Source organism: Pomacea canaliculata, linkage group LG8, assembly GCF_003073045.1.
Source record: "Pomacea canaliculata isolate SZHN2017 linkage group LG8, ASM307304v1, whole genome shotgun sequence".
In the NCBI taxonomy this organism is placed as follows: Eukaryota; Metazoa; Mollusca; class Gastropoda; order Architaenioglossa; family Ampullariidae; genus Pomacea; species Pomacea canaliculata.
In genome coordinates this window covers 5,410,992-5,699,349 of record NC_037597.1, presented here as the reverse complement: position 1 = coordinate 5,699,349, position 288,358 = coordinate 5,410,992, and the positions used below count along the sequence as shown (strand labels likewise).

The following is a 288,358-nucleotide window of genomic DNA, read 5'->3' as shown; positions in this document are numbered from 1 at the left end:
AAGCTTCCCTTTCGGGTCAGGCTGTCGAACATGCGCTTGTTGTGTTGTAAACAATGTTCTTCAGCGTGTAAGAAACAGTTAACTATCAGTGGCAGGTCCTGTTGTAGCATGGTAAGTAGGCTCTTACACATTATTCCGGTAGCCAGACAAAGTCGGTATCACGTACTGGATTATTCGTTCTCGAGAAGAGTACGTTCCCATGCGATCCTCTCTCTGATCTGGCGTGTAACAGTTGAAACGGAAGCATTGTAGATGCCCAAAAATAGACAAGCAGACAGGCAGCTGATACATTTTTTTTTCAAACAGATTCATAAGAAGTTAATACAGACTCGTTTCAAACTCCGCTTAGCGAGAGATCATGGAGCAGCAAGGCTTGAAAGAACAGATCAAAGCACGTTTCTATGAAGCTCTCTGTATCCAAGCTGTGAGGAATCACAGAAGAGATTTGGTTCGATAACATCAAGCCAACCACTTCTGGAGGCATATAGCGAGTCGGTGTAGTCAGTGCCTGCCGAGCCGTTGAACATCGCAGCGCGTTGTTTTCGCGCCGTGGACTGAGCCAGTTGCATGTGTGTCATTTTATTCGACAAAAGAAGTACGCGAGAAACTGGATTAAAATAGGCACAAGAAAAGGAAGAGTAGTCAAACTAGCTCTCTTTTCTCACCTGTCAAAGATTGTTGAGGCTCAGTTGACGAGAAGAATTTTCGTCATTTTAAATTCTTTTAAGCTATTGAGGCCGTTGATACGAGTAGTTATTAACGTCAAATATTATCAACAAAGTTTAAACACGATCTTAGTAAGCAAAACTGGCCACTTGGAAATGTTCGTTAAACAAATCTCGCACAGGCGAAAACGCGCGATTTTCTTTTTCATTTTTGTTGTTGTTGTTGTTGTTGTTGTTGTTGTTGTTGTTGTTGTTGTTGTTTTTGTTTTTCGTGAGTGAACCTTGTTGTGGTTTATTTTTTTAATTTTGGAGCGCTTGTGTAGATATATACAAAGCGTTCATTAAAATTTAAGCAGATGTCGCATTCTGGGAAGTGGCCACGGTTAGCACTCGTCACCAATACAATGACGGTTGGCTGACCTGGGTTCAGATCTCGTCTTGGGCACATTGTTATTTCTGTGCATGTGGCATCTGTTTGCAGGGCTAGCTGCCTTGCAGTGATATAGCCTTAGTTGCTGACTCGGTGTAGAACACCAGTTCATCCCTACCTCCTCCTTATCCTCGGTCGGTTTGACTGACGGTGTTGGGAGACGTGGACTCGTGGGACAACATGGTCATTGTCATTGAGATTCTTTTCCTACCACAGTCTACTTCAGCGGTTCTCAACCTTTTACTTGTGACGCCCCCCTGACGAACAAAGGTACGTCCACGCGCCCCCCTTAGCCAGCAATGTAAGCTAATTTCACTAATACCGGTATAAGAAACTAAGAAAATGACCACCTTCGCGCCCCCCTTGTAAGCACTTCGCGCCCCCCCCACCAGGGGGGCGCGCCCCACAGGTTTAGAACCGCTGGTCTACTTATACTGCTGTTGTCTTGAGAATTGTAAAATCTTCAACCAAGCCCAGGAATATCAGCATAAGCAAGCATGATTGAGTGAAAGCAAAAAAAAAACAAAACAAAAACAAAAACAAAAAAAACAAAAAAAAAAACTAAACTCCTTATTAGTTTTTAAAGAGCTTCATTTTCAATATTAAAATAAATGAATTTCTATTCTTAGTATATTTTAATTAACACATTTTTTTCTATTTTGTGTTCAAACAAGATGGATTTGTCTCTATTGATTTATAAGCCATACATTGAAAAGCCTCTTGGTAAGACATCGTTACGAACATTGTTGTTAAAGCAGTGATGAGATTACAGAAGCAGATCCCTTACAGGCTTTTAGGGAGTTCTCGATAATTTTGTGTTTCTCTTCAATTTGTTGTGTTTTGTGCCCACTGTGTAGGCCAGTGCGTCTTTCTTATTGTGCAGGACTGTTTGGCTTTTATTATTGCTGAAAAGAAATATATCCCAGGAATATTTCGAAAAATCGTTCGATGATGTATCTTTGATACTTTTGAATGCAATTTTTAAATTATGCACAGAACTCTTATCTGTATATTAATACAAACTGAAAGTATTTTGTGCGATAATACGTCCAGTTTTTAATAATTGTTTTAGCTGCTCATAATTTGTAATGCAAATGATCGTTCCTGGAGTCTCTGGTAGTTCTTTATTTAAAAAAAAAAAACACATAATGTACATACACACATATATATATAAGGAATATTAAAGGCTCAGTGCCAGTCAATCTCATACACAATTTTTATTATTTTTCGTTTCTATTCATATAGACATGTGTACTTCTGAATACGTGTGAACATCACCAATATTCATTAAAATCTTTCAAAAAGGATTTTAACTCATTTTTTACAGCAGCTGCGGGCCAAAAGCATGCGCGCGCACTTTTCGAATGGTAGTGTTTCCATAGTTATACTTATTCACCTCAACTCAAGACAATAACAATGGATACACCATTTTACAGATCATTGTTTTAAACATTTACCTGATGTGATTTTATAAAGTATAGTTTTTGTTATCTTGTACTTATTTCAAACGAAAGATGGTAGCTGTATGGAAAGGAGAGATCATGTTTATGAAGTAGGTCACAAAGTTTATATAAGTTTACAATAAAATTATTTACACAATTATATATATATATAATGCAAAACAAACAAATATGTTATTAGAATTTACATTAGCCTTTAATTGTTATTTGTGATTTTCAGTTGTTGTGAGCACAAATCCAGTTGATAAACCGTCAACCGACTCAAACATGGAGCTTAATTAACTGCTTTCTTTCAAACGGGTGCCGGTCATTTCACGGGCGGTCCGGTGTCGCAACGGTTAGTACGTGACACTGATAGAGCGAAGGCTGGCTGCCCTGGGTTCAGCTCTCGTCTCGGGCACGATCTTCATCATCTACATGTGAAATCTGTTTCCAGTGCAGGCTGCCTTGCTGTGATGTAACCTTAGTTGCTGGCTCGGTATAAAGAACCACCGCCGGTAATTTCTCCACACAACAAAAGTCAGTTCGTCCCAGGTAAAATCTATTTCGTCCCAAAACCGAAAAGTCAAATCGTCCCAGGGCCAAAAGACGAATTGACCACCGATGAAACAAGTAGCTATTAACATCAAATATCATAAAAGAAGTGCCACACGTTATTCCAAGAAGATAGATATGCAAGCTCAGCTGGCTATTGTAACAAAACCATGTGAATAAGTTTAGCCACTATTTTACAAAACAAAAATGGCCGCTTGGCAATACACATGCAGAGAAAGTATCGTACAAAACGTGATTATCCTTTTTAAACAATCTTTCAAGTTAAAGATTTTGTCATCATTTTATTGCAAACTTATATTTTGTCCTTTTTACCCTATCTTTCTGGCTCGACTATGAAGATCAGATTGGTTAATAAGCATCACACCTACACCTCAAGTATCTCATATCTCATGAATGAGAGAACCACTCCCGTGCGTAACTGTCCAACTTGAAATGTGTTGAAGGACACGTCAGTGTTGTGACAGTTAGGTCACTTCAGGCTAACACCTGTCAAAAGGATCTTGAATCTTGGAGACTGGTTGTATATGAAAGTATATCTGTTCACCTGTCGCATGTTTGCCTTCATCAAAAATGACTGCAAGACATTTAGCAGGATTAGAAAAGGGAGGCAATCAGCGGACAAACTTTTCACTCAGCATTTACTTCCCCTTAACCAATTTTGCACAGTGTGTGTTTTTTTTTAAAAAATAATTATGGAAATAGATTTTTTTTCCAAAAAATGTCTTTTATAATTTCCTGTTTTTTAAGATTTTTACATGTAGACATTTTCGTACTATACACAACGCAGTGAAAGAATATTACAATTAGTTAATATATTTAATGTTAAGAATAAAAAAAAATTAAAGGACGTTCGAGTGTCTTGCGCAGTTATTATTTTCCTAGTCTTTACAATACCTACAGCAATTAGTAAAGCACATTTCCCTGTGTAGATGAGAGTTTCAGACCAAAAATTTGTAATAGGTCGAACACGAAATACGAGCGTCAGCAAACAGATGACACAATGACAAAAACATCAACTATAAGTGCATCAATAAAAAACTGTAGAGTGAGTATTCTCATTTAAGATGTCTGGAAACATTGAGAAAATCGTGGTCTTACAAACAAATTTAAAATAGCCATAGAATAACAAAACGGGAAGCATGATAATTTAGTCGCATCCCTTTTCATGTCACGCAATGACTATCCGTTTCTCTAAGATGTCTGATAATCCGTTGCCCTGAAATTTGGATTCAAACGTTAGTCACAACCTTTGCCAAGATCCACGTAGGAAAGTTGAACGTCGTTTATGACCTCCAGGTAGGTGGCACCTTTCAGGGTTATATTGTTTGATAGGAGATCGAAATGATGGGGCGTGTGATTTTTGTACATAATCTGTAAAAATATGATGGCAAGTTAACTCTTCTGTGCTGATAAGATAAGAAGTAAACCTGTTCTGTGTAATTAATAAATGTTTTAATATGGCGTAACCTATAAAACAAAGCTTGATTTTTATAAACACTGTACACATTTAATTTTAATTCAGTACATAATATTAATTGAGTATCAAATCAACGATATTTAAACCATCAAGTTATCTAATTGTAGTTCAATCTATTTAAATTAAGATATGTTCACAAGTTTCATTTTCACCTGTGATTAGTTGTCCCTTTCAGTAATTAATATTGTGCAGACAGTATTATCATCCAGTCGGAGTGTCTATTGTGGGATGAGTGAGTGGGGTTACCTTCCTCTTATGTAATCTAAAGTGCAAGAAACTGGGAGCAGGACACAAACCATATTTCAGAATCTCCGTGGAATTAATTTATGGACTTGAGAGGCTAGCAGCAAGAAAATATTCTCAAGCGAGTAGGTATCGACACAACTAACGCTTTTCACATGTAAAATTCAATGTATACTATAGAAATTTATTTGGGAAACCAGCATTGTATTCAAACTTATATGTTGAAACTAAAAGAAGTAATCTTTAGGAGCATGTGGGAAGTAATCTACATTGTGACACTAAATGCCAGTTATTTTATTAATTACCAGGGATTCAGATGGTTTGTCATAAATGTTCCAAAAGCTTTGCAGTCTTTTCCAAAGAATATCGAAGTATCGACTAATAATAAACTAGTGAAAAATGGACACTTAAAACTAATTTTTTTTTCTCTTTTTTGGCAGTGGCAAGTAATAACTGAAGTGATTTCTGATTCTTTTCTTCATGAAGTATAGCTTTCTTTTTACAAAACCAGAGCAAAAGCTTTAATGACGTTAAAGAGGATTGCTTTATACACTCAGACTGAAAGTACATCTATAAAAAATGCAAAAGTAGCTAAAAAAAAAAACCCGCTGAACATGTTCTAAATGTACAGCAAAACAACTTGCTTGTAAATATTCAACCGTCATTCGAGAGCATGGAAATGCAATCCATTTCTTGCATGCACCTAGCTAGCCTATAAGGCTTTTGGAATTTTTGAATTTTCTCTTTGATGCATACAAATAAGCTCCTACCAACCTCCCTCTCTTCTCACCGTCTACGCCCTTCTTCCAAACACATTTCTCACATTTAATTACCTTCCTTCACGCACATTTCATTCATTAATTACTTCCCTCGAAAAAATAATTATTTACCGCCATTGTACTGTTGACGAGAATCCTGAGAGTAATGTCAAAGTATTCGCTGCAGTTTAGTGGAAGATCTCCTATTTTATTTGCTCCGGACCAGTTACTTGGGCTGCAAGTGGCTGTGAAGGCAGAGACTGCATTTCTACGGCCACTGAACTCCGTAGAGAAATCAAGATCAAGGTAGATTCTCCCATAACCGTGGTTGTCACATGAGCCATTTTGACTGTCATGGAAGTTGAAGTTCATCCTGTAAAATCACAACAAAAGACAATGAGGAAGAGGTAATATTAGTGCAGGCTGAGTAGATGTTTGTGCACTTCTTAGTAAAGTTTTTAAAGAAAAGTTCTTTGGCCTGGGAGCTTAATACTTCCAACCTCTTGAGTTATTATGTGATCTTCATTCTGTTTATAATCAAATAGAAGAGGTTCTATGTCCCATTTCGAGGGTTAACCTACTATGTTAAATGTAAAACCACAGAGCTTGACAGCTTCTTTTCTTTTTTCTGTCTGTTTTAATTCTTGATTTTACCTCATTAGCCTTTGTGATGAAATTAGCTTCACTACACGACACACAATGGCTCTTGACTACAATAACTATATGTGCTTCAGTTTCTATATGGATTTTACCTGTGAGGCCCGAGGTATTTGCCCTTGATGCAGGCCTCCCATCCTTCTTCGACGATATCTGGCAATGGCTCGTTAAATGGAACAGCCTTTTAAAAACACGAATTAATGTGATATTTGAAACACCAGGTCAAGATCTGCCTTAGACACACCAACAGACAGGTACACGCACGCACACGTGCATTATCTCTCTGAAATACACTATTATCGTCTAAAACATACACTCACACACTCTCTCCCCCACACATACATTCTCTCTCTGAACCGTCTAAAATATACATAAACATACACACTTTCTCTCACACACACTGGAATACGGCAACACCCTATTTACTGGCCTCCTCAGTTGCCTGCTGAACAAACTACAAAGGATTCAGTGCTGCTTGTATTTCCCTCTGTAAGCTTAAAGTCACCCTTTGTACATCATCCGCGAGCAGCAATGGCGGACACTACTTCATGTGACTTTATTCCAGGACACCTTTGCCACCGCTTTCTCACTACGACTTCTGGGTAAAATAGCATCTGCGGGGTCTGGCTACCGCTTTAAAATTTTGGAAACAAGGCGCAGACATCTGTTGACGAATGTCTTAATTTTGATGGTGAAATTGTTTGTCGCACGCCATGTCTCAGATCCATAAAGAAGGACTGACTTTACGTTTCCGTGGAAGATGCGGATCTTAGTGTGTAGAGACAATACCTTGGAGTGCCAGATATGCTTGTACAAGAATACAAGCCTGGCTTTATTTATTCGGCTTCTTACATCTTCATTTGCACATCCATTTTCTCTGACTATGCTGCCAAGGTAGATGAAACGGTCAGACTCTGTAATATATTCCCCATGCAGTTGGAGCGGGGTTTCTGGCTTGTTGTTGGCCCGCATTACCTCCGTCTTCTTAATCTTGATGTTGATGGTCAGGTCAGTCATGATAGCTTCTTCTGAAAACGAAAAAAGATCTAGACTGGAACCCACAGGAGCGGCGCAAGGTTTGGAGTCCCAGACAGACATGGAGATCAGTCCACAGCGAGGAGGAGCAGCTGGCATGACATGGTCCTAACTAGAAAGGGACCTCCAGAACCGGATCAGATGGCGGGATGTAGTTGCGACCATATGCTGCACTGGGGGTAAAAAGGAATAATAATAAGATCATTTTCTTGTCCTTTTTCTTCATCCTTTATAGGCGTCCAGATGGCCCAATGGTTAGTGCCTATCACAGTGATACAGTGAGGATTGGTTGTCCTGACCAGATCTCGTCTCGGACACTTTTCTTTCCATCGTACTAATCCTACACCTTTTACAAATAAGATCCCCCACACAACGCCAGGTACCCGTTGGTAGTGTTCTAACAATATGCTTTACTTGTAGCAGTCCATACACAAATACAAACTTTACCGGTGAGTAGTAGGTGGCGTTTTTACACGTTCCTTGCAGCTCACTGCACTTGCTGTTGACTTGACACGTGACCGTCTTGTCAGCGTGGCGTGGAACCCATACCAGAGACGAGTTGCACGTGAAGTTTGTCCTTTCACCCTGAACTAGTGTCACATCGCTGTAGACGCCGTCATCTCGAGAGGGCGCTTGGCATTCTGGTATCAAATACATTCACAAATCAATAGTTGCTGGATTATGCCAATCTCTGAATTCTGCAAATGGCGTCATTAAATTCTGAGTTCAGTTAGAAAACACTCGACAAAGTCTCTTACACTTGCTTGAAGACAGTATTCATGATTTATGATAAAGACATTTTAAAACAGAACCATTCAGTGCATAGTTCAGCTGAACCTAGAACTTACATTTACAACAGGTATCACAAAATCTTTGAGACAGCCAGAATCCTTCAGCATTTATTTTTATTCGGCATCTCTAAATGCCACGTGCACTTAACAAGGGATACAAATAAGACAATTGAGCAAAATGACCAGGAAGATGCGCGCAGCACTTTTATCATCCTCATCATAATCTTTATCATCATCTTCATCAACATCGTCATTGAATTTTAAAGCTCATTTCTCTGCTTGGATTTGAGTCAGTGGGTTGCACGCTACAAAGGAACTGCCTTCTGTACAAGAAGCATAAGCGGCAGAAAGAGGATGACACGATGACAAATGTGAACTAAGTGCATGGATGAAGATTAAGAACTGGTAAGTACGCTTAACTGCGCAAGCATTTTTTTTAAAGTTGGAGATTAAGGTCGGATTAGAACTCTTCCAACGTAGTTCAAAGAGAAATGGAAGAAAATTTAAAAGGAACCTGAGAAGAACAAGGAGCCCAACGTTCTGTGTGGCATGAGCTGCATTCATGTGAGATTCATGTTACAATGGTGTGTCAATGATAACACTAAGATTCCGGACGGAAAAGAGATGACCTTGTGCCAGACAAAAATAAAAATAAAATAAAAATAGTCATAAAAAGGCGGACATTTGAAGAGGCTATTGGAAAGAACTTTTTTCGTCATTAATTTTCAGTTTGTTAATGCAGGACATCCAGACTTTTAAGGAGTCTGTGCTGTGTGGTGTGTGGTGGTGCAGACCTGCTGGAGGTGAAGACCGAGGCAAAAAGTAACAGAAGCAACAGTGTATCATCAGCCTACCTGTGATGTTGAAAACCTAAGTTGCAGATGGTTGAACCAACATGTACAAGGTGAATAAAAAAGACCCCAAAACAGAGCCTTAAGGTACCCCGTACTTCAAAAAGTCTAGTGAAATTGTGGTGCTCACAGCTTCCACGGACTAGATGTGATCAGTCAGTTCAGGAACCAGTTCAAAGCCTAGCAAAGAGACCGAAAATAAGGTGAAGGTTCTATTGTAAGCATCGAGTGTATCAAACGCAGCCGACAGACTCAGCTCTGATTTCTTAAACTTTCCATTTGTCTTATCACACTTTCTAGTCCTCAACCACCACCCCCCCGCCCCCGTCAAAAAAAAAAATACTCATGGAGTTTATAGTTACCTGCAGCAAAAGGCAGACACTTGTAGAATGGAAATGCAAAGGTGGGCACGCACACCTGAGTATCATCGCAGGGGCGGTTTCGACATCCATTGCTTTGGAGCTGTTCACGAAAATACACTACATGTATTTTCCTTAAAACATTTCAATAAAAAAAAACAATAGTTTTAGACGATTTGGACTAAGTTAATACAAATAGCTTAACCTTAATATAAGATTTTATTTACGAAATCTGAATGATCAATCAATCAACTTAGTCAATTATTTAATTTAATAAATCAAATTAAATTAGTCCTCTTTAGTTATCGAGCCACCAACACAAAAATATAATGACAAAAGGTTTGGCATCAGAATGTACGATGAAAGTGGGACACCTGAAACCATATTATAATTAGGTTTGTCCATTGAATTTCGTAACGGTTCAGTTGGACTCATCCTCATAAAAGAAAGTGATCAATTATTTAGAATTTGGAAATACACATTAAACAGCGATCAGACTATGGATTGAAATTTGTGTTTCTTTACTTCGTAAGGGTACTGTCAACCTGTTAACTTGAAAAGACCGCTGCGAACAATAATTAATTTTAAAAGAGATAAGGCCAGTACATACTGTGTTGTCCCAGTCAGCGCTCCTTTCAAACCAGTCATCAGCCACTCCACTTGTAGTGTCTGATGTGATATTGTAAGCATGTAGAACACAGTTACCACCAGTGGCCAGGGTCCTGTTGTAGATGTAAGAGTAGGTCTTACACAGTTTCCGGTACCAACAAAGTCTTTCACACTGATACCTGTTCAAAAGAAAGTACGTCCCCATCACGTCCTCTCTCTGACTTTGCAGTTGAGATGACATGGACATTTCAGCGACATAATAGACAAGTACCAAAGCAAAGAGTTTCTGATACATCGTCTCTTTAGAACAGTTTAGTAAGACAGCGGTGAAAATCACTGTGTTGATGAGTGTAGCAGATCATCTCTTCTGTGCGACACAAAACTTATCATCAACGTCCTCAATACTGACTAAACTCTTCTTGCAGCCTCATCATAAGGATCATTAGAACGGGGCGGGACAAGGCAGCAGCCTGTCGTTTACTTTTGGTGATGCCAGCGCTGCAGCCACAGCGCGTGCTTGCGCCGGGAACAAAAGAGTTCGTGTTGGAGCAGGAAATATTCTGTTCCTTTGCCCCTTACCTTGTCCAACCATCTACCCAGGTACCCAGTTACAGCTGAATCAATGAGGGGGGGGGAGCATTACAGTCACCGGTGAATTCAACCACTTACCCTACCAAAAGGACCACGACTCTTAGGCTATTCACGCATAACCCAGGGTAGATTTGACTACAGCAGCAGGTATAGTGACATCCGTTGCTTGTTGTATATCAACAAAACTACATTTTGTTAGTCACATGTATGTTAGCCGCCATTGTTATCAAATAAACGTGTAAGTTGTGGCGCATAAATACCTGTGTAGGTGCGAAGATCTGGGTAGGGTCAACTATTTATGCGTCTAATAATAAAGAAGTGTGATTTATGTTGCCTATAATCAAGCTAACGAAGGAACATGCTTCTAGAGCTTAAGCCAAGAAAGAGACAAAGGAGAAACAACTATGCAGACAAATAATAAAAGACAAACATAAAACACACAAAGAGGAATCAGGAAACAAGCAATAAGTGTTGAGAGTGCTAAAAATCTCCAGAAGAAAACAAAAAGGTGGACTAGTCAACAGACTATAATCACAACTATTGACAGCAATGTTTAATGGTGTGAGAAGTAATGCTCGAAGAACAGATGCACTTTTAATGCACGTTTGAAAAATATTCGATGTCGGATATGGAAGGCAAGAGTTTCTCTGTTTTGCAGCACAGTTACTAAGGCTCCGTTAACGATACATGGTTGTAATGATGACAGGAATAGAGAGAGTACGGTTATCAGACGAAGAGCGGAGTTGTCTAGATGGGATGTAAAGGAATAAAAATTCCCAGTAGTCAGAGCAAAAAAAAAAAAAAATGAAAAACAGCACGGACAGTTTGTACTGAATAATTCAAAGGCAGATGGATTGTAAACGAAGCAGAGGAGGGACATGGTCCTGTATCCTGGTTCTAGGCACCAGACGTACGGCGGAGTTTTGCACTTTATGTAGTTTATGATTTATGTATACGGGGTTATGTATGTATGCGAGCAAGCAGTTACAGTAATCAAGCCGAGATAAAACAAACACAGACAAAAGTGTTGGTAGCAGCTGTAGAGACAATGTAACGGATGGCGCTGATCTTACTGAGCTGATAATATGCAGACTGACAGACAGCTGGATATCATACTAGACTGACAGACAGCTGGATGTCATACTAGACTGACAGACAGCTGGATATCATACTAGACTGACAGACAGCTGGATATCATACTAGACTGACAGAAAGCTGTAACTTGTTTGTCATAACACATAGAGACAGCTGTAACTTGTCTATCATAATAGGCAGACTGACAGACAGCTGGATATCATAATACACAGACAGCTGTAACTTGTCTATCGTAATACACTAACAGACAGCTGTAACGTGTCTATCATAATACACCGACAGACAGCTGTAATTTGTCTGTGAAGGGTCATGTCAGCAGTGACAATGAATCCCACATTTCTGACACACGACGTGAATGTGATGTTGGTGTCGCCCACCCTAACGTTCTCGGGTAAAGTGAAGAACAATTTCTTCTTTTCGACCAGAAGAGGTCATCCACTTTATCGTAGTTAAAATTTTGTTCTGAGTCATTCAATCATTGACCTCAGTATAACAATGAAAATATTTCTTTTATGGTAATACAAATTTAAACCAATAAATGAAAGGGACAAAAAAATCTTCATTATCTATCTATAATTCTTAAAATTTTTGGGAACCAATCAGAGTTTCCAATATCCCCAACCTATCAATTGAATCATCATCATCATCATCGTCGTCGTTGTCGTAGTTGTCCTGACTATAGTTATGAGGCTCAAAATCCTCAGACAACAACGACAGCTCCATTGCGCCTTATCTTCGAGTGTATTGAATGGAAGAGTTAATAATTTAAACTGATGACACTGCTGTCGATAAGCAGCTCAGAAACTTGAGCACGTGGAGCATTGATCAAAGACTGTTTCAATAGGTCCTGTTGGAGTGAACTGTGGTGTATGGTTTAAGTATAACACTATCGACATTTTTTAGTCCGACCAGGAGCCTGCGGCAAGGACTACCTGTGATATTAATATTGATAGGTAATTGTTTATCGCAACAACTCTTGCTTATGTATATGCTTTCTTGCCCATGTAAATATATGCACACGTGTGTGTGTGTGTGGGAGAGAGTGTAGGAGTGTGTGTTTTTTCTGTTTTACTGGTTTTTATTGTTTGAAAGCGGTGTCTAGTTCAATATTTCATTTTTTATCTTTTTTTTTTTTTTTTTTTTGCAATGGATATTATCCTCTTACATTGTTATGATAAAGAATGCATTTTCATGAAGTGGCAAAATCCGATGAGTTCTGTATTTGTCTGTCCTTGGGGAAATAAGACCAGTTCATAGATACTCCTGAGATAGTGTTTCTTCCTGTTTATTGTTGTTTACTAGTTGCTGTCACCATAACTACCCATAGGTTAGTGTTACCCCTAGTTTACAGCTACCTACAAGCTGGTGTCCCCATTGCTTCGAGCTGAAAACACCGGCGGATAATATCTTCCTCTTCCCCAGTCTTCTTGCTGACTATTGACAGCCTACAGTACAACATGTTTACAACATCACCATGTGTACACACACAAGCCATCAGGCCGTCTTCACCCATCATTTAAGACGACCTGCATTTCCGTTGAGTCATCGACAACCTGCGAGATGTCGACATCCCTGATGTTAGTACTCCTTTATTTTCACAGCCCCACACCAATGCCGGATGTGTTTGAAAAGCAGTCGCATAGCAGTATTCGTTGTCTGCTGTTGTCACAACATCCAATGCAGTTATTGATGTAGTTTTTTCTCTACTCCACACATTTATTTTAGAAACAAAACCAAAACCAAGGTGAAGCTAGAGAGATCCGGATCGTTCACTTGTCAGATACGATGGTCCTTCACCTAAAGCTCTCAATGTTTGCATTTCAGTCGATGGGGAGCGTGTTCGATTGTGATGAAAGGCCTGTCCAACTGCTGCTGTTCAAAACTTTCAGTGGGGTAACTGGATCGCACGGATCGTAGTTACGCGACCCTGTGTGCTCGTGCGCGTGCGCGCGTGTGTGTGCTTGTGTACACGTGCTGCTTATTTAAAGGTTAACTGTTTATAACACCTGGTTTTGTGAGACTAAGATAGCAGCAATAAAATCAGTCCACTTATATTTTCCTGTCAATCAATAACGCATTGTCCGTTAATCCTTTCATCAAATACTGTTTGCAAGTGTATTTTCTGTCTCACAATAAAGAATTTATTCATAACAGGACAATTCTGAGAGGTGCGAAGAGTTTCTTCCCTTAATTATTCATTTATTTAACAGCTGCGCGATGTGATTTTTGACACTATCCTGGTTGAGGAGAAGTTCGCTTCCGAGAACGTTTCCCGTAGACAATTTGTTAAAAAGATAGATACAGTAATAAACGGACATTTGCCGCACACACACACTAATATGTCTCCAGATTTATTTACTTATTATATTAATCAAAGACCAAACCATGCCTGTTTAGTTTAGCTACAGTTGCTATTAGTGAAACTAAGTATATATAAGTATATAGAGAGTGTAGAATCATGTGACCAGAAAACTTTCAAAGTATTATCTCCACTTTCCATCTCAAGTAATCCACTTAGACAATATTTCAAAATCTTTAATAGACTTCACCCTGCAATCTACGGAGAGTAATGTTTGAAACATACACAGACATCATGAGTTTTTAGCAGATAATCGATGACATTATTTAAACAATCACATCTGCTACAACCGACTGAATGATTCTTGTATTAGTGGACCTTGAAAACATTTATCTAAAACACCAAATGGAAAAGTGTTGATAAAGTAGCGATGTTTAAACAAACATAAAATGGCCAGAAAACTTAAAGAGCAGCTAGACCTTCATAAAATTTACATAATATAGACATAAAAGTTGTGTTTTCACTTGAAGGCAAGAGTCCAGTTGGAGGAAAGGTGTTCTTATGCATAAAATAGTGTAATTTATTGTCCTACTAAGGTAAGAGATACAGCTAGCTTGAAATTATAAAAGGTTTTGATTGCTTATGTAGATAAACTGAAAAATATTTATTAATTACTGAAATGCTGCTTACTCAGCAGTGTTCTCAATCCCAGCCTTCACGTTGTTTGAATAATACACTTGAAGAAATGTTGCAGTCTGATATAACGGGTTAACTTGACATTTTGAGACATAAAGTGAGTGAGAGAACATCTGCTGAGAATGTCTTTGTGGACATAGATATTGCAAACTTAAGTGCGCAATAATGTTTTTAAAACTAATAAATAATTCTTTCAGTCCCAAAGTCTATTGTAATTTAATTGTATTTACGTGTCTATAAAATATAATTAAGGATTACCTCAATACTTAATTAAACTGTAAATAACGGTGTTTATTCAGCATTTAGTTTAATAAAAGACATGAACAGAAAAAAAAACTGTTCTCGCTTCTTGTAAAATTCTTAATGAAGGCTCAGCTAGCAAAATGTACTTGTCATTCGTAATGTCTTGCAGTCATTTTCGGAGGTACACGATAGAAAAACAGTGACTAAGCATAATTCTAGAAACTTACTTTGAAGAGAAATCGTTTTACAAAAAGAACACACAAGAAGAAAGTATTTTAGTACACCTTGTATCAATCTCTAACAGCTACTGATACGGAAAATTTGAAGGAACTTTTCACAAATCTATGTGTCAGCTTCCCATTGGCTGCTGTCTATGTAGAGCTAGTCACATCCTCTGCCGAGGTTGACGTAGGAAAGACTGACATCATTTACAATCTCCAAGTACATGGCGTTTGTCAAGGGGATGTCTTTTGACACCAGGTCGACTTGTTGGGTTGTGAGATTTTTGTAGATAATCTGCAAACACCAAACAGACAAATGACAAATAAAGTCACCGACAAAATTGCCAAGCACTGAACTACTTGTGTTCAACATAGTCTCTTGCTCTTTCCTGACGATTTCATTGTCCTCAAAAGCTCGTTATCCTGTTAAATGCATGTACTAGTGGTTTGCATTGTTTTCGTGTTTTATTTATTTGACTAAAGTGTACAAGTAGAGTGAAGCCGTCTTTAATATTTTAATAACTCGGAACTCTGTATTTTAAAACAAATGGTGATGCATCAACTGCTAAGCTATGAATAGCTAAAAGAAACAAATGCAAAGTTTGCAATATGCGAAAAACTTCCCAGACGCTAACCTCAAACAGTGTCATTTTTATTGGGCTTAGTAAATTAGGTTCCCAGTCACTTAATCCCCAGACACTTCATCCCTAAACTAAATCCTTAACTATAAAAATTATGAAGTCAGCGAAAAATTTAATTGAAATTCAAATAATTTAAATTCAAAGCATGCTATTAACTTCAACGTCATTTGAACATCTACAACATTAGTTAAAGTTCATGTAAGCTAGTAAATTTAATGTTCTTCAACAATATGATATGACAATTGTTCTTGAGTGTTCGCGAGGTAATTGCTGTTAATCAATATGAAAGGTAAGCTAATGATCGGAGGTACAGAAGACGACCCATAGACTCATATCTCTCTACAATGTTGCTAATTCAGCGTATTTCATCTTTGCACGTTTCTCTGTCCCGGCGCATGATTGTAGAACAGACGCCTTGTGTAGCTGACAATCCTTACGTAGACCATCAAGGAATGTCCACATTGTTGGGTGATGACAGGAGAAGAGAGATTGAAGGGCGTGATGCCAACCCTCCACAGAGTTGTTTGTTCGTGTTATAGAGGCACTAAACAATGCTTTATAGAAGAATCAGTGATTAGAAATGACTTATTGCTCTGTACAGGAGTAAATGTGTGGGGATGACGTATTCTAATTCAATGCTTTGACAGAAGTATTACATAATGCTTTATAAAGGATTAAGTGCCTGGGGATTAAGTGTCGGGGATGAAGTGTCGGGGATTAAGTGTCGGGGATGAAGTGTCTGGGGATTAAATGTCTAGGGGATTAAGCGTCGGGGATGAAGTGTCGGGGATGAAGTGTCTGGGGATTAAGTGACCGGACACCAGTAAATTAATCATCTCTGGCGATGGTGTAAATGTGCTGGTGTTACATGTAAACATTACTTAAGTTTTAGTTTATTTCTTGAAAAACACTTTCTTTTTCAGAACACCAAGAGCACATCCTACTGGCCATCAAGTGAAGTGACAAAACAAGCGTGGTAAAGAACCCGTCCAGATCTTTATGTTCATATTTTGGGATCATGAGGTACTGTTCTACTGTTTGTTTATTGCCTATTCAAAGACAGAATATTTATCCTACCAGTTTTTATTATCTAGGATGAGATTGCGTTTGTCAGTTTATTAGTGTTTAAAATACGGTGCTAGTGTGGCCATCATTTTTAAAAGCTTTTGGGATTGTACATTGTCTTCACATTTTCATTACGGAAAGGGGTTACAGTCACATGACCAGATTGAGGCAGAGAACTTGTTCTTCAGATAAAATCTGTTAATGCACAATTCCAGACAGTAAAGCATTACATATCATTATTCGTAGTATACTTTAATTAAGAAATAGCTGTTTTCTGATGAGCATTTAGCTGCAACAAGAGACGCAGAAAATAGTCACTATACGTGAAATGTTGATACACGGGATTAGGAAAACAGCAGAGATCGAAAAGGACAGAAAAGGAAGATTGATTAGTAAGCACTAGTACGCACACGTTTGAAGGTTATGGAGCACACCAAACAAGATCAGTTCAGATTTACATCATCTTTACTTCCCGTGAATGCCTAAGTGTATTTTGTGGGGAATTTGTGAGTCCAGTGATACATAACCACAGCAATCACAGGACTTCGTTGTGACAGCTCAGTTTCGATTTTGGAATTCATTTACACTTGATATTATTATGGTTATTCTTTAATTCCTCATTCGTTTACTAAAGAAAGAAAAACTCATTTTTGCACCACTTGTCATATAAACACTATGCTTAAGTTTGTTATTTAGGTTCGTGATGGCCAATTCTGAAGGGAAGATGATGACTACTATTCGAGTTGAGGATCCATAGACACAGTATCAACAATGCTAAACACACCATATTGTAAGTGGAAAACACGTCCAGTTTATGTCCAGCGTCTAGTACACGATCCATCAGAGTATCAACACCACAATGACTAGCAATTTGATTCTCTGCAAGGAATAAAATCAACTAAAAGGACAAGAGACATTCCCCCCTCCCCGCCGCAATCAACAACTACATCACTAGCATTTAGATTTTACACAATGACTAATAAGGGTAATGCAGTCAATTTTATACTGTGCACTTCAAATTTCAATTCTTCCACCTTGTCATGATAATAAGTCTCACCACCTAGGTACGAAAAACCCTCAGATGCTTATAGTCTCTGTCCAGTCATCGGACTGTCAAGATAGTTCAGCTGTCACGAATGTCATTCACACCTGTACAAGGCTAGTGCTCAAAGTTGGCTCGCTCTAGCCATCTAAGGCCGTCTACCCTGCATAACACTTATATTACACCTTGATAACAAAACTCCTTTAATTACGGAGTCTCTGGCTGGGGACATGTGACAAGTCCAGATTAGACCTTAATTGTGGGCGATTCTCACGTACCACTAAAGATACCTCACGATGCCCACCCAGTTGAAGTATTTCTAATACCAGACCAGCACATGGTTCACCAGGACTAAGCTAGGGAAAAATATAAGCCTTCTTCTGTCAGAAACTGATGTGATTTAGTATAGATCATGGTATTGTAAACCAAAGAAAGTTTTTAAGTAGAGATACCCATGTGACTGATGAGGCTTGAAATTCATAAAGACTTTATCGTTTATTGGATTGTTTATTCTGTCAACAAGAGAGTGAATCATTGAGACCACATTTTTTTGCAGTTAAAATTTTGTGTGTGTGTGTGTGTGTAAGGGCGAATTCCCAGCTGGGTTGACCATGTAGGTATGTAACTGTTCTACAATTTGATGTATGTTAAGTTTACTTAACTGTGTGTTTTGTAAACATACCATTAGGGACAGACTTATTTGCACACGTTTGTCAGTGTTCTCTACGATGTGTGGCACATTTTGGTGGATGTGATTATTGTTCTCCATTGAATTTTTAGATAAAAAACCTCTCTTTCTTTTGTAAGCCGTGAGGATCTCAAGTGTTGAGTGACAAGGTTGCTCTGCAATATAGCTTGAAAGGATAGAAAAGAGTGGTGTACTTTCAAGGAACTAAAGCCCCAAACCTTGATCAACAGTAAGTTTGTATGTATATGTATGTATATATATATATTGCATATATTGTAAAACAGATTTATTGTGCAAATCAGTACCAAACAATATCTTTTACTTTGTCATCATTACTGCTGGAGCATACAAAGATGTAAAAAAAGAACAATTTATATTTTTCATGCCATTCATATAAGAGTCACTAATCTAAATGTACTTTGACATCCCATCTCTAGACACCACCTTGTCATCATTTGAGCCCTCATATTCCGTTTCCCAATGTAGGAAACAGCCCGAAAAAAGAACATCGCATAAAAGATAGCAAATGAATCTGACTTCAAGGAATGGTTGCCTTTTGCTCCAGAACGAGAGCGGAAAAAAACCCAGAAAAGACAACAAATGACTAAATTCCACTAGAATTGCATAGGTTATAAGTGTCGAGCACATTGACTAAGTAAATATGTATGACACTTTATTTCAATCGTAGTGTCCTTGTTAAAGGATTTGCCGTTTGTTCATATTTTAGCTCTTCGGTTTTTTTGTTGTTGTTTTAATAAATAAAACATTAATAAATAAGAAAAACAAAACCAATTTTATGGGGTTTTTTCGTTAACAAGGCTTTTGTCTCTTGGATTGAGACTATAGAGCTTATAAATGTTTTAAATTATTCTAAACAAACAGTTTCATTTAAAAACATTTGTTTTTGTTTTCAAACAGTAGCTATTCAATGTCATGGTAAAGTTAAAGGAAAATGTTTTAAAAACATTTTCAAAACACTTAGAATTTTTAAGCAGTAATTTATTTGAAATCTCGCCACAATGAACACCACAACATTTAATTAACATTTACTAACATTTATAAATTATTTCACTTAAGCATCAAATGAAGGTTTCTCAATAATATTTCCGTGCTATCAGGGCTATTTATGAGTACTTTTGTGATTTTTGGAACTTTTTGTTAACTTTTGTCTATTTCAGTATATACAATAACTTTTTCACATCGTTTTGAATAACAAATAAAAATAAAATGATGATGATGATAATAATCTTCTGATCTGAGTGAGATATGTTATTGTACCAACATCTGTCATTCCGTCTTTGGAGGCAAATGTAACCAAGAAGTATTATCCTCAAACATGCAATTTCTATGTAATCAATAAAGGGAGTAAATGGTGAGTCATCCAGATGGGGTATTATATGAAGCAAAGCATTTCAGTATATCTTATTACACTCAGATGCCCTGATTCTTTTGGGTTGATTTTTAACATTAATTCTTTCGCTTTTCATTTTTTAGTCTAGTTTAATCTTTCGTTTTATTTATGTACTGTGGCAAGAAACAACGAAAACATTGTATACAATACTATACGACGTTTCAAGGAAATCTGACATCTGAATAATTCTATTCTCCTCTCTTTGCTCACTCCCTTCCTCTTTGCCTCTGGCTCTCTCTTCCTCTCTCGCTTTATCTTTTTCTCTCTCTCACGAATTGTTCACGAAGTTGTCCACATTTGTTCTACATAGTTGTTTTCCATTTGTAGCCAGCGGTAATCTCATGAGATGGATTCACAACAACAAGAGTAAACATACTCCACAACAACGTACTCCAACTAATGAAACATCGCGCTTGCCCAACATACAATCGATCTAAACACATACGCGTGCGTGCACACACACACATAGAGAGAAATGGTGAATACTTACCTGCATTGTGTTGTTGAACAAGATCTTCAGAGTAATTTCAAAGTAGTCGTTGAGGTGTAGAGGAAGATTTGGTATTTCACCACGACTGGACCAGGAACAGTTATTCAGAGCGGTGTACAAAACGACTGTTTGCTGAATTTTAAAGTCGTAACGGAAATCAAGACAAAGGTAAATGTTGCCACCACCAGCGGGACTGGAATCACACGAAGCATCCTGTCTGTCGTGAAAGTTGAAGGTCATTCTGTAAAGACAAAACGCAGTGTAATTAATAAACAACAAGTACAGGATTTGGAAGGAAGCTAAAAAAGCATAGGGTTGTAGTAATTCAACATGCTTCCACTGAGGAAGATTTAAAAGAAAAGATACAATAATGTTTGCGACCAGCTGAGTTCTGACAAGTTTTACATGTATGCATTAATTCCTTTTTATAAGTTCTTAAATTTATGTCGCCATCACTAACTGTATTAAAACTATGTTGATATCTTTTGAGCATTTTGCAAACTTAGTTCTGTAAAACCTCTGCTTACAAAAAAGTATTTGTATGATCATTGCATACATTTCTTTCACTTTATACTTGTTCTGAGAAGAACGGCTTAATTAATTTATTTTGGCTACTCCTCGAGGATCATAAGGCCGCATCAATAAAGATCGCTACACTTTTCTATTGATCCTGACATTATACAGAAGGAATGAAAATTAGTGGTGATTGATGGATCTATCATTAGCATTGAAACAATAAGCTCAAATTTTGTAATAATTTTTTTAAAAATTAGCTTAGCTTAGTTTTAACTACAGACATGGCTAAATTGTGCGTCTGCCGCAAGAGCTTCGAGAAAATGCTAATTAGGCGATAGTCAGCTCAGTCAATCAATGTACTTCTCTGACATCACAGAAAATGAGTTCATCTACCTCTTTGTAAAACCCAGAAAAGAACTACGATGTTCATAGGTTCGCATCTTGCAAACAGAATAGACTATTCACTCAGATCAGAGTAGTTATTTTATAATTATTATTAGAAATGAAGAAACCCCGTCGGTTAAAAATATTGCACACTGGTTAATACAAGTTTAATAAGCACAATACAAGTTTTGAGAAACTTGTAAACCATCTACTGCTTAAGTAGGTGGAACAGTTGTGAACTTATACTACTGGAAGAGGTTTATTCGTCATCATATTTACAAGATGAAATAAAAAGTAAATGCCGAGAGAGGAGAGATCTGTAACATCTCATACTCAATCGACCTCAAAAAAATGTTAGGTGACTATCTCTACTTTTTAAATCTTTTTTAAAACTTTAACACTGAAATATCAAGATTGTACCTCTCACAGTTCGACAGATAAATGCACAAACTTCACGGTGGTGTCTATTTCCGGTAGAAGGTACGAGATATTTTTCTGGATGCTACCTGTCAACCGCCAGCTCAGCATCTTCTGTCTTCACGTGATATTCGTGTAACGCTTGCTCCAGTTGTTGACAGTTCTTCGTGATCATCATTACAAAATAGGCGAGATATTTTCATGAAAATAAAATAAAAAAGACAAACATTTACCTTTCCAGTGTTGCTTTTGTTTTGGTAACATTACCCTTAAAGCAGGCTTCCCATCCGTTTGATACAACGTCCGGAAATGGCTTGTTAAACGGAACGCTCTGCAGTTTACGAATAAAAAATTATTTCTAAATTATAAATATTATACATTACGTATAATAAACCGCATTAACCGAACATACATAATGTATATTATGCTAACATAATTAATACAACAGATTCACTTAGTCAAATGTTATCAAATGTTACTCTGTGACATGTATACTGTCCAGTGCCGTAGTGTCGTTTGTCATCACGTCAATCATAGGTACCTACAAAGAAAAATCATAGAATAAACAATAAGAATGAAGATTGTCATAAATCATCAGAGAAATACAAATGGGGGATGGTGATGTTTACACCGAGCCAGCAACTAAGACTATAACCTGTAAACAGATATTTAATGCAGAGAAAGACGAGGTGGACTAGTCAACTGGCTAGAATCCCAACTGCATGTGTTGACAGCAATGATTATTGTTGTATGCAGTAATTCTTTTTTCAAGTTAAAATAAGCTTTTATATGTGGAACAAATTACGGACAAGCAGCTCCAGCGAGAATGCGATGTTATACGTGTAACAATTGTTAAATATTTTAATGCTTGAAGTAGTGATGAGCGCCTGTGTCCGCTCGAATAAAGACAGCACTAAGGAACTGGTCAGCTGGAGAAAGTACGAAGCACCGCACAGGATCGAACCAACTTTTGTGTGAACTCCGACTACGGACAGAGGCTTGTCTGACCACACGGCTGTTGGCTTATCCAAGAAAGGTCTCGCTGATTGACCAATTGTTTGTAAAAACAATATAAAGCAAAACAAAACAAGAAGAGATGATAGGAAAGAATATGTCAACGTGTACAATAATTTTCTCCTCACCGGTGAGTAGTAGGTGGTGTTTTTACACGTCCCTTTCAGCTCACTGTACTTGCCGTTGACTTGACACGTGACCGTTTTGTCGGCGTGACGTGGAGCCCATACTAGAGACGAGTTGCACGTGAAGTTTGTCCTTTGACCCTGGAGTAGTGTCACATTGCTGTAGACACCATCATCTCGAGAGGGCGCTTTGCATTCTGCTCCATGGCAATTACAAAAATCAAGAAACATTTGGAACTTATTCATGTTGTGCTAACCTCTTGTTTCTTGACCTTCAGTTGTCAATTATTATATGCACTTTAACATTTCACATTTTTTATTATGAATAGTCAACAATTCTCAAGTTTTCACACGCACATCACCAAATAGATGTTAAGGACGTTAAGCCGAATACTTTGGTCTTGATATTAAGTCCGACTTACAGCCTTACATGCAGCCCAGCCCTAGGATCATTTTGTACAAAATAAGTCTTTAGTGTATTTGCCGTTTTTCCAGAGACATTGTAAAAAAGACCCACTCGCTCCGTTTCGGGTTTGTTGTGATGCGCATGATCATCGCCGACCTCAAGTGCACACGATTCTATACTCATAAACAGGTAAATGACGAAAACTGACCCCCAAGATACGGTAATAATTCCAAATCCTATGCCACTATTATTTCTTCATAAACGTTTGTAAGTATAATGGTTCACTAATTTTTTTCCCAGAATTTACATTTCTTTCCACAGCTTATGATGAATATGTCAGCTGACTGTAAACAGCAAAATTGCTACAAAAGTTCTGCAGTTAATTGCATTGCCCCGGTGATCAGAAAAAAATTATTACCAGTCATATTACACATTGGCTGAACCACAGAAGAACGGTGCACATTAGCTTTCGATAATCATTCATCCTCTTGCAGTCATCAGACGAGAGAAGTATAACAGAAACAAGTTCCAAAAGCCCGGTCAAATCATTACTTCTTGAAATAAATTTCCCTTCGTTGTTATTTTGTGATTAAAAGTTATCTAAATCATGTTTCAAAACCTTATTAGGGAAAAATAAGCTTGCTATTTCATTAGATATTATCCGCTATAGAGAACACACTTTTCGATCGTAAAAAACCTCTTGCTGAAGAAATTTATTGTTGCGGATTTTAAGATTGAAAATATTACAAATAAAAATATCATTATTTGCACGAAACAAGACATTCACAAACTTTTGAATATGTAATGCATTTTAACATGCATGTATTAACAGGTACAAAAAAATACTTTGTTAAAAGGTTAGATACAAATATTAAAGTTTCTTTCCTTTCTTTTACATGCTAAGTCTGTTATCAAATCCTAAAAGTTCAACTGACAAGAAACAATTTTATACCTTTCTCGTTTAATATTGAAAATGTTTTTAATATTCTTGATGCGAAAAATGTATGACAGCTACGTTCTAGAAAACTTACCCAAGACAGTGTGCACCTTTGAAAATATGCTTCAGTTTTAAAAAGATGAAACGACAATATTTTGAATGCTATTTGGAAAATAAAATGTTTTATATTTTTTTGCGCCTCATTATTCTTCGAAGTAGGGATTCGGGTTTGTCAAGAATGGTGTCAAAGGTGATAATGCGATATTAATATTAATAACTATTATTGACTCACACTGTCGTTGACATCTGTTCGTATTTCCTTTATGTTTCAAATTCATTACAGAAAGTGCATTCACTGTCATTTAATGAGCTGGACATATCTGAATATATAATAACACTGACCTCATATTATCGTTTTACAAAACTTGATTAGTGCGCTGAAACTCTTATCAAATACAATCAACATAAAAACTTATCAACGATCTTGTATCTCATGTTGAATATTGTACAATTATTCTTTCCATTCCTGTTGTGCATAATTTTGTACATATTTTGCATATTGGTTCGTGGTTATTCTTGTCTTTTGGGTGATTTTAACACAATTTCCCCAACCATTTCCTAGTTACCTGCAGGAAAAGGCAGACACGCGTAGAAGGGCGACGCAAAGGTAGGCACACACACCTGGGTATCATCACAAGTGCGATTGCGACAACCGTTGTCTTGGAGCTGTTTATAAAAATTATCTGTAAATTGTATATTCTTTTCAAGAGTCCTTGAAGACAATAAAGGGAAAAAAACATTGTGCTTCGAACAGAATTAGACAACATGCAAAGTACTCCAACGTAAGCTTGAGTGCACCTCAAGTAATGAGCAAATGGTAGGGATGTTAATGGTCAACTTACATAACATTTGTTTTTAAAAGAGCACTGAGTGACTAGCTTTCAATGATTACCCTACACAGAAATACAAACTTCACGAATATTCCTGGGTAATTTTAGTTTGTTAAGGCTGCAACAAGTAAAAGAGCCTGCAAAAATGCTTCCATGAACATTCATAATCTATGCTCATTATTTTGCATTTGAAAACGAAAAATGGCTATTCTTTTGAAAAATTGAAAATAGTATCCTGCGCGGAGCTCTAAACATTTCAGTTTTTCATCCGTGTGGATAAACTAGTTGTGAAAGAGGTAAGTACTATAACATACAGCGAGAAAGAACTAACAAGAAAATAAGAAAAGGCTAGTACATACTCCTTTATCCCAGAAAGATTCCCTTTCGACCCAGTCTGTAGAAACCCCGCTTGTTGTGTTTGATGTGATATTGTAAGCATGTAGAACACAGTTACCATCAGTGGCCAGGGTCCTGTTGTAGATGTAAGAGTAGGTCTTACACAGTTTCCGGTACCAACAAAGTCGTTCACACTGATATCTGTTCAAAAGAAAATACGTCCCCATCACGTCCTCTCTCTGACTTTGCAGTTGAGATGACATGGACATTTCAGCCACATAATAGACAAGTACCAAAGCAAAGAGTTTCTGATACATGATGGTCTCTTCAGCACAGTTTAGTAATGCCAAGACAGCGGTGAAAATCACTGTTTAGTTTGTACAAAAATAAGGCAAAGTGTATTGATGTCTGTAGCAGATAATCTCTCCTGTGCGAAACAAAACTTATCGTCGACGTCTTCAATACTGACTAAACTCTGCTTGGAGCCTCATCATAAAGATGGGAAGAACTGGGCGGGACAAAGCAGCAGCCAATCGTTGGGGCGGGACAAAGCAGCAGCCAATCGTTGCTTACTTCTGGTGAAGCCAGTGCTGCATCCAGTCACCTGACAAAAGTAACACAGCGCGTGCTTGCGTCGGGTGCAAAAAAAAGTCGTGTTGGAGCAGGCAAATATTTTGTCCCTTGCTCCCTTACCTTGTCTAACCCTCTAGTCTACCCAGATACCCACTCATAGTTGAGTTCAATGGGGGAGCAATATGGTTACCAGTCAATTCCACCATTTACCGATTTGAATGCCAAAAGGACCACGAGTCTTATGCTATTCATCTACAATCCAGAGAAGATTTAAACACAGTTGTAGGTCAATTGTATAATGACATCCGTTGCTTGTTGTATATTAACAAAACTACATTTACAGATTGGTCATATTCAGGTTATCCGCCATTGTTATCAGATAAAAAATGTACATTGTCTCACAGAACAACTTATGTCAGCGAACCTGACAAATGACAAATGACCAACTTCATTACTCTGTGCTCGTTACCATACCAAAATCAAAAATAGGGCAAGTGCTATTTACAAAATAAGGCAGAAAGGGTATATAGCAAACAGCAGGAAAGATTTTAAATACGAAATGCTACATATAAGGCATTCATAAAACATCACACGCCCGCACAGACTGTGAGAGCTTAAAAATTACAAATAAGACAAGATTACAAATAATCATCTTTCTTCAAAATATTATAAGACATCAATTTACAATACCAGTAACTCCCTTAATTTTCTGTGTATCAATTACTCCCACATAGATACATTGCTATAATAGTAATTGTCACGGACCAGCCTGTGCTTTCCGTGTTGTTCAGATTATTTTTAACCCTTTTGCGACTTACAGACTGCAAGTGTAAGTTGAATGTATGGTTGAATGGATGAGAACATTAGATGGGAAAGTGTTAACTGTGTTAACTATGACAGAAAGTTTATGGTGAACCTGGTTCAGCAGTAGGTTTGGCGGAAACGACGGAGGAAATTTACTCAGGCCCGGAAGACCGAGAAAGGACGACTTGTCTGAGTCACGAGTGTACATCTCCCGAGTGAGATTTGTGTGTAGTAGAGGATAGTGTCCATCGACGTTGGATACGGCGCGGTACTGACCGTTGTTGGATTAACCTCGCCTAGACGAGATATGACATCTTTTTATGCACTACCTAAGGAATTGTATTAATGATATCTTTTGTGAAATGGTAATGGAACTTATGAGGCTTCGAAGTTGTAAAGATATGGGAGAAAGATGTGTGAATTGAAGAATATAGTTTACAAAATGGAGTATAGTGTAACCTCTACTTACAGGTTTTAAGTGTATGGACTGAAAGAGCTGGAGCTCTACTGGATAAGGAAGAATCGCCTCTCAGAACCATTCCGGGATCAACGTGTTTTGGCTCAGCACCCAGCAGCACGTGGGCTAGGAGCTCCGTGACGTCACCGTGGAATACCTCTCCTGTGACCCCGGGAACCGCCTGACCCACACGGCCAGTGTGTACGGCCAGTGTGTACGGCCAATGTGTGTGTGTGTATTTGTGTTAGGGGATTCTTGATGGCGGGACATGTGGAGAGTGAACAACCCTAGGAGGGAAGAGAAACTGTGAGCAAAGTACTGATAGTGCGATTATAAACTAGATAATAGAATTGGAACTTTTGTTGACGAACAGAACTGCATTATCTTGAGGCGAGTTATTATTTATGCATATGTGTTTTGTAATATTTAATCCTGAGCCACTCAACAACTTGATAACATGATTTGGGCAACCTCAGGCAACCGTTTTGCTGTGTTTTGAAAGAACGCGTATGTGTCAGATGCGAATGTGTTGTAGAGCCACCCGAGCCGTGACATTGTTGTTGTTGTTGTTGTTGTTGTTGTTGTTGTTGTTGTTGTTGTTGTTGTTGCTGCTGCTGCTGCTGCTGCTGCTGCTGCTGCTGCTGCTGCTGTTGTTCATGTTCTTGTTTTTCTTCTTCGTGTTGTTCTTCATCTTATTGTTGTTCTTCTTCTTGTTGTTCTTCTTGTTGTTCCCCATTCATGGCTACCCCTAATCTAATGTCTTCCCAGATTATAGCTAACTCCGAACTAGTGTTACCCTCCGGTTCATGGCTATGGCCTAAGACGAGCTAAAAAAACCACCGGCGGATAATATCGCCACCTTCCCCAGTGCTTCTTGCTGACTATTGACAGCCTACAGTACAACATGTTTACAACATCACCATGTGTACACACAAGCCATCAGGCCGTCTTCGTCCATCATTTAAAACGACCTGCATTTCCGTTGAGTCATCGACAACCTGCGAGATGTCGACATCCCTGATGTTAGTACTCCTTTATTTTCACTGCCACATAACAATGCTGGATGTTTGAAAAGCAGTCGCATAGCAGTATTCGTTGTCTGCTGTTGTCACAACATCGAATGCAGTTATTGATGTAGTTTTCTCTCTACTCCGCGCATTTATTTTAGAAACAAAACCAAAAACAAGGTGAAGCTAGAGAGATTCGGATCGTTTACTTGTCAGATACGATGGTCCTTCACCTAAAGATCTCAATATTTTTGCCTTTCAGTCGATGGGGAACGTTTTCGATTGTGATGAAAGTGCCTCTCCAACTGCTAGGTTTATGATTCTATAGTACTTGAGCTCGTTTTAAAGATAGCTACAACAAAATCATTCCAATACTAGTTTCCTGACAATCAATAACGCACCGTCTGTTAATCCTTCCATCAAATACTGTTCGTATGTGTATTTTCTGTCTCACAATATAATCTTTTGTCGGCCTGTGGTATTTTCTCTGAGTGATGGGTACTTTAAACTTGTTTAGACTGCGCGGATACTCGTACCTGCATAGTCAAATCATACGATCAAAGTACGAAGATTTTACTCCTCTTTGCACCCTCTTACCCTGTCTTGAAATAATTGAAATGTTTTGGTTCAATTATCTGCCTTAAACCCGGTCTAGCAATAATTGTATACGTTACTCAATGTTTTGGAGATACGATCTCTAAGAATGGTCGTAATCACACAGTGACTAACCCTAATTTGTAAATATCAAACAAAACACTATAAATTCCAAATATAAGAGGTATTCAACGGGCAGAGTTTTCTCAGTAGGTATTCTGGGGTCACACGTGAATGACCGTGTCGACTGGACAAATCGCAGTAAGGTGTCCACCTTAGGGGCTCGACCAAAGTCGGAAGCTGACAATCTAGCTTCCCACTGCACCAAGCCCTGGATCCTAGTCCATCTGAAGAAGATCCCAAAGCCGCAGGTAATTTCTTTGAACTCCACTGGGTTCCAGGTATACATTAAAACCTCGGATTCTTTTGTAGATGCGGCTACGTCCACTATATAAGTGTAAACATTTAGGTTCCCTTGGAATTGATGGTCCGTAGGCATGGTGCTCTCCTCTCAGCTCTGACTCCCCACCTTACTTAATTCCTACAATTCTAATTACTATCACTTCTAATTGCATATAAAAACTTTCTTAAACAAAATCCCATTATTCAGTCTCACATTCTAATTAAACTCAACACTCCTCTTTCACCTGCAGTTACCATATTACATTTGTGGTGAAAAAAAAGAATATCGTGTTCAATACCTTGTCTCGGCAAGGAACCACATACATTCCCATCACACAGCAAGTTCTCTGGAACTCACTCCTTAGACGTCTCATTTTGGGAATGCCAAAACTTAAATCACCCAAACTAGCGGGGACTCAGGTGAACACGATGCTCACTCACTCTTTACATAACCCTATTCCTCTCCTTTCATGTAACCAAGGGTGACAACACTTGCTCACCCTAACATATCGGCAATAACCCTTGTCCGTGATATAGACGTACGATATCTAAACTTACGCTTGGAGAAAGTATGCAGACAGTACGATTGTGAAGAAAAGTTAAGCTAGTCTCGTTGTAAAATTCTGGCAGTATTATCGTGGTCCATCGGGCTGCACGAGTTACCAGACTTGCTGCCCCTCATTAGCGTGAGAAGAGGAAGTCTTGGATTGTCCCTTGGCTTCGCGATGTCCTTCTGGCGAAGAGTCACTTTAGATCTTCTTCTTGTTTCCTATTCGCCCCCAGTGGAGCATAGGGCCGCAACAACCCGCCGCCATCGGACCCGGTCCTGGGCATCCCTTTCTAGTTGGGACCATGTCATGCCAGCTGTCTCCGCCTCTCGGTGGACTGATCGTCTCCACGTCTGTCTGGGTCTCCCAACCTTGCGCCTCCCCTGTGGGTTCCAGCCCAGAGCTTGTCGCGTTATATTGTCGGCTGGCTTTCGTAGAGTGTGGCCAATCCAGCCCCACTTTCGCTTTTTGATGTCTAGGCTGGCAGGGTTTTGGTTGGCTCTCTCCCACAGGGCGGTATTGGAGATCTTCTCAGGCCATCGGATGTTAAGGATGTGCGGCGCAGACATCTGTTGATGAATGTCTGTATCTTGTTGGTGATGGCATTTGTCACCCGCCATGTCTCAGACCCATACAGAAGGACTGACTTTACATTGGTATTATAGATGCGGATTTTGGTGTGTAGAGACAAAGCCTTGGAGTTCCAGATAGGTCGTAGGGTGTGGAATGCAAGCCTGGCTTTGCTTATTCGGCTTCTGACATCTTCATCTGTACCTCCGTCCTTGCTGCCGACTATGCTGCCAAGGTAGGTGAAACGGTCAGACTCTGTAATACATTCCCCATGTAGTTGGAGTGGGGCTTCTTGCTTTATGTTGACCCGCATTACCTCCGTCTTCTTGATGTTGATGGTCAGGCCAGTCATTGCTGCTTTTTCTGCGAGCCGAGTGAGCTTTGCCTGTGCGTGTTGTTGCTTGTGGGACAACAGGCTGATGTCATCCGCAAAGTCAAGATCCTCAAGCTGCCTGGCAAAGGTCCACTGAACGCCCGTGTTGCTGTTAGAGGTTGTTCTTCTCATGATCCAGTCTATGACGATCAGGAAGATTGTTGGTGAGAGCAGACAACCTTGCCTCACTCCAGTCCTCACTGCGAAGGGGTCAGTCAGCTTTCCCTGGTTTATCACCCGGCATGTCGAGTTCTCATACAACTGCTGGATGATGGCAATGAACTTTGGTGGAAATCCGTAGTGCTGCATCAGTTTCCAGATGGTTTCTCTGTCTACGGAGTCAAAGGCCTTCTCAAAATCTACAAAGGTTATGTAAAGTGGTGACTGCCATTCGATGGACTGTTTGATAATAATTCGCAGAGTAGCGTTTTGGTCGGTACATGATTTTCCCTGCCGAAAGCCTGCCTGTTCTTGCCTAAGTCTCCTATCGAGGGCGGTTTTCAGTCGCTCCAGGATGATTTTGGTCAACACCTTGCTTGGAATGGACAACAGTGTAATCCCTCGCCAATTGCTGCACTGTTTCATGTCACCTTTTTTGGGTAACTTCACTAGGTAGCCAAGCTTCCAGTCTGCTGGAACTTGCTCCTGCTCCCAAATTTTCTTCAGCAGGGGATGTAGCATCTCTGCTGCGGCTGTTGGGTCCGCCTTGAGTGCTTCTTATATACACACATATATATCTTCTATATATAAAATGAATATTAAAGGCTCAGTGCCAGTGTAATCTGATAAAGAGTTTTTATTATTTTTCGTATCTATTGATACAGTCATGTGTACTTGTGTATACGTGTGATCGACATCACCAATATTCATTACAATCTTTCAAAAAGGATTTTAACTCTTTCTTTACAGCGGCTCAGGCCAAAAGCACGCGTGCGCACTTTTCGAATGGCGGTGTTTCAATAGTTATACTTATTCACCTCAAATAAAAACAATAATAAGGGGGGTGAGCGATGATCATGGTCGAGGTAGGACGCGTCTGTACCTCGGTGTAAAAGAATGCATTTATTTACCTAAACAAAATTTCTTATGGCCTGTGTTGGTGGATCAGCACATCTGGGATACAGTCTGTAGATTGTGTCTAAGAAATCCCATGGATAATTATTGTTTCAGTGAAATTATTGTAAAAAAAAAAAGTAGAAGCTGGGTGAAGACAGTGAAAATTGCGGCGAATTGTGATCACCTCAGTAGAGCGCTGCAGAGCAGTGTGGGGTTACCCTGTGGGGTTTTTACTCCTGTGTTTAAAATTATTTGTTTGTCCGAAAGACTAATGGGTCAAAAAAGATAAACGATGTAATAAAAAGAAAACAGGTAACCAGCCCTAACGAAAGTATTGTGAAACACGTCTGCTCAGAAAACTGAGAATTCGAAGGAAGAGAGAGAAGACAACGAGAGAGGGCAAACAGTGTCAGTCAAACATGTCGATCTCAGTCGAGTGACCGACAAACCCTCCTGACCAAGTTTTCCCCGCTGCCAAACATTACAAACAGTGAAATAGCAGACCGACTGGGGAAGTTACAAAAAGTTACAGAAGTTTTGTGTAAGCAAGTGGAGGACGACATCGCTCACTGAAAGAACAATATAGACAACAAATTGAGTTCCTGTCGAGTACTATCTTCGATCTAAGGAAAGAGAATGATGATTTAAAAAAATAATAGAGATCTTCAAATGCAAATGTTAGAAATGAAAGAAGAAATCACTGGGCTAACCTCACTGACAAAAGAGCAGCAAGAAAGAATAAACATCTAGAACAATACTCGCGGAAGAGACTCTGTGAGGATACATGGCCTCCGGATAATGGAAGGGAGGAAACAAGTTGGGATTGTGAGCAAAAATTCCTTAAAGTTGTCAAACATTACTCTTGGTCTGCCAGACATACACTCACAAGATCTCAGCACTGCATAGAGTGGGGAGACTCCAGCAGGGCAAACCGAGACAGGTGATAGTAAAATTTGTCTCCAGGAAAGACAAGGAACAAGTCATCAAAGCGGCTGCAGACTGAAGGGATCAGGAATCGTAATATCAGAGGACCTAAAACATTTAAACATCCAAAGACTTAATCGTCTCAAACAACAAGAAGAGTGGTAGATGCATGGTCGGCAGCAGGAGGTAGGCTGTTTGCAAACTTCGAGATTCCAGTGGGTAGAAATAAAAGTGGAGACACGAGTCCCATAGACAGGAAGCTAACTGAGTTACACAACGAACAAAGAAGTCAACACCAAAGGAGGAGCGAGGGCAACCCGCAACGCTTTCCTCAGGATACCTTCAGAGACAGCATGTTCACCGGCCGCAAATTCATCAGCAGCCGACCCATAAAGAAAAAGCTCAGCGGGACTGTGTCAACACTCCCTCTCAGCTCTCAAGATCCAGCCATTCTACCCCAACTACACCTAATCAGCCGCGGAAGCCGGTTCGCCCCAACCAGATCAACAAACCGTGAATGAAGTGACTGAGGTGTGCAGTGGGATGAGCAAGTGTTATTAAAGGATATTACTTGTGCAAAAAACAATTCTATTTCTCAACACCAGCTTACTGGTAAGTGCATCAACATTATGTGCACCCTTATTTGAGATACGCCTTCAGATTTCCTCTGATTTCCTTTCCTTGCTTCCAATGATATATGGTTAAAATGTGGCTATTCCTTGTGAAATATTCTACTGGGGAAGGTATGCACACACCCAGACACATATAACGATTAATTGTTAAAATTTGTCAAACCAATGTTGTAGACATGATTTGTAAAAACGTACGTTCAAAGTTATCAGAACCTGAAGCTGTTTGTATTAGATTCTTCCAATATTTAGAAATTTCCACCACCAGTGCCAGCAAACATGATCACCGCCTATGGCAATTAACGGTGACTATGATAAGATATGCCAACCCAATAATAAGGAACTGTCTGTTTTATTTGTGCTTGTTTGTTTATTTTTGTTCATATTTTTTGCTATGTTTTTTGTGCTTTTTGTCTGAGTTCTTGTCAAGCTGGTTTTTTGTCGTGCCTGGCTTGCCCACATATGTTTTATGGGTATGCTTTTTTATTATAAGTTTACTCACTAATATTCATATTTCATCCTTGTTGCATTACATGGTGTCACTTTTGGTAAATATATTTAGCCACTGCTGTATCTGTATTATTTTACACCTTCTAATCATAATATGAATTTAGAGCAGGCTGCAGAAACAGTTAGTAGAGGCAGAACAAAAAGTACAAAAAGGGAGCTATATTGGTTTAAGTACCTATTAGTTTTAGCTGCTGCTAACTGTACCTTTCTATTCACTCCAATATGAGTACAGACTTACAACTCACTTTTGCATCAATGAATTGTCAGGGACTGGGGACATGCGAAAAAGGGAGATGTGTTTCATTATTTACGGAATAAGTCTTATTCAATCTACCTGTTACAGGACACACATTTCGAACATAAACAGGAAAAAATGATTTGCCGCAGAATGGGGTCACTCCTGCATATTCGCATCATTTACTTCTTCCTCCAGGGGGGTAGCAATTCTATTTAATAATAACTTTGAATTTTCATTAAAAAAAAGTCTATAAAGATAATGGAGGAAATATGTGATGGCAGTGATAAAAACATTAGAGAAAGAGTTTTTAATTGGTAGTTTTATGGGCCAAATAAAGACGACCCAAAATTCTACTCTCAGTTAGAAATATGTTAAACAGATAGGAGTAGAAATATTGTTATTGGAGGAGATTGGAACATTGTTTTTGAACTTTCAACTGACTGTCATAATTACAAACATAAAAATATATTAAAGGGCAAGAACAGTTGATAAGATGATGACAAACATGGATCTAGTAGACATATGGCGTGAAACTAAACCAGAAGCACTAAGATATACTTGGCGTAGGAAAGACCATTCCAACAGAGTAGATTAGATTTTTTCCTTATGTCAGATTCGCTCTCAAATTTGGTCATGGATGCAAATATTACTCCGGGCTACCGTACAGACATTCACTGATTACTTTGTCATTAGTAGAGAACAAGAGGAAAGGAGATTTAATCTATGGAAGCTAAACTCTTCACATCTGAAGGACAAAGACTATCTAACCCAAATAAACACTGTCATTAAAGAAGTGACAGAAGAGTACTCAGTGTTCCCATATGACAGGGAGAACTTTAGCAAATATTCACCCAATGGAAATACAGTTTGTAGTGTCTGATCAAACATTTCTAGATACTATGCAATGAAAATTAGAATGAAAACATGACCTACTCTAGCAAGAAAAAGAAAAGAAATAATGATAAAGAAAAAATATTAGAAAAAGAAATTACACGGTTAGAATTTAAAGATAAGTAAAAGAAGAAGAAGTCCTTGAACTTGAAAAGAATAAAAGTGAACTCATTAGTTTAAGAAAAAAGAATGAGGGTGTACTGATTCGCTCCAGGGCAAGTGGATAGCAGATGGAGAGAAAGTAAGTAATTATTTCTGTTCACTGGAAAAACGTAATTATGTAAGTAAGCAAATTCGGAAATTACAGAAGCAAAATGGGGAAAGTATTAGAAAAACTGAAGAAATAAGAGCAGAAGTGCGAGAATTCTTTCCAACCTGTACTCAGAGAGAGCTGTTCAGGACTTTAGCTTTACTAATATCCAAGAAGATATACCAAAACTTACACAACTTGAACTCAATTTGTTGGATGGAAATATCACTTTAGAAGAAGCGAGCCAGGCAGTTAAAAATATGGTAATGGGAAAAGCCCAGGGAGTGATGGATTCACTGTGGAATTTTTTAAGGTCTTTTGGAAACAACTTGGACCTTTCATTGTTAGATCTCTAAATGAAGGTTTTAGTAAGGGTGAATTATCCTCTACACAAAAAGAAGGTGTACATCATATGCATTCCAAAGTAGATAAACCTAGAGACCAAATTAAAAACTGGAGACCAATTACTTTACTAAATGTGGTATATAAGATTGGCTCAACATGCATTGCAAACAGAATGAAAAAAGTTTTATCATCCCTAATTCATGAAGACCAATCTGGTTTTGTCCGTGGGAGATACTTAGGGGATAATGTTAGGCTGATATACGATTTGATTGAACATTTGGATAAAAATAAAGAACCTGGTTTGTTGGTATGTCTTGATTTTGAAAAAGCGTTCGATAGTATCAGCTGGAGCTTCATGCTGAAAAGTTTTGAATTTTTTGGTTTTAGTTCACAGTTTTGTAAGTGGATAGCACTTTCTACACAATATCAAGTCTAGTGTGTCAGTTAATGCACATTGTCTGAATGGTTCTATGTTAGAAGAGGATGCGTCAGGGGGACCCAATTTCGCCTTATATATTCATCTTATGTGTAGAAATTCTAGCTATATGATTAGAAAAAATACATACATAAAAGGTATAAAAATCCAAAATAGCGAAACTAAAATTGTACAATATGCAGATGACACAGAATTGACTTTAGAGGTGATAGACAGTCTTTTGAAGAATCAATGAAATACATTAAAATTGTTCGAAAAATATCTGGTTTAGTTCTGAACACTGAAAAATCAAGTGCAATATGGCTGGGAAGCAAAGCAATTCAGCAGCTAAGTATTTACCCATTTACAGATGCAGTGGAACCCAGGAGAGTTCAAAATTCTTGGTATTTGGTTTACTAATAATCTAAAAGCATGTATAAAGTTAAATTATGATAGTAAGCTAGCCGAAATTAGACATTGTTACAAGATTTGGCTGAAAAGACAGTTAACTCCATTAGGAAGAGTAGCAATACTCAAGTCCTTAATCTGTCAAGTTAACACACTTGTGGTTATTGCTGCCAAATCCCCCAGATCATATTGTTAACAACATTCAAAATCTATATTTCAGTTTGTGTGGGGTGGAAAAAAGGATAAAAATTAGCAGAAAAGTGTCTATTAAGAAAGTATATAATGGGGGATTGACATACCTGATGTTAGAACTTTTATGAATGCTTAAAACTAACATGGTTGCGGAACATAAAGAAAACAGTCATAGCTGGAAAAGGATTATTATGTCCTCACATAAAATGTTAAATTACCTAGACAACTTGGCCAGCAGTTGGCTCTTTTGTAACTGTAAATAGTTTCTGGGACGGATGTTTTAAAAGCGTATGAGATATTTGGAGAAAGTGTTGTGTGTAAACATATTGAAGAGATTATATCAGAGCCTATTTTTTGTAACAATAAAATTAAGATTGGGAATAAACATTTCTGTATAGAAGTTGGGTAGACAAAGGATATATTTAATTAAACACTTGCTGGATGAAAGAGGAAATTTTCTATCATGTCAAGATGTTAAAAGGATATATGATGTAACATTAATTTTGTCTTCTAAATGGTTGCATAGATGCCATAAAGGAATATATGCATCAAGACAGAGAGAATGCAACTGATCCATCACCGCTTGCCTTGATACAAATAAAACTCTTAGTGTAATTCAATCTGTACAGAAAAGGTGCAAGACTGTACTATGAACATGGTAACTAATACACTGTGCCTAACTGTGCTCAAAAATGGGATACAAGACTAACTAAATAGAAATGTAGATTGGCACATTATCTCAGGAAAGTAGCCAAGATTAAGATATTAAATTAAAAATGGCTCCAAATCAGAGTCTTGCATAGAATATTGGGGACAAAAATAGTTATTTAATATGGGTCTAGAAATGATGATTTTTGTAACTATTGTAGATGTGAAAAAAGAAACATCAACATATTTTTTGGAAATGTAAAGTGTTCAAGATTTTCTGGCAAAACTTTCAAATTATGTGTCAAACAAATGTGGGATTATGACAAGGGATGAGTATTATGTGAACACCTGGTTTTATTTGGATGCCCAGTAAACTAAGACAGATGATGTACTGGATTTAATCTTACTACTTGCGTAAATTATACATATACTCTTGCAGATTCAAAAAAACACCTCAGTTTGCAACCATTCATTCAGATACTGCAATATAGATATAAAATTGAAATTTTTAATGCACGCCTGGAAATGAAAGAAGGAAAAAAGTGTACAACTTTGGCTACCTATATGCAACTTGTTGACCAAAACTTAAGCAGTGGGACTAGACTTTCATACATGTGATATACACTATTATATGTCTTTTAATATTGTTATATATGGTATAGTGCAATGGATGAATGGCTTAAACCTAGAATATGCCATATGATTAATAGGTAAATGAAGAATAAATGCTCATTAATATCGTTCATAAATATAAATAAATAGTAATGTGCGATAATAATAAGAAAAAATAATGTTATATATGTTAAAAAGAAGCTAGTTTAATTGTTAGATACTAGATAGTATATTGAAATTACTTTAATCAGAGTCCTGCACAAAAATGTTGGGGGCAAAAATTGTCTGGCACTATTTAATGTTTGTGATATTGTTATGTATGCTCGTTATAATTCAAGGAATTGATTTGGATGATTTTGTCATGTAATGTAATGTGTTAATGGAAAATAAAATGTTTTTTATTAAAAAAAAAAAAAAAAAAAAAACAATAATAAGGATACACCATTTTACAGATCATTGTTTCAAACATTTACCTGATGTGATTTTTATAAAGTATAGTTTTTGTTATCTTGTACTTATTTCTAACGAAAGATGGTAGCTGTATGGAAAAAAAGGCTCATGTCTAGTAAGTAGTTCACAAACTATATATAAGTTTACATTAAGATTATTTACACAATTATATATGTAATGCAAAACAAACAAATCTTTTATTATAATGTACATTAGCCTTTAATTGTTACTTGGGATTTTCAGTTGTTTGGAGTACAAGTCCAGTTGATAAACCGTCAACCGACTCAAACATGGAGCTTGATTAACTGCTGTCTTTCAAACGGATGCAACGGTTAGTGCGTGACACTGATACAGTGAAGATCGGCTGTCCTGGGTTCAACTCTCGTCTCGGGCACGATCTTCATTATCTACATGTGAAATCTGTTTCCTGGTCTGTCTGCCTTGCTGTGATGTAACTTTAGCTGCTGGCTCGGCATAAAGCTTCACAACCGGTGATTTCTCCACACAACAGAAGTCAGTTCTTCCCAAGTCCGAAAAGTCAAATCGTCCCAGGCCCAAGAGACAAATTGACCACAAATGAAACAAGTAGCTATTAGCATCAAATATCATAAAGAAATGTCAACGTTATTCGAACAGAATAGATATGCAATGGTCAGCTCAGGCTGTATCTGTAACAACCTGTGAATAAGTTTGGACACCTTTTACTAAACATCAATGGCCGCTTGGCAATACAGCTCCAGAGAAAGTATCGTACTAAACGTGATTATCATTTTTTAAGCAATCTTTAAAGTTAAAGATTTTGTCATCATTTTATTGCGAACTAATATTTTGTACTTTTTAACCCTATCTTTCTGGCTCGACTATGAAGATCAGATTGGTTGATAAACATCACACCTCAAGTATCTCATATCTCATGAATGAGAGAACCACTCCCATGTTAACGTCCGACTTGAAATGTGTTGAAGGGCACGTCAGTGTTGTGACAGTTAGGTCACTTCAGGCTAACACCTGTCAAAAGGATCTTGAATCTTGGAGACTGGTTGTGATTGAAAGTATATTTGTTCACCTGTCGCATCCTTATCTTCATTTTAAAAAACTCTCTGCAAGACATCCAGCAGGATTCGAAAAGGGAGGCAAGCAGCAGACAAACTTTTTACTCAGCATTTACTTCCCCTTAACCAGTTTTGCAGAATATGTTTTTTTCTTAAATAATTAAAGAACTAGATTTTTTTCCAATGTCTTTATAATTTCCTGATTTTTACATGTAGTCATTTTCGTACTATACACAAGGCAGTGAAATAATATTACAATTAGTTTAGAGATTTAAGAATAAAAGAAATTAAAGGACGTTCGAGTGTCTTGTGCAGTTATTTCCTAATCTTTACAATGACTACAACATTTAGTAAAGCACATTTCTCTGTGTAGATACGAGTTTCAGACCACAAATTTACAGTCGGTTGAACAAAAACACGAGAGTCAGCAAACAGATGATACAATGACAAAAACATGAGCTATCAGTGCATCAATAAAAAATCTGCAGAGTGAGTATTCTCACTTAAGATGTTGAGAAACATTGAAAAAATCATGGTCTTACAAACAAATTTAAAATAGCTCTAGAATAACAAAATGTGAAGTGTGATAATTTAAATTGCATCTCTTTTTTGTCAGGCAAATGACTGTCCTTTTCTCTAAGATGTTTGATAATCCGTTGTCCTGAAATCTGGATTCAAACGTTAGTCACAACCTCTGCCAAGATCCACGTAGAAAAGTTGAACGTCGCGTATGATCTCCAGGTAGGTGGCACCTTTCAGGTTTATCTTGTTTGACAGGAGATTGAGTTGTTGGGTCGTGCGATTGTTGTACATAATCTGTAAAAGTATGATGACAAGTTAACTCTTCTGTGCTGATAAGATAAGAAGTAAACATGTTCTGTGTAATTAATAAATGTTTTAATTTCGCGTTACCTGTAAAACAAAGCTTGATTTTTATAAGCACTTTACACATTTAATTTTAATTTAGTACATAATATTAATTAAGTATCCAATTAACGATATTTAAACCATTAAGTTATCTAATTGAAGTTCAATCTATTTAAATTAAGATATGTTTACAAGTTTCATTTTCACCTGTGATTAGTTGTCCCTTTTAGTAATTAATAATATGCAAACAGTATTATCATCCAGTCGGTGTGACTATTGCGGGATGAGTGGGTAGGGTTAATAGTTACCTTCATCTAAATTCATGGACTAGAGAGATTAGCAACAAGAAAATATTCTCAAGCGAGTAGGTATCGACACAACTAACATTTTTCACATGTAAAATTCAACGTATTCCATTGAACTTTATTTGGTAAACCAGGATTGTACACTAACTTATATGTTGAAACACAAAGAAGTAATCTTTCGGAGCTACTTGGAAGTAATGTACATTGTGGCACCAAATGCCAGTTATGTCAGTAATCATCAGGGATTCAGATGGTTTGTCTGGAATGTTCCAAAAGCTTTGCAATACTTTCCAAAGAATTTTGAAGCATCATTTTTAATGAACTAGTGAAAAACAGAAATGTATAACTAATTTTTTTTATTTATTTATTTTTTTTTTTGGCAGTGGTTGATAAAAACTGACGTGATTTCTGATTCTTTTCTTTACAAAGTATAGGGGTTTTTTTTATCAAACCATAACAAAAGCTTTAATTTGATAAACATACAAAATAACTCTTACTGATTTTTAACTAACGTTTAAAGAGGATTGCTTTATACACTTAGACTGAAAGAACATCTGTTAAGAATGTTAAATAGGTATAAAAAATAAAACAAACAAACGCTGAACGTGTTTTAAATGTTCAACAAAACAGCTTACTTGTAAATATTCATCAGTCATTCGAGTTCATGAAAAAGCGATCATTTCTTGCATGCACCTAGCTAGCCTATAAGGCTTTTGGCTTTTTTGAATTTTCCCTCCGATGCATACAAATAATCTTTTACCAACCTTCCTCTTTTTTCACCGTCTGTAACCTCCCTTTAAACACATTTCTCACATTTAATTACCTCCCTTCAAACACATTTCATACATTTAATTACTTCCCTTGAAACACAATTATTTACCTCCATTATACTGTTGATGAGAACCCTGAGAGTGATTTCAAAGTAGTCATTGGGCTTTAGTGGAAGATCTCCTATTTCCTTTTTTGGTGACCAGTCACATTTACCTAGGCTGTAAGTGGCTGTGTACGCAGTGACTGAATTATTACGTTCACTGTAATCCGTACAGAAATCAAGATTAAGGTAGATGCTCCCAGGGCCGCGGTTATCGTCACATGAGGCATTTTGACTGTCATGGAAGTTGAAGTTCATCCTGTAAAATCACAACAAAGTACAAGGAGGAAGAAGTAATATTAGTGCAGGCTGAGTAGTTGTGCTTGTGCACCACTTGGTAAGGTTTTTAAAGAAAAGGTCTTTGGCCTGGAAGCCTTTTACTTCCAGCCCTGAATTACTATGTGATCTTTATTCTGTTTACGATCAAATTGAAGGGGTTCTATGTCCCATTTCGAGTATTAACCTCCTAACATGTTAAACGTGAAACCTTAGACTTTGACGGCTTCTTTTCGGTTTTTTTTCTGTCTGCTTTTAATTCGTGATTTTACCTCTTAAGTCCTTGTGATGAAATTAGCTTCACTACATGATACACAATGGCTCTTGACTACAATAAGTAAATGTGCTTCAGTTTCTATATGGCTTTTACCTTTCAGTTCCGTTGTATTTGCCCTTGATGCAGGCCTCCCATCCTTCTTCGACGACATCTGGCAATGGCTTGTTAAATGGAACAACCTTTTAAAAACACGAATTACATGTGATATTTGAAACACTAGGTCAAGATCTCTGTCTGAGACACACAAACACTCGTACACACACGCACACGTGCATTATCTCTCTGAAATGCACTCTTACCGTGTAAAACATAAACTCACACTCTCTCTTTCCCCAATACACACATTCTCTCTCTGAACAGTCTAAAACATACATAAATATACACGCACACACTCTATCACACACTCACACACTGGACTATAGCAACACCCTATTTACTGACCTCTTTAGTTGCCTGCTGGACAAACTATAAAGAACTCAGTGCTGCTTGTATTTCCCTCTGTACGCGTGAAGTCGCCTTTCGTATGCCCTCAGCGAGCTACACTGGTGGACACTACTTCATGTGAATTTATTCCAGGACAGCTTTGCCACCGCTTTCTCACTACGACTCTTGGGGTAAAATAGCATCTGCGGGGTATGGATACCGCTTTAAAATTTTGGAAACAAGACGCATGTCCTTCAGATTCCCACGTTGCCGCAGGGTCTTTTAAAATATCGTCCCAGGGCTGACCTTACGACCCACCTCAATCATGAACACGTCCACTTGCTGGTGATTTTCCCTCACTGACCGCCTACGCCAGGAGTGGGCAAATTTATTTTCACAGGCCGCACTCAAAATTCAAAACTATGCGGCGGGCCGGTAACAAAAATTCATGTTCAGTGACTACATATGGGGTGAAATTGGTGGGAAACTCAAACACACAAAGCCAGCAACGTGTTTGTGTCAAAACACCGGTGAATGTTGGTTGGACTATGTTGAAACAAAACGAATAGTCATGGTGCGCGACATCTTGCAGCCACCGACGCTCTCTCATGACTACATCAGGCGCATTGTTATTGGTGTACTTTGTCTGTGTTTGACTGTTCCCTGCTGCCTATTCCTTATGACAAGTCGTATTCATAAAATGAACATAGGTGAAGAAAAAGAAAGAAAACTAGTGCTCTTCACATGTTGGCAGACGGGCCGGTTCAAAAACATCCGCGGGCCGTTCTTTGCCCACTCCTAGCCTACGATGTTTTCAACCCTGGTCTTAAGACCCACATATTTTCTAAATTCTTCAAGTATCCAGTGAGCACCTTTTCTTGTGACCTATCCAGCCCCACTTCCGCTTCTTGATGTCTTGGCTGGCAGGATTTTGGTTGGTCCCCTTCCACAGGTCTGTATTCGAGATCTTCTCGGACCATCTGATTTTGAGGATGTGGCGCAGACATCTGTTGACGAATGTCTGAATCTTGTTGGTGATGGTGTTTGTCACATGTCATGTCTCAAATTCTTATAGAAGGACTGACTTTACGTTTCCGTTGAAGATGCATTTCAGTGTGTAGAGATAAAGCCTTGAAGTTTCAGACTGGTCGCAGGAATGCAAGCCGGGCTTTATTTGTTCTGATTCTTATATCTTCCTCTGCACCTCCCTCTTTGCTGGCTATGCTGCCAAGGTAGGTGAAACGATCAGACTCTGTAATACATCCCCCATGCTGTTGGAGCGGGTCTTCTTGCTTGTTGTTGACCCGCATTACCTCCGTCTTCTTGTTGTTGATAGTCAGGCCAGTCATGATAGCTTCTTCTGAGAGCGAAACAAGCTCTGGAACATACAAGGGCGGCGCAGGTTTGGGAGACCTAGACAGACATGGAGAAGATCGGTCCACAGCGAGGCGGAGGAGGCTAACATGGTATGGTCCCAACTAGAAAGGGACGCACAGAACCGGATCCAATTGGGTTAAAAAGGAATAATAAGAAGAAGAACATTTTCTTGTCTTTTCTCCTCCCCCTTTATAGGTGTCCAGGTGGCCCAGGGGTTAGTGCCTATCACAATGATACAGTGAGGATTGGTTGTCCTGACCAGATCTCATCTCGGACTGCTTCCCGTCGTACTAATCCTACACCTTTCACAAGTAAGGTACCCCACACAACGCCAGGTAACCGTTAGTAGTGTTCTAAAAATATTCTTTACTTCTAGTAGTTCATACACAAATACAAACATTACCGGTGAGTAGTAGGTGGTGTTTTTACACGTCCCTTGCAGCTCGGTGTACTTGCTGTTGACTTGACACGTGACCGTCTTGTCGGCGTGACGTGAAGCCCAGACCAGAGACGGATTGCACGTGAAGTTTGTTCTTTGACCCTGGACTAGTGTCACATCGCTGTAGACGCCGTCATCTCGAGAGGGCGCTTGGCATTCTGGTATCAAATATATTCACAAATCAATAGCTGCTGGACTATGCCAATCACTGAATTCTGCAAATGGCGTCATTAAATTCTGAGTTCAGTTAGAAAACACTCGACAAAGTCTCATACACTTGCTTGCAGACAGTATTCAAGATTTACGAAAAATACATTTTAAAACAGAACCACTCAGTGCATGGTTCAGCTGAACCTAGAACTTACATTTACAACAGGTATCACAAAATCTTTGAGATTGCCAGAATCCTTCAGCATTTATTTTTAGTCTTCGGCGGCTCTAAATATCACGTGCACTTAACAAGGGATAAAAATAAGACAATTGAGCAAAATGACCAGGAAGAACTTGTATCATCATCATCATCATCATCATTGAATTTTAAAGCTCATTTCTCTGCGTGGATATGAGCCAATGGGTTGTACACTACAAAGGAACTGACTTCTGTACAAGACGCATAAGCGCCAGAAAGAGAATGGCACGATGTGAACTAAGTGCATGGATGAAGATTAAGAACTGACAAGTACTCTTAACTGCGCAAGAAATTTATGAAAGTTGAAGGTCGGATTAGAACTCTTCTAACGTAGTTCAAAGAGAAATGGAAGAAAATTGTAAAGGAACTTGAGAAGAAAAAGGAACCCAACGTTCTGTGTGGCACGAGCTGCATTTATGTGAGATTCATGTTCAAATGATGTGTCAATGATAACACTGAGATTCCGGATAGAAAAGAGATGACCTCGCACCAGAAAAATTAAAAATAAAAATAGTAATGCAAACAGGGGACATTTGCAGATGCTAGTGGAAAGAACTTATTTTTGTCATCATTAATGTTCAGTTTGTTAATGCAGGACATCTAGACTTTTAAGGAGTCTGTGGTGTGTGGTGTTGCAGACCTGCTGCAGCTGAGGAGCGAGGCCAAAAGTAACAGAAGCAAAAGTGCATCATCAGAATACATGTGATGCTGAAGGCCTAAGTTGCAGATGGTTGAACCAACATGTACACGTTGAATAAAAGAGACCCCAAAACAGAGCCTTAAGGTACCCCGTACTTCAAAGTCTTATAAACATGTGGTGCTCACAGCTACCACAGACTAGAAACGATCAGTCAGTTCAGAAACCAGTTCAAAGCCTAGCAAAGAGACCGAAAACAAGGTGAAGGATCTAGTGTCAACATCGTGTGTATCAAACGCAGCCGACAGACCCAGCTCTGATTTCTTAAACTTTTCATTTGTCTTATCACACTTTCTAGTCCCCCCCCCAAAAAAAAAAAAAAAACCAACAAAGAATCATCGAGTTTATAGTTACCTGCAGCAAAAGGCAGACACTTGTAGAATGGAAATGCAAAGGTGGGCACGCACACCTGAGTATCATCGCAGGAGCGGTTTCGACATCCATTGCTTTGGAGCTGTTCACGAAGATACATTATTTTCTTTAAAATATTTCAGTAAAATAACCCATAGTTTTAGACGATTTGGACTAAGTTAATACAAATAGCTTAACCTTAATATAAGATTTTATTTACGAAATCTGAATGGTCAATCAACTTAATCAATTATTTAATTTGATAAATCAAATGAATCCTCTTCAGTTATCGAGCCATCAACACAAAAACATAGTGACAAAAGGTTTGGCATCACAATGTACGATGAAAGTGGGACACCTGAAACCATTGAATTTCGTAGTGGTACAGTTGGACTCATCTTCAGAAAGGAAAGCGATCAATTATTTAGAATTTGGAAAGACACATTAAACAGCGATCAGACTATGGATTGAAATTTGTGCTTCTTTACTTCGTAAGGGTACTGTCAACCTGTTAACTCGAAAAGAACGCTTCGAACAATAATTAATTTTAAAAGAGATAAGACCAGTACATACTGTTTTGTCCCAGTCAGCGCTCCTTTCAAACCATTCATTAGCCATTCCACTTGTAGTGTCTGATGTGATATTGTAAGCATGTAGAACACAGTTACCATCAGTGGCCAGGGTCCTGTTGTAGATGTAAGAATAGGTCTTGCACAGTTTCCGGTACCAACAAAGTCGTTCACACTGATACCTGTTCATGAGAAAGTACGTCCCCATCACGTCCTCTCTCTGACTTTGCAGCTGAGATGACATGGACATCTCAGCCACATAACAGACAAGTACCAAAGCAAAGAGTTTCTGATACATGGTCTCTTCAGTACAGTTTAGTAATGCCAAGACATCGGTGAAAATCACTGTTTAGTTTGTAGAAAAATAAGGCAAAGTGTGTTGATGTCTGTAGCAGATAATCTCTCCTGTGCGATACAAAACTTATCGTCGACGTCCTCAATATTGACTAAAATCTGCTTGGAGCCTCATCATAAAGATGGATAGAACGGGCCGGGACAAAGCAGCAGCCAGTCGTTGTTTACTTTTGGTGGAGCCAGCGCTGCATCCAGTCACCTGACAAAAGAGAGACAGCGCGTGCTTGCGCCGGGGACAAAAGCGTTCGTGTTGGAGCAGGAAATATTCTCTCCCTTGCTCCCTTACCTTGTCCAACCCTCTACCCAGTTACAGCTGAATCAATTGGGGGAGCATTACAGTCACCGGTTAATTTGACCACTTACCTGCCAAAAGGACAACGACTCTTAGGCTATTCACCCACAACCCAGAGTACATTTGACTACAGCCGCAGATATAATGACATCCGTTGCTTGTTGTATATCCACAAAACTACATTTTTATAGTCACATGTGTGTTAGCCGCCATTGTTATCAAAGAAAACGTGTAAGTTGTGGCGCATAAATACCTGTGTAGGTGCGAAGGTCTGGGTGGGGTCAACTATATACTCGCTTAATAATAAAGAAGTGTGATTTAAGTTGCTTATAATCAAGCTAAGGAAGGAACATGCTTCGAGAGCTTAAGCCAAGGATGAGACATGAACAGAATACGAAGGACGGAAGGATAAACAACTATGCAGACAAATATTAAAAGACAAACATAAAACAAAGAGCAATCAGGAAACAAGCAATAAGTGTTGAGAGTGCTCTAAATCTCCAGAAGAAAACAAGCAGGTGGACTAGTCAACAGACTATAATCACAACTATTGACAGCAATGTTTACTGGTGTGAGAAGCAATGATCGTAGAATAGAGGCGCCTTTAGTGCACGTTTGAAAAATATTCGATAGCGGGTAGGTGTCGGATATGGAAGGTAAGAGTTCCACTGGTTTGCAGCACAGTAACTAAAACTCCGTTAACTATACGTTGTTATTATGAAGAAAGGAATAGAGAGAGTACGGTTATCAGACGAAGAGCGGAGTTGTCTAGATTCGATATAAAGGAAAAAGAAATCCGAGAAGTAGTCAGAGCAAAAAAAAAATGAAACACAGCACGGACAGTTTGTACTGAATAATTCAAAGGGAGATTGATTGCAAACGAAGGAGAGGAGTGACATGGTCCCGTATCCTGGTTCTAGGCACCAGACGTACAGCGGAGTTTTGCACTTTATGTAGTTTATGATTTATGTATACGGGGTAGCCTGCGAGCAAGCAGTTACAGTAATCAAGCCGAGATAAAACAAACACACAGACAAGAGTGTTGGTAGCACCTGTAGAGACAATGTAACGGATGGCGCTGATCTTACGGAGGTGATAATACGCAGACTGGCAGACAGTTGTAACTTCTTCTGTTTCTTCTTTTCGAGCAGAAGAGGTCGTCCACTTTTTAAAATTTTGTTCTCGGTCATTCAATCTTTGACTTCAGTATTACAATCAGAAGATTGCTTTTATGGTAATAAAAATTGAAACCAATAAATGAAAGGGAAAAAGTTCTTTATTATCTATCTATAATTCTTAAATTTTTTTGCGAACCAATAGGAGTTTCCAATATCCCCAACCTATCAATTGAATCATCATCATCATCGTCGTTGTCGTCGTCGTCCTGACTATATTTATGAGGCTCAAAATCCTCATACAACTACGACAGCCCCATTGCTCCGTTTCCTCGAGTGTATTGAATGGAAGGGTTAATAATTTAAACTGATGACACTGCTGTCGATAAGCAACTCAGAAACTTGAGCACGTGGAGGATTGATCAGAAACTGTTTCAATAGGTCCTGTTGGACTGAACTGTGGTGTATGGTTTATGTATAACACTATCGACATTCTTTAGTCCGACCAAGGACTACCTGTGATATTAATATTGATCTGTAATTGTTTATGACAACAACACTTGTGTGTGTTTTTTTCTGTTTTGTTGGTCTCTTGTTTTGTTTTTATTGTTTGAAAGCGGTGTCTAGTGCAATATTTCTTCTTCTTCTTTTTTTTTTTTTTTGGCCATATATATTATCCTCTTACATTGTTATGATAAAGAATGCATTTTCATGAAGTGGCAACATCCGTTGAGTTCTGTAATTGTCTGTCCTTGGGGAAATAAGACCGGTTCATAGATACCCCTGAGATAGTGTTACCTCGTGTTTACTGCTGTTTACTAGTTGGTGTCACCATAACTACCTATAAGTTAATGTTTCCCCTAGTTTACAGCTACCTACAAGCTGGTGTCACCATTGCTTCGAGCTGAAAACACCAGCGGATAATATCTTCACCTTCCCCACTCTTCTTATTGACTATTGACAGCTTACCGTTCAACATGTTTACAACAGCAACCTGTGTACACACACAAGCCATCAGGCCGTCTTCGTCCATCATTTAAGACGACCTGCATTTCCGCTGAGTCATCGACAACCTGCGTGATGTCGACATCCCTGATGTTAGTACTCCTTTGTTTTAACAGCAATGCTGGATGTTTGAAAAGCAGTCGCATAGCAGTAGTCGTTGTCTGCTGTTGTCACAACATCGAATGCAGTTATTGATGTAGTTTTCTCTCTACTCCACACATTTATTTTAGAAACAAAACCAAAAGCAAGGTGAAGCTAGAGAGATCCGGGTCGTGTACTTGTCAGATACGATGGTCCTTCACCTAAAGCTCTCAATGTTTGCATTTCAGTCGATGGGGAACGTGTTCGATTGTGATGAAAAGGCCTGTCCAAGTGCTGTTGTTCAAAACTTTCAATGGGGTAACTGCATCGCACAGATCGTAGTTACGCGACCCTGTGTGTGAGTGCGTGTGTGTGTGTGTGCTTGTGTATGCGTGTTGCTTATTTAAAGGTTAACTGGATATAATACCTGGTTTTGTGAGACTAAGATAGCAGCAATAAAATCATTCCAATTATATTTTCCTGTCAATCAATAACGCATTGTCCGTTAATCCTTCCATCAAATACTGTTCGCAAGTGTATTTTCTGTCTCACGATAAAATCTTCTATCTGTGGTATTTTTTCTGAGTGATGGGTACTTCATAGTTTTTAGACTTACGATATCTAAACTTAAAGAAAGTATGCAGACAGTATGATTGCAAAGAAAAGTTAAACTAGCCTCTTTCTAGAATACTGGCAGTATGATCGTGGTCCACCGTGCTTCGTATACACCAGCCTCGCTTTAGTAGTTAGCTGGAAAAAAAAATCGTCTGCTAGCAGTCCAGTAATACAAGTTCATGGCTTCACTCACTTTGGCAGCGACCTTGAGCTATATTGAATAAACTGAAGTGACGATCACCCTTTTGCAGTTTTATATCATAACATTTCTTCATATTCTCAAGGTAACTTAATATCTTCCAGTATTTTCCTGATGTCACTGACCTTATTCTCTGGAGTCGTTACCGTTACATCTACAGTGATCTCCCTTTACTGCCGAAACGAGTTCTCGCGTTGTTCTTCTATCTACATCTTTCTAACTATTTTGTGACCTTTGTTACTAGTGATCTTCTTCAGCGTAATTCATACCGAAACATTTAATTTTGTTGTCGCAACAACTTAAAAATCCTTTAACGTCATCGGTTGCAGGGCATAATGCAACGGTGATAAATAACAGTTTATTGTTCATCTTCCCTCTTGTTTTAGTGACAGCTATAATGGCTTCATTGATTGACTTCATCTTGCTGCCTCAGCGTTTCAAATCAAGCATCAACAAAGCACAAACGAGGTCCTTTCCTGGCGCTGACATAGGCAGCGACCACAAGCTCGTCCTCACTAGCCTCAAGTTGAAACTGAAGTTGAGACGTGACAACAATAAGAGCCCTCGCATCCGATTCAACCTTGAGAAGCTCAAAGATCCGGACACAGAGAGGATCTTCCAGGCCCAGGTGGGGGGGGGGGCAAATTTGCAGCCCTGGCTACTATAGACTGCGACATAGACGCCCTTGCTGGAAGTATCAAAGAGGTGCTACTCTCTACTGCAGACGAAGTGCTGGGGAAGCAGAGGAAGCGCAAACAACCCTGGGTAACAGACGACATCCTTGATCTTTGCGACGTAAGGAGAGCCCTGAAGAAAGGGAGAGGTCGAGACCCGACGTCAGCAGACAAGTACAGACTTGTCAACCAGAAGATCAGAACAAGGATGAAGGAGGCAAAAGAAGATTGGATCGAAGACCAGTGTTGCAGCGTGGAAATAGGCTTGGCAAGCGGAGACAGCAAGAAGGCATATTGAAACACTGAAGGCCCTCACCAAGACTCAGCAGCGACCAGCCACAGTCATCGAAGACAGCGCCGGACAGCTCCTTACGGAAAACGCTGCTGTACTAAGTCGTTGGACTGAATATTGCCAAGACTTGTACAACTACAAGATCGAGCCAGACACCAGCATTCTCCAGCATCACCAGACTGGGACAAGAGAGGCTGAAGACCTGCCAGTCCTCACTGATGAGGTGAGAGAAGCTATGCACAGTCTGAAGGGAGAAAGTCACCTGGTGTGGACAACGTACCTGCTGAGCTGCTGAAGCATGGAGGAGACGCAACAACCAAGGCCTTCACCACACTGTGTCAAAGATATGGGAAGAAAAGAAATGGCCAAAAGAATGGGCTCAGTCTATCATCATCCCACTCCCTAAGAAAAGGAACCTGAGGCAGTGCCAGAACTACAGAACCATCAGTCTGATAAGTCACCCAAGCAAAGTAATGCTCAGAATCATCCTCAACCGCTTAAAACCCATTGCAGAGGAACTGCTGGCAGAAGAACAGGCTGGCTTCAGGGCTGGAAGAAGCACGGTAGAACAGATCTTTAACTGCCGTGTTATGATAGAAAAACACCTGGAGCATCAACGTCAACTATACCATAACTTCATCGATTTCAAAAAAGCTTTTGATCGTGTCTGGCACGATGGACTCTGGCAGGTCATGAGATCATTCAACATAGAGGAGGGACTGATCCAGATGGTAGCAGCACTCTACAAGAACGCCTCCAGCGCGGTACTACTCACAACCAGCTAGGCGAGTTCTTCGCGATGACGATCGGGGTCCGTCAAGGGTGCCTACTCTCTCCCATCCTTTTTAACATCTTCCTTGAAAAAATCATGCAAGACACCCTCCACAACCACCTTACCTCAATCTCCATTGGTGGCAGACCCCTGTGCAACCTCCGCTTTGCAGATGACATTGACCTCATGGCAGGCAGTAACAACGAACTTCAGGATTTGACGGACAGACTCTCCAGGCGACCGGGGCCTATGGCATGGAAATAAGCTCAGAAAAAAGCAAAGTAATGATTATTTCCACCACCCGACAGCAGCAGCAACATCGTCATGAACGGCCAGAAACTGGAGGAGGTCAACAGCTTCAAGTATTTGGGTGCCACCTGACTAGAGATGGTTGCTGTACAGCAGAGATCCGTATCAGGATTGGTATGGCAACATCCGCAATGTCCAGGCTGGATAGGATCTGGCGAAGCAACTCAATCAGCTTCAGTACCAAGCACAGGCTGTACAAGTCCCTCGTAATGTCATCCTACTCTACGGCTGCGAGACTTGGACGCTGCTTGCCGCAACGGAAAAGAAGCTCCAGGCCTTTGAGAACAAGTGCCTGAGAAAGCTGCTCCGCATCTCGTACCGCGAAACACAAGACCAACGCATACGTACGGAGCACCGTAACTCCCTCGTGGGCCCGCATGAGCCCTTCTGGCAACAGTGAAGCGGCGCAAGCTCGCCTGGTTCGGTCACGTCACCCGCCACAACACCCTGTCCAAGACGATCCTACAAGGAACCCTCGAAGGGAGCCGTCGTCGTGGTCGTCCGAGGAAAAGCTGGGTTACCAACATTAAAGAATGGACCGAACGCGCGATGCCAGACCTGCTCTCATCTGCTCAAGACAGGACCGGGTGGAAAATTCTGTCTGTTGCTGCTGCCGGACGGTCCCCCCTACGCCCGGACCGGGCATGGGACTGACCTGACCTGACCTGATAATGGCTAAAATGCTTGCTGATGTTTAGCACGGTGTATGAATGTTTTCATGAAATATATTAACTAAGCCTCTGGTTTTAAGAATAAGAGAAATTGTTAGAACGCAGTTTAGGTGCATATGTGAATGTATGTCGTTAGCGTAAAAAGCGCGAAAAATGAAATGAACATGGTCACGGGGAGCTCACTCTAACGAATTAAAAAAAAAAAGGCAGACGACATCGGCTGACATGACAACTGAAGGAAGCGGACGTGCGTGTATAGAGAAAAGGTAAAAAGTCAGCAATTAAGCAGTAATTCCTTTCCTAGCCAAAATATCGTTCGTAAACCTATTCGATATTTATTTTACTCTACGCCAATTGTTTATTTTTCGCTTTGTTAACGATTTAAGGAAATCTGTGAATCGATGGTTACGTTAACAATAGTTCGTGAAATCTAGACAGTTGAGTGAAGCATGAATGAGAAAAAAAAATACTAAAAGTTATAGGAACAGAAAGTGAACAGGATATTATATCCTATATAGTATAAAGATAATTAGAATGCGCGGGAGTGAGCGAGTATCTGTACGCCTGTGGTTGCGAGTACATGTACATGCAGGGCCGTGCTTAGGGGCAGGCGGACGAGGCATCTGCCTAGGGCCCCGCGCTTCAAGGGGCCCCGCGCTTTTGATTGATATGTGACTTTAGATCCCAACTAAAACCGTGTGATCGTGGCGTGAGGGCCCTGCACATGCCCTTTGCCTCGGGCCCCGCGGGGGCTAAGAACTGGCCTGTGTACATGCGATTGTGTATATTCACTCACCCGCACGAATGTTCATTTTCCTCTAGCACAACAGTACAAGTGAAAATATGGAAATAGGAAGAGAACAAATCTTTAATAGACATTATCATTCAGTCTACGGAGAGTAATGTTTGAAACATACACAGAAATCATGAGTTTTAGCAGATAATCGATGAAAATTATTTGAACGATAGCATCTGCTACATCCGACTGAATGATTCTTGTATTAGTGGACCTTGAAAGCATTTATCTACTTAATATAGATATGTTTCCAATTGAAGGCAAGAATCCGGCTTGAGGGAGGGTGTTCTTATGCATAAAATAGTGCAGTTTATTGTCCCACTAAGTTAAGAGATACAGCTAACTTGAAAGTTTAAAGGGTTTTGATTGCTTGTGTAGATAGACAGAAAAATATTTATTAATTACTGAAATGCTGCTTAATCAGCAGTGTTTTCAATCTCAGCCTTCATCTTGTTTGAATAACACACTTGAAGAAATTTTGCACCCTAATGCTAATTAACTTGACATTTTGGGACAGATAGTGAGTGAGAGAACATCTGCTGAAAATTTTTGTGTGAACATTGATATTGCAAATTTAAGTGCACAATAATGTTTATAAAACTAATATAATATATAATCATTTCAGTCGGATAGGTTATTGTAATATAACTGCATTCGTTTACAATACTTAAGATGTAAATAACGGTGTTTATTCAACATTTATTTTAATCAAAGACATGAAAAGAAAGAAAAAACTTTATCTCGCTTCTTGTAAAATTTCTAGTGAAATCATCCAGCAAAATGTACTTGTCATTCGTAATGTCTTGCTGTCATTTTCGTACACGACAGAAAAACAGTGACTAAACATAATTCTAGAAACCTATTTTGAAGAGAAATCGTATTACAAAAGAAACACACAGGAAAAAAGTATATTTAGTACACCTTGTATCAATCTCTAACAGCTATCGATACAGAAAATTTGAAGGCACCTTTCACAGTTCTTTCCGCGTGCCAGATTCCATTGGTTGCTTTGTTTGTAGCGCTAGTCACATCCTCTGCTGAGGTCCACGTAGGAAAGACTGACATCACGGTTAATCTCCAAGTACGTGGCGTTTGTCAAGGTGATGTTGTTTGACACCAGGTCGACTTGTTGGGTTGGGTGATCTTTGTAGATAATCTGCGAAACACCAAACACAGACAAATAACAAATAATGTCACCAACAAAATTGCTAGCAGTGACCTACTTGTGTTCAACATAGTCTCTTACTCCTTCCTGACGATTTCATTTCCTGTTAAATCATGTGCTAGTGGTTTGTATTGTTTTAGTGGTTTAAAAAAAAATTGACTAAAGTTTACAAGCAGAGTTAGGCCTTCTTTCATTTTCTAAAATGACTCGGTCTTTTCAAAGAAATCCTGATGGACCAAACTACTAAGCTATGAAGTGCTAAAAGAAACAAATCAAACCTTTGCAATATACGGAAACCGCCCCAGGCATTAACCATAATTAGTGTCATGTTTATTGGGCTTAGTAAATTAATCATCCCCGGTGATGGTGTATTTGTATTTGTGTTACATGTAAATATTACTTAAGTTTTAGTTTCTTTCTAGAAAAGTACTTTCTTTTTCAGCCATGTTCTAAGCGAAACGTCCAGACATCTAGCTGACCACGAGTCCTCTTCTGTTGCCGACCTTCTAAGACCGCACGGCGTGTAGAGAGAGAGGAGGGCAATGATGACAGGGAGGATGAAATAGATCGCCTAACCTGTGTCAGCCTTGGGGCGATACTGGACCGTTGGTTGAACAAAAGACCAGGAAATTGCGCCACCGTTTTAACTACCTGGAATCAGTAGGCTGTGTACCGCGGCCCACTAACGTCACGACTGACACATAACCTAGGGATGCCAGAGTGCGAGAGAATACGCCCCTCCATTAAGACCTAGAGCGGGACAGTAGCGCCACGCGTTATTGCCACAAACGGGGACAGTGGTGAATAGAAAACCAGACAATCGGGCACTAGTTACGGACCGTCTTACTATTAAGAAGGTGGAAACCCATAGGCTGGGGACTTTTGTCGAACCCTAGCGGTGATGCGTGATTGGTCGTAGTGGTAAACATGAGGGTGTTGTGAGAGTGACTGATCAATCGGGCGCATGTGTGGCCCAAGCCAGCTTTTTAATATTGTGTTGGAACCCACAATCGACGATTTCGATACTTGACTTTTGGAGGGTGCGCATCAGAACAAAACTTACTAAATCAAGTCTTCGGAACCACGTGTTGTCAGCTACTACCATTCAGACAAGAGAAGTGGAGTAGGGACCGGCCAAAAAGGCGTAAAGCCAACTCATAAACCCGAGTGAAAAAGAAAAGGTACCTCTGTACCTGCAAACCCACGATCAACTCTTGGAAGCGCAGAGGACACGTTACTCTGCTCACAAGAGCCGGCGCTGATTCCCACCCGGAGAAACTTCAGACCTGCTGGTGACAGAAACGGGGTGCACGCTGGTGCAAGGGGACGGTACCTGTGAGCGCTCGTCCTAACTCCCTGCCTCGTACATCTCTCGTCGCGGTGACGGACAACGAATAAACAAGGTCATCAGCCATCATTTCTTCTGCGTTCATCGGGAGGCCCTTCTATACAATAAGAACAATTGTGCAAGATCGCAAGGGACAATTGTGTGATCTCATCAGAGACTATGCATCCCACACAGCAAGGGCACTTGGGTCAAGCTACGTTGCGTGTGTATGCGTATTGTATGGACTGGGTGAGTGTGTGGTGGAACGAGTATGATAGTTAAGAATAGATTAATTGACTCACTAGGTATCTGGATTAGTATTAAGGAGTAGGTTAACGAGACCTACATAACTAGCCAAGATATGGAATTAGTTCATTTGCATATTCTTTTTATTTCTTCATTGTTTTGTTAACCTCTTGGCATTTGTTTTTTGGTACTTAATAAGTATTTGTTGCTTTCACTAAAATTGCGTTGTGTTGTTTGTTTGGGTGTGCGCTGGGGGAATCGAGTCGATAATTAACGGTAATTAGCGTTAATTAGAAATGTGCAAGTGCATCGTCTACATGGTTGTGTCGGTGTGGATGTCGGACAAGTCGAGAGTGTAGCAAAGACCTTACTACGAGGCTCTGCCTATCACACGTGCCTAGACCCCATAGGGTAGCTTCAAGCACATTACTAAATAAGAAAAAAAAGTTTTCTGTCTATTTTGTTTTTTTATTAGCAAGGCTTTTGTCTGTTGAATTGAGACTGTTAAGCTTATATATGTTTTAAATCATTCTAAAAAATAACAGTTTCATTAAAAAAAACATTGATTTTTTGTTTACAAGCAGTAGCTAGTAGTCATGAAAAAGTTACAGGAAAATGTTTTAAAAACATTTTAGAAACACCTGGGAATCGTTAAGTTACTTATTTGAAATCTCGCCACAATGAACCCCGCGACATTTAATTGACATTTACTAACATTTATAAATTATTTCGCTTCAGCATCAAATAAAGGTTTCTCAATAATGTTTCCGTGCTATCAGGGCTATTTATTAGCACTTTTGTGATTTTTGGAACTTTTGTACACTATTGTCTATTTCAGTATATTGATACAATAACTTTTTCATGTCGTTTTGCATGACAAATAAAATAAATAAATAATAATCTTCTGATCTCCCAACATCAGTCATTCCTTCTTTGGGAGCACAAACGTAACCGAGAAGTATTATCCTCAAACATGCCATTTCTATATAATCAATAAAGGGAGTAAATGATGAGTCATCCAGATGGAGTATTATCTGAATGAAAGCATTTCAGTATATCTTACTACCCTCGGCTGCCCTGATTATTTTGGGTTGATTTGTTACATTAATTCTTTAGGTTTTGGTTTTATTGCTAAGTTTTAATGTTTTGTTTTATTTGAGTGAGTTTTATGTATGCGCTGTGGCAATAAACAACGAAAACATTGTGTACAATACTACACGTTTCAAGGAAAGCCGACATCTGAATCATTCTATTCTCCTCACCTTGCTCACTCTCTTCCTCTCCGCCACTGGCTCTCTCTTTCTCTCTCGCTTTATCTCTTTTTGTCTCTCACGAATTGTTCACGAAGCTATCCACATTTGATCTACATAGTCGTTTTTCATTTGTATCCAGCAGGAATGTCATGAGACGGATACCAACAAGACAACAAGAGTAAACATACTCCACAGCAACGTACACCAACTAATGAATACATCGCGCTTGACCAACACACAATCGATCTAAACGCACATACACACACACACGCATGCACGCAGGTGAGCGCGCGCACACACACACACTCACACACTCGAACATACATATACATGTATAGAGAGAGATGGTGACTATTTACCAGCATTGTGCTGTTGAACAAGATCTTCACAGTAATTTCAAAGTATTCGTTGAGTTGTAGAGTTAGATTTCCTATTTCAACACCAGAGGACCAGTGACAATCATTCAGAGCTGTGAAAAGAACGACTTTATGCTTCAGTGTAGAGTCGTAACGGAAATCAATACAAAGGTAAATCTTTCCACCACCAGCAGGACTGGAATCACACGAAGCATCCTGCCTGTCGTGAAAGTTGAAGGTCATTCTGTAAAGACAAGACGCAGTGTAATTAAGCGACAAGTACAGGATTTGGAAGGAAACTAAACAAGCATTTGGGTTGTAGTAGTTCAACATTCTTCCACTGAGGAAGATTTAAAAGAAAAGATACAATAATCTTTGTGACCAGCTGAGTTCTGACATAAGTTTTACATGTATGCATTAACTCCTTTTTCTGAGTTCTTAAATTTACTGTCGCCATCACTAACTGTATTAAAACTATGTTTGTATCTTTTCAGAATTTTGAAAACTTTATTCTGTTAAACCTCTATTTACAAAAAAGTATCTGCATGATCATTTCGTACATTTCTTTCACTTTATACTTGTTCTGAGAAGAACGGCATAATTAATTTATTTTTGCTACTCCTCGAGTACCATAAGGCTGCAACAATGATGAACGCTACACTTTTTCGTTGATCCTGACATTATACAGAAGGAATGAAAATTAGTGGTGATTTATGGCTCTATAATTAGCATTGAAGCACGTTAAAATTTTGTAATACTTTTTAAAAGTTAGCTTAGCTTAGTTTTAACTACAGATATTGCTAAATTGTGCGTCTGCTGCAAGAACTTCTAGTAAATGCTAATTAGGCGATAGTTCAGTCAACCAGTGTACTTTTCTGACGTCACAGAGAATGAGATCTTTTACCTCTTTGTAAAACCCAGAAAAGAACTTCGATGTTCACAGGCTCGCATCTTGCAAACAGAATAGACTTTACTCAGATCGAAGCAGTTATTTTATAATTATTATTAGAAATGAAGAAACCCCCTCGTTTAAAAATATTGCTCACTGGTACTAGTTTAACAAGCACAATGCACGTTTTTGAGAAACTTGTAAAACCATTTCCTGCTAAAGTAGGTGGAACAGCTGTGAACGTATCCTACTGGAAGAGGGTTATTTGTCCTAATACTTACAAGATGAAAAAAAAATAATAAACGCGAGAATAAACAGTTCGCTTGTCTGTTATCAAGGGCATTCGCAGAATGTAATAAAGTTAGTGTAGGTATGCCTGCAATCTTTTTATACAAACATTACTTTTACGTTTTATTTCTGGGTGCTGGCCACATTCAAGCCATAGGCAAGTCGGTCGATGCCCCTTGTGACGTGGCGAATTTGAGCCAATCGTCTTAGCTGACGCATAGATGGTCGGGAGGAGAGCAACAAGAAGTAGAGATTATCACCACCCTCACAAAACATCTAACCCCGAGAGAGGAGAGATCTGGAGTATCTCATACCTCTAACGACCTAAAAAAAATGCTAGGTGACTACCTCTACTTATTTTCTTTAAACTTTAACACTGAAATATCAAGAGTGTGCCTCTTATGGTTCGAGTGCTAAATGCACAAACTTTAAGATACTACATATTTCCAGTTTAAGCAGTTTTGAGATATTTTTCTGGATGCTTCCTATTAACCTCTAGCTCAGCATCTTCTGTCTTCACATGATATTCTTGTAACGCTTGCTCGATTTGTTGACAGTTTTTCGTTATCTTCATTACGCGAGATATTTTGTGAAAATGAAATAAAAAGACAAACATCTACCTTTCCTTTTTTGTTCCTGGGATAAAATTACCCTTGAAGCAGGCTTCCCAGTCCTTTGATACAGCGTCCGGGAATGGCTTGTTAAACGGAACGCTCTGCAGTTTATGAATTATAAATTATTTCTATTTAAATTATTTAAATCATCATCATCATAATCATCAATCAATCATCAATCAATCTTCAATCAATCTTCAATCATCAATCATCAATCAATCATCATCAATCATCATCTATGAAGGAGCATGCACCCAGCTCTCAAGATAGGTAGTATACATAGAAAACGAATCACGGAAGGAGAAACAACTATGCAGAAAAGGAATAAAAGACAATCATGGAATAAACAATAAGAATGAAGATTGTCATAAATCATCAGAAAAATACGAATGGGGAAGGGGGATGTTTGCACCGAGCCAGCAGCTAAGACTATAACCTGTAAACAGATATTTAATGCAGAGAAAGAAGAGGTGGACGAGTCAACTGGTTAGAATCCCAACTGCATGTATTGACAGCTATGATGATTGTTGTATGCATTTTTAAAGTTAAAATAAGCCTTTATATGTGGAACACGGACAGGCAGCTCCAGCGAGTTGCGATCTTACACGTGTAACAATTGCTGTAAATATTTTAAGGCTTTTAGTAGCGATGAGCGCCTGTGTCCGCTCAAATAAAGACAGCACTAAGGAACTGGTCAGCTGGAGAAAGTACGAAGCACCGCACAGGATCGAACCGGCATTTGTGTGAACTCCGACTACAGACAGAGGCTTGTCTGACCACACGGCTATTGGCTTATCCAAGAAAGGTCTAGCTGATTGATCGATTCTTTGTAAGAACAATATAAAGCAAAACAAAAAAGAAAAGATGATAGGAAAGAATATGTCAACGCATACAATAATTTTCTCCTCACCGGTGAGTAGTAGATGGCGTTTTTACACGTCCCTTGCAGCTCGCTGTACTTGCCGGTGACTTGACACGTGACCGTCTTGTCGGCGTGACGTGGAGCCCATACTAGAGACGAGTTGCACGTGAAGTTTGTCCTTTGACCCTGGAGTAGCGTCACATGGCTGTAGACACCTTCCACTCGAGGAGGCGCTTTGCATTCTGCTCCATGGTAATTACAAAAAATCAAGAAACCTTTGGAACTTACTCATGCTATTTCAAACTCTTGTTTCTTCACCGTCAGTTGAGAATTATTATATTCACTTTAGCATTTCACATTTTAATTACGAACAGTCAACAATGCAGATGAGACTTAGTGACGAGACTCATTTTCTCAAAGTTTCACAAGCACGTCAGCCAACAGCTGTTTAGTAAGTTAAGCTGAATACTTTGGTCTTGATTGTCTCACCCGTCAAGAATGAATATCGATATCCACTTAGAATGGAAATGGTTGCTTTAAATGAATAAAAAAAAACATTAATCAGGTGAAGCAGAAGTCGTAAGTTTTTATTATTGAGTACAGTAAACAATACAACAGCCATTTAGCATACATTTTTTGGGGTTACAATTTTTCAATTCATTTTAGTTTAAGAGCATATTTCTCTAACGTTTAAAAGAGAAAAAAAATAGACCATTTAGGAGAAATGGGAAGTAAGTCCAAACCTCATGCCACTATGATTTCTTCATGAACGTTCGTAGGTGTAATGGGTCACTAATTTATTTTAAACAATTTAAATTTCTTTCCACAGCTTATGATGAGTATATCAGCTGACTGTAAACAGCAAAATTATTACAAAAGTTTGGCAGTTGTTTTCATTGCCCCGGTGATAAGAAAAATATTATTACCAGTCACATTACACATTGGCTGAACCACAGAAGAACGCTGCTCATTAGCTTTCGATAATAATTCTTCCTCGCGCAGTCATCAGACGAGAGAAGTACAACAGAAACAAATTCCAAAAGCTCCAACAAATCATTAGTTCTTGAAATAAATTTCCCTTTGTTGTCATTTTGTGATTAAAAATGATTTAAATCACGTTTGAAAACCTTATCAGGGACAAATAAATTTGTTATTTCAAGATAGATGTCATCCGCTCTAGAGAACACACCTTTCGATCGTAAAAAGCCTCTTGATGAAGAAATCTATTGTGGCAGATATTTTAGACTGAAAATATTACTATGGAAAATATCATTATTTATATAGACATTTACGTTTACAAACTTTTCATTATATAATGTATTTCAACATGCATGGATTAACAGGTACTTTGTTAAAACGTTAGACACAAATATTAAACTTTCTTTCATTTCTTTTACATGCAAAGTCCTAAAAATTAAACTGACAAAGAAAAGTCTTAATTTATACTACCAAGCATCCACCCTTTCTTATTTAATATTCAAAGTTTTTAATGTTTATGATGTGAGAAACGTCTGACCGCTAAGTTCTAAAAAACATAACCAAGACAGCGTGTACCTTTGAAAGTTTGCTTCAGTTTTATAAAAGATGAAACGACATTATTTTGAATATTATTTAGAAAATATGTTTCCTGATTTTTTGTACACCTCGTTATTCTTCGTAGTAGGGATTCAGGTTTGTCAAGAATGGTGTCAAAGGTGAAGATACGATATCAATATTAATATTAATGTCTGCGTACCAGCATCTCTCTCTCTGATATAAGCTTGCTGATTGTTATAGACATCTGTTCGTATTTCCTTTATGTTTCAAATTCATTACAGAAAGTGCGTTGGCTGTCTTTTAATTAGCTAAGCAGATCTGAATAGATAACAACACTGACCTCATAAAATCGTTTTCAAAACTTGATCGGAGAGATGAAACTCTTATCACGTGCGATCAACATAAAAACACATCAAACATCTTGTATTTCATGGTGAATATTGTATAATTATTCTTTCCATTCCTTTTGTGCAATAATTTCGTACATATTTGGCAGATTGGTTAATTCGGGTTTGTGCTTGTCTTTCACGTGATTTCAACACAATTTCCCCAACAATTCCTAGTTACCTGCAGGAAAAGGCAGACACGCGTAGAATGGCGACGCAAAGGTGGGCACACACACCTGGGTATCATCACAGGTGCGGTTGCGACAACCGTTGTCTTGGAGCTGTTTATAAAAATTTTCTGTAAATTGTATATTCTTCTCAAGAGTCCTTGAAGAAATGAAGTGAAAAAAATATTTTGCTTCGAACAGAATTAGACAGCATGCAAAGTACTCCAACGTAAGCTGGAGTGCACCTCAAGAAAGCAGCAAATGTTAAAGGTCAACTTAGGGAACATTTGTTTTTAAACTAGCACTGAGTGACTGATCACCGTTCTTTCTAGATATACAAGCTTACAAATGATTACCCCGCATAGAAACACAAACTTCAGGAATATTCCTGGGTAATGTTAGTTTGTTAAGGCTGCAACAAGTAAAAGAGCCTGCAAAAATGCTTCCATTAACATTCATGATCTATGCTCTTCGTTTTGCATTTGAAAACGAAAAAATGGCTATTTTTTGAAAAATTGAAAATAGTATCTTGTGCCGAGATCTAAACATTTCACAGTTTTTCATCTGTGTTCACGTTTAACTAGCTGTTAAAGAGGTAATTACAATAGCACATAGAGAGAAAGCACTAACAAAAAAATAAGAAAAGGCTGGTACATACTCCTTTGTCCCAGAAAGCTTCCCTTTCGACCCAGTCTGTTGAAATCCCGCTTGTTGCGTTTGAAGTGATGTTTTCAGCGTGTAGAACACAGTTTCCATCGGGGGCTATGGTCCTGTTGTAGATGTAAGTGTAGGTCTTACACAGTTTCCGGTACCAACAAAGTCGTTCACACTGATACCTGTTCATGAACCAGTACTTTTCCATGACGTCCTCTCGTTCATCTGGCAACTGGAGTGTCAAAGACATTTCAGAGACATAATAGACAAGTACCAAAGCAAAGATTTTTTGATACATCGTCTCTTCAAAACAGTTTAGTAATTCCAAGTCATCGGTGGAAATCACTGTTTAGTTTGTAGAAAAATAAAGTGTATTGATGTGTGTAGCAGATAATCTCTTCTGTGCGAAACAAAACTTATCGTCGACGTCCTCAATACTGACTAAAATCTGCTTGGAGCCTCATCATAAAGATGGGTAGAACGGGGCGGGACAAAGCAACAGCCAATCGCTGTTGACTTTTGGCGATTCCAGCGCTACATCCAGTCACCTGACAAAAGGGACACAGCGCGTGCTTGCACCGGGGACAAAAGAGTTCGTGTGAATGTTGGAGCAGGAAAATATTCTCTCCCTTACTTTGTCCATCCCTCTACCCAGGTACCCATTTACAGCTGAGTCCAATGGGGGAGTAGTAGGGTCAATTCCACCATTTACCAATTTGAATTCCAAAAAGACCACGACTCTTAGGCTATTCGTCCTCAGTCCAGAGTAGATTTGATCACAGCTGTCGGTCGATTTATAAGGACAAGCCTTGCTTGTTGTATATTAACAAAACTACATTTACAGATTAGTCATATTTAGATTATCCGTCATTGTTATCAAATAAAAAAATGCACGTTGTCTCACAGAACAACTGGTATGGCAGAGCAGTACAGTTCCATGCCACAAAACGAACCTGACAAATGACAGATTACCAACTTTATTACTCTCTACTTCCCAACGGGCAGTTGTAACTGGGGAAGGTGTGCTCGCTACCAAACCAAAATCAAAACTAGGACAAGTACTAGTTACAAAATAAGGCAAAAAAGGTAAATAGCAAACAGCAGGTGAGATTTTAAAAACGAAATGTTGCATCTAAGACACTCATAAAACACCACACGCCCGCACAGACTTTCAACTTACAAATTACACACAAGACATGATTACAAATAATCATCCTTTTTCAAAATATTATAAGAAATCAATTTACAATACAGTGGAACCTCGGTTAACGAACTTAATCCGTTCTGGAAAACTGTTCGTTATCCGAAATGTTCGTTATCCGAAACAATTTTTTCCATAAGAAATAAAGGAAATAGATTTAATTGGTTCCCAGCCCCTGTTGACTCGCTAATATTTGAAAGTTACAGGCTCTATAGGTATTTGTTTTAATGAGAACAGTTATAATGCAATATAAATGGAGTTAAATAAACATAAAATCATTAACGAAAGCATCTAAACATCAGAAAACTTGCGTTTTGACGGCGTGGTTGGAAGCAGGTGTGGGGAGGAAGGAGTGGAATTACTGATTCCCCCTCCATGAGCACACGTGACATTATAAAATCGGGGGTGACTTCCCTTTTCTTTAGCTTTGAGGTTAAAGGAAAAAACTTGTCCAGTGTCTGTTCCTTCTGTCTTTTTTGTAAAACTCTTCCGTAATACGACATCACATATCCGACAGACGCATGCCACCTTCATACTTTGAAATCATTTCCTTTTACAATTCATTTGTTGGTCGCTTCCTTGTCATTACCTCACTGCTATTGCTCTTGATCTTCTTTGGAGCCATGATTGAGGATTATCTTACTAAAATAAATCACAAAAATCACTAAATAAGAAGGATGCGCACAGGTAAGGAACGACCGATCGTAACTGTGTCTCGAGCGCGAATGATGACATGCTGGTCGGTCACGTGTGGTTCACGTGGCTGTTCGTTATCCGAAATTTTGTTCGCTATCCGAGACAAACTTTTAACGAAATTTTTGTTCGTTAACCGAAATATTCGCTATCCGAGGCGTTCGCTAACCGAGGTTCCACTGTACCAGTAACTCCCTTAATTTTCTGTGTATCGTTTACTCCCAAATAGACATATTGCTGTTGTTGCTTTTGCATTATTATTATTATTATATTTTTATCATATCATCATCATCATCATCATCATCATCATCATCATCATCATCATCATCACCACCACCACTGCCCCACAACAATGCTAGATGTTTGAAAAGCAGTCACATAGCAGTATTCGTTGCCTGCTGTTGTCACAACATCCAATCTAGTTATTGATGTAGTTTTCTGTCTAACCCTTACATTTATCTGGGTCGTTTTTTAGAAACAAAACCAAAATCAAGGTGAGGGTAGACAGATCCGGATCATTTACTAGTCAGATACGATGGTTCTTCACCTAAATCTTTCGATGTTGAATTTCAGTCGATGGGGAACGTGTTAGATTGTGATAAAAGGGTCTCTGAAACTGCTGGGTTTGTGATACTATAGTAGTTGAATTTTTTTTAAAGATACCCGCAACAAAATCATTCCAATATTAGTTTCCAATCAGGTAGTAATGCACCGTCTGTTAGTCCTTCCATGAAACACTGTTGGCACGTGTATTTTCTGTCTCACAATATAATATTCTGTCTGCCTGTGATATTTTCTCTGAGCGATGGGTATATAAAGTTTTTTTTTAGACTGTCACGGCACGGATGGTTCAATCCACATACTCGTACCAACATAGCCAAACAATGCAATTAAAGTACGAAGACTTTACACTTCTTATACCCTCTTATCCTGTCTTGCAATAAAAGTCCAGTTCTAGCTGTTTTGTTTTAATTTTCTGCATTAAACCCGTTCTATCAATCATTGTATTCATTACTCACTGTTTTGGAGACACGATCCCTAAGAATCGTCGTAATCACACAGTGACTAACCCTAATTTGTGAATATCACACAAAATACTAAAATTCCAAATGTCAGAGGTATTCTACTGGAAGAATTCTCTCAGTAGGTATTCTGTGGTATCACGTGCAATACCGTGTCGACTAGACGAATCGCCGTAAGGTGGCGCTAGAGGGTCGGCTAAAGTCGGTATGTGACAATCTAGCTTCCCGTTGCACCAAGTGGCGAAGTATCCTGGATCCTAGTCCATCCCAAAAGCCCAACTGAAGAGCTCCACTGGGTTCCAGGTATACATTAAAATCTCGGATTCTTCTGTAGATGCGGCTACGTCCACTATACCACTGTAGAGGTGTAAACACTTGGGTTCCCTTGGAAGTGATGGTCCGTAGACAGGGTGCTCTCCTCTCAGCTCTTACTCCCCACCTTACTTAATTCCTACAATTCTCACGACTTAATGTGTCTTCTATTCAAAGGCACATAAACACTTTTTTAAACAAAATTCTATTATTCAGTCTCACATTCTAATTAAACTCAACACTCCTCTTTCACCTGCAGTTACCATATTACATGTTCAATACCTTGTCTCGGCAAGGAACTACATACATTCCCATCACACAGCAAGTTCTCTGGAACTCACTCCTTAAACGTCTCAGTTTGGGAATACCAAAACTTAAATCACCCAAACTAGCTGGGACTCAGGTGAACAAGTTGCTCACTCCCTCTTTACATCACTCCTATTCTTCTCCATTCATGCAACCAAGGGAGACAACATTTGCTCACCCTAACATATGGGCAATAACCCTTGTCCGTGATGTAGACGTAGGATATCTAAACTTACGCTTGGAGAAAGTATGCAGACAGTACGATTGTGAAGAAAAGTTAAACTGGCCACGTTGTAAAAATTTCTGGCAATATTATCGTGGTCTATCGGGCTGCACGAGTTACCAGACTTGCTGCCCCTCATTAGCGTGAGAAGAAGAAGTCTTGGATTGTCCTTTGGTTTCGCGATGTCCTTCTGGTGAAGGGTCACTTTAAACACAAAGGTTAATATGTGTGTGTGTGTATACATATATATTTATATGAGTACATATCAGACATGACATTATATACAATGTAATTCATCGAGTCACTTGAGACGTCGTCAGTGTACATGAGAACTTAATTAAGAAACATTTCGTAGATCAAAATGCTTGTTGTTATTATGAAAGTAGGATTGTTTGTATACTTATTGATTTGTATTTCTTACTTCAGCTAGATCGACTTTTAATAAAATCTTCATTTTAATTGTTTTACTCACAAGAATTAAATCAATATCAAATTAACATATTTCTAATACGGAAGACGCGCTAACCGGTTGATTGGTCATGTGAACTGGACTGCCGAATTGCTATTTGTGTGTAATGCCAGTTTCTCCATACCTCTCAAGTGTGAATAAATAACAGCAATGTCTAATGTCTAATGTTGAAGAAGGTGTGGGGCTCGATATATCCTTCCTCCTCTCTCTAAAAGACTCCTTGAGGAAATCTGCCAATTGCCAGGTCATTTGTCCTTTACTTGTCCTGTTCTCTGAAGTATTTGACAGCAAGGTATAACTTCTGTTAATTTCGACAGAAATTACAGGCTTGAAATTTATATATATTGTTAGGGACGCGTTCAAATCTCATCGTCACACATCACTCGAAATCACTGACTGCACTATGTACACACGTCCCCACACGTGTTCTCTCGCACAGATATCACAGAGATTTGACGTGGGCAACGAAATTTATATAATTCAACATTAAACATTAAACACATACATTAATGCTAATCATATACGGCATAACAACGGCATAAATGTCTTTCAAGCGGCGTCACTCAATTGAATTAGTCGACTGATTTTTTAATAGTTCCCAAAATTCCTACTTACAGTTTGGATTCTGTCCCGGGAGATTCACACTTACACATACATCCACACTTCCCAGAGTAATCGTCTGAGAATAAACTCTCTGGAATAATCCACACTTTTCAGGACTTGCAATCGTAGGTGCAGTCTCGGCAGACACCTGGCTAGCGTCCTCGAATAATTCTTCTGGAACAACTCACACGTTCCAGAGCAAAACCTTCCGCTCACACCGTCCGCCGCCTGTCTCTTTTCTCTGTCGTCTGCCCTCTTCCTTTTTCTTTTCTCCCTACGTAAAATCTAAAATTACGTCAAATTATAACGTCGGACTATGACGCCAGACCTCGACGCAGTAACCTCGCTCTCACACGGGCAAGGGCGATAATCCCTGCCTACCTATTCCTAATATATATTTTGAATTTGATATAATTCCTCTGAGGCTCTATTAACCCTACTTAGTTGAAAGCATCTAAGAATATTTGTTCAGTTTATATTATTTTGTAAAACTGTTTCTAAAGGTTTTAAGTGCTTTTTATAGATGTTTTCTTGAGTCTGTGTTGACATTTGGATTTTTATGTTGGTATGGAGGATTGAGAGCTAGTAATAAGAATGTGTTAGATAGAGTTGTGTGTGTGAGTGGGAAGGTGATTGGGGAGAAGCAGGAGTGTCTGAGTGAGTTGTATGAGAGGCGAGTAGTACGGAAAGCGAGAGCGATTGTGAAAGATAGTACACATGTTTTAGCACAGTATTATAACCTTCTTCCGTCCAAGAGACGTTTTATTGTTCCCAGAGCTTCCACTGCCCGTTCTCGGAGTAGTTTTATACACAAGTCTGTTGTCTTACTGAATAAGTGTTGGAAGGATTTGTGAGTGTGAGGGTGTGGGTGTGTGGTTTTGGGAATATAGTTTTAGTGTTGTTTCTTATTTAGTTGGGTATTTACATGGACTGTAGGTGTTTGTGTGAGATGATAGTTTGAGTGGAATTAAGTTGTTATTAAGTTTTTATTATAAGTTTTATTATAAGCCAGTTGTTTTACCACGTCTTGTAATTTCTCCTAGTGAGATAATAAAGTTAAATTGAATTGAATTGAATTGAATTGAAAGACGTACTTTTGTGGATTAGTTTGACATTTTCATGAGGCGAGCTTTGTTAGTAAATCTGATTAATAATGCACTAGGCGATCATGAGATAATAATTAATTCTGTTTAGAGAACGCTACTTTGACTTATAGAGGCAACTACATTTTTAGTGATCATACTTTTTCTTACGCCGGCCTGTTTGCAAGGAAAGAATACTCTTTCTCGGTTTTCATTGATTTACTTTTTGCCATTTTTCAAGTTAACCAACTAACCATGAAAGATAGAACTGAAATAAACTTCATGCTCTTTGCTTGTCTATCGTTCTTTGTAACTACTTTTTGAAATACAGCTAGGAAAATTTAGCACGAATTTTGATTCTTCAGTCCTAAGGATATATATATACACACACTTCTATCTAGTAATACAGTGAAAAAATAAATAAACAATTAAGACTGCACCATCACCTCTTTGATTTTCAGACGACATGAGTTCAGACGACGTGTGAGAGTTGTGTCCCTTGGCCTAACAGGCTGACGGGATCGTGATTTTGTTTATGTTTTGTGGTCGTGCTTCGATTTGGATAAAAGTGTTGGACTTTCATGTTTACACGGGCTTCTGCTGCGTTTTCTTCTTTTTCTGGTTTGCAATAGGACGGTATGTAACCTATATATAATGTACACAATGCATGTAATGTTAGTTTGAAGTGCGAACTGTTTGAATCTATCGGCTGGAGTCCATTCCGCCATGTTTTACCTGCTTCCGCAGCGATCTTGAGCTACAGTGAGTAAACTGAAGTGACGATCACCATTTTGCAGTTTCATATGATAACATTTCTTCATATTCTCAAGATTATTTAATATCTTCCCAGTATTCTCCTGATGTCACTGACCTTATAGTCTGGAGTCGTTACCGTTAAATTTACATGCAGTGATCGCCCTTTTCTTCTGAAACGCAGGAGTCCTCGCATTGTTCTTCCTTCTACATCTTTGTTGCTATTTTGTGATTTTGTTCAACATCTTAGTTATTATTTTGTGATCGTGTTCTGCGCAATCACTCCACCTTTGGCGGAGATATTTTGTTTTATAAATTCCCACTTATTATTATTATTACTATTATAAATGAGCCGATATATTTCATATCAAATTTTAATAGGCACGAAACATTTGGTGGGATCTTAGTGTATCACAATGTATAGGTACGCCAGTTAAAATATACATTTACAAGGAACTAACAGACTCTGTGCAATCATTTCGTACTCTGTGGCATTTTTTTTTTTTTTTTTTTTAGAGAACAAACGATTGTGTATTGTAACTAATCAAGAAAATGGAATTATGTGGTAATGACTGTTCTCATCTCGCTCGATGTCACTGAACTGACAAGAACTCCTCAAAAGAAGATTAATATCTTTGCAGACGATCTGGACGCTAATCACAGCTCCTGCCGAGATCCACGTAGAAAAGTGTGACGTCACGGATGATCTCCAGGTAGGTGGCGCCAGTCAAGTTTACATTGTTGGACGCGAGGTCAAATTGTAGGGTCGTCAGATTTTTAAAGATAATCTGCAAAGTGAAAAGGAAGTTTATTATGCCTCGAGTAAATTTTGTGTTAGCTGTACAAAGCATTGCAAAAGGGATGCTTTAAAGTTTTGGTAATAAATATATCATCTTTGTTGTCGTCGTCGTTAACACCGTCATCAATATCCCTTTTACCATTATCATCATTGGTGATTTGTTATTCGCAGTACAGACTAAATTAACAACATTTATGTTTATGACTCTGCTAATTATCTGAGATCGCTATTTAATAGACATCTGTACTCCTTAATCTCGTCCTCCAATTTATTCATCACCAACATTTCTACCTTCATGGACTTTTCTCTTCAAAAATTATCTTTGCTGCTACTAATGATCTTGCGATAAAATCCAAACCACTTCTCTTCAAACTCTTAAAATGTTTCAACTACACAAAAAGAATGTGTGAATATCAAATTTAATTTCAGAACGATATGTAAAATAACGGAGAAAGATTTTGTTACATGAACTCCTGAAGCCAGAGGTATATTAACTATGTTCTACTTCCTCTCAAAGACTACACACCTGTTTTCCTATATCTACCTACGCGCGCACACACACACATACATATTTCCTCAGCCCCTCCTGATTTACCTCCATCATGTTGTTGGTCAGGATCCGTAGAGTGATTTCAAAGTAGTCGCCACGATTTAGTGGAAGATCTCCAACGGTGTTTTGAGGAATAAACCACTGACAGTTATTCGAAGTTCTAAACCACATGACCTTATGCTGTATTCCACTGAATTCATTACGGAAATCTAGTGAAAGGTAAATGTTTCCACCATCAGCACCAAACAAATCACAGGAACCAGTCTGATCATCTTGAAAGTTGAAGGCCATTCTGTAACAACAACAAACGATACGTTTGCGGGCGCAGGTTACATTAATCTTAACAGGACAAGTGACTGTGACAAAGTTTTCACATGACGATCTGATATCAAAAGTGTAATGTTTTCACTATTCCATAGAAGGGCAGGTCTTGTTTTTCTAAATTATACAAGACATTTTTCGTGAATATAAGTTAAAATAACTCGACATTTACCTGGTCAACAAAGGTCCAGTGGTGGTAAAATGTCCCTTGATGCAGGCCTCCCATCCTTCTGCGACGACATCCGGCAATGGCTTGTTGAATGGCACGCTCTGCGTATTACAGACAAATGACACATGACACTACCAGTGTGTATATATATATATGTAGAGAGAGAAAGCGATTCACACACACACAGGCACGATGGGCGTGAAGTTAGTTGGGAGCCTAATGAAGGCAATAACAACTATACAAAAAGATCCAGATTACAACACGAAAGAACAGCTATTAGGAATTATTTATTAGAAAAATACATAGTAAAAGTCTTTTATATAAACTTTACCGGTGAGTAGTAGGTGGCGTTTTTACACGTCCCTTTCAGCTCACTGTACTTGCCGTTGACTTGACACGTGACCGTCTGGTCGGCGTGACGTGGAACCCATATTAGAGACGAGTTGCACGTGAAGTTTGTCCTTTGACCCTGGAGTAGTGTCACATCGCTGTAGACACCGTCATCTCGAGAGGGCGCTTGACATTCTATAACAGAATTATATCCGAAAATCAGGTTCGTATAGACACTTTACACTCTACACTGTATCATATAGATATATCGATAATATCATGCTGTGATTTCAGACTATATGGTAAGAATATTACCAGCACTTTTAAGAGCAGAACCATTTCACTCACGCATGTACGGAAGGTACAATGTACCTAAAAACTCGTGCCAACAACTGTGTAGACAACTCATTGACCACCACTGACCCCAGGATGGTGGCACTACCGAACGCTGCTTTACCTTTTACCATCTGTGCGAATTCTTTTTTCAAAATAAAAAAGTCTAACAAATCTCAGTCAGGAACCACCGGCATTTTAAAAACGTGCGTGATTTTTTTTCTATTATAATCCACGATTTTAAAGAAGAAATAAAAATTTCCATGTTTAAAGAGAGATCATTAGATAAAAGGCACTGTAAAGTGGATGTCCAGTTGCATAGACTAGTGGAACTTTTCCCATAATTTCTGTAGACCAATCTGATTTAGAGTTTTATTTACTGAGAAGAAACATTACATTTTGTTAGTTACCTGCAACAAAAGGCAAGCACGTGTAGAAGGGAGAGTCAAAGGTGGGTACACACACCTGGGTATCACTACAAGAGCGGTTCCGACACCCGTTGTATTGAAGCTGTACATAAAAATATTTTTTACTCGTTTCTGTGTTGATACACCTAGATAAGTAAATAGTTGTACAGTATTACATAATTCGACAAACAGAGACTGTCCCAAGAAGACTGTGTCCCGGAAAGTCTGGTTAAGAGAGAAGTTAAAATGTGGCTTTTAAAAGTGGGAAAACATAAATATTATTTTCCAAACTATGAGGGTCTAACCCTTGCCTTTCTTTCTAGAAACACCAGCCCACAGAGAAGTGTTGTTGTTGCTGCTGCTGCTTTTTCGTAGTAATGCTTTAGCGTGCAAACTAAGAAATTCACTAAGAACGTAGGTAGGGGTTGTTGGTTTTTTTGTTGTTTTTTTTTTAAAGTAAGAAGCAATAGAAAATGTAAATGTTAACATATTATTACATACTGTGCGATCCCAAAACCCTTCCCTTTCAATCCAGGCTGTGGACACCCCACTTGTTGAGTTTGTAGAGATGTTGTCAGCGTGTAGAACACAGTTACCATCAGTGTCCTGTTGTAGATGTAAGAGTAGGTCTTACACAGTTTCCGGTACCAACAAAGTCGTTCACACTGATACCTGTTCATGAGAAAGTACGTCCCCATCACGTCCTCTCTTTCACCTGGTCTCTCGGGTGACGTAGACACTTCAGCAACGTGAAGAATGAAAATAAAAGTAAAGAGTATGTAACACATCATTTCACTGGAGTTTGTCTTCAGACAACAATGACAGCTTGCACTTGAGATCGCAGGAAGATGAGAAGCAAGTAACAGTTATCGACGAATCTTTCGCATCATCTGTCGTATACAAAGCCCAACTCGAAAGCCGAGTCAGTCATCTCCAAACATCAGCCAATCGCTTTTCACTGTCCACCATGATCGCAGGCGCCTGTCCAATCGTTAAAAGCCACGCACTGCGCATGCTCGCGCCGAGAATTAAAGGTGGTTCTTGCAAACTGTTATCAGGTGCAGATTCAATGTGGATAGAAACATCATAAGCGAGAGAGTTGCTATTGTAGTCTGAACATGGAACTTTCATTAACGTTTAGTGTCCGCGAGTGTTTGGTGTTCTTTGGCAACGTAAGTTCAAAGGTGTATGGTCAAAGGGTTCATGTGCATTGTATTTTTTTATCAAAAATACATTTTTTTTTGTTTCTGCATGGACGGACACACACACACACACACGTGAACGTGGGCGCACACGCACACGGACAACGCTTATCAACAAACGTATCTTGCAAGATACAAAATTGTGTCGATCAACAAAAAGGGTTAAAAACAGGAAAAGCTGACAAACTACCAATTTTAGTAAGACATGAAATGTTCTGTTGTTAATATTCGCATTGTTCTTCTGTTTCTGTCATGTAAATAAACTTTAATTATTTATTCTTTGCGAGACAGAGAAAGAAGTAAGGGGACAACCTACCTTCAAGTGTTTGACGAAAGCAGCAGTTGAATAGAGTGAAGACTGTAGAGTGCGTGTCTACCCACGGTTTGATGTTTCACGGATTTGCTATCGACATTCGGAACAATGTTAGACAAACAGCTCTCAAACATGTGTCGAAAGACATTAAGATTAGAAGCGTTAAGGTCTGTAGTCTTAGCCAATTCCTTTTTTCTCACAACCGTCTGCCTTTCACACAGAGAAAATCTGTTTGACCATAATACTCAGCGTGAACTTTCAAAGACACGGACATGTTTCGCTTAGAGTGTTTCTTTCCCTTTCAAGGGAATTATTAAAACGTTGGACTGATGTCACCTTGTCTAGTTATTTTGTCACCAGAGAGGTTGCTTCCAATACATGATTAGTTTCCCTGACTACCTCATAAAATATTTGAAAGCAAGAGAAAGTGTGTTAAAACAGTTTCTTTTTTATTTACTCTTCTCAGGAAAGCAAATAGTTTTTAGCTATGTTGGTGTGATTAATAATAAAGATGACTGAATGCCAATTTGTCTGTTTGTGCAAATGGAGGGAGTGAGCAAAAGCTAATGTCCTTCTGTCCAACCAGCTGTTCGTTTTGAAATATCTTTTGAGTGCAGTCATACTCAGTCTCAACAACAGTCCTCAGAACGATACCTGAATTTTTTTTATTATTATTCAATCGGCTACACGAAAACCTGGGCTCCCGAATCACTAAACGTAAGAGTGATGCCCCCTTGTCTGACAGGCTGGACACTCTTCATCTCTTTGCCCTTTGACCTGCGTCACGCTTTGAGCCTCTGGATTTTTTGTTTGTTCGTTGTTGGTATTTTGTAATTATTTTATTGTTTGTGCGCCTGCGCCATCTTGGGCTTTATAAGCAGCTAGATCTCGTTGATTTTCCTCCTGGCAATTATTTAGAATTATTTAGGTAACTAAGACACACGTAATACTATGTTGGGGACACACAGACCCAAAATCAAAGTAAAGGCAAGATGGCGCCGATGTGGTAGTCGAGACAAAAAATAGTTTACTTAGTGGATCCATTGACAGCAACGTGTCCCAGGCACAGAAAAACTAATCCGAAACACATCAAGTAGCCCAGCATAGGCACATATTATTCATGGACAGAAACCTTAGCACCAGGCAAAGACCAAGTACAGATGGAAAGCAGTCAGCCTCTAGTAACATAGACAGAAAGGACATCACTCCTACGGACACGCATCTTCTGCAGCCATGGAGAAGCGGTGCATGGCCTCCATTTAGGTGTCACTAGAACAACACCTGTGAACCGGAAGGACATTACATCCAGTTCATAGCTACTAATCCAGAGAACAAGCTTTGTGAAAGGCAAAGCAAGGAAAACGCTAAGTTGGTCGTCTGTGAATGTTACCAATCATTGATACTTAACATTTTGGGTTGCACAGCTCAATACTTTTCTTGTCAGCTGGGTCCCCATACCTCCCGCAATGGAGTCCCTTTTTTTCACCAAAAGGTGTGAAAACAGAGTGCCTCACGGGAATCGCCTGGAAGGTATGGTTTAGAAGAGATTGTAAACAGACGATTATTTTATAACTTGAAATGTAACTATTGACAGCCTCCAGCGATTTGAGACAGCATCTGCTTCCCAAGTGCAAACTAATGGGATTTTATTTGCAACATTTGAACAGCCTTCATTAACAATAACTCATCAAGTAACAATGTTGATGGTGGACACTAATTTGCAGTCCCATGCAAATGCTGGAAATTTTCTTTTCGATCCCAGTAAACAATCCTCACTCTCTGGTAAATTTATTTAGGATTATTAACTGCACGACACTAGTCTTAGAGTACAAAACTTAGAACTTTGTGTTGGCAATCATCATGGCAGGATGATCATATCCTGCAGCTAGTGGATGTTAAGAAACATAGCAGGAAGAGAGCCAGAAGTTGTCAGACCACAGCTGGCTTGTATAGGAGCTTGTTGTCTGGAGCCAGTTGATTTGGGATTTTGGTGAAAGGGTCTGTGTAAATAAGCCCTGCCTCTATCACCTCGATAATTTGTGTAAAGGACCTGAACCACGCCGATGCTTACTAACAAAAATCAAATCATCAAAATATAATCTTTATCATATTTAATCTCTAATTAAAACTTTTGTAGAGAGGAAGGTTGGAAGGTATATATTATCTTTATATTATTAAGTATTCAACTGTCAGAAAATTTGAAAATTTCTTTAAGTTTTATCACATATTGCGCTGAATATTTATTCCTCGCGATTCTGAAACACATCAACAGGAGACTTTGCTGAACCTGTCGCCATTATTAACAGGCTTTTGAATGGTTTCTGGTGCAGTCAGTTTCTAAAGTATAAACCTGTCGATCGATCAACATTGTGCTCAATCGATCCCTTGCCAAGTTAACGAGTGCCGGGCTGCTCGTGAAATTTGATGCATTTTAAACATACGGACTTTGAAAAATGGATTCAGATGCACTTTAAAAAAAATCATTATCGTATATCTGATTTCCGACAATTCGTTTAAAAAATTAGTTCTTCCTAAAATACAATCTTAATGTAATCAATAAATCTTTTAAAAACTGCAACTCAGCTGCATTGACTGTTTGTGCTTCCAAAACAAACAATTTTCGTTTCTTTCAAATATGCTTCCTAAAGTGAGAAGGTAATCGTGCTGTTTTGTCGTGCTTGGCGCCGAGAGTTACCGAACCTGCTGCGTGATGGCGGAGGCGTGGGTTGGCAGAGGAGGCTCGCTTACTGTCGCCATGTTCTTGAGGCGGAGCGACTGGTGGTGACAAGCTGGAGAGCGACTGTCCATCTCTAGGTTTCCTGTCCTGTTCTCTAGGTTTCCTGTCCTGTTCTCTGTCGCCCTGTGCCGCGAGATTTTTTTGCCAAAAAGGTTGTTCCACGAGTGATACGTACAAACTTGGTGAGACAAGGGCAACTTATCAGCAATTACTCAACGCTTACCTCCCTTTGACCACACTGCAATCGATGTCATTACCAAAAAAAAAAATACTGCAATTTATTTCTTTTACTGATTACTTAGAAAAATATTCAACTTTTTACTGTTAGTGTGATCGACAGCTTACATTTCTTATTTTGGTAAGAGGTAAAAATCTTGTTGGCGAAGGTAAAATCTCAAACTTTATGGTCTATCCACAGACTTACACAGATCACGCATTCATAGAAGTCTGTAGTCTGTTCTGTTTTCGGTTTATTGTCTCTAAGCCGGGATGTAACGTGGCGGCCGACGACTTTTAATAAGTAAACAAAGTATACCGTCGACTTTAAATGTCGACTCTGTCCATCGTCCACTGTGTGTGGGTTCTCTCCGACAATTGATAGCTAATTACTTCTTTCATAAATCCTCAGCGTTGGTCTCTGTTTCTGAACACCTGTGGTATCATCAAAGTTAAAGACTACGACCATCTCAGTCTTTTCCTTGAACCTCATCTCTTGTATCAGATGCTTGCTTAGATGTTTGAGCCACTCGTCTTTTCTGAGCGAGTTTAGTGTGAGGTAGGACGACCTTCACTGATTCCTGCATTTAAAAAAAAACATTTGCAAACTTTTCATTTCGACAAACCCTCATTGCATTGTCGATGCTTAGTATGTCGAAAATGTTCGTGTGTGCGAAAATGATGTTGCTTCTTATTGTCGATCTTTTGTCGCGATGGTGTCGGTTCGATGATGTCAGTCTTACTTTATCTGAAACGGGAATTTTTAAGAAATGGCCACAGATTTCCGACAATGATCCAGAAGTTTTCTTCCATTCATTTTCGTCGGGTAACATCCCAAACAATGTCATTGGAGCTACTACTCCGGACCTTAAACAGATGCTACATGAGGAACTTACAAATTCAAACATAAGGAATGAAGTTGTTACATGTACGACCCATACAGGCAAGCGCCGTAACCACCAGATGTCGCTGCTGACTGTAACATTCCCTTTTCCTTCCAGCGTTCCACCGGTTAGAGACCCGGGGTTTCAATATTGACTCGAGTCTTAGCACGAGGTTCCAAAACAAATTTCACCCTTCTAGTGCGCGTGATTGCATTTCGAAACAAGCGCCTTACCCTTTCTCCTGGCCACCCCCGCCTCCTCCGCCACCTCTCACGCGCTTTCAAGGGGTCGGCCACAGACTCTAACCTCCATTTTAGGCTGCGAACCGTCTCGTGCATCTTCGTCCAGTTTGTTGCTTTTTTAGAGGATGGGGGCTGTAGCCTGCCTCTCTCAATGGTGAATCATGGTTCAGCTGCTTCTGTGACATTCCTACGATATTTCGTCTTTATTGTCATTCCATAACACGGAGAAAACAGTGTCAACACCAGTCTCGACAGTGAAAAGTAAAGTTTCGCATGAAAGTTACGAAGGCGAAAATAATTTAGTTTTTTTTAAAGAGGTAAAGAGAAACATCCTTAAGATGAGTCATCGCTTATTTCTGGACCACGATGTCCCTCTTTCGTGAACGCCTGTAAAGAGATCGTCCATCGTCGCCTGGTCGGCTAGACAAGGACGAGAAGAAACAATCCTTGTGTTATCACCTTCGTTATCGCTGTCGTCGCCATGGACAGAATTGGCGCCACGCTCAAGCAGCGCTACAGCAAGCCGTGCTGCATCAAAGTCGGCATCGGCGTCGGCGTGGCTGTGCTTTTGTTGGTGGTGGTTGTCGTTGCAGCGACCGTGGCGTCCAGCAACAGGAGTAGTAGTGGTGCTGATGATGGCAATGGTGGTGGTGGAGGTGGAAGCTCGAATGAAGCTCAGTTTGAAAGCACGGCGGCGGTGTCGCAATTAGTCACACAGGTTAGCCATTATCTATTTATTTTTATTTATTAAATTTGTGTAATACCTTCTTTCCTTCCTAAAATTCATTCATCGCAAGGTATTATTTTGTAAATACCTCGTTCGGGGTTTTTTTTTTTTTTTTTGGCCGAGTTCGCAGATTGCAGTTAGTTTAGCAAGATGTCTGTGTAAGAGATTGCACTGCATTTAATCTTGTTTTGTTTTTTGCTTTCAAATAGGTTAAAGCATTGTTGATATCCCATGTGTGTGTGTGTTCGTGTTTGTGCTCTTTTAGAGTGCTTGGTGGGTGGGTTTTGCACTCCGGAAATACTATGACTGTTGCTGTATGTGCTTGTAAGTAGCAATCTGTCTTACCTTCAGGGACCAAAGCAGACGAAGCTGGAAAACACCTTTCTTGTGAAGCTAGACTCCGACGGCTTTCACCAGCTTCTCGCCGTGGATGACAGCACTCAGACCTATGTCGCGGAGATTGACAAGAATGAATATTTCAACCTTTACATTATCGTCGACTTTAAAAAGGTAAGTGACTCAGTGAGCAGAGAAATTTGACTGCGGTCACGCATCAGGCATCGCTTGTTTCAGGATTTTTTGTAGATACGTTTGATTGACTGTTGGTTTCTGAAACTTTCAGCCAACGAATCTGGTTTGATATACCAGACCCAACAGTTTTTTCTCTCGAATCGACAGTTTTAAATTTGTATTTGCTGTTCTTGCAACAGATCACAATAATGTTCTTTTATTTTGTTTTCTTTTAAAACGTTTCACATTTAATCATCTCCAAATTTTTCCTATTATAATTTTATAATTGTAAGCAAATGCTATACAAATATGCATACTGAGTATTAATTAAAGGTTTCCAATTAACCAGGAAGCTGGAATGTGTACTGCAACAAATATTGCACTGAAAAATTGTCCCGAAAGGTCACGTGGGTTGACACACCTGTAAAGTATCGTTAGGTGTGACCCAAAACGCGAGCTGCCTGACCTTTGGTTGAGAGGCTAAGTTCAAAGCTCCCCAGGGGCTTCCTTACCCCTTTCCCCCTCCCACTCTCCTTCTCCCTTCTCCAAAATAAGTCTTCGTCAAACATGGCAGTGTGGTGTCACCATGATTCCCTCAAATACCGGAAGTAAAGAATACAAACGGTAACTAGACGCAGAAAATGCGAGTCGCCTTTTGCCAGGTGTCTTCGAATGTCCATGTCAAATAAACTTCTATTAATTGTTTAGGTCTTTGTTTTAAGTCTTAGAAAATATGTGATAGAGATAAGTGTTGGTCTCGGCAGACAGATATACACGTCCGTGCGCGAGTGACATGCAGAATGAGTGTAGTATGAGGAAACATCCAGTGACAGTTTGCAACTGTGCGACAAGAAAGCAGTTTGGATGAGGCTGGGAAAGTGTTCTCTTTGCAACCACTGAAGTGAAGATGTAAACATCGGATCCCATGCTTTCTAGTTTCTAAAATCAATGTGTGGGGTTACATAGGGTCAGGTACGGTAAATACCAAGACGGAAAGTTCACGATGTTCACACCGAGCTGGGGATGGACAACAGCTGGACAGAGGAGGGAACTGAGCAAGTGCGAGGTCTGCTGTCGCATTGTTTGAACAGGATACGGGAATTGTGGGGCAGAAAAGCCGCAAGACTTTGATGGTGCTTAAATTATACATCAAAGTATACTCTGGCCGGTGTACATGGTTACATGAAAGGAAGGTGGATGGCCCTATTACCAGCACCTTTACGATGAGTCATCGCCTCCGACAAGCTTGTCATTAATGAACCCCTGGCTGTCCAGGAGTCTCAACGCCACATTTTTGCACCTTTTGAGAACAAGCGGGAGAGATGGGGTTTGGCTGGTGTCCCGGGTCACGGCGCTGACCCACATATTCACATGATGATGAAAAGGCATCGGTCTTGTTATGGAACATGTTACACAGGCTGGACCAGTGATGAGGCCGACAAGGACAGGGCCCGCAACCCGCGCAGTCCTGTCAGACAATCTAGGGTGGTTGCCCTTCAACTATGGGAGCACGACCTGTCTGCGACCCGTGGAGCTGGTGCCATTGAATAGGTTTCCTTAATGGTTCTTCGGGCAACAATGGAATGTTGTGTGACTTGGGCTTAACCCAGTCTGGCTAACAAACATACCTCTGACTTCTTCTCGTCTTTTCCTGAATACAAGAAGACCAGAAGTTTTTTCGCACACCACTGGGGTCATTTATAAGAAGTATGTCGATATAAGCAGAAACACATACTAATGAATGACAAAATACAATTTAACAGTTTTTTAAAAAATTAAATGAACATGTAGTAAAAGTAAAAGCAATAGTTTTATTAAGGTCCACTCGTTTCTGTGTCATTTGCAATCAAACTTAAAAAAAAAAATTAACTAAAACGGGTTCCCCTATCCTGCGGCACGCATTTTCCTAAATCACAAGATGTGTGAAATCATCTTCAAATTATACTGAAATATCATTTTTTTACGTAAAATAAATAATATTACTGACTTTGGTACTAACTATACTTTGCTGTATTGTATAACTTAATGTTATTATGACCTTCCGCTTTGAAACAATTTTTTTAATTCAAGAGATGAATTTTTAGACAAAAGTCTTCATCTTCTGTATTGATGTACAGAGGTTTTCCTCATTATGAGAGTTTTTGTCGAGTGGCTTCAGTGGATTTTGTGTTGTTTTCTTGTTTTTTTATTTATTAGCTTGCTTATTTGTTTGTTTTCCTTAGCGACAGCACGTGTATGTGGGTGTTGAGAAGTCAGAGAACAATGTCCGGACGGCGATAGTGGAGACGAGGGTTCTGTTCTGCCACAACAGCCCTTTCGACGTCAACTTCAACGGCCTGTTCACGTCGGCATCACGTCTTCGGGTCCGTAACTCTGTCAGTCACTGTTTGTTTGTTTTTCTTTCATTTTGCCTACACGTTTGAAGGGAGGAGGTCAATTAGAAGAGGTCACTTTTATTTGAATCTATTTCGAAATGTGAATTCAAACTTTTTCTTTGATAACTGTTTTGTTTACTGCATGTTGTAGATAAAATATTCTGAAATAGTAATATTATACTGGTTAACAATTGTTGATATATTCTTCTTTCACTCTTCCTTCCTTCTCTCTCTCTCTCACGCACACACACAGATAAGTTGTAGATATATGATAGCAAGTGAGCCAGCAGGTTCTGCATCTCACTTGATATGACAGGCAGGGGGCAAGACCTACACGGAGCAGGTCAGTGGTCGGCCAGTGACCCTAGATGTATCAGATGCAGGTTCCTACAGCATGTCCACCATATTGACCACCGTTTTCATTGGTTCGTGCAAAGCTTTGAAGGAAGACCAGTTCCTTAAGTGGACCGCACCGTGTAAGTATACCTGCTTTAATCTTTAATGTCTGTTGTCCATATGTGGTGTCCATATGTGTGTGTGTGTCCATGTGTGTATGTCCATAGTGTGTGTGTGTGTGTGTCCCAGGTATCCGATGCTGACTTTGATTCTGCAACTGTCAGTCGTACCCTCTGTGTTTCAGTTTCGAACTGCAGCGGAGACACAACCGAGACATTCGATACTCCCACCTGCTCCAGTGTTGCCTGTCCGTGAGTACACCTTTGTACAGTGTGTACTTAACCCCAGTTTATTTCTCCTCCTGTCCTATTTGCGTCAGGTGTTCACTGGAAAAAAAATCTTCTGCATTACTTTTCTTCCAAGACTGGCTTAGTAATTTAGCTACAAAGTACATAAAGACTCAAGAATGATTATTAATTTCTGTAACCGTGTTGTCTAGACATTTGTACATGCACTGGCATTTGTATCAGGTGTTGTATAGGTAATTTTAATTTGTAGTTGGTAATCTGATCTTTGTGATTTTGTAATTAATATTTTATCATTTGTAGACAATTTATCATGAATTTTTTTATTAATAAAAGTTATTTAAATTAAAATGTCTTGTAATTCCCCCCCCCCCTCACACACACAAACACTTTCCATGTTCAAGCTAAGTGAAAATCGTGCTCATTTATTTGTCCAGACTGTTATTAGTGCTAGAGGCTACTTGTACAAAGGGACAATCAATTTTACAAGGTTAAAGATACTTGTTCAAAGAGTTCTCACTGTCCGTCTTTCACACCTCCCATTAATTTTCCAAGGATCGCTTTTTTTTTTTTAATTTTGCCCTATATGTGCCGCAGGTCCCTCCCGGAGCTGGAGTCGGCTCAGTCACTCAACCAGGCGTGCAAGAACTTTCGCAAGTGCAATTACTACATGGGCAGGTGCGACAACTACTGGGCTGCGTCCACCTACGACCAGCGGCCGTACTGCGTGTGTCGCAGCGAAGTCCTGGAGGACCTGAAGAACATCAACTGCCCGCGCACTGCCAACGACGGCGGCGAGTGCGAGCTACCCAAGCGCAACCTGGTGGACTTCGAGGCATACGCCCCCTGCTACTGCAAGTACCAGATTTCGAGGATCTACCCGACGAGCAACACGTCTGGCTCTGTCGGCTGGGTGGTCAACGCCATCTTCACAACGGCCCCGGCCAGAAGCTATAAGCAGTGTCCCTGCTGATGGATACAGGGTTAAGGGACACACACACGCATGCACGCACACACACACATTCACAGATTCAGGGAAGACTGGGTGGTGGGGTGGACAGGACAAAATGTGAACCAGGAAAAGAATTTTATTATTAGGCCCCCAAGTCCTTGGTAGGTGAAGAGATACAGAACAGTAGCTGACCAGTTACCCCACTAAGAGCCTTGCAAAAATAAATACTGGCCTTGTACCCGATTATCTAACTCTGTGACAGTAGGTTTATATGTTCCTCAGGGAACCTCGTCAGTTAACGAAAGAATAAGTGATGCTTGAACTTGATCTTTTAACATCATTGTGCTTAGGAATCGTTGTAATGGTGTCTGTAGGTGCTGGTAGAGATGTTCATTTTTTTTCCCAAGGAGGTTCAGATAAACGCAAACACGGTTTATTCGCGTTGACAGTGACAATAAGAGTTATGTAGTCTGTAAGCTTTTGCTGACATCCTCTGGTACTATGCTCTGCAAATCTCCAAGTGTTGGTTTCTAGCGTGGATGAAGTCTGCAGATGTTAAAAAGCAGGACATTTATTTTATTTTAAGTATATTTCACTGATATTATGTGTCCACGCAGTTTTAAGAAAACTTCCTCCCTAGCCCACGTTTAAGGAATGAAGTTTATAGTTAATCTCATACCAGGCCCTCTGTTTCTGTCAGAAGTAATATTCATGTCAGGTCTGGTGACTTGTAATGATCGTGTTCAAGTATATATACAAGTAAATAGCTTCATATTTAGCTGGGATTATAACCTTCTGGCCTTAATGTTATTATAGAATTCAGGGCTTCTGCTTAAGCAAAAAATTGCGTACAGTACGCATTAAAAGTTCGGAGGACCCCTTCAAATTTGGGCGAAGAACAGATACAAAATTGGGTAAGTGTAGTGTCTGACATCGTAGCCCAATCTAGTGTTGTCGTCTGCTACAAGGTGAGAGTTACTTTCCTTGCACTGAGTTTTTTCCCTTACCGGGAAGAGTTCCATCATGGACAGCGTGGTTAGAATCATCGTCCCAGAATCGGAAAGAAAGTGAGCACCCCAAGTACAGTGAGCATCAGCTCATCACAGAAGCTTGCACAGACTTCATGGCACAGAAATCTCGCCGTTTCTGACTAGACATTACAGTGCTTTGTGTGCATGAAAGGCAGTGAACAAAGTGGTTGATTTGTTGGGGTTTTTTCAACTTTGTAAAGGGACCCCTTAGAGTTAGCCTGGGACCCCTTAGAAAGCTGAAGAAGGGGTCCCTGGGACCCCAAAGAATTTAGCCTTAGCAGAAGCCCTGTTAGAATAATCCTAATTTCACTTTCACAGTGGATCACCTGTTGCTGGTGGAGCTTATGTTCATGATAAGATTTATGCTGTGGTGCACCCGGTAGGTCTATTGTTATAAAAAATCTTGTTTCTATATTTGTATGTAAGGGGCCTTATCTTTTAATGGAATCATTACTTTGGGGCCTTATAGTTGTAGACACAGCTGTGTGTAAACAGCTATCTGTATCCCAATATCACAAATATTTTAGTACTTGTTAGTAAGCTTATACTGAAGGTATAAGGTAGATAAATATTGAAAATATATTTTGCTATGTTGCAAACATAGACGTGTTCTATACAAGTCTGGAAAATTGTGTTATAGTTCTATACAATGTATTATTACCTGAATAGTCGTCATTATCATCTTGTATGCCTGTTCCTGCGATCATGTTTGAGCATAATTTATATACATACAGCAGTTGTATGACTCAAATCTGTTTGTGGCAGTTGACTGACCTTTCGCTGATTACCAAATGCTTTGTTCATATTAGAATAAATTTGTTGCCGTTGACGACAGCTCTGTTAGTGTTGTTTGTAAAGAAGATAATAATTATTTCTGTGTCTGGTTGGCTGTTGGTTTATTTGCTGTCTTGATGTTGGACTAAAGACAAAATACGATTTTTCTCAAATAACTCAGTCATGGGAACACTTTAGGAAGAATTGAGGGTATGTCATAATCCCGGCCACCCGTTGGTGTGTATGAGAGAGAGAGAAAGAAAGAAATCAAAAGAGAGAACATATAAGAGAATTCTATCAAAGGACCAAAGTTCTGAGACGTCTCAACGCCATTCACACCACGATGACAGTCATTCATCATCTGGCTCACGTGGCGACACAGAGCGGCGAGCGCGTTCAGCAACGGGAACTGGACCACCAGCCTCGTTTTCGATCTCCATAGTCCTCAAACAACGTCAGCGAGTGACCACGACTACCCACCGGGCCAGCCAGAGTGCAGACCGACCGTCTGCACTGTTTACCTTCCATTACCTCGGGAGGAACGCTTGTGTTTTGCGAACGAGGCTAACTTGATTGATTCTCGCAATCTCCCGTTGGCTTCCAAATCTCATCATCTCTCTCCCGCACGCGCCGTCCGCACGCCTTATTGAACACCCCCCTGCCCTCTGTTGGTTTTTTTAATCACGTCGTTAATTATGAGCAAACTGAATCTTTCTCGGTTAGCGAACACTTCCGGTATTAAGTAAACGATAGCTGATGATATTCCTGCGGTTTGTAGACAAGAACTGACAAGGTTTTAAATGGTTTTCATTGGTTGTTTTACTTTTACAAGAAGGGTTCTTGGTATCCCACCAGGGACAAAGCCGAGCTCCATACATATTGTCCACACATACTGCCTGGTCTCGTGTTACAAGCAGGAACGTTCCCCGCTTGATGAGGGGACGATAAAATCTCTCTTTCTCTCCCTCCATCCCTAAGCTCATTGCCAAGAAGCCCCAGAGATCGATGCCCGTATACACTTGAGCTAAGCCCTCGTTTGCTTGTGGACGACTTGGCAAAACCAGAAATGTCTTTAGCCCCAACATCGCCACTTAAACTCGTCCTCGTCCGCTGTGACTCCGTGTAGCCACTCCCCAAAGTGTTGTGAAGGAAAGATCAATGACAGCATCCGAGAAAGGAACCGTTTTCATGGGCAAATGGAGAAACTCTCCGGTGACATGGGAACAGCTTTGATGGTAAAAATCCCTTCCCCTAAGTCCTCCCTTAAGTTTTTTTTCCCCCGAAACATTTTCTTGCCTGGAAATCTGAAAGCAATGATATATTATGGATAGGGACGATGAGGACATCTATAAATCTGTGCTGAGAGAAATGTTATTTAAATTTTTGCAGTAGCTATACACAAGATATTCATTTGTCTAATTGTTATTATTTTTGTTTACTACTTTGAATGTCCGTCAGACATGTGCTCATCACAGATTCATACTAAATAGTTGTTGTAAACAATAATTATTTTCTGTAAAATTCGTTTAAATGTCTTATCCACATTTACGCAGATATACATAAAACTGACAACAACGATACACTTTATAGGCTCATAGGTTATTTTGAATATATTTCTAGTGTAGTAAACAACCACACACTTCCTCTCTTCTTCCGCTTGTTCATCCTCTTACAGCTATTATTTCGACTTCGGTAAGAAAACGGTTTGTTCGGCGGGTGTTCCTGAGAAGCAAGTCGGTAAATGGATCCATCCATCCTGTGGACGGCGCGGGTATCGATCTCAGCCCAGCTGTCCAATTGTCCAGTTAGCCACCAAACCCTGGCTTTATGATCAATCATGACATTATGGGAAGTCTCTCGCCTTCTCAGCCAGTTACAAATGACACTAGATGGCCGGGTTCACTTCTCTCCCCAACCCACACCCTCTCCTACATTCACACACACATACACATCATCGTCGCCACCACCATCACAAACAAGCTTCCTTTATGTGGCAAGAAAAGCTGATAGTTATTTTCCAGTAAAGTCGCGTGTGAAATCAGACTTCTTAGCTCTGGCATCGGCACAAATGATTTACCGTTGGATGAGGACCACAGACCGGTAAAGTTGGAAAGTTGCCGAATTCCAAACAGTCATTAGCGGAAAATTGCAGCAGTTGCAACTCTCAGCCCTCGTCCTTGATGATGAAGCAGCTGCAGCAGATGCTGCCTCTGTCCTTTAAGCAGTCCATGAATAAAATAACTGTTTACTGACAGCACCGGAACACTGCTCTATGTACACTCTGTTTTGCGTGCGTGCGTGCGTGCGTGCGTGAGTTTATCCGTGGTTGAAGCTCCATCTGTGACGGAGGAAACTTTCAAAAAAAATGTATCGTGTATCATTATCGCGAACAATTAAAAAATTCTTTGTATGACTGACATCCAAGTATGAAGGTGTTGCATTCATTGACAGGAAGTATGACAGGTAAGTGTTGTTGACATTGTGTGAAAAATATTCCCGTCATTAACAATTAGTTTTTACAGGCGCCATTCCTCAAGCACCATGGAGGACACTGTCCTTATCTTAATCAAAAATAAAATCGTAATACAGACTCGACTAACCCCGTCTGGGGTCGTAGTTATTAAGTAAGGGGCAAGTCCTTGCCTCCGGGCAACATGGGGCAAGTATTTTGTCTCGGTATTTATGAAGCGGTGTCCAGATTCCGCGGACATTGTTTTTTTTTTTTTGTTTTTTTTTTTTGTTTTTTTTTTTTGATTTTTTTTTTGTTTTTTTTTTGTTTTTTTTTTTTGGTTTGTTTGTTTGTTTTGTTTTTGTTACTTTGCCCCCATCTTTGCCACTGCCTCATGAACACGCATTATCTGCGGTAAGGCAACATCCGCAGAGACTGAACACTGATTTATAACTACGGAGACAAGATAATGTTACCACGGGGGCAATGACTTGCCATCTCTTTGACGATCAAGTTCTCAGAACAATTTTCTTTCGTCCTCTCTTCCGACTGAAATTGGTCACGTGTTCCTAGCAAAAGACGAGTCACGTGGACCAGCGAGCAAGCGATCTCCAGATTACTGAACACTACTCACATCAACCAGCATCCAGACCCATAGACCATCGCTGGCGGATGTAAGCATCCTGGGTGCGTTCCAAGTCTCTTTCCTTAAAGGAGACGATTAAATGTCCGCGGTGAAGGATTCGATCCCCCCGTGGGATTACAAGGTGAGCACGAACGGGCACCATGCCTGCTGCACGCGCCCCGCTAGCAAAGTTGCTTTAAACAAAATGGAATCATTGTATACTCCTGCCCCTGTCTGTCTTTGCTAATACATTCAGACAGCCTGGACAACAAACCATTAAACTGATTTGCTGCGTTAACCTTCCTGATGCTAGAGATTCCTGACGACTTCTTCACAGCCACTAGAGGTCAGGGGTCAAATGTGACGGTTACAATAGTACGACAGAATACTCTTTCGAATGAATCTCTGTTTTTCTTCCTTCGTGTTGTCCTTACGCTGCAGTTCTCGCATCTGTTAGCTGGGGGAGGAGGGTAGTTTAGATATTCGTAAAATAACTTTTCTGCCCTCGTAAATCCTGTCTTGTCTTCTTGTCTCTCACTTCTCCTCCTTCTCCTTCCTCTTGTGTATGTGTCTGTTTGACAGTCTACATGTGACAGACTGTGTGATACTATCTGAACATGTAAAACTTGAAAACATCTTTACTCCTGACACTTTTGATGGTAATTTGTTCTGCAAAGGGTGCTTTGTCAACAGAATAAATATTGGATCGGGAGGACGTTTTCCTCCCAGATAGCTTTCCTGGAAATAAATTCATTTACATAATGGAAAACAGCCTCACAGGGATTTGCTGGAAAACATGTTTGCATGTGCTGTTAGCTGGCAACAGGATGTTGGGCTGGAGTCAGCTCTCGGTAAACGAAATTACGCATCTCCAAGTTTTTAAATATTCTCATTCGCCTTACGAGAAAGATCGAGCGGTTGGAAGGTTGCTGAGTACAATGCACATTTCTCCCTTGTTAATTCTTTTCTTGATGTACAATTTATCCTCTGGGGTTTGACAACTGACCTGCTAATGGGAAAAATATTTTACACATTTGTCTTGTATTTTCTCAAGCCTTAAGCGCCCTACCAAGAATTATTATTGCTCTTTGTTGGCTATTTGTAAATAATTGTTCTTAATATCTTAATAATGGTTTTTTAACAAGGTCGCAAGTGCAATTATGGGATGATTTGAGGTCACCAGTAATGGTTGTCTTTCCCGATGGCAACTATTATCATCAGCTATTTAGTCCATTTAACCAACATTTTGTGTGCTTATGATCATTAATGGTATTAATTTATAAGTATTTCAAAATAATATTTTTTAACAATCATAGCATTAATTTCAGTATCATTGTTTCACATATCTTTTTTCCTGGAGATATCACACAATCACATGGCCTGAAATGAGCGAAGATTTACTACAAAATACCAACAACACATCGCCACAAAGACTTCTTCCTCACATTTTCTTCCGTCTGTGTCGAAGCAAACATTTCTCTTGTGCTTGCATCTCCCCGGACATCGATCACAGATGCGGTAAAACGATGGATGCTGATCGCAGACTTGCCAGAGGGAATAGGCAGGGACCAACGACCAGCGGAAAATGGCGGCGGAGCCATCTGAGGCCAACGGTCCTCCTGAAACCCTAGTCCAGCGTGCCGCGACAGCTCAGTGGTAAGCGTGCTGCAGCCTGTCGCGACCCACTCGTCGCCCGGCAGATGAAGTCGGACTTTGGACTTGACCGCAGGGACCAGCTGCAGGACTAGTGATCAGGCAACTCTGTCACGCATCTGTTTGTCTCCCTTTTCTATGTGGATGCTGTGCTACAACATCGCCAGTGAGCCGTTTAACAAAGAAAAAACAACAGACACAGAATTAGAGAGAATTGTTTATAGTCTTTTAATGTCCTCCGTAATTATTGGAGCGTGTTTCCTGTTCCCTTGACATTTTGTTTTGTTGCTTTTTTATGTGTTTATTGATTTACTGTATTTTGCTGTTAGTAACCGGTGCACAGCCACAAACATTGTCTCCATCTTTAGTCAAATGGAAGGACAAAAACAATAAATCTGCCATCTGCCATAATGGAAATACATGGCCCTGGCCTTCATTGATTTAGTTTAAAAAGCTCGTGGGCACAATGTCAGAAAATCTTGTTTAACCTGTCTGCCGCTGTGTATTCGCACTTCTATATCTCTGACTCAATAAAGATGATCTGTAGATTCACACTCACATATTTCCAACCCCATAAAATTGTCTGATTGTGCTTGATTCTCTACATATCAGGAACTAGCCAGAATATCAAAGAATGACCTTTTACATGTTCTTTGCATTTAGTTTTCGAAGTGCTGGACTGTAATTCAAAGAGCACGACTAAAATGAGTGATGAGGCCACACACAGCAAAAGTGTGAAGCGAAAAAAGTATTATTTTCTCCTTAAAAGTGCATCTCATTAACCGGAATAGTTTGCAAAGAGGACGGAGAGATTGAGAGTTGAATACCTTTTTCTGGAAGCCAAAATGTGTTTCTCCAGAAATGCTTGCGACAAATTGGTTGCCACAGACAGGGGCTTCCATGGCAGGCTTGTCTCGGAGGAGATGGCCCGTGAGATCTCACTGTTGTCGTTCCGTGCTTTGTCTACACCCATCACCCTCCGGAGTACACAAAGATAACACAAACGGACAGCCTGGCCAGAGGAGGGAGAGCAAATTTTACTGCCTGTCCACAGATGCGCCTTGAGGTCTGGGGATGCTCCGGTAACCAAGGAGACGCAGTTTTGGGGTTCAGACTCTTTTTTTCACATTTCTGTGCTGAGTACTGTTCCACTTCTTTACATAGGATCTGCATTTATTTTTCTATTTCTTTTTTTTTCCACTGCATTAAAAAAGCACAGCAGCTGCATAGACAATGAACATCGATATGTCACAATAAATATTCTACTACTGCCAATGATCGTTAAAGGTGATGGGGGATGTCCTAGAAATAACATTAGTTTGGTGTGTCTAAAGTTCATGTTGACATTGGTCACGTATACCCGTGTGTCACGTGTACTTTAGATATTTTGTTTCTTATATTTTGTGACTGGCAAGGTAGGAGAACGAGAGCGTGGAATACTACTAATTATTATTAACTAATTATTAACATCATAAGATGTTATTTTTAAAGCAGCAGGAGCTTCCACGTAGGTCTGGAATATGGCGGTATATAAGCGAACTATTAATTTTTTATTATTATTTTCTTTTCCCCTGATCATTGTTAATGTATTAGAACGACACTGAGCTGAGTCTAACAAGCAGAACTAAAAATCAAAAAATCCTAATGAGTGATTACAATGTGTGTTCCTGCCAGCCCTCAGAAACCAGTCAATCTTGCTATATATCTCAAACAATATCGCTGGCAATGCTTTGAGAGTGATTGATCCTGCTTTTTCTGCGGTTGTTATATCCTTAAAAAAATCGGGACATTAACAGAAAATAACTTTGCACAAATAAATCGAACCAATAATCTACGATGGCTGCCGGCGAGACCTACATTTGAAAAATAAAGCCCTCCACCCTTCTGTTTCATGGTCTGCCAGAAGCGCCAGCAGCCATCATGACACCCACAGAATCGTCACCGACTTTCAGACGATCCCAGAGACCCCAGCCCCTCCTGTCTTCCCCTCCCTCCTCTGTCTGGTGGCTGACTTAGGCTTTCTCATACTTTATGTCACTTTTTTGTCAGCAAGACCCACGCTTGACAGGATTCGTGAGCATCCGGGCTTCCGGGGGTGATGAGGCAGAAGGCGACACTGTCTCGGCGTCTTGTGTCCGAGCTTTCACGGTCACTAGTACCGCCCACACACTCGCTTTTTTCACCAGAGACTGCTCAGTCATCCTTTGTTGTAAATTAATTTTGTAATTTCTGGTATATTTCTGGAATTGGAGCTGGACAAGCTGAGACTAGGAACAATGCATCTTTCTCTCTCTGTCTGTTCCTCTCTCTCTCTCCCCTATCCCTGGACTTTTACATCTAGGTCAGCATCGATGTTTCATGAGCTGAAGTTTCGTGTCGTCTTCAACAGAAATAAATCAGCCCACTTCTGGCTGCTGCACGAAGCTCGGCCTGCTTGCTGAGTAGTTTTCAGGCTTCAATGGCCCGCACGACGCGTTGTTTATGACTGACGGAGGCTGGGGCCGCATCCACAACTAATGGCGGTGACCTGTGACCTGTTGCTGCTCCGTGCAACTCAGACACCATCGTGTACAGCTCGACGGATGCCAGTACTCACAGGTCGATAGCCTGATGACCTCAAGGCAAAATAAGTATTTTTCCACCCAACCTCAATTCTCCGTTCATCCTTCTTAGTCTGCCAAAAGAAGAAGAAACACACTTTCAGTTTGTTTGTTTTTTTTCGGGGTGTATCAAGAGCAGTCTTCTGTTTTCATTGTCCTTTGGTAAAAGTGATCACTTAAAAAAAAAGTATATCTCCTGGCATTTGTAAGATTATGATGGATGGTTGACATTTCACGGAGCTGCTATATGAGCTTACAGGTCTGGTTATTTTAAAGTACGAACTACTTTGGCTACCTTGTATAACCCTCATCAAACATGTTGTAACCACTTCTACATATCAGTTATTATCAGCTTTTCATCTAAATTAATAAAACAAATCGAAATAAACAGGAAAATGACTCTCTAGAAGCTGTTTGGACACTGTCTATAAAGACAGGCGAAAAATGGTAATTTTTTAAGCAAAAGAAGTTCGCCTGTTTGTGGATGGATGTGTTTTCGTACTTGTGGGTGGATGTAAAACGATAGGACCACAGGGAATCCTCTGTTATGAATACTGAAAATTGCAATATGGGAAATATGTGTTGATGTTCTATTCGTGAATCATGCAATGGTGTTACTTTTCATGGTATTTTTTTGCGGAATCAGCACTCGTCTGATGTGACTCATTGTTCCGTTGAATGCAACTGTGGGGCGACATCAAAGAGCTTAGGAAAAGGAGGAATGGGGTATCCCACACCCCAGAAAGAAACCTTCGCCCGCCAAACGACGCCATTTCCTGCGCGGTTTGCTACACGAGAAGCACGCGCTACCATATCCTTCCGCTCCGTGGGAAAAAAAAGTCCCAGGCTCTGACGGCAGTGCTATTTGGCTGATTAGAATGCAGTCATGCCTGCTGCGCGGGGCTTTTTTCTCCATCACTGTTCGTCCCTCCACGGATTTGTATCAAAGCCTTGTTTTGCACGGGGCACGCTTCAGACTGCCTATAAGCTAGCTCAGGAAATCAACAAGTCAGGGAATCATCTGGAAAGTTCTGCTGATGCTGCGTCATACTTTTCTTTTGGGGTGGGGAGGGAAGAGGGAGGTGAGGGTTCCAGCACTATGCCCTCGGGGGTGACCTTAAGCCCCTCGTCCCCCCGCACCTTGGCACGATGATCAAGCCTTGTGCGCCATCCAGCTGGTTGATTCTCTCTTTTACTACTCACAAGTGACCGGATGATGACGCCACTGCATCCCTCATCCACTTTACAGTTGAGTCTAATGGATCACCGGGTGTGCGCCATGTGACACCTGCATTTTTATCTGTTGTTGTTTGTGTGTTGGTGTTTCTAAATCTCTCTATGCTGATGTCGATGTATGGTTGGTGCGAGTGTATGTACGTGTTCAGACCTTCTGGAATGTTCTCAAACAAGCATGTAGAACTTTCAGTCTGACCGCACCTAGTCGTTTGACCGCGGACTGTACATAAACTGGACACCTGGCCGCCTGCCAACGCTCGGCCTCGAGCCATGTCGTAAACTGTCAGGTGTCGGCCAATTATTTGAAAACCAGCATCCGGAATAACAGCTAATCGAATATGGACAGTGCTAGAATTTGTAATGTCAACAAAGTACTTACAAGTATATTTATTAGTTTATTTATTTTGGCATCTCCGCCATTACAACAGAACCCGAAGGTCTTCCATCGACCAGGGGCAAACTCGGAGGGTGAGGTCTTCGTGCATGGACCATCGCATGACAAACTTGTTTTCCTATTTGCTTAAAAATCATTTCTTGCCACGTTGGTAAGCGAAGTCGACCGAACTACAAACTCAGGTGTGGTCCCCATCCTCCATCCCACCACAAAAATTCCTCTCGTGAAGGAAGTGGGGGGAGGGAGAAGAGAAATAAGATATCTGAGATAGTCATTTTCTTTCACTCACCAGACCAGTCACCTGTACGGGCAGAAGTCCATTAAGCACCCGCCATGATTGTGTTGTCAGTCGTGTCAGATTAGGAAATAGAAGTCTGGCAAACCCTTCCTCCTACTGTTTCTGATCGAAGCTGAAGTAGTGGAAAATGAATGTGCAGAAGGAAGTAGTCCGCCTGGAAGGACAGTCACAGCAGCGGGGAGGATGTTGTAAGGGTCGTCATCGCCACCCAAGGCATCGGCTCATGAATATTCAGCAGCGCGCTCTGCGTTGAGTCACGGTTGGCAGGGAGGGGAAGGGAGAAGGGAGGGAGCTGGCGGTCGAGACCCGGCGTGTCGTAGATAAGAACAAGTCTTCTCCCTCCTTTGAGCCAGAAATACGTCGATATTGACAGCTCCTCCGGGATTTGTTTTCGCCTGCGTCTGTTCCACTGGTCAGGAAAGTAGATAGAAAGTTTTTTTCTTCCTATATCTACATCTCTCTATCATTCTCTTCTCTCTTTCTCTCTTCATCTCCTCCTGTCTATCCAAGTCTCTCCGTATATCTGTTTCTTTCCAGATGGTTGTTTACCAGTAAATTTCAATAGCAGCCATGTTGCAGGGAGGCAGAAGAAGATAAAAATTGCGGACGGTCCACAGGGGATGTGTGCGCAGTATGTGTATTGATCTGCACAGGGCGGCGTCCCTTCATTGCAGCTGCTTTCTGGCTGGATGTTACGTGGCACTCCGACATCTTCTCGATGCATCAGACGATAATAACAACCCACGGACATTCCATCATTCAACATGGGGGAGCCATGTATCCCCATCCGCAGACAGCGATCGCTTTTTCATAACCGTGTTCCACACACACACAAACGCATGCACACAGACAAGAACACTTACACTTAGAGAGACACACATGCATACACACACGTACACGAAGACAGAAGTACAAATACACAGAAAAGCACAAACACACACACACACGCAGCCAAAGTACAAACACACACACATGCCTACTCTCTCCCTCTCTCGCGCGCACGCGCACACACACACAAATCAGTAAGAGTTATGTTTCACGGTTTTTTCCTTATCTCTCCGTCTCACATCTCCCCCATTATGAGTTTGAGAGACTTTTTATGAGGGTGAATAGATTTTCCGTGGGTAACGATACGTTTTACTGCACAATAATGGCCTGCCACCGGTGTAAATCATGAATATTGAAATCTACCTCTGCTCACAGTTCATAAAATAACATGAATACTTTCCTCTTACCTACTCCTCTTGTGTCTTTCACTCACTCCCACAGCCCACCCTTCTCTTCGATCACTTGCTGCCCCTCCCCTTCTCCTCCCTTTCTTGCAGATTGGTAACGGCTGTCACCTATTCGTTGGACTGGTTGTCCTAGGTTCAGATCTCGTCTAGGGCACGTTGCATTGTGTGTTTGTGTTTGTTGTGTTTGTATTTGTGTTTGTGTTTGTTGTGTTTTTGTTTGTTGTGTTTGTGTTTGTTGTGTTTGTGCTTGTTATGTTTGTGTTTGTTATGTTTGTGTTTGTTGTGTATGTGTGTTTGTTGTGTTTCTGTTTATTTTATTTGTGTTTGTCGTGTTTGCATTTGTGTTTATATTTGTGTTTGCGCTTGTGTTTGTGTTTATGTTTATGTTTGTTTTTGTTGTGTTTATGTTTATGTTTGTTTTTGTTGTGTTTGTGTTTGTTGTGTTTGTGTTTGCGTTTGTTGTGTTTGTGTTTGTGTTTGTGTCACCTCTTTACAGAGCCGCTTGCTGTGCTGCAGTCTTTAGTCTCTGGCTCACCGTAAAAACTTACATCACCGTCTTCTCTTTTTTCCCTCGTTTCTCTATCTCTCCTTCTCTCCCTCTGTACGTCATTCTCCCATCCTGCGCTCTTCTGTTTGTTTGGTTTTTTTTAGCGGGGTGTGATATGTTGAAGCTTAAAACCCCAGAAAAATGCAATAACCACGATATACACGGTATTTTCAAAGGTTCTCATCGTGACAGCTACACTGGGCAGAGAAGCTCCGTGAAAATACCGCACGCGCTGACTTTCTTCTGCTGGCGCCATGTGATTCCCCTTGCCCCACCCTCACAACATTTTCAGGGACCTGTATTCTGGTAAGAGTATCGAAACATGGGGCTGATAGCATCCTTCAATAACACCTGATTATAAATGTCAGTCATCTAATAGGCACAAGAACTCGGCAACGAAAACGCTGTGATCGGATCCTCTCACGCGACAGGTCCTCCTCAGACAAAGCAATTTCCTTCTTTTATAACCAGAGTCAACACACATGTCTTCCTCTTCGATTTTTCAAGACTGAGGCTCGATCCTTCCAACCACCATTGGCACCGACACCACTACCACCACCACAACAGCGAGTTGAAAAAGGCTTCTGTGGAAAAAAACATTCAATCCGAGGAAAGATATAAAAAAATAAATAAAATTGGCATTAGGGGATTACTGTCTCCCAAATGTTGAAGATGGATGTACGAAAATGAAAGAAAAATGATGATGAGATTTTGAAAACAGATTGGAAGAGAAGCACGTAAAGAAGAGGAACGGAAAGAAGAACAAAAAAACACAACAACAACCTCGCAGAAAGTAATAAATTCTTATTTGTGTCATCTGCGGCACTAAAGCGATAATCTGTGTCTCATAAATAAGTCAACCCTCGCCAACATCCCTTGTTCCTTTAAACACGGGATGCGGCTCTCGGTCTCTCGTCTCTGCCTCTCTCTTCCACTTTGTTTTATTTTTCTTTACTTTTCTCGCCGTTTCTTTTGTACTTGGCATCGTCACCTGCACTGACTTCTTTGAATGTAGGCGCCAGGCACTTCTCCAGGGACTGGTTTTGTCTTCCATTTATCTTCCATACTAATCCAGTTTCGCTGTCGCCAGGCGCTGGCACTTGCACGAGCGTTGATGCTTCCCGCCTTTCCACGTTCGATACAAATGCAATTTTCTTCCCTTCTCCGTGAAAGGTTTTGTCTTCAGGAACATGAAATCTTTTGGATTTTATTCGCAAGAGCAGAAGAAAGAGAGAACCCCGTCTCTCCACACCCCACTGTTCAACTCTCTAGCTCCATACCCTACACACTGTTGTTCAACTTTCTCTCTCTCCACACCCTACAGTTCAACTCTCTCTCTCTTTCTTCTCATTATTCTGTTTCATTCTATCCTTTGCACACCTTACTGTTGAATCTCCCTCTTCACACATCTCACACCCCACAGTTCAACTTTCTCTCTCCACACCCCACAGTTCAACATTCTCTCTCTTTCCCCACCTTACTGTTGAATTCTCTGTCTCTCCACATCCCACTGTTAAATTCTGTCTCTTTTCCTCGCATTCTTTTCTCTTAGTTATCAGATGGGGAATTCCTCCCTCCATCTTATACTTTCATGTATGAGGCAGACTGAGAAATTGCTTAAAAACTGGTTTCGGTAAGCGCTTCTTGAAGAAAAGAACACAGAGGTGGTTGACCTCAAGCAGGTAGACTTGAACAAACCCGACTTTAGCTCCGTAGTTCAACTTCCTGATTTTACAAATATTATCTCTACACACTGCATCATCTTAATGCCTTCTTTCTTTTCGTCTTTTCTCTGTTGCAAATGAGCGTTCAAGTATTTCCGTCCCCGTGCAACACACTTTACCGCTGACTACCGATCTTTGGGATCGTACAGAATGGACGGTAAACATCATTTGCTACAACTTGGTAGGAACACCTAGACAAAATAACCCCCCTGGCTGATTAATGGACAAGGACGAAGTAATGGCGTCTAAAATCGAAAATGATTTGTTTTCATTAGCGGCTCTGGGGTCAGGAGGTCGTGGGGTTCACAAAGCCCTCAACACGGACATAACTGTCCGACACCCTGGAGTGACTACACTCACCTGTATCAGCAGAACTAGATCACAGTCAGTATTATTCCCATTACTTGTAGGGATGCTCCATTTTTAAACTCTACTTTTGCAACTGGCGATTATCCTGCTTCCATTCCTGTTTTGAAAGTTTTCCTTTTCTATTTTTTTTCCTTTCTGAGCTGTTTCTTCATTCATAATTCACCTGCTTTCTTGACAGTTTCAACAGCTCATTGATTTCCTATTCTCCCAGCTTAAGCTGAAATCGTTATGTGTTCATGATGTATTCAGGCTTCCATAATTCTGTTTGTTCTGTTGGCAAACATACGGGCATCCTACACCCTGCTACGAATTAACTGCTGCAACAATTTCACGCCACCTGCCTGGCAAGCCGGAGAAGTCCTCCTTTACTTCTCCAGATTCTGTTTTTGTTTTGCTGTCAGAGGAAATAAATCTTTACCTTCTTTACTCTATCCGTTATGTGGTCGTTAGCCAGATCAAAGCAAGCTAATCAAAGCCAGGATATGAACCTACAACAGATTATTTTCGATGTTTTTGATGACAGGCGCCTTACCGGTGCGCCAGCGAGGCAACCTTTCCAACCCTTGTGGGATTCTTTTTTCTATTTTGCTGCAAAGCAAGCTGCTAGAAAATGTTGAAGGAAGTGTATTGAAGTTTTGTTAATTAAAAAAAAAATTAATATATATAACGGTCTTTAGTATCCGTCAAGCAAAGTCTAATGGACGATGATCTTCCAGTCGTCTTCTGTGGTCGGTGGAGACCTGTTGTCATTAATTCATCGGATGTAAGACCTTTCATCGTGTTAACCAAAGCCGATCTCACCAAACCATAAATAACAATATCATAATGTTGCAAAAGTGGCTTTGTGTTATATTTACAATTCATGCACGAATGCTCGCGCATAAACGAACTCACGGACATACGAAGACAGACGGACAGCGATAAACACACTCGTGTGTATTTGTGTTTGTGTTTGTTTGTTTCTTTAACTGTAGACGTACCTTGAGTATTTCATTCACTTGTTTCTTTGCTGAACTAGAAGAGACCAGAGCTGATAAACAACACAAACAAAACATTTCTCTCATAAAAATCAAAATCATGGAGCACATTAAAAACACCTAAGCACGAAGAACAAGAAGAAGAAAGGAATAAAGAAAAGGTCTGAGTGAGCGTTCTGAGTAAAGAACCTTATAAATGTTATTTTAAAGGCAAAATTGAATGTCTAAACCATTCGAAAACAAGAAGTGACATGATTATCTCATTTATCTCATTAACCATTCCCTTTCAAAATTTACAAGTTCAGAAATGTGATCTTACTATCTCAGCGAACAGCTGAAATCATGAAGCCAATTCGAAATACCTTGTAATAAAATAATAAAAAAATAAGACAATTAATATGAAATTGAAATGGTATTTTATTTTAAAAAATTACAAAACATTGGGATTCAAAAGAAAAGTCTCCTTTTTTGTGCCTCTTCATTTTGACCATGAGCGCTCGACCAGTTGTTTCCTTGTTGACATCTCGGTGTTATGGTGATAATACCATGTCCTGGCAAGAGGTGTAAATGCATACCTTCTTCGCATCTGCTTGTGGTTTTGCTGCTCGGATATGTTTGATGTTGTATCGGGTTTCAATTCACCAGGCAAAGCAATGCAAAAAATGTTTGTCAGTGTGCAAGAAGCACGCCCACTTCTCGGTATTTAATTTATTTAGGCAAGCTCAGCTTCCATTGTTCTTAACTCAGCAATGTCCCAAAATGTTAAACCTACATCGTCCCCTAATGTCCCATTGTATTCTACAATATTAACGATGTATCGGCAAACAAATATGTTCGCTTCTAACTCTCAACATGCTTTAACGAAGTAGGAAATATCTCCCTATTCCATCAGAAGACAAAAGTTGTATTTTAAGTTTTATCCACTGCAAATTAAATATAATAAGTATCATTAAAATATTCAAATGTTCGAATATAAGAATTAAGAGTTGGTCTGGCGAACCTGTAGAACGACAAACTCAGTGAGCTTCAGTGTCTGGGAAAGATAGCAAAAGAAAAAGAAGATATGTAAATTAAAAATGATGCTTTACAAAGATTTGGTTCCTGTTTATACCAAAGGATACATTTACAGCCCATAATATTTTCAGGGCTCAGAAAATAATTTACACTCCCTACAATGTATGTGTATGGAAACCATGAGAAATGAACGCTGCGTTTATGAAATGAACACATGTTTAAAATATTTTTTCTTGTTTATTTGTTTGCTGTTTTGTTTGTTAATTTTTTGTTGGTTTTTTTTTTTGTTTTTGTGTATTTTTTTGTTTGTTTGTTGGACTGTTCTTGACTAGAAGAACTATAGGCGTGCGGAACCTGTAAAAGATTCCGTTTAATTTTTTTAAAATAAACTCTTCCATTAAGAACTTATTTTGAGAAGTAAAAATAAAAATTCACTCGACATTCCTTCAGCTCGATGTTACTGATCGTTCATCGGCGTTGCCATTGCCGTCTGGTGCAGACGAGAAGATAACAGCGAGACTAAATTCAACAAAATTGCTTGCTTGCAAGCACACGCACGCACACACATGTAGCTGTCATTAAAAAACAACTGGAATGACATTATCGCGTTAAATTGTGCCGGAGCGATCGCTGGTCGTGGCATTGATTGGCCAACTGTTCAAACACTGGACAAGGGACACGAAGCTGGCACGTGCGTTGGCTGCAGGACAGGCACACAAACAAGCTGTTGCTGCTGACAAAGCATAGAACCCTGCGATTATTCTCTGGATTGCTGGCTTCCATGTCCACGAGAGCAGCCTGCAAATATTTGTATTTTGATTCTCATCGGAGACATTCAGTGGTTTAAAAAAATCTGCTTATCGGCAAAAAGTAGAATTTTTGCGGGCAAAGGTAAACGGCACCGGATTGTACAGAAGCTATGGTTGGAATGTTAATAGTAATAAATGTTGGACTTTGTTCTCGGCACGTGCAATACCTGTCGCGTCAACAGCGGTGTTAATGAAAGACACGTGACATTCTTTTGCTTGATCTTCACGAAGTGTTTATCATCCTTATCGGCCTTCTCTTCGTAATCACAATCGTCATCACCAAGAACATCTTCAACGATAAATATAGTTACAACAAAAACATAATACTAAAGGACCAAAAAAAATCAAAGTTAATTCTATTTTATATCTTAACGTTTTTCTCAAAGAAGTATATATTTGATTTTTTTTTTTTTTTTTTTTTGCAGTAATTTTCTTATAGACGAGAGTGGAAGAGTCTGCCATTGGTTCGTCTTTTCTGAGAGACGGTATAATTTTGTTTGCTGACAATGACGATCTTAAAAAGAGAATAAAAGGGAAGAGGAATAAAACCTGCAAGGTAAGAGTACTTATAAGGAGGTCTCCATGCACTGAATAGAACGATAGCACCTTTGTGCAGTGGAAGGAGAGATGAGTCTCGAACGCGCGTCGTCTCGGGGTCGCGCCGTTCTGCTGTGACCTCTCGTTGGAATGTTCACCATGCGATGACCCGAAGCATTCTCCACTGTAGCGGAAACACACACATCGGGACCAGGCTCGTCTTCTTCCTCATCCTCCTCCTCAAAGTCCACACCGGAAGTAGCAACCACTGAGGGCAAAGGAGAGATACCACGTGGTAGGTCTGGACCGTCACGTGATGGTCTTAGCATGTCGTCTCGGTCCCACCTTGCATGAGCCGGAATCACCGTGGGAGCGGTGAGGGTGTTCCAGTTCTGAATTCGAATCGTTTAAACGCTTGAATCGGTTGTTCGAGATTGTTCTCTTTTCCCTGGGTGGACTTTCCATGGCTCTCGCTATGACCAAAGTCGTACGTTCTGCTGCCAGGGGCCAGAACTGCCTCCGTGTATCCTGGCGGACCGCTGTGACTACTCAAACGTCTTTCTGATTGCAAGAACTGGTTTCTGTCGGCGGATGCTGTAGACATGCCGTAGACGGGAACGGCTTGTTTACAAAACTCTTTTCCGATGCTGATCTCACGTCCTTGACCTGCAGCAACGCTGGACAGCTCTGTGTGATGGGGATGCCTCATCACGCGCGCCCGCTGAATCCCTGAGCATCGCTCCGACTTGGCCTTAAAGCACTCAACGCGCCTCGGTAACAGCCACCACCTGCTTCTCTGACGCGCTCCGAGGCGAGCTTTCGCTCAGGAAAACCGAATCACGTGGTTTCCGCTTCCGGATCTGTGCAACCTGACGCTGTCGCTGTGGACACGCTTCGGCCGGACTCCTGTTGCCGCTGCTTCGAAGACGTTGGACACGATTGCCTTACCGTCTTTATTGCCAGCGCCACCTTCTTCCGGTCTCGGCTGACCGTGACTGAGGGCTACCTTCGGTCTGGGTCCGAGGCTCTGGCTCTTGCGCAGCTTGGGCATGGTCAGGGCCTCATTGTACGCTGGCGGCGGCGACTCCACCTCCAGTGATGTCGACACCGTCTCCGAGCTCTGCTGCTCGCTGCACGCAATGCTGTGCATAGAGTCGGCGAAAGGCAGGCTGGTGTGGGAAAGAGAGGGAGTGTCGGGCGGCAGAAGACGCTCAGAGGAATTGCAAAGCTCCTCACGCATGGGGAAGTTTGCTGCAGGCGCAGTAGTCACAGTCGTTGTGGCGCCGTCGTCTTCTGCGTGGAAGTGAGTCACCACAGCCGAGCCCGTGCTAGCGTTCAGTTCGATGACGTAGCCCTCGGGAGTCTCCGGGGTCGTCGGCAGCATGGCCCCCATCGTGGACCCCCCGAAAGTGATAAAGCTGGCCGGTCGTTTCCTCCGCCACCTTCTTCGGTCGGAGCGCTGGTTGCACGTGTTCTCGTCAGGGACGAGGCTTTGCGAGCGCTGCAGGAAGATGTCGGGGCCACTGGAGCTCCGAAAGCTGGACCGCGAGCCGGCGATGACCAGTGGCTTGTCGCGGTCGCTGATGGCCGTACAGCTGTTGAAACGACGAACGGTTGTCATGGAAATGCTGGGGACGGAACCACGGACGAAGCCCCCGCTGCGGGATGTGGAGAGGGTGGGGTTGGTCAGACTTCGTGGAGTGGTGGCACCCAGGAACAGCCTAGACCCTTGCAGGGCTGACGTGACTGTAGGAAACATTTGTACAATTGAGGAGACAAATAATTTTTTCTTTCTTCTTCATAGAATCTAGTATTTACCTGATTGGATCCTCTGGACCTAAATGCAATGTTAAAAGTAAGAATATTTTCAACAAGAGACCTGTAAACAGCCTCCAGCACTTCAGAGCTGACGTTGGAACTTTGGATTTTCTACCGATGAAAGGAGACGACAGACTAGCCATGCATAGATAGAATTGGCTTCACAAGACAGGCAAAATGAGTGATGGAGGGGCAAACCCAAAGGTAAATAAAGGCGAGGAAAGGTTGGTCTGACAGAAAAGTAGCCGTTACCTAGCAACGATCCTCGGCGGGCGGCGTTCATTAGCATGGCCTCGGAGTAGCTGGGAACCAGGATGTTGTTGTTACGGATGTTCATCTCCAGCTCCGTGCTGTTCATGGTGCTGACCCTCGACAGAGTGCCCCGGAACTCGTCAACGTCGACGTAGTTGGTGCCGAAGAGCTTGTGCACGTGGTAGTGCAGGTGCGCCGTCTTGTACTCGATGATGACGCGAAGAGGCCATGACAGCAGCAGGAAGGACGCCACCCAGAAGATGACATGCGACACGTACCACGGCAAGTTATCCGGGTCCGCGAAGGCAATCATGTACTCCTTAAAGTTGACATTCAGGATGTCCATGCCCTCTCGACCTTCCATGTAGTCGTCACGTGACTCGTACTCCTGGAAAAACTGCGCGCGCTGGTCCTCGAACTCGCACTCGGAGTCGACACTGCGAAGGAGAAGCCCTTGCTGAAGCGGATCTTTGTGGCCGGGTAGTCCTCCAGGCCGTACAGAGGTCGCGAGATGTCCTTGGCCCCGCACTGGGTGAAGTTGAAGGCCGAGCCGGCTGTGCAGGTGTTCACGCGCTCGTAGTACACCTGGTGGACGTGAATGCGTCGCCGTTGCGGTACCGTGTCACCTGTCGTGTCCGTCGCACATAGTGGTAGCAGATGGCCTTCCACCAGATGATGGGCACGCCCTCCCGCATGTCCCGTACCTGCAACAGAGAGAGTGAAATGATAGAAGCTGGCAAAACTTTATTTATTTACGTTTTTTGTCTTCTTTTTTACTTTCTTCCTTTCTTTTCTGTTTTATTTTTCTTTTCTTTTTCTTTTAGTTTTTTTTATTCATTAAAATAAGTTTTTGTGGTCTTCCTTCATATTTTTGGTTTGTTTTTTTTTTTTTGTTTGTTTGTTCTTATGTTCTTCAATTGTATATTTTGTTTAGATTCTTGAATGTCAGTATATACGTTTGTATATCTGTACGTAAGTGGCAAAACTTTATTTATTTACATTTTTCTCTTCTTTTTTACTTTCTTCCTTTCTTTTCTTTTTTTTTTTCTTTTTAGTTTTTTTTTCTCCTTTTAATTAAAATAAGTTTTTGTGGTCTTCCTTCATATTTTAGGTTTGTTCTTTTTTTCGTTTGTTTGTTCTTATGTTCTTCGATTGTATATTTCTGTTTACATGTATGAATGTCAGTGTATACGTTTGTATATCTGGTACGTACGTGTGTATATATCGTTCATTTGATTTTGGTTTGTTTAATTGTTTATTCTTTCTTTGGTTAGGTTTTAACCAATTTTATCTGTTTATTTCTTTTTTCTTTTTGTTATTACATTACATTACCTTGTCATACACCGTGTTGATGTCCACCTTGTACTGAAGCTCAATACGGGTGTGACTGTGCCAGCACTCCACGAGGTACACGAGGTACAGCATGATGACGAAAGCCACGGGGATGTACACGTACCCGTCGTTGCAGGGGCTGTCGCGGGGGGAATCAACCTCGGAACTCCTGCCACTACCCGGAAGGGTGAAGAACGAGGTGGAGGAGGCAGCGGCGGGGTAATCAGTGCTGACGTCACGTCGGACGACCGACACCCGACACCAGACGATGGCGGCGAGGCAGCCGGCGATGAGGAGAGTGAGGATGAGGCATTTCCAGTGCGCGTCGCGCCGCAAGGAGCCGCAGAACGTCTGCTTGATTGGTCGTTGCTATGCAACAGATAAAGGGATGGCGATTTCATTGGTTGGTGCTACAAGACAGAGTAAAGGTCGACTGATGTGACTGGATATTCGTATGTAAGGTCAAAATTTGCATTGACAGCCTGTCAGTGCTTAGGTGACGTGGCAGGAAGGACAAACCGCAATTACTGTGGTTGGCTAGGGTGTGAATAATGCAGAGATGGTGAACTACAGACAACTGTCTATGAACATCTGTCACAGTTTCCTCCCCCTGCTGTTTGAGATCACAACTTCAGCAAATGTCGTTTCTGGCTCTAATTATTCTTAACCTTCTTGTAGGTTGGACGATAAGGGGTAGGGGAAATAAAACCTTGATAGGTACCCTTTGCTGAGTCATTCAACTTCACCACGAACTTGTATTACTGGACTGCTGGCAGACGATTTTTTCCAGTTAACTACTAAAACGAGGCATTAGGCTACAAAGCTTCCGGTTTAGTCACATTCATTGTCTAGGCTCGCCGAGACTAACAGCGGAGAAATTCGCAAGAGGCTAAGCGTTGTTTGGGCAGACAGACAGCAGTCCACCTATACACACGTCCATGCCTTCATTGAGTAAAGTTATGTTACTGGTCTCAAGGTACTGGATAGCTCCTCCCTGCTGAAACACAAATTTTTGAAGCCACCAGTCCGCTCACCCTGACAGTCACACAAACAATCATGGAACATCAACAGACTGACAATCAGTTTCGAAAATCAAAGCGGGGAAAGAAACAAAATATAAAAAAACAAACAACGTTGACAGCTAACAGAAAATACGAAACTACAGCACATACAATCTGTAGAAAGCATCACCTGACGAGTTCTAATATGGCGGCAGAGCCAGCTGTGGTCATCCCTTAGTTTCGGACCAGCGCTTCCGGCTATTTCTTTACAAAAGGTATTTAAGGACAAACTTTTGTTTTTGCCCTCACATTAATTACTTCCCAATTTACAGTGTTGTGGACAGTTCCATTGCATTTAAGACAGTTTTTATTTTTTTCTTGTACCTTCACGTCTTTGACGCATGTTTTTCAGTTTTTTTTTTAGTCATCTCTCTTATTTCTATGCCTCTCTTTCTGTCACTCTTTCCAATTGTTTCTCTCTATTTAGGGACACATAGAGAAACAAGTAAAACAACTGAACATGTATTTACCAAGCGAAAGAGTATTTATTCAAACATTTGTTAATTCTCCTACAACAATGTATTGCTAGACATCATTCTTGAAGGGCAGCAACGACTGTAACAGTTTTAGGAAAACCGCATTAACTACACAGTAAATAATGGAATGCCTCGCTCTTATACAAATTTTAAAAGGGAAAGGAGACAAAAAAACCACTCCAGTAATAAAATATCCTTATCAGTTAATGCAACGCTTTCCATCTTGGGAAAAGAAAGAGTAATAATAAAACAAGTAGAAGCTTCGATCGAGACTAGAATATAAAGAAAAAGGAGACAGGAAAACAGCCGTGTGATCAGATGAGGCAAGAAAAAATGTATTTTAGTTTGGATTTTCTTTTTTTCTCTGTTGGGATCTGTCTGCTTCACACGTGCCTCTCTTTGTCTGTGCGAGCTTTAGCACTTAAGAATAATACGCGCGTATATATGAGAGAGAGAGAGAATGAGTGATACAGAAAGACTAATTGTGGGAGGTAGAAAGGAAAAGAGTGAAAAAGACGGTGAGAGTGTGCGATGCTTTGCTGATGTAGTGACACAAAACAAAACACACACATAGGGAGACAGAAAACGAGAAGCTTTTTAAAAAATATTAAAATCACACCAAGTCATCACAAGTTGAGGACAACGTCTCATTTAAATTATTGAACACACGAAACAACATTCCTTACAAACAAATAAATGTTATTGGAGTTGGCTGTCTCGCCAACGTTCACTTTGTATTTCTGTTCACTTGTAAGCTCACAGTGTGTTCATGATGTGAACAGTGCAAGGTCGCTGTGTCCCTCCAGTGTTTTTGCTTTAATCGTATGCTAGCCAGCGGACGCCAAATCCCAGCAAAGACCCCAACAAAGGAGGGAGGGTAAGGGATCTTCCAAGATTCTCAGGGACCTGATCATCCGTGGAGCTGAGCACGCACCACACCAGATCGTGGCCAGCAGACCGAAATCCTGATTCCAGAAGCCACGATTCTGGCTCCACCATTCGGATTTTTTTCCTTTCATTCGCTCTTCCTGAAAGCAATGAAGGCGCACGTACTGCGGTTCATTTTCATTACTTCATATTTCTTAATCAAACAGACTGGAAACTCATTCGGGTATATGTGACTCAAAAGTCGGTGTTTGTGGCATTTTCATAAGCCATTTACAAAATTGTTGCTAGGAGGTGGATCTTGTAGCAGTGCGTCACAGGATCAAGGAGAAGGTTAAAGAGTTTTAAAAACTTGTGATCATGAAATATTTACAAGTTAGGTCTGATTAGGAAAATACTCAAGCTCTTTAAGCCCCTTTTAAACATTAAAACAACTAATGGAATGGATGTGCCGAACGACGCTTGGGGAAAGACAAACAACAGCAATTTTTAAAAGATATCTTTAAGACTTTTATTGAATTCCAAAAATATTTTTTATAAGCGCATTCCGATTCTGTTCGTTTATTTTATTTTATTATTATATTGACTGTCTTTAGTTTAACACTTAAAACTCTCACATCACCGTCGAAGTACTTCAATTTCATTTTTTTTTCTTCTTTATTTTTTTTTTCTTTATTCCCCGTCGTTCGCACGGTTCATTGTTCGGTCTATATTTTGAACTCTTTAAAAAATCTGATTCTTTCTGTGTATTTAAGTCTTTTTATTTATTTCCCAGCTCGTCTTTTTAAAGGTCTAGTGGTGTACAATTCTTTTTCTAATGACACAGGGAAGCTGATTCTGATAAATCATTTTTTTCAAATCTGTTGAGTGCCCTTTTTTCATTTTTAAGGTGCACACTCAAAACATCACCATGGACAGAAAAAAAGTAAACTGTGATGTCCTGTTTGCACTCATACAAACCTTATTTAATGTTAGCCTCATCTTTCTGAGGCTTTCATAATGTAAGTATATCCATGTACAATCATGGCCTCTGTGTGTTTAGCCTCCTGTGCATGGTGATGTGTACAAGTGTGTATCTCGAGAACACAAAGGAATTATTTTCACATTAATTATGGGAAATAGTACATTGCGATGAGCTCTACTGTCATTAAAATTGCACCTTATTAGTTAATTAATTTATCTTTGTTGTGAGTCCTGTTTCATTTTCTCATCTTACAAAACACTTTGTTCCTCTCTGCCAATCTCTGGTCAGTGCCAAATGGCTTAGTGTGCAGATGTTGGCGCAGTGCCAAACCAATTACATTTTCTCTTTTCTTCGCTTTTCAAGTCGTTTGCTTAAGACGATGCTTTAAAGGGAACTTGGCCATCATAAAAAGGGGCTGCATCGCCAAGTGTGAAATTACCCGTCACCAACTAGTAACAAAACCTTTTCCACCCAGGAACTCTTCATTATTGAGAAACCAGTTTAGTGGAACGCGCTGAACCGGAAGTGACTGCAGTGGGCTGACTTCCCTGCTGCGTAAATCGTTCATCTCGTTCTTCATACCGCAAAAGTCCGGTGTCAGGAAACAGCGAGGTGAAAAGGCGTCATCACGCTTGACCCCGCCATCGGCGCCCCCTGGTGGTTGGAGGCTAAACTAATTGCGACATTGCGTCGACAAATCTTGTGGCGTGGCCTTAATGTGCTGCCTGATTGGATGGAAAGATTGGGGTCAAAGGTGACAGCAGCTTGAGAGAGGGATGCGACACAGAGCGTGCGTGATACTCTTCTTCTTCGTCTATTCCTTCCCGCCATCTTGAAAGACGTTAGGTCGAGTAATGCAGAAACTAGATTTGCTGTCATCTACTTCTGTTGTGTGTAAACTGTCTGACAGGTAATGTTTGTTTGTATGTAACACCCTAAGACCCACCGCCCCGCAGTTAGGTTAAGGTATAACGATACAGTAATATTGTTGATGAGATACACTGAGAAAGACGAACACCAACTCCGCAATACTTCTCTACGTATTCCTATTCCCAGTTCAGGCTCCCGTAAGCTGGCTTCGCCAATTCTTCACTCTGGAATATGGCGGTTATTTCATCCCGAGTCAACTGGGAATTGACCTTCTTTTTCTTACTGCCGGAGGTTGGTCTTAGCAGGAAAATATTATTACCAGAATCCTGACCATCTCGTTAAGTCCACTCTCGCCCTGTTGCTGCTGCGATCGTGCCCTATCCCTCCAGGGCATTCAAATAGTCTCAAACACTCTCCTCCAGACGATCTCTCTCCAAGTTATCTCTCCCTGTGGAAGAGCGCCACCAGCTCTAGCCGAGCTCAAATAACACTCCCTCTACCTCGTCCCTCGACCTCCGATCTTCGTGGAATGAAGTAATGTGCTCTGCGATACTCACGAACTATTGTCTGCCACCAAAGACCCTAAAAGAAGTTATCTCAAAGACAAGATTTGACCTTCTGTCTGTTGCCATGTCCATGTCCTTCACCAGTCAGATCACGTGGCTCCTGACAGACTTTCACCTATGATGGCTAAGCATGATGGAAAGGTTGGAGGTCGGAGGTTACAGGATGACAGCAAATTACAAATTTTAAAAAAATTTAAAGAAGGCATAGAGGAACTAAATTTGCGAATGCGAATATCTATCAGGTTGTGTTTTTGAATAGTCGACTGGTGTCTTTTCTTTCCGTCGTCTGCTCCCTTCCTTTTTCTTTTCTCTCCCAACATAAAATCTAAAATTGCGTCAAATTATGACGTCAAATTATGACCTCAGATTATGACGTCAGACCACGACCCAGCAACCTCGCTAACACACGGGTAAGGGCGATAATCCCTGACTACCTATTCCTAACCACCTGTTCCTAACAGACTGGTCTTGATAAAGTTTTAATGAAAGTGGTTTACAAAGTTAATAATAATGTATTTGTATATCCAGGATATCTTATATATGACAAATCTGTACACGGATACAGGTTTATATGGAACGGTACATTCTATTGAACTGCACCTTCCACGTGATGTACATGACGGGGTGAGCTGTACTCAGTCGGCATTTCAACCCTTTCCCGGTATTTTTGTATTTGTGCGCGTGTGTGCAAACATGTAAATAAAACTCTGAGCGACATATCTGGCAAGATGTATTTTAGAATATTAATTACGTTTTTGCTGGTTTGCAAGTCAAAGAGCTCAATTTTCAGGATAATGAAAGGTTTTCACTGCTTCTTGTGTGCACTGCGCCATCTTTTGTTGGCTTTCTAAACACGTCAAGCCTCACCTCGGCTCCTTAAGTAACTCTTCATGCAAAGAGATCAATAAAACCTCGCACAAAACCATCACTTCACCGCCAGCTCAACAAAGTTTCAGCAGCAGTGTTGAAGGTTTTAATAGCAGCTAACTTGTCTTATTATTAATGCAGGAAAGAGGGCAGCACGAATCTCAGTTTAAACAAACTTCAGGTGTTTAACTGTAGGTGTGCAATGACCATTTCGGTTATACGATGAGCATCATCACAAATTTTCTTTATGTATGGTTGAACTTTTCATTTCAGTCAACAAGAGAAATAGAAACTTTATTTATTTTTTCTTCTTTTTTTGTTTATTTATTTTCTTTCTTTGTTTTTGTTTTTTCTGTTTTTGTTCTTTTTTTAAATTTTGTTCCTTTTTTCTCTTTTTCTTTTTATTTTGTTTTTAATCCATTAAAAGTTTTATTTTTGTGTTTTTAACTTTTAAGGTTTAAGTTAGGCACATCAGTGAACAAGAGAAACACAGTGTCCGTGATGAGAAGTGTTTTTTTTTTTCTGATAAACGACAACACCAGTGCACCAATCCCAACCCTCTCTCTCTCTAACTGCCGAATAAATTGTCAAAACTGTCGCCAGGTCTATTTATTCACGAAACGAATGAAAATGGATCCATTTTGGGTATTGCAGCTCCGTTTGTATAAGGCAAGTAACTTCCAAAAACATGGAACTGGCATTTAGGTGGAACTGCTGTGGTTCCGCCGATGGTTTTCATTGGACATCGTCAACAGAGCGCTGATGGAAGACCTGTCATCTACGAGGAAGCCAAAGAAAATCGGGAAAGCACGAAACGAAAATAGCAGCTGTCTATCAAATCACACAGATCAGACTTTGCCGCCTGCTTCGTGCTGTGCAATGGTTTTTGGTCAGCTCGGAATTTATGGTCGATCGGTAGAAATGGATTCCTCATTTACCGCTAGCTTCTTGGTCCACTTGCCACTCACACAACCAGCGAAACTCGATGCCACATCAAGGGTACACACCCGACATCAGCAGTTAGAGGAGATGGGCTTCGTGATGAAACAAACACAAATAAGAAGTCCAAAGCTTGTGACATTAAAAAAAGACTTTGCAGACCACATACAACCTGTTTATAGTATCGTTTCTTATATTATCTTTGGTCGAGAATGATAGGTTTAACCTGAGATGCTGTTTTATTAGCTTCTTTGTTCAAAAAGGTTTTTAATATTGAAGTTTTTCTTTTTTTCTCTCTACGAGATGCTTTGCTATTATTACATGACTTTAAAGGCAGTGAGTGGGAAGGTGGCTATTGAAAGGTAAACAGTCCAAGGCAGACGGTGGGAATAATTAATTTTGTGAAGTTCTCTCAGAAAAACCAGGAACAATTCGTTACAGTTGACAAATTAACCGTTAACTGCCAATTTGCCGTCTGCTTGTTAGTCTAGTGGTCCTGTCATACAGTGAACACACTGACAGATTAGTCTTGAAGTCTTTTTAGTCTTTTCCAATAATTATGCATGCATGTGACTTTTACTCCAACTGTCGCTTTGAACTCTTTGACCTTTGAGTTTCCCGCTGTGCATAGTATAGGAACTACGTTTGTCGTTTCAGTCAATAGTATTAAGGCAGTATTTAATTTTTGTTTAGTAATGTTCATTTTTGACAAATTGTGTCACAGTTACACTTAGAAAATGTTTGTTTCATCCTGTTTGCTAGTAAAAACGCAAAGGATGAAGTAAAAAAAAAATCTTTTTGTGAACAAAACGAAATCCGCAAGCTCATCCATTTCTACCGCCAGAGTCGGCAAAAAAACATTCAAAAGAGCTTGAAGCAAAATAAATTCCTTTAAAAATGTTACCTTGTTCCCCCATTAAAAAGTACTCTCAGAGATGAGGAAGAGATAAAGGTAAAATGTGTTTGTAAACAATTTTTAGAAGTCTTTGTGAGTAGGATGTGTACACGTGTATCACTCGCCCACCTAATTACGAAATGTTCATAACGATGTACCATCTGAATGTTTCTGGACTAAACCTTCTGGCTACGGTTATATGAAAAACAAAGGAATAACAAGAAACTTATACCTGTTTCCATAACGAGACCAGACTTATCGATAGTAACTTGGGTTTGCTCTTGTAAACATATAATTTACTGTAGGACACTTATTATTGGTAATGTAATATGTTCCCAAGAAATAAAAGCGAGAAAAAATGTTTGTGCTTTACTAGAGTTTTGGTAGAAGTGCCTCATTACAAAAACAAAAATTCAAAACAATCTGTTTTGCAGATTTCTGCCATTAATTCTCAGCTCCGAGGAGAAAAAAAAATCCAATTTTGGTCTCCGTCGCTTTTTTTAAGTTGCTTTGCGTCACGAAGCCAAAACATCCTCCATCTTGCAAAAAAAAAAATGCAGCGTGCACAGTATGGACACGGTAGTTCAAAATATTAAGCCATTTAAATTCACCAAAAACATGACCAACTGAAATTGTTTTTCTACAGTTTGTAGTGGGAAACGCATGGGACATCTGTTGTATTAGACTAACCCTCAAAACACACAAACACAAAAACGAACTTTCCTTCACTACAGTCTTGTCTTGCTTGAAAATTAGTTCATAAACTAGCGGAACCCACTCCTCGCCTCCATCACCTTTTCCTCTTCCCTTCTCTTTCTGATTATGTAAGTTAATTTATATCTGCCTTATTCTTTCTGTAAAGCTACCTAGATGGATAATGCACTCTGTGAATACAACAAACAGAATTGTCGTCCTCTTAATATACTTAATATACTTTCTTTGTTAAACTATTGTTTGGCATCATGTTTGAAAATGTCATAGTTTTAAACACTTTAAGGCAGTTGTAATGAAACAAAACTTAATAACGATGTGATTCTTACATTGAAACTATAGACGTGGATCTCTTTCAAAAGTTTCCTAAGAATAGCAGAGGTCACCAGAGAGGTCACGTTTGTTATTATTTGTATATCTGGAGGATCAGTGCAGGAGAAGCTCATCACAGTGGAATTTCTGATGCGAGAGGTACATGCGTCAGTCTAGAGCAGTGGTTCTTAACCGGGGTTCGATCGAACCCTAGGGGTTCGGTGAGTCGGTCTCAGGGGTTCGGTGGAGCCTCCGCCACGGAGGTCAAGACACACCCGCAATTCGTGATGACACTAGAGAACGGTTCGGTGAATGTTCAGATGAAACTTGTGGATTCGGTACCTCAAAAAAGGTTAAGAACCACTGGTTTAGAGAAAAGGTCAGGAATGAATCACATTGTTGTTGAGGACACCAGATGGATTGGTTTGGAGTGGTGGTGTTTTGTTTTGTTTTGGAGTATTTGTGCCGTCGTTGCCACTGACATGAGTGTACTAGTCGACCTCTCGAACTCCACCAGTCCCCCTTCTCCACCTTTCTCATGTTTCGGAGGACGGTGCGTGTAATGGCTATTCCGTGCACGTGAGGAAATTGTCGTCTGCTGTAATCAGCATTATGTCAGGCTCTAGAATCTTCCGACAAACACGTAGTCTCGGTGTCCGTTACTTTCGTGCTCATTAAAGGCTTACAAATAAATACAATAAATACAAACAGACGCGAGAAATGACAGGTCTCGGAGATAATTTCAGACGATGCTATCCCTTCCTCTAAAAACAGGGAATCCTGCAGGATGACGAGTATCATGACTAACCCTATTTAGGGATTTGCGTGTCGAATCTAGCATTGTGCACAACTCGAGGACAATGGACATCGTGGCTCTTCATCCCCAACGTGACATTGTCAACCATAAAGCCAATGGCTTTGTACAAAGCACAGTTGCCACATTTGTAGGACATCATGAACCAAGCCAAACCACGTCTGGTGTGGTCCGGCATGACACTCTGTCGAAAAGTGCCCACGTTGCCTAGGAAACAGGTCGACCCCTAGGTAGGCAGAGAAAGAATTGGCTTACAAATGGGAAGAACGTGGACGCCCCTTGCAGGACCTGCTCACCATCACTCGACAGACCTGAGTGGCAGGCTGCCTCGTCTATGTGATCCCTGTCCCCACGATGACTAATGTCAGGCATGGGACGAATGAAGGAATAAAATGAATGATCATGTAAGTGATTCTCAGAATCAGTATTGTCTAAAGCAGAAATAATCAAACATGAATCATCAAAGTTGTTTCTTTTTCTCTCTCTCTCCCGTCTCCCTCACTTGTACTTCAACAATCACTAGAAATCATCATGTTTTGTACAGGGGAACATAGTCGTGCATCATTAAACTTAGTTCCCTAGACATTAATTTTCTATCGCTTGGTTACACATGTTTCTCACCTGCTCAGTCAGCCATGTTGGGAGTCATATTTTTAAGAACCGGGTAGACTGCTGGTTACCCTAGTGATCGCTTTAACCATTCTAAACCAACGGCATTACCTGACTGATTTTTCTCCACTCTCGGAGAAGTCCTAGCGAGGAGTCATTTGCCTGCTCTCGGTCAAGATTGTCCGCCATGTTGAATGTTTGCCGTTAGAATGTTTCTAGTCGAAGATCGTGTAGCATTCGTCTTGCCAAGTGAACCCTGTCAGTCAAGATGAGAACAGATAGGATAGCAACAGGCCTACCAGCCAGTATCTCAACCCGACCGGAGATGGGGAGTAAGGCCATTCCATTGCTAACTCACCGGGTGTTCTCTTAGACAACATCGGAGTTACTGTTTCAATTCCTCCGAAAACATGATTTATTGTTTCAGTCCTCACCAAACCTAGCTGGCATGATTGGATACAACTCCATATTTTCCAAGAAGCATTGTTTTCATTTCTGTTTTGCAGGACTGGGGGTGTGAAATATTTTTGTTTTATTTTTAGTCCAGTAAACTGTTATGCAGGACTATTTTCGTTTAGGAGAATCCTATAGAGATGACAATTTTATTTCAAGCTAATATTTTTTCTCGAAGCTGTACCCAGCTCTAGCTCATTTGAGAGTTATTTTTGTCAACATAAGCAAAACTTTCAAAAAAGATTTCTAAAAGGCTTCTGATTTCAATTATAGATGTATCCTCCTTGATTGTTTGGTTGCTTGAATTCAAGAGACGAACAATGATTTTAATTAGCTTATGTTTCTTTCTTTAAACGAGCCCTGTCGCCCTTCTTGAACAACCTGCTTCTCTTTAGAGACACATACTTCACTCCCTGCACGAGAGCAATCTTGGACCACAGAAGATCTTAGAGTAGCGAAGAGATAAAAGGAAGGAAATGAAAGCAGGGAGGTCGGGGAAGACATCTAATTCAAAACTCAATTTCGATCGCCTCTTCTGCTCTGCGGGATAACAAGACATTTGATCACTATCTTCAGAAAACGTCAAAGGTAACATCAATTATGATTCGTCAGACCCGCGTCAGACCCTCTTCAGCAAATCCGCCGGCTGCTGAGGAGGAGGAGAGGAGGAGGAAAAACGAGAGTTCAAGGATCATGTGGTTCTCTGACGTCTGTCCATTGTGCGACCTCGTGCGGGGTTACTGCACGACAAGGCTCGTGAAGACGTGGCGTGGGTCTGGCATGGGAGATTTTGATTGGCCATGAAAGGTGACAACGATTTTTCAAACTTCGATGAAAAACTCATCTTCCCATTAGCTGGCATAGATTGCTGAAGGCGAACCCACGCGCTCATCACACATAGACACAAGTTCATTTTCTCTTTTCACTGACTCTCTCTCTCTCTCTTATTTTTTCATACAATTTTTTATTGTTGTCCTTACAAAATGTGTGCACACAGGTCACGAGATTCAGTTTTGCAACCAACTGTCCACACGGATGCCCCACCAATAGCATCTAAGAGGCTTCTGACGTCAGCGTGAAATGGCGGTGTCTGCTTCCTGTTAGGTGAGATTAGAGTCTGATGATTGTTTCCCTCCTTCTCTGGAAACCTTTTAAATTCTCCCGTGAAAAAATACACACCATCTTTTAAATTGGAATCATGATTTGCTTGCAACAATAACGAATCCTCGAGCTTTTCAATCTGGCATCGATCTGGCGAGGTTTTCCCGGACGACAAAATAGCTGACCGCTGAGAGAGAGAGAGAAAAATAACTGTCGGGTTCATCATCCGGGCACTCAGGCACCACAACCTAGTAAAACTGACAAGTAACACCTTCATCATGGTGCAGTACCCGGATTAAGGGCTCTTCTCAGTCGCTGCAGTCAGCTGTCGCCAGTCATAACCGTTCTTCGGTTGACTACCCGCACAGCTGTTTCCAACACCTGCTGGTTGCTTTCCAACTGTCCACTTCTCTGGAGCTCTCTCGACTGCGAGGAACGTTTCTCGTGACTAACGACTTTTCATTTGAGCTAACGAGACTCTGTTGTCTGGACGGGGAACTTCCGGGAGAAGACAAGGCAAGAAAATGATTTTGATAAATTCGTCAAAATTTGTCCCCCATGGGATGTTCTGTTGTAGAGGACGCTACTCCATCAGCTCCTGTCGGGTTGGCCAGGCAGAATCGTTTACTCCTCCCCCTACTCCAGCAAAAGTAAAATTGCTAAAGCTAAGAGTTGCTTGCGATTCAATGGCGAAGATGAATAGGTTTATAGCTGTTGAATACCACATTCAGTCAGATGGCCAAGGACTGCGCCTTGACATTCAGGCGTCGGGTGGACAGTTCATAACCGCCAGTGGGTTGAGTTCTTTATAAGCACTGGGTCCATGTTTCTTTTCATTGAATTGTGCTGTGACTTGGGATCCTGCAATGAATAGGTCATCAGCTGGCGACCATTTATTTGCCGACCACGTCTTTTCAACTTGTCGGTATCTTTTTCTGGCTTCCCTTTAGGAATCTGTGCTCTTCATCTGATTCTCGAACCTTCTGGATTTCTAGACGAAAAGGAGGAAAACTCAGGGATGGCGCTCTTTCTTTCATCTTGTCTGGAAAAATGACCTTTTCTCTATTCGACATTCAGACACCGCAGGCCACTTTAAAAGTCTTTAAAAATCCATTTACTAATTTGTGTACTCGACAATAACACATTTTCTCTCGTTGTTTTTTTTTTTTTTTTGTTTTTTTGTTTTGTTTTGTTGTTTTTTTGTTTGTTGTTTTTTGTTTTTTTTTTTTGACAGTTTCTGTTAATGTGCCAAATACTGATTGGTTGGACACACGTCTTTGAATCTAATGACTAGTTTCCTGTTTCTTTGATTTTTGTCTTTCATCACTTTCTATGTTCGTATAAGTCTGATCTGCCGAACAAAGGTTTTTAGGTGTAATTTTTGGTGCCATGGTCCACGAAATCCACTGAGGAGATATCATTATTATTATTAATGAAATAGCTCACCAACTTGCCAGCCATTCGAGTAGCTTTCTAGTCCATTGACTGCTCCTCCCTGAGGGTCAGATGTCTTGTGGTGCTGGAGACGTCTTGCCCTCTGCTGGCAGTACACGAGACTGTGTCAGGGTGGAGAAGAGCTCATAGCCTGCAGCAACCATCAGCAACCCAGCTCCGGCTAATGAAACAGTCGCCTGCATTCTTGAAACATCCTTATCGTCGCTTAGCAAGGCTTGGCGGTACTTAAAAGGTTGTTGGTATGAGTGGCACGGTCTGCCAGGGAGATGAGGTCAGATGTCATTTGGCGTTGGTGTCGATGGCTGGCGGGTATATGGGTAGTGCGCTGCCAGTTCCAGAGTAGCGTCTGGCCACCTACCAGTCAATAGCACCTGATTTTTGAGGTAAGGTAGTTGAAAAAAAAAACCACTGGGGTAAGACATACACTGGGGTAAGCGGATGTTGAGTGTTTAGTACGCCAGAGTTCGAGACAGGAGTCGGTGCCCAGTAGATGGTTCGATGCCCGTATGGTGAAGTGTAATTTTCTTAGACACCCAGGCTTGGAGAATGAAAAGCAGAAAGAAAAAAAGATAAAAACGCTGACCACGATTTACTTTGGTCTGTACGATCTTACACCTCAATATACACCTGTACTCCCCAATAGGTCACGGGATGACCTTTTTCTCCATATTTTAGAAACCATGAACCACTTCCATTATAGTGCACCTGTGACCATTGTGCCTTTCGGCCTTTCTAGTTTATAATGTGCATAACTGACATTATCGACTGACATGTCTCGAGTTCAAGGCTCATTTTTCCCGTACCTGCCTTTTGAACTAAGCATCCTTACAGGTCCTGCAATCACTTGCATAGGTCAGAAAGGTCATCAACTGACAAGTTGCACCCCAGTGACGTGACCGGCATCTGTAGTTAGTCTGGCCACCGGTAACCCTCACGACGGGGGTGGTGGTGGTGGTAGCGGGTAGGTGGGGGGTATGGCTGAGAAAATTAGAATGCCATCGTTTCAACAGAGACTCCTCTAATCGAAAACGTGACTGGCCGCCATTTTCCTGCTTCGCGGAGTCGAGACCAATTTCATTAAAAATAGATTATTGCCAGCAATCATTTGCCAGAGTGCTTACTGATCGCGCTTCGGTCGGAGGGCCTTTTTAGGTTTCCAGAAGGGAGAGTGATCTGTCTAGCCATCAGGAGTCAAAGCACACACACTCGTCCTTTTTTTAAAAAAAAATCCCTTTCATAAATGAGCGGCATGTGCGTGGGCCCCGTAAGGAATGGAAGTTTAAAATCAGCCGCTAAAAAATCCCCTTCCTCCCAAAACCTTTTTCCCAGAAAGAGGCCCTTCAGTGCACTCGTCAAAAGGCAGCTTTTATTCGTGCCATGTCGAAGATTTGGCAAGAACTTGAAATGTCGTATGCCACAGAGATCAGAGAGTTCTAGAAAGGGACATTATCTTGTCAATTGGGAGCAGCGACTTTACGTCAGTCTTCTGATGTCCTTGCGCTTTTGGTGAACGGAGGTGGCTATCCTGATGTTTAGTATGCCCACACTTGTCTTGGACACTGATCTCCACAATGGTCCTATCTACACCATTTCCTACAGCTTGGGTTGCCTTGGAGAATTTTGAGAAAACACGGGATCACTGCAGTAGGTTGAGTGCTAAACCAACACGATTGCTGATGAAGGGTTTTTTTTTCCATGACGGAAATCAGGATGGCAACAGAAATGGCAATGCTGGACAGAATCTGGTTCAGCAATATTGTCAGATTAATACAGAGTGTACAAGTCCCTCTACTTCCAATCCTGCAGCTCAAACGTGAGACTCAGACGCTGGCGATACAGAGAGGAAGAATCCAGCTTTCGAAACCAAGGGTGTGAGGAAACTGCTCCAAATTTCCAAAAAGAAGCAAAATCAGCGACTTTGTATGGAAAACGATTGCCACACTCTTAGGACTCCGAGAACCCTTGTCTCAACTATGACAAGATGGACAAAGAAAGAACTGGCTCGAAGACATAGAGTGAGCTAGTCATTCAATGGACGACCTCTCACCACTATTCAAGACAAGTGTAGGTGGCGGGCCTTGTCAGCTGCTGCGTCTATCAGTTGTCCCCTCCTTACTTTACACACCCTCCCTCTACTCCTCCTCCCCGCATATTTTTTATTTCCTATCAGTGCTTCTCGCGTCCTTCATACCTATAGAAGAAAAAAAAAACTAGAAATAAACACTAAAAGCGGTAGCGAGGTAAACAAACAAATATACAACATTTTTGAAATATCCTTAGTTTGATGGATGAATCTTACCGTGATTCGATGATACAATAGACATAACAATAGACAATTTTTTTCTTTTGCTCACTGAAGTCAACAACTAATACCTTTGTGTGCATTTTTCAAAGGTATTCAAGTGTGTTGTTTTTTCAAATCATTTATGCTAGTCAGACATTTTTTAACCATCCAGCTAAAACGATCAGATCTTATTTGCTTTTTTTTTCTCTAAATTTCCTTTGCTGGTGGTCGTTAAATAAAGAGATAAACTCACAAAGAGACGAAGTTGTATTTTTCTACATGGAAATGGCATTTACATTGTTAACGGAAGCAGAGTTCTAGCCAGGCTTTGAGGAAAAAAAAATCAAAGGATTTTCAGTTGGCAAAGTATTTTTTGTTCTACTCCTCATCTCGACTCCGTCTGCAGTCAGACTGCAATCACAGACGTTCTTGGCTTTAAAACGAGGCTTGGTAAACTTTTCTTGAAACTTGATTGCCGCCGTATTGACTGGTGAAACATTAGCAAGTGCAGGGCATTACACTTTCCAAGTATTACACTTTCCAGTACATGTTGACGATTAGATGAGAGAAACTGAGACCATTGAACTCCTGCAGGCAGAGCAGTGATTGAGGACCAGGGCCTGTTCCTGTACAACCATCTCTCGCTGGATTCCCTGCAAGTGCCGGCAGTTTTCATCTTCAGTAATATTTTTCTCATTATCTAGCGGAAATGAAATTCCTAGTCAACAAATCAGAAACTACATGATATTTGGATCGGCGTGTTCTTGTGATTTCTTTTGTCAGCCAGGGTTCTTAGATGAAAATGTCTTTGGTGTAATCAGCTTTGATACCAGAGTGAGTTCCCTTGTGCTATGGACAGGAAGAACGGAAACCTTGAAAACTGCAGAATATCAGGTCCACAATTACATTCTTCTTCCTTCTCAATCACCTTTTTACCATCCCACAAAAAAAAAACAAACAAAAACAAACAACAGCCTGGGACATTGCTTACGGAAGGAAGACTGAAGATGAAAACATTCTCACTAACAGACATAGAGATCACATTAAATTAATTACGTAGACCTCAATGAACGTGAAATTTTCTTTCATTTTCTTCGCATTGACCATCAGAGCTTGTGAATAAAGCATCGTGAAACTTTTAAGTCTGGTTTAACAGGAATCATTTTTTTTCGAAAAAGGGGAGGGGTATTTTTTCCTCCACGGAGTAAAAAAACTGTTCAGCTTCCTGCAAGATCCTACTGACCCGCGTTTGAACTTTTGTCGGAAGCAGACCATAAGGTTTCCTCGTAAAATAATTTCCTGCAGTTATATGACCTCAGTCACAAACATGAGAGAAATGACAAAAGTTTTTATCTGTTTTTCTGTCAGTTTCATATGTTGTCTCCCCCTCTACCCAACACAGACTCTCTCCCCTCCTTTCTCCCCCTCCGTCGCTCCCAATCTCCTCTTCCCCTCCACCCCACCCAATGACCAATTTTTGTAACCACAATCCTCTCTGTGACCCAGAAACTCTCGGTTTACTGCAGTCGTGCGGCTGACAGCATGACAAAGCGGGTCATTTAGCCTCAACCTTCGTCTGATTGCATTTCTCTCCTTCTCTCCTTCTCGTCCTCTGCCGCCCTCCAACAAAAACTGACGAAATCCACAAAAACAGAACCACGGAAAAATCTACAGCTGTCTCTCTTTCCGTCTCTCACTCACTCAATGACGATATTCAGTTTCGCCGAGACTTGGTGAGGTCGGAGGGTTTGTAAATAAATATGTAATGAAGTGCTTACATGTAATGAAAGCTCTCTTAAAGATGACCGGTATCTTGTTAAAGAAGCATTGTCGAATGTATAAGTGAGTGCGACACCTAGCATATATACCAGCAACTGAGAGCAGACGAGCGTTTTCTGTGAAGTCTGCAAGTGCAGAAGAGTGGAGTCAACGACGATGGATGAAAATAGCAATCACACATTCATTTCCTCCCATCATTCTCCCAGAGCCCACGCAAACGGGTGTCAGGCTGTGTACCCCAGGGCAAGTCTACTGCACCACGGGATACATACACTCTTGTACTTCACTAGACCCTCCGTCGTGTTCTAAATTTTCTTTCCCTCCAACCTTCAATTTTTCGGCGAGGGTTGGGACTTGCAGCAGGACTATTTCTCTGATAATTACAAATATTAGAAACTGCAAATAAAGATGATTACATGAAAGATAATGCTAGAAAAGTGACGATGATTGTTTCCTACACCAATCTGTAACAGGAAGGAGGCGGGGGTGGTAAGGCTGCTAAACACGAAGAACATGTACGATACATATCGAGGACACTAATGCACACCTAATCTACCTGCTGCAGCATCGATACAACTATTCAGCTTTTAGTTTTCCATATCGGTACACCTTCATGCGAATGAGAAAAAAAAGAAACGCATTTTTTTCTTCTTTTCTCGAATTTCTTGCCTGCCGGTCATTAAGCGAACAGCTTTAGGGAGAAAGTCTGTAGAATGAAGAATGTGTATTTGAAAGAACGCCTGCGACGTCACGTGACGCTGTTCTCCTGCTGTACTCGGAGATGGTGACAGTCATGTGACTGTTGCTAGGAGCTTACATAATAGCGGAAATATTCTTTTCTAATTAAATAATTGATGCAAGAAATGTTGCAAATAATTATGATACCGTGCACGTGTGAGTACATGCATGTGAGTGTGAGAGAGATTCTAATACAATGGTTGCCTTATCTTGAGCAAGTGTATCAACCAAAACCTCTTTAGCAATCCAGCATTTCTCTCCACGTACGTGCTCACGCACACGACGCACCAAACTACATGACACCCAGTCAACTGGAGAGTGAAGGGTATTTTTTGCATGGACAGAATAAGGACATGAAATGAGCAAGATCTGATAACAAGGAGTTCTTTTTTCTCCAGTCTTCTTATTACTGGTTCGTCTCATAAAGACTTCTTCTGAGAGGCTGTTTTCTCATTCATCAGTGAATGGAAACGAGGGGCGACAATCAGCGGTGGAAAGGATTTTTTCCAGTCCATTGAATTTCCTTCCTTCCATTTCTGGCATCGAGTGCTTGCTCTAGTTTCCCACACACAACCTTCCAGTAAATGGTGAATCAGGCTCACTAACTAGCGTCATGTAACTTTCTGGATGTGAAACTGTTTGTCTACGGTTGTTTACTTTTATATGTGTGACTTCAATTGTCTGTCTTTTCATTTGCTCCTCGCAAGTTATCATTATTGTATCTTGTCCTTTCTTGAACGTCTCTCTTGCTAATCCCCATGATCATTAAAATCTTCTTTTCTTTCTACTTCTTCCTCTTGTATTTCCCTTGCGGTCAGATTGTCAGTTCATATTTTTTATATGCCGAATTATTAGTGGAATAACCCATGTAACATAGATGGCACAGTTCAAGTATTTTTCTGCTCACAGTCATCATGCCCCAACCAGCACAGTTCAGAAGGTCAATGGATCCTACCGGTAGATAAGAGATAGGAGTGTCCAGTCAACTCTACAGAGGACCACATCAAGTGCCAGGCTTTGTCTAGTGGTTTGCCCCGATATTTCCACTTCCCTAGGGAGAGATTTAAGGCTTGCCTACACACCCACTGACCGACAAGAGACTGACGGGTCCTTTGATCATCTCCATGGCAGCAAGCAGTTTTCTCTAAGCCTTCAGGGAAGATTACAGAGCTGAGCTTTGCGGGGTGAGAAGGGATGTGGGAGTGCGTTTGTCTGTCAAATTAAGGAGAGTTTGTGTTAAATTGCAGCATGATCCTTGGATAATCCCTGTGGTAATGAACATAGCAAAGCTCTCTGCATTTTGTGTCATTACCCTTTGTTACATTCGTCTATGCAATACCAGAAGTTCAAAAGGTAAAGAGTCTGATATATATATACACACACACAAAGGAGATGAGCTCAACTCCTCCTACCCCAGGGCCGGGCTGCATGAGTGTTGGTAAGTCTCATTCAGCTCAAGCAATTACTTACACGAGCAAGTAATGAACCCTTTGAAGTGTACAGCGGAAAAAAGTGTCTTTCTTTAATAAACTCAGCGAATGGTGTTAACAATATTTTGCGTTCTACAAATATTATCTCATTTGTTTTCATACTTTACTTTTTTATCATAATTGAATAGAAAACTTTTCTTATTTTAATTTTCGAATTTCTGTCTTTAGTTTCGTTAGAGAGAGAGAGAGAGATTTAGAACCATCTCCTACAAAAACAAAACAAATTCAAACATCAAATACAATCAAGTGATCAGTGCAGAATGCTTACACAATAAATATTTCCCTCAGGATGCACTTTAGCCAGTCCAGACTAAAAAAAAACGGAAAAATAAATTAAAAAGAACGATTAGGAGAAAAAAAAATAAGCCCGGCATTGTCATCTTTTCCTGAATCAAGCTTACCATTCGATACCGTCCCCACCCCCCAACAGAGAGATGACATTAGCACGATGCCAGTCGTCCATTGCTAGACAATTGAGCCATTCTGTCCTTCTTCCTCCCTTTGTTCATTGTCTGCTTGTCATTGGCCTTCCTCTGGAAACTCCGGCATCCAATCCCTTGGAATTTTCATGTTACCGATAATGTTCTCTAAATATACGTTATTATACAAGCACCATCATTTTCCCTTCGTTGAACGGCTGGGGAGAAATGGCTTTCAGATTCATCCGCGGAGTAATCTGCACGACTGGTCACGTGAAAGGGAAATAACTCGCTTCGTTTGATGTCAGCATCTTCTGTCGCGCCTGCGCAGTGCGACAACTCCCAGCCTCGTTTTGATGCGAGTGGCTGTGTAGCTGCTGCTGCTGATGCAGTTTCGTGCAGCGGTCGGTGATGTCGCTAACGGAGCGTGGAAGGCTACGGTCCGTTGACACCACGTGACCGAGCTACGTCATCGATTTGCCTCAGTGGCCAGGAAAAACACAATCTTGAGGATAAACTGTGGTGGACTTTGTTGTTGTTGTTTCTTGTTTTATCTTCCAAAATGCATGATTGAGCTCTGGTAGACTACATTAAAGCTCTATCCCTTCGTCAACTCCATCAAAGCTTTGAGGATTGTGAAGAGATTTTCCAGAATGTGGAACACGACTTGGTGAAGGCTGTAGAGACAAAAATTCTGAAAATGTCACGGCTCAGTGATATTTGCACAGCCTGTTACAATCTCTTGTTTCTAAACTCATGCTGACTTTGTATTTTTGCACGCATGGACCAGATTGGAACCGCATACCACTCACCATAAGTTACAGTATTATCAGATCCACATCGGTCCTCAAACTCGGTTCAGACTGAAGCTCGGCGCGAGGTGTACTCGAAGTAGAAAATTAATTAAACAAGTCTGGGTGTGTAAATTAAGTTGACTGTTGTTGATTGGACTTTGTGTCTGTTCGAAAAAAACGTGAACGTAGAATACTTTAGGACAACTAACATTCATTGCCTCCAAATCTTTTTGCTTTCAATTTAATCCACCTTCTGTTACTTGCATCTCAATCAATGTCGACCGAGCGAGCATAGCTTTATCATGATGTGTCTTTCAGACAAACAGACAGACAAACGGACAGACAATCAGCATGGGTCTGGTTGTGTAACTTAACGACACCCTTTGCTGACTGTGGGAAGGTAATTAGAACACTTAACAGTTCAGGCGCTTGTCCTAGGATTCGACAAGATTTATCTCTCTTGCTTTCTCCCGGAACTTATTTCCCTTGGGTAGGGGCTCTAATTGAGTTTGGGCCTAAAAATGCGAAAGTGTTCGGCTCAGAGCTAGTGCTCTTATAACCACACCCAATGGCTATAAGCCAGAAGTGTCGGTAAAAAGTGAAGTTTGACGTGTCGAACAGTTTGGAAGACAGAAAATCGATGTGTGTAGATCATCGTGGTCGTCTCTCTTTTTATCTATCTATCTCTGGTGTGTGTATGTGAGAGAGAGAGAGACACAGAGATAGAGAGAAAGACCTAAGAAGGAGGGATACAGATAAAGGGACAAATACAAGCATTGCAGTGACCGACACACAAATCGGCGAAACGGGATGAGCATCAGCATTTGTGAACAAGAGAACGAATGACCAACTGGTCACCTAGCCTGCCATCACGTCTGCTCATTCGGTGCTAGCTTTCGCGTCTGCCATGTTTGATTGCATCCTCCACTCGCCATTCTAATGAGGAGAGGTGAAAAACAGCTCAAGGACAGTGCAGGGTTAACGAGAATTCAAGGAGAACACGATGGAGTGGCTAGAACGCTGACGTCATCGCCATGCGTCCGATCGATTGGTTGCTGTCGAGTTCGCTCTCGTAACTCGGGGGGTTTCTCGCTTCTTCTTGATGAGGTGTTGCGCTTGTGAGTGAGGTTTTTTTTGTTTTTATTTTTGATGGTGGGGAGGATTTGGGGGAGGGAATAGGAGCTTACAACACGCTCAGAGTTCGTTATCTGTATTTGTTCACGTAGCTAACCACAAAAGTTCTGATCAAATAACGAATTTAAAGATTTTAGCTAATTTCTTAATGACATATGGAAGAGCACACAGTCAAGATAACAAAAAAAATTTGCTTAAAGAAAACAAAAGATCAGCATTGTTTCTTAAGAAAATAAAAATACAGACAAGTATTGTTCCTTATAGAAAACACTAAAATCCCCATTGTTCCTTATTTTTAAAAAACCACAAAAATCACCATTGTACAAGCTTAAAGCAGTAGCCTTGACATTTCTCGGTTTACCACGTTAGCTGCAATTTTGTTCGATATAAAAAATTAATAAAATTATCAGAGAGGTGTTGCATGTGAAACATCTTACAATACTGTTCATGTCGTGATGCACGACCAAGGCTCACCCAGCTCCATAAAAACACTTCATGGATTCAATGTAATTTTGTCTGAAGTTTCCAATACGAACGTGTTTTTCTTTCAGTTTCTGTCTCTGTAATTTTTTCCTCGTGCTACTCCTTCATGTCTACTTTGTGAGAACAGTGTGAAAGGTGCTTTGTTGCCGTGCATGGAGGTAGCTGCCACAGTGGTTGCCATCGAGAGACAGAGTGGCTGTCCTCCCACTCCAGCGTTTAGCCGCCAGATGCGAGTTGTCTCTCTACTTTTATACTCCTTTCGTAAGAATGCAATGAACGCATTATAAAAGCGCGGCTAGGTCTGAGAAAAGGAGAATTTCTAGACATTTATTGAATAATCAATAAGGTTTTTAGTGGAGACATTATTTCTTTCTATTTCTCTCACTTTCTCTTTCTCTCTCTTTCTCTCTCTCTCAATCGCTTGAGTACAATAGGAGTCTTATATGTGCCGATTTCTATAAGATACTAACATGTTATAAATTAATAAAATGGATTTTATACACAGGAAAGGTGCTTTGGAAGAGAAATCTTCAAATCATCGATCCAGGGAGGAGGATTTGAGAAAATCCTTTCCACCTCTTAATAACATCCACGTCACACGCCTTGTTGTGTAGAGAGCTAAATAAGGTAACAAGATTAGATATCTGAGAATGAGGGGCCAGGGAGGTGAGGAGTTAGCAGTGTGTGTGTGAAAATCCGGCATTGATAGCAGGACTGACTGGGAAAGAGTAAGAAGGTGTAGATGCGGTGTGTATCAGAGAGGCAGCACGGTCATGGCCTGGGAGGAAAGGTCTGAGGTGCACAAGCCATGAGCTACTGATGTCCTCCGTTCTCTTTGTGTATAATATTTACTCTTCTCTCTCGACATGGTTTCGACTAAAGTGTTATCACCTGTTACAGGACATTCTACTTTCTCATGCACAACTGCTTTAGTTAAAACTCTAGAAACATAGAAGATAATTTAAAAGGTAATTTTGTTTTCCTTTGTCTCTACTTATTCGCGAGAGTAAATATTTATCTGTGCATCTTGCGTTAGCTTCCTTTCAGAAACTGATTTTCATTTTAAAATGTACATTAATTTTTTTGTTCTCTGTGTTTTCTTGTTTCTCATCCAGTCATTGGCTTCGACAGTGATCAATCTTTCCATCTGACCTTTCCTGTCTCATCTTATTAAGTCTCTTCAGTTTGTTCGTCTCTTCTCAAATCTTATCTCAATTTTCTCAATTGCTTTATCGTGATTCTTACTAAAAGTATCTAAGAAAAAAACTTCGAAGTAAATGGTTTTGTGGAGGTGAGCGTGTTCTGCCACCATCCGATGATTGCTTGAGAAGAAAGGTCACTGTGGTCCAGTTTCCATTCTTGTCTCCATATCTCGGTAGTGATAACTGTCCTACATTCTCCGCCACGTGTTTCCATTTTCGATCTTTGTTTGTACAGGAAGTCGACTGCACTCCCGATGAGAAATGTGTTTATTCTGCCTCTTGCTCCATGGATTTTCTCCACCACTTCTTGATAAGTCATACTTCCTCGATCCTTTTGCCCTTAGCAATTATTTATTTTTTATTTTTATTATTATTGTTATTATATTATTATTATGTGAGCGACCGAAATGGATTTTTTTCAGTTGTTTCAATAGTTGTATGAGACGTTTTAACAATTTTTTTTTAACAGATATAAATCAAAAATGATTAATGGTGCAAATGTAAGCGTTTTCCAGGAATAAGTTTTCACTTTGCCAAGTTGGTTCTGTTGTGTCAAGAAAATGTGAGGGACATGGTGTGAGAGAATGCTTGAAATTCCAGCTCTGCACGCCTCTAGGCTAGAGACTTTTACAAAAAATAAGTTGTTCTGAGACATAAAAAATACAATGGACAATGATTTGACATTGGAGACAATTAAGGCGCTTTCTTTTCTTTCTTCAGAAAACTGTTTAAAAGGTCTGGAAGTAGTTGAAGACATCGAGTGTGGGAGAATAAAGAATAACCAGAATCTTAGACTGGACGGACGGGTGAAGCTACTCACATTTAATTTTCTTTTTTTTTTTTTTTTCATCGTGAAGAGTGGGGTACCGGCCTCCCATTGATCACCTCTGCAAAATCTCTTCCCGCAGAGGATTCACCGATCCTCCGCCGACCAGACGAGATCCTCATCAGGACCTAAGAAAGGGCATCAAGTGCCCGGCTCCAAGAAATAGTATCAAGACATAAGAAACAGTACCGGGAACCCTTAATTGGCAGCCCCAAGGTGTTTTTCAAGTAGGACATGTTATTCAACTCGGTTTCAAATTTATTCGAGGATGTCGCTGTCTCTCTGAACTTCTTTTCTTGCATTCACAATACGACCACCAAAGATTCGGAATGAAACAGAGCCACCTGTTGGTTCAGGATTTTATGAGGGAAAAAGTAGAGAACTGATTCCAGACAAGAAGTAGTTCCTTTCTCTGGCTTGATTGTGCATAACGATCGCTGTTGTCGCATTGTTAAAGTATTTATTTTCTTGTGATTGTAGACCAGGCGTGAAACAGCATCAGTGCCAAGCTAAAGTAGTCCTTTAAAGTTATTATGTCAGTAAACGGATCGGTGAAGTACTTATATCTAGCAGGAACTGGTTATTAGGACTGGAAGTTGTTTCGGTCTAACAACCTCTAACTGGTGTAACTAAAGTATGAATTACAGTCTCCAGGTAGTATGCGGGCTTCTAAATATGTACTGGAGGCGGTTTCCTAGGGATCCTAGCATTACCTAGGGAAATATAGGAAACAAGATTCAAATTATGCATCTGTGGTTTGCTTTTATGGGGAATTAGTATCTTCTTTCTACTATAAAAAAGATTTCTTAGAATATTTTTTTTCTTATGTCTAGGTTAAGCTCAATTATCATTTCCCAAAATTTGGATGCAATCTCTTTCTATTTTTTTTTTTTTAAAGACACACCTACAGAGATTACTAAAACGAGGCAGTTGTGTACAAAGCTTCCGGTTTGGTCTCATTCGTTGTTAAGGCTCGCCGAGACTAACAGCAAGAGGCTAAGCGTTGGTCTCGGCAGACAGACAGCAATCCACTTATCCACGTTCGTGGATTGACGACTAGATAACATGCCTCGACAAACAAAAGCACTCACAGCAAGCTCTTCCATGTCTCTTGTAACATGTATGGGTTTTAAATCTCATTTATTTGTTTGTTTGGTATTTATTGATTTGAGGCTTTTGGAAACTTTCCACTGGGTGTATAAGATTGGACGTTTTCTTAACTTTTGGGGTTTATTTTCAACATGTGAGCTAGCTTGTAGAAATTCAAATTAGAAATCACAGCCCGTATAGCAAATAATACTGTCGAATGGACCGGAAGCTTGGTTTTGTGGCTTTAACCCTTCTGCTTTTAGATGGTTTTCTTGGATTACACGTGACTTGCGTTCCGCATAAACATTTTTTTTTCTTTTTGCTTCCAGACGGAAAATGATGCTGGCTTTTTTTGGTTTGGGGCTTTTTGTTTTGTATTGTTGTTGTTGTTGTTTTTTTGGATATTATTCTGTTTGTTTGCTTGTTTATTTATTTGTTTGTTTGCTTGTTTATTTGTTTATTTGTTTCTTTGTTTCGCTCTTTAAATTGTGAATGTCTTCGTAAGAGAAATCCTAAAAGTGTTTAAATATTTCCACAACAAAGGGGTCAATCCATTTGTCGTTCGTGTTTCGGTTCCACTACAGATGGTAAGCGTGCTTTTAAAGACTTCGATTTCAGCATGCATGGTAAACAACCATACATAATTCTCCTCCAAAGAACAGCGCCATCAAACTGCCACAGCCGGATGGCCATAGGGCATAGCAAGGTTTGAATTTTCCAACACTTTAAATCCATTTGTCATTCTTGTTTGGTTTCATGACAGTTTTACATGCTTTTAAAGACTTTGATTACATTATTCACCGACTGTAACTCTATGCAACTGCTTTTCTCCGTAGACAAGCACCAGACAAACCGCTCCAGCCAGTCGCCACGAGGCAGGGAAGGCCCCAGCCCCGGCTCATCTTGACCAACGAGCCCCTGGTTCCCGTCACCCGCACTTCGCAGACCTCCAGTAATTTATGATCGGTTTTGACAGCAGCGGCCTGCTTAAAACAGTATGGTAATCAGTCCGTGAATTACGGCCCGCGGGAAAGGCGACTCTGATGGCTGGAAGATCAGCCGAGACAAAATAAAAATAATGGACAGGATGCCGCGACAGCAGCGTCCTCTGGGAGACAGCCGATGCGGCAGGCAGAATTACCACGTGACCTTCCGAGCACACGTGCGCGCGTGGAAGAACGTCAGCAAGTGCAGAACTGTATTTATGAGTTTTGTATCCGATTTCTTCCTGCCAGCTACCCGTATCTCACGTCAAAACATGATATCGTGCATGCTTGATTCTGTCTCGCAAACCACTCACCCACCCTGTCCCTCCTCCTCTCAATTTCCCAGCCGCCATCCAGCCCTCCCCCCTGCTGTTCCCTTCACCTCCTAATTTTTCATATTCCCATCGTGTTATTAAAATTGTAAGATGCTGTCACTAACACAAGAGAGATTGATGCTATTTTTAGCTCAGGGTCCGAGAGGAAAAACACCCTGAGGAGGGTGTTGTCCTGTTGCTGATCAGACGCAGCCACGACAGTGGTCCACCCAGACAAAGACAGACAAAATCTGTTTTATTACAGACTAGGCTGCGTGCCGCGAGTTCCAACCTTCCCTCCGCCTATCAGCTGATTGTTTTCTTCAGTTCCAGACTTCCAGGGGCCGCTTCAGGAAGCATGTCTGGGCGGCTTCTTCCGGAGTCCCTCCATCACTCGCTCCACCATTACTCGAAGGTCCAGACTCCTGGCCTCTGGTTAGAAAGGTAATGAACGTATTGACCTCGGTCTACATTTTGGTAGGGGTCATGAGTTGTCCCATTTTTCACAACTGTTCGCAGACTTGTCTCCCCTTGTCAAAGGCATTACTCAGTTTTCACACGAATGTACACAGACACACGTAGAATATTGCTTGATTAACACACATCTTCAAAAGTCATAAGGGAGGAAAAGAAAAAGGCTTACAGCTTATTTCCTAAAGGATAAAATTTTTTAACGAGTTTAGATGAGAATGGAATTTGGAGACGAGAAATAAATCCCACATCCCACACAACGATCGTTAAACGTGCTTTAAAAAGGACATCGATAACATCAGACAGAATTTTTGTTTAAACTGTGTGATTAACATCGTGGTCGAAGGTGTTTAATGTCTGTTTTTACTGTTAATTTCACATAACACTTATCGCTCAACGTGGGTAAAAATAAAGGTAAGGACTGCCATGACAGCGATTTGGCACGTGAGTGGTTAGATGTGCCAAGTCGGCGTCAGCTGCCAAGAGGTTGTCCAGCAATGTTGGGACTTCAGTCCAATGCTTGGTGTCCGGTCATCTTACACTTTATGAACCGAAATCCTCCCACAGGGTGAGCGCTGAACCTAGCAGACCTCACCACGTGATGACCCCTGTGACCTGTGAGTGACTGGGTTATGTCCCGCAGCAGGGTAACAATATCTGGCAACACTTCCATCAGCACGGCATTTCAATCAACATGGGAGACTACCCTTTATACAGGCCCAGGATGGTGATGAATTAAAATAATTGCCTGCCGGGAGGAAAGAGAGGTGAAACTCGGGTAAAGAAATGCAGAAAGTGGAAGAAAAGAAAAATTGAGTAGTCAGCTAAGGTAATGATTAAAATAATTGAGAGGAGGAGAGTGAAAGAACGGGAAAGATCACTTTCCTTAAACTGTGGCCGGGTTCAAGAGTATGCGAGTGATGGAGATGTCTAAATCAGACCAGAAAACATGAGTGTTTTTTTTATTATGGTCCCCTGTGGAATAATGGTTTGTGGTTCTGTGTGGGAATGTAATAAAACTTGTTCATTTGCTTGGAAACTTTTTTTTCTAGGAATGTTTCTATGCTGCACCAGTACACAAGCTGTATATTGTTCACAATGGCACCGCCTTTGAACACACATATACACAATAAACTTCCTTCTGAGTCTCCCACACGTACAGGCAGGAACCTGTCACGTGACAAAGCACGTTTTCCTCTAGCGAAGTTATCCGCTGTTAGTCTCGGCGAGCCTAAACAATGAATGTGAATAAACCGGAAGCTATGTCGTCTAATGCCTCGTTTTAGTAGTTAACTGAAAATCGTCTGCCAGCAGTCCAGTAATACAATTCGTGTTGTAAACCTCATGTTTACCAATAAACATCAGTTGCAAGTGAGGCGGTCTGGGGTTGACAGAGGTCAGCTGTGGGACCTCGCGCACCAAGAACAGAACCTGAAACGGAATCTCTCTCAGACCACGTTTATGCTGACAAAGTGCATGCAGCAATCGATGGCATGATGGGAAGGGAGGAGGGAGGGAAGAACAATGCCGCAGGTTATATCCGACATTGCAATGACGTCAGCACCGGTCGACCTTGACACGACACGCAACTTCACCGACAAAACGATCTTGCAACTAATTGTTATGACCTCTGACCTCGATGTAAATGTGATTTCTGCTCGAGACGAACTGAAAGCACGTGCAGGGGTCAAGTGAGTTTGCGCCGATTTCCTAATTCTATTTGTCAGGAAGAACAATTGTCAATTGTCGCTAGTTAACAGAACGGATGTCGCTGGCTGGAAGGAAAGACGATCCAGACCCGGGTAGAATTTATTCTTGTTATTATTGCATTGCCAGTTGGCAAAATTGAGAGTTGGGGGAAAACAGATGCACAAACAAATAAAATAAAACAATTAAGAGGACTCTCTTCAGCATGATTATCAGTGTGTAGGGAATGGTTTGTCTGAACTCTGAGTACTTGCAGGAACTGGTCCATACAGTCCTTCTGTCCCCCAGGCACATCATAGTGACAAGACCATCATTATGCGTTGTCATACAGCAAGATGTACTCCGAGGAAGGGGTGGCTGTACAAATTGGATTGATAACCTCATCAACATCTATAACTGGGCGAAAGTTAATTAGTAGTAGTAATTATACGAGTACAAAAAATAAAATTCATTATTTGGTTATCTCTCCTGGCATCTACAAATCATTTTAAGGATGAGCAAAGCTGATGAAATTCGTTTCATAACCGTTTCCATCGCGTATGTGTGTGTGTGCGCGCCAGGTTACATGATACTACATATATGTATAGTAAACCTTTTTGTCCTTAAAAGATTCCGTGCACACCATTAATTAATGACAGTTCACTTGATGGCGTTGAGTTGCTGAGCTTCACAATCAAAACACAAGAATAATTCAGACATTCAATGAAATAGCCGTCCTGGAAATCCGACTCGTGGCCAGAGGATTCTAGAATAAAAGCGGAATTCTTTTAATTGTGTGGCGACTATCAACTTGGGCCTCGAAGCCATGGCTAGGATTCCATCTCTTCTCCTCTGCGAATCGATTGGGAGGAACCTGGGTGTTTGGTGGCTCTGGGGAGCGTTTGTCAATTCATCGCTAATCTCACCTGGTTAATCAAACACAAGTTACCAATAACACTTGCAATAAAATGTCACCAGACAGCAGGATATAGAGGCTGTCAGGAGGGCACACAACCCATGAGAGATGTTGCTGGTGTTGTCTGAACATGCTGGGTGTGAACATGGCTGATGCACAGGCCTGGACTCTGGTGCACAAAATTGTTCTAGGAGCTACCCGTAGTTATGAAGCAAGGATAGGTCATGGTCCCGGGGTAAACTGTGGAAATCTGGTAAACTGTTTTAAATCTCTAGTTATCCAGATAGGTATCCAGGTCCACAGAAATTCTTTAATGTTACTTTACCTGGCCACGTTTTAACTACGTGATAACCACGTAAAGAAGCCTCGGCACGGTCTGGACACCAATTTATAACTACGAAGATAAGACGCGTGCCCTTGATGTCCAGATATTGCCCCCAGGGCAACGACTTACCCTCACTTTATAATCAGGACCTGTGGTGCCTAATATGAAACTGATAGTAGATAACAGGTAGAGATCCTTCCCGCAAGAGGCTGTCACGTGCCAATGCCAGTCAAACACGTGACTCCACCCTAATTACCGCAGTGCCTGATTTCCATGCACAATGTTATTCATTGTGTATGGAGCATTGGTGTTTGTTTATGAACAAACAAATGATGGTCGTCACTGTTGCCATAGACAACGTAAAGTTCATGGCCACAGCTTTGTGAAGTCTGACTAATTCTTGCTTTGTTATTTTAAGCGGATTGTAAGGATTCATCAATGAAAAGATATTTGCAGAGCCAAAGTTATAAAGCATTATCGATTTTATTCCTTCTTAATTTTTAACCATCGATCAGCGCACTGATATTTTTAACATTGTATTCCGTTTTCTGTTCTACTTTTCCGTTGCTTCCGGTTGTCGAAGCCCCAGTACAAAAGAAGTTTGTGGGTGGTATCCCACCCGGCACAGCGGCCTGACGTCATAGCAGTATCCCATCGCAGCCAGCCGTGAAAGGAAGTGAATTCTTGTGAAATACTAAAGACCTTTCCCAAAGAAGAAAACTATTCTTCGCATGACTTACATCCTGAGGTCCCGGAATAAACTTTGTTTTGTCAAGACTTTGTTTTGCAAAGGACATGATGTGCGTCACTGCTGAAAATATCAGGAGCTGTCTGCTGGGGATTTTTTTTCTTTTCCAGTTTCATTTTAGCAAAAATTGCTCAAGAAAACTACCTATTCAGGTTGTCAATGCCAGAACACAAAAATAAGAACTGAATGAAACGGTTCTGTGAGCTGAAAGAGTTCGTCAAATATACACGAGCTTGAAGAAGAAGGAACGAGCTGGCATCCTTGAAGCAACGAAAACCTCCCATACACGCACACATGCACACACACACAAGTACACACAGCCTTCAACTGTAAGCCATGAAGTGTCACTGGGGTCCCACGATCCCCATCCCGGCTTAAATTTAGCGAAGGGCGTATTATCGATGGCTGATTGGTCGGGGGAATCAATGTGCTTGATGTTTGCCTTCTGTCGGTAAATCCTCTCCCGCCTGTTTAAGCAGCTCCACGACCACCTCTACTCACCCGCCCACCCAGCCACCCACCTACCCCTTGTGGTTATCGCCAGGCGGCGCTCTCCTCGGCATCCTCTTGGTCACCGGGAGACAATTAAGGAGATTCGCGTTGAAGAGCTTCCCCAGCACAAAGCAGCGCCTACGCAGCAGGATGTGCGGACAGCCGACCGGTCCAAGACCTCACAAGAGAGCCCATTACGGTTTTATGTCATCAAGCCAAGGTGGTTCGCAGGAAAGAGCTGCATGTTTAATGGACTGCTGACTGGAGTCACGTGATCTCAGTGAGTCCCAGCGCTGGCGCGAGGGATCAGCCTCCGTTTTCTTTCTTGCGCACGTCCTTGGTTCTCGAAACCTAACCGAATTATAGCCGTAAATGCGCAGTTTAGTTGTTTTTGGTTTTTTTCAGCTTGAAATGTGTATTTAATGCTAATGTCTAATGTCTGATGCTTAGTAAACATCTGAGGGATAAATCATAAATCCGCTTTTTTGGCGCCAACTAAAATTTCCTCCTTAACGTATATTGAAAACTTCATCCTAACATCCTATAGATATATATAGTTCTCTAATTTATTTCTGAATATGTCTAGAGGAGTTGACCCTATCAAGCTGAAAAGATACCAGTCATGGAAGTGTAGGGTCTCTAGTGTCAGTGGTAGTTCTGTAACCATCAGTATCAACAAGCTATACCCTTTCTATATTAGTGGTCAATCACTCATTGGTTGGCAAAGATAACAGTAAAGTGGACAGCACACAGAGGCGAAGGTTCTGCTAAATAGTACAGGTGTTGTTGGCAAACATTTCACTGAGCCAGGCGGACTCCTTCATCAGTCCCTAGGGCTTGGGTGACCATTGTTGTTTATTCCCTTACATTTCTGTTTACTAAGATCCGTCTAAAACAGACAGCTGTTATTTGCTAAGATCTCATAAATAATTTATGAACAACGGCTGTCTGATTATTCGATCTCAACATCTCATTGAAATCAGGACTGAGGAAGCCTCAACCTGAAACAAGGGATGCCATTAATTGCGACTGAAAAACCCTTCACATCAAAGATCAATCATATTGAAGTAGTGATCAGGCAAAGACAGAATTTTAAACATATTCCTCTCTACGTCCCTCTCTCACTCTCGTGCTGATAATTTGGGTTGCGCTTGGGAAATATATTCTTGTACCTTTTCTGTGTGTTGGGAATCTGTTGACATTAAATGTCAGGTCTCTATCTGTGTGTGTGTGTTAACAAAATTTAATTGACTGGCACATCGGGAATGTAGACAGCAATGTACGGAGACCATCAGGCTCCCAGACGGCGTGGTAACGGAAGAAGTTGCACTCCTCTAAATGGACGAAGCTTCTGTAATGACAAGCCAGCCAGGGTAAGGGAAAAAAAACGAGCCAACGCAGCAGGCATTGTCCAAGCTCCCATTTCCACGAAATGAATCCTTAACCTGAAAGTGTGCTTCTCGCAAAAAATAGACGAGAGTTGCGTCTTGTGGCATCAATCAAGCTGCTTGCTGGAGACAGCCACCCAACATTCTCTGCGGCCCTCCCGGAACAACCAGTTGACATTCTCCGGAACAACCAGTTGACATTCTCCACGCCAGATGCCTTGGGACGCAATTCAAAGTGTGGAGGGTGAAGAGGGGAAAAGCAACTAAAAAAAGTGAAAAGCAGATTCACAAGAGAGCGAAGACATGTTCCCAGACAAATAGCTACTTTGGTGTAATGAGCTGATGAATACAAATGTCACTTAACGTTTCATGTCGGGCTTCCAGTCTCAGAACGAGGCTGGACACGTGGAAAATGAGCCGCCATTTTATGATGTAAGAGAAGTCGTGGTACTGACAGCGTCTATCAATTTTATGTCCCGGAGACGGAGCGAAAGTACACTTCGTGCCAGCACCATCAGTGGGTTCCCTTGCCTTCCACATTTTTCCTTTCTCATCATCGTTAGCTAATTTTTTACACTGTTTATTTTATTCTTTTTTGTTCGTTTCTTTATGTTTTTCTTCTTTGACGCTGGTGATTTAGAAGTTTTTGTAAGTTATACTTTCCATTGCTAACAGATTACCCGGAATTGGGATGCGGTGCTCAGTGATAGTCCTCGGGGACTATACTTATCTTTTTGTTAGTTTTTTTATTTTTTTTTTAGTATACATGTCATTTATATGTTGACAAAAGGACAGAAACACTCCACGAATCTATTTAACCCTCCAGTGGATACTTTCTTTTCTATCCTTTATTCTAAACAATTCTGCTGATTGTTATTAACGTGAATTAAACCCAAGAAGGGCAATGAAATATAACTTTGCGTGAAAATTAACCCGATACTACAACTACTGTTACTTCCACAACTACTACAACTACCACTTGCACTAGAACTAAAGCTATGTCAAAATGCAAACTGTTATTTCGTAAGCAGCGAGAAACAGCAAGGTAGGGAGACAGAAACTCTTTAACCAAGTTCTCTTGTATTTCTTTTTGCCGCTCAATTCGTTATCGAGAAAAAAAAACCCGTTACTTCAAGTGTCAACGTGTCCTCCATCCTTAATGGGGACAACAAAGTCATGGTCGTGTGTTTCTCGTCCTGGCTAATTGTTGCCATGCTTTGTTAGCCCAGCTTGCGACCTCACAACACGGTTGCTTATCGGGAGGTAATAGGGAGCGGCTAGTTTGGCGAGCACTCCGGTTCCACTTCTCGCCCTCAACGTCCAATCTGCCGCAAAATATGGATGTCCATGGCTGCTGCCGGCCACGACAAGTCAACATTGATCTATTGCCCGCAAGGTTGTGTGGAGCCGGCACGGTTCAGGGCATATCCTGCAGGCGGCCATGATGGACTCGTGTGGTCGACGTGAAAGGAAAATCGCTCAGCTGCACGCAGGATTTTTTTTTTCTCTGTTTTGAATTATGTAGTTCAACTCTTGCATTAGCTTTCGCGAGTAAACAACAAAAAATAATCCATTATTTTCTATGTTCGTGCTTATGGAGGTTTTCAGGGACGAGGAATACAAGACCAGAAAAGTAGTTCCATCGGTTGAGGCTTTAGATGTAGCCTGACTGAAAGAGAGAAAGAGAAGAAAAGACGAAAAAGCCTTCAAACCTGTATTCTGTCACTCTTGTATTTGGTTGAAATATAGGATGTTTAGATACAGAAGCCAGCAGGATCTCAAATTTGGGTAGCAGACATTCCTAGACCTCTTTTACCTCTCCTCATTAGAGAATTTAAAAAAGACCCTTGTAATCTGAAAAGAGTTACATACCAAATGAGGGGGAGATTACTCGTGGTTAATAGAAGTCATTACGGAACTTTTTTATTGGCCAGCAGGAAATGTTTTCTTCCTAATGGCTGACCGGATGATGAATGAGTGGCGTGCTTGGTGTGTGTGGATGCTGTGACCCAGTGGATTATATTAGAACTTGATCATTCCAAAAAAAAAGTGTCAGTGACCAAGTCTTCAAGACTGAAGGTAGAGGTGAACTTTGTCTGAGTTTGTTGGAAGCTTCCGGTGAACTCGTGAGTCGACAGTAAAGTCTCTTCTACTCACCTGACTCTCGGTTCAGTTCTCGCTCCCCGCTGTCCGCAGGCTTTGAAGTGTGGTGGTCCACCCGATACTTGTAATCCCCACAATAAAACGATACATCGTCACGATGGTCAGACTCAGCATCGTAACCGGCCTCATCACTGTTGTTTATTGCCGGCTCTCACCATCATGGCCGCTGCTAACAGCATGATCTGCTACCTTGGACAATTTTTCGGCTGTTTACACACTGGAAGCACAGCTTGCACAAGACACCATTTTCTGCATAAATAATCATCGGATTGTCTGCAGGGCTGAGTTATGGCTTCATCCGTGGCACTGCTGTCCAGTCTTACCATGTCTAATCATGCCTTTGTAGTTGTGATATTTGCCAGCTTCAAAGGAAATGGTTTATGTCAGATTTCTGGTAGAAGTAACTCAGCAAAAAGCAGGATTGCTCCAGAACCTCAATGTACAATATTCTGTAGAATGGCAAATGTTCTGATCGGAATTTTCCTTTCTTTATTTTTCTGATACTACATTCTTCGTCTTGTTCACGTGTGTTTTTAAAATAAACTAAAGGTTGTTTAAGTCTGGGTGTCACAGAAACAATGCCAAAAATCTGACCGGGAACTTTTCGGTCAAAAAATTATCCTTTTGCAGTTTTTGAGTAGAACATGATCTAATGTATCTTGCTTTTAGTGGAATGTAATCTCTTTTTCGAAGATTCTAGGGTGTTCTTCTTTGTCGTGATAGGCTGGAGTAGTGGTGGTGGTGGTGGTGGAATAGGATGGTGAGATTAATCTGTCTCTTGGGGCTGCGACAAGACCTGTAAAGTTGATGGGGAAGCATGCACGCCATTTTAATTTGATGACTTTTTAAACTCCGGAAAAAAACATATTCTGGAAAACCCACATCGCCTGAGGCACTTCACAATGTCTGTGAGCTCTTCAACCAAAAGGCGAATTCGGAATTCAGGCATTGTAGGGAGTGTGTGAAGAATGTCACTCTGAGGTTTGATGTAGAAGTGACATCTTCAATTTTCTCTTTGTTACTTTTGTATTCTGCTGCATGATCGTGCACAGCACTTTTACCTGCGATATATCTCTCCTCTTTCTTTCTTTCTTTCCTTCTCCCTCTTCTCTGAATCTTTCAGACATACTCATTCCTTCTCACTTCTGTGTCTGTATACATGTGAACGTGTGAGAGAGCAGCAGTGCGACATCGACTGCAAACAATCAGAACATTTCCGCTTTCGTTGGTCATGTTCTCGAACCTTCCAGAACCTTTACCCCAACCCCAACCTGAGAACAGCCATTCTGATTCTAAGGAAGAATATATAAATGCCTTTGCATTTTTTTTTTCGGAATCACTTTCTTTTTCTGTCTCGTTTTCTCTTTCTTCTTTCTTTCTCTCTCTCATTTACTTTATTCTTTCCTTTTATCTAAGGTTTAAAAAAATCAAAACATTTTTTAAAAATCGCAGGAATCGCAGGATGAGTTTCTGTCCCTTTTTCCCAGACTGATTCATTCAGCGCCGAAGGCATGATAGTGTGATAGCATGATGACCCACAAACTTGCGTTCTTTTTTTTTTAACCTCTTTCCCCTTTCCTCCCTGCACTTTCCCATTTCCTCATTCCCCACAACCATCTGCCACCAGTCAAATTAAGACACGACTACTCTGTCATATCGATTCCATCAGAGTTCTAACCTCAATTTCCTCTTCATCTTTTGAACTTACTTAGATGTAGTTCAGATTATGCAGCTGCTCAGACGACACGTGCTTTGAAGTCTTGTGTGCACGTGAGACCTCAGGTAAAAGCAGACCGAGAGAAAATACTTCACGTGGGTTGTTGACACCAAAGAACAGGTTTTGTCTTCCCATCGCTCACGTGACTTGAGCGCCCTCTGCCACACAGCCATGAGACACCCAAGCTTCCTGAAGCACTAGGACTAAAAACAAAGGAAGATCCTGGACACGTTGGAGAGAAAGTGATAAATTGAATTGTTCAAAGCCAGCACGGATGTGATGTCACGGGCTTTGATGAAGCGCACTCCTCCCAACCTCTCACCCCTCACCCCTTCCATGTTGACCTGCAGTCGTCATATGGCTGCTGCTGACGTCAGACTGTCGGCCGTCGTCAGTTGGAGTGACAGACGGACAAAACAAGGTATCACCGATCGGGATGGAAATTTTTAAAGTGTGAAAATGTTTCGTTGAAAATTTCGCTTTGTATGGTAAGTAATTTATGTTTAAGATCAAGTGAGCTCACGTGAAAACAGTCTCTTTGTCTCTGTCTCTCTCTATCTCACACACACACACGTGTACGCACGTGTAGAGAGAAAGAAAGATTTCATACATCCCAATTTCTACTACTCAAATAAGCTCAGAAAGTGGTCCAGACGATAATGCCAGTACAAGGATCGGGCTAAAGAGATAAACGATAAGAATGAGAGCAGAAAAATCCAATCCTCCAGAACACAATGAGCCTCTGAAGTCAGTTTCGCCATGATGTGTGTCGGGGACGAATATCCGTGTTTACAGTTTACGAGTAAATTTGAAAGGACAAAAGGACATTGATTTTCGTTCTCTCTCTCTCGAGCCTCGTCAAAAGCAGGATATGGATGGTGAGTACACAAAGCTGACTTCATCTCATTCTGGGAGAAACGAAGTAACCGGGATTTATTTTGAAATCAGGGAGCATAGTTTATCCCGAGATAAACGTGAGAAAAGGTTGGGATGGGAGGTAAGCAGCAACACTGCAATCCCCCAATGAGTGAAGATGCCAGCAGTGATGACCGGAGTGTTGGGGGATGGGGAGGGCGTGTGTGGAGGTCAAGAATCTGTCATTCACAAAAGAACAGCAGGTTAACAGGAGGACGTAATTTCCGTTGCGCATATAGCTCAGTAGGACAGCGAAGACGAGGCAAAGCTGGCGAGTTGTCTCCCCGAAAGACAAGCAGATGCTATGTTAAGGGAACTAACTACGACGTGAGCTTTTGACAGGCAGAAGGGCAACGCAGCAATTCGCCATTCTGTCAACATTATTACTACACTGCTAAATGGCTTCATGATGCCAACATGGCTACTCGGTGACCGAGGTGTTGCAAAATTGTAACGCGATGCCAGACTTGTAAATAATGCCAGGATTGTTACCGGTGGCAAATTCGTTACATAATAGCAGAGGAAAATCGCGAAACGGCCGACACCTCATCTTACCCGATCGGGAAAGAAAACCCAAGCGTGGTTTCCTTTGTCCTTGACCTCTCGTTAACCTCTACATCATTAATGCTTCAGCCAACCATGAGACCAGCACGAATTTAATTTTAAAAAACAAATCCCCATGCACTCGTTTCTTGCCATCAGCTTCTTTGGGGCAGAATGTGCACTTGTGGCCTGGAATCGACCCTTTTCAGGAGGATGACTAACATGCTTTTGCTGTTAGCATCTCCCACTCGCTGCCATCCGGGTCTTAAAATCAGAACATCATTCCCGCCTATTCTCGCACGTTCTCGGCGCGATGAAAGCCCCCAACGAGAGGCAGCCTGACGTCGCGAAGCAATCACACAGAGATCGATGGTGTCTGATAATGGTCGTGCATACAGGACATGTTCCCAGACAGACACTGTACTCCTCGTCCTCCCTCGTGCATCGGTGACTGTACGTGCGTGCGTGCGCGCGACCATTGACGGAGGCTTTTCGGTGTCTCGTCTGGTGAAATAGCCGTTAGTTAGACGAACGTGATTTAATTACATTAACTTTGATTTGATCTGTCTCCACCACCCCCGGCGCTTCTACTCTCTCTCTCTCTGCTTACCCTCCTTCCATTCCATCCCTCTCTTTGCGTTTTCTTCCATCTCGGTCTACAGCAGTGAAACGCCTGTTACCATTACAGAAAGGATTGGCTGTCCTGGGGCTGGGTCTCGTCTCTGGAACACTGTTTTCTCTCTCTCTCTCCTCGGGTGGCACTTGCTTACTAGACCGGCTACTTTCCTTTGATATAACCTTATTTGCTGGCTCAGGGTAAAAACATCCATCCCCTTCCCTCCTCACCACTGCCCTTCCTTTAACTCCTGCTCTACTTCTCCAGTCAAAGTAATGATTTTCCAAAGCCAGAAATAGTTTATCACAATCGGCAATGGTTTACCAAAGTAAGTAGCAATCTTGTTAAGCTAGTTATGATTTATGAAAGTAAAAAGAGATTTCAGAAAGCTAATAGATATTCACCGAAGTCAGCAGTGAAAGCTATATGAAGTAAATATTTAGGAATGTTAATAGCGATTCAACAGCTGCAATGATCTCCCAAAAGTTAGCAACGACTTCTAAAAGTAAGCAAAGATTTAAGAATGTTAGTAATGATTTACTGGTGTCACAAATGATTTCCCCAAATTAGCGAGAATTTATCAAAGTTAGGGAAAATTTTTTAGTGTTAGTAGTGATTTCTCAACGATGATTTTTAGTGGTTTTTATGTTCCTGTGATCACGGCTGTAATTCTAAATTAATATCAAATTTTGTATGCACAGCCTAAAATTCTTACAATTATTTCCATGTATGTCAGAATAAGTCGAAGTGACAGCTATAGCTTGCTTAATGAAGCAAAAAGAAGACTCGGGGGAAATCAGTTCATATAAGTTCAATTAACGATCTTTTTGTGAGGGTCCAGAATGAGGAACAGGTCAATAAACCGCTTTTCCTCCTCAAGTCGCATCGTTATGTTCAAATATTCTCAGGACATACTTAACTTCGTATATATGCCTGTAAAGTGCAGATGATCAGAGAAGTAACTGCTGACTTTACAGACTTTCACACAAGAGAGCTGGACATTTAGTGAACTATTGAGATGTCATGAATGCTCTTCACAATTTTCAGAAATGTATATACTTTGTTCTTTGAATTCTTTAAATAGTCAAATTTCTAACTTTTGATGGCTTATTTCACCTCATTGTGCATTATTTTATTCAAGTAGGTGTGATGCATTCTTTTACAAAGGTGAGTGTGTCTGTGTGTGAGAGGGAGAAACAGTTTACCGGGAAAAAAAAATGTGTGTGAACGCATGTTTATTACACATATTTGTTTAAAGTGTGTTTTCTCCTGTGACAAACTTATCTCTTCTCTGACTAGACCTCCGTTAGGTCATGCACCTGCCGTTAAAACAACCAACGAATAGAATTTATTTCTTATAATTTATAATGTAATTATAATATATCAAGATGACATTGTCATGCCGTGTGTTAGAACCTTTTATAACAAGAGAGGTCTGACAAAGCTCACTTCGCTAAATTATACTTGCATCCTTGATGGCTTGGCAATGGCCACAATTCAAGAGGAATCAATAAATGTCAAACCGTCCTTGCCACCCGACGATCAAATAAATTCCCATTTGCAATAAAAGACCAATGAACATCGCCTCTCCTTGTTTCAGGACAACCAGTGCCTTTCTGTCGTAGTGGGCGGTAGTGGCAGGCTGTCTCTATGACCACCAGAATGAAGATAGCCTCTCCTGCGGTCTTTTCATCGCAAAGTACAAGACCTTCAATGAGTCCACAGGAAGACAAAGAGGATTCATCAACAAAGGGATGGAAGGGGATGGTGTTGGGAGGAGGAAGGTGGATCATCTTTGTTCAACTCTACGACCTGTCCTTCCCACTGGTAGGGTGTGGAATAAAGTGTTCCGCTCTACTGCTCTTCCACTTCAGGCTCACACTCGTTCCCAGGCTGCTGCAGTTTGTTGATAGGAACCACGACCTGCGGAACCGGAAGCCCGCGGGTGCGCGTGCGTGTGTGTGTGTGTTCGTGATCAGTAGTGCGAGACCGACAACAACTGCGATAGCTGGGTCCGGCCACGTGAACAGTTCGTTCAGTTTTCTTCTTCTTTTTCAGTTTGTGGATGGCATTTCGTGGCTGTTTATTATTGACAAGCGTTGTTTGTTCACGTCACAGATGTCACAGTCAAGACTCGGCAACAACTACTCACGAGTTGCTGTGTTAATGATTTGTTATACTCTATGTGTACTGTTTACCTTCATCTACAATTCTATTCATTACCGAACCTGTCCGCCACAAAGCCACCTGCAACGTATCTGTTCCCCGTTGTTGCAATCAATTATTTACCTGTATCGCGGGATCTCGCATGATTTCAGCAACGAGACCTGACCGAGTCTCATAAAAGAATTTTTTTTTCCCATGCAAGGTAAAAATCGCAAGAGGGCGCATGAGAAAACAAGTCTTCAAATGTCACATCCATATTGCACGACCTTGTTTGCCAAACATGGCCGCCATTGCTTTGACCTTGACACCACTCTAGTGCAGGAACGGCAACTCGCACTCAGTGACGTCAGAAATGGAGTACTCAGCCCTTGTTTTCGTCGGCGCCGAAAGCTTTCACATCGGCGAAGTTTATGTCGGTGATTAGACGTAGCGAGTGTCAGCGAATGGTTTGTTCAATTTACTTTTCACCATCCCGTGAGGCTGTACCTAATTTTCCTAACAAGAGAGCGCACGAAAGGCAGACAATGAGAAAGTAAATGAAAGCCGTGTGCAAACACAGTGCTGGCAGCACACATCGTAAAGTGTGCTTGCACTATAATATGCAGTTGGGTTCTGTGGTTCTAAGAGCTTAACCAAACTTCTCATTTGCATGTCACGCACATAAACCTTGTATATCAGGATACACACTTGCCGTTGTCATGACCTAGTTCACAGCTAATTTATTTTGTTTTCTTACTAAAGATTTATTTTGAATAACTGGGTCTGGTTCATTAGAAGATATCCACAAAATCTGAGAGAATATCACCATGCTGCTAACTTAAAATGTTGGTGTTTTTAGATCCTCCCTTTCATATAGACATGTTGTGGTTTACACATCATCCATCCCATATCAACATATCTTTCCATGTAGAGATCTGGTGGTTTATTGCAACCTGTCTCAGAGAATAATATATATCCATGAGCATGTATAAATAGTATTATGATCCAGGGCCATGATATCAAGAAACTGTTATAGTTGTATATATATCTTACTTGACATTCGATAACCAGAGATGGCGAAATATCGTCTTTCGTGTTTGTTTCTCCCATAATATCTAACGTGATGAAGTTTCTTTCATGTTTACAGACCTTCAATATATATTGGTTATTACAGTTTTTACAGCTTTGACAAAGGGAAAAAAGCAGGAGTTTCAAAGTGTTTTAAAAGTTAAATGTAATTCAGAAATTTCAAAGTTTAATGGAACATTACGACTTCGCTTACCAAAGCGTAGACCAGGCGACCTTCCTATCGCCATTAGATGCCTAAAATTGCTATTTGATTACAGTTTTGATTAGCTGTAGCTCAGCATCACTATCTCAATATCTAAGTCGCACTACCCCGCACTTCTATGTACCGCAAACGTCATACAAATACGTGAACCTGCCTTTATCACGTGAAAACAACGTCTACGTCACGTTGATTTCAGACGTGAACGTCGTATATCATCGTGATTTACGTCCATGTTACGTAAGCTTTCAACACTATATTACGTGAGGATCTTAAACTAACCACACATGTAGGTATACGTCATATACTCTTCATTCTACATGATTCAGGTACACCCGGAAGGCACGGCCCCAGGGCAAACATGGCGCCGAGACCATGAAGGATGAACATGGACAAACTGAGCTGATCACATGCGTACAAAAAGGTCAAGTGCTTTGTGCAGTTTTTTCTCTCACATTATTCTACGTGGCCTTGTTTATACACGTACAACGCGCACTTGCTCTCATTTTCACTCTCCCTCTCTCACCTTCATGCTTGTAAAGAAACATATCTAACTTGGTTTTAAAAGGTGTTACAGTCGATTACAAAACGAGTATTCTAATTAAATCAGTTATTGTTAATGTTTCTATAACTAATTCACAGGCAAAATAAACCAAAAACTGTTTATATTTACACGTTCAAAATTACAGAATTAGTTCAAACTACGTCTCTCTCGAGAGAGAGAGAGAGGGACAGAGAGGGAGATCATTATACAGATAGATAACACAGATGCAGGATTATATTTGATTATATTGGCTATATTGCTTTTCATTTTGATTGTTGTTTAGCTCCCTATAAGGGACTCCTTAGTTTTAGTGAAGGAGAATTTGAAACACACATACATTTTTTTCTACATCCACACATATTTACCCTAAAGACCATTTTCCCAACAGTCCTAAGAACCCACACTTTGTAAAAACCATCTCTTTAGTAATAGCACAGCTTGTTTTTAGTCAAAGCTCATTACAAGACTTAATGCTGAAATTTATTATTTTGAAGATCAGTCGGTGTACTTGAAAATAAAACTAAATCATCAGCAAACAGGACACAGCTCAACACTATGTTTGCCACCGGCATATAATTATTTTCTCCGTTAGTTCGTTCATAATTAGTGAGAATAATGTTGGACTAGTTATGTGCCCTTGTTAGAGCCGGCAGGGCATTGAAGAAATCAGTGCGAAAGAGAGACAGAGACAAATTCGTCCTCGTCGGCTTCTACATCCAGCTAATTCTAGCCTAACGTTTATTTTCCCATTTTATTTAATCGTCTCTCGATTATCATTCATCATGTCTTTAATCACTGTTATTGTCTATGTGTCGCTGATGTCTCTCTCACAGGGACGACACACATTTCTCTCTCTCTCCACTACTCACTCACCAACTCACTCACCAACTCTCATTGACACTCACCATCTCTCTCTGTCTTCCACTCACTACAAGCAGAGAAGTAGACATACCAATGTTGACAGAATAACACTATAAGCAGCAAGAACATTAAATCTGTTAGTCCTCATCTTGTTTCTCTTATCTACTAACAATGCCAGGAAAGTTCAAAGCTCTCAACTGAGGAAACTGCGTAGATGTCTGGCTACACGGCAGTGATAAGACGCAGGAAAGACAGAAAGGTAGAAACAAAAGAAAGAAAATATGAATAATCTTGAGACGAACCTTTATTGAACATCTTGTAATGTTAATTAAGAACAAGAAAAGATGCGAATAGAGAAAGAAAAATTGAAGAGGAGAGGTTGGGGTAGGAAAAAAAAAAAACAGGATCATTAACAACGAAAGACAGGAAAAAATTCCCAGAAGCCGTACTCTTGAAGCAGATATAAATTACCCCCAGGGTTTGCTATGGATCGGAAATGTCGAGAGTTCTTATGTCTAGAAACAGGTAAAGACTTAGGAGATGGACTGATAATGTAGAGGTCCCGTCCTGCCCTCGTCTGTTACAGAATGAAAGAAGAAAGGACAGGGCGGGGGTCAGTCACATCTTGAGGTTACTAATCTACCTCTGCTTCTTGGGGATAAAAATATTCTTAGAGGATAAAAATGCCGGGTCCGTGAACTCACCGCATCTGCCTCGGAGTCCGGGTCGCCTGGCATACTTGGCGGCAGCGGACGTCCTCACGCCCATGCCGAAGTTGACCGCACGTGAAAACCTCACCGACGTCACATTCCCCCCACGTGAGTCTTGCTCCTTGATCAAGCCGTTACATCACACCGTCGACCTTGTGTAACGTTCTCCACCGTTGGGGCCATGCAGCGCTAGTCGGCGACGAACGGTGGTGGGCAGCAGCAACAGCAACAGCAGAAACTGCATCAACATCGAACAACTCCTCAAACAGGTGAGCGCCGAAACCCCCGTCGACTTGGGCGCTCGACTTCTGCGCCGTTTGTCTCCCCCTTGCCACAACGTGCGCTCTTCCTCTGGAGTTCTGCCGACTCTTGTCATCGATCACCGGCCGCGTCCCGCCAGCCGTGCGTGGCGCTGCAGCAGCCACCGTCGTCGCCTACCTCTAGCATCCGCCGCTGAACACCGTCGTTGGCGGCAGAAGCAGCCGCGCGGTACCATCATTATTGCAGCGACAACGGCGGTGCTAGTGGAGGAGAGAATGACTGTGGGTGCATGAACGCGTGGTCCCCCGACCACCGGAAACACGTGGAGTAGTGGCCCCTTTCGCGATTTTGTTGTTGTTTTTGGTCTTCTGGCAGAGAGCGAATCAGTAGGAGGAGTGGGGGTTGTACCGGAAATTATTACCTCTCTTGCTTGGTGAGGCACACGGCGTTGTGGTTCCTCGGGCATGACATTTGATAGGACCGGCAGGTGGCGTACCTGCAGCCAATCAATGTCATGTTTGTTTATAGCGGTGACAAATCTGTTTTTCTCCGTTATTGCCTCTGGCACCGTACCATGCGCTCTCAAACGTATTGTTGTATAATGAAGCAGAGAAGAACACGAGAGAGAAAAGAAGGAAAACCCAGTTTATAACGATTGCCGCCCCCGAGTCTACGAAACTGCCATCGAACCAGTAAAATAATTGCTGCTGACATTCCTTTCACAAACCTGTTGTAAAAATCTTCAGTTATGACTAAGTATCTAAGTTTTACATTGTTGAGACAACTTGGCAGCCTATAGCAGAGCCCTGAGGCAGTCTGTGCATATCAGTATCAAAGACTAGGTGGCAGCATTCATTGCAATATATACCTTACAGATACTTTACAGAAGGGTGTGTCTCAAATCTCAGAAAAGTCAACTGGTTCTTCATCTGGGTATTTGTCACATTATGTCACTCTCGTGGTTATGTTTCCTTGACGACAGGCTCATTTGTTGTGATCGCTGGTGTTGGCATTTTGTTTTTATGTTTAAACCAACGTGAAAAGACAATAAATTTGAAATAACTATTATTAGGAGACATAGAAACGAGTAATAACTAAGAATAAGAAGAAATTGGAACGACTGGGACTAAGGAAAAATTGGTTTGGTGGGTAGAAACGGGGACAGTTCCATGTGCCCTGGGACTAAGAAACATCAAGGGCCAGGCTTTCCTTTCTCAGATCCCCAGACCGTTTCAAGAAACGACGGGAAGACGCCGGAAATTCCTACGCCTTTGGACTTTCCAGAGAGATGCATGCTGCACCTGTCGTCGATTGATGATCAGGAAACTGGAAAATCCTTCAGCGCGCTCAGCCGAACTTCCTTCCATCGCTGCCAGCAACCCAGTGACCTCCCCTGACCTAAAAAATCTCCAAAAGGAGGATAAGAAGAATACTCCCCTTTTTTAATTTTTATTTACAACCTTGGAAAATTTCAATCGCCTCCCTGCAGAATTTTAATGTGTAGTTGCTTTGTATTTCTTACATTTGTGTCAGTTATCATAACGGCCGGATGTGACCTGTTTGATCATCAGTCTATTTTAGCAAGAGGCTATTAATAATTATTTTCTACCCAGAAGTCTGCTTTCACTTTGATTTTCTTATCTCTACGACCTTTGGTGCCGACTTCCGATGAAAAGGATCCATGTGAAGTTCAAATTATTTGTCACTGCATAATTATTTTTGAATAATCATTTTCAGCTTGTGTCCGAAAGTCATCGAAAGCAAAGATTTCAGTGGAAATGGAAACGACTTAGCTTTCGTGTGTGACGCCATTATTCCAGTCGTTTGTAGCTAAAAATAGCTGCGGCGTCTGCGCTGCTTGCGTGGCTCTCCTGAATGGGAGGCCGGAAAAGGGCGACGGGCTGCATGAGAGGGCCAATCTCCTCGCCTTTCTGGTTCACGTGACAAAATCGATTTCGCGCGAAAGTCCATTTCCGGAAGTTTTGTTTGCCTGCGCAACAACGTGCGCAATAAAGGGGTCACGGACAGGGTGAACTTCCAGGTTGTACCTCGTCACTCTTCTGCTCCGTTATTTTTGTTTCTTTTGATGGAAAGTATGTGAAACAAAACAAAAATAAACTTTTAGGGTCAAATATATGAACTTAGTCTCGTCCTACCCTGATCTCGATCTCGCTCTGTGCCAGGCCGGGATTATCTGTTTGTCTGTTTGATATAAGAACTAGAAAAACTATAAACACACATTTTTCCAACGGATACATTCGCTTAAAAAAATATATATCAACAACAAAGGAGCAGACTTCCTCGAGAGTAACAGTAATGACTGAAGTTCAACGGAAGATGAGCAAAGAACAGCATCACCTGTCTAGTGTGTCTATAAGAGTCTGAATCATCCCTCGTCCTTTTCTTGCTGCTGTGAAAGCTGAAGCCCGACAAGTGATATCAAGGAGATTAAAGCATTCTAGTTCTTCTGTAAATATAATCTCATTTCTGGGGAAAGGACTAGGCGGCATGTGGAACTCGATGGTCTTAGCTTGGTCCTCACATAGACACTAGTTAAGTAAAGAGTGTACTTGGGTCCTCATCAGCCCATCCTTCCACAGTAGGTAGCCCCAGCTTGCGGATGTTTTGTTTATTTGAAAGTGACCTGAGTCAGTTGGACAACAAGGATTGAATCACACTGCTTTAAACTTATGTGCAGCTGTAGAACAAATTTCTCAGTCTTTACCGCATGACTGGTTCAAAACGAGGGCGTGCTTGGCCTTTTATTCCAACGTGTCGTTTGGCTTAATAAATTAGGCACGCATGCGCGGATGCTCGTTGTGGCTTAGACTTCTACACGCGGATGGATGTGCTAGAGCACTCACTCTGTGCTTCGTTTCATCACATAATTATGTTCATATGGCGGCGATGATGATCATGTTCGCACACTCCAGGGACTTTTTTTTCTTACACCGCAGACTAACAACAAATCTTTGCAGTGATAGGTAATTAAAATATGTCAGGATTGGTTACAGTCTGTCTCAGTGACATTCAATTCCTACTCCTCTTTATTTTGATTTTATCTCTGGTAAATTTTTTTTAATACATCTGTTAACTAGACTGGCAAATATTTTACGTGGCTGTTATATAAAAGATTTTTGCAAAACTTAGTCACATGTTCATTCATAATACGGCCTTAGGGTGCTTACTCGAACTCCACACCTTTCTCGTAGGTCGCATCTGTTTGGCAGCTGACCATACGGTGTTCCTCGTTGATGCCTTGCCTCATCCATCTGCCACACTCATCCTCTATTCTTTGACTTCTACAATGTCGGGGATAGCCAACTCAAAGTAGCAATGCACAGTTTGGACAGCTTTCTATGTCCTTCCCACCCTGAAATAAACTCTAACAAACACAGCAAAGCTTGTATCGCATTTTAGTATATTCTATAAGAAACATCCAATGTATAAGAGATATTGATTGTGTGTGTGTGTGCTCTAATTCTTCACGAGAACGGAGATCATTCCGTCTGATTTTTTTTATAAACATTTTGCACTGATTTCATTTGATTCTTATTTTTTACTTTCCTGATATATTGGAGGGAAATGGACTCAGGGAGGCATTTAATGACCTCTCAACCGTAAACAGAGATAGAGGCTATTTCTGAAGTTTACGAAGGGATTATGTAACTTGTTTTACGATTTGTGGCATAGCTGAGAAGATTTTCCTTGCTTTGATGTCTGCCTCATTGGGAGTTCCAAAATACCATTCTAATTTTCGCACTGTGTTGTGTACCATGCTTTACAGCTGATCAACAACAACAACAACACAAAATGAAAATGGAAGGTTTCTTTTGATTTCTGATGTGAGATGGATGAGTGTCATCGCCGTTAACTTCAATATTATTAATGTTAGATCACCTTACTCCTCACATTTCTGTACAGCATGTGTTATGTTACTAGCTTTTCACAAAGTATGCTAATAGCTCTAAGGGTGATCACCATGCCAAACACGTGTATGGCATTTTCATGCAAAAGTTCTTCATTCAGCAAAAAGTTTAGGAGTGGGAAACTTCCCGTTTATTTATCTTGAGTATTGATTGCAGAATGGAAACTTTTGTCCGTGCCAAAGATTTTATTCTCTAAAAGAAATTTGACAATGACCACTAAACCAACTGTTCGATTCCAAAAGACAAAACACCTTCAAATTTGTTTCCATCACTTTCAGACTTCCTCTGGTTTTTAGCATGAAAGCCTACGGGTTGAAAATCCAGAAGAAAAGTCCGAAGAAATAATTAATTATTGGAGGTCAGGCAGCTCACAATAAGGACGGAACTCAAACGTGTGCCCGAGCACTGAGGACGTGGATAAATAGTTAAAAGCCTCGCCTCGGATTTTCATCGATCTGCGCAAGAAATGATGTCCCTCCATTTTGAGATGCTGATGTATGCTTTGTCACGTGCTATGATGTCGTGACCAGCTTCGCTTCCTTATCCAGTTCTTGTTTTAGCAAAAATCTGTAGAGCGAGAAAGACTAGAGAAATAACTGCGAAAGAGGAAAACAACAAATAAATACAAAAATTAAATTAGTAAAAGCGAAAATTTAAAAAAACGCTTTATTACTGGATGATAAATTCAACAGTCAGTGGCCATGTGCTCGGAGGTACTTTGCTGACTGCAAAGACTTAATATTCAGCTACAGCTCTATGCAGCTGGCCCCAGATACATATCAGATACCAGTCAATGTTACAGCAAACAATTATCAAAACACGTTTTTCCTTTCTTTCTTTCTACCCATCCCTCTCTGTGCTATCCACCTCCTCTGAACCGTTATTTCTCATAAAAGAAATTGAATAATAACAATTCTGGTGACAGTTGAAAGATTTGTTTAGTAAGCCTGGAAGTTTTAATTATGTCAAACTTCATATTTTGTACAAACTGACTAATCTATAATTGCTTAGTACACGTGCAGTTCATACAAAATCCTTTTTGTAGAAACTAGCTGTAACTGCTTCAAACAAGGGCAATTTTCTAGAAGCTCCATTATTATCCTTTATTTGCTTAAAGCATGCAAAATGGCTTGTGGAGTCCTACCTAAAAGGTAATCATGTTTGATTAAGGTGTTCGATAATCATTGTTTCCGCAGCAAAGTGAAACAGCAGTGGATTTGAAACGCTTTCACGTGACCAAAGAGAGCATCAATGTTCTTCTGTTTTCCTGAGTATTTTCTCGCAATCTTGAAGCAATCTCAGGCTTTTGGGATTTAAGTAATTACCGAGGTATTCAGATGGGATTGATGAAATCCACCAGGAATTCAAATTGTGTGGGTATCTCGAGTTTCTTTAAGCAAGCAGTGCTTAGAATCAGTTTAAGCGACAGAGTAGAAAAATCTGAAATCTTATTATCTGCCTTCAACACCAGACTAGAAAATTGCTGATTTTTAAAGTTTCTTTGAACTGGAGACCATGCACTTGAAAGTCTGCCCGACTTTCTATGTGATTTCCGGGGAACTTAAGGAATCGTGTTTAAAAGAAATTCTAGGACCGGTAGTAAGATAACATTAAGTGGAAAGCTCTTTGGAACATAATACGAACAAGAGTGATAGTGGCGACGACGTGTAAGTGTAAAAAAATACTCGATGGTCAAGAAAACTTTTAACAAACCATGGTAATCGGATAACAGCAAGAGTTTTTATATGTAAGCCAGAGATTTATTGATCATCGACAACATGTTGGGAGGGAAAAGTTTGCTGAAGCTTCTCACCAAGTAATTTGCTTCCTCACAAGAACTACCCATCTACTAAGACTTCTAAGATTTGTACTGAAGAGATTATGTAGCCAACGCTGTGAGTTTTTGTACTTAAGCTCCCTTGAAAGGAGTAGTTTGATTAAAAGAAACTAGAAGTATTGAATGTCTGTAAACAACAATTCTTTTTAACTTTGAGCAGATTGGGAAAAAATGTCCTTTTGTCTTAGGTCAGAGAGATGTCAATAAAAGACCTTGTACTTGAAGGGAATGAGGTTGCTTTGAGCTTGATGGACCTCTTTTATTAACTGTACCTTGTTCTTCTATTTCTTTCTTTAACTTCTCTGTGTGTGTCTACGTGCGTGCTAGCGTGCCTGTGTGTATGTGTGTGTGTTCTTCTGTTTGGTCAAAGGTTCAGAGCTTCTCTCTCTACTGTAATTTTTTTAAAGAAAAATGTTGTAATTCTTACAGTCAGTACAATTAATACAGTGTTATTTGCTCTCTCTCCCCCTCTCTCTAGAGAGAGAAAGAGAGACGGAGGAGAGAAAAGTCAACGGATATCGAGCGGTTTCAAAAAACTTTGCCAAAGCGAGGCTCCTCACTTCCTGGGCCCACCAATCAATACCGTTGTTGCGGCAGCGCTTGATGTTTCACGTCGGTTCAATACCGTCTAGTTTCTTTCTTCTCCTTGTCATCCCAGCAACCCGTTCACTGGCCCAGCCACCCCGTCCCGCCAAGCCCAGGTTCAACAGATGTCATTGTGGCAAACGGAGTCATCGACGTTCTTGCAATCGCGCTTTCAACCTCCCGCCGCTTGTTTCTGGAGGACCTGCAACGTGCTGTTTATTCCTTGGAGTCCTCCGTCGTTCTCTGCAGGAAGAGAGGACTGGCTGTGTGATCGGCGGCCTGCAAGGCAGCTTTACAAGTGAGAATGAATGTCATTCATTCGTTTATCTGTCCCTTGACAGGTTGGGGGAGGGGAACGCATGGAAAGATATTGAAGCCGACAAAGTCCGTCACTCAATCCTATATTCCACTGCTTCACGTTTGCAGACTAATTCTTCTTCTGGTCATCGCGGCGTCGACCACCCTTAGAGAGAAGCTTTGAAGGAAAGTCTTTGATAAAATGGCGGACATGGCCAAACTGGACCAGCTTACATCCCTTGACTGTTGCAAGTAGAGGCTCGTGGTGTCCTACGAGTGTGGCAGCCGTGCTTCGTATAAAGTTATTGGTTTTCTGTTATCTGTTTGAGATCTGGAGCAGCCTCTTTCCACATTTGCTCTCGAGTGCATGGATTCTCTTCTCCGTGTCGGCGAGCAGAGTCCACGTTTCACATTAAATCAGGATCGGTATCACGATGGAAATGTACAGATTGTACATGGTAGTAAACCTGATGTTATGGCTGCGCCATTGCCGCTGTTGATGTCGCAGATGACGATGGGGATGAAGAAATTTATCGAGTTGAACAGGCACAAGTTCAGAGGAATGTCAGTGAGAGAGTTATAAAGAAGATGGCGGACGAAGACCGTTGTTTTCCCGCTCACTCGGAAAAGAGAAAACATTTTTTATATATGACGTCTTTTTCTGTTTCAAGTGACGTGGAACAAATGACGCACACAAAACGTCAGACACGAGACGTCATTCATTCATACACGAAACAATACGAGACCCACCACAACTCACTACAAGCTGGCAGTGGGTATGTTGTGACCAGTCACCAAACGAGCCTTCGTCGCAGAAATGCGATACTAGAGAGAAATCATGTGCGCCAGAGCGAGATCTGAACCAGCAGCTCCAGGTGGAAGCACTTCATTCTTGGCCAACCAGCCAGCAGCCAAAAAATATTCATGCCCCATGCCATTAGTGCCACGTGCACAACAAATGCATAGCGGTAAACCCTCGACCTGTGATGTTGAAGGGAAAAATTTCTTTAGACCCGATGTCACTCATCAGCCTACGCTAATGGTTTCTTAACACTATAGCACTAAAAGCCAGCACACACGAGATTATTACTAAAGGAACAATAAATGGGAAATTGGAGTCAAAAAGTTGCAGGAAAATGGTAAAAAAGGAAATTTTTTCCTTTGCATACGAATGTAGCTGTATGGATTTACAGGGGACTTGGGGTGGGAGTGATGAAGCCCTACCGAAGAACTGGATGTTGAGAATATCGAGTAGGACCAGGACTCAACACAGAACACACGCGCACTCTTTTCTCATCCACGGCGTTGTAAGGGGGAAGTAACTGTGGCTGACACCACATCAGCAGCATCAGCGGCATCAGCAGCACTAGTAGCAGTACAACCAGAGACACAAGCAGTACATATCTGGTTAGCGAGCTTGTGTAGGGCTTCAGCATGACATTAACAGGCACTATCGGGTTCTTCCACTTCTCAACATTGTGTAACGAACTTGCTGAGTGTTTATGGCTGTCCTTTCGGTTAGGCCAAATATTTCCTGCCAAAAGTGATTATAAATCGAGGTATCGAAGATCAATATGGCGACTTTATCATGAATAGTTATATTCGTGTAGTTATCAGGGCTTCTGCTAAGGCTAAATTCTTTGGGGTCCCAGGGACCTCTTCTTCAGATTTTTATGGGGTTCCTGTTCTTCGCCCAAATTTGAAGGGGACCCCATTGACGAAAATTGAAGGGGTCCTCCGAACTTTTAATGCGTACTTTACGCAATATTTTGCGTAAGCAGAAGCCCTGGTTATTATATCAATAGGGGTCAGCTAACAAGATGGCGTCTCAGCTACAGAATTCTCCTCGTCTCTCCCTTTGACCAAGTAAGAAAACTATACTCTGCCACCACGAAAAGTATGGCGAAACAACTGTTTCGAGTATTAAAATATATATTTATAATCAACAAGTTTGTTCATAATCAACTTGTTGATTTGTCCTGATAATGACAACCTAGAGATGGGCACTGCCTAACTTAGGAGGACAAAACAGTTTTAGAATTGCGGGGCCGGTAATGTCCCGACAACTGGGTCTCTCTGGCAACAAGGGTTGTCATTCCTCCCTGGCACGAAAGCAGCGATAACGTACGACTTCCTGTCAGTCGGGGATCGGTTACGAAGTCGATGGGAAGATAATGTGCAAGGTCCGCAACTTTGCCGTGTTCAAGTGATCTGCCAGATGACTGTAATGAGCTCATCAGTCTTTGCATTGTGTACTGATGGCAAGAGAAGTGCTTCAGATTATCTCCCCACTTGCTCATGCTGACAAGCCCTTGCAGCCTTGCACTTCCACGTAGTACACATCTCCCCACCCTCACACACACATACACACCCACATCCACACACACACCATACACACAGCCCCTGACACTTTTGTTGATGACGTCGGATCTTGGATGTTGGTGGCTCCAGTCCTGAACATGCCTAAAATTACTCTCCCTTGCTCTTGCCCCTTGCTGAGGATCGAACTGCTTGCTGTGTGTGTGTGTGACTTTTTACAGGTACGGTTCTTTAACATTATTATCTAAGCTCTCTCAATTGAAGCCTTGACAATGTAAATGTGTCCCACATTGGAGTGGGTTTTTCTCTGTGCATGATGAGGGTGGTCCGGTTAGCGCCCGTCACCATTACAGTGAATCTTGACTGTCCCGGATTCAGATCTCGTCTCGGGCACTTCTTTCTCTGCATGTAGCATCTGTTTACAGGGCTGGCTACCCTGTAGTTGAGGTTCAGCGTAAATTACATATTCCCCCGCCCTTGCATGGTGACATTCCCTTGATGGCAATGGAAATGAGATGGTTCTCGCGTGCGGTGCTCTCCGAAAATATTTTGAACAGTTCGGCAGTTCAGGCGATAGAGGACGTCCGGCCTTGACGAACGCCCACTGTTGTGTGAAAGAAAACTACTATTGTTGTTATCCAGTAGCACGTGCTGTGCTTATTGGACTACTGTAGAGCACTTCTGTTACTTAAATCATGTTGAATGATATCACAACACATGACTCAGCGCCTCGTGTCAGACTTGTTGGCCTTTCTAAAGTCTGGAGTTACAGATGTTTTCTATCAGGATGCGGCAGCTGATGATCTGCTTAGATGTGCTCCTGTCTGTTCTCTGCTAACAGTTCATCAGCGGTGGTGCTGGAGTCCAGATTAGTGTCAGCATCACTTTACATGGTGGTTCATTAGGCTTTGTAGTTTTGGTGTTGTTTACTGCTTCCTTTCTTTGAAATAGTGACTGCGTCTGTTTATTCTTTGCATTTCCAGATTGTTTGCCACAGAGCAGTAAGGACCTTTGATGTTTCTTCCCCACACTGCTTATAAAAGTTCCATTTGGACGTTGTCAACGCCAGGTAAGTTCCCTCCCTTCGGACTAAGGGCAACTTATCCCAGCTTCTTCCCATAGGACAGGTAGTTCTGCAGGCTTTCAAGTTCTCCTTTGATCACTTGGTGTCTGTCTTCAGGTGAAATCTGGAAGATGCATTTAGTTTGAGAAGGTGGCCATTGGTGTCTTCGATGACTGAAGTCTTGTGTTGAACTGCCTGGAGGAGAGTCTTCAGTAGGAATATAGGGGTCCATTGTGCCATTGGTAGTTCAGGCAGGTGACAGATGACAGCCGGCATTGGCTAACCACACTTGGTTCCTTCACAGGTTTCATAGCCAGCGCTCGCAATCCAGAACACTCGAATAAGAGGGAGAACAGGGCTTTCGAAGGCTATCTCGCTAAAAGTTGCGGGACCCCTGACTTTTCGGCTTTCCGTGTTGCTAAGGTAGTAGCTTGTGCATTTTAACCTCGTGTCATTCCATCCTCAATGCTACGGCATTACTTCTCAGTCCTGTTTTCCTTTACTGCTTTCATAATCTTCCACAGTTTACTACTTTGTACTGAGTTGCCTTTCCTTTCTCTCTTCAAGGCCCTTTCATAATCACCAAGATCTCGGATCTCAATTCATTATCAATTGTTCATCCTCTACAACAGAAAGATGGACAACATATCTTTTTAAACAGAACCTTCGGGTGTATATTTCAACTTTAGAGAACTCAAGATTATCATTCAGAAAAAGTTTTATTCTCATTACCTTCTCAAAGTTTTTTGTTGGAAGTTCACATATAGCATAGCACAAAACATAAATGGATATTTTGTCAAAATCCTTTGAAGATAAAACTTCATTTAATTACCAATAAAATATTGATAAATGATACAATCTAGAGCACTTGTGCCTAAGCCTTCTTTGATACCTCTGCCCCTCATATGGTACTGATTTTAAATAATTGTATATGAATCGTTGTGTTCAATAATAACTAAAAAAGACTGTGTTTAGGAAAGTATTTCCTATTTCCCATAAAAAAAAAATTTAAACATGATCTCTCAAGATTTCATTTTGTTGTTTTTTTTTCAAAGTGTGTAAATTATAACAGACTATAAATGGCAAGTTTAGTTATGTCTACCAGTTACATAAGTTGCTTTCATAAGGGAATTCCCAGTAGTCACAACATTTAAAGCAATATCATTTATAACATTGCTTGATTTATACAAGTGCACACACACACATAGATATACACAATTGCATGCACACGTGCATGGATGTCAAATTAAGTCACATAATGTCTACTAGACTCTGGAGAATCTCAGTCAGTAATCTCCAGGATAAGTGTCTCTATGCCATTGCATTCACTCATGGTGCAATCAAACTTGCTGTGGAGCAGCTTTGTACCGATGAGCAGCCTGGGGCTCAATGTAGTTCTTCTGGGGTGGAGCGTGGACCTGCTTCTGTTGGATTATTGCATTCCGAGCTGCCTCCCGGTTGCGGTGAAGAATCTGATTGATGCAGTACTCAGACTCCTGGCCACATTCAGTCAGGCGTAGGTCCATCTCAAGAATTGTTTTGTTCTCTTCCATGCCCTCCTGCAACTGCTTTCCACCATCCTATAGCACCATATAATGCACACTTATTGACCAGTGATACTTTGAATGACAATTGCGATTGTTTACTTTCAAAGCACAAATAGTACAGAATAAAAAATTATGCACCATACAAGAAATTCCTTTTACCTTAAGCAAGAAGAGCAAACTAAATAAGAATGTTGTAAATCTACTGTAAGACAAGATTCTGAGATCAACGGTTGGATTTTTTTTTTTAGAGGGATAGGGGAGTGAATTTAGTATGTCTTTCTGGAGGTATTCTCTATTCAGAATAATTATTATGAAAGCAAATAATATCCAGACTGCCATTTACTGATGGTATTTGTTATAAATTCACTCTCAAACAGACAAAGAAACATTCATATGTGTGATTAAGGAGAGAGAGAAAATCTGTACGTGTGTGTGAGAGAGGGTGCATACATGCCTGAGTTCATGTTTGTCTTAGTGAATACTTTGATATTTACTCTGAGGTCTACAATCTGTCAAAAGACAAATACTATGAAGGAAACTTTTTAATCTAATAAAAATCAGTGTCAAAAATTGTTGATAAAACATTAAAATTCTGTAAGCTAAAAATTAATATTCTTTCTACTCACTGGCCCCAGTTTATTGCAGGAAAGATCTATTGACCTGAGGATCGTGTTATGCATCATGACCTGTGACAGGACAGCAGCAGTAGGTTCTGCAACATCATTGCCACAAAGGTTGAGTTCCATAAGGGTGGAATTCCTAAGAAGTGCTCGGCAGATTGCCTGCCCACCTTCATCTCCAATTCTGTTCAGCCGCAGGTTAAGGTGCTTAAGGGTAGTGTTCTTAGTCAAAGCATGAGCCAAGGCTTGGGCACCAGTAACATGAATATAGTTGTCACAGAGGATAAGTCGCACCAGCTTACTGTGATTGTTGAGAAACTTGCCAATAGCACGAGCCCCACGCTCTCCAATCAAATTGTGGGACAAATCCAGCTCCAGCAGGCCTGGGTGATCCAAGATTAAGGAGATGAGGACACGGACCTTTTCATCATCGACTTTGCTGCCATGAAGGTGAAATACCTTAAGAGTTTTGTAGCTTGCAACAGCACTAGACAGCTGATAGCAGTCTCGGGCTGTAAACTGAAAAAGATTCCATTCAAAGTTCATGCCACAGTCACGTACACCATAGGTGACATGCAGCTCTTCCAAGTTATGCAGCATTTTTAATACAGGTTCAAAATCAAAGTGGTCCATCTCAAGCTCATCTCCATTATCACTGCCTGCATCCGAAACATCTTCTTTGTAGATATCTGGACCTTTAATATCTTCTTTAACCGGGGGAAGAAGCTGTTTTATATCCAGCTTCTTCACAAATGAGGCAGACAAAGCCACTGTTTCCTTAAGCTCTGTTTCATCTGTTTTCCCTGGCACAAACATCTCTATGATTCGCTGCAAGTTACGTTCAAAGAACATTCTTTTCCAACAATTTCCATACTCTGAGACATCACAAACATCCCAGCGTTCCTGACAGCAGCGCTTCCAGTAACCCTCATCATCAACCAGCAGAGCAGTGATTTTTAGTGGAAGCTTGGTGGCAATCTTTTTAAGGACTTTGGCCTGATGCTTGAGGAGGAGCTTGTTGAGAATTTCAGAGTTATCTAAAGAAAAGAAAATAGAAGTCCACGCCATACATGAGTTCTTTGCTTTTCTGTGGGCTGGTTCTTTTTTCCACAAATTTAAATTTCACTGAATATTCTTTTTCTGGATTAGGAAGATCCACAATGAAATCTATGATCTATATTTAGCATGACACATAGCCACACAACCAAGAATGTGTACATATTTATGAAAATCTTAAAGCTAACTTTTACAAATGTTTATGTGGTTGAAGGGAGAACATTTGTATTGAAAATAAATATTCTTGACATAATCTGACAGCAGTTTTATCCCTACTTAATTTAGTTGTACCATATCTTTGAAAAAAAAATTATTACCAACGGAACTATGTTTGTCATAGTCTAGATCTGTGTGATGACCTATCATTAATGCTTACAGTATGTTAACTCAGTGGCGGGAAAGAATGTAAACATCATTCAATGTCAGCATGAAGCTTTATCCCCTCAAAGTCTAGCATCTTCCTATGCCACTGTAAATTGACCACAACAATACTCACTTTCAAAGTTGCTGACAATGTGTTGTATGCAAAGCTCTGTAAGCTGGGGCACAGTTGCCAAGGTCCACTCATCATCCTCAGCAATAATTCTCCGCATGTTACGCCAGTCAGCTGCAGGGTTATCTTTAGCTAACAGGTCTGGTACGATTGGCTCTTCGTGTCCTCCCTAAAAAGTAACAGCAAACTGCATCTTTAAGGCTTTTTCACCTAGTAAAACATCAGCTAAATGTACAAATTACTTGTAGAGTTCAAAGTTCAGGCGGTCCATTTTATATAGAGTTAGTTTATGTTTACTAAACATCTTGATTAAATCCATATATAAATATGCATGTGCATCTAACTGATATGTGCACTTCCCTAATAATTATGAAAAGGAATTAGAGACTATAAGGAATTTCTGACACTTATTTAAAGTAATTTTTACATTTAGAATAGTGTTACTCACTTTTGTACTTGTAGTTTTCCCGCTGTGATTGGACTGTAAAGAGCCACGCCTTGAAGAGTTTTTCGATCCATCCTTTCCGATGCTTGGTAGCACCATCCCACCAGTCGCACTCTGGGGTGCTTCAGACATTCTGCAAAAGGAAAGAAACACTGTGCTCACTTGAACCAATATAACTGTTACACATGACTTGTTGCACATCATCATTTTATGAGGTGGACATTTAAGACAGGATAAATTTGGATGCACAGTTAACCAAGTTTGACAAAACTTTTACATAATGTTTATAAACTATCCGGCAGAGTCAGACATTCATCCATGTTTTTCCCTGTTAAGAAGGGTCTTTACCGCAGCTAATCTTCACAAGCTGGCAAATTGGCATACCAATGAAACTCATCAGCATCAGCAGCTGTGCTGGTAGAAACAGCATCACCACTAATACCATCATCACCAATCGCCATTATCACTGCCATGTCTCACAGTAGAAAAATTAAGTCAGAATTTGCAGGCACTAAAGTGACTGTATTTAGAATTACTTTGCATGGTGATTGACATCACTATTTTGTTCAGGGGTCAGAGTTTGGAGATCAGGGGTCACATGATGAGATGCTTTTCTGTCTGAAAATCAGCCAGCTTAACTGTCAATCAACACCTAAACAAACTGCAAGAAGTAATTCACTTGGATGAATATTTTGCTTTGCTTATTTTACTTATTATTTATAATATTCTTACATTATCAGGCTAGCAGCATGTTTTTGTTATTTGGCCATCTAGTTTTAACTGTAAACTGCTTTTTGTAATAACTTTTTGTTTTTATAATTTTTCAGAGCACTATTTGATTTCATACGAGTTTGTTTTATGCTGTTTATACATGCATGAGACAAGAATGATTGTATTTCAGACAAGGATATTGATGTGGCTAGATTTGATTTATCAGTATTTATCAGCAAAAACAGACAATCAGAAGAACTGAAAGGCCCGCATTTATATGCCAGGCTCAACAGTCATTTTCAGGCTTTGTTAATGTATTGTTGTAATACAGCTGCTGTGTGTACTGGCTTGATGTCTTTAGTAATCTGGATTCTAATGCTTCCTGCAAGATAAAACTTTGTTAGAGATATAAGAGGCAATGCTGTATATTTTAGTAATGGTATTTGTGTGTTTTTTGTATAATAATTATGATAAAACTAACATGTGTGTGCAGTAAATTCAAATCTTTCTTTAGAGTTCATAAAATTAGGTTTAGGCTCTTTAATTGTCTCCAGTTATCATGTTTAATCAACATAAATTTGATTAGTTTGCAATATTACATCAGGAGACAAAGGGACCAGATATTAACATTGCTTGGCATATTTTTTATGAAGGAACACAAGTGCAAAAGAAAAAAATCAGCTCAGTACACTTGTATGAGAGACTGAACAGAAAACGCAACTATTTTACTTAAATCTTGGTCAATGTGTCTTGTGCATTGTCATGACCATTTACATATTTTATAAATAAAGCAATGTTAATTTTGTGGCAGGTCAGTGGTGACTAATAATTATGCAAAATTACAACAAAATCACCGAATTTGGCAGGTTGCTGGCTATTATTCATTTGTAAGTTATGTTTGGATTGTGTATTTGCCTCAAGCCTTTCCATGTTATCTGTTTTACAGTCTGGAGACTAGATGACATGCAGGCACATCATCTCCCTTTGACTCAAAAATGTTGGGACCCCTCATCTACCATTCATAGCCCAGAAAAGCTGCTGACCTCAGGGAAATTCAAGGAAAGTGAAATCAAGAGTACAGCAAATGTAAAAGTCTTTCACTATTCTGCAATGCTGAGGCCAAGCTTGACTTACAAAAAACTGCAAATAAAACATTGACGATAAAATCACAGCTGGAATAAAGTATATACTTTCTCGTTTATTGATTGATTGTTAATAATGATTGTTAATCAATGTTAGGGTCCTTAAAATTATATTTATTTAATTTCTATTTATGCTGCTTGCTCACAGGAGGTATGAAAGTGCAGTGAAGTTTATACTTGCTTAATGTTAATGTTGAGACATTAATTCTCGATCGATAATAACAGAAATTAAAGCCACAGTGGCTTGATCATCAGCTTGTAAGAGTTGTTGTAGTGTCACATACTCACCAGAACCCTCATTTCCTCAACTGTAAATATAATTATTAATTCGTGTACCTCTTGCGGAATGTTATGCTTATGGTAACAATTTACTCACCTGGCTACTGTGTTCAGTCTTACAGACCATCAGGTCACAGATCACATGCAACGCGCCCGGTTGCTATGACCACAGACGCTCTTAAGGGAAGCGACTCTTTCGTTGTTTCCGGTTGAGTTGAGGAAGTTGAGTTTTTCCATCTCCCGACCTTTTTGTTCACTCTCATAGTGGTGCTGGATTGTTAATAATTACTATTAATGTTTTGAATAAATAACTCCAACGTACCCAATGTTAAGTGTTAATTTGAAATTAATGTTTAAAATGTATCAAATAATCATATATATAGCCAAAAGGTATATTCGTAAAAATAACTTGGTAAGTTCTGACGACATATTGTGATAAGAATAAAACTTTTAGTGGAAACCATTGAGATTTTTCGTCCAACGAATTGATTTGTGCTTTTCTTGAGCTTGGCCATCATTGACAAATTACAATTTTTTCGTGACTCATATGAGCCTTTAGATTGTCGTCTGTGCATGAAAGAATCTAAATTGTGACAAAGATGAATTGGTCTCCATGGAGACCAAGAGTAAAGTAGCAATTGTGGGGGTTTTTTTTCTGTAATTGCCATTCATTTCGATTCCCTCCAACCCCAGCAACCCAAAACCACAAACATTTCCATGTGAATTTCAGTAATTTTTTTTAAATGTAACTTTTACCTGACTCTGGACATACTTTCCAGATATTTCTATTCATGAAGAGTTAAAATTGTGATTTTGTCATCAGTAGCACATTTTCTGTTAATTTATGTTTAGACATTATTGGTGGGGTTTTAATTTTCACTGTACAATATGCAAATGTGTTTGTTGTGCCTTTTTGGACATGCCACACCAATTACATGGATTCTGCAAAAAGTACTAAAATCATTGTACCACATTATTCTATTTCTTGGAAATAATCTGTGTATGTAAAATTATTGCAAAACCTGGGTCTGCTGGCTTAGTACTACGTTTTTGCATCCTCATTATCATTATGTCTTCTTTCTCCAGTTTATTTTTGAAGTTGAACACAGTTACATCATATAAGGTTCACAGTTTTGGCACAATAGATCAGTAAATAATTTTTATTGCATTGATGAATAATGCTTCAAAGCAAGTTGTATATAATGTTCCTGCAGTTCTTTCTTTTGAGCCTTTTATATTTTCCAAATGCAGCATCAGTATTTCCATGTATCACTCTAAGCTTTAATATCAAAGCATCCTCAGTCCAGGAAAAAAAAAAACTAACCTCCAAACTCCCTTTTTATCATCTCCCAATGAGTTGATCATGAAGTTGCTACATTTGTCCATTGCTTGTCATCTTAGCAATGTGTTTTACAAAAGAAGTGTTCTTTCAACAAGAAAGGCCTTTTCATTGGAGAGTGTACTTATGCATGCATCCAGTACATGGACATGAGCAAAATTGCATGCACACACACACACATACATCAAGATAATTTCATTGCTGAATCTAAATCAGATGTCATATTGATGTAATTTTTCCCAAGTTGTCCAAGTGACATCAAGCTTGCTGTTAGTGAGCATGTACTGCATGTAGCTGCCTCTGGATCAAAATAGCGGTGTAGCATATGCCGGCTTCTTTGGCCTTCCTAGCCAATTAGTTATTGCTCGGGATCTCTGATGATGTAGTCAGATTCCCTGTCACATTGGTCAACCACAGATCCATCTCTAACATGACTTTGTTTTTCGGCCATCCTAGCAGCACATTGGTTATTGCTCAGGATCTGTTTGATGATGTAGTCAGATTCCCTGTCACACGCCGTCCCTCGCATGTCCATCTCTAACATTGTTGTGTTCTTTTCCATTCCCTCTCGCAGCTGCTCTGCACTATGCTGTTGAAACACACAAAACCTTCTCAGTGATTAGTTATAAAATCAGGAAAATTATTTCCCTAGTCTCTCGATCATTGAGAGAAAGGTTTTAAAAGACTGCACTCTTCTTGGGCCAGTTTTATTTTGTGCCATCACTCTCTCACCACCTTTCCTTCCCAACTCTCTTATGGGGTCTGGTCCCCAGCTGGGTCATCTGGGGTATGTTGTACCATACAGGTGTCATGTTTGCCACATGGGTGTCTTAAGTGTGCACATCCATCCTCAGACACCAATGCATTCACAACCACGAACTTGTATTACTGGACTGCTGGCAGACGATTTTTTTTCCAGTTAACTACTAAAACGAGGCAGGTGTGTACAATGCTTCCAGTTTCGTCACATTCATTGTTAAGGCTCGCCAAGACTAACAGTGGAGAACTTCGCAAGAGGCTAAGCATTGGTCCCGGCAGACAGACAGCAATCCACCTGTACACGTCCGTGTTCACAACTTAATGATTGACTTCTACAGTGACCAGAGAATGAAAAAATGACTGTTTATTCACAGCCCAAGCATGACTCAAATTACATTCACACTTAGCATTACACTGTGGTTCAGCTTGAGTGGTATGAAACAATTAAGATAAGGCATTACTTGAACTAAATGACAACTAAAGATGGAATGCAAAGAAAACTGGAACATGAAACTGAAAACTATGTGCTGAAAAGTCTCTCTATTATTGCATCAAATTGTCAACATTTCTAACAGGACAAGGGCTATAGGAGGTGCTGTTGAGGTAACTTAATTGTTGCCAGCCATGCATAAAACAGGTACCGTAATACTTTTAACATTTTAGATACGCACTGTGATAGAGACTGATGCTGTTAAACATGAACGACCAACCTTGAAATTTAGCATAATGCACTAACAGACTTAGTGGTAAAAAATACTTCAGTTCAACACTCAGGACGTTCCATAATCAAACAGTATAGAACCGAAAGATAAGGGTTGAAACCTTACTCAAGGACAGTGGTGTGTAAGTTCTCTCTGTGTACACAGCAGCAAATGGGCTTCTTACTGAAAATAAACTGGAATCGAGTTTCTATACTATGCCAAAAACAAAATGAACCACTTTTTGTTTCATGAACCAAAATGATTAGTAGATCATGAGACCTCACTTTCATCCAGCCTTTTTAAACTTATAGTTACCAGTGTCCTGTGAGTCAGTGACCAATAAGGCTTTCTTCAGACTTATTTTTTTCTAGTTCTAGAAAGTTTTTGAATAAGCCAAATAAGCATTACACATACTCACAGACCCCAGATTGTTGTTAGACAAGTCTATTGATGTGAGGTGGAGTTATGCTGTATGACCTTTGCCAAGATGTCAGCTGTATGTTCCCTAATATCATTGGTACTAAGGTTGAGCTCCGAGAGGGTAGAATTCTTGAAAAGTGCTTGGCAGATTGCTTCCCCACCTTCATCCCCAATTGCGTTTAGTTTGAGGTTGAGGTACTCAAGTGTGTTGTTCCTAGTCAAAGCATGAGCTATAGCTTGGGCACCCAAAACACGTATCAAATTGTTACTGAGGTTCAGCCACACCAGTTGACAGTGTTTATTGAGAAACTTCCCAATAGCCCGAGTCCCATGGTCTCCAATTTTGTTATGTGACAAATCCAGCCCCATAAGGCTTGGATGGTCCAAGATACGGCAATAAGTATGCGTACTTTTTCATCGTCAACATTGTTGCAACAGAGATGTAACACTTTAAGAGTCTTTAAGCATGCGACAGCACGAGCAAGCTGCAGACAATCCATGGTTGTGAAAACAAAAGAGTCCCATTCAAAGTTAAGTCCACAGCCATGCAAGCCATAGTTTATGCGTAGTTCTTCCAAGTTATGTAGTTTCTTCAGTACAGGTTCCAAATCTAAGTGATAACTTCCATCACTGTTAAAATCTTTCTTTTCCTCTTCCTCTTCTCTAAACTCTCATCAGTATTAAGCATTGAATCCTTGTGAGCTATTTCAGCTGGTGGAAGAAGCTGTCTTATGTCCAGCTTTTTCACAAATATGGCAGAAAAGGCCAACGTGTCATAAAGCTCTTTGTCATCTGTTGTGCCTGGCACAAACATCTCAATAATTCTCTTGCAGGTTACATTCAAGGTACATCCTTTTCCAACTGTTTCCATGATTAGAAGGATGACAAGCTTTCCAACGTTTACGGCAGCGGTGTTTCCAATAATCTTCATCGTTAATGAATTGTGCAGCCAATTTAAGTGGAAGGTTGGTGGAAATCTTAGATGCAACTTTGACCTGATCCTTGAGGAGAAGTTTGTTCATAATTTCAGCATGATCTAAAGAGAAACACACACAAAAAAAAAAACTCCATCCCTTATCTTTGATGCTTGTTTGTGAGCTGACAATTTTAATTCTCCTAAAACAAATATTGCTTTATTCTGAAATAGAAAAGTTACTTTTTGCTAACTACTCGATCAGCACTCTTGATGCCTACTTAAGGTGAGTCCTTCTGTGCTTTAATAACTGAGTGTGTTTATAACAAAAGCACATATATCCCATCTTCGGTGGTGGAGTAAAGTAATGTGTAAATATGATCATATATTTTGTTATATATTGATCTGCAATTATCACAGATTAAAAATTTGTAGATCTGAATTATGAGCTGTAGATCTGTAACTCTTACACATTTTAATCGTGAAAAGATGCTACACTAATGCATTTGACATTTTAGACTATTATTAATTGATTTGGTGCTCTTGCAAACATGCAGTAGACATCTATATCTTTTGCTATATCATTTTTTGATGATTTCAACAATTAGGAGAGCACCACTCTAAAACAACATGAAAGTGTTTGGATTTGTGACTCACGAAGGGTGGCAAACAGTTGAGCACCTTGAAAGTATATTATTTTTATGGATTTGCATTTCTTCTCTTCTGAATTCATTTTGTTTTTTCATAAAGACATTCCTTAGACAACCCAATGAGCAGCAAAACAAAAAAGACTTCTTCTAATAGACTTCTATTCTACGTACTACATCCATTCTATGACTGACCTGTGGTGTGGAAAGAAGCATTTGCAGCCTGGATTACAGTTTTTCAAATGAAATGTGCAAGTTCGGAGCAACTTCTGGCTGCATAACTTTCATTTTTTATGGCATTCTATAGATAGTAATTTTTCCTTTGTTATATTTCATACAGTTGTGTGTGTATGTGTCTTTTTTTCTGTAAAGGGCCATGAGCTTCCCCTTAAGGCTGGAATATGGCGCTTTATAAGTTTGCTTTAATTATCATTATTACTGTTGCTGCTATTATTAAAACACACATTATAACAATGCTCACTTTCAAAGTTGTTGCTAATGTGTGCAAGGCAAAGGTCAGAGAGAAGGGGCACTTTTGATGAAGACCAGTCATTATCCTCAGCAATCATGGTCCGTGGACTTTTCTCTTGTCTCCCCTGAGCAAAGAATAGCATTTACCTGAATTCATATGCTGTTCCAATTCTTTTGGCTTTAGATCATCACTGTGGTTCTTAACCTTGTTTGAGGTACCGAACCCACAAGTTTCGTATGCTTTCACACCTTCGTTATTGTGAATTTTTTTTTTATCCCTGTTTCACCGCATTTAAATCTACCCATAATTCAAAGTGCCTCATGCCGAGGCTTTTAGATTTTACACAGTAAAACTGTAATGAAGAAAATTTAACTTAAGGGCTGAGCTCTTTTGTATGAAAGCAAAAGGATGTGGAAAAATTATATCCAGATTACATGTTGTGTAAGCATAAAACACCTTTTTTTTTTAGCTGGATATCAAGCAACCAGCAACCATGCCTATCCAGTTGGGATCTTTACTGAAGGTGAAGTCTGACTACTGGTGTAGACAGCACACCTTGAATGCTTTACATGCACTTCTCACCTCTTTCTTCTGGTTGGAAGAAGTTCAGCCTTTAAGTTCACTAAGTAAAACGTTTTGACATTTTTCTGTCCATATAGTGTAGTTGCATCCACTTTGATATATAGCACTTCACTGATAAGGAATGAGCAAAGAGGCATGTTGCAACTCACTCTGTACCACAACCTTGCATGCTGAATCTGTCTGACAGCTCGTTTAAATCCACCTTTAGATTTCTTTATCTTATCCAGTCTGTCAAATTCATCTTGTGGGATTTTATACATGCTGTTGAAAAAAGTTTTTGAAATAAAATTTCTTTTAGTTGATGGGTTACTATATCACCATTTATTTAAAAAAATATAATTATGAGTTCTCCACATACTGGTATATATTTCTGGCCTATTAAAGCAGTTCATTATTATATTAATTAACAACATCATAAAAGGCAGGCCACAGCACCATCACCATATTCTAATTCTACCTCCACAATAACCAGTGCTCTTAATAAATATATATCACAAACTCAAATTTGTGTAGATCTAACAAATTAAATAGCTAACCCATATTTTTATGAAAATATTTTTTTATTTCGAAATATATAAAATCAAAAATAAATAAGACAAAAGAAGACTTTCTCAAAAATAATGGCAAGTGTATCCAGAAAATATTTCACTCGCCTATTATATCACTGTCGCTTTCATAGGAGCAGAACGTGTTCAAGGATGCGATCTTTATCTTGATAATCGTAGCGACAGTCGAGCGACTAAGTCCTAATGACCTGCCAATTTCTGTTGCTGTTTCCCTTTCTCAGACTGCCTTATGATATCCACTTTCACCTCCAATGATGCACTGTTATCAGATGAGTCTAGCTAAACCTCTGAGCGTCGTAACCACGTAACTGTCGTACTACCTGTAATTAGTGTTACTTTAGTGTATTATTGGAATATATAATAAAAGAATAAAACAATTATTCATTGTGTACAATTTTAGGAAGGCCAATATGTAACATGCTGGTTTATGTCCTTGACAGTCAGCTAGAATTAAGTTTGCTGAGTTGAGACCCACTCAAATTTGAGATCGTGTTAAAACCTAATAGTTGCCTTGTCGGACCCTGGAACCAGAAACTTTTCAAAAGTATGGAGTCTGTTATTATCAATGTAGAATGACGCTGGGCACGTGTATTTATAATGGTATGAACTCGTTCTAAATAAATGCTACGTAAGTCGAGCTATATGTCGAGGCCCGGCGTGCATGCATGCAATGGCCGGATCTTGATTCTGCCGCCAGAAGACATCAGCTTGTACACAAACGTCTTTGTGAAGTACTCAGAATACCTCCTTTGATATTCGATAAAAATATAATAAAAAATATAATTCGTTTAACTGTTGTTGAATGTCATGCTTATAGATGAGACTTCGCTCACCTCGTTGTTGTTCTCAACCGGCCAGACGTTGCTATGGCTACAGACGCTGATGTCCAGTCAAGGGAGGTCATTCTTTTCTATTCTTGCTGTTTCCGGTGCCAAGCACGAAAGTAGACGAGGTTTAAACAAGGTTTGTTTCCATTTCCACTATTGCAGTAAAATCAATTGACAGCAACAAGAAATTTAGAAAGATTTGATTTTATGAACAAAAATAGATTCCAGACTATATGGAAAACGGAAATATTTGTTGGCTTTAAGGTTTATTAAATAAGACAACGTTATTGCGATTGAATAGTGCTGTTCGCATATAGAACCTTTGTGTTAGGTTACATGTATTATTCATTTATTTATATAAATTCGTATATTTTTATTATTGTTCGTCGTTTTGTAGTCCGTACTAGTTCGTTTGCTATTTTAAAGAGATCATTCCAAACTGAGTACGTACTTGGTATATCATGGGCCTAGAAGTTAGAATATGTGAGGCCTAGTTTGTGGCAAAATCATGATCAAACATCTTTTACGCTGATCTGGTATAAATTATTCTGTCATATTTACTTGTAATTGCTATATTTTTATATGTGCCCAATCTTCTCATGAATTGAGCTTACAATAGCAAATCCCTAAAAATAACGTGTAAAGAGAAAGGAAAACGAAGGGAGTTGTGACGCTGGTTGACCATTAATTTTATCTGGTTATCTTCTAATTTTGCTATGACTGATATGTGATCATTTTTGGTTGTTTCTGAATATTTATTAAGGGTCATAATATGCTGCATAATAGCAGCGATGAACAGTATTGCACTTAGTAGGCAGAGGCTCTTAATTTGTATGTAACAATACCTGATCTACCAAGCAAAAATTCTACAGGAAAAGGGAGTTACACATTAAAAATCTATGTTAATAGAGCAGGGTACCAAATTATGCCACAATGATTAGAAAATATGAATTATAGTAGTTTCCAGAACAGATGCATTTTAAATGCCTAAATAAATGCTTCAGGTGATTGTTTTTGATGAAGGATGGATCGCCCAAAAAGAGGAGAAGATGAAAATGAACTTCTGAGATTTCAGCAGGAGTTCTTGGCCAGTAAGGATGTACCATCAGTCACTATCGTGAACAAAGCAGACAAACGCAAGCCAGAGAGTCAAGACAGAGATGTTGTTAAGATGGATGGTAAGCACAACAAGATAGAACCATGGAAGCCTTATGTGCATCCACATTTTCATAATTAAGGTGCACGAGGAGTGCATCGTGTAAAGGAATTTGGAACAATGCTGGAATTTTTTTAAAGAAGTTTATTTTTGCATCAAACTCTTAATACTCTGGCAGCAAAAATATTGCCTTTTTTGAAGTTCATCTTGCACATAAAAATCATTTACACTTTTTTTAGTTTAAAAATTCATATTTCCTGGCTGGAACATAACACCATGTAAGAATTATGATTGGCTTAAAGAATTTTTTTTTTCTTCAGGAATTATCTGTTGACTACTTTCCTTGAGCCCTCATTCATTTTCTACCTTTTAGCACTGCTGGAAAAAGGGCATGAGTACAGTAACAGAGTATTGTAAAGTGTTTTTGTAAAGAAATTCTTTTGTTTTCTACCTAGCCATGCCAGCATTGCCAGCATCTGTAGGTCTTGAACCAGCCAAGAAATCTCGCTTTAGAACAGACAAAGACAGCAGAAAGTGCAAGTCAGCAGCATCAGATTCTACTACAAATTTGGCATATCACTCACTTACCCCTGATATGGACCCAGAAGAGCTTATGGACAGTAAGTGAGATCATCAGTCTCTCTATTATTAGAATAATAGTGGGATGCCAAATGGTTTTCAAATGATTAAGTAAGGTTTAGTCAATAGTATTTTCCTAAATCTGGAGTTAATACAATACCCCTCTTCTGTTCTAGAGAAATATGCCTACACCATGGGTAGAAAGAGATCAAAATCATGAAGTCACAATATGTCTAATTGTATTCCCAGCTTTCCAATTGACTGAGGTCTTTACAACTTATCCATACACCAGCGTGACACCTGTGGTGTTGACCTTTGAGTATGGTAATATTTTTCGACATGATCTTCAGAATGGAAGTGGGGAGATATGCACCCATATATGGAGAATAATATCTCGAACTGAGCTTTACCTAATCATTAGGAAAGAAATTATGTGTCCTTTAAAAAGCTGTGTAGCAAGGAGGAAATTTTAAAAAAGCTATGTGACAAAGTAATGGCATATGTATTAAATCCTGTGTTATATACTCTGCTATATTTCAGAAAATGACAAGGGGATGGCAGCTGTTCTGACAAGTATAATTGTAAGTTTTTATATTTGACCTTTGAAGGCTTTGTCAAGATATTTTTGTGCATAAATCCTTCATCTATTTTTATAATAAACCTGTCTTTAGTTATTAAAACTAAACTTTAGTGAATGTAATATGCACAACAAAATTTTTGAAAAAGAAGTTTTATTATTGGAAAAAACTAGAATCTTTGTCAGGAAGTATTCTGTTTATGTGCATTGCAGTGTATTTTTTATTCACTATATAATTCATCTAGATTTTAAAGTTAGTGTTTACGGGATTTTTTTTTATCAATGTAATCTTAATGATAATGAGCTTCTCTTTTTTGATGCTTCAAAATGCTTTTTGATGCTTTATTTTCTTTTATAGGAAAGAGATACAAGAAATGCTACTTTTACATTCCCATCACCCACGGCAAAACCGTTTCCTCCAATCATGGAAAGAAGTGTTACAGAACAAGTAATAACAAAAAGTTCTTTATTCTTCAGTCATCATTTTATCCCCATTACTTTTATGTTTTCATTATCTTTAGTCTGTTGACAGACACACTAACAGCAAATCTTTGCAAACTCATTTTTTGTTATTATCATATGTAGACTTCAGTTAGAAACACTGTCATTACTTTTAAACATATTTTCCTTCTTTTCTTATTCTACTTTTATTTCAAGAGCAGATTCTAGTTACACCAAAATAAAGAAGTTGTCATTCTCATTGTTCTGTACAACACATTTTGTCTCTTAAAGCATTCTATCAGGAATCTTGGCTTCATCATTGCTGGCATGACCTTTGACAAAAAAGCTGCAGCTGTTAGTCTGCTTCTTATGACCTTTGAAAGATTCACCAGGTTCACTCTTGTCAGACTGCTAGGACTCTTGTCTACACATTTGTTCTAACAAAGCTGTCTGATTTCTTGCTCTTGGGCTCTCCCTAGCATATACATTCTTAGTCTTCATGGGACCCATGGCATAGGGATTAATTTGGAGCTTCGTTACCATATTAATCAAAAGACCAAGGCCCCTGATGACTATCAAAAGCATGGGGGCCTTATGGAGATGCCTTGTCTGTCTGCCCCTTAACACAGCCCTGCTCTCTAGTTATGAAAACATTTAGCATTTTAAATGACTATTTTTTTTAAAGAAACAGAAACGAAATAGATATTGTATGAATAGAAATATAACAACTCTTCACTGTATTGTGAACAGAGAGGTAAAACTTTTATTTTTATCAGACTGTGCTTTCTTTCACAGATTACCTTTCCCCAAAGAAGAAAGCAAAGCCTATTTGCCAGTCAGTTTGAGCAGCATGGCACAACAGACTTTGCAAGTGAAAAAGAGGAGAGTAAGATGGAAATTTCAGAAAGCACTGGTTCCAGAAAGCCAAACAATGGGCAATCATCATCATCATCATGCAAAGTGTCTTCAGGTATTCCATTTGCCAGTTACAAAATACATTTCATTTTCCTATCAAAAGCAAGCACATTTTGGTTTAGTTGCTCAGTAGCAGTCATTTATTTTCATAGTCAAGCAGCACAGTATGACTGTGTTAAGTCAGTTGGTAGAGCCAGAGTTCACTTTTTTAAATCACAATTGCCTACAATAAATTCCTGTTTTCAGAATAAAATACTAAGCATGATCATTTCATTAAAGCAGTCTTGAGGATGAAGTCTCATGCAGGACATCAACACATTTTGACTATAAAATATTGTGTCAAAGTCGTTGAAAATTTGGCAGAAAGTCATTGTGGGATGCAGTTGTAGTTTTATGTTTGTGCAGATTTTGTGGAAACCTTGGAAGAGTGGGAAAATTTGCACTTTCCTCATGAAATGATATATGATGTATGTCTTCATTAAAAGTGAACAATGAGGGAGAGGTGTAAACCTATTTCTATTTTACTTGCAAACATTTAGTTGCAGGGAGATATCTTACATTGTGGATGTGAAAGGGGAATAAGGTTTCAAGATTATTTCAATAATACCTACAAACATTGAATTACAGATGTCTCATCTCACATTGTGGATGGCAGAGGCTTAAGCGCATCTCAGGCAGAAACAGAAGCACGCAGCATACATGAAGAAAATATGTCAAAACTAGCTAAAATGTCAGAAGAGGAGATTCTTGAAGAGCAGAAGAAATTGCTGCAAATGTTGGGTAAGGGCAGTGGATTTTTTACATAGTTATTGCTTGTCAGATGTTGAAACATCATCCTTTATGAAAAGTCATGCTTGTCTTCCAAATTTTATTCTTTTCTTACATTTCTTAATGAGGAACATTCTGCTGTTGCCAGACCCAAGTTTGGTGGAGTTTCTGAGATCAAAATCAAGAAAAACAGTTGAAACAAAAGGTGAAGTTGAATCACAGACAAAGTCCTTGCCCCCAAGAGGGAAACCAAAACCACCAAAACAGGAGCCATCCAAGTCTGAAGGTAACACTTTTGTTTTTGTGTGTGCACACACGTGTTCATACGTGCATGCATATATGCACATACCACATGCGTATGCATACAGTAGTTGGCTGCCCTGAGTTCAACGCTGACTGCATGTGCACTGCTTGCCGTAATATGCCTTAGTTGCTGTAAAACACATTCCCCCCCCCCCTCTTAAATAGGTGCAGATAATTTTTTTTAACATATAAATTTACTTTTAGCTCACATACATCACCGTGAACAAACATCACACCATACAACCAGAAAGCAATGACTTGAAATCAAAGTACACTCTGTCAATCACGTCATAAAATGGCTTCAAGAAATGGTTGAGATGGTTAGCTCACAGGTTAAAAGGACTATCAAGGCTGAGCAGTACTTCTTATTGTTGGCAGATCTGGCAGACATGACTAGCATAGAAAGAAGACAGTCCTGGATTCACATGGATAAAGTGGAATATGACAAGCTTGAGTGGATGAAAGATCTGCCTCCTCCATCTGCTGACAATGCACAGGTGTGGCCATTCAAACTTAAAACATACAGCGTTTTGGTTTTTTCAGGATGAGTGCTTAACAGTAAATTGTCAAGAAGGTTATTCTCATATTAGAGATTTTTGTTTGCTAGTGCCTTATGGTTCAGAATGCAGGAATGCTGTTGGAAAAACAAGACTTTGTATTTGCATTATGGCTGCATTAATTCACATCTCCTATTTTTACAAAAACATGTGTCACAAACATTGACTTATATCTGACACACTAACTTTTCTTTCCTTTAAGTTTTATGAGTTATTTTCGTTTTGTCAATGATCATGTCAGGAAATTTTATTTTATTTTCTACGACCCCTTGATGTTGTAGTGCTGCTTTTGTTAGAAGATTAAAATGATTTTTTTTTTCTGTATCAGACAGGTTTGCAGGCAAGATTTGATTTCAGTGGCAGAGTGGTGCCTGCTGATGCTGATCTCCCTGTAACCATGGCTCTTCATCACCATGGAGATGAGCCTGAGGTGGGTTTTTTTCAAAAATATATAAGCTGAAATGATAATACCTAAATCAAAATACAGATATTTTTTTTAGTAACACTCACCCATGATATTTTTGACCCAAATCCAGTTCTGTATTGTAGAAATAATCCATCTGCTTTGCTGTAAAAATGTGGTTTGTTTTGAACAGCGGGCAGGTTACACCTTAGAGGAGCTCTTTCAGCTGGCTCGCAGCTCCAATGTTCAGCAGAGGACCTTGGCCTTGACCACGCTGGGTCACATTATTCAACAGGTAAGAAGAGTGACATGTCTAGGAATTTATTATTTGAAATATCATCAAGTGTTCACACCTTGTTAAATAACTTTTCTGCATGTCAGTTATGTATCTGGATGTGTCTACCAGTGAGCAGACCTGGTCATGAGATGAAAAAAAAAACAGTAGTGCCAATAGCAGTGTTCACTTAAATGACTAATATTACCCTCAGCATAGAATTGACATGGAAACAATTTGTAAATAAATTCCATGGTCTGAACATATTTTATTAAACTGATTGGTGTTATTTTTTCATTGAATATTTTCTGCATTACTCTGAAACACTAGCATCAACTTCCCTAATTTCTTCTCAGTTCATGGGGTTTATCAGTGGACCTTTTTTTTCTTGCCTTACTTTCTGTAGCTTCATATTCTTGCAGGAAAAGGCAGGGACTCTAATTGAATATATTCAGAGACCCATCCTGCCATCCATACTTGATGGTGGAGTGGTCTTCCTAATTCGCATGGCTTGCGATGACTCTGTGCCTGCTGTGGTGGTAGCGGCAGTGTTTAGTCTCAAGCGCTCTTCTCTGTAATCCAGCAGATGAGGTGGGTAAGAGTTGTTTCCAGCTACAAATGCAAAGTGGGGCTATAGTTTTTTTTTTTTTAATTAATACAAATTGCATTTATCATATGTAAAATTCATTCTCTCTTTCTGTGGTCTGACAGGAAGCATTGCAGATGACATCAACCTGGTATCAAGGTCTGGTGGTTCCTTCTTTAGTGCCTGCTGACACTGTTAGAAAACAGGTGGAAGAGAAAAAGGAAAAGGACAATGATGAGAACCAAGCACAGGAAACAGACGCTGATGTGACCAAGCGGGATTTAATTGAGGTGAGACTTCCACAGTAGACATTTTGGATTGCTTCTTTTCTTCTGTGAAATTCTCTAGAATAATATGGCTTCTTACTGTGACCACTGAAAAATGTTTGTGCCTGGAGCAGGCACTAGCTTTGCTTTGAATCCCCATTTTCAAATGCTTCTGATATGGAGAGCAATGAAACTTTGGCTTTGTATAGGGCCTGGTTGACCGAATGCTGCTGCTGCAGAGACTTTACTACATCCTTGATGCACAGCATCCTCAGGCTCCTACAGTGCTGGCTACCTTGCAGATTTTGACCAGAGTAGCTCCCACAGCACACGAATGGCCTATGAGGCAAGTTGCATGTGTACTGTCAAATCTAAATCATATTATGGGCTCTTTCCTGTATGATATAAAGTAAAAAAATAAAAATGATTGTATGCTAATGAAAATATGAGTTGGGTTTATGAATGTATTCATGTGCATGTACAAATGAAGCAAGATGTGACAACTGCAACAAGATTTTTAAAACAGAGAGTTGGGTTTTTAACAATAACATCGATAAGGCCTTAACTTTAATGAGCCCTTCAGAAATTTTAAAAGAGAACTGCCAAGTAATATTGGAAATATTAGTCTTGTGTACATTTGTCAAAGCATTCTGCCATATGAGATCTTACTGTAAAGTTACAACAAACAAACACTCAGCTCCTTCACCAATTCTGCTGTGAACAAAAAAAGAGAAGAAAATGACATGCTTTTTATGCAGATTTCAAGAAACACCAAACTGATGAACTTAATCACAAAAGAGTTTCTTCCAACAACGTGGAAGCCACATGGTATTATTGAAAGCTTATTTCTGTGTCTTTTTCTTTTTGGATCTCTCTCTCTCTTAGTTTGTTTTTTCTATTTCCCCTCTGTGTGTTTTACAAAGTAGTGATAGATAAATTACCTATGTTTTCAAAATGTATTTCATGCACTAACAATGCATTTGAATTGTGTATTTACATTTTTATTGTTAGTGATAAACTTTTAAATTTAAGGGAACAAGATTGTAATTAAGTGGACAAGAGGAAATTTGATCACATTTTGAAGTCGAGCTGGACTGGATGAAGTGAGCATGAAGTGACAACATTTTCCTTCATTGTTTGTGTCTGCTAAAATTTGTAATCTCTTTCTAGTTCTTAGCTTCTATTTAGATGTCTTGTGATTCAGATAGTGAGATGGCAGTTTCTGATCCCTGGGGTCTGCCCCTCCCTGCAGCCATGCGACTGATGGGCAGCTTGTGCCAAGCTGGTCGCCACATAGCCTCCAGCCTTGTGGCCAACCACTCTCTTCAGGAAGTGCTGCTACGATACTTGGCTGTCAGGGCCCAGTGAGCTCTTGTCTTTATGATTTAAACAACTTTTTCAATTAGTATATATATATACACATAAAAAAGAACATGGTATTATATTTATTGTAGTTTATTTATTAGTGTACCATTTTGTAAAAGAGAAAAACAGAGTTGTTCTTACTAAAAAAAAAAGAAGGAAACAATAACAGCAAAAGTGTTATTTTTGAACAGGTAAAGCTTTGGGGTTTCATTTAAGAGTGGCATAATAAGGGTCTGCCTCTGTGCTCTTTTGTGCATTGTTTGGCTGAAATGTATATGCATTAAAGTTTTGCTTAATTCTGTGGATGAAGGGATCTACATCTGTCAGAAAAAGAAGCAGAGAGCTTACAGAGGGAAACATTTGTTACATGGAGAATCCTCTTGTCCTATGGCCTTGGGTCTGATATCTACCTGTGAGTATCCATTTTCTGATTTAGTAAAGTTTAACAGTTTTAACAGATACTTGAAGTCAGTGGTATCCTACCAGCCAATAGTCGTACTCCACCTTCCCTGAAACCATTTGAAAACAATTTCGACTTAGGCCTTTAAGTGTTTAAATACTACATAACACTACCAATGTTGTCTGCTTGCCTAATTTTGTAATTGTGTACTTCTTCTTTCTTTCTCAGTGACTTGTACACATCCTTAGTCAATGAGTTAAGAGCAGTGACATCAACATTGTCAAACCTTGATGTGTACCAGCTACAAGACAGAGAAGTGAATTTGGTGTCAGTTTTTGAGATCATTTTACCGTTAGCAGCTATACCGCCTGTCAAGCCATGCTTTAATCAAGAGTAAGCCTACAGTATTCTTCCTTTATCATGCATCATGCTGATCATTTATTTTGTTGTTTTAGTATCAGTGTATAATTGTTTAGCTATTTTCCATTTGTATGTAGATCAGTGCTGTTGTTACATCTCTCATGTTCGGATGGAATAGAGGATGTATGAAAAGCTGTAAGTGTAAAGCTGCCAGTATATGACCTGTGCTTCACCATTTGCTCAATGATGCATGCACATTGAGATTTTTTTTTTAAATCTTTAATAGAGGTTAATCACTGTCAGTCATTAAGAGTGAAACCAAGGGTACAAATGTCTTTGTTTAGAGATGGGAGAGAAATGGAAGTTATCTCCACACCTGTGAACTGGAGCCATGTGGAAGGTGTGATGCCAATGATCAAAGTGTGCACCTGCAAATGGCTGCAGCATCTTGCTGACAAGTACACATTACAGGTACATGGTCTTTTTTTGTTTGGGGGAGGGGATGGTCATCAAAATATCAACTTTTGACTCTTTTTTTGTTTGTTTGTTGTGTTGTTGTAACCATTTCAATAAATTTACATATTTTGTACATGACAAAGACTTTGAGTATCAGTGTGAAGTTTTCCCTGCGTTTGGATTGTAGTTTGCTGTGTACTGGTTTTTCCTATGTGGGTTACAAATTTCCAAAGCAAGTGTTCAGGAGTGTCATACTTAAAGGGAGATATTATCCTAAGCCTGAGATAACACAGAAAGTCAGAGACAGTATGTGGGACGACTGAGTGTATGAAAGCAGGACTAACTCATTGATCATTTGTGGAGTATTCTCAGCTGTTGTTGCTTATGTTTCTTGCACAAGTTGATGTAAGGCTTCTTTTTTATCTTTTCCTTTAGAAACCATGTCTTCAGTTTCCAACAGCATGCCTTAACTTCATGGCAACATATTTTGCTAAGTACGCTGCACAGGTAATGTCTGCAAATTGTGTATATATGTACAATAATAAAAATGAAGTACTTTTCATGCTAAGGTTAATCATGATATATACACATACTTAACAAAGACAAACACAAGCAACATATAAACACAGAAAATGCTATACAGAGATACAATCCCACACAGAAACATTACTGTACAGCAAGAATGTAGATATGTATATGTTGCATGACAAACAGAAGATCATTTAAGAAACAGCTAGATGAAAGAAATAATGCATAAGTGCATTTTTAACGAGTTCCACATACTTTGGAAAACAAAACTGAATAGAACATTGTCCAGACAATCTGAGATTATATGTATTTATGACATCAATTAAGGTCCACAACCTTTTTTTGTTGTACTAGGGGAGGTATCATCATTCTGATCTTCCGTTGGGTCCCATCCATCCCCACACTTGCTTTTCTGCTTTTTTTTTTTTTCTTTTCATTATTTAATGATGCCATTAAATCTATAATAGGATTGAGCATTGCTGAAATTGTGTTCACAAAACGTGTGCATGATCACATGCACTGATTTCAGTGTTAGTGCTTCATTCAATGCCAACCAGAATGTGTACTTATATATAGATAAGTTACTATATTTGCTTAATATATATTGCAGGCAACAGTAAATCCCTTAGATCAGTTGCAGCACATTGAGGAAATTTGCTCGAAGAGTCTTTTCTCCTTTCTCAAGTCATTTGGATTCCAGACCATGCTAGTTAGCTCAGGTGAGTGTGCCTGCATAAATATGCACTATGCTTACGTGCTTCTAGTCTCCATATTTAACCAATGTCCCTTGTGATAAGAGTGTTTCTTTAGCAAATATTGAACACCTGGAGGTAGCATGGCTGTGATTGTGACTGTAAAGTGATGATTTCATCATTGTAGTTTATTATTCCACTTTCTCCCAGTCAGTACTCCAATCTTGCATCTCCACCAAGTGAAAAGCGCCAAGAAAAAGCTTCCTGTCTCCCTGAGCTAGACTGTGACAAGACCAACAACAGTCTTCCTGTTCTGGGAATGCACAGTCCTGTTGCCTTTTTGTCGGCTCTCTTCAGATTAGTGTATACTTTATGCAAGGCGCACAAAGACATTATTACCCAGGTCAGTGAACAAGAAACAGTTATCACTAGAAATTATAGTTTGCAGCACATGTTGGTAGTATTCCAATAGACTGATGAAAATGGAAGAAAGATATAATTTCTGGTCAAAGTTACTTAAAAGTTTACCCAAAATTTACATGCTGGCAAGAAGTTCAAACAAATTTTAATTTTTTTTTTTTTAGTAGTGTCAGTAGCATGGTTTTAATTAAGATTTGTGGAATTTTTATTTTAAGGGTTTCCTTTGAAAAAAATAGAATAACGATGCTGTTGCTATTCTTTTAGACTTCAGGTGTGATTATTAGTCACAAGGATGTCATCAGCTACTTAAAGAAGTTCTCTTCAGCTTCTCCAAACCACCTGTATGCCAATCATTTCACAAAGTTTGAAAACATGATGCAGTATTTCCTCATCAAGCTGTCATCATTAACAGTAAGTCTTTCTATGCCACTTTGCACTGTATTGTATTCTCACCACTTCACCAAAATCTGCCTAAATTGGTGGTAGTATGTTGTTATGTCTCCACCTTATTTTAATGTCTACATTTTAAAAATGTTTATACCATAGATATCCTTTTGCTCGCCTTGGAGTAAAATGCTTTGTGCAGTCTATCATTTCTTTTTGAGACACTTTCATTTTCCCTTTGTTATTTTACGTTGTTAGTTTTCAAGATAAGCTCATAACAATAAATGCATTTTTAGTACCAAGTGTAGATTTTTATGTCTAGTTTGCTTCATAAATCTATGAATTTAGCTGTGTGTGTGTTTCTCGTACTACGACACATATTGTCAACATACTGTTTGCAGCCAGGACACTGTCAACCTCTTTTGCATCAACTAGCATTGGACTTGACCGGTCGACTCCAAGGAGGGGAGGAGTTTATTGCCCATGACTTGTTCTCCACCGTACTCTTTAACGCAGACTTTATACCGTCAGTATTCTCTAAGATGCCCTTTCATCAGAAGCTTGTTTAAATGACCTCATCAAAACTATGTAGAATTTTGTCTGTGAATATCTCTATTCAGGTGTTTTATATGTCATGTTTTTGAAGCTTTCATTCAATTTTCATTGTTTTATTTGTGTTTTCATCATGTTTGTGGCTTGGGAAAACTCATTATGTAGTTGGAGTACATCATTAGGAAGTTGCCTGGAGGCCACCCCTATTCTGTGCTCATCCCACTCAGGTTATGAATAAAACTATATTATTTGTATATTAATATCACGATATATTAAGCTTTTGAAAGTGTTCATTCCTCCCATGACTTAATGGCAATGAGTGATGGGTTAAAATCTTGCTTATTCATGCTCGACTTCAGATAACATTCTAGCTAATACTCTCAAAGATGTTAGTATTATTGATAAATCCATATTGATAATTGTTTTACAAGGCTTTGTGAACATAAACTCCATAGACACAGTTCTTGTTTTAAATATATTCACCATTTAAACACTACTTTCTTGCGCCATTCCAAACCTGCTGAAGACGAAAGACTTCAGTAGTATTGTTTTTAAAAGATGTTTTCACCCATATGTTCCAGAGAAGGCAAAGATGAAGAGCTGACTGCAGCATCATTGGCAGGAATGAAAATCTCTGATGCTCAGGTTCTCAAGAGTGCAACCCAAGAGGAGGTAAACACCAACAATGCCCAGCTGCTGAAAGAGAGTTTGTCAAATCTTCCAGAAATCAGAAGCCAGTACTTCAAAACCTTTGCTGGCATGGAGACAAGTGTCGCCAGCTCCAGGTCTTTTATTTCTTTTTTCTCTTTTTCTCCTTAATAGTTTTAAACATTGAATTGTAAATTTACTACCAAGATTATATTTAGTGCAAACAGAACTTCAGTCATGGACTTGCATTGACTGCCTCTCTAGCTAGCTTGTCAGGACAAGCGTTATTCAGTTGCCCACAGTTTAAATGATGTGCACATACTTTTACACAACACATAGCAGTATAATTTGTTTTTAAGTGATCTCATCTGCTCTTAGATTTTGTAGAATAATAGGTTTTCTTTTACAAAGTAATTTTGAATTTGTTGTTATTTTCATGGTCAGTATAAATGCTAAGTAATCAGAACATTACAATCATCAGTGTGTGAACACAGCTCTCAAAAATTGCTCCTCCGCTCATTGCCATTCAGGTGTAGGTACCAGCAGCTTCCACATGAAACAAGGAGTCTTTTGACACCTCCTGCAGGGGAGAGCATAATGCCTAGAGACTGGGCCTTCATGCCTCTGGTGCATCTCTACAACCACGATTCTTCTAAGTAAGATGACCCTCAAGCCATACAATTGCAATTCTTTATATGAAAAACTTCTGGTTTAATTTTCCTAGGTCATTTTGAGAGAGGATTGTCTAAGATTGTTCCAGGCCTCTGTTTGGCACAAATTTGAGAGAATTGTCTCACACTGGACTGATAACATGCATAGTGCAGGAGGTGGTGTTATGAATGGGGATAAGGTGAGCTATGTAATGATGTACGTGATGCTTGCATCCTGTCTTCAGGGTAGTCACATGAGATGAAACGTCTCGTGCACAGTTGCTGAAACAGCAAGGTACAACTATTTACAGAACTGAAAAGATCGCTGAACCGTTCTCAGTCACTGGCCTCCTTCATGTATCTCAGCACTAGAGAAATGAAGCAGTGAAGTTAACCCTAATAATTTTTAGTTAATCTGTTGATGATTCCAGTTATCTCTGTTAACAATTAAAACAATCTTTTTATTTCTTTTTTCAGAGGTAGTGGCACCCAGACCAGACTTCCCTCATCATTTGTTACCATGACGACTTGTGCCCTGCAATGGATCTTTATTTTGGAATCACTAAGGAATCGAGCGCTGTCAGACGTGTCAATTACCCTCAAAATTTCTCGTATTATGTGTGTCTTCCTTGTGGGTGAGTTTTTCTTCTTTTTTTGGGGGGGAAGGATCATCATGTCACTAAGCTAAGCATGTGGTCACTAACAGTAAGTTCAAGTGACCATGAATATCCAGAAGGAAGAACTTATCAAAAGTCAAGTCAGCTTCGTTATGGAACTGTATAGAGTCATTGTGGTTCTTAATGAGAAAAATTGATGTATATGAACATGGGCATATGTGTGCAAGAATTGGAATCCTTAATCTGTGTTGAGAGTGTGATCAGAAGCAAGTATGCTATAGTTGCCCACTGTCTGCTTGTATTGTGCCAGGTAATGACCTGTTTCTGGAAAGATCAGTGTATCCATTCCTTGCTTCACTGTTTCGCGTCTACGCCACTCCCCACTTGCTGGACAAGATGAACTTTGAGGAAGACATTCCTGGCATTTCATCATTTTATGACCTGTGAGATGTTTTGCTTTTGCTTTATATGTGCACTTCTTGCATTTGTAGGGTAAGACCTAAAAGCTACAAAAAACAAAAACAAAATTTAAATCAAAAATTCTTTGAATAATTATAATTGTTTCATCACCTTACATCTTTACAGAGAATAAAGACGTATAAATTTGGTTATATGGCTAACTCACCCCTATCCCTTCCTTCTTGGCTGGTGAGTTCAACCCTCCATTATTTTTGGGTTTGAAAAAAAAATACCACGAAAATGTATGCTAAATCATTCAGCAACACTAAGAGATCCGGCATCTGCATACCTCGCTGGGTAGGAAAGGATTTCTCGCTACTGAGGCAGCAGGCGTGTGTGGGTGACAGCTCACTGTAAAGACCCGCGCTTCAAACGGTTGACGCTTTCTTGTTCTCTTAAAATTAGGAATTTCCTGTTGCTTTCATGTAACACTATAGTCTCCCCCTATCACCTTGGCTCGTTTGATTTGCCGGCGCCTTCAACGTCTAAGACGCGCGCGGGATGTGTCACTGGCGTCACTGGCATGTATCACTGCGTGTATCTGTTTCAATAGAGACCTCGTCCTGTTCTGACTCGGAGCTGATGTGTGAAACAAACGGAAAAGTGTGCATGCCGTTCCTTCTACAGCGCTTATATTCAAGGTGGTGACCAGGGTCAGGGAAATCAGCGTCCTCCTCCTTTTCGTCTATCTCCCCATCCGCCAAATCCTTCAACTAGAGTCGGTCTTGAGTTCTGAGCTAGCAACCCTGTGCGCGGAAATTACCTCCTGTGGCGTCCCTACTGACAGCCACTCAGCCAGATCTTTCATCCGGCCCCAGAAGGACTGAAATTTTCATGCCTTCGCGCACGAATAACCTCCATGACTTGTAACGGTATGAGGGCGAGAGAAGAGTCTTAGAGACAGCGAGCTTGTCAGGGCCTGGGGCTTTCAGAATTATCTTCAGCAAAAGTAGCGGACTTTCTACTGTGAACCTGTGGTTCTTCAATTTGAAAGCGTGGGCGCCTGTCATGAGGAAGGGCTACAGAGCTATGCTCTGCGATACCTTCCGCCATTTGGAGCTCTGGTATGTGGGTGCCAACAGATCTCTGAGATCCTTGCCAGTTTGTCCCTCTTTAAAGCTCAGGCGGATCTTCACCTTCCTGAACTCATTTGAGCCTTTATATCGAGCCTTTGTTAAACTTCTTTCCTAGAAGACCTGTTTCTTGGTCACAAAGATTTGTACCCTGTCTTCCGACCCGGCCTGTCTGCAGTTTCGGAAAACTAACATCACGGCGGAGACGATTTCTCTATGGATAAAAGCAGGGCCTTTTACTTTTAGTCTGGTTAGGGCCAGAGCACTTGAAGTTCAAGCTGTAGCTACCAGCATAGAAATTTAGCCCTTCAAGAAACCATTCAGGCCATAGACAACCACTCCTGCCACCTGCTATTTATTATCACTGTAATTATGTCATCTTACAGAGTACGAAAGAAGAAAAAGCATTTTAGGTAGTAAATTTTTTTCGGATGAAAACCGGATGACATCTAGTCCTCCTATCTTCCAACAGTTCCGGGGAAAAACCTGGAAAGTTGTACTCACTAGCCAGCCGGAAGGGATGAGTTGGTTGATTTTGTTCTTTCCTGACCAATCGGGAGTGGGCAACGAATTGAGGTGGAGGGTGATCTCGATATAATCATGTCATCTGATAAACACGATGAACGAAACTACCAAAAGATCTCATTCTTTAGACTTTGTGCACATTTTCAGTTACATGGTGTTTCTCGACCAATTTGAGGCAGTCTCCTTCGGCGACATTGTGTTTGGTGCATATGTAATGCTGCCGATGCAACAGAAACAAAGTCTCATGCTGCGCAGAGCTGTATGGCAGGAGAGGCCTCACCTGTTGAGAACACTTAGAGTTCCTGTGCAAGAGGTACAGGGCATAAGCAGCTTTATTTTGTAACCGTTTTATTTCTTTATTTTTGTCCTATTTCTTTGTTATCTTGATTTTGTTTCATTAATTTTGTTTAACTCTGGAAGGATATTAGAATGGTCTAATTGCCTAAGATTTGCTAGTCGTTTAATTTTCCAATAGTTTTCCATTTTATTTGTCAAAGATATCTTCAGACTTATGTAAATTGTGACGTTTTCCTTCTGTCATTGTCCCACCGTCTATCACCACTCTTTCAGTCTCGCTTTGATAGTGCAAGTATTTTTTTTTTCATATTTTGCCTCTTATAATATTCCCAACCTCCATTGTTTTTATGATATTTTGCTTTGTTTCCGAATAATTTGGTTTTTTAAGGGGTCGAATAACATCCTTCGAACTTTTTCAGGGTGCGTAACATCAGGTTATACGTGTTGATATGTGATGATTTTAACTGTTTTACGTACAGATGCTGATCGACATCAGCCGCTACTTGACTCCAGACGAGACCGACCCACAGCTCGTGCAGCTGTACACCCACGCTCTCTTGTCCAAGTCGGTGCTGCCCACCCGCACCCCAGCTCTGTTCCTGGTGGCGGTGCACCACACCAATCGTTTCCTCTATTACACGCAAGACACCACGAACCAGCCGATCAGGCGGCGACTGTGGGAACAGGTTCTTAGATGTAAAGATGAGGTGAGCATGTGACGTTTTTTTCATCGTTGTAATTAATGGTAGGAAACAACCAGGAATCGAACATTATTTTAATTTGCAATATTTATCATTATTCTCAAACTTGAATTTATTATTTCTGGAAATTTTAATCTTTTGTTTCTGAGATTTTTTCTTATTTCCGGGAATTTTAACCCATTATTTCAGGCACTTTTATTCCATTGTTTCAGAGACCTTTGATTTTTTTTCTCAGTGGGCATTATTATCCATTATTTGATATGAATATAATCCATTATTGCAGGGAATTTTAATTATGTTTTTTTCGATTTAGGGATTCTTATTGTTTTTATCTTTGTTACACCCTTATCTGCTTCTTTTTAAATATAAGGCCTTGCAGTCCTGTGATTTAGTTAATGTTAGCTGACGCTTCCAGCTCTTTTTATTTTTTTAATGCTGGCACAGGAGCTGAAGAGGAATATATTTTATTACAAGATTTGCAACACCGAGATGAAGAACAGCATGGAGCTCTATGCTGAGCTACCGGCGTCCCGCCAGAAAGTTTTGCAGGAGCATCAGGCCAGAGTGGGGCCTTGATGTTCGTCTTAGTCACATAACGCTGGTCTGGAAGTGTCCACAGGATCCAAGACTGAGGACTGCACCTTCTGTGTTCATGATGGATATGGTGCTCCTCTTAAATGACTTAACGTTGGTGCGTCAGTGAAGATGGACATGACAAGAATTATCTCAAAGAGAGAGAATACTTCTAGTCTCTATGGTGGTCTTGTGCTGTCAGGTTAGATTGCTTGTTTGCAAGTAAAGTTCGGGAGAACATGGACTCATCAAAGAACCATATTCAACTGTTTTGCATTCTGCTGTACGTATATTGCCACGTTCAGTTGATGTTATTTTTACAAATGCACAGCTTATATAAACAGTTGGCATAAATGCATGTCTGTTTACTTTCTGGAAGTGTATTCAGAGGGACGTATGCGTGTGAACGTGTGAATGCGCGCTAAGGCCTTTCACAACGTGGATCGCTTTCAACGGATCGCTGACCATCTTTGAAGCTTCTGAACCAAATTTTACCTGGGCTTCTCGTTTAATCACCCCAGACAGCCACCTTACTCATTCAAGTAATTTCTGTGGACGAATGTCCATTGAAAAAAAAACGAGGCAGGTTCGTTGATTTCATTGCACGGTCAATGTAAAAGTGACGGTCAATGTACGTCTCGCCACATAGACCCATAGGGCGGTTAGGCGCCTTTAGATTAGCTGTAAAGTTACCCGCAAAGCTGAAAGGTTTGGTAAGGATGAAAAGACTACAAAGGTTTTTATACACAGAGATATAAACAATTCATACAGTTCATAAGTTATATATTTTTCGAAAAAAGAACCTAATACATTCTCTTTAGGGTTTTGCAGGCAATAAAACATCGCAGTTGAAAAACAGCAACTGATCTGACTAATAATCAGCGCACAAGTCATTTCTCATGGCCTCGATGTGGCGAGAGGAGGTCACTTGCCCACTGGCAAACCGGCAGCATCGTAGCACTGAGAGTCGCAGCCTGAGTTCCTCCAACAACACTGCTCAGCGGCACCACAGTCCCTGTTGGTGTCACAGCGGCCGTCACCAGCGTTGCACTGATTGGGTCTCTGGTTCGAGGTATCGTGAGGACAGGCAGCTGCACACAGGATACAATCAGTACACCAACGGTTCGATTTGACCTTTGTCAGCATTTAATGAAGCATTGACCAGTTTCTTCTCTTAATATTTTTTTATTAATTTTTGAAAACTGTGTCGGTTATATTGTGTTTCGGAGCATCGTTCAGTCGTCGTCTCAAGCGCACATCGACTTCGCTGGATGTGGTAAAAGTAGTCGTCAGAACTTTGCGTTCACACAAGCCAAAAGAGATTTCTGAAAGTTAAAGTCGAGAAAATGACCTCAGTTCACGTTAGCCCCACTCCCTATCTCGCTCCCCCACCAGCAGTCTCGCTAGAATGCGTGCAGTGACACTTGTCTCTGTGGCTGAACTCTCCACCGTTGAAGTTGTCTGTGCATTTCAAGTCCGTACTTTCAAAGCTGAGAGTGAACTTTTTTTAAAATTCCGTATTGCTGGATTGCTCATTTTCAGTGTTGGTTATTGGTATATGTGCGTGTGTGTGTTTTCGTTTGTACCTGGAAAGTACACTGAATTTGTCTCGCTCCTGATAGACATTGTCTAGCTGCGTAATATGAAAACTTGTTGACTGAGGTGACGCGCCTAGTTTCACAGAACCTAACCCTAACCCTAGCCCTAACCCAACGACCAAGTGTCGGCAGACTTTGTCAAGATCAGGTGGACTCTCCCCCTCCCCTTCGCTTTAAAAAAAAAATGTTTTTTGTGTGAGTTTGAAGCAAGGTTGCTGTTAAAAGAGAATACAACCTACGAGGTGTTAACAGCTTCTGTTTGTATATTTATTTTCTTGTAGGCCTGTCGGAGACAGCCCTTTTTTTCTAGATATTTCATGCACCGCTTACGATACTTCACGTTCCGACAAAAAATTAAAAACTATTTTCAACCCCGTTGCCTCAAATATTCTACATCCATTGTTTCCATTCATTGTAAGCAGGGACAACACGGGGATTTACAGTCAATTCATCATTACAGTAAGAGAATTTCCACAGACGTTAAACATTATTTGATTAAATGTTAAGCATAATGTAATAAAGGGTAAACCCATCCTGCTGTTAATAAATAGAAGAAACAGTTGTGACACTCACAGATGCAGCTGACTGCCAGGATAACAGCGAGAGCAATGTAGATGGCCTTCATGTTGAGTTTTCGTGGCTAACAGAAATGTTTCTGTGGAATCATTCAGTCGCCTTTTATAACGACAGGTTCGTGATGAGGATTTTTTCGGAGAAGTAGGGCTGACTTTAAGAGAAGTGATGAAACACAACAGATCAGTACCTTCAGACAGGTAAAAGGCCTACAAAGGTAAACGGCCGAGAAACGTTTGTGACGTCACAAATTTAACGGCCTAGCAAAGGACAAGTAGGTCCGTGTTCATCGACGACGTCATATGCGTTCTAAGACCCGTTCTAAAAGTAAGACATTTGAATTCTCGTCAATTGTTTCTTCTCTGCTGTACGGCAGTATGTATGTTATCAACTGAAATAATAATGAGCACGTGATCATCATCGCTGAGCAGGTAATTTTATCTCTCAAATTATGACAGCGTTAAGAGTGGCGATGTTATAAATGATTAAAGTTCTGGAAAAATAGTTGTTGTACTAGTTCCCACAATGTTAGTCCTTTTTCACACCCTTTCCTCCCCCATTTCAGCTTGTTGCTCCTTCCCTGCTCGTCTTCCTTTTGAAAAATCACGATGTTTTAATTCAGTCCTTGTGATTTGGTTTGTTTGAGCTTTTCTGTATTTGTTTTTATTCATCATCGGTGCTGTTGTTTATTCTTCCAGGGTTCCCAGGGATCAGGGATGGTGCCAAAAAAGGACCTTAAAAGGACCTTTCATGCATTCGAAAGGACCTAAGTTGACAGTCATCAATGCTTAAGTTTTTCTTGTGTGGTCGGAAAGATGTATTATTTATGAATCTGTGTCTTCTCTATGTTCTCAATACAGTGTATTCTAGTAATAAATAATCAAAGAGTTAATTTGATGCCTGTCTGCCATATTTAGATTAGATAACTTAAAAAGTGTCCTTAGCGCGCTGATAACATACACGTTAATGTTCCAATTTTCTAGAAATCTAAGTAATAATATTGCAAAACCTGAAAGCCATTCTTTGGTGTAATACAAAAGTCAGTTCACGTGTCTCTCTCTCGCACAAGACACACTCTAATGGAAGAGAGAGATAGAAATAGAGCTATGCACAGTAGTACTAGAAGATCAAAGTTCAAGAGAGTAAGTTTCTAAAGAACTTTGAAAAAAAGAGCGTTTTTTGCGAATACGGAAGGCAACTAGTGTTGTACAGATGTGTAGACCAAACATTTTCTTGTGATACAGGAATGCAAGATGGAGGATCGATGAGGAATGAAAAGAGTGGGATCCTAATGCTAAACCAAAGATGGAATGATCTCAAACTGTAAGATTACAGCCCATTTATTTTTAACTTGAGATATTATTTAAGCATTCTTATTACACATACATGTACACATGCAAACATACAATAAACAGCATGATATACTAATACACATAAGATTAAGATTACAAAATGACAAAGCAATCCATCTACTATAAGCAAAGTTTCATTGATGAAATTCAATTCTTTGTCACCCCTACAGCTTTACCAAATAAACAATACAATTTCTTTACACAACCTAATTTCCTCTAAATAGTTCTGGTTTTTTAACATGTTCCATAGCATACATGTACAGAATTGTGCAGGCTTATTTAAACTGAAATAAACATTAATTCTGAATGTCACAATTCAACACTTTTAATTTCTTCCTGTAATTATCATGTCTGACTGAATCTTTGTTATCTCCTTCTTCTTGTCTTTGGCTAACAACGCATGTTGTTAGATCTTTCAATAGTGAAAAACTTGTTTGCTCTTCAGCCTGGAACTATGTCTGTCAGCCAGTTCCAGCAGTGTCGTTCTTCGGCACTGGTGGTCTTTAGCCTTTTTGTGAGTATTACCAGCTCATCTCCTAATCTCTTTCTGTGGACCTGCTTTTCTTCTGTTTTCTTTGCTGCTTCTGCTCAGAGAGGTAACGTTCATACCTGCCATAGGCACTAGAACGGATATCATCAGTGGTTTGGAGATCTCAACATTTTCCACCCTCCCACACTGTGAATATGATCAGAATTACTCTGCGTGCTTTTAGTGCAGTCTGACTAAGATTGTCAGCTACTGTTTCTTTGTTGAATGAAAATCCTCTTCCACTGTAGCTTGACATGAGAGAGTAGGAGTAACTGTCTGACAACAGACACAACACCTGAACTCTGCTTTCCAGCAAGGGCATCATAAAACCAACTATCCAGTCTTTGTGTCATAGGGTCAAAAGCCTTACTACCACACTCACCTGCAGGAACTGTCAAAAATTACGGACTCTGACATACCTTGTCAAAGTCACATCATCAACCTTTCACACCTTGGCAATACAACAAAACCTTTTCATTTTTTGTATTGATTTGTCTTTTTCCCCATGGTCTTTGGGTTTAAGAAAGTTATGTTTCTCACTAGGGTGTACTTCAGTGGAATTATCCTGCAATTTTAGAAACAACTGCTTTCAAAAAATCTCTGCATTCAGCTCTGAAGGCCATGAGAGTTCCATCGTTTACTGATGACTGTTTCTTAGCTACAGCAGTAGTCTATCAACCCTGAAGCCAAGTTCGATCATGCTCAGATTGACATGGTTAGAACTGTTGCATATATCAACCTGCACAAGTTGGAGGGCAGTTTCACATTATTAAGTACATTTGACTTGATAAATTGTGCATCAGATTTTTCATAATGTCATGTAAGTCTAAACAAAGGAAAGGAAGAGAGGCTGATCAGCTTGGTATTTTCTCAAAAAGGTTCAAGTATACTGGCAATTAAACTAAAGAAGCCAGACGACATGAAAGCAAGGGTAGATAAGACTCCAGCTTTTACAATATCAAAAGATTTGTTCTTTTGCAATGTTATTTTTTTTCTCATTGCAGCTTTGACAAATTTTCCAAGTATGGAAGCATAACAATTGCTTTTTCAGCAACAGAATGTTTTCAAGCCATCGTGAGCACAGAACTTGGCTGGAAAAGATGTGGAACCAGTTACTTTATATAATCTTCTTCTGCTGGGCTGTCTCTGAACAAGATATAAGCAAGATGTAAAAATGACTCAAGCTCCCATTGAGAAGCCTCGCACCACGCCTAAATGCATTGTGCATAACATGGAGTCCACAGCTGCCCACATTTAACAAACCAACATTGTGATGTAATCATGTCGTTATTTAATTTTCTCAAGAAGGTTTAGGTTTACAGAAGGTCATCCATAAAATTGAAGTAAATTAGCTGCTTGAAGTTTGATTCGCTAATACCTTACTGAACTTTTGTTGAGGTCTATGGCGCGGAATGACCAAAAATTCCGAGGTCAGGTAATGAGTCCTTACAGCATTGTCACTCAGTAACGAACATGGAAATCCAGCTTTAGTTTGAGTCTTATGGTTAGAAGATTCATCAACAAAAGAACATACTCAGGCGACGAATTTACACAGTCCAGAAGCAATTTCGAAAAGTGAGGAGCAAGCCCAATGAAGTTAGATAACTGGCTTTTGTTTGACCGCACTTAAATTCTGCAGCTACTTGGCTGTCTGGGACATAAGTCGAAACAGTTCAGCAGACTTTTCAGCAGATCTGAAACTGTAGTGTGATTCCACAATCTTGAGAGTCCAAGATCTCTGCCTTCAATCGTTCATTGCTCATCACGAAACCTATTCAAAGAAAACATTTAAGTTACCATTATGTCTGTAAACATTATGTTCTGTCTGAATAAAAGACAGGTTTCAAAAGCAATAATTAATGGACATGATAATATAAATAATACTAAACTAAGTTAAAGTATAAAGATGGCAGCATAGTTGAAAATGAAGTTATTTTCAGCTAACTGATTTAGCTTTAATGTTAAATTGTTTGATTTTAAAATCCAAAAAATAATGTATTTGCTGGTAAAATAGGATAATAAGCATACATTATTATTATACTTCTTTTTAATCTTTCCTGATCAGATGCCAAAAATTCAGATCAATTTTCTGCAGCAAAGCTAGTAAGATTCGTGATTGTATAAAACTCTATTTGTAGTTCGAATCATGAGAAAATGAAAATCTCAACTTTTTAATTTAATAATTCTTTGCTATTTACTGATCTTTAAGCTATTGGCTTCACCGTAATTAGACGATAGGCTTAATAAAGAGTGGAAAAACCGCAAAATGTTATGCACGCTTTAATTTAATGTGTTTTTTCTAAGTACCACATCGTTAACTAAATGAATCGCTAAAGATAATAATTGTCAACTTACTGGACACACTTGCAGAGCTGGTCGTGCCGTCTGATTTGAGCGGCTGTGGATGTTCTCGATGACGAAAGTAATCAGTTACACAAAAGCGCGGCATCTTTCAGAATATACTTTTATTTGCCTTTGGTGTCTTTCGGTAACCATGTGCTGTTTCAGAACACTTTGCCCATTGATGAAAGATTCAGAGATATTTTGCAGGCAGCACATCGTGCCAAATGTTTATTGCTCGAGTCTTTTATTTAACCAATCTTTATACTTGTCTTCTCTTAGCCACTTCTCCTGAAAGAGCACTTCCCCGGCATCTTTCAAATGTTAGGCAGACAGAATTGTGTCGACACGACGAGAGTGAACTCGCGAAAGGCCGAAACGGACGTTCCGCGCGAGCGAGACTGGGTAGTCATGTGATTAAAAATAGCAATGCAGCGAAAATCGTCGGTATTTTGCGCCAAGTCTACTCCGGAAATAATTTGTTGTATATTTTATCGATAAAAGGACTTAAAGGGTCACAGAGAAAATGTAAGGGAAAAATCCTGTGTGAGAATTTGAAAGGACCGCATGGCAAATAAAAGGACTTGAAAGGCCTTTTGGCGAAAATTCAATATAAAAGGACTTAAAAGGACCTTGCAAGGACCTGGGAACCCTGTCTTCTGTATTTCATATGTTTGTTTTTCTGTCCATCGTATGTCTGCTGCCGCTGCATCGGTTAGCGCCCGTCACCAATACAGTGAAGGTTGGCTGTCCCGGGTTCATCTCTCGTCTCGGGCACGCTGTTCATTCTCTACATGTGGCATCTGTTCACAGGGCTTGCTTCCTTGCCATGATTTAGCCTCGGTTGCTTGCTCAGCGTAAAACACTAATTCGCTCTCGTTTATGGTCTGTAACAAATTGTAACTAATTTACAAAGCAAGAACAAAAAATATTCTATGCAACTCATTTTTTTCGTACGTTTATTAGCAATAATGCTTTGATTCTGTAACTTAAAAATCAATGACAATTGAAGAAGAATCACAGATCAGTCAAATGGAAGTTCTTGGAATATTACGAAAATGTACCATGCATGTTTATCAAGCATCACAGATTATAACTGGCATACTTTAGATTACCTGAGTAGTTTAGCTACACATGAGCTGAATTTAACAACCGCTCTCAAAATAGCAAGCAAAAAAGTCTGTTTATACAGTCATCACATTATGTGTAAAATGCAAATTTCATGCTGACAAGGTTAACAACAACGGCCATCATTACATATTTCTGGCCAAGAACCATGTTTACAAAAGTCACAGCTATGTCTGACTACAGGTGCATAACAAATAGCCAGTGATAATAACAAATATCATCAGCCTTGCACTAAGAAACAACCTGGTGAATGACAGCAGAAACAGACTAACTAAATGACACTGCAAAAGAGTTCAGGTACCGTCTACAGGCTGGACAAGGGATGCACTTAACCATGTGTATGTTTAAGTCACAGAGCAAATTACCATTTCTGTTCTTTTACAGAAAAACAAAACAAAAAATAAAAAAACTGAAAAACTGAGGCTAGTGGTGGACTTAGCTGCTAAATCATGCCTACTTCTTAGCATAGTTTTGAAAGAATAGAGATATTTTGAAAAATAATTAAGGATCCAAATTAGGACACATAAAGGTTTAAAGTGGAACATGAAGCAGGCATATACTGATGGGGAAAGTAGGGAGAGGTGGCCACCCTGGTCTCACTAAGAACCAACACCATGCAGTCTCTTGCTGTTTTTCTTTACTATTGAAAAGTGGAAATTCTTGTGGGCGGTTTTTGAAATGGTTTTGCCCGGGCGAGGGAATTAACAACAATTATTGTACAAATTCTTTAGTCTCCTTTTGATTTATCTTCTAAAACAAATGAACAAGCATTGCAACTGATGGTGACAAAGATGTGATGATTGATTTGTTTGTCCCAGGTGCTGAAAATGCTGACGTGAAGATCATTTATCTGTAAAATATTTATTTTGCTTGCTGATCGTCTGGAGTGTCCGGCTGCCTTGTTTCATGAGCAGTCACAAAGGCTGGCAAGACCTCTAAGGCATCTTTAATTTTGCTTATTGTTGGATATTTGCTCATGTCCACACCAAACCTGAAACATTAAAAAGTAACACAAACATTACAGTTCTAGTAATATGGAAGGCAAACGAGTTACATTTAATCTTTTTGAAATCATGTGCATAAGACAAGTTCACAGGATTCAATAGAGGATAGGTGGCGGATATGGAAAGGGAGAAAGTTCCATTGTTTCGCTGCACAATAGCTAAAATTCCTGTGGCTATATGTTGTTTTGGTGACATGAACAGTAAGGAGACCTCTAACATATGACTAGTTCCCTGATCTTCTCATAGGTCAAGACTATGACAAAATTGCTCAAAACATTCTATCAACCACTTCACCATTGTTATACCTCTTATTTACAGGAGGAAATAAAACTGCAGCATATCAGATCATGACTGAAAGAAGAATGACAAAGAACAAGAAGACAATGGAAATATTTATGGGAACACCAAAGACCATAAAATATTCACCTGATTGCATTTATAACTTGTGGAACAAGATATATGTCTGCTATTGTCACTTCATTGCCAACACAATAGCGACCTGCTGTGTCTTGCAGCGTCTGCTCCAAAGCTGTTGAAATAACGCATTTTTATATTCAGAACTGCTAAAGTATTTTTCATATTCAGCTATTAAAATGGTGGTCATTTCTTCAATACCATTCCTCAACCAAAATCATTTCCACTTTCATTAAGAGATAAAGAAAAAAAATTGTCTTCATCATTAGTAAAAAATATTTCTAAGATGCTGTTTGTCTAGTAATCCTAGTTAACAACATTTAGAAGTAAATCAAAATAAATTCTCACCCACAAAGGCGTCTGATATCATGGAGCATGCCCATTCCTCTTTCTTGTCACCAAATACCTTAAGTATCCTGGAGGTCTGAAGAGGCTGGATGCCAGAGTTTATCACTTCTACCAACATGCGAGCCTTGCAAAATTAAAATAAAGCAGCTTTCTTATAAAATTAAATAATTAAAGATTAAGTTCGTATGTTTGCTAAAGCAAACTGCTTGCACTCATACACTATTATTATTACATAATATGATCTAGGCTTGTCTACCACTGGGATTCACACTTCTGTTAGAGGCTCTGAATTTATAATATGTCCATGCTTTTAACACCCAGCCACGCCTTATCAGCAACTAATACTGTCTCCAAGTGTCTCTATGGACCACATACCACACAGCCTGGTGACTGAAGCAAATCTTGTTAGCTACACCAAGTATAACAATTTATTTACCACTGGTGGTTATCTTAAAGTACAAGTGGTAAGTGTACAAGTAGATTTTGTATCTGCGAAAGAATAAAGATAGCCCTCAAAAAAGTACACTCTTTAATGTTTGTAGCTAGAAAAAGTAAACTACAAAGTCTAGATATTTTACTTGGTGAACAGACCTTTGCTCTATCTTTGGGATCTTTCGGCAAAAGTGGGGGATCTGGTCGGGTCTCATCCAAATACTCAATTATAGGAACCTGTTAAAATAATAATAAAAAATTGCACAGTCAGGTATGATAGATAAGACTTAAGATCATGGTTTATAAAGTCATATGTATAGAGAGACATTTCTCAAAGGGTAAGTATAACCACATGCTTAAACTTCGTATGCCATGAAAGCAGGTGCTAATGACCAGACAGCTATGCAGAAAGAGAACAACTGACATATCCTAAATTGTAAGAAATGCAAAACAAAAATGGCTTTCAGAAATCATTGAACTACAAGGATAAACAGCATTCATGAAAATAGAAAGAAACAAAATCATTTCAGTAAAATGCTAGTTAAAAAATGCATTAACATACATCAGAGAGCTAAGCTGAATCCATATGCCTTCTACTATTTTCAGACGTTAATTTAAAATTCCATATTTAATGGACAAACACTGTTTATATTAATATTAATACAATAGTACAATTTCAGATGACTTTTTACTCATAATTGCTTTCATTTTTAACAGTGAAAATAGTCTTTTAAGCATGATATTCACTTGAAAGTGGCTGCACGTACACCAAATAATGCATGCTCTTTCCTGCAGGTGTTTTAATGCTCCCACATTTTGTTCATACAGCAACAAATGTATTGAGTTTTTTGTATATGTCAGATTCAACATCACTTACTGACTGGCTGAGTACAACTCCATCAATAAAAATTGCTGGAACCTGGGACATGGGGTTGATTTTCCTGTACTCTTCCTTAAACTGAAAAATATAAAAATTTCAAAACAGGATAGTTCATATGGTGATAAAGATAAAATCTGCCTGAGGAATCTGAATATTTTTGGAAAATGCAACAGATTTCTGTTGCTATCTTGCAATAATGACAGTCTGAATGCCTCTCAACCAAAGGTTTAAAAACAAAAAACAGCAACCCCAAGGCATTAAAAATTATGATTACCTGTTCTCCTCCATCCTTGGTCAAGTTCACAGGAACATATTCATAGTCCACTCCTTTCAAAGCAAGTGCTGAAAAAAAGTGTTAAATTGTTAAAGCTAAATGAGAGCTTTTTCAGCATGGCTTGAATTTCTGAAGATGTGCTTGAACTTAAAAAGGGACCAGCAGCAAAAAGAAAAAAGGTAGTTTATTCCTTACTACTCCTCAGGGAGCATAGTTTTTGAGAAGGCCTTTGACAGTGTAGCCAGGGACATCATCTGGAGGCTGCTGATACACTATTCTATTCTGCCTAAACTCATAAAAATATTCCAGGGGTCATATGAAGACTCGTCCTTCCAAGTTACCAGCAACAGCAAACTCACTAAACCTTTTGTAATGAAGACATGCATAAGACAGGTTGTATATATTATCACCAACAAGACAAAAGGTGGATTAACAAAATTTATGTGACGTAAAATTACAACATATTTTTTCTGAGTGTTATCTACTTGCACTATACAACAAGATATACATAACTATACACTCCCCTAATTTCCAAAAGGTGCCAGTCATTTGTTTTCTTAAACAATTAGAGCATCTGCAATTTTGATATAAGATTATATCTTCATTGTTCATGAAGCAGTTCATGAAAGTGCTATTTGATAAGTATCAACCATGACTATTCTCCAACAAACATACCTATTCGCACTCTCGAAGAACAGGAGCTCTTCCAGTAAGAATATAGAAGAACCTTTGAAAAAAAAAAGTGCACATGATCATACAGAAGAGCATAATTTTTTTTTAACAACCGAAGTTAGGCCTATAGTATGTTATATGATAGTTCCATGGCTTCACCATTTCGGCATCAATTGTAGAGAACGAGATGATATGATAGAAAGGAGATAATAATAAGGATACTTATTGCTTGTCATATCCTAGCCAATTTGCTGTACATGCCCTTTGCAGAGTAGACCAAAAAAAAAGGGGGGGGTAACAGTTTCAGTATCACCATCAGACAGCTGTTTCATTTAGGTCACATTAATAGGAATCATTGACACAATCTGAAGAGGCAGATGGTCCATTTTATGTGTGGACTGTGGAACCAAAGTACTGCTTTAAAAGTTTGGATACTTAATTCGTCATTCCCACTAAAGCTAATGATCGAAAAGCATGGCTTATATCGACCTTTGCATCTGTTTGTATTTTGGTGAATCGAAGATCACTAACTTTATTGAAGTTCTGAGAATCTGCATTAATTGCCATTATTCATTGGAATACTTACTCTTGTTCACCAGTTCTTAGTAAATAAATTATTTTACTATAACACGTCCGGATTAAAAAAAATTACATAATTCATATGTCATATCGAATCCTTGATCAGTCTTGCTAAGTTAAGCAAAATTAACATGAAAATCCCTTTTTTCTTCACCTTGTCAGTCATTCCGATGAAGATATGTTATCACTGACCTATGACCACCACCGACCCAATCGTCTTCTTACGCGAGTTACCGTTCTTGATCGACGAAGACGTCCTTTGACAATGAGAATATTGCAAGGTCTTCGATCGCTACTGTTTTGTTTTGTTTCTTACAAATTGCTTATTCCGAACTATTTCATTTGTAGCTTTATTGTTGAAATGTCTCACAAAATGTTAACTGCGCCCACACCCACCCTTGCCTCGTATGGACGGAGCGCGAGTTCAGCGTCAGACGACATGGAGTCGGTTAGTCGTTTGGTGGAAAAGTCCTCCCAGTCCCATCTATATGTTAGTTTGTACTGTGAGGGGAGAGGAAGGAGAGGGAAACAGGTGAAAAACCCGACGACCATTATTTTCATTTTCTCCACAAAACCTTTGTCGCCGAAAGGTGAGTGAGGGTGTCTTTCCTTCTCCCTCTCACAGACGTACCTTGCCGCAAGGTCACTACAGACCCCTTCTCTTCCAACGGGAATCATGGTGAAGACTGAAGACCGAAATTATAATTACAGGAGAAGGTGCGCTATTTCATCCCATGCACTGGAAGGCGGTTCGTGTCTCTGAGATTCCCTCCATTTCCTCTCTCACTGCGTGTGTGAACCACGAATTATATAATTATATATACACATCTGTGAACGATGGTGTACGGTGCTGACACGCTCCTCTGGGTTACTTGTCTGGAAAACCTACATCAAAAACTCTCCACAATCGTTCGTCTTTATGGTAATTTTTAATAAGATTGCTTATTATTCACTTTTTATGCGTTGTGCTGGAAAGTGCTTGACGTTTGTATATTTTTAGTTGTTGACTTTTTTTTTCATTATATCGTATTTGTAAACTTTAATTTGTGTAGTTACATTTGTGCTGGTCGTGTGTTTTGCAAAGTGTCTAATAATCGTATTTAGTATTCTTACGGGGATGAAGCACTATAGAGGGCAATAGCATGCACAGTGAATAAAACTCATTTCGCACACCTCCTTGCGTGTGAGGCAGACAGAATGCTTGTGTAGCTGTACAGTTTGAATGGTCGATATAAACAGGATGAAACACGGATCTAATTGTTTGTACACGTCCGTGGATGAATGAAACATTTGCCGTCCAGTCCACTTAGAATACGAATAAAAGTGGTTATACAAAATATATGATGATGAACGATGGCTCGTCACCAAACACACGGAAGATAAATCTTTCTGAGTGAAAGATGGTCTCTTGTGGCTTGAAGGTCAGATATTCAAAAGTAATTATTTCCAAACGCACATTTATCGGTAACGTTTTCTGTTAGCTGGATAGCATGTTACAATTAAATAAACGGTAAACCGTTTCATAGACTATAGTTGCTGTAGAGCAGTGAAAGTAATTGGTTTATTGTTTAGTATTATTAATAGGCATCTAAATTTGTATTGACTTCAACATACTGAACACAAAAATCAAGCAGTTCATTGCAACAGTCTACTTTGTCATATAATATATTTATTAGCAATAATGATTTAACATTGTTTATAATTTTTTAAGAATATGCATATTCTTCAGAAACAATGCAGATGATACAGATCAATCAAATTAAACCAGGGTTATAATAAGATCAATAAAAATATTGAAAAACATTTTATGCCTGTTAAGCAAGCATGGAATATTTGAGCCATACCAAAGAGTGATGCCATACTTCAGATCTCATACATAGGTATTTGGCACTAACCAAATCCAACAACTGCTCTTTCAAGCATGAGAGTAAAAATTAAAAATAATACTTTTATACAATAATACAACATACATACCAACAGCCAGAAGCTTGTGATAGTTAATCTAATATTCTGAACTGAAACCTAGCTTGGATTCAGTTTCTCTTTGTGAAGAGAAAGAACAAACCAAAAACATCACCTGTTAAACTTTTCTTCTCTGGCACATGCTTACAAACCAAAATATGCATACATCAACCAAAACCAAACAGTGATGCAAGATATAATGCAGATGTATCACACATTATTCACAAAATATAAAACTATTGCTGATATGTATAACGGAAGTTATTCCCATTTACTTTGGACCAAGTACCATGCTTACAAAGTCAGTCATTGCAGCTTCAGCTAGGACTAGGTGTAAATGTTTGTGTAACAATGCCCTTGTCATCAATTTTGTCAACAAATGGTGAATAACTACCAAAATAAACCTAAAATACATTCTTTTAAAGTTTAGATGTCTTCCAAGAGGCTAAAGATTGAAATAGCAACATAGGTGTGATGGTGAAAAAGCACATTATGTCAAATGCACAACCTAGTGACAAACACTGCAATAATCTGATTATTCCATCACCTCTAGCAATAGCATGCTCTCGTTTTCACAGTGCATGCATTTTCATCAAATTCCAGACAAAATTTAAAGATAATTCCAGTTTGAACTGGAAGCAAACAGCTAATGGAGGGAAGAAGAATGCTTCAAATTAAGCTGCAGTAATTGTTAAAGTGGATTCTACGATCAAATAAGATTTAAGTTTGGTGGAAAACCCTAATAGCCCTCGGCAAAAAAAAAAAAAAAGGAATTTGAAAAGATAAGGAACTGTTATATGGGGGTCACTCATTTGTGAAATATTTATTTTGCTCGCTGATCTTCTGGAGTGTCAGGCTGCCTTGCTGCATCAGCAGCAACAAAGGCTGGCAAAGCCACTAAGGCATCCTTGATTTTATTGATTGTTGGGTACTTGCTAATGTCCACACCAAATCTGAAAAATATTGATAGACAACATACACATTCACTATACAGTTTATATAATAGTCAGTATCTTTAAGGAGATGTTTGACATATGACAGTTCGAAACAAATATTCACACTGTGATGCTATCACTCTCACTACAATGTCAGCAAAACAAGCTACTTGTCTAATGAAGTAAAAGTACAGAATATTGAATAATGACCAAAAGAAAAATCATGAAGAACACACAGATAAAATCAGAAGTGAGAATAAAGATGAACGTGGCAGTACTGAAGAAAAAAAAATCACCTGTTTGCATTATAAACTTGTGGGACAAGAAATATGTCTGCAACTGTCACTTCATTGCCAACACAATAGCGACCTGCTGTGCCTTGCAGCATCTTCTCCAGAGCTGTTAAAATAATAGTTACTCATTTTCAAAATCAGAAAGAATTCTCAAATTTCTCTCCCTGCCAAGAATTACCTCCACTCAATGATTAAAAAAATTAGTCTTTATCAATAGCAAGGATATTTGTAGAATCCATTTGTTGCTATTTTTAGGAAATCTGTTAAAAAAGTAAAAATAAATAATAAAAAAATCACCTGAAAATCCATCTGATATCACAGTGCGTGCCCACTCTTCTTTCTTTTCACCGAGAGCTTTTAGTACCTTCAAGTTCTGAAGAGGCTGGATGCCAGAATTTATCACCTCTGCCAACATACGAACCTACGAGCAAAATTAAAATAAAGCAAGCAGTCTTATTGTTAAAATTCAACTTCAGTGAAATGAAAGATTAAGTTGGGTGTTTACTAGAGCAAATGACATTCACATGTTATTAATACATTAACTAGGTGCTGGCTTGTTTACCACTAGTGGGTTTATGCTGTTGTTAAAGGCTTTGAAAGTATGTGTGCCTATTTCTCTGACACCCAGCTACACACTGTGATGCCCAAGCTAGACAGCTTCATAACTTTCCCCCACAAATTCCCTTTCTTCAAACAAGCTTATCTTTAAAAATTAATGTTCCCATCTGCTCTTGACCACCCAGAAACTGCCTGATAAGGGGAGATCCTGTTGGTGATGTCAAGTGTAACAACGTACATGTTGTTTGCTATTTAGAAGTATCTTAATGTACAATTTGCAACATGCAAAGATTTATGTGATGGTGAGTATAAGTTTTGAGGTATGTCTGAAGATCCATCTCTTGTGAATACCTCCTGCAGCAGGTAATTGCCTGCCTTAACATCTTTCCATCTCTCCTCCCCACTTTGTTTTTTTATAGTTCTCAAACTATATTTGATTTCTTACACATTAAGCTCAGTGCCAATTAGAAAAATGTGTTATGTCCATGTATTATTTTTTAGTACACAAAAGGTACACCAACCCCAAGAAAGAGCACTTTGTGTGCAGCTTGAAACGTTATGCTACAGACATGAGAGAAATTACACTCGGTGAACACACCTTTGCTCTTTCTTTGGGATCCTTTGGCAAAAGCGGGGGATCTGGACGTGTCTCTTCCAAGTATTCAATTAATAGGAAGCTGTGAAAAATATAATGTAATTAATTGTAATGGATAAGACAAAAGATTGTGTTTGATAAAATTCATGTATAACCAAGATCAGTAAGGAAAATTTCTCAAAGAGCAATATATTAAACGTGATATATAGCTGGATACAATAAATCATTTGAAATTGTAGTCCTTTGCTGTTTGTTTGGGGTGGGTGGGTGGGGGGTTATAACTGATGATAATATGTTTCTCTAAGAGGGAGTTAAAGGCACAAGAGAAAAGAGTCTTTAAGCCCATGGGCATTAAGAAGATAAAGAGTAAATAATGTTCAGGATCCTTTTGTAAACTGATAAAACCAAAAAAACTATTAATCAACACAAATCATTACAGTAAACTAATCACATAATGAAGTTGTCTGAAAAAAATGAGCATAAAACCATTTCAGCAAACTGCTGATAACAGAACAACAACTAAAAAGTGATGCAACAATAAACAGAACACAAAAAACTGCATCAATACTTTTAGTACACATACGTGTCATAGGGCTACGCTGAAGTTTTTCTTTCACCATCAACGAGCACAAAGAAAAACACATTTGTCTGCATAAGAATTTGAATCATTTCAGCAGCTTAAGTTCAAGACATTATGGTAGAATTTCTTTCACAGTTGCAGGCTATACAATTTAATGCATATTAAACTCCTACTCTTATCACATATAACTGGAAATGTTGATCATGGACAAGAGAAGGCTATGTCAGATAAGTCCTGCCATTTTGATAGAGCTTTAACATCAGAGCTTTAAGGCAACAATGATGAAATATCATGTTCACGCTCAAAATTTATGACTATGTATATACAGAAAAAATGCACTTTTTCTTAAGTACAAGTGTTTAACGCACCCAATTTGTGATAATAGAATAAAATATAAAGTTATTTGTAACTACCAAATGTGACTTACAGACTGGCTGAGTGTAATTCCATCAATGAAAATTGCTGGAACCTGGGACATTGGGTTCTTTTCCTTATAATCTTCCTTCAACTGCAAAAAATAGTTTTTTAAATATATATAAAGCACAGCTAATGTTGTTACTATCAAACATGAATGGTTCAAATGTCTTTGTTCCACCCTTTCTCTCCTATAAGCTTCAATACATCTACTTGGAAAAAAATATAATGCAGTTCAATATATAATGTCTTAGGAATATGTGAATGTCGTTAGAGGCTGCAATAGATGCAGTTAGTGTCTGCTGCTGTCTCCCAGTGATGGTGGGGTTTGTATATCAACAATATTTTTAAACGAGATAAATGCATTTACATCTACAATAACAACAAAATAAATAACCAAATAAACGAATCCCCAAAATATTACAAATCTCACCTGTTCTCCTCCATCCTTGATCAGGTTCACTGCCATGTACTCGTAGTCCACTCCTTTCAAGGCCAGAGCTGAAAAAATTTTGTGTAAGTTACAGGATGGTTTTTTTCCAGCATGGCCTGAATACATGTATGCAATCAACAGCAAAAGTAACCAGAAACAGAAGAGTGAAAGGTAGAAAAATGTGTATCCTTCTGTCCAGTTCTCATAATTATGTGCAAGGTACTCAAAGTAAGCTTTCTTATTTTATGCACCATTATTTCATTATTTTACACAAGCATTAACTTAATCTGCAGTTTGCAAGAAGCATTGTGTTAACATATTCTGTGCTCTGATACACCTCTCCCATCACTGTTCAACAGCAAACATACCTATGCGCACTCTCCAAGCACATGAGCTCCTCCAGTAAGAGTATAGAACAGTCTGAAAAAAGTATAATAATGTTATGAAAACGACACAAATGTTCAAGAAGACAATTCCAAAGAGGGTGTTATCTCAGGGCTTCTGCTTACGCAAAAAATTGCGTACAGTACGCATTAAAAGTTCAGAGGACCCTTCAATTTTCATCAAATGGGTCCCTTCTAGCCTTAGCAGAAGCCCTGAATCTGTTAGTAAGAACCCTTTTTACAAATATAAGTGCAGTTACAGAAATTTTGTTTGCAGGGTTCCTTGTGCATTTGGAAAAGTTTGTCATAGACAATCTGTTAATTATCTTATGTTAGAATAAGATCTCTGATGCATCTCACTTTAAGGGTGCTTTAAGTGTTTTTTTAAATACTTTATAAACCTTTTAAATTTAATGTTGTTCATCTCTGCACCATTTCTATCACAACTGTCTTAATGATGATTATGATACATTTCCATGTTTCACCAATGCTTTATACAGTTGCACAGAAGTTTCCTTTCCCAAGGGGCTGGAAAACCATACCAATTAAACTCAAAATAGTATTTGCTTTATCAATGACTTTATTACCATAATTATAATACCAAATTTAAAAAATATCTAATGTAGTTACTTTTTTTAACTCTACATTAGTCAACAGTAAATTTTTTATCTTTGATATTTTGCATGTTGGACTTGTTATCTGAGTTAATGTGTGAAAAAAGGCATTTGGATGTGCAAAATTTTGCTGCAGGTTTGTTACCACTTGCTGCAAAGTGGGGCATCGTAATTTATTTGCAGATTATTAGTGTTGTCTGCAAATATTTTGCAAATTTACCTAACTGCTTCTGAAAAATCGTTAATCATAATTAAAAACAGTAAATAAATAGTGGGCCCCATGTGTTCATAGTTTGAGGGGTACCACTGATGACCTGCTTATTCTCTACAGTCTAGATGCAAACAAAATCAGATCCATAACCATAAACCAAAATAGGGTTAAAATAGCTAGTAAATTACTATTAATTATTAATGCCAAGTCATCCAGTTGTTTTGGACACTAAATAAGCTGGGCGTTAAACTAGGTTTCACCTTGCCGGCCATTCTGCTGACGATCTTTGCACTGACCAGCGGCACTGAGAGACGGCTAACAGTAAGAGTGTTTGTACGTTTACAATATTTCAGAATGCTAACGTGAATAATTTATGTGGGTGGTCAGTTTTGTTAGTGATGTGAAACTTTTTTCTTGTTCTTAGAAAACTGTCGTTCTCTCTTTTTCTGTAATGTATTTTAATTTTAGAAACGTATTCCCGTTTCATAATATGCTCAAATGGTTTGATATTTAATTCTGCCTAGCTTTATCTTCACACGCCTCGCCTTTCGATCAGTGAAGTTCTCAGGCAATGGCCCAGCCGACTGGAATGCCAGTTGTAAAACAAGAGCCAGTGGAAGAAACTGATATCGAAAAAGTGTAAGAAGCTAAAATTTCACAATTTCTGGATTATATAGCTTATATCAACGTGTGGCAGCGTTTGTGTCAGTGTTATTTGTATATCGATTAAATGTTGATTAGGTGAAGGGAAAACCAAAATTGAATTTGTTCTCATATTTATTTAAGGTTAATACACCACTTGCACATTTAGTTTTATTTGTTTTTTTTTTTTTCGATGTGATTTGAATCTTGTATTTTTAATATAATACTTAAAATAATGTATTGTTCTAACCATGATGACAATTACTAGATTGATACAAGTAGTAGTGATAAAATTGAGTACTTGACAGTTGTTTATTATACCTCAGTTGGACAACTAAAGCTGTGTGGTCTCGTATTAACAGAACTGTTTATCTCTGATTCCAGTATTCTAGACCTTTGCCAGAAGAATCCAGATGGTATTGATAACAAGATTATTGAACAAGGTTTATCACATTGCGATGTTCAGCAGAGGGTAGCAGCAATCAACAAGCTTCTTACTACAGTGTGTATCAAGAAATTTATGTGTAATATTTTACATAACAAAGTTTATTTATGGAGGCTAGCAGCTGACACTTCATTCAACCAATGTGCCGCACTAAAACTGGGCAAAGCTTCAAATTAAGTCACATGATTGTAATAAAATACCACCATTGACCAACACAAATATCAACACATTTATCTCCATAGTCCTGCACATTGCTGCTTAGGTGTAGGCCAAATACTTCCTCTGCTACTAGCTTCCATCCCTCTGTACAAAACTTAATATTATATCATATTACTGTTATTGTTGATCCCCCTTTTTTTTAGTTCTTTTTTTTTAGTTTGTTTTATGTCAGAAATGATCTGTACCTACTCTTTACTGTTTTTATATTTTGCCAAGTTTTTGCTGTTTCCCAGTATATTCAATGATGATTTACATAAATCAATGAATAGAAGAAAAGCTGGTAATTTGTTTCAAGTACTGATTGGATTACTTTGTTGCAGGGATGCATTGATCTTTTACAGATAGGCCAGAGACTCCTGTATAGGCTGAAAGACACTGCTGGAGATAAGTAAGAGAAAAGTTTTTCTAAAATATACATGTATTTGCAAGCATATCATTTCAGCAAGCATGATCTATATTTAATTTCTTTTAGTTTGAAGCCCTTTCAATTGCTTTTGGCTTTGCCTTTATAAGCACTTGTGATAGGTGTAAGTCACCTTACAGAAGTTTATTTTTGTGGTATTTGTTATTTAAAGTTTGTGATAATAGCTGGTACATATAAGTTAATTTCTTTAAGTAGTAATATCTCTTTGTAACTGTAAAAGATTTAAAGTCTGACAGGCATGATCACTGGAACACATAAAAAAGTAATAGTTTCTTTGAAATGATATATAAAGTTGGCATTAATAGAAAATTGAAAGTGCAGGTGAATATTGTATATACCACTCAGCTGATTGTTTTCTTTGTTTCTTCTGTAGTCAGTTGAAAGGTACTGACACACAAGATAAACTTGTTTATCAAATCATTAAAGAGGCAGACAATAAAGGTAAAGATTTACACCAGTTGCTTCATGTCAATAAATTACAAGTTGCTTTCATTTTTATAGTTGGTGGGAAGTGGGATTAAGCAATGTTATTACCTGAGTGTGTTAAGCTTTAGATGAAATCTAGAAGGTAAGAAAACAGGCTAAAAATAATTGGGGTTGGTGGTCCAAATCTGAAGTGGAATCAACAGGAGGTTGAAGAAAATTGACCACTATTATTGCAGATATTGTTTGAATGAATATTGCTGTTGGATATCTCGGGCACTTACAAAGGCTTATAAGTGAAGGAATGACTGATCTTTTAGCTGAAGTTAAGCCCTTATAAGGACATAAATACAGAATGCATTTTGGCAGGGTACTAAGATTCCTCTGGATTGTATCATTTGCCTAGCGGACCAACATACTGTGTGTTTACTTTTGCAGGAATATGGATTAGAGACATTCGTTCAAAAAGTAACCTACCTCTGACACAGCTCAATAAAGTTTTGAAAAACCTTGAAAATAAGGAGCTAATAAAAGCTGTGAAATCTGTGGCTGTGAGTGCTGGATCTTCTCAAGTAAATGTTGTCCTTGTGTTTGTGCTGCTAAATCATTTGGATGAGCTAGCTAGCTGAAAGCAAATGATCTTCTTTAAGTTTTGCTTGTCCTATAAATTAGTGTTAATTTCTGGTGTTGAGTCATATTAAAGCATGTCAAGCTGAATGTTATTATGGATTTCAATGGATAATTTTTTGTAGAATTAACATTTTTGTATAGTCTATAGCTGTCTCACTGCTGTCCTGTGTCTATGTGCATATGACAACACACTTGTTAAACATCATTTTGTGTTTTTTAACAGGTATTTTTTAAATAATGGGAATTGGGTGTAACATATTATATCTTTTATTGATAAAAATATTAAATTCTCATTATTGTTAAATGAAAGCCGATGATTTGAGACATTTTATCAGTAACTCATTTATGAATAAAATCTTACATAATCATTATTTTGGCATGGCTGTATATTTCTTTATCTTTAATTGAGTTGCCAGCTATACTGTGTGAGAACTTAAAGGGTTTTTTTTTTTAACTGTTTTGATAGGCACCTAAGAAGAAAGTGTATATGCTGTTTAACCTTGAGCCTGACAGTTCAGTAACTGGGGGAGCTTGGTACAGTGACCAAGACTTTGAATCAGAACTTGTTGACCTCTTGAATCAACAGTGCTACAAGTTTCTGGAACAAAAGGCAAGTTTTTTTTTACTTTCTTTGCCATAGTTGCCTGAAAACTTGCATAATAACTCTTTATATGCAATTCACATCAACAGATGCAAATTAGCTTCAGTTCAGTTGACTAAGTTAAAATGCAAACCTGTTGCCATTGTCTTGGTCACAGCCTCATAACTTGCAGGTGTTTAAAATGCAAGCCTGTTGACATTATGTTTTGTTTTTCTCAGTTTGTCTTTTACTTATACCTTTTTCCTCTTTCCCTTCTTTTGAGTTCTCTTTATAGTTGTTAGTATTCATCATTGCAACATTGTCTTAAAAATTCTTCACACCTTACAAATGAAAGGATATGGGTTGTTTGAAAATCTTGTTTTTGATGACAAATCATCCTGCTTTCAGGCAGCATCAGCCAGAGAACAGCACATGGATCCTATCTCACAGCAACGCAGCAACAGCCACAGCAGAGGAAGTACTCGGCTACATTACACAGCTACGGGTTGTCACAGTATGTTCGGACTTTCCATCTGGGCTTTATTTTTTTCAATGTTATAAAACCTGCTATTGCAGAACCTTTGATTAATGAACATCTACCATCTTCAGACCCTTTGGTTGGCATGGATCAGACTTCAACACAAAGTGACTTTTCTCTGGCATACATCTGCTCAATGTGGATGCAGACAAAGATTTTATGGATAAAATTCAATCCTTTACCTTTCACAAGCAGACAGTTTTATTTTTCATTTTATTCAAGAAAGCAGTTTTCTGCTATAAATTGGAATTTTGAGCAGCACATCAATGTTATTAAGCAGTTAGATCGCATAAAGTCCAGGTGAAGCAAAGTATTATGGTTGCAGAAATTTTTTTGTTGTGTGTATTAGGCTAAATCCCATTACATGATAAAGATGAAAAATGAACGTTGCCAGGAACATGGAAGTGAACATAGTAACAGTCAAGTGACACTAATTACTGTAGGTATTTCAGAAAGGGATTGCTAGAGCTTTTAATATACATGCATGATTTCTGAGTTTGGCTTTTTTCAAAATGAAATGTTCGTAGATGAGAGCTCAAGAAATTCAAACTTCTTGACAAAATTTGCTGTTATAGTTTGTTAGTTTGGTGTTTTTTAAAAAAAAAGTAATGTACATAATATACAATGATTTTTGTTCAGGTTCAGCTCAAAGTGGAGGATATAGTGACCATTCTCAACACTCTCATTTTTGATGGCAAAATCACACAAAGCACCCGTGTTGGAGCAAGTGGATCTAGGGTGATTCCCATGTTAAAGTGTACAGACTTTCTAAACCGTTGATAGAGACTACAGGTCTAATGAGAATGCCCTGTGGAACATGTCCGGTCAGTTGTGGCTTATTCATTTTAATCTAGTTTTTGTAAAATCAGTAACCTTTAATGCGCGAAACTGGATTTGCTCAGAACATTTACCTTGCTCATCCAGCAACCTTTCCCAGCTTATTTGCTGTGCTTGAATGTATCATTACATGTATAGTTCTATTCCATTTTGAGGCAGGCAAGAAGCTAAGAAATGAGTGGTTGATATTGGCACTGCACTAATAAAAATGAGTATCTGTCAATGCTGTAGGAAGCCCTTCCCCTTTTCATTCAGTTGTCTAATCAAAATTTTAGGTTGCAAAATAATTGTTCACTTTCACTCACATTGAAAACAAAGCTTTGGACCAACTCAGGTCGCCATGTTTGTAAAAAAAAAAAAACTATAATCTATTAATGTAATAGGACCTATTGGAGAAAAAAGAGTGCTGCAATGCTGGAGTAGTGACAGCAGTTGTGTACTAAACCATTTGGCAAGTTGATGATGTTGTATTGCTGTTGGCAGTTTTGCTGACATTGATTTCTAGCTTGCACTGGAAGCTGAAAAGCACAGAAAGCTTGCAGTATGTCACAACATAACAAGACAGCTTACTTGGACTGCCTTACACAAGTGTCGTAGAGGTGATTGTTAGTAAAAAAAAAAAAAACTTTTTGCAGCCTGAAATTGTGATCAGACATAATTTAGAATATCAGCATCTATCAGTTAATCCCAATTAACCATTTGAATTGCTTTTTCCTTTAAAACATAGCCCCTTTGTGTTGGCAGTTGTTTTTCACCTAAGCATTGTGTTCAAGCAGGTAAAATAATGAAGCAAACTTGTTATTTGTTTATAATGGTCTGTCTTTATCAATATCATCGGTCGCCAGTTGTCATTTTTTTTTATAAAACAATATTTTAAAAAAATTTTTGGTTGCAGGTCTCGAGTCATTGTCATGAAGGTGGTGCTATTTCACCGGGAACATGCGTCTATATGAGAGACTGGCTGGAGTTATGATAAAAGGAATCTCTGTATATATATGTGTGTGTGTGCGCGTAATTTAAGTCACGTGATAATAAATAGTGTTTTTGTAAAAGCATTGCGGTAATTCATTTCTTTATTTGTAAATATGACCCTTTTCTGCTGACCTCAAGAAAATAGGGACTAAACTGGTTTGCAAAATTGAAGCATGTGGTTTTGTTTGGTGATAAACAGACATCTTTGACAGCCAGTGCAGTTTTTTATTGCAGGGCCAGTGAAAGCGTAAAGGCCATTAGAAAAGATTAACAAGCAAAAAAATAATACAGTATAACAAGTACCATAAAATGCAGTCGGTACACAAAATAGTGTATACAATGAACAGTTTAGAGAAAAGTTTTTGTATAATTTTCTAGAAAGTAATTATAAATTAAATGGAATAAAAATTATTTCATGAAAACTTTGATATGCTAGGGTGAGGGTAACCCATCTGTCCATTTTTAAGTGTTGATGGAATGATAAAATCTTGGCACTTGCTGGGCAAGAATTTACACAAATAATTGAAGTAGAGTTTGTGTAATGTTCATTCATAGCCAACACTCTGGATGCCAGAGACAAGGTTAGCCAAGCCTATCATGTTAAAACCTATGCTAAAATCTGAAAAAAATAGTTAAAAATACGTAGCTTGGTGCACAGATCCAATGTTTTCTACATTTGGCAATAATGTGGTCAGGTCAATTTGAAATTAGTCAAAACTATGACAGATGCCTTAGTTTTGGGGACTGCCAATGCATAATTGCAAATGCATTGTGCGCAGATGTTTTTGCAGGCTCTGAAATGTACTTCAAGGCACTAAATTTGTTTAAATGGTGAATACATACTACTAACAATAATGTACATTTCATGTAATGTCAAGAACATCAAGCTCAATGGACTTAAAAGAAGCACTGTGAAAGAATTAAGTAGACAATATCTTTTTATTAAGAAGTTTTAAATTTCTATATAATGGTGTATAAAGATGTAGTTGGAATACAAATGTTGACAAAATCACATTAAAAATAGATGGCAAGTTTATATGTTTAACAGAAGTCACAAATAAGAGAAGAAAAAAAAACAGTTTCCTAAAGTTCTGATTGTGCATGAGGTAAGTGGCCCTACCAAAACCCCAAAATGGGGAAGGCTGGGAATGATAAATGCTTCTTTTCATCATTTCTCATGATATGGCTGTGCTATGTGAATGCAAAGGATGCTCTACTGCATCAGGAAAAGCACATAAATTTGCAAAGCACATTTGAGCAACATTCACTAATTAATCTTATTCAAATACTGTAGAATTTCTGTGTATACCATTAGTGTCACTGCATTTACAGGAAAAGCTCGTAAGCAAACTGCTAATGCTCCACGGAAAAAAATCTTCATACCACCCTCAGCATATGCCTGTCTGGCACAGTCCCAGAATCCCTGGTACATAGTGCGTTCTGGATCTGCCTGTATGCGACTCTTCACAAAATCAATTGGCATTATGGCCATCCAACTTACAACACCAGCAACTCCACCACAGACAAAGTTAACAGCTGTGCTAGGAATCTGATGTAGATACACACGAGACTCGTGGCCCACAATCTCATAGAATGTCATATAGATGGCATTTGCTGGGCAGTCCCTTGCAAGCTGTGTCCAGAAACCTCTGTAAAGTCCTCGAATGCCATTTTGTTTAAAGATTGTCCGTGTTGCTCGAGTGGCCCACTGTAGAACCTTGAATCTGCATTCAAACAGTACTGGTAATTAACAATATACATCATCTAGATTTTCTATTTTAAGACATCTTGAATACATCGCCTAAATCATCCTTGCTTTTCATACACCTGTTTTGAGCAGCATTTATGCATCATCTACTTTTTTTTTTTAACATGCAAAATAGAAAACAGATCACAACATTGTAAAGAGTAAAATGAAATCAGAAGTGTAAAGTTTAATAATGTCCAAATCTCTCAAATAACTTGGGGACTAGTTTGTATAGTAGACCTATAATGCGAAGGATATTTGTGGTCTGAGGAATGGTTAGTGATGATTGATAATAGCAAAGTAGAGGCAAAGTGAAAAAAAAAGTTGTGTAGCTTTATTTAATTTTTTTGCATATATTTAAAGATCAAAGCACCGTTATGATTTAGAAAAAACTGAAGACTGGGTGTGTGAACACATGCATGAGAAAGAGAGACAGTGACCATAGCAAATAGGTACTGACCTCTGCTTGGAGGAAGGTGAGGGTCGTGTTGGATCTGTGCCTGCAGTGTGACCTTGATGACGTCAATGGGACAAGCAATGAAGCCTGTTGGAAATGTTGCAACAAGACCAGCTGTAAAGACCTGCAAGCGATGAGGACTTTCTTGAGTTCGCTGATGATGTTCAAACCATGAAAGTACATGTCCATATGCTCCAAAGTAAGCTGAATTCACAAAAGCAAAGGATGCCAATGGCCAAGACATGCCACGGAAGAAGCCCTTGCTCTGTAAGGATAACAAATACCACAATCAGATTATGGCTCTAAATAACATGCTAATTTCAAATAATAATTACTTTTGAGAAAATAAATTAGATGACAATCATGTGCATGAATGTTCCTTGTAAAATCATTAAAATGGAGGGAAAAGAGCTAAGGCCAAGCACACAATCTTTTGAAGGGGAGGGGAATCTGGTGAGCCTAGGAATGCAAAGGCATTCACAATTTCAGTCATGCATGAATTCCCTTTAATATGCCTAGACTGTATTAAAATGATCCCAGCAATTTTACGTCTTTTCATCAGAAATACATAAGATGGATAAAAACATCAGCAATAAAGATACTATTACCTGAAGCAGTTCTTACCACCTCCCTCCAAACAACTCTCTCTTGCTTTATACTTGGCAGTTTCTGAAAACCCTGCTTAAATCGTCTAAAGCAAAGCTTGGAAAAATTCCTTTTACATGAGCTCTCCTATTCAAAAACATTTCTATAGATGTGCAAAGATTTGTTTTCCTTTCTTTTGTTGTTTAAACAGGTTCTCTGCTATACTATTTACACGTGACTGTATTTTGGGGTTCTATGCAGCATGCTTCTGAAGCAACAATAGAAGGTAACGATAAGTAGGTCACCTATCTGGCTTGTGTCAACACTGCTTCTGAAAAGCACTGAATTCAATACACAGGAATATGTAAAAAAAAAATGCTGACAAAAAGCCAGTAACACGTTCACAGCATATGGGGACACAGTTTTACAGAATCTAGAACTAATGCATCAAATATAAAAATTTAGAAGATTAAAACCAGTACATAAAGAAATAACTCCAAAGGGAAAAAAATGAGGAAAAAGCTCAGATGTTTCTACAGCTATTTGCACAGTATATCTTGCACAAGAATGTGTCTGAAACAGATGTCTGAATTTCTGTTCTCTATATAGATTAGAGCGAGTTAACATGTTACTACTTTAACTTTATTCAGCACCGAACTGCTATATGATAAGAAATGCAGCACAAAAAAATATAAAGCGCTTACTATGGAGCAATGTACTTACTAATTTTTGGTGTGACACACTGACCACACAATCTTGAATGCCTTTGTAACAGTCCTGTGTTTGCATCTGTACCTAGAGATGCAGAATTATTTTCTAAATTATTTAACATCTGCATTTTCTCAAAAATATTTACTTACACAACTATAAATAACATTAAAATTTGCATATATTTTATGTTGATCCTTTTAGCCTTGTTACTGGTAGCTTCGTGCACACACACGCACATATGCTTACAGATTAGCAATATTGAATTTTGCGAGGTATGTATAAATGCTTGAAACCCTCATATCTATCTTTCAATTTTATTGTGGTAAACGTAGTAGAAATATAAATACGGGGGAAGATAAGATTTAAAAAAAGCCAAACATAAGCTAAATATAAAATCAAAATACCCCAAAAATTTTCCTTTTTTTTATCCTACCAACCTTGATGGTGTCCAATGGATGGCCCACTGCCATTCCAGCACACCCTACCAAAAAACAAAATTTAGTTCATTTGTATCATTTACTGCTTGAAAAATTAAGACCATTCTATTGAAGATCATTGATGAAAAGTGAATGACTTAACCCTTTAGTGCATATACAGTCAGAAGCGGTAGCATGAGCACCTTGATTTTGTGTGTGTATGTGTGTCGTACACATGCCTTGCATTTTTCAGATGGAGTCACTAAAAAGACAAATATTTAACCCAGATGATAAAGGTAGCTAACAGTGCACCTGCATGCTTAAGTATTATAACTTGTGACCTCAATAGAAAGTTTTTTTCGCAATTTAACGTTTTATCACAATTTTTGCTTTCGCTTTATGCGCAGTGTTTCTGTATGGCTCTGTGCATATGTCTGTGTCATGCGTTGGGAACATATGTTCATATATAAGCACCTTGCAATGGAAGAAATTCTAAGTGACGAAACTTTGACTTGGCATTTTTAAAATACATTATATATTTCGCAGTTGTTAATTCTGAATTAAATTCTTACCTCCAATTGCTCCTGCAATGTAGTCATTGATGAGATTTGTCCCTGCCATATAATAATATAACAAACGTTACGCTGTGGTTTAATAGTACAGCCAGTATTCGCTGCTCAGTGCAGCTCGGTACTGCGTTTTGTGAGGCTTTCTCGTCTCCGTTTTCTATTAAACAGGAGCACTCGACCGAGTCGTACGAGTTCACGGTCGAGCAGCGTTAGAAAGGCTACGCTACCCGACGATTTCATGAAGCAACTTTACGGTGGAATAAGGCACTTTCGGAAAACGGAAAACATGGCATCGTGGAGAAATTGAAATTCTAACTCGATTTCATATGCGAGATTTACTGAAATCACGGTCGACGCATAATCTGGTCATAAACATATTGTATGCGCGTTAAAGATAAGTGTGCACTACTTTGTAACTTACGGCGTTATCTCTGTAAATGTGTAAACAGTTGTTGAAGGCTTTTAATATATCTGCCGGTTATTATAATTCGTGAGCATATACGATAATAATGCAGAAGAAAGTACATGTATAGGGTAAATGTTTAAATGTTTGCTCTGTAAATTTATTTGCTTTACACATTACATTTACACATTAATGCGCATCAATAACTTTCATATATTTACTCATATGAAAGTTATGTTTACCTTGACAACATGGAAGGCGTAATTGTTGTGTAGCTTGAAATAATCTGCTCACAAAAATTAATCTTTTTAAATATTAGAGTTAGTTACATAGTAGCCATCTTTTCATATACTAAATAAATAATTAATTTTTTTTTCACGTCTGTAAGATCGTTATTCTGGGTTGCTGCTGCAGGATTTTAGGGCAGGAACATTTAGCGCGTGGTTGATGGGGTATGGAGACTTCCGGTGCCGTTGACTCAGCGCGACATTGTACTAATTTCACAACAGAGCATGGGCAGAATATACGAAGAACGGAATGAGAAACAACTGTTGACAAATTATGAAAGCAACAGAAACTTCATTATAGGAATATATGCACGTGCTCTCGATATTTTGATAATAGCTATATTGTCCTTATCATTAATCGAGAACAATAAAAAAGTAAACTTTAATCTATACAGTGTATCCTGTTATATAAAAATCGTTTGATGTCAGATGTTGGAGTTTCGATATATATATTCTTTCTGTTTTTTACATGCTGATAAAGAGGGATTGAGTAGTCTGATTATCGCACGAGAATGCTGTCCGTTTGACAAACTGTTCAGTGTACTTTTAGATATAAACGCTTAATTCCACTGCATGGCTGTTATCTTTCATTTATCGTCATTAGTTTGTGCAGAGAGAGCGATCTATCTTGGTCGTGCTGTTGCGTGTTACATGTTCACATTATTATTATTATAATAACATGGCTGCAGGGAAATAACTTTCTGTCGTTTTGCCTCATCTATGGATGTACATCGAGTTTTGATTTTCCTGTCTGTGATGTTTAGTTGCACCGCATGCCTATGTTATGGATTATTTGTTATTCAGTCCTTGTGCTGCGTCGTTTCTTACAAATGACATTTTTCTTCCACTAACGGCTTCTGCCTCCTGTTCTGTTGTACAGCTTCTGCCTGATTTTTGTTTGCCATCTTGCTTTGATTTTTGACTGTACAGGATTCTGCGGCTCCTTCACTGACAATTATTTTTAAGTGTTCTGACATTGTGGATTATGCTGCTTTCCAGTTTGGATTTACGAACCACATACGTTGCTACATGTTGTGTAGATTAGATTCTGGATCTATGTGCATCAGCGATGTCTGCATACACGTCGTCATGGATATGTATAGTAGGACTGCCGTCTGTCTGTCTGCCGAGACCAACGCTTAGCTTCTTTCGCAAAGTTATCTGCTGTTAGTCTCAGCGAGCCTAAACAAAAAGAATGTGACTAAACCGGAAGTTGTGTATAAACATGCCTCGTTTTAGTTGTTATAATCTGAAAAGTGAATAAACCGGAAGCTTTTTACACAACTGCCTCGTTTTAGTAGTTAATTGGGGACGCACAAAAAATAAATAAATAAAAATCGTCTGCCAGCAGTCCAGTGATAGTTCGTGGTCTGGTGATGCCTTTGTATTATCCTGCATCTTGCTCCATTCGTGTCACTGACAGCTGTCGCCTTTGTTTGTTCAGCGCAAGGATGCTCAAATCTCAGCTTAGTTCGCCTAAAACTTCAAATTCGGTATTCCGAGTTTTTTTACTGGCTTACTTTTGAAATTCAAGACATTAATTGCTGACACCGATCCTTTAAGAAGATCAACTTCAAAGTTCGTTGCTGGCGTGAAGGGATCTGTATTTCAGACATTAGCGAAACTTTTCACGATGCTGCAATGGAAACCGTGTGAAGTCACGACAGAAAATAGTGTTAAAAGCACAGACGTGTAAAAAAACATGTCCCTCCTAAAAGCGAGCTCGTATTCCTTCATTTTGGTCGAGAGACTGCTACTGGCAGAGTCAGTCTCTAATATAACAACATCTATGCTTTTGGTTTATTCAGGCTTATGCTGTCGGCATACTAACAACTTACAGAAATCGTGGGCTTGAAGTGTATAAAGGAAGGGTTTCCCGTATGACAACCAGATGTTTGATGAAGTACAGTGGCTTTCAAGTTAATTATTTGATGCTGGCGTTTCTCCTCCACCAACTGATCCTTTGGGTGGGCATCTCTAGCGTAAATTATTGGTCTGTTTTTGGTACATTGAAGATCATCTACCTATTTTGCCCCGTTTTCACCATTCAATTAATAATGTGTTCATTGTCCAAGTTTGTCTTCCTTGAAGGGTTCTTTAACTATGTTTATTTGTTTTTATTTTTTATTTCTTATTTTTTGGCAGCTGTCTTTAATATGGCGTTTGTTTTCCTCCATGGTCATTGGACTTCTTCATGTTGGTCGCCTTGAAAAAACTCATGGCGAGGAGTTTTGAGGTTTTAGACAATTCGTATTAGGGTGTAAACTGCATAAAAAGATGTGGACAATTCTGTAATCCCTTAAGTCTGCTAACAAGGGTTGTACAGCTGGATATTGTTTGCCATACTGTAATGAGACGTGCAGGGTGTATGGTTCGTTTAGCCTCGACTGTAACAAGACATGTGGCAACTGCTCTGAAGAAACAACGTGCAACGCCGCATCAAGGGTCTGTCCACAGGGACTGAAAATCTGGACATCAAGGAGTTTTCTCTAGACTGCACTGTAAAAATGTATTATTTATTTATGTTCCACACCTTTACCTTTCCTTTAGGATAGGGATACGACCTTTGTTGTTGTTGTTGTTGTTGTTGTTGTTGTTGTTGTTGTTGTTGTTGTTGTTGTTGATGAAAATTCAAGATGACCGCTCCTCGTGCGACGTCTGCAGCTCTTGAATTAAGTCTTTTGTGTCCTACATGGGTTTCGTTTCTGATGATTCTTTGTGTCCAACTCCTCTCCCCGACCACCATAGTTCTTGCCCTTGGAACACGTGTAAAGCGAAGGAAAAGAAGTGATTTTAAAATAGTGAAATGCAATGAACTTTTTCTAAGGTTCTAATCGAGGGCAATGGAAGTGGTAAAAACAGTTTTTGGAGTGTCGTGATAATGTCACATCATGCCAGATAGTGTTACCCCGATTAGGTTGCCAAATTGGTTTTAAGTTAAATCGTTTGATCTGTCATGAACACACACGCGGACAAGCCAGCAATTTCTGAAGCTGTCATTACTGATATTATTTGTATCACCGCCATCACGACTCCTTACTCTTCAAGTTTTTATGGCTAGAGACAGATCCTGAATGTGGAAAATGTCGAGGAAAGTAGCCCCGACTGGATCAGGAATTTTGCTGCAGCGTGATGCTTGAGTCGTAACTCAAAGATTTACTGCAACAAAATGATTAGCAACGTAAACTCAGCCAACAATCTGGTTAACTGTAGCATCTGGGTCTGGGTTTGGAAGAGAGAACTGAGATGTTTAGTCTGTCGCATGCCTTATCTCTAGGTGTGGCCGAGACGACCGCCACAACAATGTCTGCCGTCGGTCTTTGAGTTCCTGGTAGGGCGTGGAAAGTGTCAAAGTCTATGTGGCCCCATTATCCCCACCTACCCACCCCGCGTTGAAGAACAGTGGCAGCCGTTGGCTATAACCACTTCTCTAATCTCAGCTCTTCGCCTTACAAAAGAACTTCACAGACCAGAGAGTCTGTGGACTTGAGAGCTTTCAGGCGCGGTTCGTGTCAGGAACTCTCCTTTCTAACAGACTGCTGATGGGTCACAGTGATCTAGTAAGTCCCAGTGAGAGGGACTACAAACACATCCGTGGTCTGTCTACATCAAACGGTGGTCGAATTCCAGCTGTTAAAACACTCCTTTCCTACAGCTACTGTGACGTATGCGCATGCGCATATCTCAAAGCGGACTGCGTGACCTCGCGCCAAGCACGTCACCTACTTAAGGCTTTCATATAAGGCAAGAAGGTAGACACTAATTACTGACCCATCTCGCGGACTTGGTATAATACGGCCCGTGTCATATACTTAGGTAGGTATTCCTGAAGGACCGTCAGCTTCTTATGTTTGAAATCGCTCAGCTGTGAAAGCAATCTTTTGGGAAAAAAAGTGAGCTTTATTTTATTTGCATTTTAACATATTTTCCTGGCAGCTAAACTGTACAGGGATTAAAAATAATACCCTTCTTAACCACCACAGCACTATAGACAAGGATGTAATATTCAGATGATGAAAAGGATAATTAGCACATCGTCAACGGCAACGCCACCTGGTCCCAACGTTTATTGTCTGTCAGCATCAGTTTTTGCAGACTGTCTACACAGCTAATCGCAAAGTCCGTTCTTGAGAGAAAAAGTGGAGAGAGAATACTGACATTTACTTTTTGGAATGTTAATATATATATATATGTCTGTTGTGTATATTTTGATATATTATTAACACTCCTCCTCCTCCTCCTCCACCACCACCACCACCACACCACTACCACCACTCACCGTTAAATCTATTAGATTACCATCTCTACATGATGAACTCGCGCATCCTTCCTGTAACATGGCGTTTGCAGTAATAAAACTTGTCCGAATGGAAGTGTCAGAAGGGTGGAGTGGGCGGATGGTGGAGGGTAGAGGTAGAGACACACACAGAGAGGGGAGGACAAAACACCAGCTCCACTGATATCTGTGCGTGCTGTTTCTTCCGCTTGGTATACTTCCAGCGAAGCACGTGCCAATATGGCCCCCTCCCACCCCCATCAGACATCCCCCCACCTGATCCTGCATGCCGCGCTGCCATCGAGCCTTTCGCACGCCCTTCACCACCAGCAGCAGCAGCAGCTAGTAGAGATGGAGAATGGGGGGAGGGGAGAGAGAACGGATGGGATGGTGTCGGTGCCTATCGTCGTACCCAGCAGGCCCCGCACGGGAAATGGCGCTTTCTCTAGTATTGCGTACCTATAGATGAGAGAGTGCCCGCCTCGCTTCATGCCAGAGAGTTCTTTGGCGCGCGTGTGTGTGCGGCAGGGCGGGGTGTTTGTCTTTTTCTCTCCGGAACGTGCAGCAGGCTGCGAGCTCTTCTGTCTTTGGTGCTCGACAGTCCTGCTCGTGTGCCAGTCTGCTGCTGAATCCGTGACCCGGCGGCTGAAGACGTGGTCAAGCCAACACACGTGTTGGATTGTAATTTGTTGGGCTTTGCGCGTGCTTGTTGTGACAGACAACAGAACGGTAAACTAGTCAAGTTCAGGTGCAAAACTGTTAATACTAAAAGTGTCTTTATTTTGTTTACAGGAAAAGACAATTAAGTATTTAATATAAGAGGAAAAGTGTGAAAAAAGACAAAATATCCGTTTGCAAAAAAAAAAAAAAAAAAAAAATTATGAATTCGTGCTGAGATAACTTAGGTTCTGTCCACGAGCTTTCACGGAGTAGCGACAAATCATCGACACCTTCATCGTTACATCAGGCATGGGCGATAACTTATTTGAGACATAAAAACCGCCCTCCCTACACTCAGCCTCGAGCAGTAGCTTCGTACCGCTGCTAACGGGACTAACACCAATGGAGCCTTCACCTTACGACAACGTGGAGTTCGGCCCAGTGGGCCGCAAGTCAGGCACCGGGACATGGCCAGGGCCCCAAGGGACCCAGCAGCACGACGACGACAACAACGACGCAGCAGGCTTCTCGCTTCAGTCCGCAGCAACAGCTGCTGCAGGCCAAAGATCGGACAGGACTGGTCGGTGCGAAACTCGAACCGCTGGAGGAAACGGTAGAGACGGCGGAATCCCACGATCAGCGCATGCAGGCCGTTAAACAACAGGCTTCCTCCATCGTTTCTCCTTCGTCGTCTTCTCAGTCATCATATTTTCATCGCGGTGGTACTGGCCTCGGCGTCGGTGGTGGTGCAGTTGCTGGTGGTGGTAGTGACGGAGGAGGAGTGAAAACGGCCAACAACGCGGTAAGTTTTGCCGGTCTTGAGAAAACTAAGTAGGTCGGCATGCAGCATGCAAGGCACGCGCCATCGCTCCCTCTCAGTAAGAGAGAAACTAACTCTTTACACTCAAACAAAATATCCAAGTATTTGGAGCTTTCAGGATAAATCCACATGCCTTCGTCAGCAACAGTTTAGGTTGAACTTTGTTTTCTTTACGGGACGTTCTTCGCTGTACTTCGGGTGGAATGGTTCAGGAAGAGAATTAGCAGTGACCGTGTCTGCACCGGTTACATTTGCAGGGAACAGCAGGGAGCTTTCGGTTAAAGGCCCAGCGCAAAACTTAGTTTTTTAATCAAGTGAGCTTCAGTTTGTTTCAAGTTATTAAATTTCTACTTTTTTATGTCGGCCCAACCTTAATGCTGTTTTGTAGTATGGACATTCCTTCCTTCTGGTCGTCTCGCGTGCATTTAGAGAATTCCGAGAAATAAGTGAAGGGAGGAGAATAAAGATCATTTATCCATTTGTTTAATCGATCAGTTGGTCATCGACATCCACTGATCAGGGTAATTAGGAAGTTTCGATGCATAGTTTTCATATGTTTCAGTATGCATAGCTGAAAAATACAAATATCATGTGAGAGACTCATAACAAGATAAACAAATAGGTTATTTATATGCAATGGGCTTAAAGAGGTCAAAAATATACATAAATATGTATACATGCGTATAAAGGTATGGACATTTACTTTATGAAGGATGTATAAGGAAGACTTTAGGGAAGGGAACATGTTCTATGATGTTTGATTGATTGATTGATTGATTGGCTGATAAGCCAGTAGGTAAGTGACAAATACTTGTTAAGTCACACACTGACATCTTTGCCATCGTCTTTAGTTGATAAAAGAGAAACAAAACTAACAGTGATTCATCTAACTCATCGTCACGAGTATCTTCATTATCCTCGTCATGTGCATCATATATCGGGACTCATGTCCCTAACACAATATTCTTTATGCTAAAATTTGCTTAAACGTAGGGGTCAAAATAGGGTTAATTTACACGACAATTATGTTGACAGCGTGAGTCAGAGAACTAGATATAATTCAGAAACGGGAGGGGAAGGGCTGATGACCAATTAAGGCATATTCTGGGAGGATTAAGAGGAAAGCATGTCCTGCCCACCTCCACCACCAACCTGCCAACATCCCTGACATTATAAGACAGCCTGACAAATACACAGCAATAGGCAATCGTGCTTGACCCCTGAACTTTATATGTTGATATAGGTCGTATAGAGGTAGAGGTTAAAAGCCAATATATGTAATCGTATATATGACATTTGTGATGATTGGTGGCAGTTTTTCACTCCCTTTGTGATGTTGCGCCCGCCTGCTTTTGATTGTTTTGTTTCCAGCCCCACCCACTCATACTAGTGCAATGCATCAAGAGGAAGACTTTAATTCAGGATTAAAACTAAGCCCCGGCGTTCACATCCCTTGGATCCTTTAGAAATTTATTTTTCTTTGCCATCTGTTGACCTTGAACGAGAAGTTCTGTGCCTGCAAATGGTCCATGTCTGGCCATGATAGTAAGGAAAGTATAAATACTAAGGATTGATAAGACAATCAGAGAGATAGCATCTAGCTTTCGGGTGAAAAGTTTGACTGTTAGAGGCACTGGGGTTAGATTAGTGAAGTCTAGTCATACCGAGTGTAAAAGAAGAAAAAGCAGTGAAGAAGATAGACACCCCACCTCAGCAGATATATATATATATGTGTGTGTGTGTATAGAATGGTTACTCACACAATCTCAGAGCCAGAGAAGGGGAAGCTGTTTCCTCAAAACCCCGTTCATCAATCAAGAAGTACAGGGAAGCAGCAACATTTCTCACACAAGGACCTTTGTGATGTCATTTCCTCTCCTCCCACCCCTGTGCTCTAAAGCCATTACTGTGATATGGATGGCTGCAATCATTTGCATGAAGCTCTCTACGGTTGCATGGAAGTGTGTGTGCGAGCGAGTCCCCCAGCTTCTATCGGGTAGACGTCCTTGCCACTAACGGGTGGATCCAGTCTGGATGAGTAACGTGGGAAGGGCCAAACTGTAGTAAACAAGTCTGTGGGCTGGGCGATAGTCCAAAGGGTACGACAACTCCTCAGAGAGTTCTTTTCGGTCCTTGCGAGAAAGGGGTGGAGAAGAAAAGAAAGCAAAGTACAGTTTTCAGTAAACAGGAAACACGAGAAACACCGCCCGGCATCAAACCTCCTCCAACACCCTGCACTCTCCACACGGGTGCTGGCTGGCACAACCTGCTACCCCGCTGAAGATGGAAAGAACCTAGCTGCCAGTCAAAATATTCCTGCAAGTGAACACCTGTCTCTAATCGCAACACTTCGGAGTTTAATCTTCGGCTCATGGACTTCGTCAGCGAACTTAATCACGAGCATCGGAAGAAACCAAGCCACCAAAAGAAACCATTTTGTTAGAAGAACACTGTTGAAAAAACAGAAGACACCTCTGTGTAAGAAAACAGACTACAAACCTCGTATTATTTGATGGATCAGAACTAACAGACTGTATTTTTTTGTTGCCAACTAGTTGTGTACATTCAGTTCTCCCCCAAATCACCCTTCCATCATTCTCTTTCTCCCTCTGTCTGCCCTGCAGGCCTGGCATTATGCCGCCAGGTTCCACCCCCAGAGCTAGAGAAATGGCAAAATGGCGTGAACATTGTGGCTCAATGTTCGCCTTCAGCTTTACTGGTCCTCCGTTTGCAGATGATCATGATATGAGTCACGTGGTGCGAGAGAAACAGCCTGGGAGGGGTAGGGAGGGATAAGCTAGGCGGCGCGCGCTCACTCACACACTTGTACACACAACCACGCACGCACGTGCACACGTGCAATCTTGCTAACCCCTTCTTTCCTCTTGCATGCTTGTACTATCCGAATGTAATCGCCGACACGTGGCGCCATATTTTGTCTGCCCTCCGCCAGGGGTTTGCAGCACCTTAACAAGGTCGACTCTGCCAAATCTCGATACAGAACGTGCAGAGAAACAAATCACACAGCAGTGAAACATAAGTAAACAATGCGATACAAACTATAATGTTATTAATTATAAAGTTTAAAAAATGATTATCTGCGTCTCACCCCAGGCGAACAGAGGTCAGGTGCACGTGCCGCAAGACGCTGACATGATGGTTAAGATGGAGCAGTCAGCTCAAATCATAATAAAATAATTATGAACAATTTCGTTAACCACACTGATTACTAAGCACGTACATGTTGTGGACACTTAGTATGTTGCTTGCTGGTCAGTTAGTTAATTAATAAATTAGTTGGGGTGTTATTTGAATTTCGTAGCACTTTGTTTTTCCAGATATGCATGACATTTTGATGGGATTCCTTCTCTGTGTTTGTTTCGACAGAGAATATTTTTGGCAAAGAGATTGGTCTTGCCCTGTGTTTTGTCCTGCATGACGGTTTTAGTTGTTTGTACATGTGTTCTGAAAGCTGCTGACAGCGCTGCACTGTGAGCTCCACACGGTCTTGTGCACCTGTGCAGAAAGATACAGCCTGCCATCGAGAAGAACTCTTGGCCAAGTTCCACGAGACGAGATCTGAACCCAGGACAGCTAATCCTCACTGTATCGGTGACAGGCTAACCGTTGCGCCACCTGACAACCCAACCTAGGACAGGGCGATGATGAAGGGAAGGAAAGAAGAAAACCCTGACAAAACCCAAGACGAGCAGCTTTGTAAGCAGTTATTAACCCAGACCTCCACGATCACCCTTGGTAACATGACTCACCGGACCTCGTTTGAAGATCAGAGAAAAAATTTGAAAGGGGGGAGATAAGTGTCAGTGGTGGGGGAGAAGGCTTTTGTCGTGGCTTTCAAAATCGATGTTATGTCGAGTAACTGTATCTGCCTTCATGAGGTTAGAGGGTTGGGTGGGGTGAGGAGGCGGAGAGATTAAAAAAAAGACGAGAGGAAAGCTCAGAGGAAAACGCACGCCTTAGTCGTCACTCAGAATGACTCAGAAAGGGTAAAGGTTAGCGAACGGGAAAAACGAAAAGCACGATAGAATATATTTGTTCGTACAAACTTGCTCTTCTCGTGTGTTCCCCAAGCTGTGCCTCGTTCGAAAACCGAAGCCAGAGAAGCGTAAAAAGGTGATGGGAAGAGAAGAACAATCTCGAATTAAATAGAGAAACATCCCTGACTTCTAAAGGTTGGTCCACATGTCTGTTATCGTATTCACCATTAACCTAACGTCAGCCTTTGTTGACTCCGAAAATTAGGGTTGCAGACATATTGGTAATTACTGCATCCATCATCTCCGTGTAGCTGATGTGCCAGACATCTCAAAGGCCATGACCTCATGACCTCTCTCTCTATTGTATGTGTGTGAGAGAGAGATTTTGTTTACATTGGACAGAAACTCTTTGCGTTGCTGGACAGAGGTCATCTTGCACAATTGACTGCCCGATGGTCTCCTTTAAGCTTCAATTCTAACCCTCTTTCCCTTTCCTTTCACCTCCTCTACTCTCTAGGAAGTTGTCTTTTGTCTGACATCCTCCAGTTGTGCACGCGGATCTTGTCCCGGATTTTTCGTCCTTCTGATGACAAGAGTTGGAGCTTCTATTGACCTGTTACTCTTACTTGTGAACACTGAGATTTATTTTTCGTGCAACCTGACCCAGACGCTCGATGTTTGCGTCCACTGGGCTCTCGTAACCTCTCGTCAATGAAACTCTTTCACGCGAGATTTCGCTTCTATCTGCTGCCCCGTGCGCGATGCTGAAGACGCGATAAGGTCGTCCTGCATGTTTACGTGGATACACGGCACCGGCATTGCAGCATGTGCCGAACCTTGTCCTGCAACAGCAGCTACAAGAATGTTTCCATTGAGTAACTCTTTGCCAAGTCTTCTTACACACAGGGGATAGGTGGGGGTGGGTTGGCGCGTGAAGCAAACGTCTGTAATATTTTCTGCTAAAAGGGTGATTACATATTTAGGACACGATAACCGCCAATCACTTTTGGTGCAAGGGGTGAGACATGCTAGAAATGTGCCACGATAAACACAGTAACAATTTTATAAACAGCTGAGAGCATCGAATAACAGTATTGTAACGAAAAGATATTTTTATACAAGGCACAAAAATCTATTTTTGTTTTACAACAAACAGGTAGTTTTACGGGATTTTTTTTAACTTCTGAAGGCCAAAAGAAAGTCTGTTTGGTAGAAAATAACCCTTAACTGTTTCTGTGGTCACCGTCACTAATCCAAAGTTTTATCCCCGTATTAATCTGCCTGAGATTACTAATACTAAGCGTTTGCTCCAATGCATTGTTACAATTGTCTGAATAATACAGTCACATATTTATAGTGTGGAAACGACATTAACTCTTTAACTCTGAGAGTTTCTTGCTCAACCACTAAGTAAATGTAGATTGGCTATAAGGTTATATGCGATTGAAGTGTAATTTAAAGAGTTAATAGTATGAGTAGTGGGGAAACAGAACTTGCTGAACGGAGGGGCAGGAAGAGGGGGAAAAAACCTACCGTCAAAGACAGCCAGAAGCACAATAACCCTACACGTGCAGTTATTCAGGTGAATAATTAGTCCCCGAAGTCTCACCCCGAAATGCACAGACAGCAGCAGCACTGGTATGACCGGAAGTCATCAAGTCTGAAGAGGAGAGCGTCTGCGACAACCGGAGACGACACCAGCCTGCTGGTGACATTCATGTTTCTTTGTGGTTGAGAAACATAGACCCAGAACATTCTACTCGACACTTATTGTCATGTACGTCACCAACGGCCACAACACGAGCTGGAGGCCTTGCGGATCTCTGAATGTAACTCGATCACATTCCCCTTCCCTCAAAATCCGGTCTGTTAGCGAAAAAATATCCTTTTATTCGTTGTTGCCGTCTGCGCTGGGCGACCGTTACTCTCGTTAATTTTTTTCATGGATATCATCCTTCCATCTTTAATGTGGACCCTTATTCTTCCTGGCACTATGCCCAATAGGATGCATGGATATCTTCGATTGCATGATATAGCCCCGTCATATAATTAGTCATGGTGGGTTGGAAAGGTCTAGCAGTTTGCTGTTTAAATAAGCATGCCAGTGAGAACAAACTCTCTTGCCTTTTAAAACTGTTGCTGCTATGAATTCCCTTTGCTGGAAGGTCGTTGAATGTATGGACCGTCATCTCAACCAACAAAATATCATCATCTAGATAAATTACTTTGCTATGTGATGTGATTGCAAATGGCTACTATGCATGTGAACTGTGTAAAGTATCGCTTGTTGTTGTTGTTGCTGTATCCCCTGTGGTCGCTAGCCATGACAGTTTTTTTTTTTTAAATTCTTTTCTTAAAAAATATTTAAAGGTCTAGTAGGGAGCAGTTTTATTTTTATATGACAGGGTTGAGTTTGGCACACAATAGTGTTTCCCCAAGTCTAAGTGAATTGCACTTCTTCACTTTTAAGACGAAACCCAATAAAAAAATCGCTAAATGTTTCACCTCTCCGAGACCTTATGCTGTAAGTGTTGTGACTCGGTGCATGTGTATCAGCATCTGCTTCTGCAAAGAACGCGTGGAGACTAGGCACGTGCCTTTATGTGAAAACCATCTGACCCGAGAAGTCGACACGAGAAGGGAGAGAGAGACTAGAGAAGAGATGGGAGAGTGTATACGAGAGTATGGAAAGGAGAAAGAGAGAGAAAGTCACTCTATTTATAAATAGAGAGAGAGATGAGACAAAGATGTGGGTGGAGTTGAGAAAAAAAAATGTGATAGAAAAAAGGAAAGGAGGGAAAGGCGGCAAAGCGGGAGTGGCTGAGAGTGGATAGTTGCTATGTTGTGCTGGTGGTACATTACCAGAGCTGCAATAGGAGTCGAGTGGGGAGAGAGTGTAGAAGAACTTTAACGCAGCGCCGAACGGAGGGGAAATCAGTGTCAACGCACGAGAAAGATGTGTGTATAAACTTTAAAATTGAAAAAACTCCACTTAGTGAGAGATGATGAAGCGCTGCAACGTGAGGTAAAATTAGAACGCGGATGTCTAAACTTTAAAAAATAATGTTAATGAGTTTTACACGCACGCAAATCAAACAACAGGACATGAGAATTTGCATTCATGATCCATTTAAAAAAAATTCTCCCACTGAACACCACACTCCTTCCTAAAAAAATCCAATCTTTTCGTACATATATATGTATATGGTGGCAGTGGCGGTAGCGGTGGTGGTGGTGTACTTGGTGGTATAAAGGGAAGGGAGAAAAAGAAAGAGCTTTTTTATTAGCCTACGTAGCTCACATTTGTTTTCGTGAAAAATGAATGAGCATTCTTATCTGTTTCTAACGCAACTGAACTATTTTGCATTAATTAAAAAAATTGTATACAGGCCTACGCAAGTCCGTAACCCATTATGAAATTATACAAATAAATATATCATGCTAGAATGAAAGGAAGAAAAAGAATTCTGAACATTTTCAGAAAGTCTAACCACAAACAGCCTTTAATAAAGAAGCATATACATACAACACGAAGTATCATTAAATATTACATGATCTGTTCTCTAGGTGCAGCTTCTGTCAATGTCTGCTGCGCCCACCAGCAGCACGTCATCATCGGTAAAACCGTCTTCGGCTTCAACAACAACGACGACAATGTCTTCAGGTCTCAAAACCACCATCAATCCTGCAGCCGAACAACCGAAATCCACGTCGAATGCAGTGAACGCTCCAACATACGTCCTGACGCAGGTCGGCGAGGTGAAGGACAAGACCGCCATCCGCAACGGCGACGACGACGACGAGTTCAAGCGCCATGACCTAGACCCACCTTCGCGAGCAGCCTTAGAAACCGCATATAAGATGCAGAGAGAGTTCTACAGGCTCAATTCTCGCATTCTGGATGAAGGCACACTGCTGAAACAAGATGTTATGGACATCTACCGCAAAGCTGGAGAAACATTCTCTTACGAGCAGTTGCTGCAAGGTACGACAACTCTTGCTGAAAGAGTTTTGTCCGAGTTATCGGCCATTTGGGCAAGATTTGTATAATAATGATAATAGCATCAATTTGAAACTGTTGAATCGTTTGTGCTGCTGAATTAAATGTTTATGCTGGTGGTTGAAGCGATGAATGTTAATAATTATTAGTTTCTTAAAATACAACACAACTGTGTCGCAGAGACACGAGATGTAGATATTCCGTTCATAATTATAACAGAATTATTTATATATAAATGAAGGGTGGTCTATGAAGATGCTTTTCTTGATGTGTCAGGGATGCTTGAAGACGGGGAAATGCTGCTCCTAGGCGGATGCTGGCTGCACTACATGCACGTCGAGTTCAAAGATGAGACAGGGGAGAAAACCGTGAGACAGCCATATGGGAAAGGGCGGCTGTGTCTGACAAACAACCGTGTTCTTCTGCTGTCAGCTGAGATTTATTCAGGTTTGAATTTGAACTGTACGCTATTCCGATCCTTGTGTGAACTGTTGTGCTTGTCAACAGAGTATTTTCTCCGAAAGATATTTGTTTTTACATTAACGCTGAGTCACAGGCATATTCTGATTGGCATCTTTTCATGGTTATAGAGACTTCAGCTCAGGCTAGTTCGATTTTTAAAAAAATCTTTCACTTGTAATAATATATACACAGGATTTAGTCCCCAAGAACTTTCACTATATTTAATATTGATCTTATTCAGCAAACACATGTAGCACCTATAAAATCTAATACTTAGTGCACATGTCACATTAAATCTGTCAATTACTTTGAAGAATAGGTACAAGTGCATGAACATATATCATGCAGGTATATGAGTGTAACAGTAATATCTTGGCTTGATAACCTTAATTATAATTTCAGACACTTTACCCACCTTGGACAATTCTCTTGGATTTTGCTGATCCCCCTCGGTCAAGACAATTATGGACTTTTTTAATTGTATTTAACTATTGAGTTAGTCACTGTAGTTTGCATATTCATAGGAAGTGGCTAGCCAAGAAGTTTGGGCACTTGCATCTGAGACCAAAGACCTATACACTAGTCAATGAGGCGCTGCATACTTTCTCCATATGACCCAGCTTTTCAAGGGGTATATTTATACATATATATATATAGGGCAGGGGGAGGTAAGCTGCCAAAGGAGAGATAGGCACAACCCTCACACTAACAACTGACTTTCTAATGACAGAAAGCTTATAAGACTGCATTCATTTCTTCATCTACATGTGCTTAAATAGCATGTTTTTAATTTTTCATATTTTTGTTTTATAATAGATGCAAGTCTTGAACCATATGGAGACCCCCAAAAGAAGGGTGGCTACAAGCTTGAGGTATCAAAACGCAATGCCATCATCTTCCGCAACATACCACTATCGTGTTTCTACAGTGCTGAGCTTGAGGTCAATGTGGGCACATCTGCGCAGACCAAAATCACAGCACGACGGCGGCCTTGCTGTTGGAGTGCTGTAAGTTATTATTTTTATTCGCAGAGAGCTTTTATTATACAATTAGTGGCTACTCAGAAGTTCAAAGTTCAGTACAAGTTTATTGAAGCCATATTATTTTAATATTCTACTTATTTGTGAAAAGATTACTCACAGGTGGTGAAAATAAGATTTTAAATTAAGGAGATGTCTTTAAATTAATCTAAAGTGTGCATCCATCTCTCTTGTAACACAAAAGTTTATGATGGTCTGGGAAACATAATTCAGGATATACATAATAGTTGGAGGTGAGAGTAAGAATGTAACTAATATAAAACTTGATTATGAATAAAGTGAAAAATACAAAATTCATTAAAAAAAAATAGGTTAAAAGTTAGTGAGAATTTGAAAAGAAATATGGGCAGAATCTGGCTTTGTTGCAGTGCACTTGTTGCTTCAGTAGCTGGACCTCGACTCCCCCCATGACTCGCTCTTTCAATGAGCGAGTTGTTCGCATGGGGGTGGCTTTGCCTCCCTGGGGCACACATGGTTTTATTGTAGTTCATCTTGATCCTGGACAGTCACTGACTACTGCACGAGACTTTGTTGCACAGCTGCATCAGCACTCACCACACATGCACTGAGTTGCTGCCCATGGACAGTGTGGTTAAGTGGCAAGACCAGAGCAAAGTGATGTTGACAGTAAATTTCTTAAAGAATTAGAGATTTGTGATGCTGATGCAAATAGATCTTGCTTGGGTTGATTTTTATGCTGTAGACTGGTGTGTCATCTCTTCATAGTGATGATGCCAATAGACCACTTTGTTTTCATATAAATAAAAAAAACATGCATGGCTTTTGTAAAGATTTTGCATACCAAGTTTTAGAAATCTTAATGTCATTTCTCAAGCTTGGACAAAAGGGCATGCTCTTAAACCAGTGTTAATAGTGTGCTATATGCAGCAGGAATTGTAAAACCATTTCACACAGTTATTTACATTTTTGACATGTGATTGCAAATATATTTATGTTTTTGTAGCATCTTTGCTTGTTGCAGCATGCCATGGGGGTATATACATGTGCCAAATATGTTTTGCACACAACACTTCCACTTTGACAAATGTAAAGTTTTTTAATCAATGGATAAAAACAGCCAACACATATGCATATTAAATGAACAAAATAACTAATTTGAATCACACTGGTTTAACCGTGTCTTTCATACTGTGAAAAAAATGTAACTCTTCTTTTCATGATTATCATGAACATCAAATGTTGTAATTCTTGTAGTAGAGTATTTGTCATTAGGAGGATAAAGATGGATGATTAGTAATTGTCACATTCTCTGATTATCCAGCTTAATAAGTGTGCAATTCCACAGGATTTACTTTGCTCTTAGCCCCTCATTTTGCACAGTCATGGTTTTTTCCTGTCAGGTGAGGCAGTCAAGTTTTTTGTGCTGATGTGATAGACGCACACACAGTGAGACACACCTAGAAAGATTTTACAATTTGATTTTTGTATAGTCATATAAATAAAGCCATAGCAAGCTTTTTCTTATGTGTATTCTGAAAGTTCAATGGTTAAGTTGACCATTTGATGATTTGACCACTACATCTATGCTCTATTCAACCATTAGTATAACAGATCATAATCATAGTATCCTTTATCTCAACCTTGATTTAAAAAAAAAAAGATTTCTTTGCACCTTTGGTAGCTTTTTTCAGACTTGAGCTTCATTATTATCGTTATTGGTTGACCATGTGTCAATCTGTTCTCATTCATACTGTGTGTATGTGAGAGAGAGAAAAAAAATTGTAAAACACAAAAAGAGCAGCATGATGCTCTCGTCTAGAAATTTTAACTTCCAAGTGGAGACTGTGTTGTTAGGTGCAAAAAAGGTGATGCTGATACCTTGACAAGGCAGTGAGCATTGCAGCGAGATTCCAGATGTGCTTGTCCAGGAAACTCTTTGCAGAATTTCAAATGCATTTCCAAGATGACAATTTTTCTATGCAGCGAAGTAGTAAATAGTGGTCTTAGGGTTGTGTACTTTTGATTTTGTGTTTTTGATATTATTTCATAATTTTAAATTTTTTTTAGGCAAAATTGAAAATGCTGTGGGTGTGTGCTTGTGTTTATTCACAAGTGCCTTGACAGGGTTGTTAATTTGATGGCACAATGGCTAAAGCACCTGTCACCGGGAATCAGGTGTTGTGGGTTCATATTTTGTCTCTGACATACCTCACAGAATGTGACACCTGACACCTGACATCAGTGGTTTTCTCCGGGTCTTTGCTTTCCTCCACCCTGAGTTTTTATGTCTGAGAGAAGGACTGAGTGAGTAGTTAAGATCTGAATGATGTTTAATAAATTTGCGTGATTTGTTTGATCCTATTGATAATTACACTTAAGTGTGTGCTTGTACAACTTCGTGTAAACACCTCAAGCCCACCTATGTTGGTGAGGTAAAGCTCTCCATAAGTAAACGTTTCTTAATTTATACATTTATTATAATAATAAATGTGTGTGCTTTATAAATCCACTTCGTTATTGTGCATTATTTATGCTGATGGTATATTAAATCTTATAGTGTTTCTTTTGCAATGCTTACATCATTTGTCAATTGAAATTCTTAATTCTTACCAGGTCTAATATAGGTAAATAAACAATGTAAGATGGGTGGGGACAGAATAAATTAACAAACTATGATTAATATATTTGGGGTAATCTTTTGTAAAAATCATAAATAAAAAAAAGCCAATTTAATACTATCCCAACACACAAAAAAAGCTTATAGATTCCTAGATAAAAAGCAAAATGGTAAATACTGCAAATGTCATTCGCATAGAACATTTACAGTCTGATGCATGGTTGCCTCCTTTTGCACAGGCCATCACATTTGCTGTTTGGTGTGCAATCTGCGTTACACAAAAATTCTGCAGGAATTGCATCATGAGCAAATCTTTGTGTTTTACAATCTTTGATGTAATCTAATAATGCTGATTTCACTCTATAATGATTAAATTGACTTGCTGATTGGCTTCTGTTATATGTAGCTGCATCAACTCAGGCTATGGTCAACTATGATTATGGTGGCAAAAGTGGCAAATTGACCTGAAAGTGGCCTCCAATTTCATAAACAAAATTCACATTCTGCCTTCTACCACTGGCATTCTATTTTTTGACTAATTAAAGTCGTATTTTATTTATCCCTTTTCTATGTAATATGCAAATAAGAACAAATGCATGCCTGTATAGTCAGCTCACATTATCATGTCATGTACTATTATAAATGCTGCAAACGTCATATTATACATTTTGCAACCATGTTACTTATGAACTGCTTTTTAATTAGTTTTGGTTTCTAACGCGTTAGCGATTTTACTAACGTCTCAATTTGAAATAGATTTACGAATAGTTAAATTGTACCTTGACTTGCATTTATTAGTAAACTTCTGCCAAAGTTTCATATATTTCTTACATTAAAATTTTTCTATTTATTTATGCATATCTATTTTTTGAAATTTTACAATCAAATATAACAATGAAGAGATCGAGTTTGCATATTCTAAACAAACCATAGTCAATTTTAATAAGGAAAAGCAGTCTATGAAAAACATTAATTGTTATAAATAATAGCTGCTACCTGCATACAAAATGATTAAGTGCCATATGCATTCAATTAAATGTTTACACTACATGCATTTATCATCCTATAAGCTAACTTTGATCTGTACTTTAAAAAAGAAATCATTGAATATGGTTTTGTACAATGCGAACGTGAATTTTACTGAATAAAAAAAAAACAGTTCTTTACTTTGATGTTTATCCATATTGTCCATGTACTATATGTGATATATAGTCAGCTATAGTCTGTGTGTGTGTGGGTGGGTGGGGGGTTCCACAAGCAACAAATCGAGTGAAAGTACTGCTCATTGCTGGAAACAGATTGAGAAACTCGTTTTAATTTTAAACTGATCTAATCAGTGAAACATGGGCAAAGAAAACGCGACGATAACAAAGACATCACAAATATATGGGCTCATCCTGACGCGAGCTATATATGTGTTTAAGGGATTATAGTCATGAATTTAGGTTTAAGTGAAACTTTCGTCAGTGGGAAATTTTATAACACGAGATCGACTAGCATTTTTGTGTGTGTGTGTGTTGAGACAACTAAATAATGTACGTGGATTCGTATCAGGATATTTTCTCGAAATTGCATGCAAGGAAATATTGCCGCTAGTTACAAGGCCTCAGACTTCTATACTATAGTCATGGCAGAAATACGCCCTAGCGCTGAATGCGCGGTCTGAGCACGGACGTGTATATATGGTCAATGTCTAAGTCTGTGTACCGGGGATTATTACAAAATGATTCATCACGAACTCATGGATTCACGACTTCGATTTAAGGATTTCGAGAGGTTGGGTGGGGATTGGAAGGGCTGACTGCTTTGTGTTTTTAGATATAACTTTCAAAGCAAGCAATTTCTAAATAATATTTTTTTAAATAAGATACATAACAAAAAGTATAAGAAACAAATTAGGATTGTGTGTGTGTTCACGAACTTGCATTACACATCGACGGTGTGTGTGTTCCCTGGTTACAACTTCCGCTTGACGTCATGATCATGGGACCTTGAGTAAGTGAGGGTGACGTCCCTTAGTGTTCATTTGCTTCTAAACAAATACAATGGCGTATTGGTTCCACCGGAATCCGTTGAAAGCGACTACGCCTGTAACATTTGAGTTACATGGCGTGTCTACTAATGATGTCACAAGGAAGATATTCAGGTACACGTTTTATGCTTCGTGAACTTTTGTTAAATTTTATTTGACTAAAAATTACAAACAAGTTAATTGTCGTCTGCCACTAGTATCCTGTTTTTAATAACATTATCGTATACGGAAATACCAGTCATACGCTCGTATATATATATATGTAATGTTTATATAAATAAATAATATTTATAACAATATTATGTTTAAATTTGATTTAACAAAATACTGCCCTTAATGAGCCTGAATATATATAAAGATCATATGAGATCATGACGTACAGTTATAAAAGGTAATATTTATGTTATGAAGAAATTTCTTGCTGTGGTGTTCAAGATAATTGTTGACAGGAAAAACTTGATGAATTTCTGTCACAGTGATTTGCGAACAAATCGGAATAAGCTTCTTGAACACCTGACTGACCCTAACCACACAGTGGAAACCATGGAAAAAACAGCAAATGAATACTTTTCTCTTCTTCAAGGTCTGTACATGGAGATTGATTCAAAGGAGCCAGAAAATAAGCTACGGAAAGTGTTGGCATTCAGGTGGACAAACACACTGCTCGGGAATAATGCTGTGTAAGAATATTTTGGTAATTTCAAACAAATTGAAATGTGAAACATTATTTATTATTTGAGGAACAAATATGATATCAGAGGGCCAGCAATAAGCATTCAGTTTCAAATAATATGCAACATCCAAATTAGACAGAGCTTCAAATTTAGTTTCATTTCCCTAATATAATAAAAGTAAATATCCATTTGCCTGTTATCATTGGATGTAGTTCATTAATGGCACATCGCTCCCCTCCCCACTCTACTCTGCTCAACCAGCTCAGCTCCTCTATTTTAGAGAGATTGTACTATATAACTCTAACAACATAATGAAATAAATTTGATTCATATAAACAGCTGTCAGTCATCCGTCTCAACCAACAAAGGCCAGATCTATGTGTGACCCTTCTCCACGATCCCCCTTCATCCACAACACCCAAGAATTTCCTCAAATAAGTCACACTTCTAACTGCTCTCAATCAGTGAATATTTTTTTAAGAATCGCCAAAAGCTACTTCAAATCAAAAAACAGCAAGAATAAACAATCTTGTAGCTTTTTTTGTTCAAAATAAATCCTTCCAGAGGATACACACTTCAGTTTCAAACAATTCAGTTTCAAACACTGCTATCCAATTAAATTATTGTCTAATTTTAAGATTAGTTTTATTTAAATACTCCTAAAAAGTCAGATGGAAATGAATTAGAAAATGATATTATTTATTGCATCATTATCTTTTTACAAGTATGTCTGTTGAAGAAATATAATTGTTTTGATGGACAGGGAGGCACGGGATGCTGTGTTTGAACATGTTTCCATGGCAATCAATGTTGCACTGTGGTATACAAAACATGCGGCAAAGCTGGCTGCAAAGGATGAGTAAGGATTTAACTTGTTATTTAATTTTCAATTGTTTTAGACATTTTTGTTGTCTTGTAAAGTTTTATTTTTAAATACATTTCAAACTCAGTAGATGTGATATTTTACAATATATGAGAGGACCTGATATAAGAGACCACATTTAGAATTATTATCATATATTATAAGACTATTTTTGCACAATTAAAAGGTTGCTTAGATTTTTTACAGGTCCTGCTGCTCGTGTTTGATTTTTTACTTTTCAGTTATTATAAATACTGGGAATGTTGACAGATTATGGGAATTATGTGTTTGCTATATAGCATGCTAATAATCTGCAGATATGATATGGGAAAGTATAGCTCTGTTGCTACAGTCATAATATTTGCTGATAGTTAAGGTTATATAAACCTTTAGGCCTGACATGGAAGAAGCAAAGGCAGTTCACAGGTGTCTTCGAACAGCAGCAGGAATTTTTAAGTTTGTGAAAGTAAGTGCAGTGTTTTGTGCCATTTATTTTTTACATTTTGCTTTTGAAAACGTTTTTGATTAGAGATCAAAAAACGTCTTTGTGCCTAGATAGTTTTGACTTTATTCTAGGTCACTGTAATAGTCAGGACTAAGCAGACAATGAAATTTTTTTCTTGCCCATTTTCAAACAGTTTTAAGACACACACACACACAAATTTGGTGAAATATATTGTGTTGAGAAACCTGATCCACAATAGTGTTAGTAGAGTACCTCAAGGTTATGTTGTTATTTTCGGGTATTTGTTGACATTTTTACAGGAGACTTTAGTGCCAAAATTGATTCGATTCTTTTGAGAGTGGCACAGACACAGACACACGAGTGCTAGATGCTTACATCAAGCAGTGCACTGCAGAAGCTCAGGAAGGTATTAGACATTTTTAATAAAGTATTACAGTAATACCTCCTTATTAAACCTTCCTAATAATGACCACCTCTTAGTTATGACCCAAAAATTGTTTAAAGATGCATGTTGCTATATAAACGTCATCTCTGTTACAACTCCCTCCCCAACCCGACACAACCAACAGTTTGTGCTCTTTTAGTGAATCTTTATAGGGTTATAGAGAACTGATATTTAGAATACTGCAGTTCCGTCCTTAGTTTTGTTGATAGATTTTTGAATTGGAATAAAGAGCTGTTGGTTTATAGCAGACACTTGCACTATTTAGAAATTGTCATTTCTATTGTTCTTTATAAAGTTAATATTACTGACATGAAATTGTATACATTAGAAACCATTTTAATTTCATGTTTCCTTTTTAAAATGTTGGGTGTTTTTCAGATCTTGATTTTGTTTTTAAATGTATTTTTTTTAAATGTGTGCAAATACATTGCCAACATCTTAAAGTAACTTTATACAGAAAATAATGAATGGGAGGAAACAGACTGATAAGCATTTGTTGGTAGTCCAGTTTTGTCTGCATTATTGTCCACTACAATGAAGCCGATTAGGCCCACCTATTGCTGGCACTGTGTTACCAAAATAATTGCTTATCGTGGGTGTAAGCATCAAACTTCCTTGAGATTCAAACATAAAAAAGCTCTTTGAGAAAGCAAACAAGATTGCAACTTATACCTCTCTGTTTTTCATTGATCTCCGTGCTATTGGGTTAATTTAATGAGATCATATGTTTTTTTCCTTTTCAAAGTCACTTTGGCTAGAGCAGTTGAGCTGAAGCATGCCAGTGGACTTGTTGCTGCCCTTGCTTATGAGACATCACAGATTTACACCGATGCAGGTTAGGAAAAGGTCATATCTTATGTGGAAGCATTGCAGTATAATAAATATGATGTTGAAATAAAAATTGTGCCAATGCTTGGCATGATGTGCCACTTGTTTATATTGAAGGATGATGTTGAAGGTTATATGACATACACAGCATTATGTAGACATCTGTCTTTTTACCAGACCACATGGTTACAATGGAAGTTCAAAACATGTCAATAACCACACATTTGTCTGCTGCCCTCACAATTCAAATGCTTTCTTTAAATTGCTAATAATAATTACACTAGAGATGATCCATCATTACAAAAATCTTGTCATCAGTGAAATGATGACTGTATAAAAGAGAAGGAATACTATCCTAAGCGATGTTACAGTTTCTAAATGGCCAAATACAGTATAATAGTCTTCTTAGACAGGCGTACATGATCATCTGACCACTAGTCAGTTAAGAATCCTTTAATCTAATAATATGACTCTCAGCAAATAATGAGTCATATTGATGCAGAAGTGTGTGATATGATCAATGATAATAGCAGTATTGTTTATACAAAGTTTAGAAGTTATTCCATAGTCTTTCATACTTTTTTTTAATTTTTGTGCCTGAAGGTATAGGATTTCTAGAAGATAACTCTATAGTCATTATGGCACTGCCATCTTTGACTAGAACAGACAACCACTGTGATGTTCAGTGGCATGTATGGGCCTGCAGGTTCTTGCTGATATTTTTAAACAAAATTTATGATAAGTCGAGAAAAGCAATAGAGAGTGAGAGAACTAACAAAGGCTTCAGTCAGTTTAGTATTGCACTTTGATGTCATTACAGACACTGCTCTTTCAAGCCTGGATGAAAAAGTGGTTGGCAAGTGGCGAAAGTATTTTCAGCTCAAGTCCAGCTTGTATCTTGCTTGTGTGAGTCTTAAATTATTTTTTCTGTGTATTTGTTCATTTTGCATTGAAATGGCACCATTTGCTAAATCTTAGTGCTGTAGTGTGCACACTTTTAGTAAGAAATGTATATGCAGTTTCTGTGTATCTCTGTGCAAACAAGATGACAGTTTCTGTGACTATTTTTTTTTATATTACAAAGTCAAACATATGAGGATTGGCATAGATGTACTTGTTATTTTTAGGTACATGTAGTCGACAGGTTCAAGTGTTTGAGATCAGTTTGTTACAGATGAAGGCTTTAATCCAGAAGTGCTCTTTAACGTAGCACAAACAGCACTTAAACTCAGAAAACTAAGATTTATGTTTGCTTGATGAGAACAAATGACAGTAACAAAGCATGAAACAGGCATAGGACTGAACTCTGTCTAGCCAAAGTGAAAACAGGTGCAAATTAAAGTGGTACTGGTACACTTGAAGATCATTAAAACTTGCAAAAATAGTACCATGAGAAACAATACTGGGAGGTGGAAAGGGCAACAAAAGAAGATTGGATGACAAAAATAGAGAGGATATAACAGCATGTGCCCAGTAAGGCTAAGAGAATAATAATGTTTTTAATAATATATTTCTGGGAAAGGGAAGAGAAAGTGATAAGAAAATTAGTTTTGTGCTTATCGTTGTTTGATCTATGGTTCATCTATATGAATGTATTTAGGCACATAGCTACAATGGTGAGACATTGTTGGCACAAGACAAATGTGGTGAGGCCATCCGTGGCTTGCAGGAGGGTGTTAAAAGTAAGCACTGTCTTTTCTTTCACCTGATTACAGATATTTTTTTTGATAATTTGATTATGTCATGCAGCAGTATAAGGTTTAGGTAGAAGGTTGTCACCTGACCTTTTTAGGTCGTTGGGGATTGAAGTGTTGACCTCACTTTTCTTGGATCCAACTTTACATCTCCTCTCCTATGTTATTATACCTTCCCCAAGCTATGGAGATAGGTAACCATTTCAACCAGCTAGGTTGACTGGGTGGTATGCTGCGCTATTTGGTTATCAAACCAACAGGCCTCTCAGTCTGGACACCAGCACTTTAACTGCTCAGCTATCCACTTCCCCTACAACTGTGTGGGAGCCACCAAAGCCTGGTGGTTAGCATGCTCAAATTTATCAGGTCACTGGTTGGAGGCTTGATTGGGCCTATGGTGGGAACACTATCCATGCCCACCCAGCAGCTGCATAGCAGGTATGGGTTTATGTCAAGATATAAAGGCAGCAGAACGAGAGGGATGGTCTACTTTCCACATGTTTTAGATGGTGAACCATGGACATTAACTACCCCTACACCCTCTTGACACTCTTCTACCTTTACCTTAGCAACAGCTTGTGTAGCAGTTGATTGGCAGTATTAAGCTTGATGCATAAACATTTACATGATGATACACACACATATACACATAGTTCAGAGACAGTACAAATAAGAGGTCGATGCACATCAATCCATTTTCTAAAATTCTGTTGCTTTTGTTATTTTCATAAGTAACATTTATTTGCAGATTTAGATGCGACTTGATCTGCAGGCAGAGAATGTTGAAAAGCTGATCTGTGTACAAATTACGAGTAATGTGCTAGCATCTTTGAAGCCACAGAATGTTTTTTTTTCAAATATACATTTGGCTAGCAGCACTATTGCTGTATACTTTTTTCCCTTTGAGGATTTAACAAGCCACACTTGGCTTTGAAGGATGTAAAGTTATGACTGTTGATGGTGGTATAACTAGAGTATAGCTAATATTAGGACTCGACAGTATTGGACGTTTATAAAAAAACTTTTTTAAAAAGACGGATGGACCCAAAAATTGCTAATGAGCTGTCTGTATGTAAACAATAAAGTTATTTCCTTTGATTTTATAGTGTATGAGAAGGCTGAGCTCTTGTGTAAGGAATATGCCGTCAGCAAAGGTGCAGGCACGACAGCTCGGCCTCAGAATCATCTGTTCTTTCGTAAGCTGGGGCCAGTTATCAGGAGGACACTGGAGAAATGTGAGCGAGAGAATGGATTGATGTAAGAAAAAAAAACACCTTTCTTTTATTTATACCATATATTTTTATATGGGAAGAGGAGAATAGTCGAATGTGCTGTTTGAAATGGAAAGTAGGGAGTAACATAGTTTGAATATGTACCATCTGTATCAAGATATGTGAACATCATGTTGTTTGTATGGCAGAGATTTTATTGAATGAATAATTTAGTAGTACTTGAGTAGGTGTAAAGATGGATTTGTTTTTTTTTTTAATCCAGTTATCATCAAAAGGTGGCATATGACCCACCTCACCTAGAACTTAAGGCTACCTATGGTCTGGTCAGTCCCGAGGAGTATAAGAACCCTTCTCTGAACTCTGTCTGGATAGCAGAAGTGTATAACAAGTTTGACACTAGTCGTCTTCCACAACCAGAGAAGGTGAGTTCAAATGTGACAATAAATGCCTGGAGATAATTCTAATGACAGAATGTGTGAAGGATTATGTTTTTGGCCTAGCCATTCCATATGCTAGAGTACATGTAAGAACAACTTGAAACAGTGGGCAGTGATGTCGATAGCCCAGTAATCTGTTACTGACATGAAAAAAATAGGTAGTTCAAGTGAGCATCTAGAGGATGAACAGTGGCTTATGTATTTCTGATGAACAATGGGGTCCAATTTGTGCAGAAGAAAGCAGACGACAAGCCTCCCACCCTTGCACCAGTGAAGGAAAAGGAGACACCCATGTCGGACAAGGATCCCCAAACATTCAGTGGCTGCATTGTATCTTAATCATCATATTTAAACATTCAGTGGCTGTATTGTATTTCATCCATCGCCGTGCCATGTTAAGATTTGCTCTGAGCAAAGTCTTCTACTGTGATCAAGTGGCTGAGATGAAAGGTCCCATGTTGACAGCGGGAGCTAGACGTACAAGACATTTAGAGCTGTATCCAAAATAGAACTGCAGGTCAATTTTTGGGTCCATTATTTACTGAACTTTGTTTTAGCTGTACAGATAGATAGATGTCAAGTTTAGTTAGTGACGATCATAAAGCTGTGCTGGTTGATGCATGTGTGGTGTGTATCATTTTGAACATGTGTTTCTGGGTCAGAATACATAAAGTTCAAAATTTTAATAAACTATGGGTGGCACACCCTCCTGGCGCATACAGTAGCACACACATCTAACTGAAGTTTCAATGACTGTATTTTGGCTACATATATGACAAAAGTGCAACATTTGAAAGCAGCAATAATGAAATGCAGATATGCAAATTTTGAATGTGGTCTTGACAGAGAGGCAGCATGCATGGCCATACTGCTTCACAAGCAATTGTGTGTGATGCAGAGCAGCATGACCAAGACAAAACTTCACAATTGTCAACAAGCAGCAGCTGCCAAGTTTGGTCACATGACACAGTGCCCATGTCACATCACACAGGCATAGCTGCCCCATTAGAAGGCCACAAGCAAGAATGGTGGTGCAAGATAAAGACAAGCACAATAAAGCTTCGCCACTAGTACAGATTCCTGAGACAAGCTACGTGGTTTCAAAAGTACTATGAATAAAATGCGCATGCAAATTTGTGAAGGAAATAGAAAGTTTACCAGACGCCACTATCATTTACCCTGGTACCTTGCTTGCTCACTCACCATCTTGCACACACACACATAGAGCAATCAGATCCATCACAAGGAAGAAACAGCAATTTCCATGTCCCACCACAGTCCTTGATTGTTCATTCAAGTCCTTCAGTGTGATGTCACCAACAACAGAGCTGGGAGTGCCTAGTGCTGCTTATACCAACGAAATTCCTTCACATAGCAACACTAGGCAAAACAGTGATGCTTTTTTTCCTGCACATCGCGACGCATTTTTGGTTGAAACGAGCATGTCAGCATCTATGACGGAATGTAAACACTTCTCCAAACTCAATTTATAGAATACTAGTTCTTACCGTTTTATAAATTACTAGCCAGTATTTTATATTTGCAGCCCTTCTGTCATATCCTGTAACATGTCCAATAGTGCTCAGTACAACATACATAGTCCTCTGTTTTCACAGCATCCTTTTAAAGAAGACACCCTCAAACACTGTACATTCTTTGTCCTCAAGATTATCACCACATGAAGAATCATGGCATGGCCTCCGGGTGAGCAGGCTGGATGGTAAGGGATTTGTGGAGGTGAACAGTGATCCTAGTGGGGATCTAGTTCGCATCCGGCCGCTGCATCCCGTGGCCTACAAGTCAGATGTTGGGCAAATGATGATGATTAAAGCGTGGCTTTTGCTTGTTCATGGCCTGATACTTCGGGTTGGGAACAGGTGATGTTGCTGTAGGTGCCTGCAGTAATGGCAGCTGAGGTTGGAAAGTCTGCAAAATAGAATTACTATGTCACAAATGAACTAAGCATTTCTTCCATTTTCCATCAAATAGTTGTTTGTTGCCATTAGGTAAGTATGCTTGCACTGGGTACTAATATACCCTTTAAAAACCTTTCTTGTTCACACACTTTTCAAATGCTATGTAAATGTTTCAGCAGCTATGACACTAAAAACACTAACTATAGGATAGTTGCCAGTTCGAGAGTTGACCTTCTTGCGAACAGGGCCATCATGCTTGCTTGCTGTAACCATTTCCATGTTCAGGTCCATGTAGGGGTGCTCCAACAGCTGCTGACAGGTCAGCCTCTCTGCTGGATCCATCTTCAGACATGTCTAACAAACAACAAACTGCTGATAAATGAATTCTTACATGGATTAATTTACAACCAATAAGCAAAACATTTTTTCTTGAATCTTCACCTTTATGTTAACAATATTTGCAGATTCATGTTTCCATATTATAAAACACTATATCTCTCTTTACCTGCATAAAACTCATTGTCTGAGGTGCAGCACCAGGAAATTTCTCATCTAAAGGTTCCTGAAACAATCATGCATAACATGACCTGGAGATCCATGTGCAAAGTACAACTGTTTAAATCAACTGAGCTGATGTTATCAGTTTGAGAAGACTAGTGATCAAAATGAAATGTTTAGATTATTTACTCATTGAACCACCAATCAAACTAGCTGCCAAGTTACAAATCTATACCATTTGTGCATTGAAAATATGTTTATGAAGTAGTGAGACAATGAACTGGCAACTTACCAACCGATCAGGCTCAGGTATGCTCATCCCCTTAAAGAAGGCATTGTTTGAAAAGATCTGCATGTGACGAGGTATCAAATCACCTGTAAATATGCAAACATATTGAACCTGTTGAACATGTATCTTAAAGCAACATGAATGCTTAAATGTATTTTAATGCTTGTTGTAGATTTAACTGTCTTCCTTTTGTGTCCAATTTGACCTATCTGAACATTAAATTCTGTAATCTGGTGTTTCACTCACCCAAAGTTTTTCTAATGAGGTAGAGTTGGTCAACATCAGATCTTCCAGGCCACAGTGCTTGACCTGTGAGAACCTCTGCAAACACACAGCCTATGGCCCACACATCAACAGGAGGGCCATACTGTGTATCTCCAACCAGAAGTTCTGGTGCTCTATACCATCGTGTGGCAACATAGTCTGTGTACTCATCTCCTGGTCCCGCTACAAAATAAAGACAGAACCTATATAATGAAGTTGCTGTTGATCTTCAGTAACTCTGGCACTTAGCAGTGCTAATAAAACATTAACCCTGACTTTACAATTATGACAGCTATGCAAGTGAACAGCTGAAGAGTATGTTTTTGAACCATTCTAACCAATGTCCATTCAAATTGAATTGCACATGCTTTTTATTTCATAAACTAAGGTGCTTTGTCTACTATCTTGCTCTTTTATTACTACTCACTAAATATGTATGCGAGTGGTCTTTTGGGGAGTCAGAAGTTGCAAATGGTGACATCAAAGAAAAGGTCTTATCTACAAGGCATGCTTACATCTGTCTTAAATGACCTTTTAATACAAGCATTTAATTAATGTCACTCACTCAATATTCTTGCAAACCCAAAGTCGCACAGCTTCACCTGCCCCTGCCGTGTAATCAGTATATTCTCTGGCTTGACGTCTCTGTGGATGGTCTAGAAAACACAAGGATAGACTTGCATAAGACCACTATTAAAAATTTATGAGGAAATGTGGATTCAGCTGTTATATAATATTGGAAAAATGATCATGACAGTGAAATGCTTTTTAAAATAGCAAAAGTAGTACAGGTCATAGCTGATGTCTTCATATATGAACTGACACAAACTGCACATATGTACATATTTAAAATTAACGCAAAGCCATTTATAGTATTACACACGAAGCATTTAATTATCAAACAAATCAAATTTGAGAAGCCTATACCTTCAAAGTTGTGGTCTTGTAATGATAATTCTCAAAACTATTTTACGCTAAAACTATTTTACAGCAAAAATATTCCACCTAAACTGTTCTAGAGAAACTTTTTTCCATAAAAGTGACTAAAAAAATTGCAAGCTGCTTATTATGTATCTGAATTCGGTATTGTTTCCAAAGCACATTATAAACACAGTTTTCCTTTCTAATCTTTGCTTCAATAGATCATTTCCTAAGATTGCCCAGTTGATGAAGTGCAATCGAAAGTGTCCTAGGCAAACCACATCAATTGCAGGACAACCATAAACCAGCAACATTATGGGCCCCATTTGCTTGCAGATAATCAACAACTCTTTCTAGCATGTACAGAGAGCTCTATTCATCAATCAGCCAATTATAACAAAGCTTTCCAGCCATTTATAGATTTATGGATTTAGGATCTTTCCTGCTAAACGACCACATTTTCGTTCCCTGCATTTAAAGATAACAAAATACCTGCTTTAAAGATTTCCTACAGCTGGAATGAATGCTTATGAGCCTGACTATCATAAAGCTAATTTGAACACACACATGCTTTTACCAGACAACCTTTCAACCTGAATCAAAAGCATAAGTTTTTGTCTAGGTTTATACCTAATTATTATGTTCCTCTCAGTGTAAACTGCCATTTGTTGAGAAATATTACCATTGTTAAAATTTTGTTGATAGTAAATGGTTTCATGAGCTTTGCTAATAACAATTTAAAGCAGAAGGTAACAGTAAAGACTTACATTGTATTGATGACAAAAGTTTACGGCTAACAGTGTCTGGTAAATAATTTTCTTTACCATCTGCTCAGGTAATCTGAAATAAAAAAAATAGCCATTAATTAAAGTTACGATCAGATGTCAAACATAAATATCAACCTTTGACCATCTTCATGGCAATGACAATACTTTACTGATACTTGTGGAAATTGCACACCGCTAAAGCTCAACAATAATAAACACAAAATTTTGCTTTACATGCAACCTGATCAACAGCAAGCAGTAAATTGCAAACACCAAAAGATCAGAGTGACTGACCCACGAGGATGTCTGTCAAGCTCATTCAGAAGCGTGTGATCAACGTAGTCAAACACTAGATGCAAACGTTTCTTGCGGCGGAACACTTCTATCAGACGCACTAAGTTAGGGTGCTTCAGTTGCTGCAACACACATGCACACATCACTCATAATCAGTCCTGTAATCCTCCTTAACATCCTAGTGGGTGCATGCTCATGCATTTATCCTTTTATATTCAGACTTTTCAGTACTAAGTCATCACAATCATGCAAATAATGTTCGTGCCAAAACAAGGTGGATGTCAGGGAGAACAGAATGCATCCTAATGGGAGTGCAAGGTTGTGTAATATTTCAAGACAGAAATTCATGCAGCACCCGATTCTATCAAAGGCAACAACAACTTTTCTATGATAAATACAGACTACATTTAAATCTTAAAGTGCTGCTAGATTAGGGTTAAATGTCATTCACAAGCTATGAACCTGTATGTCATGCATGATACATCCATTTTCATACAACCAATCAAACAGCATTAATATGACCACCAAAGTAGTGACCACTATCCTTTGTGATAGACACATTATTTCCATTCTTGGCATACCATACTCTTTGCACTATAACATAATATATGTGTATAATGAATCTCTATAATATGCTTTAATACAGAAAATCACTTTATGCAAAATATGCTCAACTGCCTTACAAAACAAGAAAATTTATGCATTACCAACCTTTAGCATTCGAATCTCTCGCATTGCTATCTTCTTGATTAGCGGATCATCTTCTGATTCAACAAACTTTTTGATGGCAACCAACTGTTGGGTCTCCTTGTTGCGACATTTGAAAACCACACCATATGAACCCTCACCAATCTTCCCAATTTTCTCGTACTTCTCCATTCTGTCCACTCTGTCACCTCCACCAAAGCCAGGCCCACAGTTGGGTGGATGTACCGGCTGTGTGTCTTTTCTTGGACTGTCAACATAAACAGGGAATCACATCATTACTTGGCATCATGTGTGATGTCATTAAAAATGAGACAGAAAAAAAACTTAAACATGCATTCTCTTATTTTATACTGAACAATTTTCCTGTTTTAAACTCCCATTACCCTAACTCTACAGTGGCAGTCTTCTCATGCTGCAGTTTCCATTACAGTTTAGAAAAATTAAAAAATGCTTATTTTTTTTCTAGTAAAATGGTTCAAGTATTTCTAACAATCATATTATTAACTCAACACTAAATATATCCATTAATCAAGAAACCAAACACATTTTTTACCTACCACATACATCCATCCATTAACCTTTTAATTTGTTGCTTTGTTTTTACTACATTAACCAGTGCATTTGTAACCATGTCATGCATTGTTAAAGTCAATTTACTTAAAGTACATGCTATAACTTATGTACTTAAAGTACATGCTGCTTTGGTGTACCTTTTTATAGATTCTCGAATTCGTTAACTACTCACCAAACTATTTTACTAGATCTAAATTTTCTCAATAACTCAGGAAAGTTCATGTCCTTGTAATGAATAAGAATAAAATGACATTTACAATTCTTTTAAAGCAAACACTACTAAGTGCCAGATGAGTACCCCAACAACAATACACCTTACATCCAATAAGTAGTTGGATGAAAGCCAAGTTTCTAGCACCTGAAGTCATAGGAACTTTAAATAACCCTTGCTTTCAAGTGTAACATCTGCTACATAACAGCCACAAACAGGTTATGTCCTTAACGTTTACTTTGAGTTAATATATAGCACTTCATTAGTGTCAAGAAAGTCTTAAATACTATAATAGCGAAAATGAACAAAACACTCAGTTTTAACTCATACAAAGCAAGTGTTAAATAATTATAATCCAGCCTGTGTATGCTTGTGTCCTTGTATGAGTGCAAGATTTTATGTGCAAAGAGACAAGATTGTGCAGACGCTTTTCAATCTTGTGTAAATTGATACAACTTTTCGCAACCAGTTTATTTTTCCCTGTGGCTCAAGAGAACACCTTGAACATAGCAAATATATAAATAATGCATCAAACATATGTTGCTTTGATCAACTGATCAGTAATAGCAAAATCGCATGCCAACATATAATTTTTCTGTACTTTTCTTCTCACACTGAAAAGTCGCGCCACATGCACACGCAAATAATTTCGTAATCGATAACGCACCTTTCGGAGTCAGCCTTAGCCACAAATGTGTGCTGTGAAGTAACAAGAATCACTCTGAAGGTTGAAAAACAATCTTTGAAGAACTCTAGGACACCTCTGTTTGGCACGATACATTTGTTTACACAGTTACTAGCATACTTCCAGCGGACTGTCAACCACAGACAACAATTTCCTCTCTCCTGCGCCTTTCACCATCCACTTGGTCGGTGACGAAAGTTATATTTTCTTTTTCACTTATATTTCTTATTAAAAGCATGACTAGATACCACAGACACCATAGGTTTACTTGAATTTGCCGAATACAGCCGATATCTTGTAATAATTCCCAATCAGTCAAAACTCATCGGTGAACACTTTGTCAGCTCCCAACTATTTCTTGCCGCCATGATGAATGTTGTGCTACAAATTACTACGCACGCTAGAATCGACGCATACTTTAAAATAAAAATCTACGCAATATTTACAATTCCGAAAATACAATCAAAGCCCTTTTTACTTACTTTGTTGAAAATAAGATTATCAAATAATATACTGAACGGTTTTAGATAAATAATACGAGGGTATATATTTCTTTGCGTCAAGATAAAAGTGTGTATCGAATGTAAACTTCTCATTGCTAATGCGTAAAGGTCATATCCTAGGTGACGTGGTACCACGTGATGTAAATACGCCCTCGACAACGCTATTGTATCCCACAAGCCATTCCTGCTGGCGACATACATACACTACATATATAATCGCACGTCTTAACACAAACTAACGCACCAGTAAAGATATAAACATACTATTATATCGCTGTGAAGAATTGTAGTCTGAAACACGAGTAAGAAAAAATTGTATGGCTTACAAACTATGATTGATTTGCGCGTGCGTTTGTGTGTGTGGTTATAAATAAAGTCGTAAACACTACAGGTCAACATTTGCACCGTCATCCTGTCAACAAGCGCGAAATGACTCAGGCAGCGGGACCATCGCATGCGTTTGTCGCATTCATTAAATGTCCACATAGACTAGAATATTGAGAAAAGCCTGAGTTTTAATATCGCTAAGATTTTTTTACTTCTGCTTGCTTAATTTTCTTTCGATCGATCCTTAAATTGATTGATTCACTCACCAGAACCGGTTCGATTCCTGTAAATGTCTGTAGAAACAACGCCTATAGTGACTGTGACAATAATAACAGTATGTCCCAACCCAGCAGCAGGGTTCATCTTTCTGGTAAAAGGTGAGATGCTAGACTGTCTTCTCGGGACCAGCTATAGTTTTTTTTAATGGCAGTATACTCATCTCTTCTCGCTTTCTATCGCTGCTTTAACTTTCCCCAGCCCTCTATGGAGTCAAGTCCCATTTCGTACAGCTGGGGAGTTAACTGTACCACACAGGTATCAAACCAGCACACAACCAGATCTGGACACAGACGCGATCGGTTATCTGCTTTCTACACAAGTATCACTGTCAGACTTTTGATATTACACTACCCAGAGGTATATAAGTACCAAGACTTCTCCATGACATCACAATGACTGCATTGTCCGACTCTTGATATTACCGATTCTGGACACCACACCGATTTTTTTTTTTCAACAGCTAGGTTACCGCACTGCCCTCTTTTGTTCAATCAGCCGCCACGGCATCAGTTGGCACAGGTGGCCCTTTCTTTCCTGCAGAGCACTCATTCGAACACTAATGCAGATAATGATACTTGTTCGTCACCTGTTCGACTGTAATACTACTATCAAAGAACAGTCATTACAATAGTTCCCATCCATTCCTCTACACGAGAAAAAACGAGGCGGGCGTCGATAATAATGTTACTCCGTGGTTTCTAGGAGGTAAAGTCTGTCGTGCAATTCTACCATGCAGCCATCAACATTGCCAAGACCTATGATTTCACCCTGTCATTAGGCACCACAGCTGTTGGGGGCACTTTTGTTACCGAGATTTCCACACAATAAAGACTTTCCACTTCACCGGTAACTTGTTTTAACACGTCGTTGAACTGTTCGACATCTCAGGTGTCCGCTAGAGTCGCTAGCGATATGCAACCGTCGCAAGGGCTGTGGAGTACTTAGCTAATATTTATTATGGTGGACCATCAAATACACTCTGTTATTACGTGACTACATTTAAGGCAAATTTGGATTTGGTCTGTCATAACTGTAGGGAATGTGACAATGTTTGACAAAGTGTTCTAGACATCCATCACCGACAAGATATATTTGTTTAAGAAGGCCGGACACAGATTTTACCGAATGAGATGTTGGTGTCATGTTCATAGTCCCATTCAGGTTCCTCCAGGTAGCTAAGCTCTTTCAGAAGAAACCTTGGGCCAAGTTGAGCTTCTGCTCATGCGTTTAAAAGTTTTTCTTACCCGGGAAAAATGTGGCGGACATCTGACTAGTTTTACAAAGCATCATGTGCAAACTTTGTTCTACTCGGTCAAACTTTCGAGTACATTTTTACGAGAAAAAAGACAACGTGCTGCACGTGAACAGTGACACACGTATTGTGAGCTCAGCTCACGAGGTCTCAGAGTCGAAACGAAGTCAAGGTGTCTCGTCTTTACTGAACTGTTCATGATGGCGGCGTTGTAGTGTCTGGAAAAGATAGCCCTTGGGGTACAGTCTCATTCTTGAAGAAAACCATTGTCTCCGATAATAACTTGAGGATTACATCTTCATCTTAATGCAACACTCCATTGTCATCCAAGTTCAAACTTAAGACTGCTCAAGTGTTTCTTCTGAAGGAACAAGCATACGTGTTACAAAAGCCATCTCCAGCTCGCAACACTTTCCCTCGCCATGTTCACTAGTGTTCACTCAACCAACCCACAGCAACTAATACTGACATTCAAAACAGAAATCAATGACATCGTGTTTAGGGTTTGAGATGGTGTTTAGAGTTAGGGGCCGGGGTTCACAGCTAGGGTATCGACTTTGCTATAAGCAGACTGCGTGAAGTTTTATGATTTCCATAACTTTGCTCCCTGCTCGGGATCCTGTCCACCGCGATGTAGGTTGCTCAATGGACCCACCGCTGCTGGAAAATTTGTAAAGTTAACGACTTTATTTATTTTTAAAAAAGTCAATAACAGAAAAAATAAACAGTGAAACTAGACATCAGGTGCAGAGGAAGAAAACTTGGTCCAAACACGTTGTCCCACCAACCCATGGCGACCTTTTCGTCGCCGATCTCACAAGTGCTCGCTGGAAGACGAACCGTTGCTTATACCCAGTTAGACAAGGTTTTCTAATTCAAAAGGCGATGATTTGGTAAGTGATCCTCGCCTGTGTGATAGATCTTCTACCGGATAAAAGTCACCCAACACCCTATTCTTGGATGACTTCTATTTACTGAGGACAAAAGGTAGGTCCTCGGTCTTCCAGCCATGTGGTCCTTCTAACAACAAAATCTTCCACCACACAGACCACGGACAAATTAAAAGAAAACAACATCAACATGATTAAGGTTGATAGCGAGCTTCTCTTTTACACCAACACTGGTCGTGGTGTCAGCAAGTCTTGACATACGATCCGGAAATATACCCACGTGCACCCTTTACTTGAAGACTTATTATCTCTGAATTGTGAAGGTGAATTGGCATGGCTGCGGGCATGGACATAAATGACAAGAATGTTCCGTGTCAGCTAGCTCTTCAGAGACCGGAATTTCTGTATTAGAATTTTTTTTTTCCGTCAATCACAAACGATTTCACCTGAACAGTACACTGTATACTACTCGGAGGTCTCGGAAATCGCGTTTAAGCTCCGTGATGTCGGGTGTTCAGATCCCTCTCTCGCATTCTAAAGAAACAAAAGCAAAACACCGCTGAGTCATGGATGATGATCATTTGGATGATGGATCATTTGGATGATGATGGCGCATTGTACTTGCCTATCCAAGCCTCATAGACAAAAGTGCATCTCAAAATTTGAAATAGAAAGGAAGGAATTGAAGTGTGTGTGTGTGGTAGAGAGAAGATGAAAGAGACTGAAATGTGCGAGAGAGAGATTGAAGGGATGTGTTTGCGAAAGAGAGAGAGATTAGGGGGTTTGTGAGAGAGAGAGAAAGGGAGGCTGACACACACCGTCAATGCTGATAGTACTTTCTCTGTAACCAGTACCAAACACAAGTGCTAAATTATTTACAGAACAAACATAGCCACTGGTGCAGGCAGGGAGGAGAATAACTATCACTCAACTGACAGACAGGACAGCATTGACCTACAGCCACAGCGACGCCACTCTTCCTCCAAAGCCGACGGACACAAGTCAACGCAGTTCGCACGGCCACCTCAGCTCTCTACTTTCAATGCCGCTGCTCTATCGGCATCAAAGACCTGAGGTGTTCCTCCCGGCGTCCAGAAGACCAGGTGATCACCACCAACATCCCCCTCCCCGACTTCCAAGACTGACCCTGCTGTGGGTGAGTACCTTACTGTAGGGGTTGGAGAAAAGCAACGAGGCATCGCTCTTACAGAAGCTTTGACACCTGCCTACCTTACGTGACTACCTCTAGCAACCAATCAACCAACCAACATCAGTGGACGCCATTTTGCAGATCAAATTTTTTCTCCCCTTTTTTGACAAATGGCAAGAGGCTAGAATAATAGTGGATAATGACAATTGTAAGCACCCCTATCGCATGGTACTTGGAAGCCATGTCACCAATGAAACAGTAAACTTACATCTACTGTTACATTAACTGTCATGAAATCTTTCTGTTGTTTCCGTGCAGTCGTGCGCGTCCCACTGTTAGTAAAAAAAAAATATATATACAGCAGGTTTACGAGATAGTTTGGACAATCGCAATTTGGACACAAAGGCAAATTTTGCGAAGTTAATATTACAAGGTGTTATTTCATTAAAAATGGAGAATAGGAAATATCAGAAGGGTCAAGTTTGACGGCATAGCAACACTTTGCTATGGTGTAGCATCACTTGACAACAAGAGCAAAAACACACACACACAGCATTACTACCTGTTGTATCAAGGTAACTATAGACACATGAGGCATCTGTATTGTCGACATGGACAAACTGTGGCAAATAATAACTCACCCGATGTCAAGACCTGAGTATGGCTCTAACTTGTACAAACTGTAGCGTGTAAGATACTCACCAGGTGTAACGACTTCAACATGTACTATGTCGTATAATTTCACTCACCAGGTGTAAAGACTTCAGCATGTACAGTGGTCACAGTGTAGTATAATTTCCCTCACCAGATTGCGAGACTGAGTGCCGCTCACCTGTACAATCTCTGTCGAATACAACACTCACCAGGTGTCCAGACACGAACGTCGCAATTCTCGTCAATATTCTTCCCTTTTCCTTCTCCGGTCGTCAAAAGACTCGCACTAGGATGTGATAATAGACTCGCTGGAGGTCGACACACAATAGCACTACGATTTCCTTCACTCCATTTGGTAATGAGGCCAAGATTTTCTCATGTTTTCCACAGGCAGTGGAATTTCCGAGCAGAACATTCCTGGGAGTGTTGTGTCCGCTTTACACACATACCACACAGACTAAAGAGATGTTTAAACAAACAAACAAATAACTCCTGTTTAGTTTTCACAACTCAATCATTAGCAGTAAGCAATAACAACAACTGCCGTATGAGAACAACAGGTTTCCCCCGTGACTTGCAGTCAAAGTCGGTTTGTTCACGGCTTTGATCGTCTCTTTGTCAGTCACACAACTTGCTTAGGGAACATTTATGGAGGGAGTGGCTTGCACTGTCTAGGCCTCCTGGACTTTTAATGTTCCTGGTAAATCTCACTTTAATATAGTCTGGGTCTGAGTTTCACACGTATACTTTATTATCTATATTTTATTCGTAGATGAATGGAAGGGTGACCCTTCCCTTTACCGGCTTGAGGTGGGGGTTGGGAGGAAGGGAGGGATAGCTCTGTGGTTGTCTGTCTTGACTTGTTGTGGGTTGTGTGTCTATTATTTGACGCGTGCGTTTTCATTGAATTATTGCTTATTGTTTTCATCTACAGCTTCCTATTGTTCTATCAACTGCCAGTCTCCTTTATCTACCGCAATAACGATTTTTGTGCAACTTGAGTTTCGACCTCAGATATTTTACTCAGGTTACATAATAGTGAATCACGAATCATTTACTCATGTTCTGTGTTTTAGGGCCACAGACAATTTATTCTCGTCATTTCACGTTGTCCTCAGGATATTTACTCACATCATATGATGAAGCAAAAACAATTATCCACCGTAGTTGACTACAGATCACACATCTTATGAGACTGGAGCTCCCATAATATATAAACCTCCGACGATGCTGAGTCACAAACCATTTACTCACGTCTTATGATATTGAGCCACAAGCCTTATGCTCTATGTCGGGCACTGACTATTTATTTTCAAATTTTACATTTATTATTACCCTGTCCTTTAACTTACCTCGAAGCGAAGTAAATATCGGATCATGTAAAATATGGATCCAGTTTCAACATCGACTTCCTGATACGAAATGGATGACCGACGAAGTCAGACAGGAAAGTCAATGTCCCGGATGTGCTAGGCAGGATCATAAACACCAAAGGAAACCTCGACACGAAAACATCTAATAAATAAACAGTGTGGAGATGTCTTAGTGTGTGAGCGCGTGCGTGTGTGTGAACGAGAGAGAAACAGATAAAATCGGTTTAAATTTACACAAAAATACAGTATTTGTCTGATCCATACCCAAATTGGCCAAAATACTACTTTTCGTCAACGATAATATTCTGAGTTATATTTGGCGAGTGTATGTCGGTTCAGGTTTATTTTGAATGCTCAATTTGACGGTTGTAGAGATATAAATGAAATATAGAAAAATATACACAGGTCAAACTGTGACGCACCTCTACTATACAGAGAAAACTTGGAAAATGTCTTCATCTGAAAGATAACCTATGAGTGAGAACCAAACTACAGAAATATATAGGCAGCGAAGGAGGAGACGGAGGAACGAAGGACATGGCGGGGTCTCTCACCTCCCCCCGTTCTTTGATCCCCCGCGCTTCTGTGCTTTGTATGAAAGTCACCCGCACGACGTCGGGTACCTCGGCTACTCGGTAAGTAAAGAATTTGTTGTTTCATCAACACACAAACTTGGACAACCACTTAACTCTGTACATCTCACACAACAACGTCTGCCATCATTACACACACGTGGCGAGAACTTTCTATAAACAAATCACCCGGCCTCAACAGGGTTGTTCAACCCGTTGTTATTTGCCCACCCGGCTTCCCCACCTCAAAACGTTATCTTTGCTGTGTTTTTATTTGTCCCCCGACATGACAAACCCCAATAATCGGAAAGTTCAACGCCCAACAAAAGAAAAGATTTGTTCAGTGGCACTTCTACAACCCTAAGAATACTACATGCTACTCAACAATATAAGACAACGGTTGTGAACAAGTGTCGAGTAAGTACTTGAGGTTTTACACGGCACCTGGAAACGTGTAAACAAACAGAAAATAACTAGGAAACTCCATGCCGTCCGCTATCTTTAATCTTTAGAAATGTAAATGGCTTTTCCATCAGCAACAAAACACAAATCACTTGCCATGGGAGAAAAAACTGTCAGAGCAAGACTTTACTTCTAAAGTTTCTACGTGACGTTTCAGACTCACTGGAGGCGAAAAGGATGTGTGTTTATGGAGGGTGGGTGGTGAGAAAGTGAGATCGCGGCAGTGAGGGAGAAAGTGTAAACAACGGCTCACGTACAATCAAAGGTTCATTCTTTACAGATCAACCCTCGATGGCAGAGCGCCTGGACCTGGCTCCAAGTAACGACAAACAGAAACTCAGTAAACTCGCTCGAAACATAAATCGTTTAGCCGCTCCTGTACGAAAGAAGGACTTACTTTGTTGGTCGTGACCCCTCCTGTAAAATAAAAAGTGAGCGGGCGAGGCGCAGATAGCGAGAAAGTGAGATTGATATAGATGTGAGTGTTTGAACTTGCATATTACAACCTAGCAGTAAGAAAACAAAGTTTAATGTTTCTTAAATGCAGATGAAGTGACGTGGGTGACGTGACAAGTGTTGTTATGTTCCCTGTTGCCTGGTTGGCGTTTTGTCCTCTGGCTTCCATCGTCGCGCATGCGTACTGATACAGATCATTTTTCATTAATTTTTTTATAATAAAATCTTGGGCAAAGCCTACCATATTACCTTTGTATCAATTATCTTTAACCTGCAAATTCCATTTTTTGTTCTCTGCTCTCAACTTTTGTCCGCTCTTCTGAGCAGTCACCTGCAAGCACTTCAGAGAAAGAAGGCTCGCAGCGCCCCCTGGGCAGAGGCAAGGTAAGGCCTTTAAGCACCTGCCTTACCTGTAGGCTTAGCACAGATTTTCATTATCACACCTGTACGTTTTGCCTTTCGCAGCATTCGAGCGGTCTAGGGAGGCAAACCACAGCTGAAATATTTATACAGTTGTTACTCTCATGGTTATTTTATTACTTGAACTCTAGTGTTTACATGACTTGTCTGTAAAACGCTGTGTCACTTCAAAAGTTCTTTCGCCATTTATTGACAAGGACTTGGCCTGCTGGTGAGACAGGTGTTTGATACAACCTTAGCTAGAGATCCATTAAACATTCAAAACTCTTGTCCGAATCTCCAGGATGATGAAGAAACATAACCCCTGACATCAAACGTCAAAAACAATTCTTGACGTCAAACATCTAATTTCTGACGTCAAATGTCTGATTTCTGGCGTCAAACATAATTTCTGACGTCAAAGGTCTGATTTCTGACGTCAAACATAATTCCTGACGTCAAAGGTCTGGTTTCTGACGTCAAACGTCCAGAACAATTCAAGATGTCGATCAAGAGTACAAATGGCAAAGCGATGTTTAGTCGATGCAGACTGAAAATAAATAAATAAATAAACAGCTTATGTGCATGGGAGCGGCGTCAGTTAACGACTCGAAACAAATCCTGGAGTGAAAGGGGAATGCGGCAGATAAGGTTATCACGAGGTTAAGACGGACGGCCATTACAGGAGCACGCCTCGCCGGGTGATTGACGGGGGTACAGCGCACAAATCACGGGTACGTGCTGCAAGTCTGTGGCGACGGCGGCATAAAAACACACCCCGGGTAAGTAGCTACTTCTGTGCTCGGCGTTATCTCCGGGTTACACAAGGAACAAGATTTGTGGCGCACGCGCTGGCGTGTGTGTGTTAAAACGTCGCGATTGAATAACAGACGATGACCTGTCCAACAGGGGCCGACAACTGCGCAATGTTGCGAAGCCAGCGTTATGGTGGCTAGAACTGTGTCACGTGTGAGCTCCCATTACATTTGTTTTTCTCCATTTTCTTGTTGCTCTTCCACAATTTCAAATTCATAAACACTTTTCACCTTCACCTTATATTTACCAAGCTCCAGACCCTACTGACCTTCGGGCAGGTGGACGTTGTAAGTGGTTCATCATGTCTACAGCACGGCATGTGTAGCCTGTCCTTTTCTTCCGTCACCTGATTCCACTGATCTCTTGCTGGGGAAGTGACCTTCTGTGATCACTTTCTATGAATTATGAATAAAGTGTTTATGTTCACTTCCCATCCCCACCACAAAACTTGTGATCAACACCCTCACCCGTCCACCCACCTTCACATACATATCTGCGTAATTTCTTATTATCTTGTTGACTACGCGACAACTTCTTAGAAAACATTGGGAAAAACACCTTTCAAGCACGGAATTTTCCAGAAAATTCAATATTAATTAGTCCTGATTCTCTCGCCCACCCGGAGACCAGACTGAAAACAAGCAGATGATAGAGGAGAACAGACAAAAGGAGCAAAGAGTAGAGTAGTAGGGAGGAGGAGAGCGAGCCAAGGGAGTGTTGGTTGGATGTTGATCTAGGGGTACAGTGCTTCGATACCCGCTGTTTCCCACCTCCCACGTGACACCAAGCCGCCCTCTAACATCAAAGGTAAAATCAATTCACAGACGCAAGCAGTAGGAGACAAACTGCGTTTGATTCTGTTAACAGCATCTCTCCAAACCTTTGTTCTGCGCCATTGAGCAAACATTAGACGAGGAGGTGGATGGTAGAGTTGGGGGAGTTAACGGCACAAGACTACAAGCTATTGTGTACCCATAGTCCAGTCACCCGTAGCTTTCTACCATCTTGTCAATTTCTTCTCCAAACAAACAAACAAACAAACATTTATAAGACGGCTCTTGGCGCTTCACACAAACGTAGGACTCCTTGATCTTCATTCCCTGATTGGTTCCACAAAATCCTCTCTCTCTCCTCCAGATTCCCTCCTTCTCCCTTCTTTTGACCATCTGGGTGTTAATTTTGACAGCAGACGATCAATCAAATCACACCCCACCCCAACCACTACCCCAACCTCCACCCGACAAGCCTCGTGGACGCACAGTCCATGGACTGCAAGCGGCACGCGCATCACGTGACCCGACCTCCACCATGGACAAGGTTTGGCGCTCGCCATCGCAAACAACTTAAAGGCCGAAGTCGAAATGGGCGTGTTTTCAAATGGTTTCGCCCGTGCGAGGGAAGGTAGGAGTACACGGGGTCAGTACCAGCGGTCAGTCTTCCCTAATTGCTACCCTGGCCCCGAGGCAGGGTGGAGATCGCAGGCGATAAACCGTCTTTCTCAGCCGAGTACTTGGGTTGGCGGTGAGAAAGCTGGAGTGAAACGGTTGGCAACTGAACATACTGTCACAGTCAGAGTTAGGACCGGCAATTGAAATGTATTCTCCATCAAATAAAAAGAAAATAAGGGAGAAAGAGATGAACAGCGGAAAATGACACAAACACAAAGACAACTGAATTTTAAAAACTTTATTTTGATGCTTCGTGTATCTGTTTTCATCTCTCTATATCTTTCTTCACTCATAAGGGTTGATAATATTCACAATATTCAGTTATTCATCTGGTGACTGACATAAAGTACATCTGTTTGAGTGCAATGTTCGTACCTTTACAAATGGGGAACAATTCACACTTGTAACACCTGTAACACCTGTAACTCAGAGTCCATGTTTGTCTGTTGGTGAGTACAAGGTGAAGAAAATTGTAGGTCACGTTCATGCACATTCAGTCTCGTGCACCTCTTGGCTTCAAGTGAACATTTCAAAAATGGGTGGACACGTGCTGATCATCTTTGGTTGTCCTACCGGACATAATATCGTTTGTATTTTGTAACTAGTCTCCGCTAGGTGACAGTTATTTTGCAAGTGAAAGAATGTACCTTGCACTACATCGGGGATTATCGCCATTCAATATTTTCAAAAATGTTTATTGTGCCAATGTGGGACATGTAAATGATACATTTGTGAAAAGCGCCAGTCTGTAACAGTTTCACTTCAAACAAAACAGTTTTCTCTGACCGACGGGATCAGTGTGATGACAGATGCAAGGCACACATGTGGAAAAACTTCACATCACACTGATGATGTTACTGTGGTAGTATCGACCCACAGTATCGCAGAGAAACTCATTGTGAATGAAATAAAAAAAAATTGTACTCAAACTAGCACGACGCGGACAGAATGCGAGTCTGGAAGAGTCAGATAGTCACGTGGCCGTTCACGTCATGACGTGACGTAAGGCAGGTGAGATGTAGCCACGAGGTGTTATCGTCGTAACAGACAAGTCTTAGAGCGAAAACATACGTACTTTGATTACGTAAGAGAAAGGACAATGTTACGCAACGCGAACTAGAAACGAGTGACAATTAGGCAATTGAATTACGTAACACACGCAGAGGCTGATGGGACCTACGTCATACACTAACTGTAGTGTGTGATTGGTTGTAATGGTAGGACACGTGGTATGTCTGACCAATCGAATGCATGAATGCCACGTGCCAGATGTTTCGATTTTGAGTTTGAAGGCAAACTCGAGGCTTTTTGCGATCAACTCTTGGGGAGGAACATCGAAGTGATTTCTCAGCTCAAAACTTCGCTACCTGGATTTACCAAACAGTGTGACCAGTCTACAATGGAGAAAAACCCAACGCCACTGAAGAAACGCAGTAAGAAAACTTTGGCGGACGGCACTGTTAAAACCTACGAGTATAATGCTGTAACAAAAGATACACGCTTGTTTTTGATGATGAAGAAGCAAGAAAAATATTTAATGATAAGTTTGAACTTGGCTAAAAAAATCGGGATGTAAGTCCCGGTCTGCTTTTTGTCCTCTCTACTGGATAATTTCTTGAGCGGTGAAAGTCCTGAGTTTCCCTGCAGTCAAGATAGTGATAATGTACCCATACAAGAACAAACATCATCAGCAATCCCATGTTTGTTTGTTGGTGAGCACGACAAGGTGAAGGATATTATTGATCAAGTTCATGCACATTCAGTCTCGTGCACCTCTTCGCTCGAAGTGAATAATTCAACAATGGATGGCATGTGCTGATCATCACTTTGGGCTGTGCCAACAGACATACTATCATCTGGAGCTCGTCATCCCCACTAGGTGACAGTTATTTTGCAAATGAAAGAATCTACCTTGCGTACATTACGTCGGGGATCATCCCCATTCAATATAAAAAAATTTCTAATTTTGCAATTGGGACATGTGAACGATACATTTTTGAGGAAAAGGCTGCCACGGTTTTCTGCAGTCGTTGACGTCTTGAAGCGCCAGTCCGTCGCAGCTGCACTTGCAGCAGAACAGTCTCCTGTGGACGATGGATCAGTGTGATGACAGATGCACGGCACGCTTGTCGGAAAAATTCGTATCACACTGATCATGTTACTTTAGGACTGTCGACTCACAAGGTTGTAAACCTCCAAATATCACCAAAGAGACGACGTGTGCACCCAGCGGCACGAGGCAGTGGGATGTGAGAGGATGTATGCAAGTATGAATGAGTCAGTGTTAGAATTCAAAGAACACGTCACGATCGTAACGTGACAATAAATAAGTTAGTAAAAAATAAAGGTGTTAGAAACATCAACGAGAGGTGGCACGTCGCTAAGAGTATCAAAGCTGGATGAAAAAACTGGCGCAAGGTAGTAAAAGTCAACATCGGCAAGACGTGGCATCCTCAGCTCAGCGACAAGACAGCAGCGGTCAGAGATCATGTGTACTGGTGTATAGATCATTGCGATGGCGACCCTGTGAGACTTAGGCACTTGTTGGATGATGTATTACACATTTCCAAACATCCATGACAAGTGTAACCAAGGCTCACCTTGCAGGCAATCGCTCTATATACCATCTCTAATAGTGCTGACTGATCCTGCTGCTGTCAAGCTGCTGAGCGACTTTCTACACGGCCATTTTGTATAAGCATCCAGAGACTACGTGATGTCTAGGGACACATTTTATGTTGAAAGTTTTAATAATATATGTCTGATGTATCTGCCTAAGCGTGTTCATATTAAAAACACGATGCACTATGACATGCGCATGGGTCTCGCTGTTTAGACTGGAATGAACACGTTGATAGAGACTCTTACTTCCAATTATAACAAAGCAAGTTGTACAGCACAATCGGAGACAACTTGGACAACGCACATTAAAAAAGAAAACTTATAATTTAGTAGAGATATCTGGAGATGTGTCGTTTGAACAATACAAATTTGATTCCGAACATGAGAAAATATGTTAATTGAAACAACAGTAGTTCTGATGAAGATTCGGAAATTAATAATATAATTTAAATAACAAATTCCACCATCATTCATTAATGAGATAATAATTTACCATCAATGTTTGTACTTCAAAACTGAATTGTTGTTACCACGGTACAGCTCCACACCGATAAATGTATTGTCTATATAGACATGTTCCTTCCAGTCTAAAACTGCAAGACCTACTCGTATTTATCGCTGATTTTTATCTTGTTCACTTTACATGTTTGTTATTCTGTGATATCAATTGAAGGATGAGTAATAGTGTTTAAATTTTGTGCTTCCATTGTTAATATGTGATTTTGCTTTGTTATGTATCAATCTGTACGGCAGTGCCTCCAGCCACTGATTTTGTTTGAAAATTCAGTTGTTTTTATGTTTGTGTCACTTGCGCTGTTCATTCTTCTCTGTTTTGTATATTCTAGTTTTGTTTGTTGGTGGAGAATACATTCAGTCCTAACCCTGACAGTGTGTTCAGTTGGAAACCGTTTCACTTCAGCTTTCTAACCGCCAACACCAAGTACTCAGCTCAGAAAGACATTGCATTGCTAGACTAGAGCCTGTGACAGTAGGTTCACACAGAAGCCGTTTCGCCTCATCGCTCAGACCCTGCGGCAAGTACAATGGTCGGGTGAGGAAGAAGTTTTGTTGCCAGGCGGGTCGGCGGTGTCTCTGATCTCTACCCCGCCTTTGTCCAGGTACAGTAGTAATTTGAGACGACTGGACACAAATAGCATCGCGTGTACTCCTACCTTCCCTCGCACGGGCGATACCACTGTCTTCTGTCCTGACAGAAAACTTCGGCCTTTAATGGCGCGGTGCACGGACCACTGTAGCAGCACTTACCACCCAGAATAAAAGACTGGGAAACTGCTACTCGAGACATAAAGTTATCCCCGGGGTTTTCATCGCACAGCTGACAGGGGAGCGCAATCGGTGGACACCAAAGGAAACCAACATAAAATGAATAACAAACTAAAAAAAAAACAACAACAGACCGTTGTTTCACAAAAGAACAAAACCTGGACCAGCCTTCATCCTGACAGAGGGATCATTAAGCATAATTTACTACTATTTGTATGGAGAGCGGCATTTACCTGGCATTTTTATTTGAGCTGAATTATTTTCACTATTACCGACAGCACAAGTTTTCTTCTCTCCTCCTACCCTCACCTTCATGGATAACAAACGATGTATAATAAATAAAATATTACAACCTGCAGACAGCTAAGTGACTGCTCCAAACCTTACAGTTCATTTCATCATTCTTTAAAACACTCTGGAGAATTCTTTTGTACGTACTGTGTGTGGTGAGTGCACTGAGCTCGCTAAATAACAGGACAGGTGTTCTGTAATTACACATCATTACGATGTATTGTAGTTTACAACCGTCTGCACCTTTCTTCATTCGAGAGAAGGCGTCAAGGCGTGTCGTCTGTCGTCTGAATGAAGCATAAATCTGTCATTAATCTTACCCCACGACTCACACTTACTCAAAACCCTAACCCCCAGGTCTGCTCCTAACCTTAAATTCCACGAAAAAAATTTGTTTTTAAAATTTCACCTCGTGCAAACATTGTCCAGGTGCGTGCACGTTCTGACCGAACTCAGTCGTATTGAAGGATGTTTTTTTTGCATGCGGAGGGGCACAAAAGGTAGTGATGATGATCTGCAGGCGACTTCTCTTCTCCCATCATTCCTTGCTCTCTAATTATGTTCCCAAAATAGCATGGAGTAAGCGTGGGTGTGGCATCTACCTGTCGTCTGCCGGAAAGAAAGCAGCAGAGAGAAAAATCTGACGCGATAAAAACGAGTACCTCGGGTCATGATCACGTGTGGGAGTGTCAGGCAGCCCGAGGTGATTACGTGCAGGTGAGACAAGATAATGACAGGTGAGACAAGATAATGACAGGTGATGAGAGGTGACCCGGCTCAGTCACGCCACCGCTGACCGAGAGCTGACGTCACCATGAAGCCATCAACGACCATCAACGACCACACGTTAACGACTCTTTTACACGTTCCTTCTCTCCATCGCTCAGCTTTGTACGAGGTGATGAACGCTCACGGTTTTCTTCGGCGCTTTTTTCTGTTTCCATTTCTAGAGACTTCTGGTAACTTGATTAAATATTATGTTTCAAATTGGACTGTAACAACTGGGTCTGGTAATATCAACATATAATATAACAGAGGGGTGTGTAGAGGGGTGGCGAGAAAAAAATAGACCCTGTAACCATGGTTTTGCTTCACAAACAAACCCAGGCTGCATTACCCAGCGGTGCTGTTTAAACATGTTGCCTAGCAACGGCGCTGCGTTATCTTGGAGATGCTCACGTCTGTGACTGACTGATCTGCACTCTTCCTGACTTAAAAAAAAAAAAAATCTTACATAAACAAGTCAAGTATGTCTTTGATTGTGGCCATAATCCTCCAGGTGAGAGAACCTGCCATGCGTAGTGTAAACGCCGCTCGTTTTCCTCCCTACCGTCCCTCCCACAGCAATGATGATTTATGGCAAAGAACTTGATGATGATATTATATTATTATATTACGTGGCCACCCCTGGTGTGAGTACATCAAGCTGATAATAGAAAACGTGAAACCGTTCCTGATCTCTCCTGACTGCGGTGCACGCAGGTGACAGTCTACCTGTCGTGACGAGCACCGAGTAGGTCCAGACAATCATCACCTGGCTCCTTACATCAACATCGAATGTCTCCAGACACGTTAGCGCTTGTCCCACCAGGTGGCGCTGAGATCCATACAAAGGTAAATCGTGGACATCCACGACAGAGGAACCTACCTGCCATGTGATTGATCGCATGCAAGAAAGTTTCATTCAAAGAAAAAGTGGACAGGTGGGCAACAGGTGTATCATGCCGAACTGGCAACTAAGGCAAAACAGTCAACAGATGCCACGTGTATGTCCAGCGATAATACAACCAATCCTCACTGGACTGGTGATAGGCACTAACCCTCAAAGAAAGAAAAATTAAAGAAAAATATGAGAAAACCCATCTCATTGAATCTGTTATTTGGAGCGAACTGCACCCGACTGTGAAGGTCTCAAGTATGTTTACAGACTACAAGATCCTGGGTCCACATCACTGTAATCAGGGTGGGGGCTAGTGTGGGGCTAGGGGGTAATGTTGGAGAGGAATATTTTCACAAAAGGCGCACGTGGACAAAGCAGTTATTAGTAAAAGCACACCCGCCTATTACCGGAATTATTACAGACTTGACTGCCATTGTGTAGAAATTGCTGGTCCACAGCTCCATCATCATGGTACCACCACAAAGTGATTGCTGAACACACCCCCAACCACTCACCACCTCAGAAACGGTCACGGGTGGGTGGGTGGATGCATGGGGTAGAGAAACCGGGTAGCCTGCTGACTACCACTACTACTGTTGTTGTATTCTGGGTGGACAAGGCTCACTGCACCAAGTGAACTCACACACAAACGCACAGGCAGCAATGACAAGACACACAGACAACTGGATGACACATACCCTGCAATGTGTTTATAGTTTAAAAAGCGACTGGGATAAATAAATAAAGGTAAATAAATTCTCTAAACTGACCAAATATCTCTAAACTTGATTGATGGTCATCAATGCCGATAGAAATGACAAAGTTTTTCAATTGTTTGAGACTCGAGTTAGTCTTGACCATGTTAATTATAGTTATTATCTTAATAAATATTTTAATAGTAGAGGTTTTTTCTAAAGATAACGGACAACTTCTAACCTAAATTAAAATTAAGATTTCCGTTTATTTTAGGGAAAGCCTGCATGCACTTTCTAAAATAAATAAATAATGAAAGGTCGTCTCCCTATTTGTTGTGAGGTCTGTTGGATTATATTTACACAGGTAGGGCTAGGTTAAACTACTTTGGATGTATTACGACGATGTTCATTTTTGCCTAAATGAACATAACAACAAACATCTAGCCACACATTTTTTTTTTTAATCAACCAATCAGAATATAAGAGACCGGTTCGCTTTGAAAGTCAAGCACCCAAAGTAGTAACGGCACCGTTACATCAGGTGTGCCATGTCGTATTTGTAACAAACAAGTCTCCCCGGTGTTGTGCCACTCACCTGTGAAGAAAAAGGAATTGATCTGCCTCATGGCTGCAGCTCACCTCACGGGCCTCGACGGAAACCAAAGTTTTGATGGTCTTTCACAGCAGGGCACGTGGAAGTGGTTCACCGTGTCTCAAAAAAAAATACCAGCCAGAAGCTAACTCCCTCCCACCATTAGCAACACAATGACCAGCCTGACTCCCCGTCACCTGTAGGATTTCCTTTCCCAACAGCTTCCTCTGGTCCAGCTTCAAGCGTCGCAACCCAACCAACGACTGAACCCCGGACAGTTCGCTACTAGCTGAGGTGAAAAAGAAGAAAAGGTCTCAACGCCAAGAGTTGTAGGAGGGAGGGGAACAGAAGGAGGTGAAGAACTGGGCAGCACTTGCTTTGACGACGAAGAAACAACACCGGCATGCGATCCCTCCCTGTTCCCCACCACCACCACCCCACTCTTCCAAACTGCCGGCAAGGTCAAAGGTCATTGCCGTGGCCCTCCAGCACTTTCTGCCACTCGGTGGAATTTTCTGTCAAGGGCCGGCGAACATGGCGTGTTGTTATCAAGCATGAGTAACTAGTAACAATGGTATCAACTACAAAGAGGGCCTGGCACTGACCTACCAAAGCTGAGGGCGCAGCTCGGCCGTAACCCGGACACACACCTTACTGAGGCGCGCGAGGAAAAGGTCGATGTTTCAACAAAGGACAGGCCAGATGTCTTCGACGGAAAGACAAACAGAGGTTTTGACTGTCAAAGTTTCAAAGATGATGAAAGATAGCAGAAGGTGTTTAGGAAAAAGATGCAGTGTTTATCCGAGGAGGAAGAAAACGGAACTGCTAGGCTCACATTTTTCGACTTTCTCTCTCATTGGAGTTCCCCTGCTGACGTCATTGGCGGACACGGGTTCAATTGCCTGCTGACGTCACTAGTAAACAAGGACTGGCGCCATAAATAACTACAGAATATCATATATCTGGATATAACTCTCGCAGCCCTCTGTACCCACAGATCACTAAGATCACTAAGCACCTTGGAATGATCTCGAAGAGGTGTGGAGACTCTCTTCTTCATCAATTTCTTTTTTAATACAGGCGTGTATATGAGGTCACGTGTTTTTTAAAGTGTCACCGAGTGCTCTTCATGTACGTGCTCACAACTCCATGAGCATCCGGCAAATCCTGGCCGAGAACATCGTACTGGGAATGCGACTCAATAAAAGTTGAAACCATCGCTGATTCTTCAGGTCAAGATGTGTCAACAACAACAAATACCTAACTTTTATTAGAGATCGACCAGCAGCACGAGACCAGAACAAGAAGGACAACAAAAGACAAGAGTGAAAGGTTACCGGAAGTTGAATGCTGGCTGGATACCCACACACAAGCAGCAGCAACTATCCGCTCTAAACAACCGCAGAGCCAACAAAACGCGACCATAACAAAAGATAATCACCTTCACTTCTCTCGCCACTAAACCAGCTTCTGAAACGATCGACACACAGTCACCTGCAACATCGAAATGTACGACAGCCTCTACTCCATCTCTCTCGCACACCCATCCCTGCCATATCTTAGTAATCATCGATGATTGAAGACAGATCGAACCCCATTTCAACATCTCGAGCTTTATGGATTTGGTCGAGAGCTTTCTAACTTCTCTTTTCTTTTTCTCTCCCTCCCTCTCTCTCTCCCTCTCTCGTGTCTATTCGTTCGATGAAGTTGTCGATATTTCCAGCTTGCAACAAGGTGCATGTGCTGCTGTCCTTGGTTTGTCACGTGACTAGGGGTGGGTGAGTGGTTGAGGAAGATGATCGGTAAAAGCCGGGTTCAACAAGGGACCACTTTACGCGTTTGTGCGAATCGACAGGGCTTCCCAAACTTCCCGATTTCTGGACTTCCAAAAATCGACCATTTTTTTTTTTTTTTCTCGCCAGGAATGTCGTGGGTCTCATCGATTTCGTAAACAGTTTCTATTCCACTGCTTGTGTGGCGTTGGAAGGGAGGATGTGCCGTTGCCACACTAACTCTCAATCTGTTTGCCGAGCGCGTGACAACCTGACAGTATCCCCCTCCCCTTTCTTAACCACCGCAATCGGTTGATGTATTTCAACTCTTACAAAACTGATATTTACTTTGGACTTTAGTTGTTGTGTTATTTCCAATAAAGTTTAAGGTTGACATCTTCCTTCCATTCCCTAAGAACTTTACCGTGGGTGAGGGCGGGAGTGCTTTCTGACCATCGTTGAAGCCGCATTTAGCCAGAGGTCAAAGGTTGGGACTTCTATGTGCAAACATCTTCACGTGTTGACAGGTGAACACTCGTAACTACCACGTGGTTACATGGCTACCATGTGGCGCTGACGTCGCGTCTGTACACACGACCGGCCACCAAGCCTACATCAGATCTGTCTTTATATCTATAGCAATCAGATACAGTCGCTTCATTGTCCTTTGTGTCAGCCACACCCGGGGTACGTGTACCCGAGTCCTTGTGTTTGATGTTAAACATGGAACTGCCTGCAGCATTAGTCAGTGTGTGTGTCTGCTTTACACACGTATCCTAGGGGCCAGTAATTTGTTGTCCTCGTGATGACGGAATTATCTACCCTGCCTACGGAGAGTTGCCCGCCTTGTCACCAAACACCATGACCTCCCTTTCTCTCTTGAAATTGTCCTCCCACCCACCCCACCCACTGAACAATACTATATTATTATTTTACTGACAAAGACATTATGACTCAGTCAGAAGTGGAAACAAGAGATTACAAATTATTCGTAAATCATCCTCTAGACAAGATTCTAGAAATATCGGACTGGTTGGTTTTTGTTTCTTTTGTTCACAAATTATTTCATAATTAAGCAACATAAGCAGACTATTTTTAGGGGAAAATTGTAACACTGTTTTAATTATTTTTACTTCACACATGCGTACTGAAAACACTAATGTTTTTGCCTCGGATGTAAGTAGTGGAAGTAGTGACAACGACCGCGGGAAACAGAATAACGGTAAGTCTAGCGACAACTGCCTGCTTACAAACAGAACAACGAAACTATGGCAACAGTACAAATAACAAAGTCTAGTTTGCTTCTTCGCACTTCCTTTGGCTAATATTTTCCTTCCAAATATAGCAATGCCAAGAGAGAGATAGATGCTTTTAGACGATGACAATGAATGCTGTAGTGATGAGAGGACTCCAGACGTTACATGGCCGTTAGAACGTGTCTACAGGACCCAGAAGGTCAGACATTCAAACAACTCACTGCAAAACTAATAAATTTGAGTGCTAAAAGGCAAAGAGGCAAATGGACAGCTTATGAAGTTCCGGCACACAAAGGACTTTACAATCGTGTTTTTATCAGAGGGCTTAACTAGGAAAAAAAAAACAACAAAACGCACCAAACACCAAAGTCTACACCTTGCAGTCAATAAGGACCACAGACCAAGACTAATCACTGGTTGAATTTTATGATCTAGTTTGTCTCCAATAAAAGGACTCAAATGAGACAAACTTTTTTTGAATAGTCTGTCAGTGTAACTTACATGGCGACTGAGGACAGGAGATGGACTCCATTGCAATCAGGATTTGAAAAGATCAACGAACTCTTCTTCATTATTATTGTAATTTGTTACGCAGATTCACACAGATGAATACACGTTCAGCAATACAATACCTACATGTAAGTACCAGCATCTTCTAAAACACAACTACAGAAGAAATTATCAAATATTATGGACTGGACTGGACAGTAGACAAGCAGGATTCAGACCCAGCTGAAAACATTCCGGGACACACGGTATGAAAATATTTATCGTTGCCAGGCCATGAACATGAGGAAAGAAATTCTTCAAGATTATTCTCATAAATTAGTTACTACCATGTAGATGTATGGACTGAAGTAACAACAAGAAATGGTAAAACTGATGAGCTGTGTTTATTTTCTCTTCCTCTGTAAGCTGCCGCTTTGTTTATCAACCAAAATATCTATATTTCTTTTAGGAAATTACAAATATTTTTTCTGTACTTAACAAGCCCTGTCACAGGTGTCAAGATCACCTGTATACTTTAGCAATTAAGTAATTAAGCGTATAATTATTTATCATAAATCCAGACCGGCTTCAGTATATATGTCATAAACTATACCTGCTATCAGATTACTTCCATTTTAAAAATAAAGCAATCGTTGGCCAAATTTTGAAGGGAAAATCCATTTGTGCCTACAGTTACCTGGTGGCACGGTTTATGGCTCCACACGGGGAGCCGTTAATCTGTTGGCACTCAACATGGACACAGCCACTAAACTGTCTCATTTGCGAAACAGAGCCACGGTGTGAGCTGGTGGCACAATTAGTGAATCATTTTACATCATTTGCCTTATTTTTGTTGCCGAGTACGGGTGGCAGCCAGTATAATTTTCTCTTGTTTCTCTTAATCTCGATAAAAGTCGACTTCCGTCAGGTCATCCAGGACACAGACTGTAGATCGTTTGAAAGGCGAGGGACCTCACGCGCGGTAACTGTGCCGACATCTCTAGAGTTGGTTTTTTTTTTTTCTCTCTCCAATTTCACGTCTGCCTCGCAGGCTTTGTCAAGGCTGAACAAGTGTTGATACGGATGCCATGGTGACTGAGATACTGTTTGAGACGGATGCCTTGGTAACAGAAGTAAAGTCGACGCGGATGCCATGGTGACAAATAACACAATCGATCATCGGCATCGCCACCGGGGTGGGGAGGAGATAAAACACAGACAGGCACCGCATTTCAATACCGTACCTCACAGTTGTTTTTGCATTTTTGTTTGTTTTGTTTGTTTGTTTTTGTTTGTTTGTTTTTTGGTTTTTTAATTATAATATTTTATTTTGCTTTGTTTTTGTTGGTCTTTTTTTGTTCCCGATTTATTTTCCTCCATCTGCAAGTCAAAAATCTTAACCAGCCCAGACCTGTCACTTTGAATATTATTATTATCTCTGTATGGGTGGGGATGTTTGTGTGTCCTCGTTTCTCAAAATAACTGGCTACAAAGGTTCCGCCAACACGAAAAACACAGACAGCTTTGTGCCAGAGGCAGGTGGTGGGTGTTGGCAGTAATTAAACAGTGATGGTACTACGGGTATGTCCGTTATATCCTCCCTTCCTTATTTCTCCCGTTTCGTTCGAAAAGGTTATAGCCAGCCTAAACCTGTCTTTTAGACTATTAGCTCCATTCGTTGTCTCTTAAAATAGTTCGACGTTAACATTAAAAGGAAACGGAAGCCATAAACACATTTTTCTCTCTCGCTTTACCTCCCAAAGGGAGGGTGAGTTTGAGGCGAGGCTGTATAAAAGATACCCGGTGAGCAGGACCCTGACTGTCTCGCGGCCAGCTCTCCGGGTAGAGCACTCGACTGTAACGATACCTCGGGGAGATAGTTGCCGCAGAGCTGTGTTCATCTACCCGTCAACTCTTGTGCTCCGCGGAGCTGAACGTGACGCCGCTAGTCTCCATCTTGGCTACCCCCCCCCCTTACCCCCTTCCACGAAAACGTCACACAGGTGATACAGGACTGGGTTGTCCAGCAGGACAATAGGGACAATGAGCAAAGTAGCCACTGCACAGCCAACACTACTTCACCTATACCACCATCTCCTGCTCCCACCACTTATCAAATGGTGCGTAACCATGGTGCAAGTCCACGGGTACCGACTACATACAACCTCTCACCATGCCCACACCCAAGTTCTGCCACGCATGCGCAGACTGTCGCTTTTGTCCTTTTAGGATCAGTAATAACACCATGGACATGTATAGGTGGACTGCTGTCTGTCTGCCGAGACCAACTGTTAGCCTCTTGCGAAGTTCTCCGTTGTTAGTCTCGGCGAATCTAAACAATGAATGAGACTAAACCGGAAGCTTTGTAGTCTCATGCCTCGTTTTAGTAGCTAAAAAAAATCGTCTGCCAGCAGTCCAGTAATACAAGTTCGTGATAACATGCATTACTGTACTTCAAATAGATTAACTGGTGAGTGCTGGGCTAAAGCGAACTGTTTTCAATGCGAAGGTAGCAGATTCGATCACCATGGGGTATTTTTTTTCTTCTTTGGTCTGCACGTTTTGATTTCTTTTTTTCCTTATTATGAAGAGCTTGCGCGTGCGTGCGCGGTGATTCGACAAGCATGTTGAGGTTTAGGTTTAGGTTTTTGTTTCGGCAAAATGACTGAAGAGAGAAAACGCTCGGCTGAGAGCGTTGTGTTGTTCGCGCATGCGTAGAACATACCACGGCAGAACTTCGTGGGAAAACACAATCGCCATATTCTCACCATCTCTGAAAGACATATGCTGTTGGCATCTATTGTGTCAGGCCTTTTTTTCCCCCGCTTCAAAAGTAATTTTATACCAACAACCTTTAAAGTAAGCTACAGGCTTGGGTTTACATTCACTGGACTGGTGAAGCTTGTCCCATAATCCAACAGGCTTAGATGATGGAGCAAGATTACATCAGGGACTAAAGATAGTGCAGTCTGATAGACCAGGTGGGAAGAGGGGGAGGGAATTACAGCAGGCTGCACCTCCGAGGTGTACCTGTGGTACTTGTCTATGGAAAGGAGGGGGTGGCTGGTGAGAGCGCGGGGCAGTGAGGTGGAGTACTCAGCCTGTAAACCCAGTGACTACAGTCCACTGCTGTGGTCGCACGCTCAACAGCGTCGTAAAGACAGGGAGGTGAGAATCGCACCTGGTGTGGAGCTCGACGATTGACGGCCACCTGCTGAGGCTATAAACATTGGCATTTGTCGTTGGCATGACAACGCAGTGCATCTCACTTTGAACTTCTATTGAAACTGACAATGAATAGTTGATGCGTCCCGTTAGTCGGTCATAGCAAAAAAAAAAAAAAAGTTAATTTTTTGGATGTGACAACAGAAGACATCCAGCACAACCAAACAAACAAACAAACAAACAAACAAACAAACAAACAAACAAACAAACAAACAAACCCCTAAATAACCACATCCATGTCACGTGGTTACCTGTAGAAGGCCATAAAATCGAGTACAATTGAGGTTCAGTCTGGATTTTGTCGACACGTCTACAAGCCAGATACCAATTAAAGTAACTAGCGGGGGTTATTGTCAGGTACATGGCTTGAAATAACTAGAGCAAACCAAGCGTGACCAGCTCACCAGCAGATGTGTTAATAATTTATGTGGTCAACGGGTCGTCTTCCACGGCTCGTCTGGCGGCTGGGCAGAGAGTAACACCTGAGGGCTATTGTGTATGTGTGTGAATATAAGATAGGTAAGGGAATGAGGACGCCGCACGACACTTCTCGGCAAGACGTCTGTTAGGGAGAACTTGGTCAGCAGTTGATCACATGCCTTCAGCTTCCTTCAACACCAAGAGACTTTTCTTTGAGAGCTTTAAACCTGATGAACTCGCAAGAACATTGTAACATCGGAGCAACAAGTATTACGACAAGAGTTTAATAACACTAAGATGAAGGTTAGGACTGAGGTCATGGCCGACATGAGTGTGTTTTTTAAAGTGTGATGCTGGCTTCTGTCCCTCGTCTTTAGACTGCGATGCTACGGATGTCATGGCGACGAAAGTGACCGACACATCAATCACCAGCGATACCTGGATTGATGATACTGCACTGGACTTCTGCAGGTGGAGTAACACGACCCTCAGCTAAACAGTTCCACCTCCCGGATCCATACCAGCTTTGTTTGGTGTGACTGACTGACAAGTGTGTGTGTGAGAGAGAGAGATAGTGTGTTTGTGTGCGTGGGTGTGCTTGAGCGAACGTCCTCGCGCTTGTGAGTGCTTCCCTGATGACAACACCGACGACACAGCAGACAAACCAACGCAGTCGTATGCGCATGCTCAGCGAAACTACCGAGATAAAAAGACTTTATAATTCATGACAGCAAATAGTAAATAAATAAAATTTAAAAAAAACTTTCTAGACTTTAAAGCGCTTTACTGAGAATTCTTGCTGACAATCGAGTAGCATCCATCAGTCACTCCGGTGTTTTACCCTCTCATCTGACCTCTTCATTTTCATTTATCGCTCTATCATTAGTTCTCTCTTGTCCTCTTTCTATGCCACTCGAAATTTCACACACAGGTGAAACTATTTCGTTGGCGTGTCGGGAACATGAAAGGAAGTATTGATCATTCTCTCACGACCCTCTCACCCAGCGCCGCTCTGTCTCTCGTCACACGACACCGCAGCTTCCCACAATGCCCCGGTGTCGTGCTGACAGATGCGCTTGAGTGGAGTCAGTCAGCCACACGTGAAAAAAAGATGTCGGCTGTGAAAGTTTGAAGCGACCAGTGAGGCGTATAATGAAATGGGGAGTGAGCAAGAGAAAACAACTTGACCAAGTCGGCGCCTTTGTAGAAAACACGGAGAGCACGCGAGAGCAGGTAGAGTGGAAGTACAAACACATTGCTGACACCTGAGATGAAAATTACTGTTATTGTTTAACCCTTACACTTACACTGAACCCTTGAACCAACACCTTTTTGTTGATGAATAAACAAACATCTGTTGGCTTGATTTTATCAGAGGAGGTTCTGCCATAATGTTTTTGTGAGGAGTTAAGTCGGAAGATCAACATTGGCGACGACAATAATGACACCAACACACAAACTGTGACAATAGAACTTACCTGTGGCTCACTTTTTCTCCGGCACCGATAGTCGGGTCCACTCTGAAACTGAAAAAGACACGTGGATACTTTTAATGCGAAGGAATTCCTCGCTAACAGGAATAATAAAAAAAAAAAAAGATTGAAAAACAGAATGAATCAAAGTGATGTACGATTCAGATATTAACAAAATGTCAGTGTTATTAACTAAAGACAAAAATTAAAAACACTTTACATAAAAACTTAAAACAATAGATAATCTTTTTATTGAGCTGCTGCTTTAGTGGAAGGAAGGAGCACTAACCGCCAAATCTTTGTTTTTAATAGTTACACACGTGTGGAAATATTTCTTGTGTGCGGTCTCTCGCCTCTCACACACACACATACAAACACACATACATAATCTTCTTCTGGAGATTTTAATGTCCATATTTGACTCTCTTAAAACAATTCTCTTCTTTACTATTTCCTTTGGGACTAAGTTGTTATTTGAGACTACATTTTCCTGCTGATAAATATTTACTCTAAAGGCAGAGCCATTCTCATCTACAAGACGATCTACAGACATTGGTTTCAACACCCAACAAATCATCCCATCATCTAACATCACAAAGACTGCGTTCCTTTCATTAATTAATTTGCACTAATTGACATGTTGGTCAAATCCACTTCGCGGAAATCTTCACTAAACATTTTTTTAGCGCCTAGCGATATCCCATGTTCTCCTCAACTCTCCCGACCCTCCAGCAAAACCCTCCACTTGACGACACCCCGAGTTGAAAGCACAAAGGTCACTTTTTTTGGTTTTAAAAAAAGAACAAAAAAAAAATGTCCATGTGCTGTTGCAGGTCTCCGCTACTCGGGTACGTCGGTCTCGTGCGGAGAACCTTATCCAGCCATCGAAGCGACCGTGGAGAGGTTTACCAAAAAATAGCGATTCCTGGCATAAGCCATCTGCTCTCAGTAAGAGGTAATAGCTGTCGACCTCCGACCTCTGTCAGCCGATTGGGTGCGCACAGCTCTCCGCGGTAATTACGTTTCCTAGGAGTCGCGCGGGGCGTCAACTGCTCTTTCTTACCTGACTTGGAGACGGACACCCCCCTCAACCCCAACCCCATCCAGTTTGTTGTCGGGTGCAGCGAATGCATTAGGACAGTAAATCCCAGGTGCACACGAACTGCTGACGGCCCCCCGTCTACAACGACGACTACAAGGCGGCGCAGGGCGCAGTTCCTAGGGTCTGTGTTAAAGGGAACATTGACTTTTTTCAAAATTTATTGACGCTTGTATGCATTGTGGTGAGGTTCAAACCCTTAGGTTATATGTAGCCCCGCCATAAACTTACAGGTGATGGGGAAAGGGTGGGGTTAGGGGTGTTAATCTCGGTTTCTGTGACACAGTCGGTCCCAACAGGTGAGTGTAGACTATAGAGGAAGGAACCTAACGGTCGTGCTGTCTAATCGTTCGTGTCTCTTTAAAATACATTCAATACATTGTTTCGCAAGATGTCTTGAAGGGTGCAACGGGACAAGAACCTCGTAAATCCCACCCAGCAGTCAGTCGCAATACACGGGTGGACAAAACCGCCGGGGGGGTGGCCGGGTGTGGTGTGGTTACAGAGCCGCAGTTTAACCAGAGGTAGTCTAGGCAGTTATCAAATGTTAACAAACAATGAACATCGACGCAGCGGAAGCGAAAGACTCGCTTAAATTGTGAGTGGTGCAAAAACATCGTGAAAAACATCGACTTGACATTTTAAGAAACAATGTGTGAGATGCAGTACAATTCCAGTAAATCTATTTTGTTAAAAACCACCAAAATTAAAAAAAAAAGAGAAAGAAATGAAAAAAGGAAGTCGTCCCATCATCATCATCATCATCATCATCAGCAGCAGCAGCAGCAGCATCGTCATTATCATCATCATCATCATCATCATCATCATCATCATCATCAGCATCAATGGAAAATCTTACGCAATATGTTCACGAATTAATATTCTTATTTTATTTCTTCCTTCACTCATTCCCACTATAGCTTGCCTTCCAAGTACAAACCACTCTCTGTTATTCTCTTTTCCCCTCTCACACACTCACACACACATGCGACATCTTCCACCTACCTTATCCATTTAGGAGTGATGTACGCCATACCGGCAACAGTTTTCCGCTGCTGCAAAAAAGGTGCGAGGCTGCTGCTGACGAGGGTGTGCGCGCGAGTGCACGAGCGACGAAAGTAATCTCCTGTGGTTGCGGCAACAGCTGCTGCTGTTGTTGTCTGCGACAACGTGCGGCGACGCAGCAGCAGGAAGCTGCGGCAGATTGGCGATGAGCAATAAGGATAGGGCAGATGCCTCGCGCTAAGCCATCGATTACAGGGCTACGGCACGGCGCCACCCTGACTGACAGACGGCGGGGCACCCGACTTGATGACACACCCTCCACCCAGTCAAGGCCATCCTCGCTTTTCGGGTAAATGGGTTTTTAAGGCTCAGGTGGCGGTTGTCAACCAAACACCGATGAGGAGATGGTTGGTGGTTGGTGTTGGTGTGGTGGTGTGCGCCGAGTGAACAACTGCGGCGGTCGGTGTCTCACCACGAGCTGATTCCACCCTAGTGATCAGGTGGCACATCCAGAAATAGCTGACGTGGGTCTCAGGTGAGATCTGAAACCGACCACATGAACGATGAAATGATAAATAAAAAGACTGCAGTGGAAAAAAACAACAAAAATAAGAGCAAGGTGTTTTTCCCTTAGATGTAAGTTGACAGCTCATACATAACCACCTGCCAGCTCCATTTTATCGACAGGTGAACACTTGAAGTCATTCCTCTCACCAGTTCTGAGTTTAGCGCTTTATGCAACACACACACACATATATCTACCTGCAAGCCAGTCGCACACGCGCACGCATGCATATAACATACATATACACGTCTCTTCTTTTTTCTCTCTCTCAGACACACACACACATATAACATATATATACAAGTCTCTTTCCCTCTCAGATACGCACACAGGCACATACACGCATCTACTTACAAGACAGACACACGCACATATATCATAATTTTTCTACAATCTCTCTCTCTCACACACGCACGTGTTTCAAACAGAGCCGTGTGCTGTCCAACAGTTATCAAACGATTATCAAACGTCACAGCGGGTCAAAGTTCAAGTCCTACCCTGGTATTACAAGGCTACTCCCTCCTCCTTGTCGCTAACGACTCGCGAAAACGGAAGCAAAACGAGCAAAAAACAAAAATTATATTTAAAGGAATCCCTGCATGTTCGGCACAGTGCACGTGCGGACAAACAACAAACAGACTCTACCAACATCCGTCGTCGCTGCTGCTCAACATTATCTTCACGAAATCGTCGAGTGGACCTCCATGGCAGCCGGGTCTTGGGTAACGGTCGCTAAGCCGTTTCTCTAGCAATCGCGACGCCAGTTTTATTGTCTGTAAACACCGGCTCCATCGAGTAAACAATGAAGTTTTATTATGGGCGGACCAGTTTCGAATAACCCTAACCCGGGCAAGGAAATGAACGAATGAACTGAATTACATGAAGGTTTGGTTGCACCAAAACTCAGCAAGACATGGAGACCACGTGATCTGAGCTTATTTCACGAAAAACATTTCCGTATATTTTTAAAATAAAAAATCGGATCTCTAGAAATATTTTGTTCAAAGCTCCATTGGTGTTTACATGATTTTATTTTGTGTGATGTCCTCCTTGCTTTGTCACTTCTCTCCCTTCCCTTCTATCAGAGAGACTGCGTCATCATTAACCCATCAGGTATCATCACTAATCATCCACCGTTGGACATCGTGTTAGCTGCTTCCTGAAGGGGTGGAATCGGGAATTAATTTTTGTCAAACTGGTAATTTCGGAAACAACTTCCTACAGCTTCCAGCGGCTCCCAACGACTTCCTAAGCGCAGATGTCCGTTTGTGTACCGGATAACGGCACAGTCTGTGTGCATGGCGGTGGCACAGTTGACTTCAGGAGTCAAAAAGGTTGGCAAAGCACCATGTCTGACACACAGCCAGCCACTTCTGTGTAAATATTTGTGGCCCTGGACAAACTTGCGAATTTCAAGAAACAGAGAGAGTGACGACAAGCAGCACAGAACACGATCAGATGAAAATCGTCTTTGAAAATAACTTCAAGAACTGTCAGCAACGAGCTAGAAAATGTCCTCAGAAAAAAGAACAGTAGACTAAACAGTGGTGTAAATGAAATCCAAATAAAAGGCTGCAAAAAAAGAGAGACAAGCTTAGTAAAAACGACACACATTTTATGAACTGTTTCTGAAGAATGTCAAGTTCTTGCATCGTCTCTCTCCCCTCTTCCATCTCTCCTCCGGGTGTAGACAACAGCGCACCCAGGAGAAAAAAAAAATCTAGGAAGCGCTTAAGGGGTTTCGATCACGGACGAGAATGGCTGTATGCACGACCAATCGCATCTGAATCTGTGTTTGTGTCGAATCCAGCGCCTGAGATCGATTCTCAGTGTCCTGTTCAAACGTCCGTCTTTTGACGCCGCGGTGGGTGAGCAGTGTTTGTCCTCCACATTGTGTCTGCGTCTGCCTCTCATTTCACCTGTGTGTGTGTGAGCGTACGTGCGTGTGGGATTGTGTGCGTGCTTGCGTGTCAACGACAGTTCCAGACACGACTTTCTACTTTTGTGAACAAAGCAGCTGCAAACAAAATTTCGATCTCAAGGGAAACTAAAATGAGGGATTGTGGGATTTGGGACACCCAGTTTCAATCACACCAAACATACCCGCCATAAAAAAATTGCGCACTTTTTTGTCTCCCTTTCTCTCGGTCTCACTCATTCACTCTCTCACTCTTTCTCACAACAGTGCAAACAAGAAAGGAACTTTTGTTTACCTCATCATGATGGCCATCTGCTTAATAATACATCGCTTGTTTTCCCTTCCATTTAAATCCGGCATAAAGTAAAATGTTAAAACTTTCGCTAACAGTTCGATATTTTAAAATCATGATTTTGCTTTATTAACTTGCTTTATTAATTACTTGTTTTATTTCCATAACACCTGACTTTCCAGAAACTAAATTAAAGGGAAAGAGTCTGCAATCGTCACACATAATTTGCAAAATCACTAGTCAGCCCACGAGAAACATTTTTACTTTGTTCTATCTACAAAAATAGAACAGTTTAAAATATTAATAGATGTTTGTGGCCATGCAAGCTTCCCTTTGTGGGGCACTTCATGTTTCTAATAATACTAGAAAGAACACAGAGTCGCTCCGATGACTGTTGGCCACCGTGCGTTCACTCGGAGATCAAAGGAAGGCGGGGGATGGGGACCGGGGGGATGGCGAGAGACGCCTCTAGCCACTTGCAGTGAAGAGAAAAATATATGAAAATACGATGGTGCCAGGTCACGTGACTCCCTCGCTTCCACTATCCCTCGTTGCCTACACAGCCCCTTTCTCCTCTTATCCTCGTCATCATCAAAGATGTCATAGCGGCTAGGTGTGATCAGGCCACAGTGAGAAACACCAGGTGGACCAAGAGGCTCGCCCGTTACGACCCATCACGCCGTAGTTTAATTGATGATCATGGAAACACGACCTCAGATCGATGGCCTCAACAGTCGAGATTTGCATGCGACGAAAGCGATAATCAAACAGATGTAACCTCATTAGCGCAACCACAGCGTGTCCCAAGACCTTTGAACCCAATCCGACCTTGGTTCAAGCAGCGAGACCAGTAGAATCTAGACCTGGAAACTAGATATACATTCATCGTCCATCACTGAATATTTTACCCGATTTTTGTCGTTTGCGAGTACGAGGACTAAAGAACAAAATAAGAAAATTGAATGTATTTTAAACTGGAATTATTTCTGAAGTTCTTGTGAAAGGTCTTGTCTTTATTTCGACCAACCTATTTTATTTGTCCGTAACTGTCTTTGCTTTCAACATGTTACTAGAACGATAATAATAATCGAGTGAAATGTTTGCTCTCGGCGCTAACAATCTTAAACAACAATCCCCTACACAGCACAGATAGTCAAAATCACAAGAGAAGTTTAGCAAAACAACTTGGCTCAAAAGTAAGGCAACAACCATATCAGCAGACACAAACAACAGCCAACAGACACCTGACCGAGTGCAGTCTTTGTTCAATGAAGGGGTGGAAGCCATTACCGGGTACCATCCCCAAATCTGAGCAAATAATTATGATACAAGAAAGACACAAGCCTTTGAACATCGCAGTTCACATCATGGTTGTGAAAACAAGTCCAGAATTCTTCAGTTTTCTTCCGCCTCACAAACTGCCGGTGATTGGGTAACACCTCAGTGGCTTATGTACCAAGCTCTTGCATTGGCTGCGACCTTTTGTGACGTCATAAGAATTTCAGTCAACCCACCTGTACTGTCTAAAAAGACAAAAAAAAAAAAAAAAAGGAAAGAAAGAAATGAAAAAAAAAGCTACAAGGTATATTTTTCCAGACTAATGACAGGACTATCTTTTGTCTAGGTGCAAGCAGCTTTGCGCGTAACGCCATGGCGCACTCAGGCAAACCGTTAAAGGTGTTTGAATAAAGTTCACTTACAGCTACTTCAAAGCCATCAGGTGGTATTCTACTCACGTTTGCTGTTGTCCCGCGTTGATACGGTGTCTTGCTGTAACTTGCTGCGTACTTCATTCCTGTGGCATCCGTCGCACCTTGCTTACCTGCCGCGTCTCGTGCGGGTTAATGGGTTCAGACAAGGGCCATAAATCCAGACGCACGTAGTCCGATCTGCAATTACACTCGCAAACTCTCTCCACAAACGGCGGACCACTGTGTGCACTTCGTGTCGAAGAAATGGTTGAGCTCGCCGAGCTATTGACTGCACCCGTAGATATTTATGCTAATTGCTTATCTGTTGTGGTTTTCTCGCGCGCCAAGGGTGACTGTAGGTGGGAAAGGTGTGCTCATAAAGTGGACAAGGTGTGAAGGAGGTGAGGGAGATGATTAAGATTGGTCTTCTTGTTCCTAATCACCCCCAGTGGACTAGTATAGGGCCGGAGATCGGTCTGAACATCATTAAATTTGTTGCATGCTCCTGCACGGCTCCCTGGTGCCAGTCACAGCACCTGCACATCCTCATCACTGCTCGTGCCGGATGGTTGGTTTGCAATAAAGATAATACATGTTGGGGTCGTGCTAATGAGGCTACGTCTACCTCGCAGCATGAAAACCACAACTATGAAATGTGAAAACAAAAGCTGCCTGTGACAACAACTTCAAACTGCTTAAATGCTCTTCCAAAGCATAACTCAACCGCCATTCCTTTCTTATATATAAACATGAACGTTCTGCTAGAACAAGATAAACAATTTTTTTAAAAGTTTTATCAGGAAAAACAGTCTTCACACTCGATAAACATAAAATTTGTATTATTGCATTCGTATTAACTGCGGAGCTGGAGACAAAGACATTCTTTTTCAAAAAAGCTGATCATGAGGATGAAAAGAAGAAATACACGTTTGTCGCATTTCTCATGTACCTTACGATTCACTTCTTGCCAATGACAAGTGCTAACATAACAATTTGGTAAAAAAACAAAAAAACAAAAAACAAAAACAAAACAAAAACAAGCTAATCCAGTTCTGTTTTTCATCAATTTCTTCAGTGCTTTGGGTTTGTTCACTAGCAGTTCTACCTCACACATAGTCTAGGAGTCATGTTTGAAGGTTTACGTGCACCCATCTTTTCGGCGATTTAAAAATTCTTCAAATGCTATTTTTCTAGCCCTGTATTT

General features: G+C 40.1%; 14 protein-coding genes and 1 long non-coding RNA gene across 23 annotated transcripts; 5 read left to right on the top strand and 10 right to left on the bottom strand.

The window, feature by feature from the left end:
* Positions 1-4,346: 4,346 nt before the first annotated feature.
* Positions 4,347-10,202, bottom strand: LOC112570318. Its single transcript, XM_025248702.1, has 6 exons — positions 9,892-10,202; positions 9,285-9,384; positions 7,728-7,921; positions 6,341-6,426; positions 5,721-5,961; positions 4,347-4,481 (listed from the first exon to the last, which is right to left on the bottom strand). The coding sequence occupies exons 1-6, from the start codon at positions 10,183-10,185 to the stop codon at positions 4,347-4,349; spliced, it is 1,050 nt and encodes a 349-aa protein (XP_025104487.1). The 5' UTR covers positions 10,186-10,202.
* A 4,993-nt stretch (positions 10,203-15,195) lies between these two features.
* LOC112570317 lies at positions 15,196-25,845 on the bottom strand. The gene is made up of 6 exons (XM_025248701.1): positions 25,421-25,845; positions 24,798-24,897; positions 22,832-23,025; positions 21,923-22,020; positions 20,373-20,613; positions 15,196-15,330 (listed from the first exon to the last, which is right to left on the bottom strand). The coding sequence occupies exons 1-6, from the start codon at positions 25,712-25,714 to the stop codon at positions 15,196-15,198; spliced, it is 1,062 nt and encodes a 353-aa protein (XP_025104486.1). The 5' UTR covers positions 25,715-25,845.
* A 13,133-nt stretch (positions 25,846-38,978) lies between these two features.
* On the bottom strand, positions 38,979-46,648 carry LOC112570918. Its single transcript, XM_025249635.1, has 6 exons — positions 46,211-46,648; positions 45,641-45,740; positions 44,145-44,338; positions 42,035-42,120; positions 41,398-41,647; positions 38,979-40,161 (listed from the first exon to the last, which is right to left on the bottom strand). The coding sequence occupies exons 1-6, from the start codon at positions 46,502-46,504 to the stop codon at positions 40,027-40,029; spliced, it is 1,059 nt and encodes a 352-aa protein (XP_025105420.1). The 5' UTR covers positions 46,505-46,648; the 3' UTR covers positions 38,979-40,026.
* Positions 46,649-78,078: 31,430 nt separating this feature from the next.
* LOC112571326 lies at positions 78,079-85,603 on the top strand. The gene is made up of 6 exons (XM_025250240.1): positions 78,079-79,009; positions 79,370-79,528; positions 81,751-81,891; positions 82,220-82,379; positions 82,544-82,610; positions 83,202-85,603. The coding sequence occupies exons 1-6, from the start codon at positions 78,773-78,775 to the stop codon at positions 83,575-83,577; spliced, it is 1,140 nt and encodes a 379-aa protein (XP_025106025.1). The 5' UTR covers positions 78,079-78,772; the 3' UTR covers positions 83,578-85,603.
* A 14,264-nt stretch (positions 85,604-99,867) lies between these two features.
* On the bottom strand, positions 99,868-150,187 carry LOC112570640 (transmembrane protein 151B-like). Its single transcript, XM_025249180.1, is given in 6 exon segments — positions 99,868-103,574; positions 103,899-104,339; positions 104,342-104,488; positions 104,491-104,602; positions 105,231-105,599; positions 149,269-150,187. Coding segments are annotated over 6 exon segments (2,025 nt in total). The 5' UTR covers positions 149,302-150,187; the 3' UTR covers positions 99,868-102,651.
* A 10,373-nt stretch (positions 150,188-160,560) lies between these two features.
* On the bottom strand, positions 160,561-173,133 carry LOC112570562 (dynein regulatory complex subunit 5-like). The gene is made up of 8 exons (XM_025249074.1): positions 173,091-173,133; positions 171,841-171,952; positions 171,119-171,233; positions 165,956-166,128; positions 163,730-163,859; positions 163,285-163,450; positions 161,739-162,769; positions 160,561-161,145 (listed from the first exon to the last, which is right to left on the bottom strand). Exons 5-8 carry the CDS (start codon positions 163,856-163,858, stop codon positions 160,906-160,908), a joined length of 1,566 nt encoding a protein of 521 aa, XP_025104859.1. The 5' UTR covers position 163,859; positions 165,956-166,128; positions 171,119-171,233; positions 171,841-171,952; positions 173,091-173,133; the 3' UTR covers positions 160,561-160,905.
* On the top strand, positions 173,103-190,618 carry LOC112570315 (RNA polymerase II-associated protein 1-like). The gene is given in 31 exon segments (XM_025248699.1): positions 173,103-173,220; positions 174,108-174,262; positions 174,696-174,860; positions 175,360-175,400; positions 175,755-175,844; positions 176,633-176,807; positions 177,380-177,532; positions 177,669-177,806; positions 178,202-178,320; positions 178,709-178,810; positions 178,977-179,078; positions 179,480-179,617; positions 179,619-179,652; positions 180,176-180,255; positions 180,668-180,737; positions 181,114-181,273; positions 181,585-181,686; positions 181,903-182,067; positions 182,379-182,505; positions 182,926-182,997; positions 183,629-183,737; positions 183,921-183,976; positions 184,395-184,541; positions 184,916-185,040; positions 185,648-185,851; positions 186,245-186,370; positions 186,842-186,999; positions 187,292-187,424; positions 189,186-189,351; positions 189,815-190,042; positions 190,481-190,618. Coding segments are annotated over 30 exon segments (3,771 nt in total). The 5' UTR covers positions 173,103-173,220; position 174,108; the 3' UTR covers positions 190,613-190,618.
* Positions 190,619-191,375: 757 nt separating this feature from the next.
* LOC112570604 lies at positions 191,376-192,939 on the bottom strand. Its single transcript, XR_003100658.1, has 2 exons — positions 192,781-192,939; positions 191,376-191,700 (listed from the first exon to the last, which is right to left on the bottom strand). It is a non-coding gene; the product is annotated as an uncharacterized LOC112570604 (long non-coding RNA).
* Positions 192,940-197,943: 5,004 nt separating this feature from the next.
* On the bottom strand, positions 197,944-202,962 carry LOC112571283 (maleylacetoacetate isomerase-like). The gene is made up of 8 exons (XM_025250175.1): positions 202,887-202,962; positions 202,157-202,208; positions 201,482-201,549; positions 201,205-201,285; positions 200,487-200,564; positions 199,896-200,019; positions 199,560-199,662; positions 197,944-199,120 (listed from the first exon to the last, which is right to left on the bottom strand). Exons 1-8 carry the CDS (start codon positions 202,896-202,898, stop codon positions 198,991-198,993), a joined length of 648 nt encoding a protein of 215 aa, XP_025105960.1. The 5' UTR covers positions 202,899-202,962; the 3' UTR covers positions 197,944-198,990.
* A 2,339-nt stretch (positions 202,963-205,301) lies between these two features.
* Positions 205,302-210,137, bottom strand: LOC112570720 (maleylacetoacetate isomerase-like). Its single transcript, XM_025249302.1, has 8 exons — positions 209,971-210,137; positions 208,871-208,922; positions 208,503-208,570; positions 208,069-208,163; positions 207,079-207,157; positions 206,220-206,343; positions 205,926-206,028; positions 205,302-205,647 (listed from the first exon to the last, which is right to left on the bottom strand). The coding sequence occupies exons 1-8, from the start codon at positions 209,980-209,982 to the stop codon at positions 205,518-205,520; spliced, it is 663 nt and encodes a 220-aa protein (XP_025105087.1). The 5' UTR covers positions 209,983-210,137; the 3' UTR covers positions 205,302-205,517.
* Positions 210,138-210,214: 77 nt separating this feature from the next.
* On the top strand, positions 210,215-215,484 carry LOC112570719 (DNA-directed RNA polymerase III subunit RPC6-like). 2 transcript variants are annotated; one of them, XM_025249300.1, is made up of 9 exons: positions 210,215-210,349; positions 210,737-210,854; positions 211,337-211,404; positions 211,814-211,881; positions 212,302-212,414; positions 212,960-213,103; positions 213,482-213,587; positions 214,251-214,435; positions 215,344-215,484. In XM_025249300.1, exons 1-8 carry the CDS (start codon positions 210,282-210,284, stop codon positions 214,301-214,303), a joined length of 738 nt encoding a protein of 245 aa, XP_025105085.1. In that variant the 5' UTR covers positions 210,215-210,281; the 3' UTR covers positions 214,304-214,435; positions 215,344-215,484. The 2 variants fall into 2 exon arrangements, with proteins under 2 accessions (XP_025105085.1, XP_025105084.1); XM_025249299.1 differs by having other exon boundaries at positions 212,302-212,435.
* A 147-nt stretch (positions 215,485-215,631) lies between these two features.
* On the bottom strand, positions 215,632-220,521 carry LOC112570721 (solute carrier family 25 member 45-like). Its single transcript, XM_025249303.1, is given in 6 exon segments — positions 215,632-217,015; positions 217,018-217,144; positions 217,628-217,889; positions 218,933-219,004; positions 219,358-219,401; positions 219,909-220,521. Coding segments are annotated over 6 exon segments (882 nt in total). The 5' UTR covers positions 219,958-220,521; the 3' UTR covers positions 215,632-216,687.
* A 4,717-nt stretch (positions 220,522-225,238) lies between these two features.
* LOC112570787 lies at positions 225,239-239,587 on the top strand. The gene is given in 6 exon segments (XM_025249412.1): positions 225,239-226,023; positions 226,025-226,333; positions 233,917-234,334; positions 234,626-234,796; positions 235,628-235,818; positions 236,220-239,587. Coding segments are annotated over 6 exon segments (1,380 nt in total). The 5' UTR covers positions 225,239-225,933; the 3' UTR covers positions 236,421-239,587.
* Positions 239,588-240,417: 830 nt separating this feature from the next.
* On the top strand, positions 240,418-247,716 carry LOC112570921 (BRO1 domain-containing protein BROX-like). The gene is given in 12 exon segments (XM_025249638.1): positions 240,418-240,575; positions 240,938-241,141; positions 241,899-241,994; positions 242,391-242,463; positions 242,763-242,786; positions 242,788-242,869; positions 243,654-243,743; positions 244,557-244,642; positions 245,337-245,418; positions 246,537-246,687; positions 246,925-247,084; positions 247,334-247,716. Coding segments are annotated over 12 exon segments (1,254 nt in total). The 5' UTR covers positions 240,418-240,474; the 3' UTR covers positions 247,439-247,716.
* A 122-nt stretch (positions 247,717-247,838) lies between these two features.
* On the bottom strand, positions 247,839-287,660 carry LOC112570922 (cyclin-dependent kinase-like 1). 8 transcript variants are annotated; one of them, XM_025249640.1, is made up of 12 exons: positions 287,200-287,660; positions 282,689-283,230; positions 280,591-280,638; positions 252,760-253,003; positions 252,049-252,170; positions 251,755-251,827; positions 250,632-250,722; positions 250,049-250,249; positions 249,806-249,888; positions 249,521-249,577; positions 249,247-249,369; positions 247,839-249,025 (listed from the first exon to the last, which is right to left on the bottom strand). In XM_025249640.1, the coding sequence occupies exons 2-12, from the start codon at positions 282,715-282,717 to the stop codon at positions 248,900-248,902; spliced, it is 1,197 nt and encodes a 398-aa protein (XP_025105425.1). In that variant the 5' UTR covers positions 282,718-283,230; positions 287,200-287,660; the 3' UTR covers positions 247,839-248,899. The 8 variants fall into 8 exon arrangements, with proteins under 8 accessions (XP_025105425.1, XP_025105424.1, XP_025105426.1 ...); XM_025249639.1 differs by having other exon boundaries at positions 249,217-249,369; positions 287,200-287,655; XM_025249641.1 differs by lacking the exons at positions 280,591-280,638; positions 282,689-283,230; positions 287,200-287,660 and adding an exon at positions 271,956-272,249 and having other exon boundaries at positions 249,217-249,369; positions 252,760-253,006.
* Positions 287,661-288,358: the final 698 nt, after the last annotated feature.

Bases quoted from the DNA above. Each gene is read 5' to 3' on its own strand.
- LOC112570317 (XM_025248701.1), bottom strand. From the start codon at position 25,714: ATGTATCAGAAACTCTTTGCTTTGGTACTTGTCTATTATGTGGCTGAA. The intron at 22,021-22,831 runs GTGAGGAGAAAA...CGTAAACTGCAG, and splicing joins ACACCACCTACTACTCACCG to AGCGTTCCGTTTAACAAGCC. The intron at 15,331-20,372 runs GTAAGTATTCAC...TGGTGTTTGCAG, and splicing joins TGTTCAACAACACAATGCAG to ATTATCTACAAAAATCTCAC.
- LOC112571283 (XM_025250175.1), bottom strand. The intron at 201,286-201,481 runs GTAATCATAATT...TATATTTTTCAG, and splicing joins CCAAGGATGGAGGAGAACAG to TTTAAGGAAGAGTACAGGAA. The intron at 200,020-200,486 runs GTCTGTTCACCA...TAATTTTGCAAG, and splicing joins ATCCCAAAGATAGAGCAAAG to GCTCGCATGTTGGTAGAAGT.
- LOC112570719 (XM_025249299.1), top strand. From the start codon at position 210,282: ATGGCCCAGCCGACTGGAATGCCAGTTGTAAAACAAGAGCCAGTGGAA. The intron at 211,405-211,813 runs GTAAGAGAAAAG...TTTCTTCTGTAG, and splicing joins AAAGACACTGCTGGAGATAA to TCAGTTGAAAGGTACTGACA. The intron at 212,436-212,959 runs GTAAATGTTGTC...CTGTTTTGATAG, and splicing joins TGAGTGCTGGATCTTCTCAA to GCACCTAAGAAGAAAGTGTA.
- LOC112570318 (XM_025248702.1), bottom strand. From the start codon at position 10,185: ATGTATCAGAAACTCTTTGCTTTGGTACTTGTCTATTATGTCGCTGAA. The intron at 9,385-9,891 runs GTATGTACTGGC...TTTCGTGAACAG, and splicing joins GCGCTGACTGGGACAACACA to CTCCAAAGCAATGGATGTCG. The intron at 4,482-5,720 runs GTAAATAATTAT...ATATTTTTACAG, and splicing joins TCGTCAACAGTACAATGGCG to ATTATGTACAAAAATCACAC.
- LOC112570918 (XM_025249635.1), bottom strand. From the start codon at position 46,504: ATGTATCAGAAACTCTTTGCTTTGGTACTTGTCTGTTATGTGGCTGAG. The intron at 45,741-46,210 runs GTATGTACTGGT...CTTCGTGAACAG, and splicing joins GCGCTGACTGGGACAAAACA to CTCCAAAGCAATGGATGTCG. The intron at 42,121-44,144 runs GTAATGTTTGTA...TGTTTTTAAAAG, and splicing joins ACACCACCTACTACTCACCG to GTTGTTCCATTTAACAAGCC.
- LOC112571326 (XM_025250240.1), top strand. From the start codon at position 78,773: ATGGACAGAATTGGCGCCACGCTCAAGCAGCGCTACAGCAAGCCGTGC. The intron at 79,529-81,750 runs GTAAGTGACTCA...TGTTTTCCTTAG, and splicing joins TTATCGTCGACTTTAAAAAG to CGACAGCACGTGTATGTGGG. The intron at 81,892-82,219 runs GTCCGTAACTCT...TTGATATGACAG, and splicing joins CGTCGGCATCACGTCTTCGG to GCAGGGGGCAAGACCTACAC.
- LOC112570720 (XM_025249302.1), bottom strand. The intron at 208,164-208,502 runs GTGAGATTTGTA...TATTTTTTGCAG, and splicing joins TCAAGGATGGAGGAGAACAG to TTGAAGGAAGATTATAAGGA. The intron at 206,029-206,219 runs GTGATTTTTTTA...TTATTTTAACAG, and splicing joins GATATCAGATGGATTTTCAG to CTCTGGAGAAGATGCTGCAA.
- LOC112570562 (XM_025249074.1), bottom strand. From the start codon at position 163,858: ATGTCTGAAGCACCCCAGAGTGCGACTGGTGGGATGGTGCTACCAAGC. The intron at 163,451-163,729 runs GTGAGTAACACT...GTTACTTTTTAG, and splicing joins GGAAAACTACAAGTACAAAA to GGAGGACACGAAGAGCCAAT. The intron at 162,770-163,284 runs GTGAGTATTGTT...TCTTTTCTTTAG, and splicing joins CATTGTCAGCAACTTTGAAA to ATAACTCTGAAATTCTCAAC.
- LOC112570922 (XM_025249639.1), bottom strand. From the start codon at position 282,717: ATGGCGTACATCACTCCTAAATGGATAAG. The intron at 250,250-250,631 runs GTGAGTGACATT...TTTATTTTGTAG, and splicing joins TGGGTTTGCAAGAATATTGA to CGGGACCAGGAGATGAGTAC. The intron at 249,026-249,216 runs GTTAGTGTTTTT...TCTATTTTGCAG, and splicing joins GAACTGGCAACTATCCTATA to ACTTTCCAACCTCAGCTGCC.